Source organism: Chlamydotis macqueenii, chromosome 5 (genome assembly GCF_036417535.1).
Source record: "Chlamydotis macqueenii isolate bChlMac1 chromosome 5, bChlMac1.mat, whole genome shotgun sequence".
NCBI lineage: Eukaryota > Metazoa > Chordata > Aves > Otidiformes > Otididae > Chlamydotis > Chlamydotis macqueenii.
In genome coordinates, this window is record NC_141560.1 from 65,774,030 (window position 1) to 66,062,387 (window position 288,358).

Consider the following 288,358-nt stretch of genomic DNA (forward strand, 5'->3'; position numbering starts at 1 on the left):
AGGTGGGAAAAATTTTTTTTTAATTAGCTTCATTCAGTTACCAATATAGACAAGAAATTGTTAGAGTGATTTGCACAGGTTTTTGTTGCTTTTCTTCTTTACTGTTTCTGTAAGAGGCTCAAGGCACGGGAGGCAGATTCTGGTCTGATGCAAGGCAGCTCAGCTGCACAAAACCATGGAGCTATGTCAATTTAAACAGCTAAAAATCCAGCCTGTACTTTACAAATCACGTTCAGAGGGGTTTAGGTAGCTTTATGTTGTTAACTAACTGTATAGTTTTTGTCTCAATGGTTTCATCTTACCATCATTTTTGTTTGTGTTGCTCTACTCTCTGAGAACACACTTTAGGCCAATATCCAAAATACGTTTTTGTGAGAGAAGCTTAGTGGTACAGGAAGGTGTCATGTTAAGATACAGTGATTTATATGCTGCTGATTAAGTTTAAATAATTGAGAAGTACTGGTATTCTATGACTTTCCTCTTACCTACTTACTTGCAATTAATCATTTGTTTTTCAGCCTATGGTTTTCCTTCTAGATTTTACTCCCAGGTTCTTTCCTTCAGAGTACTGCCACGTACTTTAGATTCAGTAGGGATTACTCCCGAGCAAGGAATGTCGAAAGATTTGTGAGAAACCTGAGAATAAGATAAATGTGAGATTATGAGAGACAGCATCTTCACAGCAACTGCATCTTCAAGCCAAAAACCAAACCCACTGAAAGGCAGGCAAACCGTAGGCCAAGTTTCATTTCAGTCTCACGTAACTGCACAGACCTCAGAGACTGAAATTATTAATAACGATAGTCATCTTGAGTTTTCCTGACAAATTATTTGGAATTATCTTTATTGTAGTTATCTGAATCTTCACACCTCCCTTCTCTGGTAGTATCTGGGTTGCCTTCTCCTCCTCATGGAAAACAGGCTGCATAAAAAATGAGTCACCAATAAAAGATTGGAAAATATTGGCAGGCCCATGCTTTGTCCCAAGCGCTGATTGATTAATAGCCTGATTAAAGAGAGAAGGCTGGCGGCACGGCACAGCACGGGGCAGCTGCCACAGCATGGAGGGCCCCCGGCATCGTGGGGCGCACAGGTGAGGCTCACCGCCAGTGCCCGCCTGGGCACGCGTGCTTCCAGCCGCCCCAGCACGGCACACCCCAGCGCAGTGGGGGCTCTGGGAACAAGCTGCACACTTTTCTTGGTACCCAGTTCCTCTAGCTCTGAGGTGAGGTATGGCTCAGAGGGGTACCCAGCCACGAACAGAGAGCAGGCACCAGGCAACATCCCCTGCCTCCATGGCTAGGTGCTTCCAGAGCATTTAACTAATCTATCTCCTTCTATGACAAGGTGACTCACTTGGTGGATGAGGGAAAGGCTGTGGATGGTGTTTACCTGGACTTTAGTAAAGTCTTTGACACAGCTTCCCGCAGCATTCTCCTGGAGAAACTGGCTGCTCATGACTTGGACAGGTATACTTTTTGCTGGGTAAAAAACTGACTGGATGTCCGGGCCCAAAGAGTGGTGCTACCCAGGGCTCACTACTGGGGCCACTTCTGTTTAATATGTTTATCAATGATCTGGACAAGGGGATCAAGTGCACCCTCAGCAAGTTTGCAGATGACACCATGTTGGGCAGGAGTGTTGATCTGCTGGAGGGTAGAAAGGTTCTACAAAAGGATCTGTAGACTGATAGGCAGAAGACAATTGTATGAGATTCAACAAGGCTCAATGCTGGCTCCTGCATTTGGGTCACAACGACCCCATGCAATGCTACAGGCTTGGGGAAGAGTGGCTGGAAAGCTGTCTGGCAGAAAAGGACCCGGGGGTGTTGGTTGACATGAGTCGGCAGTGTGCCTGGGTGGCCAAGAAGGCCAAGAGGAACCTGGCTTATACCAGAAATACTGTGGCCAGCACGACTAGGGAAGTGATTGTCCCTCTTGTAGTTGGTACTGGTGAGGCCACACCTCGAATACTGTGTTCAGTTTTGGGCCTCTCACAACAAGAAAGCATGCTGAAGCGTGTCCAAAGAACAGAAACAAAGCTGGTGAAGGATCTAGAGAGCAAGTCTTATGAGGAGTGGCTGAGGAAACTGGGCTTGTTTATTCTGGAGAAAAGGAAGCTGAGGGGAGATCTTACTGTTCTCTACAACTGCCTGAAAGGAGGTTGTAAGCGAGGTGGGTGTTGGTCTCTTCTCCCAAGTAACAAGTGATAGGACAAGAGGAAACGGCCTTAAGTTCTGCCAGAGGAGGTTTAGACTGGACACCGGGAAAAATTTCTTCACTGAAAGGGTTATCAGGCACCTGAACAGGCTGCCAAGGGAAGTGGTTGAGTCATCATCCCTGGAGGTATTTCAAAGACGTGTCTGTGGCACTTAGAGACATGGTTTAGTGGTGGACTTGACAGTGTTAGATCTACATTTGGACTCGATGATCTTAAGGACCTTTTCCAACCTCAATGATTCTATGATTTCACAGCTTTCCCATAAAACCTCTTCCAAATTCACTACCCCAGGGTGCAGGCCATGGAGTAAATGCACAAGAAAAACATTGTGACCCACAGGTGAATATTAACCTGTAGGGTAGGTGGTGTGAGTCTGAGAAGACTTAAGAGCTGGAAAATCCGGTTGCTGTTCTCTCATTGTTTGCCCAAGTTATCTTCTTTTTCTTCTGATTTATGTACAAGTTGAACAGCTAAAGTCGTTTTACCCCCAAATTAATAATTGCTCCTCACCAGTGTTTTGCCATTAGGCAATATGAATGAGAGCATATCTTTGATATTATGATACAAATATTTTTACATGGATCTTTTCCCAGTGTCAAAGTAATATACCCAGAGGGCACAGGAGAAGAGTCATTATATACTTCTTAGAAAAAAAAAAGTGTTGGGACTGCCAAATCTTGACCGGCATTATTATTGTGGGCAAACAGCTTAGGGACCGAGCTGCAATATCAGAGTCATTTACTGGCAGTTTAAATGCTCTCTGCCTCAGTTTTTCTTTTTGTAAAATGGACACAAAAATATCCCTCAAAGCCGTAAAGATTAATTCAGGTTTCTGAAATTGTTGAGATCTTTGCCTTAAACAAAAGAATGGAATGTGATGTTTCTGCTGATGAGGGGTATACGCTGTACAGACCCAGTGATAAGTTATTTGCATAGTTTTGTGGAATTATGTTTAGTGGCATTATTACCCACCAGTAATCAGACTGGTAAACTAAAATAGGACATGATCTAATGCCGAGAGAGACAGGCTCATTAAATCAAGCAGATTTGTTTTGTGTTTTTCCCATATCTCCGTAGTTATACAATTTTCATTGAAAAAAAAAAATATCAGTTTGCAGTTGTGATTCAAAGTATTTATTCTTAACTATAGAAGTTGTACTGTTCTGCGTTTTATCTTTGTTTCTCCAAGAAAGCTGGTATATGGTAGTTTGTGACATTTCCATTGTGAAAGATCCTTAACATTAAACAGTTATTTAAAACCAAAAGCCCTTGCCCTAAGATACATATGGTTGCACTTAAGCTGAAATCACCACTTTATGTTAGAAAATATTGTTTTCATCATAAAAGGTAAGTGTTCCCAGAAGTGTATTAAAATGCTCAGAGATACAAAAGAGAAATATTGGAATTCAATCCTGGGTACCAATGTAAAAATATTTAAATATGCTATAAATTGCACAGATCCAGCACTGTTCACTGAAGAATCTTTCAGGTTATTAAAATACTTTCTGTTCAATAAGAGACACTAAAAGTAATCGTACAGTTTGTGTGCTGCTCAGTGTTAGAAACACTTCTAGATATACTTATCCAATAAAGTTCCCTGGGTCACAAACAAAAGTTGATTTGGCTCCTATGAGAAGCAATCAGAATAGGAGAGTGCATCAGAAAAGAAAGCGAAAGGGAAAATGCATGGATTGTATTTAGTTCAGCTCCAGTAGAGGTGACGAAAGGCAGAAAGGACTTAGGTGGCTGAAGTGGATTAATCCACAATGACATCTGCACACCTAAAGGCTTCGTATATATGTTGCACATGAGGAAGGTACTGACTCACAGAGCCCGTGCAGAACATCTTTAAGGTAAGCGGGCAGCAATACAGGGGGCACTAAATTAAAATAATGGTCCTTCCTTGCCATTCTAGCTCCAAGTTTTGGAAAAACAAAAGCCAGTTCCGTCATCTCTGCTGGAACAGAGGACTTGCTAATTGCCACTCAGTGGAGGTTTTGCTAACGGCCCACCTTTTTGACGGGTTAGCAGGTAGAGCAAAGGGAAGGATGCTGCAGAGGTATGTGGGCTGCAAATGGAACAAAACCAACTTCAAATCTATGATGCAAATAGAAAGTAGGAGTAGCAATAATATTTTTAACCAACAACCTCTAACACTGCTGAGTTTGATGCATTTACAATAAAATCTTAAATAAGCCTCCACAAAATCTTCCTGTAGACTTGCCCCTATCTTTGGACAGCTTGATTTTTGAAAGGGATCTCAGCTCTACAGCTCGAGATTGATTAAGAGCAACAGATCTAATTAACCTCAATAAACAGTGCATCTAAAGAGATCTGTTTTGTTAAGTGTGTAACTGCTCTCATTAACAGCAATTAATGACTCTATCAAAAAGTTAAGCAGGAGTAATAGCACCACCTGAGGCAGAAAACATCATGCAAATCATCGTAAGACAACGCAGGTAGTTAAAGCGGTATGTGCGGCAACGCCCTTAACTCAAACCCATGCATACAACTCCGCAAAATATGGGGGTTTTTTTAAATATATCAAAATTCATCTGTGCTCTAACTGAAAGGTCTACCAGTCAGGTCTGGGACCTTCTGATTTGGCTTCAGAAGTCTTGCCCTGAGTACCATTGTTTTCTTCAGCAGCGTATTTATAAAGCTCTCAGCCTCACTTCCCAAATGGGGATAGTGAGACCATAGTGTCTGGCAGGTTGGTTGTCCCCCAGGGTTTCATATGCATTTTGCAGTAAATGTTTTCAAAGTACCCTGTGTTAAAGGATCCTTGCAGGAATTCTTACGCAGGAGAAGCTTGCTTTATTTAGGTCAACATTAGCACTGTTTCCTGGCTGTTGTGAATACCGTCTCAGGGGAGAATTTGTTTGTCATTTTAGTCAGAAAATGACAGGACAAAAATATACTGGACAGTTGCAAACATAGCTGGCATGGTTGTGTTTTTTTTTCAGTTAATTCGCTGCAAGAGCCTGGATGGAGGTTATTATTTTACTAAATGCCCTTAGTTCAGTGGTAGCCTCATAAGAGTTTCTCTATATTTCTACCTGCCTTCAAGTGTTTTTCTCCTACATTACTATTTCCCTGTCCCCCTCTTCTTCTGTTGTCATCTCACCTTCTCCTTTTTTTCACACAGGGGACCTAAAGAGAGCACAGTTATATTTGAAAGAGTTCATCATATAAATGCCGAGGCAAAGTCAAGGGTCGCTCTTACTTGGAGCTCGCCAGCATCCCTGAATAATCCTTACACAACGTGCACCCAGCTCCTCTTGCTCTCTGCTAACTCAGTGTATAATTTCTCCAACAGATATTTTGTTCTTAACAATAACACATTTCCATCATGCTCAATGAGGTTCAAATATGCAGCTGTTACTGAGAACTCCCATGGAAGCTGATAGCGTGTTTGGCTGTCGAGGAGTAGATTAATATGGTTTGGGAGATGGTTTCCTTTTAAACATTAACTTAGAAAGGAACTGAAGTATGTGTTTACTTTTCACTCATAAGTACAATTAAGGCTAAGCCCCTTTAGTTTTATAAGGTTATTTCTGTACGGGAAGTGCTGGAGTTCTTTACTAACTCATGACCGTGCAGAGCAGCATTTAAAAACGTGATGAGATGGTGGTGTAGCATATTTTGTTAACGGTCAAGTTGTATATTTGTTCTTTTTAAAAGAAATTGAAGAATAATCCATTGTAAAGGTTTATGTGTCCGCAAATACTTTCTCTGTGGTGACACGAAGCAAGACACAGTCTTCACCGCCGAAAGAAAGGGTCCCCCGCCATGTCAATGAATCCCGTAATCAGGTTGCAATAGTAACAGATTACGGCTGTCATGTTTCTTTTTTCTCCAGGTTCTGATTTCTCTCCCTATCTCTGGTTTTATTCTAGTAAGAGATACCCGGTGGCTCATTTTGCTCAGGTCATCCAGGAGAACTTACATAGGCCAATAGTTTCCATTACATTTATCTCATCTCCCGTCTTTTGCAGCTGGCCTAAATGAGCACCACACAAGCAGATGAGATACAGTCTGAACTACATTCGCATCAGTGGTAGTCTGAGAAAAAGAAAACCTTAATTCTAGAGGTTTTCCTGAAAAACACCTTTTCCATAAATAACAAAAATTGCTTAAGCAAAACTTTTTACAATAGTTGATGGAAAATAAATACTTAGTGTAAAACTCTCAGGCTGGTTCTTAAACCCTCACTACAGCCCCTGTGTGCTGCGAGAGCAATGCAAGGGGACCTGGAGCCAGCCAAAAGCGCAGAGCAAAGGATTTCCCCAGCGTGAGCGAAGCGGTGGCTGACACAACACTGGCAGACCCGCTCTTACCTCTGCCACCTTTCCTCTCACTCTCGCCTGTGCTGTTGCCACTACAGGGAGGAACACTGCCAAGGCGCCCGTACCAAGGTGTTCGCTCCAAGCACCTCGGATGATGGAAACCCTGACGTTGTCCTGACTTATATCATGTCTGGGTTTCCTTGAGCATACCGAGCTTGGGTCTCTCTCCTGGTTTTACCAAGCGTGAACAGGAGCTTGGCACAACTTGTGATTTTAAAAAAAGTCGATGTACAAAATGCCTCCTGTTGATACTGAAGCCTCTTTCCTGGGGAGCTGAGCTGAGGTGGGCAGGAGCCAAAGCTCTGCACTGGCTATGGATCCATCGTTCCACCTCGAGGGTCTCACCCTCTCTTCCCTCCAAACGTGCATTTGGAGGCAGGTCCGTGCCAAGCTGTTCTCTGAGGTACAAACACAGCAAGCACGCTTGCTGCTGCCTGCCTACTCCAGAGGATTTCCTGGTGCTTTCAGGAGACGGAAAGCAAGCTGCAATGTTCTAGCACTTTAAAGGAGGACTAGGCATCGGTGGGAGGCTTGTTTAGTATCTGAGTGGGATCATGACTACGATGTTCATCTGCACGTTACCAGCATGGAATATACGCACTTGAGAGCAGTTTGAAGACAAGTAGGCTCAGAAAGAAAGGAAAACTCTTCCAGGGAGGGAGGAGGCAGAGTGAAAGACTGCTAACACTCGCAGCACGAAGAGCAGGAAAAAAATGGAGATATCAGAGCAGGATGATCTCCAGTAGGAGGAGATCAGGCAGGGAAAAATCAACACTTTATGGGAGGCTACCCTAAATATGTACAGGGAGGATGGTATTTACCCTCCGGGCGGCAGCAGGGCAGGTGCCAAATCTGCCTGTTGAAGAAGCAGGAGATCACCAGCCAAACTAGTGCACAATGACCCCGGGGGACCTTTCTTTCAAACGCACCATTAGATTGCTGGCGTGGAGAGAGACTGGCAGCCCCATTTCACACCAGTGATGATGTAATATAGCTCCTATTTCAGAAGCGTCTCCATAAAGTTGACAGCTACTGTTATCATCTGATTCTGCTGGGATCGCTAAGGCTGGTGTTTGAAGCAGGTTTGCAGTCATCTCTGAAGGAGCAGCCCATGCATAATGGACGTAAGGTGTCTTTTAGCGTGTGCTTAGCTGTCATCCACACATTTTGGTAGCCTTTCAAGTACGTAAAAAGCCGACCAGTAATAGCTCATGGTTTTTGAAGATGTTTTAAGGCAGGGAAGGAACATTTGGGGCTGGCTTAGGATTTTGGAAGGTTGGTTAAAAGCACTATGACTTTCTAGCAATGCTCCTGCAGTATCCCTCACATTCTTTTGTCTAAGAGAGGGAAAAATGTACGACCGATTCCCACTTAATTAGGCCTCATTTGCTAAACAGTTATGTCACTATTTACATACGCGTAGTCCCACTGAAGTCAAGTCCTACAGCTCTATACTTCATCTGGCAACAATGTAAATCCAAGATAAACAGACTTGGAACAAGAGATGTACATTGCCTTATATGTACGGACTACCTGAATACAGCAAATGCTGTGCCGCGTCCTTCTGGCAAAAGCCAACTGCTATCCTGTTTCAACACCCTGTAAACAGATCACCTGATTGTTGGTTTTAAACAGTGGACCAACCTCTACTCACCCGTCCTGACTTTTACAGAAGCATACAATGCGTCAAATGAGTAACTTTGAATCAATTGTGCCCCTCTACAGAAATAAGGAAAAATAATCCTCTGCACCTAAAAAAAATCACATCAAGTGATTTTTCATGGCTGAGTCTCGCATGACCTAGGGATCAGCCCCTCTGGAGATGAAAACCATAGTCGCAAATAAGACATGGGGAAAGGAAATGGCTGGAAACTCAACAGACCTCTGGGTTTAATTCTACTCCATCCTCTTTCTGATACGTTTCTTGCAGGAACTCTTCTCAGCTGTCTGTCAGTGACTCTCATCTATGATTTTTGTGCATTGACTGATGTCCCATCTTCAGGTCTGGTCCATCAGAAGGACTTGGGCTGTTCAGTGAATGGCCCTACAAGGAAAGGACTGTGATTGCTTTATACCACGTCCTCCTCTTCTGCCAGAGTATTCCCATGCTCTGCAGCATCTCATGTTACCCTACCACTGACCTTTTGTTCTTCCATACACTTTGGTACCATTCTTTTGATTACTCTGCCTGTTTTTTTAATAAATTATTTCAGACTGACATGCTTGAAGCAATGTAAAGTGAACTGTCCCCTCAGCAGACATGTGCTTAATTTGGTCTAACGAGCATGAGATGGATTATCAGCTGTTGCCTATCCCCAGTGAAGTGGGTGGAGTTGTGTTGTGTCATCTTAAGCAGTAGATTTGACCAGGAGCTCTTCCAGTTAGCTCTCTAAAGGAGTATCTTTCCTTGGGGTTCTGTCAGCATGACCTTGCCTGAGTATTACTGTCATATCCCATCGATTTGCTCTGGAGAATGCAGCTGGACAGGACTAAAGGGATAGCATGTCCAGTTCCTGCTGTGGATCTTCTGGGAAGATCTCGTGGAAGTTGTTTTTTTTTTTTGTAAGTTTATCATTACTACATCAATATAATACTGTGACCTGGCAAAGGTTTCTTCTGGGTGACTCTAACAACGGAGACTTTCATCAGAAAATAAAAATATCAAGAAGTTAATGAGATGAGAAGTAAGGGAGGAACAGTGCTGTAGACAAAATACTTTTTTACAAGTGATATAGCTGGAATTACTTTCTCAATTAAAGACTATGTTTCCTGAGCTATAAAATAAGTATGTAGAAAAATATTTTTTAAGTAATATTGCATCTTTGTGGAGTTCCCTCTATCCAAAACTACTGAGGACTCCATAGAGTCAAAAACTTTTAAGACTTAGATATGTATTTGTGTAGCCAAAATAGGAGTCGTGTGACTTATTATTACCTTAGTTATTTTACTCCCCAGAAGAAGAGGCAGGAGCTATTTGCTTAGAGGGCTGGGAGAAAGCAGAACTTACTGCAAGCCCACTTGTTGAAACACTTGTGCTTCCCCCCTCCCCTTTACTGTAATCTAAAAAGTGGTATTCCCAACTAGTATTAACACTAACTATGAATATTTCCAACTGTTGGAGGAAAACTTCAGCTTCCTGCCTGAAGATCAATACTTATGGATGGGGCTCGGGTGACAACTGATAGGGTGATCTATTGGGTGCAGCCTTACATCAGCAGCAGCCTTGCTGAAGGGCTCTGCCCTGTTACATGTCACACAGCAAGCACGTAACGCCGGCGAAGGGATTCAGCCGTCCTCTTCAGGGCAGCTTTGCCGGAGACCTCTTGACTTTCCTGACAACACCTTGCCCCCCAGGACAGGCGAGGCAGGGAAGTACCAGCTGTACCAGTCCTAGGGCAGCATCTGCTGGTTATTGCATGGATCAACATAAATGGTTGTCATGGAAGAGGCTGCCTGCCTTGGCTCCCAGGCAGAGGTACCTGGGATGCGGGGAGGGCGGGATAAACAGGGGCGCTCTGCAGAGAAAGGACCCGTAAATGCCATTATGACAGGCACACAGGAGCGAGTGGGAACGGGCAAGGAGCTGCTGGGTCTTGGTCTTGCTTTTTTTTTTTTTTTTTTTTCTTTTGCTGTTGGGAGAAGCAGCACCCACAAAGTTTGGAGAGTCCACGTTCAGTTGGGGGCAGTTCGTCTCGAAAGGCAAAGAAACCCGCCCCGCCGGCAGCCCCCTCCCCGCCCCGCACACCCCCTTCGCGCTGCTGAGAAACAAATCCGAGATGGGGAGACACGGGGGGCGAGGACCTGGGGAGACTTGCCAGGAGTAATGCCCCCTCTCTTGGGGGAAAGAGACCGCGGTGGTGCCCAGGCGGGTGGGTTTGCGGTTTTTTTTGTTTGGTTTGTTTTCTTTTTTTTCTTTCCCCCACACCGCAAGCGGGGCGAAACAGAGCAAGCGATAGAAATAACGCCCGAGGGAGGGGGCGCGGGTCCAGGGAAGGGAGGAAGAAGGGGAAAGCAGGTCCCGGGATGTGCCCCCCTTTCCCTCCTCCTACTCCCCGGAGGCGGGGTTTTGCGCGGAGGGTGAGGGGGGTCGGGGGAGAAGTGCGCTGGGAAGTTGGAGCCGGGGAGAGGCAGGGGTTTCCGACGGGGAGCTCGCCTTGGCAAACTGTGCCACCTTCCTCTCGGTGGCAGGAGCCAGTATGCAACAAGTCCCTGGAGCACTTCCCGCGTGAGCGAGAGCGAACGTGACATTTGGAGGGAGAGGAAAAAAAAAAAAAATTTGAAAAAAAAAAAAAAGCCAAATGTTTACTTACCTGTCACCAACGCAAATCTCCAGAGCCAGCTCGTCTTGCACGGCCCCAGGTGCGAGCCGGGAGGTGGAAGGAGAGCGGCCGGGAGCCAGGACTTTCCTCGGGAACTTTCTGTCCCGCTCCGGTTTCCTGGGAGGCGGCTGCGATCACGTTTTATACCCTGTTAGTGGGTAACCCCTCTCATTCCTTAAGCTCACGTAAGAACTCAAAGGGAAACGTGACTCTGAGCTAAGGCGTTTGCGTAGATCTATAGGTTTTAAAAACTCCCTGCCAGTCGCTTTCTGTCTTCTGTAGGCACCAAGGTGGCGGAGAGTTTAAGCTTGCGGATATTGCAAAGGGTTATTAGATTCATAAGTCACACCAAGTGGTGGGCGATCCACTGAGCAAAGCAGAAGTTCTCACATGATGACTTCAAACAAGACACATTACCTTCCAGCATCTGTTGGAGAGACTGGATTTTAAGACACTTCTGTCTCCAGGACAGCAAAGAAACAATGGTGAGTACCAATGAAAAAAAAAAAAAAAAAGCTTATTTTTATAACTGGAGAGAAAAAGAAAACAACAACAACAAAAAAAAAAAAAGCTTGAGATGCTGCTTAACGACTGTATCTAGTATCACGGGCTGGGCTTTCTAGGACTTAACACACCACGGCGTGTAACCCGCGGAGGCCGGACACGTTGTGCTTTGGACAGTGTAACTTTAATTGCGACGCTCCCCGATTTAAGGCTGCGGTGGCAACACCGCGCTTGAGAAACTTGGAGCCGCCGGCGGCTCGCCCGCAGCCGGGCGCTCGCTCCTCCCGGCTCCCCCCTGCCCCTCTCCCTCGGCGGAGCGGGGTGGAGGTGGGGGGAGGGTGCGGAGAGGCGCGGAGCGAGGGCCGGGCATTGCCCCGGTGGGGCGGGGGTGCGGAGCGGCACGTGACAGGGCGCGGAGCGGGGCGCGCAGCGGGGCGCGGCGGCAGCACCCTGGACAGCGGCAGCGAGGAGATGCCGAGCGTGGGGGGTCGGCCCCGCTCCGCGCCCCTGCGCGCTCCGGGAGCTGCTGGCAGCCGGTACCGACACCCCCCCTCCACCTCCACCCCGGTCCTTCCCCTCCCCTCCCCGCCCGCTCGCCCCGCTGGAGCTGGGCGAAGTTGAATTCCTAGCGCTGCGGGCTGGAATAGGAGAAGGAGAGAGAGAGAGGAAAAAAAAAAGGAAAGGAAAAAAAAAAAAAGAGTCTTGCAAGCTCCGGGGGTTGGTTTGACGGTGTCAACTTTGGGAAATGCCAGTGTTTATCTCTGCGATCTAGCCACTGCTGGTGGTGTTGGCTGTGACCAAGGTAAGCGGAGGGGTGACCCCCCCGACGGCCCCCGCCCCTCTCCCGGTGGCGAGGGGATGGGTCCCTGCCCTTTGCCCAGTTTTGTTACCTTGCTGGCTGCTCGGTGCGCGGAGGCTGGAAAAGGTAGGAGAAGCCTGATGAGATTGCACTAGGAGTTGAGTTAAGTTGTGCCTGATTTAATCTGGGGATCTCATCTGTGTTGCGTATGCATGCTTTGGGCAAAGATGCAACCTCGATAAGCGGATGCGACGGGGTTTGGTGGTTCGTTTTTTGTTTTTTGTTTTTTTTTTTGTTGTGGGTTTTTTTTTTTTCCTCCTAGCTAAGGATGCAAGTTGATTTTTTTTTTTTTTTGCATAGCTGAAGAGATGCAGCTGAGCTCTAGCTGGCACTGTGCACGGCTGATCTTGCACAGATAAAGAGGCGCAGCTGATCTTTGCCTACATGGAGCCGAGCTGGTCCCCAGCTCGAGGGATCGCTGATGGCCCCTCCGTGCACGCAACCCACGGCTGTGAGGGAGCGCCGTGCGTGTATTGCTGATGATCCAATATCCGCATCTACTTTGCTATAATTAAAAAGGTGTGGGGAGGGGGGCTGTTTGACAAGCCTGAAACCCAAACGCAGCCCCCCCACCTGGAGATCATTCGGATAAGCTTTCTGCTCATCTCCCTCTCTCTAGTGCCTCCCCCCGCCTTCCCCCCCCCCCCCGCCCCTTCCGATTCTTCCTACGTAGAAATGTAGCTAATAATATTTAGTCTCCGGGCTAAAAATAAGCTCTGGAAAGTCAGCAGTTTGGCGGAGCAGCGGCGGTAGCAGCAGTGCTCGCAGGTAGAGAAGCTCTGGGGGTCTCCGGCTCTGCACGGAAATTGTGCACTGATATCCACCCCCCCTCCTCCCCAAGGAGGGGTGCGCACCCGCGGAGGAGGGGTCCGCGCTGCGTCCGCCGCTCCGCTCCAGCCAGCCTGCCCCTCCCCGCCCGGGGGATGGGGGTGGGGGGATCCCGGCCGCCGGGAGACACCCCTGCTGCCCGTCCCAGGGGAGCCGAGGGACGGCCAGCCAAGCCGGGTTGGGGGGCTCCGGTACCCCGCACCCCGGCACGGCGCGGGGGTGGCGGGGCCCTCCCTGCGGCAGAGCGGGGAGGGGGGGAGGGAGGGAGGATCCGGCGGCCCCCCCGCCCCCGCCGGGCTCCCGCTCCGGCTCGCACGTAGCACAGCCGAGGAGGGAAACCCCCCGGCGGGCGGGGGGGTGCGGGAGGCTGGAGGGGGGCATCCCCGCCGCGCAGGGCACTGCGCGCCCCAGACGGGCCGGGGGCTGGGCTCCCCCCACCCCCGCCGCGGTTGCTAGGGCGACCGCCTCCCCCTCGGGGGAGATGGGGAGGCGGGGATGCCGCCCCTTCCGTCCGTCCGTGTCTCCCCCACGGGAGATTCACGTCGTCACCGGCCCCCGGACGGTGCAGCTGGCAGCGGAGCCAAAATGGAGGTGGCGCAGGACGGCACCGGGGGGGCTTCACCGCGGAGCTCCCGCGAAAGTCGGTCACCGGGCTTCCCTTCTGCGTTAGGACCGGATTGTGGGGAGGGGCTGGGCTGGGCATTTTTTTTATCATTAAAGAAAAAGAGCTGCCCTTCTCTCCTGGCGATGCGGTAACCGCGGCCTGCGCTCCGCGTGTGTGTCCGTGTTCCCCCCGCGGGAGCCTGGGGAAGGAGCCGGGCGGGATCCCTCCGTGTATTTTTCCATTTCCACTTGGGAGAACTAGGCGTTTGCCGGGGATGCCTGTCTGAGTGGGATGAGAGGTGTCTCTCGGGAGCTCTAAGGCGAGGGGAAAGTAGCCCGAGAAGAGGTGGGTCTGGGAAGCATCCGTCATCCACCAGCTGGATCAAACTCAAATGCCCCTAGTTTGCAGGCTCGGTTTCGTAAATTCATAACAAAACGTCCTCCGACCTTTTTTCACTTAGGAAAAAGTCAGGTGGTAGGTAGAGCTGATATCTAATACATCTACTGTGATCTAGTGGCGATGAGCCCTACTAAAACCCAGCCACTTCCCAAAATAAATGGTTCTGATATATAGGAGGTTGCCAAGGAGCTTCTATTTATACAAATTTTCCACTCTTTGGGTAATTTTGTATATCTGCCCATATTTTAATTTTACACCCATTACTTTCTTGCCACTTCTTGAAAACTCTTGGTTCCCATATTTCCCTTTCTGCCTCTGTTGCCATGTTTGCGTTGAATTCTAATCGTTCTCTGCAGAGACGCATGGGACGGCTGGCTGCTAACAAATGACACTGGGCCATATTTGGTCGCATTTGCTCACGGTGACTCATACCTTCATCTGCAAGTAGCTTTATTGATTTTTAGTACCTACTATTTCTCCAAGAGCTGTCACCGCTTTGGTGGTGGTTCGTCACCACCTTTCATCTCTTATGGTTATGATACTGTAAAATGTCTGATCTCCTTCGAGTTGCTCTTCATCCTGCAGAGTTTTGATGTTGCAGTCTTTCCTGCTCCCTTTTTATAGTTTTCCTTGTATTTTACCTGATGCCATAAGCATTGTCTTCGGTGGTTTGGTGGCTGCCAGGTGTCTGTGTCCAGCATGAGATGTTTTTTAATGTGGTGTTTGACGTAGGCATGGTCTCTCTCTAAGTTTGTCATTCTCAGCACCTCTCCATTCGGATAACCGCTTGATTTTCAGCATCGTTCAATAATTTCCTATTTCAAATGGTCTGATAGTCCTCACTATTTATTTTTAGTGGCCACCATTCACAGGTGTGTATGCTGGAGGATTATGTCTAGCATTTCATTAATCTGAGGTGGCTGCATGCACACATTTGCCTTTGTACAGCAAGTCCTTTATTTCTTCTCTTTATCACACTGACATTGTTGAGCTCTCAGAAACACCCAAAGAAAATGCAGACTGGCTGCCATTTAGTAACCATACGTTGCTTCCTAAATACAGCGGCATACGATTGCCCTGCCATGAGAAATTCTGGAAAGGTGGATGAATCCCAAGGGACAAATTTTCCTCAGAGCTGTAAGTCTTACCATGAATCACTGTAGTAAATCACCACTGAGCACTCAAAGATGTAGCTGCTAGAATTTTTTTAATCAGATACACAAGCGAAGAGAGCATCCGTAAAATTTCGGGAGACCTAGTTCATTCCTCTAGCAAAAAACAGTCACGTCAAGTGCTGTAAACAGCATCTGTAAGAAACAGAACCTCCCAAAGCTGCTGAAAATCAGTAGGTTCCTTAGATCTGGGAAAGAAACAGGTAGCACAAGGTAAAATACATATGGACAGACACTTTCACAGCTCCCTCCCCTTTGAGCTAAGATTAGACTGAGGAGAAGAAACTGGGGCTAGCAAAACCAGGCTTGTCGAAGTGGTCCTTAAAATGAAGATGATGGCTTCTGGGGCATGGAGAACTAGAAAGAAAAAACTGAGAAAGGCCGGACTGGTTTTGTAATCCTCATTTTCATTCGTGGTTGGCGAGTCCAGCTAGTAATAGGGACCACAGAATACGGGCAGATGATACGTGAGAAAAAAAAAAAAGATAAAAGGTAATACTTGTACGCCTGGAGGTAAGAGTTCAAAACAAGTGTGAGTATCCCATGTTTCCCTTGTGTTTGGGTTTCCAAACGTTTTTACACCGCCTTTCCACATCTCTCCCACCACATCGTTTGGAAGACTAAAATGTCCCGGCAGGGAAACCTCAGGGGACGTCCCGCAGCGCCTGGGGCGTGTGATGAGCAGTTTCACGTGCAAACGGCTCGCCAGCTCCAGTGAATCCCTACACCCACACGCCAGCAAGGTGGGTTGCAGGGCAGGGCACCGACTTCTCCCATTAACTGAAAATATCTCGGAGACGTACTCTTGCAAAATTATAGCCAGGAAAACATAGCGACTGACATGGAGTTCATATAACAACTGCCCACCCATTTCATTATTTCACAAATGTGTGATTCGTGCTTGTGAGCTGTCACCGTTAACATTTCCATCTGTCTCAATATTGCTTCTATTCTTAGTTGCTATGTGATAGCTGTAGGTGTATGAAAAGGATTTTTCCCCCCTCCCCTGTGTCATGAAACAAAATAAATGAAAGCCACATATGTGTATCCACGCATTTCATGCAAGAAAGACAGGCACCTTTGCGGCGCTCCCACTACTAGAAGTAGAGGTGGAGTAAGAAGTGTGTGTCTGTGGCCTCTCCGATGCTGCTAGAACAGGTACTTAATGGGGAAAAACATAAATCAGTCAAAATCTAACTGCAAAAGAACAATATTGCTTTGATCTCCTTTTGAATGTGCAGTTTGAGAGACCTATTTTCCACATCATGTAAGTATGGGAGTAATTTTACTTATCACGTAATCCTAATTGGTCTTTTCCTGAGGCAATCTCAAAGGGAAAGTAGCCGTGACACACTTCAGTGTTCAAAGTATCGGGTCCTCAGAGCTTTCAAGGTACTCATCACTTGGACAAACAGAAAACTCTTTGCACGACATAGGCAAGTACCTCTATGCCAAAACTGGATTCAATGGGATGTTGGTAGAAGTGAACAGACATTTCACAACAGCCTCCAGCAAAAACGAAATCTGATTTCGGTCACTCTTGTCATTTGGACTTCATGGCAGAGCACAAACTCATAGTCCCCTGATGAAAAATGGCTCTTGGAGTGGCTAACAGATGTGACTGATTTTCACCCCTGGCACAGCTCGATGCTTCCCAGGAACGAAGGGATGAGCTGGGTCTGGTCTACAATGTAAGCTGGGCTGCAAGGGGTTGGCCCTGGCTCCTCCTTGGCTAGTGGAGAGCCTCGGGGCCAGGGCATTTGCCACAGAGCCAACTCTGCTGTCGGTAAGTGGTTTCCCCACAGTCCCAGGCTGTTGTGTGGTCTCCCGTGGGGAATATTAGCGATGGGACTGTAATGGACCAAGGTCTTGCCGTAAGTGGCCAAGTGTGTGCTTTCTCTTCCCCCTACCTTTTTGTGGTATGGTCTATCTGTTTTGGGCTTTTTTGTTCCTTCCAAAAATAGCACACAAAACCCCAATTTAACAAGCGTAGACCATTCACGCTGGCCTCCAATTTATTTTGACATTTGGCAAGAATGATTACGCAACATGTTCATTAAGTCATAACATTTTCGCTACTTTCCATTTTGGATCCTTATTGACTGTAGCACATGCGAAAATAATGAGCTTATTTATCCTCCAAATGGACAGTAGACCCCAAACCTCCCAAGAAAACGCATTGTTTACTGATGCAATGTAGGCAGAGACTTTTAAAGCCTTAGGTCTCACCTGACTGTATAAAAAAAAAGAAAAAGATTCATTTCTGAAAGGAGTGAGGAGGGGTTTATCGTCCACTAAAATGTTTACAGGGCTGAGCAGCTAAGGAGGTCTCATCAGACAAATGGTTTCGTTTTTCTTAAACAGAGCCCCTTCTTTTGGCAAGCCTTTGTGGGACTCGGGAATAATGCAGGAAAACAGCCATGGTAATAGATAATTGGATGGACCAGCTAAAAGCAATGTGAAAGGGGGCTGGTAGCACAAGGATTACAGAAGGTGTGTGGGCATTTTGACATCCAGAAAACATTATAGATCTGGTCTCGGCTACCTCAGTCTCATGATGATAATTAAGAAATGTGGGTGTAGAAAAGCTCTTCGCCTGGTTTGGTTGGATTATTGCTGCAGTTCAAAACACAATTGGCACAGACACCCACATTGGACATGATTGCCCTTTGATGAGGCAGATACTGACTTTTTAAAGCTGACATAGTTAAAATTATGTCTAAAGTTTATGGGGCCACCAGCTTCTGACTAGACTCCATTATTATAACAAATGGTAAAAGAGAAGTTGAAGCACTTTTTTTTTTAAAAAAAAAAAGGTTGAGGCATGTTGAGGAGGAAGGGATGCTGGCAGTGGGAAAGCTTCAGGATTAATCCTTCTCTCATCTATTTGGCAACAGTGGAATGACACAGGCAGTGTCCAGGGGGTTTGCATTCTACACGTGGCCATACATTCTCTTTAAAGACAGACTGGAGGGAAGACCATCGAGGCTGGGTCCTCGGCTGCTCCCGTTAATAGCCCACAGTGTAAACTCTAATTCCTATACAGCTTGTGTGTCGTATGGCAGATCTTCCCAGTTCTTTTGCTTCCATTTGTTCATCAACAATACAGAGGTGTTATCAAACTCCTCCCCTCTGAGCACTGAATAAGGTGAAAAAGACCATAAATAAAAAAAAAAAAGTTCAAGCTTCTTTATAAGTAGATTTTTTTTTTTTCTGAGAAACACTTGTGAATGGTAAGAGAATGATGGAGGCTGTTTAGATGGGCACTCCTTATGCCGAAGATAAGACATAACAGTATAGATCAACATACTTACTCTTGCAGCATGTTGTTCTAATATTAGAGACGCTAAACCTGTACAGCTATGGAAATGTCAAAGTATTGATTTCAGGCCTGACCCTGCATTTGGATTTATTAATTCTTTCACACATTTGACTCCTTAAAACAACAGCAATGGAAGAAGGCTCTATGGTGGCCCAGTGGTCATTCTGTATTTATCACAGCTCCTCTTCAAGTTTTCCTTTAGGAACCAGAAAAGGCCACATGTTGACAAGGTAGACAGACTTGCAAAAGTATTTGACATTTCAAAATTATCCTTTTTTCCCCAATATTTTTAACACAAATTCAGTTCTATGTTGTTTTACAGAGGGTTCAAAGAGGCTTTCGGTATTTCCCTCTAAAGCTATCATCAAAAGTCTGACAATAACATTTGATAAAATATTCAGATTCAAAACAAAATATATCATGAGAAGACAATGGATTTCAGGGAAACAGGTGGTTACCAAAAGAAAAAGGAAAAAAAAAAAAAGGAGCTGATTTCTGACAGCAAATACCTTTTGAAACCTGACCAGCTCTACTGAGAATGGGATGCAGTGAGAGCCATGAGCAGGGGTCAAGAGGCTGGAGCTGCTTAGGTGCTTAATTGGCTCCATCAAATACATGTTCATTTACATCTGCTGAAAGTTTACAAAACCATCTGAGAGGGTATTTTGCTGAATTTTGTAAACAGGTATCTGATAAAATAGTATTGACCAGGAAAACAAAAAGCCCTAGCAGTTTTTAAGCGAGGCTAAATTCTAGTTTTGGAATTTTCCAATGGATGGTGATACAACTCAAACGTCTTTTGCTTCTGTATGTGTCACTTGATGTAGCCTGAAGTGTGATACCCCTTATTCTACTGCTGAAAATTTATTGCATCAGAGGGAAAAAAAAAATAATGTATATACTGGTTATAGAAAGAGTCATCCACACAAGGAGTGAATCTCACACTATTTCCCGTATCAGTCTCTTTTTGTGTCCCAAATTTGGTTTATTGACTAAGTTATTCTAAGTCCTTATACCACACTCAGCAGTCATTGTGGTATTTGAACACCTTTCTAAGTGACGTGACTAATATCTGTCCTGTTTTGCTCTTATCATCTTCCGAGGGAACAACTGCTTGAAGTCTAGGATTTCTCCTTAGTTCTTTTTTTTTTTTTAATTGTGAATAAGTCTCTCACAAAGGCCTTGGTGATGCAAGAGGTAAGAGTTTAATCATAGATTCACCTGATTCTTCTCTTTCTCTGTGGTATTCGCTCCTACATCAGCAGTCGGTCACTCTATCCACCGCCTATTCCCCAGGCAGATCTGGTTCTTGTGCTTTTTCCGCCCACCACCTGTTGTTTTCCTCTTCCCAAATCCTTCACCTAGACTCAGACATCAGCTGCCCAACCATGGTCATAGCCCAGGATACCCACTGCTTTTCTTGCCTCTTTTTTTTTTTTTTGAACTCTTTCAAAGACCTGACTTCAGAGGCGTTTTTAATCCCCAGTCTACTGCCTTTGGCACCAAATAGTTATTTTTATCATCTGCTTCCCCATCAAAGATTTCCCGCAGCATTCCCTAAAGAAAATTCTGCTGGCTCCCAAATTTTAAGGAAACCAAAATAGCTGACAAGAAGGCTAAGCCCTTTTTAAGGCAAAGCTAGAAAGTTACTTTGCAATGGCCAGAATTTCATATTCATTTATCCGTAGGGATTTCCCAGACAAAGCGGAGAGGAAATTCAGACTAACGCGAGGCAGACACTCCAGGGCAGGAAAGCCAGAGATTATAGACCTTTCAAAATTGTTTTCTTTTGGGTCTGTACCATCCTTTGGTAAGCCAGCCCATCCAAGAGCAATAGGGCAGGACCAAGGCAATGTCCTGACTCGTCTCCTTGGTCACCAGAGGCCATTTCACCAGCTGCTGCCTGTGTGTGGCAGCTGCCCGGGGCTCTGATTAGCAGTGACGATGCTGTGCGTTATGCCAGTTCCTTCTCAGAAATGGAGAGCTGGGCAGACTTCAGCACGTCCTCCCCCAGGATGTACTGGGGATGATGCAGCCACAGAGCCAAGTCTCGTTTGGATCCATTCGTCTTTTTATCTCTCGCGGTTTGGGTTTCTAATGTGACTTGCAGACTGGGGTAACCCTCAAAACTGTCTCCACAAAGCCAAGAATTGCTAATTGTGGGTGGACGTTAATGCCTCCCTGCATAGCAATAGCCTTCTGCTCACCCTGGCTTGCCCTCGCTGCAGACCTGTACCTGGTTATGAACAACATGCCGTTCCCACAGCTGCAGAAATGGAGATAAGAGGGATGGGGGGCTGTGCAAGCAGGTGGTTTGGAGGGTGCAGAGCCCCTGATCCGAGCAACCATGGGGAAGGGGTGGGGAGGACACGGAGAGCACCTGGAAGAGGAGATGGGTTGTGTGGCAGGAGTGAAGGAGCCCCACGGAGGGGTCTCTTTGGGAAGGGAAGTCTTCCTTGGGAGGAAGGAATCAGGCAGGTTCTTGGTGTGCCCCGGGTGCTCAGCCTGAACACTCAGCATCACTGCAAGTTTTGTCAACCTGTTCTCAAGTCTTGTCCAACCCCACCTCTGACTCCTGCTAGAAAGAGGCAGCATAGTTTCTCAGACACAGGCTCTCAGAGACTTCAGGCCAGGACACAGCACCGCTGCTGTGGTGGGATCGAGCCATGGCCACAAGCCCTCCCCGTGCCACCCACATACCACTCCCACAGCTACAGCCCAGTTGTATCCTCAGGGAGGAGGCACCTGGGCTGTGGCTGAGTTAATTTTCCTTTGTCCGTTCCAATGGGCACTGTCGCTGCTTGGCAAGGCAGAGACTACATGGAAGTGTGGTAACACAGATAGGCAAGTGATAGGGAAGGAAAATTATAGGGTTGTATGGTTCAAGCATGTATGGAAGGGATATGCTGTAGGTACCTGCGAATACTCCCAAAATTCTATTTATTACACTACTACAAAAAAAAAAAAAACATGATGGAAGGCTGTTAGCATTATCTGAAGACTGTACCAGTTTATTTATGAAGATTAATTTTAACATACCTCTCTCTTTGGGAAATGAGGAGAGAGAGAAAGCACTGGACCAGAAAGCAGTCCGGATCAGAAGCCTTCAACGCACTTACACAGGCACTTGAAACCAGCATAAACGCCCCTCCCTGTCCCTGCTGGGTCAGCCCTAGCCTGAAGCAAGTCCCTGGGCTAACCGGTTGTGTGGCCAGAGGGTGGTCCCAGGGACCCCCATGACCCCTCTGCCAGCAAGGAAGTGCGGGAGCACTGGGAGATGGTGGGCAAGCAGAAATGATGGGGAGCGCTGGAGCCTCAGTGGCCCCACGCTGGTCTGTGCCAGGGGAGCAAAGAAATAGTGGGGGAACCTGGGATGAAACCTTCTCAGCAAGCCAGCTAAGCAATCCTCGGCTGTCTGCAAGTGTGTCCTACCTGGCTGTATCCAAAACCTCGATGGGGGAAGCTATCCGCCTTCTTCTGAGTCCGTGCTCTTTGTGGGATGTTACTAAAGATCAACGGTTCGCTAAAAATCGATTGGCTAAATTCAGGTGGAGGTCTAGGACCAGTTTGTCAAACAGACAGCGAGAATGTGTTTTTCCTACACTTGTCTTTCGCTCGTGTTTATACTCGGGCCCAGACTTTCTTCCTGAGTCGCTCTAAGCCCATCAGTTCATGGCATTAACACAATGTTAATTTACTGCAAGGGTGCGGGCCTGACAAAAGCACAGCAAACCCCAAACTGCAAAATAAGCTATGTTATCAGTTACACTTCCCCAGCTCTGGTGACTGGTGCAATTTTCTGGCAGTTAACAGGGTCTAAATTAAGAAACTAATCAGAAATAAGCCTCTAAATTATACCGGTTCTTATTTACTTTCTTTTATCTTGATGCAACTACTTAAAGGAATATTTTTAACAGATCTTTTAAACATTTCTAGTAAGAGGCAATAGACAAAATGTCATAATTTCCATATGAAGGAGTTTCTCAGTGCAATTCCGATCTAAAAAGCCATTTTACCCTAATACGGTCCCAGAGTCTAAGTAACATATTCTGTCGCAATGACTTTTGCATCAAAACAATTTTTCTGTTTCATATCCGAGAAAAAATGTTGAATATTTAAATTCCATATCCTTTTTGATCTTAATTCCCATCACAGAAGAGCTCTTTAGGCCTCATCAGTGTGCTCTAGGTGCAATACCAGAGTATATTTTTCATATTACGGGATCTAACCCAAATTAAGAAACCAAAGGGGAAGAAGCTATTCATGCCTGGAAGGGAAAGGGATTCTGCTCGGAGCAGGTAGCAGGGTAAGGCATCAAACAGAAACGTAATGAACATCTAAAATAATGGTTTAAATGCCTTGCTGCAGAGTCCTTGCTGAAAATCTAGCACTGGGCTCTCTTCTGATTTAAATACTTTGCATTCCTGTTGACTTCAGTGGTGTTTATATTCAAACAAATAAAGGCACTGTAAGGCCATATAGCACAACTGTGGGTTGCAATAAATTACAGCAGATTAAATAGGATAACTAATGAAATACTAAGAGGTGTTTAAAGCCACCACTCCCTTGTAAGCATTTATGTTTCAGCTGTATAAACTACATGAAAAATAAACAGTGTCCAGGAAATAAATGTAGATAATTGTTGTTTACGAATTTAAACTCCAATGGCACAAGTCCTGAACCGCCAAGAAAAGGCCCCACTGAATATCTCAGCAGACCCGGGGGTGGATTGTACTTGAGTAGTCTTTGAGTTACATCCAACCCTAAAAATAGAGGGGCTTTGGGCACGCTGGGTACAAGGAAAAGACAGGAGAGGAGCCAGGGCTGAGGCTCCGCAGATCAGCCCATGTGCGAGATGTTGGATGGTGGGAGCAGGCTGCCAGGTGCCAGGAACACGTACCAGACATGCGTGATTGCTTTCCTCCTGCTTGCTGTTCTGGTCGCGTGGGTTTTGTGGTCCCAGCCATGCCCCACCAGCACCCCTCAAGAGCCACCTTTGTCCTTGTGCAGGCCAGGACAGAGAAATCGATATGTTTTCCCATTTGAAAAATAGTGTAGAACTTGAGGAAAGTTATTTTAAAATATCTTAAAATTTGTATTGATTTTCTGAATCAATATTTCAGGATTTTTGAATTCCAGAGTAGCCATACATCCGCCCCATGTTTCATTCGCATCTTTCTGCATCTATAAATGAGAGTCCACGTGCTGCAGAGAGAGAACTGGCTACACATCCAATTACTCCCGTACGGTACTTGTGAAGAGAAAATAATATTTTAATAGGAGTACCACAAGTATATATACTATTTAAAGCAACTCTGCAGTGCAGGTCAATTAAATCATTTCATCGGGCCAATGAGGAGAAATAAAGGCCCCTATGGAAATCCTGGTCCCTGGGGCAGGGTGCCATGGTGGAGTGAAAGAGGGAGAGGGGATGGCACCTTCATTGTTGGCATCTTTTGCTGTACATTAACGCACCCCGGGGACCGGGAGAGCACGACCTGCTGGTGGCCCAAATCTTGACTCTTTTGCCGCCGTCGCTGCTCACCCGTGGCCCGGGCGCTCCTCTGCCACAGATAAACAGACCATCCCTTTTATCCTGACAAGTGAAAACCGCCGGAGTGACACGCCACTGCCTATTAATCTCCAAAATGGAACGTAGTAACGTTTATACACAGCATGGTTCCAGTTGTTGAATTAGTGGAAGATTAACAATCCCAAGTGTTCAATAAACAGAAAAGACAGCAAACAAATTAAACGTGTTAGTCAAGGGAAATTTTGGCTTTAATGCAACTAATCCAGTACTTGTTTCTTGAGCCACAAGTCACAGTAACTGGAGGAGGAGAACGAATTGTGGTCTGGGTTTCATTTCGAGGGCTTTATTTAGTTTTTATTGCTGCACTGATAATTTTACTTTGCAATTAACTAAAATATCTACTGTTCCTTGGATACTTCTCTCTTTAACACTTTAGGTGGTTAACATGGCAAATGTTTTGAACTCTATAGTTGCTTCTTAGGTAAAGTAGCTCAATACCCTATTTAAGAAAAAAAAAACAAAAACATGAATTCATCTTTAAACACATCAGCTCATTAAAAGTATTGACGTGGCTGCGCTTGAAAGAGCAACACAGCTAAAGCACCTGAACGTCTCTGGGAAGATGAAGACAGCTATCTAAGTGCAGCATAAGATGCCTTAATATGAAAGCACAGGGCAGGAGAAGAAGAAGAAGAACTATTTAATGTTTACACATGCTTTTCATTCCCAAGGATCTCCACGTACCCGGGGAGGATCCCTCCTGCCAGCTCCCGGCCGGAGCGAGGCCCCGCGGGCGGTGGGCACCCTGGCACAGCTGCCGGCCCCCAGCACCGAGCAGCCAGTCCTCCATCTCCCCTCCCTGACTGTTTGCTTTAGATCTCTTATCGCCCGTCACCCTCCGGGCAATATCGCTGAGCAGCCGCACCTGGCGAGCGGAGTGCTTGAGCTTGATGTCAGGGGAGATTTTAGTGACTTAAATAGAAATAAACTACAAAGGAGCATTCACAGGGCTGCAAACCTGGGGGTTTGGGGCTTGCTTATTTTTAGACTGTACCCAAAATAAGTTCTCAACAGCTATGCACTGAGGAGGCTTTGGTAAGGCTTGTACCTACTCTGACAAGATGCCTGGCTAAGTTTATTAAACCCCTGGAATCCGATCCCTTTAAATATTAAAAATAATCCACTGTATTGCATCTAATTGAAACCCACTGAATACTTAGAGGAAAGGAGAGATGAGTCAATCCCAACACCTTTCACCCACAAGTGCACCAACAGTTTTCTGATCTTCTTTAATCATAGAGCTCCAATGGCCGGATTCGTCACAGGAGTGCATCTCCAGCCATCTAATCTCTCCGCGCTCGGCTCGGGTTTCCCCCGTCCCGAGGAATCACACACAACCTCTTTGGGGGAGAGGGGATTTTCTTTTCCCTTCCCATGTCTGCGAACTCACTCGGAGCCTGCTTTTTTGTTGTTTTTTCATGCCCTCTCTTCTGTCCGCTGCGATGGAGCCGTGGCTGGGCTGTGCCTTTGTTAGCAGGGAGGTTGGGGGCGAGCGGGGAAGGGCTTGGGCACCGTCCGCCAGACATTCGGTACACTGGATACTCTCGGGCACAACCCAGATACTTTGCTCTTTGCTCAGACGCCGGGTGTTTAACGCCTTCAAAACAACAGCAGTAATGCAGAGACACTTGTGAGATGAATCCCCAGGTTTCGCAAGTGCTGGAGCATCAGGGAACAATAAACCCAACTTTTAATTTCTCTGCTGGGTAGGACTTATTCTCTCCTTTCTTTTTTTCTGGTCCTCCTTTCAGCTGTGCCGCCATCCTCGAAAGCCACCCTCCAGCCCGGAGCGCAGGGCCAGCTTCGCACGGCTCCGCGCTGGCCGCGGGGCCGAGCGATCAGGACAAAGGGTGAATTATCCTGCCGGCCCTTCTGCGCGGGGAAGAGGGATTTCGTGCCAGGTTTAGGAGTCCCGCTGTCCAAGCAGCGTACGGGGTTCCTGCAAAACCCCAAAGGGAAGCCTAGAAATTTGGGGAGGCAGCCCAGGGAGGTTGTCAAATGCGTCATTGTCCGCGTCCTCTGCTGGCACATGTGCACTGCTGGTTGGCTGTCACGTAAGGTGACATCGGCTGGGTAAGTGTGCACGTGCGTTTGGATGGGGAGGAGTTGCGCATGTGCGTGTGTTCATGGTTCGGTGTATGTGGCAATTGTCACGTATGACTCATGTTCCATTTCCATGACAGTTGATGCCAGTAGAGACAGCTACACGAGTGGTGGCAAGGAACAAACACAGAAGGGGTGCGCTCGCCAAACAAGTGCATTCATGAGCAGCTTAATGAATTTAGATATAATAGACACACGCATTTCCTCGTTTGCAAAAGACTAATCTGCACCTACCACAGAGCTCTGTTATGGAACCAGTTTCACACACGTAAACGGCTCTGGAATCCCTGACGAGCAGGCATGGGACAAGATCCAGGGTACAGATCCCCGCGTGTGACGGAAAGCTGGCACACCTCTAGCACACAGGAGAAGAGATCAATTATTTTAATTGTTTGTTGGAGCTTTACATTCACTTTTGCTGTAGCTGCAGGGTGATGATTCTGAGCTATTAGGTGATATTTTCTCCAGCAAAAATGTTGTGGTTTCGGGGCCTGTGATTGAAAGGGTAGGTTTCACCGCTTCACCCTGTACACATGCAGCCTACAAACTATGTCTAATGAAAGATCTTTGGCTTTGTATTCTCATCTTTGCTGTTTCACATAATACTTTCCCTGCTAAAATGAGGCCGAAAGGCCTCTCGGCAGACGTTGTTCACCGAAGGCGAAATTATGCTCGACATTAAGAGCAAGTACCCTGTGCTATTTAAGGCACAGGGTGTAGTCTGGCCACCCAGCAAGCTCCTTGTAGACCAGAACTATAGCAGCTCTTTGCAGGCTGGACACAAGATAAACCTCGAGGCTGTGACATCCAAGTGCCACCAACCCCAGGGCTTTAACATGCAGACCCCCAGGAGAGGCGGTGGCTGCAGTTTGGTGGACCCCCGGGTACAAGGGTTGGGCTGGGAAGCTGCTCGCCACCCTCCTCCTCTCTTCATCTCGCACCATCACAGCCTGGCCGATCACAAAGACTTCACGAATCTGGGTTCGATCCCCGAAGATGCTAGGGTTTTCTAGTCCCGCTGATGTTAGTGTGGAGCATCAATGGCTCTGCTGTGTGTGCTGCGATGGCTGAATCATCGGAGAGTGGCGTCACAGCCCAGTCATCTCATTACGAACGCGGCATGCCTGCAACCTCCAATTGTGTTTATAACCCATCGCAATTTTTAGCATTACTTGAGTAGGAAAAGTTTATTTCCATGAACTTTCCAGCCCTTTAATGTGAAAAAAAATAGCAAAGATAGGTAACTAGGAAACATGAATAAACACAATTAAACATAAAGTGCTTGTAGTGATATAAGAACTGACCTCAGCCAATTAAAATTATTAATAGAAAAAATACTCTGGTGTCAAAACCCAAGTACATCAACAGCATTCTCATTTGTGTAATCAGGATTAGTTTATATTTCCTGACAACCAAGTGAGAAGCAGTCCAAATTGTAGCTTCTTGACCTTTTTCTCGTTCAAAAGCAGGTTGACATCCTACGTGAATCAAATGGGGAGTGTAAAGATACATTTGTGGGGCTAGACTGAACAGCTGATTCTGTATTGACCAACTATGGACCTTTTAAGAATGTTACTCTTTTCAAATATTGCTTTATTTTATTTTTTATTGCTTCTCCTGCAATTGCAATGGGGGAATTTAAGAGCCCCACAAATTACTTTATCATATAATTAGTTTATCAGTAAATTTGGACCTCATACATCAATCACTATAATGCACAACCTCCACCGAGACAGAAACCAGATGTGCGTGCTTCTGCTTTCTTCTTTATAGTATCCACAGCATTATTAGTGCCTATGCTACAGCTTAAATTGAATTCAGCAAAAAGCAATGGTCTTACCCCCCTGCAAGCAATCTGATATCGCTGCGGGGATAAATCAACGTTATGTTGATTGACAACTCGTACTCTTTCTTACTCCTTCCCTGCTGCTGCATGGAAAAGGGTGAGGTGTAATTTGTGTGTGCAAAAAAAGAATTTTAAGTAGTTAGGTATAGCAAAAAGAGACTCGGTTCTAAGGTGAATGTTGTGAAGTGGACATCCATCTGGGAATCCATGGGAAACATCCTACCTATCCCACAAATTTGGAAGGCGAGGGTGTGTTTGTACCTCCAAGCTTACAGCACATCTTGCAGACAAAGGAGCGGAGCTCTGACCAGGGCAGCGTCTCCACATGATGACTATCGGTTGCTTCACAAACCAATACCTTGTGGGCCCAGTCTTTTGGGGTTCATTCATACAAAATTCTCCTTGAAGACAGAGTCCGATTGAAAAATAAGGAGCCCAGCTCCTTGGGTGCATTAAAAACCCAAACAGATCATTATTTACACTAGTTTTTAATTTTCCCGGTAATCAAGCAGTGGCTGGTAATAATCCCCAAAAGGCTGACTATACCAGCAAGACACAGCAGCTCTGTGACCACACCTCTTTCCTAGGAAAATCTCTATTCTGGGGCAAAAGGCAGCGCGTTTCTAGGAGAGCAAAACGGGAATTTCAGTGCACAGTTGCCTGGAATTGATAGTTCTCACGTTCTTAGCAGAGCCGAGCTGAAAGCGCGTACCACAGTGTGAGGACTTGTCAGGCGGCCCGTAACATGCTTCCTTTCCAAAATTAAAAAACTTCTTCTAATTGCAAGCAGACTTTTTCAGACTATGTGCCTTCTCCGGCGCTCTTTGAAACAAGCCAGCAGATGCTTCAGTGTCTCTAAAGCCTGATACTCGCTGCTGCTCATCTGCATGTCTAGTGTACCGGGAGAAGAGTTCTTCCTCCAGGAATAACATGTGTGTGATGGATTATATTACAGCTAATTAAAGTAGCCGCTACTGCTGCTGTTAAACTTGACTGGTAGATCATCCAAATACTTGCAGGCATCGTCTTATGAACACAGAATATTAAAACTGTGCTGCCTCATCGCTATGCAAAAGGGCTGCTGGAAACACGCTGCCCCGGTGAAATCAGGCACCCACACCAATACGGTCGTACCTGGAAAGCTGAATGGTATCGTGGGGAGAAGTACAAACCCGAAAAATAAAACGCACACGTTAACTTGGCAAGCAGCAGTTACGAACCCCATGTTTGAAATCGCACTCAGACGCCCACGTGGCTGAGAGATAGAAGGTTATATCGGTGTATTAGAGTGGGAAAAGAAATGGCTGGCAAAATGGCAGAATTTGAATATTACAGAAATAGGCGAGCAGGACTTGGCCTGAAGAGCGACTCTCTGTCAGACAGCAAGAGCGGGGTGTGATTCCCCAGGCCCAGGCTGTTAGCGAGGACTTTGAAAAACTATCTCCTTTCTTGTAAATGGAGTAGATTTGGACTGGAAGTCACTGGGACAAAAGAGGTGGAGCTGTCTTCACAGCTCAGTGACACTTTTCGTTCAAACACGTGAAAGCAAACCCTCAAGTGCAAGAAGGATGGTAATGTGGTACCAGAACATGATTTTTAAAGAAGTTCTTAAAGCTGCAAAGGATATTAACCACCAGGGTTGTTTCCCTTAATATATATTAAAAGCTGGTTTATATGGAAGGCCTGAGGTGCACTCGGATTTCAAACGCCTGGGATATTTTACTACTTTACTGATCTAATAAATGCAGGTGTTTCATAGCAAAAGCACACAGGCAATCAGACTGTCTGAAGGCAGCAATGAGTTGCACGCATTTCTCCCAGTATAAATAAACGGCCACGAGCACACCGAAGCGGATGGGCCATTGGCGTTAATTGCAATTAGGCCTCAAGGTGTCGAAAGACACTTGTTTTAACCAATTCATAAAAGAAATGGGATATCTTCTTCTGAAAATCAACCGCCTCCAATTTTGCCAGCGAGGGGAGAGGGAAGGCGAGGCCACGACGGTCCGTGCCGGGCTGGGGGTGCAATGGGTGCCTCTCCCACGCAGGCTCTCGCCATGGGACGTGGGATGAGCCATTGCGCGCCGTTGTCACACGCATGCGCTCCCGCTCACCACAGCCAGCCCAGCCGGGGAGCATGCCACCTCTCTGTCTTTACCAAGATCGAATGGAGCTACTCAATCAGGGGATGCCATTATTGCCTCCGCCATGCAATTTCCACTATCAATAATTCACCGTATTTGCTCGCACAGGCAGAAGGGGGAAACGGCGAGACAGATTTTTGACGGGAGGGAAGGGAAAACCAGTCGGGCAGCGGGGCAGAGCCCAGCCGGGCGATCGGCCCGGGATCCCGGCCGCGCTGGCGGGACGGGCGGCTCCGGCTGTCGGTCCCGGTCCCCGGTCGCCGGTCCCTGTCCCCGGGCGGGCAGAGCCGCCTCCGGGCCGCCTGGATTGAGCACCCGCGCCCGCTGCGCGCCTCTAGAAAGTCACCGGTGTAACGTTACCTGGGGCGCTCATTAATAAGCAATGCCTGTTATTATCTTGATTGCATTCTTAATAGGCAAACTACGGCGAGGTCAGCGCGGGAGCGATATTTAAATAGATCGGGCTTGCTTAATACCCGCCGGAGTAAACCAATATCCCGCGGCGGGCGGGCGGACCGACACCCCCCCCCCCCCGCCGCCACTCAGCTCCCCGCCCGGCCCGGCCCCTCCGCGCCCTGCCCGCCGCTCGGGGGGCGCCGGGGGAACGGGGGCCGGGCCGGGCGGGCGGGGCGGGGGCGGTGGCGGCGGCGGGGCCGGGGAGGCGGCGCGGAGGCTTTAAGCGGGGCAGCGCGGTGCCTGCGGCCGCCGCAGCCGCTGGCCCGAGGCGCCCGGGCGGGGGGCGAAGCTGCTCCGCGGGAAGGCGGCGGGGCCGGGCCGGGAGGCTCCCGTTGAGGCGGCGGGGGTGGGGGGATCCGGCTCCGCTGCCCTGCCGCCCCTCATAAAGCTTTGATGAGACACTTGAGCCGCCGCCTGTGTTGCCGGGGCGGCGGGAGGCGGCCGGTGGGACTGGGCGCCCGGGAGAGGATGTGACTTCCCGGAGGGAACCCGGACAGGCTTTGTGTGGACGACGAGGTACGCGGCGCCCCGCCGGGAAACTTGAGGGGCCGGGGTTGGGGGTAGGGCGGCTGCGGGCCGGTGCGAGGCGTCCGGGGAACGGGGAAGGGCGGCGGCGGGGCGGGGAGGGCCGGGGCAGCCCCGCGCCCCTTTGTTCCCGCACCTGTCGGTGCGGCCGGTGCCCGGCAGGGCTTTTGTTGGGGCCGGCGGAGGCGGGAGCGGGAGGAGGGGGGCTGCGCGGGGCCGGGCGGCCGTTGGGCGCCGGCGGAGCTTCCCCGACGGCGGCGCGGGGCGAGGCGGGGCCGGGCGCGGGGCGCGCTGCCCGCGTGGCGGCGCCCTGCCCGGCGGGCGGCGGGCGTTGGTGCGGCGGGCGGCGCCCCCTGGCGGCGGGCGGGCGGTGGCCCCGGCCCTCGGGGCGGGCTGCGGGACCGGGGACCGGGGACCGGGGCTGGGGCGGGCGCGGGAAGAGCCGGGCGGCGGCGGAGGACGGGGAGGGACGGGGCCGGGCGGGCGAGCTGCCGTCAGCGAGGGGAGCGATGCACTTGTTGAAGCGCAGCCGTCGCTGGAATGCGAAGCACGCCGGGCACCCTCACCGGGATTTCGGTGCCGTGGGGGGGCTTTGTTCTCCGCCTCTCCCACAGGCGTGGGAGCCGGCCGTGTGTCTGCAGTGCCGGGGAGGGATTGGGTCCCCTGGTCCTCTGACCCTGCTGGGTCTGGTGTGGAAAGCACTCCAGCCAGCCGGGAACGGACATTGGACGGTAAATGTGGTTGGCAAAGGTCTAATCAACACTTCGGAAGCCTTGCGCTATCCCACGGATTTTCCTTTTAGAGGATTAAAAAGCGTGAGGTGTCACAACTGTGACTTGCTTTGCTTCTTCGTTTTTAAGAGGCTGTTGGTATCTTGTGTTGTACGTCACGGTTAGAACACGTACTTTCCTTTCAGTTTATTGTAGTTTGCTGTTCTGAGGTTATGACTATTGCGAGATCAATACTCATTACTTATTTATATTTCTAGTAACACAGTTCTAATGAATGCAAAGAATCTGTCCCGGCGATACATTTTTCTTCAGCGAGTATTTCTGTAATCTTTAATTCATGGTGTGATAAGTACATAAAATGAATTTCCTTGGCCCTCTTTAGGTAGGAGCAGCCTTCCCGTCGCGAAGCGCGGCTGAGTGGCCGTTGGGTAGCAGAAGCGAAGGGGTCGCCCTGTTTGCCTGCAATTGGCCATCTCAAGCAAGAAGGTCGTCGTGTTGTCCTGCTTGTTTGCATCAGGTAGTGCCTTGCTGCAAATCCATGTCTCCGCTGGCAAGAGCAGGAGTGCTGCCTGCGAGCGCTTGGGTGAAAACTCCACCCCAGTGCTGGCCCAGAGTTAGTCTAGGTATGCAAGGACGTAAGCAGAGGGAACACTCCTGGCTCTCTCCGGGCTGCGAATCCCACGGTTTGGCATGTGAGAGGAGGTAGCAGCTGTCAGGGGGATGCTACGCCTCCCCACATGCAGAGCGGCGGGGTGCTGGCTGCGTAAACAAACCCGGGGCGAGGGAAAAGGGAGAAGGCAAACAGCGACGTTCTCCTGCCCGCTCCGGGAGCAGCAGGTCCGAGTGCTGTCCCTCACCCGGGTCTCAGGGCAAAGCGATGGCACCGTTTCAACTCCAAAATACCTGGAAGGAGCTGGTAGACGTTTCAGCTATTTGCTAGACACAGGAGCCTTTCTACAGGGCTGTGTAACTCACAGCAATTTTCTGCTGTAGTACTATCACTTAATGTTCAGCTTCACTGAACCTCGGCTGGGAAAACCCATTTGTAAGTAGCATGCCTTCTGTTCGCATCGCCGGTGCTCTCTGCTTTCCGGAGCTGCAGGGTAGATCCTGTCGTTACATGGCTGTGAAATCAGGGTAAACCGGGTCAGAAGGATCAAGAAGACTTTATCTGAATAATCCAGCTATAACAGTGGAGGAAAATGGGAAAGGACTTTTATCTTGGAGGGAGTAAGGCTAAACCGAAAAAAAGTTTAATTTCCAGCAGCACGCTTTTGAAGACGAAGGCATTATGTTGTAGTGTAGTGCTACGGGAGTACTACAGTATGCTGGGATACTATGAAACGTAGTGTGCAGATGCGAAGGATTTTAAAGACTCATGAGAACGTGAAAGAATATAGTGGAAAATAAGGATCCATGCTTTTGCTTAAAGGCTTTGCATACAGTGACAGCGCCGAGCTGAAAGGGGCTGCGGTTAAAAGTCCTTGCAGTACCTGTGGCTGTTACTCTGCTGATAGAGTGAGGAAAACCCAAGAAGCTGTGTGTCTAGCTGAGGTAATCGTTCTCTGCCGGGGTGCAGGTATAAAAGCAGGTCACAAGAAGCTTGCGGGTGGGAGACCCCCTCATCCCTTCTATGGGTAAGCCTGCACGAAGACAGAAACAATTGTCTTGAAGTGAATTGTGTAGTAAGTGTGGTCCTGTTCCAAAAAAAAAAAAATTCTCATATCTGCCTTCCTGGTTTGTATAGAGGCAGAAAAGTTTTTCTAAGAATATGCCCCATGCCTGCACTGGAAATTTCACGTCAGGCATTGTGTGAATTGGTGGAGGCTCCGCTGGAAGAGGATATATGCTTTTAATAGGTTAATCACCAACTTGTCCTGACCTGTTTTCAAGCATATGTTGCGAGCACTTGGTTCCTCCTAAAGAGCTAAAATGCTGCTTAATTAGGAAACTCTCAGTCATGGGATGGGGCTGGTAGGCTGTGCCCACCGGCTGTCGGCTCACAGATCTGACTGCTTCTCTTCCTTATCCATACCTGTTATTCGGTCTTACCTTTGGCTGGTGGAGTTCAACTGCGACACCCAACGGTACCAAACAACGCGGAGCCGTCTGAAATACTGGGGATGCTACGGATCGGACTGAACTGGCAGCAGTCCTACCAAAACCAGCCAACCTCATCTCAGGCACAATTCCTACCCTTTATAAATTGTGAACAGAGGGTTGACTGGGATGATGCTGATTTGATGTGATTGTAATCCTTTAGTAACACTGATAGTAGTGGTAGCAGAACGTCCCATTACAGCGTAATTTAGGCATCACAAATGGCTACAGCTGTCTGAAGATGAGTACCACAGACAACCAGAGGAAGCAAAAGGAAACTTCATTTAGTGAATTTTCATTCCCCAGTGATAGCTGCCATAAGGCTGTAGCAGTTGTATACTTTCCTTGGTAAGAATATTGTATCTTTCAGAAAAGTCATTTTTTTTTTTGAAACCAGTTAATTAGGACAGTTATTTCTGGCCGTGGCATTTGTACAGAACAGAAGGCATGATTGTTCTTATGTTTGTTTCTCCGAGTCCTTTGATCGACTAGAAGCTCTCAATGCTTTACGCTATAAATTACCTCAATACTTTGGCAGTTCATTTCTTTTTCTTGTGTACTTGGTTAGGAAAACGCAGAAATCCTTGTGACTCAGCTTCAGACTACTATAAATTATGAAGAAATGGGGGAGGGGTTCACATTTCAAATTAGGAAAGGCAATTCTAGGAGGATGGGAGGAATACTGGTTGCTAAATTTGAGATAAGCATCTCTTGGTGTCTCAAAATCTGAGCAGCTACCGCCATCTAGAGATGCACGAACCAAACGCGCTGCTATGGCTGGCCCTTGCAAGTGAGACTGGACAATTAAAATTGTCCAGTGAGTGAGCCTGCTAATCCCAGCCATTTTTGCTGGCAGCAGTAGGTTTAGTGTATACATGTGGGGTTTTTTTTTCACCCTGTAACTGAGGTGGTACCTGCGAATCCTGCTCTGGCGATGCAGGTAACTAATCTTTATACAGTTTTCCTTGCGTGGCTCAAACAGGTAAACAAGAAGGATCACTTTCCGTAAATCGTTTGCTGGCTGAACTTCAGGCTACACCTAAAGAAGTATTTGCAAGTCAAATTTATACTGGCTCGTTACAGCTGTTGGTGGGACTTGATAGCGTGTCCAAGGCTTGCACCGGAGAAGTGCGATGTAGAATGTTAAGTATTTGAGTTGCTTGAGGGGAGAGGAGGTTTGCTACCCCCACCCCATCATTGACATCTACCTGGTAGGGGATGTCCTTTAGTAAATAGTTGGTGGAATAGAAAAGAATTCTGATTTTCTTAATGTGTCGATTCAGCAGCCTTGTCCTGGTTTGAGCTGGTCCGAAACCAGGACAAGCCTTTAGCTTGGTTTCACTAGATCCAGGGTTTTCCCAATTTCAAAATTAAGTATCAAAGTTAAACTGGGTATGTGGGTATTTGTTGCTACCCCAAATGTAACAACACGGAATACGCTTTTTGTATCTGCACTTTGATTCTTAGGGTATCATTTACTGTTTTGTTTTGAGCTCACAACTTCTGATTTGTATGTTTTGTACATCGGTCTTTGGCTGTAGCAGGTTATTCCTCTGCTTTTGGGAAAGAAGAATAAGCATTGTTCCTTATTTAACTTGTGAGGAACTGCTTATAAAGAGAAACAATGCTTCTTTTTTTGTGCGCTGAACTCATAATCTCATGAGCAATTATTTCTGTTTTACAGACACAGTACATTTTGGGGGCTTTCATAATAACTGCTAGCTTATGGCTATCAAATGCCCAGTGGAATAAGAAACACAACACAATCTCAGTGGGAGCTGAGCACTTCCATCTCGCTGAGCCTTGAAAATGCAAGCCACTAGCTGATGGCATGTACTGCATCTGTTTCCAGGTGATGGCTTCGATAATTTCTTAAGATACTTGAAATTTGTCAGTGTAAAGTGTATGGGAGTAAGTGCTTAATGTATAGGTTCTGAGGAAACAGAGCTTTCCTCTGGGAAACTGAGGTGTTTGCCGTTCAAGTCAGGAGGGAACTGCAGACTGTTTATACCATAAGAGGGTGTATGAGGAGAGAGCCGTTGTACCAAAGTAGTGTTGGAAAAACTACCTTTGGCTCAGCTGGAGTTCCACATCCAACCTCTGCCTCCCCAGTATGGGCACTGGGTTACAGGTAGCCTTGTAGCCCTTTGCAAGCACGTAGCATAGCAGGAGGAGTCTGGAAAAAGATCCAGCTGGGCAAAGTCTTGAGCAAAATGCTGTTCGATGCTCTGTATTAATTCAGCATGCAAAAGACTTGGAGCATGTTGCTGTAGTTAAGGGTGTAACAATAAGAACAGGACTAGAGTTTCCCCCCTCCCGCATCCTGTAGTACATGTCTTATAAAAGAGTTAAGCATAATCTCGTGCCAGTTCTAACACATATTGTGCTTTATCCAGTCTGATCAAAACACTGCTTTCTTTAAACACAACAGCTCCTGGAAACATGCAGCTTTGTCTAGATCAAGGAATTAAAGGTTATGATCTCTGGATTCCTTAGTCCGTTATGCCACTTACTTTCTAAGCTTGGTGCAACGTTTCGTATCCATATGGTTTAGTTTATCCTTCTTTACACTGGCCATGGCGCTCTCGGTGAATGTTCAGTACTTGATATACTGAGATGAAAAGAAATTAAATCTAAACTCTTCAAGGGCTGGATTAGTAAGTAAACACACCTCCCCTTCGTCATAGCTGTCACCATTCTACAGAAATGTATGGCCGTTATTGGTATGACTGACGGGACTTGTTTTGCGGTATTTCTAGATAATTGTGCCTGCTGGCTGCCTGCATTAAGACTTGGATCTTCACTTGCTATTTACATTCCTTTTGAGTTGATAATCCAGTTTGACTGAGCCGTAAATGCCAAAAGAGAAATGCTACTTGATAGAATTTGTACTGAAAGCCAGTGTGTGTCCAAGGGGGAAGCAAAGCCACCGACAAATTCAAGCTGGCAAGGGCAACTTAACCAGAACTCGAGCCAGGAAATTGTGGGGAAGTATGAATTTGCTGCCGAACATCACAACCGCCCTTTATCTTTATAATGAGTTGAACCAAAACTAGAAATAAACACATCTGAAGTTCTCCATTTTGCTTTTCAAGATATAAACATCACAGTTTATGTCGATGTCATGATTATTTTTTTTGTTGGCAGCTGATGTCATAGAATCATAGAATGGTTAGGGTTGGAAGGGACCTTCAAAGGTCATCTAGTCCAACCCCCCTGCCTGTCCTGCAGGCTGGTGAAGAAGGACTGTTTTTATTTTATGGGAGGCAAACAGGGATGTTTCATATCTTGTTACAATAGCAGGGTACTTACTGGTATGGCACTGGCAAGTTGCTGCCAGTGAAATGGTAGAAAGAGGGTAAGCAGGTGCTTCTTTATATCTTCTTGGCAGAAATACAAATTTTGTGTAATGACTAAAGAATGGCTGCAAATGAGTTTTCCCCTTAAAAACTAATGATTGGCACCTGAACTTAAAACAAATAACAAAGCTGCCTTCCTTGGAAGTCTGTTGCTCTCTCTGTTTTGCACGAAAGATGCCTAACCGCTGCCCCCAGTGCAAAACTTTTCTGCCATTGCAACTGGAAAGTAGCAGGAATGTTAATGATGAGCAAGGATGTTGCAAAAGGGTAAGTGAGTCAATGCCACATGCTTCCATAAAAAAAAAAAAAGTCAGAAATAAGATTTAAGAAGAAAATACTTAGAGGTCTAAGCCTTCAAAGAAGTCTGCCTCCAAGTTTGACAACCCTAGATGGGACATCTTGAATTCCATAATCCTCAAGCATGAAGTCATATCAACTGGTTCTCAATCAGTTTTGTTCAACATAGATATTGTTGTATATTTTTTTTCCTTCCTCAGATTCCCGTAACTCTTAGGAAAATTATAGAATCTTGGAAATACCAAATTTCCCCTGCCTCTAGCTGATGGAAGGGCAGCTACGCAAGGAGACCTAGAATACACAATAAATAACTCCATGTCTACTCTAAATTAAGCACTTTGGAGCAAGTCTTCAGTTGCAAAGCCCATCAGACCTGTTAGTATTCAAGTTGTACTCACTAGAAAATGACTGCGGGGGAACTGCTGATACTCTGCACATCTTGTAATTAGCAGTGTTCAGGCATTCTTCAAAATGTGACCCGTAGTTTTGTTGAGGACAGTCCTGAGACATTTGTATTTTTAACAAAAAGAAGATGCATTTGGAAAAAAAAATTAAAAAGATGACTGGAGTCATCTTTTTCCGCTCATTGTTTTGATGGGGATGGTGCTGCTATACTGGCTTCATCCCCTGTAAGGGCTCAGCTTCCCTATTGTGAGTAGGCATAGCCTTGCTCTTCTCCATTTTAGACAAATTAAAGCTGACCTTTGGTCCCTGGCAGGCTGCCTGGTTTATGTTTATAGGGCTGGTAAATACCTGCTTGTGCAGTCGCAGTTCTCCATGGGAATAGGTCTTTCCTGAATTTCCTAGCAAATTTGCTGTGGGTAAAAGCCAGCCTCGGGATGAGACGGGAAGTTGTGTTGCATTTCAAGTCAAACCTCTTAGAGGTTTTGATGGCGAAGAATGTTTCTATTTTAACACTAGTTTTGCTTTTCTTGTTGTTCTTATATAATGGTCGAGCCCACAAATTAGAAGCATGAGGCGGAAAACTGAAGAATGAAGGAAGAAACAAAAAGCCATATGGCAATAGCAGGAGGTCCTGCCACCCCACCTTAGGCTCGTGACAACATGCCCTACATTTAACCTACAGTCAGGAACTAATTAATGACACAGATGGAAATGAGCTAGCATATGTATTCACAATAATACCCCTAAGGTTTTCATCAGCTGCCCGGCCTCTTTCAGGGTTAGATATTGAAGTTACCATAGAGAGATTTGCGAAATACATGAATGATACATATGGTTAAGGCAGCTCTGCGTAGTGCTGGAGGGAGGGATTGGGAGCAGGGTCTCCCCTCTTCTCTGGTTCACCAGTGACTTGCTGCAGAGTTTGGGGTGAGTCCCTTAAATGGCTTTATGGGCTTCAGCCTACCCAGGAGGAAAACAGGATTTCGCATACGGTTCCTCCTCACCGAAGTAGCTTGAGATTCAGTGTTTGCAAAGCACTTTGGAAGCTTTGACAGCGTGTCCTCCAAGAAATGTTGTACAAGTGGAAGAGTCACAGCAGCATAAGTACCATGTCTCTCTGCTCTTGCAACTCCTAAGTGGTTTTTTCCTCTCTACAACTACTAATTATCTCCGATAAGACAGCTCTGCTTTTGATTTTGAATAGGATGGTGACTTCTAGATAACCTATCGTGTTGGGAGAGGGAGAACATTTAACCCAATTAGTGTGATGAAAACAGCTATTTGATGTTTCTGGCTTTACTTTCCCTTTCCTCCCTGCACCCCGCGCTCTCCTCAGAGAGGCTCTCCTTCCCTGCAGGGCAGTAGGATGTGCTTATGTGAACAGACAGGTATTGAAGTTTTTCTAGAGAAGTGTTTATTTAATGACTAAAATCCCATCCACAAACCTACCCTTTGGAGATTAAGGGCTCTTAGAGTGAGAACGGGACGCTGGCAGCGGAGCCGCTTTCTTCGGCGGGGGCGTGTGTGCCTGAAACGAGACACCCGAGCGCGGAGGGGAGGAAGGTTGGGTGGCGTTGGGCTGGATTTTGCATACTTCTGTTTATAGGCATGTCTGGGCTATTTATGTGCTTACACCAGTGGGGGAAGGGAGGAGATCGTCTGCACACCTAGAAAGCTTTTTTTCTTCCTCTTTAAACTGTAATTATTACCAAATATGAATATATCCCTCAGGAGTCCTGAGTGTGAGGAAGCTGTTTTGCTGCAACCTGTCACATTTTGCTCCAGTACAGCTATTAGCTATAACTTAGGTGTCGGCCCCATCTGATTTTTATGACCATGTCAGTACTGGGCTGCCTTCACAGCTGGTATAGATCTGTGAACAGAGAACTGTGGATTTCCCCCAGAACTGGGTCCACTGGAACGTGCTGCTTCAATGAACCTCAGCAGTGTTTGTGGAAATAATTTCCCATGACGCCACAATCTACCGTTACGCTGGGTGACAAGTATGAAAAGTCATGAGCCAGGTAAACTTACTTTTTAATTCAGGAGGGGAAGGATTCAATGTTCATGTAATTCACAGGAATCACAGTGTAATACTCCTCTGTGAAACATGATACAACTGGGAGAAGGCAGGAGCTTGATAAATTCATTTTTTCCTGCAAGGCTGCAAGTTTTTCTTTGCTTTATGTTCCATAAAACGTTTGTACCTTGAGCAGTACAACTCAGGAAGCTTGTTTTCAGACACTTGCATCTTTGCCAGCTGTACCTCCTCACCCCTTCTAGTAATTCCAAACCCTTTTCCTCTGTGGAGCTTGTGGAATGAAAGCAGCAGCACACAGCGTTGTAAGTCTGTATGTGGGTAAGCCCCTACACTGGTGTTTGCCTGACTAAGGATGGGGCTGGGGGGAGCAGCTTATTTGGGTGGATCTCAGCTTCTTGCATGCCAGTTACAACACATGACGGTGGAAATAGCGTTGTCTGTGAGACTTTTATCCCTCTGTTGAATCCGGTTGAAGTTGGCCCCCGAATTTTTAAGATAGATTAGGGATAGAGACCAAGGCATAGCAATTGCAAAAGTCTTGCTTCGACATGAAACCACTTAGAAGGTGGGGGGAAAAAAAAAACCTGAAAACTATTATGCTTTGAAATCTGCGGTGTGCTGCTTTGTCGTAGCAAAGTATCAGTGGTGAAAGAGCACTTTTTGCTGGAGTGTTTTCTGTACAGTTGTGTTAACACTGTTGGAAAATTATGTTAATATGTTATCTCCAAAAAATAAAGCTGTTGTCACAGCAGGACACATGCAGGGCTGCCTGCCCAGTGAGGTGGGTTAGATTCCTATTGAGTACATCCTTGTTAAATGCAAATTCCTCGTTATTCCATTAGTGTAGGTGGCTTTGCAAACTTACAAGCTTTTTGCTCCTGATCTGGTTGTTCCGATGTAACTTTGGACTCGAATACTCCCAGAAGCTGCTCTGGTACCTCACTGTAAGCTTTTATCCCTTGCCCGGTCTATGGAAATTATTTCCATGGAAATGCCGTGCTAACAACTGGACTGAGCATGTGTTGAGAGAAATCTGCACACGAGGGCGGGCAGCCAAAAGATGACTGATAACACCACTGGCAAATGCAGGCATATTGTTAATACCTGTCAGGGCTCTGACAACAGGCATTTCCAGTTTCTGGTTCCTGCACATCACAACGTGCTGATCTGCTTCATTTCAAGGACTGGCTATGGCTAAAAGCAAGGTATTCTCTTACAGCAATGCCACACACAGTCAGGGTCTCAGCAAAGGTAAGAGTCTGGCAACAAATGGGTGCAGACCTTGCTCTCCTCCCTTACTCTAGAGAAAGCACTGCCTGCCCAAACCACGGGTAACTACTCCATCTGATGCTTCTGCTTTTTAACCATTGGTTTTCCTTGGCTAAGCTTCTCTTACGTTCCTGTTGAGTGCATAATGTTCTATAGGTCCTAGGAAGCTTGCCACTTGCATCAGAACCGATGGGCGCGTGGGATGTTTTACATGCTGTTCAATAGTTTATAGGGACTCGTGAGATCCAAGCTCAACTGGTACAGCAGCTTCTGGGTTGTTCCAGGGCTGCTGGACGCGTGTCACGGTACGAAGGATCCAACTCGCGCAACGTGCTCCGTTCTGTTCCTGCTCTCGGGTGCCAGTTCTCCTTGACTTCAGCAGGAGCTTCATGTGTGTACTTGGCAGAACAGCTTAGTCCTGTGATGATTCAGCACAGTCTTTCAGACCAAAGAGCCATAGTGAAATGGAAGACAAACCACAGATGCTGCTCAAAGGTCTGAGGTTCTGCCCTGACGTTCTTCCACACGCAAGTTGAATTAGCATTATATAAAGCTCTAGTGGTGATCGAAGCAAATTATTTCGGAGAATTGTAATTATCTGCTCCCATAGAGGAACCAGATAGTATCTTGGCACAGAGTAATTATTTCATGGAGTGGTGGTGGTGGTATTTCTCTTGTTTATTTGGGGGTTTGGGGTAGCCTATTCTATAGGTGAACTTTCCTTCCACAGAGGTTGGATAATGCTACTTCTGAAGGAACACAGTGATGGCATGAATGTATACTGACAAATACCCTAAAACAGATTATTGCAGTTTTCTAAGCCTGAAGTCAGTTTTGAATGGAAATTTGTTAATATTTAGGTTTTAGGCTTGGAAGTCATGTCCCTGCTGTACAGTATTCCTGGCATGGCTGTAGGAGTCGGCATTTTACCCTACCTGTGATGCTCCTGATGAGCAAAAATAAATCTCCTGGTGGCGCTTTTGTTTGAGGGAGACTTTCACTGCACACCTTGGTATTTCAACTTGACATTTTGGCCAGAAATGTTGTAAAGCATACTTGCACACAAGCACCCCTTTGGAGCTGAGTTTCTCTGTTTACAGTAGGGATCGCAAACCCGTGCAGTTTGAGTGCCCTGTGCAAACAGCTGGAAAAGCAGTATGTGTGGCACTGGCTCAACAATCAGTTCCCATTGTAAAAGTATAAAAATAGTGCACATCTGTTCTGTTCCATGGGTGTTGTCTCCCTGAAAGCTCTAATACCATCTGTGAGTCTGGCCTGCTGTTCCTTCGCTTGCACGTACTGCCAAAACTCATCCTGCCTGTTTCCTGGTATGGGCAGAATGGGTCTGAGATCCATCCGACAGAAATCCTACTGGGAACTCCTTGTAGTCCTGTGCTTGGCCAATTTAAGTATAAGCATGCTTGTAATGAGGAGAGTGTTTGGTCTGTGCCCATTAGAGCAGCTGACTTCTCTCTCTCTCGGAGCTTTGAAGCAAGTGTGCCCTTTGCATGGTTGTTTGAGTGTCTGGAAAGGTATGATGAAAGTTTGTAGGAAACTCTGATACATAACTCTGAAAGATCGGGGGTGTAATGTCACGGCATTATTATTTTGCCATTATTTTCTTTGGGTTCTTTCCTATCCTCTGGTTGACAGGAGAAGCTGGTCAGTACCTTGTTCAGTAGTAGCATACTGGGAAAAGAGGAAAATACAGCTTTCTCCCATGTTCCCAGTCCATTCCACTTGTATCCATTGGGGAAGACAGTCTGGTAAAACCTAGGAACCCCACAAAAACCCCTTGTAGTGCTTTAAAAAGATGCGTATTTCTCCCTCCGGCGCCAGCGGAGGCATTGCTGGAGTTTCTTTGCTCTCGGAGGCTGTACCAAAGGCAATACTTAGCAACATAAGATGAAAGAAAATTTCTCATGGTAAAAGTTGTAGTTTACAAACTACTTGTAAACTTGCTTGCTATTTGTCTTAGTCTTCAAAATGGTTCTTTGTCTCTGCCATCTCTGGAATTATGGCTAAGTAGATTTTATTACCTTAGGGAAAACCAACATTAGAGAATAAAAATAAAATTAATTTCTTCTTCCTGACATGAAGAACCAACTTGCAAGACTACAAATTGGGTGTGGATGTGCATGTGTATGTACTGGGGGGGGGGAAGGCGCTTTATTTTCAGTAATAAAAAGTAATTATATAGTTTGCTGCATAAGTAGCCGCAAGGATAACCGGAGTGCGTCAGACATCCAGTTATGCATGTGTTAAAGGTTAATACTATTTGTTCTCGGTACATTTAGTCTTTGCAAATCATGTGCTGACATGCATCCCATTTTGGTATCTGTTCACACACTCCGGTAATGATGCGTAGAGCAGGAACTCATGCCTGTGCCATTCAGTAGTATTTAGTAAATTGAACTTTTGTATAAAGGTCTTAGAAAATGGCAAGGCAGAAAATGAATGTCGTCGTGCTGCTAATTTTATCTTCCACTGCACACTCCTTTCTGGAGATGAAAGCGTTATGAATCTATTCACTACTGAAAGTTATTTCAACTTCCATAGCGCGTATCAGGATGCAGGAGAGCAAGTACATGTTCACAGCTGTTCCTCGGGTCTCTCTGCTGGAAATGCAGCCTGTTAAGCTGCTAGATTTCTGCTTAAATTAATGAAATAAAACAATTAACTGGTGAATTCTCATTAAATACAAATACAGAAATAAATAGTACAGCTAGGTAATTGACTGCATATGTAAACTAGCTGTAGATAATTGACATGACCTTCATTTAACGAGCCTCCTTTCCATCAGTGGAGACGACTGCCACAATTATGTGCCCTTATTCTAGCTGTAATTGTGTGGACTTTATTGAAGTACAAACTAGGTCACGTCTTCCTGAGATCTGGTCCGTGGTGGGTGACCTCCTTTCATTGCTTCAGCTTTGCCGTGCTGCATGAGAGAAGGAATGATGTTCTTGCAGCCATGAGAATGGACATCGTTCAGGAAACCAGTCTCAAATGTTATTTTGACGGAGACATCTTGTGTGACCTGAGGGAGTAGTGTAAGGCTAGGTCTCAAGGAGGCTAGCATACATCTGTTCTAGCATATATCTGTTCTACACAAGTTAGTAGGTGTATACTGTATTGTCTATGGGACAGCAATTGAACCAAGATTCCCTCTCCCAGAGAAGTATTTGATCTTGTATGCCCAGTGACATAGCTCCAGGAGGAGCGCAAAAGAGTTGCAGCTTTAGTTTTTCCTAGACAGTGAAGAGTAGAGACCTGAACCTCCTGCAGCTGAGAAGGAATGGGATGGATGCATGGTAGGACTACAGACTGAGGCTGTATCATCAGTGATTTTATTTTGTATTTTTCTAGGTGCATGTCTATCTAAAAGTGGCCATGACTACTTTGTTTTGTCTGTCATTCAGTTGTATTGATGCCCTCAGAACACATGGAGCCAGGTTGCTCCGTTTAAGAAATACTCAGCCCTGATGAGGTTCAGTGGGAAATAGTTGCTCAGTCTACCATGGTAGATCAGGCACGAGTGTACACAGAAGTACTGCGGCATCTCCATGCAAGGCCTCAGAGCGGCGGATGAGTCCAGCATGGAAAGGGGCAGTACCTTGCTCAGTAGCAGCATGCTGGGAAAAGAGGAAAATACAGCTTTCTCCATGTTCCCTGCCTGGTTCCCCTTCTGCGCAGGGTGGCATGGTGACTGCCTCTTAATCGGAAGGGTGTACATAATCTGTTAGCGTTTGGGCTTTATCAGATAGGCAGTATCTCTGATCTTTGCAATATAATGAAGGTTTGATGGCTGGCGAGCAGAGGAAAAGGACTGGAAGCTGCCACCCAAAGTGTTTCCAGTGACCTTTTTGGTGCTGTGATGGGATGTTAGTCCTGCCTCACTGAGAAAGAAATGAACTGTGCATTTGTGGGTCAGTTCGTCAGGAGCTGAAAGGTGGTGTGTTTCTACCCGTGGAGTGAGATTTCAATATTACTCTGCTATAGCATATTAGACTAGCAGATTTTGAGGAGCTGCTACTAGAAATTGCTATGGCCTCTAAAATGAAGAGATTTCCTAGGTGTTAAAATATTACTTCCTCTTATTAAATCACTTGATGTCATTTTTCTGCCAAAGGCAAGGACTGTGTGTGTTGCTCAAGTCACTGTTAAGATGGAGAGGAGAATCTTTTCACATCCTACCTGCACGGTTCCGCTTAGTCTGGACTCATTTACGAAGAAGTAAATGTTTGATCTGTGTTTGCTTGCTAGCAATATTCCATGTGTCTGTGCTGCTAAAGCTTACTTTGAGATGCTCTTATACATAGATGGGAGGAACAGGGGTGGCTTTTAGAGTGACATATTTTCTTGGGTATTATCAGTATGTTATGTGGATAATGGCTGTCTTAAAGTTGTTGGTTTTCAGAGCCTCCTTGTACACTGTTTCTTGCTACCCCAGATAATAGCAGTGGTTGTATGTCATCAGATGAGATGTAAATTGACCAAGCTTGACAGCAGTTTCCTTCCTAAGTGGAAGGCAAAATTGATTAAGGAAGGATTAATTTAACATGAGGTATAAAGTACTGTTAGATCTAGTGACCAACCAGCATGGGCGGAGGATGCTGAGGGTTTATTGAAGCCACTTGGTGAACTTTCTCTGCACCTCTGTCCTCTGTCTTCTTCCTTGTAAGAAAATTGTCCATGTGAATAAAGTTGCACAGCCACTGTTCTATTCATTTCGCATCCCTCCAAATTCACTGGTACCATGTGGGGTAAACGGCCGCTGACAATAGTTAAGGGTGTGGCCTGGTCCAGGAATCCTTCAATACTTTGCTCACCTACCTAACTTGAACAGCAAATGTTCAGCCTCCAACTGATGCAGTTAGCTGACGGGCACAAGTTTCTCTGTTTTGTGCTTGTCTTGGTGCCTCTTGTGTCATGTGCTCAGAGCCTGTCCTCCAGACTCGAGACACTGGCTGGGACCTCTGGGCACTACTCTAATAAAAATAACAGGAACTTGATTAGGAGCCAGAAGATCTGTGTTCTGTTCACTGCTCTGGTGGTCATAAAGTATGATGTGGGTGTTTGGGTTTTTTTTTTTCCTTTTAAGTTGTATATAAAACATTTCTCAGAAGAGGGAGTGTTTGAATGTTATTATTTTTGTTGCCTGTCCCACTGGCTCTGCATTTGTATGCTAGCTGAACCACCCCTTCTCCCTCTTGTCTTGTCTCTCCTTGTTTGGTAATGGAAGACTGATAACCTTCTTCCTTGTGTTGTAAATCTTCTCTGTAGTGTCTCTCTCCCTCCCCTTTGAGGAAGAAATCTGATATTACTCCCTGTAGAATGTTTTAAAAATCCTAGGATGAAAAAATCTGCAAAATATTAATGTTCTGCATGGTTAGAGCAAACAGTATGTTCCTGTGAGTCACAGATGTCAGGTTTGTTTAATCTTAATAAATCTATGCCACAATAACACTTTTAAACAGGAAGAGAGATGGAGGGATGAAGGAAGAGTTGTGCTGGGGTAGAGCGGAGTCTTAGCCAAAATCTTGTTATTGGGGGTGAGAGGAGCACAGACACAAACCCAGACTCTTCCCCCCACCCCCCCCCAATTTCATTAAGTAGATTTTGAGACCTACATTTTGGGCACTGCCTTTCTAGTACATATTTCATTTTCTTTGTATGTTTCATGATAGATTGTCTTTCCATGTTCAAGCCTTAAGAGTACTAGTTTCCCACAGCATATTTGCAGGAGATGAAGTAAGGCTTTTTACATAGCACCCTGTTGGCAAACAGAAGTAGCATTTACTCCAATGAGCGCTGCCAAGTATGAGGTACTTCCGAATGAACTTCAAAAGCTCTGAAACAGGCATGAGCTGCTTCTTCAAAAATGTGAACAATGCCATTGCTTTCTAGCAAGCAGAACTCGTGAGAGCAGGGATCAGAAGGACGAGAAATAACAACTGAATGTGATGGATGTTGTAGTAGCACTTGGGATCAGACAGAAAGTATAGCTCTCTGTCACTGCAGGACTTGGGGAGTTCTTGTTGTAATAGTTACCTAAAGTGTGTACTCTGTGCTTGAGGAGGAAGCAATTTCTACCCTGAGAAACATATGGTCTATGGAGACTTAGCAAAGCACTTGGGAAGGAGCAGTCCTACAAGCCCAGGCTATTGGAAGTCTTGATAGGAGTGAGTGGTTCCAAGCCTGGTGAAGAGTTTTCTTAGAATCATAGAATGGTTTGGGTTGGAAGAGACCTTAAAGATCATCCAGTTCCAACCCCCCTGCCCTGGGCAGGGACACCTTCCACCAGACCACTCAAAGCCCCACCCAACCTGGCCTGGAACATTTCCAGGGATGGAGTATCCACAGCTTCTCTGGGCAGCCTGTTGCAGTGCCTCACCACCCTCACAGTGAAGAATTTCTTCCTCATATCTAATCAAAATCTACCTGCTTCCGGTTAAAGCCATTACCCCTTGTCCTGTCACAGCAGGCCATTGTAGAAAGTCCCTGTCCAGCGTTCTTGTAGGCCCCGTTAGGTACTGGAAGGTCACTATAAGGTCTGCCCCTTACTGACACTCTTCCCTGGTGCTACCCCTCCACACTCAATGACGACAGAGCTGAGCGTACACGTAAGCCTCAAAGCATGGCCTACAACGTGTGCCACAGCTTGAGGCAGAATGTGTGAGAAACAGGCAAACTGCTGTATTTCAGTATGGCAGAAGAGCTGGTTGCGCTTCTGGTTTTCATGCTGGGCTCGGGCCTTTAACTATGTTTAAACAGATGCTTTGTCTCCTTGAGAACAGGCAATACGGGGCTGTGGGAAAATACAGCACAGTGGTTCTGGTCCTATCGTTTCAGTATGGCTCTTTATCAGCTCTGTAGTCCAGCAGGTCCCTTCCGTGGCATTCACATGATGCAAGCAATCTGTCCAACTCAACTTAGTACGACAGCAAGCATACTGTCCTGGACAGTTTTCTTGTTCTATATTTATGCATACATACCTTCTACTTTTAGATGAGGAGTTGACCTGCTGAGACCTCAGGATTTGTATGCCCTCTTCCTGTGTTTTGACGGTTGCTTTCAGAATACAAATGCATCTTATCCTGGTGCTGTTCAGTTTCTTGTGGATAGAACGATGAAATATTTTTGGCACAGAAAGTTCTTCAAAAAATCAAATATTTGCATTTGCACTTGAAATGGAAGTCTTGCCTTTCACGCTTGCGAAGCAGCCTTTTACTGCTGAAATGTTGCATTGCAAAACAGCAGTTCTGCTTTTGCTGTTGCTTGAAATGCATTTAGTTAGTCAACGAATAAGGAGTCTGTATAGTATCTAATCTGATATTTACTACAGAAAGACTTCGGCAGGTAAGAACTCTGACTTACTGGTACCAATGTTGCCCAAGCTTTGGCATATGCTTTATCTGAAACTCTAAATCAAAGAACACCCTTGCGCAGGAGTATGCTCTATCGCCTGTAATGAGTTGCCGTTGCATGCAGCAGATCTGTGCAGAAAATGCATAATGTCTCATGAGAACTCAGGTGAATTTTTATTACTCCATCCCTTTTAAGTTAATTTTTTTTTTTGTTCTTGTCCTTAACAGTTCCACCAAGTGAGAAGAGTGATGACCATCCTTTTCCTTACTATGGTTATCTCATACTTCAGTTGCATGAAAGCTGCCCCGATGAAAGAAGCTAGTGTCAGAGGACAAGGCAGCTTGGCTTACCCAGGTCTTCGGACCCACGGGACTCTTGAGAGCCTAAATGGGCCCAATGCTGGTTCAAGAGGACTGACATCGCTGGCGGACACTTTTGAACATGTCATAGAGGAGCTTCTGGATGAGGACCAGGACATCCAGCCCAGCGAGGAAAACAAGGATGCAGACTTGTACACATCCCGAGTCATGCTAAGCAGTCAAGTGCCTTTGGAACCCCCGCTGCTCTTTCTGCTCGAGGAGTACAAAAACTACTTGGATGCTGCAAACATGTCCATGAGGGTCCGGCGCCACTCCGACCCAGCTCGCCGTGGGGAACTGAGCGTGTGCGACAGCACGAGCGAGTGGGTGACGGCGGCAGAGAAAAAGACTGCAGTGGACATGTCCGGGGCGACCGTCACAGTCCTGGAAAAAGTCCCAGTACCCAAAGGCCAACTGAAGCAATACTTCTATGAGACCAAATGCAACCCCAAGGGGTACACAAAGGAGGGCTGCAGGGGCATAGACAAGAGGCACTGGAACTCCCAGTGCCGAACTACCCAGTCTTACGTGAGAGCTCTCACCATGGATAATAAAAAGAGAGTTGGCTGGCGCTTTATAAGGATAGACACTTCCTGTGTATGTACATTAACCATTAAAAGGGGAAGATAGTGGATTCGTGTTGTATAGATTATATTGAGACAAAATTATCTATTTGTATATATACATAACAGGGTAAATTATTCAGTAAAAAATAATTTTATGGACTGCATGTATAACTGAAGTTTATACAGTACAGTGGTTCCACAATCTATTTATTGAACATATCCATGACCTGAAGGGAACAAAAGTCATTTGCGCACAAGTTTAAAAACAAACAAACAAACAAAAAAAAAACCAAAAAAAAAAGCAAAACAAGCAAACAAAAAAGTCTGCATTACATTCCTCGATAACATTGTGGTTTGTCGCCGTTGCCAAGAATTGAAAATATAAAAAGTTTAAAAAAAAAAAAGAATTAAATTGCATGCTGCTTCAATTGTGAATTGATGATAAACTGTCCTCTTTCAGAAAAATAAATTGAACCAAAACATTCCGTTTACATTTTAGACAGTAAGTATCTTTATTCCTGTTAGTATTATATCTGTTTACTGCTTTTAACTTCTGATAGCGTTGGAATTAAAACAATGTCAAGGTGCTGTTGTCATAGTTTTACTGTTTCTCTTTTACTTTTGAACTCCCATGAGATTGAAAAAGAAAAAAAAAGTCATTACCTTATTCTGGATTAAAAACAAATTTGTTTTTTGTATGTTGTGAAGGTGTTTGCAATAGCAATCCAACTACTGACAAAAAAAATAATAAATAAAAAAAAAAAAGAGGCAACTGAAAAGGAATGGTGATGTTCCACTTCACATTGTTGAACTTCAGGCTTAAAGACAGCACTTATTTAACTGTATGGCAACATGCTTTCTTGGGTTATTGTCTTTTTTTTTTTTTTAATTATTATTTGCTGTCTTTTAAGACCTGCATTTGCTTATACCATGTTTGTTTGTGTTTGGAGTTTTTTTTTTTATTCCCCTTTCCTCTCTCTGGAAGGATGTTGGTTGTGATCTTTAAAGTATTTCACTTACCATACAACTGGAGCTTGTCCTATAGAAAATATTCTATAGAGTGTTGAGAGCTATGATTGTCACGTAATAAAAAAACTCTGTGCTTGGATCAAAGGTCTTGGTGAAGCACAAGAACGTCACTAGAAAAGGGTGTAGAAAGATGATAGTGGATCTGAAATCAGGCTGGTCGTGGGACTGGGTAGTGTGGAGCCAGTTCAGGGAGAAATAAGGGTTGCTGGAGGCTATCCAAGTCATGGTCCTGTCCATCCTGTGAGAGCTGCCACTGATGCGGGTAGCACAGCCTTACCCTCCAGAGCATCTCTAGCAGCCCCAGGCCTGCAAACTGTGGTGTGCAAACGGCAGCGGCATCCCTGCCCAAAGAAACCACTGGGGAAAGAGGCAGAAAAAGCCCTGCCTCTCATTGAAAGCAATCAGCATTTATGTTCATGTGCCTCTACCTCTGCTGTCAGCCTTAGTTTATGAGACAAATATTGGCGTAAAAAAAATACTCTTGAAGTAAGCAAAGAGCAAGTGCTGGAGGAGCTGGCTCAACGTTGCGTAGGTTGCGATGGATGTGTTTAGCCCTGCATTGTCCTGCCAGCAGCGGCTCTGAACAGGCAGGTTGTAAGCCCGAGAGCTGTGCATGGCGCCCGCGCTGACTCCAGAGAAGCAGAAATAGCTCATTAGTGAGCTCACCGAAGGCAGATGCTATATTTGTAATTCCCGTAGACGAAGAAAAGCAGCTGAATGAAGGGGAAAATACGGCAAAATAGAACTACTTCTGAAGGCTGCAGAATCTGCGTAGGTCTGCCTCGATGTTGAAGTTAATTAAAAACCTGGACTAGGCAAAGCTTGTTTAAAATATGATCCCCCATGGTAATTCTCTTTGAAGAATATATTTAATGCTGGGTTTATGTCATTTCTAGTAGAAAGCTGTGCTGAAAGCTAACGGAGCCACCGTCAAAATCGGTGATGACTTAAGGTGGAAGGGCATCCCCTTCCCTAAGATGACCAACTGTCGAAGGAGAACCAACCCAACTGTTTAATGAAAACCTTTTGTGTTGGCCATGTGCGTGCTGGCCCGTGAATGAGAAGAGAGGGTTGCGTGACCCACTTGAACATCAAACTTCAGCCTTTCCAATCAGTTGCAGATATTCAGGCTCCCGCACAGAAATCAGAAATTAAAAAAAAAAAAAAAAAAAAACTTACTGAAATGTCTCAAATTTCAACTGAAGTAATCTTCATGCAAATCGAACATCAGTGTAATGGAGAATTTCGTTTCACTCTGGCCAGTACCTGTATTATAATTATCTGCATTTAATAACCACCCGTGGCTCAGGAGCTATTCTCAGCAGTATTCTACAGCTGAGAGGTGGTGTGACGGTGGCTCCCCTCAAAACCAGGGCTGGTGGCTTAGGAAGGGGAAAGGGTGATGCAAATGAGTGAATAACAAACAGGTCACTCATTTAGACTGCAAAAAGAGATGATAGCGAGGACATGACTGTGATCTAATTCAGATACAGGAATGAAATAATTCCCAGTTCAAATAAATTTCCATAAGAGAAGTGTCAATGCATAAATCATGCTAGAAATAAAGTTCCTCGTTTCCCAAAGTTAATTACGACAATATCCTTAAGTCAGACCTCCCCACCTGGCGTAGGTAAGGGTGGCACTGGTGTGGCAGGATTAAAACAGCGGGATGGGAGGTTCAGAGGGGTAAAGGGCAGCCCTCGCGGGTGGGGGACTGAAGGATGGAGCCGAGAACCTACGGAAGAACCAGATCCTGTAGCTACACGTAGGGCGATGCTCCCTGTAACACGCCGATTCGATGCCAATTGATAGAACCAGAAACTGGCAATTAAACTGCAGTCCCGTGGCTCTCGCTTGCCCGACCTAATACACCCATGATCACAGGCTTGGCAGTTTTAATTAAAACAGAGATCGGGGAGGGGGAGGTGGTTTTCTTTCATGTCGCTTAATTAAACTCTTGCTGTGGTCTGTTTGTGACAAAGGTATATCATGCATGTCAGCAGGCCTAGTGCTGTGTTAAAGTAAAGACTCTTGCAACTGTAAGTTAATGTCTGTGGCCTTGTTCTCTATTATTCACCTTGTGTAACATAAATATTTATTGTATATTTATATAATTTTATGTTTTTTGGGAAAAACTGAAATTGGCATTAAAATTTAAAAGCAACTGCGTCATATTGTAAATATAATTAAGCTATATTTAAGTGTACTGATTAACATAATATATGTTTAACTATAGAGTTTTTTATGTTTTTAAATATATTTTCAAAATATATATATAAAACTTGGGGTTTTTTGGGGGACCATGTGACTCTTTTCTCTAATTGTAAAACAAACTTGAGTTTTACTATAAAGATGTGTGTTCTTTGTTTTAAAACAATTTTTACTTTATTTTAGCAATAAAATCTCACTCGGAGGGCAGGTAGCCCCCTGTTTCATAGTGGGACAGTTAGCGTGGGGAGGGGTGGTTAGAGTGTACTTTCCATAAAAATTGGGGATACTTGCAGAATGATGTATTTCTATTTAATTCTGGCCCGTAAGTCCTCGTGAGACTAAAAACCCATGCATGACATAGACATACGATTTTATTCAGCCGTAAAATAATGAGCGTAATGGCAGCGAAGGGGAGGGGGTTACTAACCAGAATAACTGAGGGATAAATGAGACATAAACTGAATAGTTATAGTCCAGTCATGTACCTGATTTTTAATGGTGTCATGTATATTTATATTCCCTGCGCTGGACGTATTTATGACCCCCAAGGAGTACTGGGAGTGGAATTCCTTAGATTTAACATATTGTTAGCCTTTCTAAAAGAATATGCTCTACTATAACTGCCAAGCCTTTGTATGTTTAATTATCCCATAGCCCTAAAACAATCAATAAATCTTCATGATGAATAGAAAACTTTCATACAACTTAAGGGGGGGAGGAAAAGCACAAACCCAAACTCCTAAAAAATTGCATTGATGTGAATTTCCCAAGAGCCCAGCGCCAGCGACGTCTCCACAAGAACCGAGGAAATGGTGCTTCTGCAGATTATCATTTCTATTAAACACATGTGCATGCACATTGCTTGCTTTATTGTTTTAAAATAAGCTCATGGAAGCCATAACAGATACTCAAACCTTTGATGTATGGAAGGATGGGACCATGTCCCCCAAGCTCCGCTCGGACCCTACCGCCTCCTCTAGATAGAACAGAGATGGGTGAGGTTGCTTTAGCTTATTTTAGCATTAAATATATGGCATAGGCACCTAGGGGATAAAAAGGGCACCTTCAAAATACATATTTGAGCTACAGAGGAAGATTCCAGAGCTAACCGTCCATCCGCTCTACTGAATCCTAGCTCTGTAGGGGAAAAAAAAAAGATATTTCCATAGCTTTTATCACTTAGAGCAGAAATAAAGGTATATAGCTAGCCTTTTCAATTACTCAGCCAGAAAACAATAGCAAGCAGTAAAAGATTTTTGAAAATAATATCAAGGCTATATTGAAGCGCAATGAGAGGGGGACGACTTTTATTTCAGTTTGTCCCAGGTGGATCCAATACACTGCTTCCACAGGCTACTTCTCCTAATTAGGATCTCATTGAGAAGACACCTTCTGGCAGGGCAATTAAAATGAAAAATGAGTGGATGCACTTGTTTGGAGTAAATATAAGGAGCACCAAGGCCTCGCTGCATGAAGCAATTTTAAAGTTAGAAAATTCTGTAGCAAGGGTATTTTGGAAGAGGAGAAGAGTTTTCTGGGGTAGAATTTTTGTTTGGTTTTTGGGTTTGGTTTTTTTTTGGTTTTGTTTTTTGACCACTGCTACCATTTTGGGTAGTCAAAGACTGTGGTGTTGACATAAATCACTGGAGTTGAAGTCCTACCTCTTGAGTGGGTCCAGGCAAGGTTTGGATTCACCTCTGGAATTTGAGATGCTTCTGGAAATCAAGCCTTTTAAATTTCATCCTGTTAGTTGGTGGCAGAAAGCACTCAGAGGTAAGCTGTTCGTTCCTGCACCAATCTTTTGTTCAGAGAAATGGCACGTAGCTGCTGGGTTTTGCTTTGCTGTGTGAGAATGCATCTCTAAAACCTGCCTGCAGCCTGCTCAGTTCTCTTGGGGATCCAGACTGAAGTCACAAATATGTATATGAATTTATCTAGATGTGAAATAGCTACTGGTGCTGCTGGTTTGTCTCTTGATCTGGCTGATGCTGCGTTGCTGATTCCATACAGGACTGCAGCTGCCCACTGCAGGTCCCTGCTCTGAGGGAACCGAGGGGTGGCCATTCCCAGTAATTTCCCACTGCCACACAGGCAGTGAGGGCTTCCCTGCTGCTGGGACGCCTCAACCATATCGGATTGCAGCAGACGCCGCTGATTTCATCGGCGCAACCGCTGCCAGTTTGCTCATGCAGGGATTTTAGGAGATGAGGAGCAGGAGGATTTGGCATGGAGCTGCAAGGCTTCTCATCTAAATCCCACCTTTCTGCCTCTGCCAGCTGGGAAAAGCACTGGTGTGGCAGTGGGAAGAGGCATGGAGCTGCCTTTGACCTCAGTCATGGGAAGGGGATGCTGCGGTGGGCTGGCCCACTGGCCACCCCAGGACCAGCACTGCTGAGTGACTGCAGAAGGCTGAGACTGGGCCTGGAGGCCCCCAGGTAGGGGCTGGCAGATGGCTAGAACAAAATGGGCTGGGGAAAACGGGGTTAAAAATGTTCGGAGAAGTTGTTTGTATGTACTGATAGCAGCAAGCAGAAAGGTGATTTCCCAATACAGGTGTTGCTCTTCACCCATCAGCACAAGGTGAAATAATGTTCTTCCTTATCTTCCTCTGAACCTGAATAAACTCCCTTCATATCACAGTAAAGAATGCCAGAGCAGCAACTCCAAAAGCATTCGATGTATTTAAAAGGTGTAATCTCTCAGGTGATATGGAGAGGGACCATATCCTGCTAGGACCGTGGGGTTTTGCACTTTCAGAACGGCATTTCGTGCGTCTGCGCTCTCAAAAGGCTTCTCCTTGCTGAAATAATCCTTTCCTTATACCATCCCCTCCTCCCCTTTATTAAAAAAAGACCTCGAGCAAACAATCTGGTCTAGCTTAAGTCTATAAAGCACTGGAATTTCCAACTTAAAGCTGCGGCTCATGTACGTAAACCAAGCTCCCTTCTCCTACTGTGTTATGGTGGTTAGAACAGCCTTTTAAACTACTCAGACTCTAAATAAGAGCCTAGGTACTTACTGCACTAAATATTCCTTCAACTGGCATCTGCACTGAAGATTTTAAATTATTCTAATAAGGTTTCCAATTATAATTTTTTCTGACCTTTAACTAAAGACCACTCTGCTGGGAGACTCATTTTTGCTCCAGCCCCAGCGTGGTCCTACATAGAGGTTTCACCATATTTGGACTCCAGTCTTGGGAATCTGTTATTTACAGACAATATAAAGTATGTGCGGCCATGTTTATGTTAAAAAAGAAATAGTTAGCGCTGCCAACTTTGTCATTTACATCCATGAAAGAGCCCAATGAGGCCACTTCACTCCTGCTTCTATGCTTTGCTCTCACTCAAACACCCGTAATACGTGCACATAATACGTGTGCAGCTGAAAATTTAATGGAAGGACAACTGCAAAAGAGCTTTGAGGAACATAAAAAGAAATCTAGTGAGCTTTGAAAGCAAAGTGCAGTTGATGTGACACAGGACAGCGGCATCTTACATGCTGCTGCCCCTTTTTGCAGCAGGTTGGACATTCTTGCCTTTGGCAGTCGACTTGTCTTGTGGAGCAGGAATAAGAAACAACAAATGCATACCTAAAGTTGGGGGTTTTTTTTCCTTGTTCAAAGTGTGCAGCATCTTTTTTTTTTTTCTTTTTCTTTTTTTTCCTTTTTTTTTTCTTAGATCCTTCTGTCCTGCTTTATTCTTGGGACAAACAAAATCTCCATCCTTGACAGCCCTGTGTGGTGCAGCCCACCTGGAGAGCAACAACACTTGTCTCGGCAGCAACAGGAGTACATTTATTTATTCAAAAAAAAACCCCACACTAAATCACCTTGTAAATTAACATCCTTTCTGCCCTGTCAGAGTCAATGCTCCAGAGGGCAGGTTCAAAGGGATGTGATGCTGGGGTAGGTGCAGGTCTCTCTGCCAACAGAAGGTGCCAGCTAGTGCTGGGATGCAGCAACAAGGTGACTTATGCTCACTTCATCTAATGTCAAATCACCTTCCAGCTAGTTACATTTTTTTTGGCCATTGTTCCCTTGGATTTGATGGGCATATTAGTCTTAGAGATGCTGTAGTCTGGCTATTTAAATCTGAAGGGTGCACAAGAAAATCTCACTCAGCTTCAGCTGAGCTATTCACAACAGGCATGTTACTTTGCACTTTTCTTCCTTCAAAATTTCTCCTCCTTGCTACCAGCTGTGCTGGTGTGGAGTACTCACCTCCCAGTTGCAGGGGATATGAGTTCAGACATGCTCATCCACTCTGGCTAATAGCTGCTGGTGCGTACCTCCGAGCAGCACAGGTCTCCGCTGATCAGCTGTCATGGCAGGAGAGGGGCGGCAGGGGTGCGGATTTGGAAACCGAAAGGGACCCTCTGCTTGGGAAGGCAGCCAGCTCTCCTTGCCTTGCTATGCAATGTTTGAATCTAGATGTAGCGAGTATGAAACAGGAGTTCTTGTTCGCACATGGTCTAGGTGACTCCATGCTTAAATTCCTACAACTGGTAGTCTCCGCTTAGCACTTCAGGAGAAATAAGGCACATTCGTGTTTTCAGAAGTTTTGTTGCAAATGAGCTGTCTAGTGAAATGGAAACTCATCACCTGAAGTACTAAACAGCAGCTTTGTTTTCCAAGGGGAAAGTAGGGCAAACACTCGGAAGAGGCTATTGGAGGGAAAGCATCAATTTGCATCTTCCCTTAGAGTATGCATCACCTTTAACATCCCCAAAAGCTCAAAATCTTCACCTGACTGCACAAAAATTGGGGCCTCAATAGTCGGGTATTTTATTCCAGGAAGCCTCATGAGCACAGGGACCACAGGACCCTATTTGCCAGCTATTAAATTTGGCTTGCGCAGCCTGGGACAGAGAGGAAAGGCAGATAAGCACATGAAATCTCTTCATAAATCTGTCAAGTAGGCATCCGTGGTTAGCAGCAGCAGTGCTCTTCTTGTCTCAGCCTCCTCTAAATTAAACCAGAGATTCCAGGCATAACTCTGCATGTCCTTACGGCTTTATAATTGTTGCCCGCATGGCAAGACGAAGAAATAATGAGGATAAAGTAGTGCAAACAATAGATATACAAGCTAATTAGCCCTGCCTGTCACTGAAAATAATACAGTGGATGGGCTGACGATCTAAAGCCTTGCTTGAACTTTCAAGGCAGGAAGTTAGTATGAGGAGATCCTGAAATAAAGCGTTCCTGTAGCCTGAGATGGTTTTAGGGGTCTGCAATCCATTACCTACTCAATGGCCACATCATAAATTCTCCTTTAGGACCACAATACTCTCTTGCGTGCCTCATAACACAGTAGATATCTACAGTTTCTAAGAATTGGTGCAACATCTCTAATAAAGTATGTGTCAGGTATTATGCAGGGCTATGACTACGGTATAATTTACAGTTTGGTGCCAGACTGGCGAAATGACCACCTACGCAGTGATGTGTTGGAGCATTTCAGAACAAAGCTGCAAGCCCAGAAACCTCTGCAAATCTTCTTTCTTGGAGCTTTCCTTTTTCTCTCCTTTAAATAGGACAATTTCTCCTTAATCACAGAGCCTAGTTCTGCATTTGAAAAGGACAGCATCTACTGAATTTAGTGGGAGAACTGAAGAGAAACTCAATAAATCAATAGAGAATAAACCTAGCAAAAGTCATTCTGCACAGTATCAGTTTTGGCTCAGGAGATCCCTGGGATGGAAGTTGGTAGAGGAGTATTCTGGGAGGCAGTTGCTATGAAATTGCCCCATTTCTACCCCATTTCCACCCATTCCGGGCATTGGCTGTTGGCTGCTGTTGGAAGTCAAGCACGAGGGTGGCCAGACTGGTTGGTGTCACTTGGTGCAGGCTTTCTCAGAAAGGCGTTTCTGTGCTTGCAGAGTAGAGTGGAAAAAAAAAGCCGTTGTGGCAGGCAGGGCTGGCAGGAGGACCTGGGCCCCACCACAACGTGTGCCTGCGTGGCATCCAGCCCTGGTGACCACTGACCCCGGAGGAGGAGGGAGTGGGACCTCGCCGGGTCTGGGAGGCTGCTCCGAGGGCGCGGCGGGCAGGGCCTTCTCCTGCAGGCCCAAAAACAACCACATCTGCAGCTTTTTCCTGCTACTTTGGTCTTCATGCTCCTGAACTGTGTGAGTTTGGAATTCTGGTAAATTAAAGTCAGGCCAGCGGTCTGTTTCCGATTTACGTACATTTATTTGAGATACAGCTCGCCTAGGGAATCGAGCAGGGATGAGAAACCTGCCGCGTCTCGGCGGTGCCACAGGCTTGACACACAGCCTCAGGCACACTCCAGCTTCCAGGCTCTGCTTTCCCATTAGGTTTTTTTGTCTTTTTTTTCCTTGTTGTTGCTCTGAATGTTGCTGATTATATTTTTTTAGCAGGTTGCTAGCCACGGAGCCCTGCGCCCGTGCGCGGGCAGATGTCCCGCAGCTGTGCGGCCTGCCAGGAATTCCCACTTTGCTTTGAAGCAAATGAGCTTTTTCCACCCAGCACTTTTAATCGCCCACCAGACAGAGCGCAGACCCTCTGCTCTGGCTCAGGGCTGTGGCCACCATCTATTTCTGCCTCTTTGCGTGCTATAGATTGTACCCAGAGCACTTTTCTGCCTAGAGTCTGTGCCGCTCATAGGCTAATGCAGATCTGCCTTCAAGTGGAGAGATCTTAATCCTGACGTTTTTAAAAGTCCTGTAACATCAAACCTGGACTTCCCAGGAAGCATGAATGGGAAGCTTCTGTGAGCAGTAGGGATGCAGAGCGCTGCCGGCATCCCACAGCCGGGTGATGGGGAGGCACCCATGTGTGTCAGGCTGGCATGGGTGTCCTGTGGACCTCATCCCAGCCTACCCCAAATGCCATGACATCCGTAGATGCCCATCCCAGCACAAACTTTGACATTTCTGACTCCAATACGACCTTTGCGTTCCGAGGCAACTCCCCCGAAGCGCGGCATGCTCAGCAGCGCAGCAAACCCCACACTTCAGGATGGGGTGGCTGCTGCACATCTGGTTTTGTAGACTGGCTTCTTTGGGTGCACTCATCCCATTGCTCAGCTGTTGGGACCGCGAGCGCCTGGTGAGCAGCCCGAGATGGTGCCAGGGCTCACGCGGAAGCAGCCAGGCACGCACTGGGCAGGAGGGTCGCGAGGGAGAGGGTGCTTCGGCGCCTGCAAGCCAAATGGCTGTGGGAAAGATTTGGCATCCAATCCAAAATGCTAGGCACTAATTGCAGTTCAAAGGATCAGGACTGGAAAAATAGCATCTCTCAGAGGCACTGAGGGCAGCCAGCAGGAAGTGAGACTTCCCATGAGGTACTGCATAAGCTGGCAAATCGCTGTCGTCAGGGAAGTTTTAATTGTCCATCCTTCTGAAGTCTCGAGGTGGGAGGAAGTGGAAATCAGAAGGATATTTTGGAGAACCTTCCCGTTCCTAGTGGCTACCAAATGTTTTGAAGCCATTTGTGGCTTGGCTTCCCTACAGGAAGAGACTCCAACAAGTTCAGATCACTGGTGGTGTGGTGTCTGCCCGTGTCGATGGAACTGGATTCTGTCGAATGTGTGTATTTAAAAATTAAACAACAACAAAAAAAATACCCCAGAAAATACTTTCTGTCAAAGCTGTGATCGCTGGGAGTAGTAACTAGAGAGCTGCAAGAACTTGAATTCAAAATACAGTATTTGAGAAAGAAAACTCTGCCCTCCTCTCCTCACTCGGCAGGCACGCGGATCCCTCTTCATGGGCCAGCTTGGTCTACAGGGCAGCAAACCTGGTGTTATCCCTTAATAGATGTATTCTAGACATAACAAGTGTACCTGGGAGAAGAATTTGGGCCAGTGACACCATTTGGGTTGGGAAGTATAACAGGATTTGACTAAACTTTAATGTCTTTAGGAAAAGTGTTTCTTTCAACTACTACCACCCTACTTCTGACCTACAGTTTTATTTCTTTTGAGATGAGCAATACATGATGCCAAAAACTTTTTCTTAGCTTCAAAAAACATATTTGTGAAGACTTCAGCATGTCACTGGATGCAAAAGTCTATCCTTTCTATAAATACATATTGTGAAATATCTGCTCATTGATGCTAAAATATCTGCAATATAAATATTTTATAATATAAATATGACTGTGTTAAATAACTAAACAAAACCCATGACAGGCTGCGTGAGTCACTAGTGCAGATATATGCTGTATTGATTGCCAATGCAAAGGTCCACTTTGTAGGCTGATTTTATTTATCAGAATACACGCACCGCTCCAAAACTGGAAATACTCCTACCCACAGAGTATTTAAAGGATGTTCAAAATAAAATCCCCCTCTGCAAGTATAAAACTCTGTCAAAGACTGCAGACTCCTCAAGTACACTTCAGGCTTGAAATGATGGAAAATATGGGCTCCAGATTTTTTTTTTTTTTTTTTTTTGCCTGGCAAACAAATGCTGCAACATCTCCCAGTGAGGTCCCTAGATCCAGCTTTCCCCTGCACAGAGCTGGACATGCACCACAACACAGCTCGTGCACTCGTTGTTTGGATGGGTCCAGCTCAGCCAGGATCCAGCACTGTCTGTGCTTCCTTCCCGCAGATACTCGGCTCTAATCGGGTGCTGGGCGTATCGACACCAGCCCCTTGAGATGCGTGCACATGAGCGTCTGAGCATCCGACTCTCGTGAGCCTGGGTAATCGGGGACCAGAAAAAATACCAGGACCTGGTCTGAAAATCCCTGTGGATGGTTAACTAGCGCTACTTTGTGATTGCACCATCCTTCGTCTCAGCCCCTTGGCCCCATTTCCCTCCTCTTGTTGATTTGTCCCAGGAAGGAGCAGCCTGAGGGATCTCCACAGCCTGGGAAGCGGAGAGGAAGTTGCCTTCCTGGCTTCTCACAGGCTCTGGGGAGAAAAGGCTGAGATGTGGCGTGTGGAGGTGACTAGATGGAGAAACTGGAAAGGAAAGTCTGAGAAACTAAATGCAGGGGAAAACGCTGGTAGCTGGGTGAGTGTGTTTGCAGGAAGGAGAAAAAAAAAGAGGGTGATACAGCCAGCCGGGGGGAAAATTCCCCTTGAAGTACCACACTGAGCTGCAGGCCAGGGGATGCTGCTGAGCACGCTGGGTTAGTGAGAGGCTGGAGGGGCCGGGGCAGCCGAACGCAGAGGCCAGGAGCCGAACGCAGAGGCCAGGAGCTCGGCGTGGGAATTCAGACGTGAGCAGCCTCCTCTCGGGGCTTGTTCGTGCTTGCGCACGCTCAATGTCTGAAACGGAACAGCTTCGCTAATGAGCAGATGTTTTCTCCGTGTGGCTGTTATGACATCCTTTAGGGTTTCTGCTAGAGATGTGTAACCAGTCCCTCCCCACCCACGCTCCGGCTTTGAACGCAAGCCGTGATACACAGTTGTGCAACAGCATTCGCTTCGTGTCGCTCCTGACGGTCCAAGGTACGTACAGAACCAGAAGCTTTAAAAATAAAAATATTCCTGCTACCGCTATAAATGACTGGACATTTCTGATCTTCAGACACTGGGCAATCTGCCTGACCCAGAAACCCAAATTTGGAGTTTCCAAAGCTGCAGTCCCATCCATTTCCTCCAAAGAGACCAGCCGTTCAGCATCACACAGCAGCCAGCCCAGCTGTGGGGATGCTAAGGGTGTAAAAAAAACGTCGGGGTACCATCAAGTAACAACTGAAATGTGACCTGCGTAAGCCACGAGCGCTCGCCGCTTTCGTGAGCGCTACATCAGTATATCAAAAATTTCTCAGAGAAAACCCCCAGCTGCCTGCATGCACCTAATCAATGCAGCAATCAATTAAAACCGCTGGCAGAGATGTTGTACAAAGGAGGTTGTTTATACCGCGTCCAGCTGTATAGCAAAAAACCAGCCCTGTGGGTTTTAGACAGTGCATACTGTAATTGATGGCTTAATTATAGCCTACCTGAGGCATAAGGCTGATCTCTCCCATTTTTCTGGAAAAAATCTCATTTGGTTTCTCATTTATCACCTGAGAATTAACGTCTTGCACAGACACCACAGGTGGAAGAGTAAGTATCGCTTCTACGCTAAAAAAAAAATATTTTCATGAAAATTGAAATAATAATACTGTGGTTTTTTTCCTAATGGATTAGCTGGCCTTTTAAAAGAGATGATTACTTTCCTTTACTAATCTTCATCTTATTTAAATATGCAGTTGTGTGCTTCTCCTCTTTCGCTCTGTGTTTGAATAGTATTTCTGAACCTCCCTAATTGCTGCCGTTATTTGTGCCTGAGCAGGGTGAGGAGTAAAACTCTGCTTTGATTTAAGCGGATGCGTTTGCATATCGCCTAGGTTACCATTTGCATGGAAGGGAAAAAGACCGCAACCACCATGTCCTCTGTCTTTCCTGGCTGAGCTGTGGCCTGTGGAAAATGCTAAATACCAAAGAAATCATCAATAAATAATAATGCTCTTCCCTGTTTGAGCAGTTTATCCTGGAGAATCTGAAAATGCAGCTATTTTCAGAATACCGCTGCGAGGCCTGCAGGTGTTTTATGGTCGGGTAAGCTCGGCATAGAGCGTTTAAGGGATTCACTCAAGAACTTGCGGAAAAGTAATGGCAGAATCACACCTCCTTTCTTTTCCAAATTGGCCCATCGCCTTTCATTTGAAAAAAAAAAAAAGAGAAAACCCTTACGTCTCCCATCTCCACCTTGCAAGGAGGGAATAGTGTTTTCAAGGGAAGGGCCTGGTTTCAGGTGCGGGGACACTCGGCGTTGTGCTTGGGAGGAGGCGAAGGCAGAGCAGGCAGCCTGGCCAGCGTAGGCTGAGGCTGAGCCCTCTTCGGCCACTGCCACAGGGGTAGGGCAAGGGTGGCACTGCTCGGGGACCTGCCGGTACCCCAGGGGCTGCCGGCAGCCATCCACCTTCCTTTCTTCCTCTCCCCTTGTGTTTGCCCCCTTGGAAGTTCCCGTGGCCATCAGCGGGGGACTGGGCAGCCTTGGGGGTGCACAGGGCACTGGGAAGGAGGAGCGGGTAACAGCAGACTGAATGCTGGGGAGGCTCTACTCCGCGGCATAACTTCTGCGCCGCGCAGGACCGTGTGTTTGTAACTCGTACGACGAGCATGACACGTGGTGCCCGATGTGCATACGCTTGGCTGCCTGGGATGCTTTTGCAGTCGTCTTTCTCCTGATGCCGAATTCAGGTTCCCATGCAAAATGTTCAACAAAGATTATCTTTTATGCAAAGCAGCAGCATCCTATTTGCAAAGCTTGCCTCTGCCGTGATTGCCGTCGACATGATGTTTCAGGCAGCTAAAGTTCAAACGAGAAAAAAACTGTCTTGGGAACGGGGTGATGGAGGACCAGGGCTCAGCAAGACAGTGACAAAACAGTGGTGATGAGAGCGAGGAGGGAAGCCAGCATCTTCTAGGAAGCCTTGCCTGAAATGTTGGGATTCAAAGGCTATCAGATGCACAAATAAGACTGTTGTAGTTAAATTAATCCTAGCTCAATAGTGCTGAATCTCTTCCGCACAATGGTGTTAAAGGCTGGCTGTGTACCTGGAGATGGGCATCCCAAAGGGTGGCTGCTCAGGAAAAGGAGGGGTGACTGAACTGTTTTTCCCCACTCCGTGTATAGCAGCATGTTTTCCCACACAGCTACGACATTTGTAACGCTCGTGATTATAGATGCCCAAAGTGTAGAGCTGAAGCTCTATTAATATTTTTTTTAAAACAGTAGATAATCAAGTACCTCTCATTTGCTTTAGGAGCCTTTGGAATTGACATTTTCTCTCTAGCCATCAGGGTTGGAAACCTTTATTCCCCTAATAAAAGCTGAGATTTTCACATAATAACGTGATTCTGGTAACTAGAGCTTTAAGAAAAAGGTCAGATAATGTGACACTTGCAATAAAAGCTCAAGATTTGACAAAGCCGTATTTAATGCAGTGCCCAGCTGAATGGGGAATTGCCATTATGCATGCAGTTTAAAGTACACTTACATTTATTCCAGGAAAGCTCTAATGCAACCTTTTCCTATTAGCTAAATAAAAGATTAAGTTAATGCTGCCACTTATTTTAAAATTTACTGAAAGTATCAGGGGGGGGAAAAAAAAAGAGGCGAAGACCTTTGTAGATGAGTCGCTACAGAAATACGCAATGTTGGTAAAACTGCTCAGCATCGTTAATTAATAGTCACAGTAGATTTCACTAATTAAAGTCTGAAGCAACGCTTCCTGGTTTTCTATTTTACTTTTTTTGTCATTTCACGGAATTTCTGGTGTCGTTTGATTAGTCAGCATGCATGGGTCTCTCTTCTTGAAAGCTGGGGCAGGAGAAAGAGTTTTAGGGCTCAGAGGCAGCGAGGAGGGCGAGGGGTTTGAATGGTCTGCAAGCAGGTGCCGTTGGTCTTTATCCTACCAGGAGTTTGATATTGGGACAAGGCTCTTGTGGAAATTAAGCATCTCCCCCTCCTTTCATGTGGAACAATTGCTTTGTGTGGGACACCTGGCATCAGGTTTTACCCTCCCACTACTTCCAGCACAAGCATGTAAAAAGTGTGACTACAAATAACATGAATACGAATTTGGGCAAAGAACTTACCTTTCTTTCCAGCATGGTCCAGCTCAGATTAGAAGATTTGTTTTTCCATACATTCTAATGGATGGCAGATTTTTGTGTCCACAGCACAGAGCGTTCACAGGACATATGGGTTAAAATACCCGAGAAATAATATTCAGGTTGGTTTTTTTTAGTTAAACCGTGTCCTTTGCCCCAAAAGTCTTTGCAAGGGTACCTATGACTCTTTCTTTAAAGAAAAAGATTCCACCACATGCTTTTTTTTTGAGAAAAGCAGAGAAATATGTCAAAATTGGTCAAAAATAAGCTGTGCAGATAACTTTCAATATTGTAAATGGGAACACAAAATGATTTGTCGTCAAATTTGTATGTTTATATTCACAAAGATTCTTTCAGAAAGGATGCTTTATTCCATTTTCCCTTATTTCACAACTGAACAAGATTTTATTGCTTCTCATACACCCGTGCTTGCTTTTTACCAGCACTGCTGGTGTATAATGTGATTTCACACAATCTTGCCACTGTTTACCAAAATGTCTTTAAATTATTGAATCCCATCCTGTATTAGCCTTTTACCGTGGGCTTCATTGGGTAGGCACAGCGCAGGCTCTGGTTCGTAGCCCTGCTCCTTCTTCTTCGCTTGTTAATTAATCAGTTTCATACCACTGATCAAATTTTGATGGCTAAAGACTGTTTTCCTGTATTCTGAAAATACACACAGAAACGTTGCTGTAAAGGTCTGGCATTCAGGGAAGGAGCGATTACGGCTCCAGCAAGCATCTAGAGTAGAGTAGCATCTACTGGAAATTAAATGAAATGACAGCTCGGAATTACAAAGTACAATCAAACCTTGGCAGTACAGGGGAGGTGGCTGCTTCCACTCTTCAGGCACAAACTTTCTGCCGCTGTGGGACAATGTGATTAGGAGAAGGCCAACTTGGATAAATCCACACAGCCAGGCTGTTTGGCATATTCCTCAGTTGGGCTTTGTTGAGGCTCTTAAATGGAGGAGAAGCCCTCATGGGGGACACATCAGTGCTTGGTCTCAGTTGCATACCTGTCCCATCCTCTCTCCACAGGTTTGGAGGGACCAGTGTCCCAAGAGAATCCATGGGAAGGGAAGGGATGCTCAGACACAGCCTCCCAGCTCCCCTGCTTCTGCTGGCTGGTCCCTACCTTGTACTACACCTGGGGACTGGCACTCTCCTGTCCCAGAGCAAGGCTTTGACCAAAGATCCTCTGCGGGAAAGGAGGAGAGGCTTTTCCAGAGTTGAAAGTTAAATACTTCAGGATTTTGGCCTGGGATTTCTGTATAGGGCTTACCAGAGGTAACACACAACCGGCTTCTCTGCTAGCATCGCTTCACGTGGGTAGCTCGAACCATGCGTCTGGAGCGAAGGAGGGAAGGTACTTTCACTAAGTGGGCTGCCATTGATTTTCATATGTTCATAGGTATTAGAGAGGAAAAAGAGCTATTAAATCATCTAGTCAGTATAATCAGTGCAGAACTATTCCCTGCTGGACATTTACTGGTGGTTTGTCAACTCTACTTCAGGAAATTGAGTTGTAGTGTTCAATATAATGGATTCTAAATTTCCATTTAATATCAGTTTTCTTTGGTTTCTGCTTTTACATTAATGCATTGATGTGCTTTATATTGATTGACTTTTCTTAGTGTAATGAGAACAAAATGCCACTTATCATTTAAGTCATTTAACTCAAACTAGCAAGCTATCAAGCTAGCTCCTCCCAGGGGAGAATCATAATGGCTATAGCAGAGCCGCGTCAATACAGAAGTGTTGGTAAGATAGATAATTCTACAAATGTTTTAATTTATTTCAAAACAATGGTAGAGAGTTATACAGCTGAATAGACCATCAAAAAACTACTCAAACAATGAAGTAAATCCTCAGCACTAATCTCACCCGTCCTACTTGTCTCTCAGCTTCCTAGCAGTTTCATATATCTTACGTGCTCAGCCGCCTTTGCAAAAATAGAGGAAATTCTCCAAAATCATGTGAAACAAAGCAAACGTAGCATTAACCTTTGAGCCAAATCCCAACTCTGTTGTGACACCCATGCCACGGAGACCTGCTTGAGAAGGACTGAAAGAATAAGAGTAGACCCATTGCTTTCCCTCCCCTCAGCTAACAAAACACGATGCCGCTGGTAGTGGATTATTCATAAATTTCAACACCGCAGTAGACCTAGCGTGAGAAGAGGTGACAGAAGGAGGTTTTGATCCGTATAAATAGGTTGCTGAAAAGACTGTGATTAGTGTCACAGATATCATTACTTGATATGAAAAAAATATCATACCCCTCTAGTACCAGGCTCCTATAAACACGTTCTAACACCCCAACTGTTTCACAAACGCTGCCAAACTGTTAGCTGCTGGAAGAGAGCTCTGGGCTTAAACATCTGTAGAGCACAGATGCGGTGCAGCGTGAAGTGTAGTCTAAAACTGCCGGAAAGCAATTAAAATCTTACCATTCTTAGTAACACATCACTGGAACTATTTATAGCATTAATCTTGAGTATCCGGTAACAGCCTGCCCTATGTGTTGGGTCAGAAGTGATCAAACTGAAGATGTGGTACTCCTGTGATACGTTCCTCACGACAGATTTTTATGAACTTTTAATAAGTTTGAGGGTAAAGAAATAAGGCAGATGATACAAAACTTTCTCTTTGCAGAATGATGCAGTCGTTTTTAATTATGAATTCATGGGAAGGTTAGGAGGAAGAAAAAACATCCAGATCCTTTCTTCTGTTGTCTACCATCATATTAACTGTATTGTGGTGGTCTACATCTTGCCTAGAGCATGCAATTACTGTCAGGAGTTCAGTTTTTACCCAGTATTTCTCTGAGGTGTTCCAACCCAGCCTGAAAATATAAAAGCCTTGCAGCCACTTCTGACTGTCAACAGATCTGTTCTCATTCCCTGCCAAAAAAATAAAAGTTAATTACAAATCAACTATTTCAAGAGAATCTGAAGTGCACTTAGCCCAAGCAGACTGCTGTCAGCAATTCTCTGCAGAAGGTGAAGAATCGGAAAATTTCCCATGGCTTCAGGCTGTTTCCCTGGAAAGATGTCAAAGACTAAACTGAGGAGAAGGTGGTGGGGAGCACAGCTAAGTCACACTCCTCATTTCCAGAACTAATGATACAATTTACATATGGCTGCCCTCCAAGGAAAACAGATCTATCCATCTTACTTCATTCCAGAAGCTGCTTTTGATTCATCCTCCACAATCTTATAAACAAAGTCAGAAGGGAACATAAGGGCAGCCAGGCTGAAGGTCCCTGCAGCCCAGGATCCCATCTCCAGCAATGGCATGAGCAGGATACAGAGAAATAAGAACAAAGCATGTAAATATCATCCTTCCCGTAACGGTCTCCCTTTTTGGAGATGAAGGAACTTCTTGAGCTGATACTCGCTGAGCCTCCCGTTGGCCCCACAGATGTTGCCTTCTTGGGCAGGGAGTGCCAGGGGCATTCTGTGAAGGACCACATCTGTGTGCCTTTTTCAGCTCTGGCTCCTCCTCTATCCCTCCAATGCTTCCCTGTGCTTGTAGTGGAAAAAGTGTTGTGAACACTTGACCCTCTGCTCTGCTCCCTGCTCCCACAACTTGGGGCCTCTGTCTTATCTCCTCAGTCACCCTCTCTCCAGATGGAAGAGTCTTAGCCTACCTCATAGAGTAGTCTTCCTCATAGAGAAGTCTTGATATGTCATCATGCTTGTTGCCTCTCTTTGACTTTTTTACTCCCCCAGTACTAACAGAATAAGCTTACAGTAGCAACACTGACCTCAGAACTGAGATAAAACTCAATTTTTCACTTCTTGTTCTTTTTAAAGTGGAGACACTAGATATAAAATTAGAAGTAGCAGCCCCCCATGCCGGAGAAGCAATCACAACATGTAGTCCTGCCCATTCATCCACTGGGCTCCTTCTTAAAATAAAAAGGATTTTCTGCTCCCATTCTCCTGCTCTTCATCCCCATTCCTGTCAAGAAACTTTCTCACAGCTTTGTTCTTCTTTTTGGGTTAGAAACTTCCTCCCCCACTCCCCCCCACACACACACACACTTCTCTTTTGGTCCAACTTCATTCATACTCAGATTATATATTTTTGTTATGGGTTTTTCTTTGGCTCACAGATATTTTTCACATCCCCTCTCAGCTACAGTTTGGCTAAGGCAAATGAAACAAACTCTTCTAATTGCTGCTTAGGCTGAGCAAATCCTTCTGGGACAGTTCAAGATAAATCACTAGAGCCAAGGGTCGCTCCACTAATCAAGTGCCTTTGGCTCAAGCAACCATCCTACACGTACCATTTACTCTCCTTTTAATCAAATAGAAACAGTAATAGCATTTAGTATTCTGCATTTAAATAATACAAAATTTCAAACACATGTAAGAAGAGCTTGAACTAAACTAATCACATCCCTTAGCTCCTTAGCGTCATGTGGGCCTAGATATCTTTGCCAAAGCATCTAGTTTCACTTTGTGCGATGGTCATGAATCCTTCAGTTGTGGTTGTGGTACGGTCCAGTGGACCCTACTGTGTGATGATGAGGGTGGTGAGGCACTGGAACAGGTTGCCCAGAGAAGTTGTGGCTGCCCCATCATTGGAAGTGTTCAAGGCCAGGTCAGATGGGGCTTTGAGTTGATGTTGTCCCTGCCCATGGCAGGGGATGACCTTTAAAGGTCCCTTCCAACCCTAACCACTCTATGATTCTATGACATTATTAGCTGAGCAAAGCAGTAGCTCTGATATACACAATCACTTGTTTATCTATTATGTCCACTGGTGAGGCTACCTTAGGGGAATGAGGATGTCTCTTGGAAAATACCATTGTGAAGAAACATGTTCCTGTTTTGTTCAAGAGATGAATTTTTTTCCTCTTTGGATAGGGGTTCTCCTGTTTGACTTGTCCTATATCATAAGCACATATGTAATGTCTCAGTAATGTTTCTTACTCTGCCAAAACTTCTTAATCTCTTGCCTTTAGTCAGGCTGGTATGTTGAACACAGCTCTGGATTTTGTTCTGCCGGCTGGTGAAATCCTTAGAAAGTGTCTGCAGTCATGAAAGTGTTTATAATTCGTGTATAATTTGCATATGGCTATATCTTTGTTTCTAGGGATCTTTCCTTGTAGCTATGTCAAGCATTACTTTTCCAGTGGTAGTAACATCAGTTTCAGCTATGGTGATCTTCTCAAAGAGTGATATTAAACTTTTTACATCCACAAGCAAATCCCAAAGTTGCCTCCTCTGAACATACTTCCATTTAATATTTTTAGTACCCAAAATTTGCTATCCTGTGGTTTAGGCGCTACTGCTGTTGCTCCAGCAGTCCCCTTGAACCTGTTCGTGAGGTTCTACCTCTGATCAGAGATGGTCAGGGTGCGTCAGGAGCAAGGCCTTGTCAGTTAGCTTAATAGAAAATAATTAACTTATTAAGATTTGCATCACATGAGAAATAGCCATCGTTTTCCTAGTGTCTGTGGCTTGCTACTTTACACCCCCATTTACCATAGCAGGGAAGGCTCGTACTGTGTTCTTGTCCCCATGGGGTAAGCCCTTACACCACCACCTTCTTCTCTGCTAGCTCAGTGCTTCGTCCAGGCCAGTCGACTTCCCACCGATTTTAGGGTTTAAGTGTTTACTGCTACTTCTTGCTCAGAGGTGACGGTGCCCACGCATGTGGTCTGCTCCTGGTGTTGGGATCTGCCAGGGCTGGGGCAGGCGTGCTGTGACCCATGGTCATGCAGGAGGCACCTCACTGCCAACGGACTCATTTTCATAGTCCCTTTTCCAGCCACTTGCACGGCATGTTTGATACTTGAAGTAGTTTGTTGATCCTGACAGCTGGTTAAATGGCATTTATTATACTGCATCGATGTCCTCTGAGGTGCAAATCCTACAGCTGTGCCTTGCATAAAATACAGGTGAAACCCTTGACTGGTGGAACATAACAGGAAAAATAAATGGAGATGACTTCCAAGCTAAAAACCTTAACCACCTCAGAAAAATCCAATAAGTGTTTATACTCATTCCTTTTAAGCAATTCAATCTGCTTATTTTAAACCCAGAGTTAGTACGGACATGTCCCGTACAGCCATAAATCAGAGCGGTCTGTCTCTTTGCCAGGACAAGATGGATGCCTGCTTCGTGTTAATGACTATTCAAACTGTACTCAGGCTCCAGAAAGCAGCGTTGAAGCACAGGGCTGTCAAGGCACGGTGCTGAGGGTGCATCATCTGGTTCTCTTCATCCCGCAGAGCAGGAATATACCAGCAGCTGCCGTGGCTGTTTAGCCCCGGAGAGGCTCCTGGCCCACTCCAGCATGGCTCCATAGCTTGTTTGGTGCCTCTCGTTGAGCATCTGCTCGTTATTCACCCAGTAACTACTCCTCAGTGCTTTTCCCTCCAATTATCTCGATTTCCTGGATCCTGTATGATTGCTCGCATAAATATTACTTTCATAGCTGGGGCAATTTCTGCAGCTCCCCTGTGTAACTGGTGTGCCCCCCCTCTGCCGGCGAGCGATTCTCGTGGGTTTTTATTGCTGCGAAGCTGGTGTGCAGCTGCTGGAGGACAGCGAGAGGCCAGGCAAACTGAGTGCGGGAGCACAACTGTCTTTTCCCAAAACTGAGCCTTTACTGAAATGCCAGGTATGAGAGCTAAACTTTTCCTGGGGCTGTGAGAGTTCCCTGACAGGATCCTACACAACATCCTGGATAGTGATGTGGGGCAGGCTCGTTCGTCACCTCACGAAAAGAAATAAAGGAATTGGTGGAGGTTTCACAATGTATAAAATAACAGAAAATACGCCAGTGGGTGGCAGGGGATGGGGCTTAGTCACTGGATATTAAGCAACGCAAGGCAAGACAAACAAGGATTACACTCTCTGGGGACGCCACGGAGGCAAGCGGGAGCCCTCGCCCAGGACAGGCAGGCACAGGCATCTCTCACCAGAGTCACGGTCTGGTCAGGGCAGGGAGGCAAGAGAGGAGAACTCCTCAAAGCCAAAATGGCTACATGCACCTCAGCAGGGTCTTGTTACTCACCTGGGGAAGGTAACAGGAACAGACTAGAAAGGTTTCTCTTAAAATAGAGCTAGAAGTGCAGCTGGCTATTCCAACAAATCCTGATTTCACTTTATTTTTTACTGTACTTTCTTAAATAAAGACGTCTTTTATTCAGTAAAAATTAATATCACCTCAATTTCCATCAATCTGAAAATTATTTGTTTTATTAAACCCAATAATAGATACTTTATTGCTAAATTTCAGCTCAAATATTCCAACACAATCGTTAGTATACTTTCAGCTACATATTTTAATTTTTAATATTCCCTTCTGAAATACTAATATATTCAGGCATGAACAGAGAGTGTCCTCAGATGTCCTCATCAGAAAACATGAAATGCTAAAGGTATGTGCTAATTAACTTCTGCTTAGAGAACTTCCTATAAAGCTGCTGCATAAATCCAAAATTATAAGCACCCAGAATTACTTCAGAGTTTATTTCATTACATAAATATGCATCACCAGATCTTGACTTTTTACTCCTGTGGACAGAAAGGGTCAGAGTTTTAGCAAGTATTTCTTACCTGTGGTTTTGGAACTGCATAATGTTACAGATGCTAGAAGCAAGAGTCCTTAGTTACCACAGAAGCCAGACAGCAAAGAGGCTTGGGGGAAAAAAAAAAAATATTCTGAGACGTTGCCAGCATCAGACCTGCTAACTGTCGGGCTTATGTGGAGAAAAGCACCGAGAAGGCATCTGAAAATAAGTCAGAGACAAGTTTAGTACAGATTTCTTCAACCTCAGGCAGCCAGGCTCTGGGCTGTGGAAGAAATTGCACCTGGCTGTGCGAAATGGCAAATGCAGAGGAAACAGCCATGAAATGTCCATTTGAGTACACAAAGGTTTGCTGAGGCAAACGAGGGACTGTAACTGCTCTAAATTTAAGTGCAATTGGATTACGAAAACAAAATATAGCCTATTGACATTGGGGCACAGCAGCATTTCCAAGCCCTTAAAACATAATCAATGAAGTTTAAAAGTGCCCTCGCTTTGCAGCTCTGGATTTTTGGGTGCCCTGCTCCTGAGGAACACCCATGTGTGCCACGGCATCATGCCTCACCTGAACCCATGAACCCATTCGTAACTCAACTTCTTTCTCAGCTTCTGCCTGTCTGTTTTAGTTTTGTACCTTCACATGCAGCTGGTCTATTTTAACTTACTGGCTTACGGAATTTATTTTTCCTTTAAAAGAGAAATAGTTCAGGAAACACTTTGGTAGGTGTTCCTCTTGGGTCTAGCCAGAAACAGTAGGTCAACATTTTCATGTAAATAAGAAAAGAATAAGTGTGTTACTGACCAAATTTGGAGTAAGGTCCTTAGAAATAGGTTTACCACTGAATAAGCTGCTGGGCTCCAGCAAGAATTTCTAGTCAAAACAAGAGGTAGGAGAAAGAGGGGAAATGATGGAGCAGTTCCAGAACAGGCAATATCCTTGTGATTACTTTATTCACCTGGAAAGAGATAGCTTAGGATCCTAATTTGGAACTAGAACTAGGTAACTGATTGTATACTTACCTCTTTCTTTGAATGGAGCTATTTCATTTTGCATACCTACGTCAGTATACATTGAGCCAAAGACTGCAAATTACTCTGTTATTTTCATAAAAAAAAAAAGAGAAATCGTGATTCTTGTACTTGGTTTTGATCTTTGTAACAAAAACAAGCATTTAAAGCTGTAGGGGCAAAAGTGCACTGACTTCAGCCATAGCGATATTCTGGCGTCTGTTTCTGTCATTCTGGCTTATCGTTAAAAAATTTAAGCAACTTGGTTTCATCTTGATGCAAATGAAATTAAATCCCAAGCTGGTTTTTGTTTGTTTGTTTTTATTTAAATTAAATACCAATTTTTCCGACCAAGCCTGCTCCTTTGCATTCACTTTTGAATGCATCAGGCTCTTGCTGGAGTGCCAGAGACGGAGTCTGGTTTTTCTGGTTTTCCCTCTTCTAGAAAATCCTTTACACTTTAAGCACCACAAACCTTTTAATCCTTCTCTTGACATTTGAAACGTCTTATGTAACCTTTAATAAAAGCATGGCTATAGAAATCCGTGTAATACTGCCCGAACTTGTGGGTGGTAGCTTGGACTGCGATTGCTTGTGGTTCTCAGCTACCAGCACATTTTAAAAGCGAGGAGGCGTAGCTCGGACCATGGGCTTTGGTTGGGTGTTCTTCACAGTTCTCTGAGCAGAAGGGATTTGCCCCGGTTGTTTTGGGAACAAAAGGACACAAAACAAGATAAAGTCCCCTGAGTATTTTGGAGCTGAGCCAGGCTCCGTGCTGCCTTACCACATGCCAGAGGGTTGGTAAATCCAGTCACTGATGGACACTTATTCCTCTCCCATTTATCCATCGTCCACCCCATAATAAACGTGTGTGGTTAATGCACATGAAGGCACTCTGAGGGCATCACAGGATAACATATTTAGGACGGTGATTCTAAGGGTCATTACACTTGCAGAGGTGGGACATTTCACTGTTAGAGCTTTCTGTAAGTTTTAACTTCTAGAGTGAGTTTTAATGCTAAAAGTATGTGCTCACTTTAAAAAGTGTGGATTTTCACTATGAAAACAAAGATAAATTGATAAATCTCACCATTACGATTATGCTTAGTAATTCTTTCCTCTTCCAGTTGACTCATCTTTTTTATTTTTTTAAGCCAGAATCTCTGTAGCATCCAGACATCTAAGCCATAATCCAAAGCAGAATGCTACTGAACATCATTGAAATGTTCTTAATTAAACTTCTGCTTCTGAAGAGTTCTCCTCAGGAGGAGAAATACTTTTGAGAGAGGTCTCTCTGGGCACTGCAAGCAACCTGCAGAAAAGCAGGACTTCTCACATTCACTCCACTGGAGCCCCTGGGAGCTTCCTAAGGACTTTCTGACAAGCATAACATAAATAGGAAGGCAGCTTTTCTTTATCAGATCCCCACCTGGAAAATAGAGGAAAACTCAATGGAGAAATAAAATGTGTCTGAATTAAAAGATTCTTGCCAATTTGGTAAGACGGTTCATTGGCTAGGTTGTGACTAGGCTGTATTATAAAATAAGATAAACTGAATGAGGCTAGATATGTCTCCAGCTGAATGTTGCCATTTAAAAAAAAACAAACAAACTTGTGCTTTAAAATCTACACTGTCCTTTAACAGCCTGCATTATCTTTATCGATGCAGTTCTTCCAGCTGTGGAGGAATACTAGTGGCAATAGGACAAGCTTAGCTGGCCTCAAATTTTAGTGTTCTCTGTTTTTCTTGTGCGTGTTTTTCAGTGCAAAATCCTTTTTTATTTCTTGCTAAACAGAAGTGGCAGGGTGTGGAGAAGAGGTGGTGTGTTTGTACTCCAGAGGGCGGGAGCTGGCTGTACTCCTTTTGAACCACCATAAATTACCAGGAGCACAGGAAAGAGAGGAAAGCTACTTATAGTCCTGCCTGCATAGTTGAAAGATGTTTTTGGTTTTTATTTTATTTTATTTTTATATTAGGGGCCCCAGATTTGTCATCATAAAACTCACAGCACCTCAGTAGAGGGGATAAAGCTTGAATCTCATCAGAGTTTCTATATGTACATTCAGGGTTTCTATATGTGTATCTGCTAATACAATCTTAGGGATGTCTTCAGGTCTGACTTCCGTTCAGGGTTCCAGATCAGTTCCTCTGCTGTTTTTTTTTTTTTTTTAATTTTCATTTTCCTTAGTGTTTTAAAATGCAAGTAGTTTACTATTACCTGCCTCCTGACTTTTCATAAAGTTTACTTTCTGAGTAAGCCAAAACCAGACAACACGACAAGTTTGAAAGAGAAATCCACATAGATCTTTCTGAAGAATAAAAAAAATATTAATTTCAATGTACTCTTACATTTCGAGATGGCCTTAAAAAGAAGAGAGATGGAAGACTACTTTTAAAAGGGTGTTTATATCATAATGGCTTATATTGATGAGACCACATGGAGAAATAAGAATTGTAAGACCATTTAAATAGTTGTATAATTTGCCATAGACGGTTGCATTGTACTGTGTAGAGTGTTACAGCTAGGATTAGGTAAATGTACAACAAGCAGAGTGTAAATTCTTTCCTGTTTGATGAAAGGGGTAAGATTGAATGACCTTGTGTCCATTCCCATGCAGATGTTTCTGCCTCGATGGGTGTTTCCATTCCTGTTCTGCCATATTTTTTAACATAGTAAAGCTGAACTATTTGCGGATGAAGGTAATTGTTGGTTGTTGGAAAGTTGCTAGAACGCTTCTCACAGGATGTGATGGAAACTTGCTTGAGGACACCGGGACTGAAGGTTGTCATGGCAGCATAAGAGGCTCTAAAGTCATAAAAAGTAGGGTTAAAATGCAGACACCAGTCCTGTTGGAGGTTATATAGGTTAAAAAGCAGATGTGTTCAACTGAAAATAAACAGTACAAGGCAGAACACGGACATAGGTCTTCTGAGGAGATCAACTATTTTATCTACTGTCCTGCAAGGAGAGAGGGAAACTATGAGTAAAAGTAAGGCTGGTGTTTATGAGCCTTGGAAGTATTAGCTCTGGGGCTTTTTGTCAGGAGGGTAAGAAGCCAAGGGGTTAGCTCGCAACAAGCTTGATGGGGCTACAGGAAGGGCTTACACTGTGCTGCAAGCACACCCCTGCTTTACCGTGGGAAAGGTTTGTTTCCCGAGCCACATCTAGCACCTGGGGGAGATGGGCACAAAATAATTCATCCTACAGAAAAATGGATAGCGTGGTAAGTCAAACTTGATTTGTCAGAATTGAGCTGAAGATGAAGGAAGGCAAGCGTGTGATTTGCCATTATCAACGCTTTCTGCTCTGCAGACAGGCAAGGGAAGGACTGATGCTTGCTAGTGGCAGTGACACTGGGATTGCTGCTTGTGAGAGCCCAGCTGTCATAGAATTATGGAATGGTTTGGGTTGGAAGGGACCTTTAAAGGCCATGTAGTCCAACCCCCCTGCAAGAAGCAGGGACATCTCCAACCAGATCAGGTTGCCCAGAGCCTCATCCAACCTAGCCTTGAACGTTTCCAGGGATGGGGCATCCACCACCTCTCTGGGCAACCTGTGCCAGTGCTTCACCACCCTCCCTGTCCTACTATGTTACATGCTAAAGAGAGGCAAAAATGATGCAGAGCACAACTGCCTCAAAAAGTACAGCAGTCTTGCAAGAAATCCAGTCTCTTGGTATTTCAGGAACCATGTCATAACCCATTTCAGAAATTAACTGACCTTCCTTCCAAAGGCATGTTTTGGGGGGTTTGCCTGTTTCAGCTGCAAAGCTTCTTCAGAATCAGATTTCATTAATGGCAGGCAGCCTGTTGATAATTCCTAACTTTACTGCTGGCTAATCTGTACTTATTTGTTGTCATCTATCTCTGTAGCCCTCTCTCAATCCCCAGCATATATTCCCCAATATACTCAAATATATATATATTATATATATATAATCCTCTCCTCACCCCTCCTTGTAAGTTAGACTCTCCCTTCACCTAATCATCAGTCTTTCTTCCCATCTGTTACAAATCACTGCTTTTAACATATTTGACAAGAGCAAGAAATGGTATAGGTCTTTTTTTTTAAAAGGTTGGAGACATCTATTTTCCTTGCTGTTACAGGAACTTACATCTCAACTTCTGGCATTAGAATCTGACTCTGAAGCTTTTTCATGCTGGGATTCTTCAAGTGGGTGTTCCTCAGCAGGTCAGGGATGTCATGCAGAAATATTTGCACTGGATTGCAAGGCTAAAACCTACCGGGTGTGCATCACTGAAACCACAGAACAAATAGGACCTAGGGAATGCAATCCCAGTTTGTAAGCACCAATGCACCACTCAGATTAAAGTATTTGCGTTCAGAGATGCATGAACCCATATTAAAATGGTTTAGAGGTGCATAAGTTGCCAAATCTTGCTGTCTTGCAGCTGGACTTAGGTCCTTCCATCATTTATTAGCTTTTGGTATTACCTGAAGTTCTAAATTTCATGAAGTTAAAAGCTGGCATGGAAATTCACTTTGTCATAGACTGAAAATAAGTAGCAGTTGCATGTACTTGTAAACCCCTTTTATTGCCTTCCTACACAAATTTAATTTCAGTCCTTTGGCTGAAATGTAAAACACGAGGAAGCAAACTTTAAGAAAATTAAAACCCTATGTTTCTAAAATGTGCAAACGCAAACAAATAAATGTGTTTCAAAATTCTTTCTGTACTGATCACTAAAATATAGCTTGACAAATCATATTATGAATTGAATTGCTTCTTCCATTTTTTTTTTGGCAAAAAAAAAATCTTAAATGTCAAATCAGTTGTAATCCTTTATTCTTTGAGCACAGAGAACACTTTTATCACCAAACTACCAAATATTTTCCCATGTGCATCATGCTCCCTGTATGTGTAACTGCAAAATAGATCAGAAGGAAACAGGAAAAGATAAAATCAGACAAATAAGACATATATCTCCACCTTCAAAATATAATCCTAAATACAGAATCTGGAATAATTAGCAGCCTTTTACACTCAGAAACAATTTTAATATACATGATATTGTAACCTGGGGCCCAAGCCTGCAAACATTAAAGAATATGAGGTTATTTTATGCATGTGAGTAATTCCTCATGAGAATGTCTGCAAGATTAGAAACCAGAGTAATGTGATAAAATAGTATGGAAGGAGATTGTATTACATCTGTGCAGGCTGTGCCAGTTAGATACCACTAAGGTAGTCTATTTAATATTAGTCAAACACACAGGCTTCATAAAGATGACAAGATCAGATAGTTTAACAAAACAAAATTAATCTATATCTAGCACTATCAGGCCGGCTCCTTTGACGAGGAGAGGAAAGTCTAGCTAAAGACTCCACTTTGGGAAACAATCACCATACATTCTTCAATATATAGAAAGTAAGCTCTGAAAATCCTTATCGATACAGAGATAATGTGTTAATGGTATATAGTGCACCGTACACACAAGGAGGTCCCATACCTACTTGTTACCTGTTCAGAGTGGTCCAGCCCTACTGCTACTGCAATTAACAGCCAAACTCCGGGGATGGTAGGAACCAAACCCCGCCTGTACTGTCACGGCAGCTGTAAGACACCAGTCAGCCAGAGACCTGGAGACAGCAGCGTTGCGTGCATCTGCATCAGCAAGTGATCTGGCCCTACGCAAGTCTGGGGGAAGATAATGTTAATTTTTTTATTATTTAAATATTTTATAAGGAAATTTTACATATACACTTTAAATGGCTTTCTCTGAGTTTTAAAAGTGCAGTAATGTACAGTGGGACACTTCCAGAGCTCCTTAAACTCCGGTGATATTACTAAAAACACAGTCAATGTCTTTGAAACATTCCTTTCTGTACAAGAGGACCTCAATATGTGGAGATGGAGAATCTGCTGATAACCCTAAATGGTGGATGAATTTTAGTAAGCACAAACGGTTTGACAGTAATTTCACTTCAATGTTACGTTAGCAGTTTGTATCCATTTTGTTACAATCAGACCTTTGAGAAATGGTATTTACAAATCATTTTTGGCCAAAAACACTGGAAAAAAAAAAAAGCCTCTTTACAAAGCCAGAAATGTGTTACCCATCATACAGCCAAGTCCATCTGCTCTTCAGTCCCAAATGTTAAATATATAACTTAATTGTATTCAAATTTTCTCACTGGCACCAGAGGAGAGCAAGAGCCACCTCACTGAACTTGAATGGTCTTCTGGGGTTTCGTGCAACTCCCACTTAGGTCAATGGGACACATTTAATGACTTAAGCAGAGCTTAAACAGAACTATTTCAGATCTTAGGAGTCAAACCAGTGTTTTCTAGAGACTTTTCTCATCCCAGTGAGCTTTCTTCTGAAACAGCTCATCTAAAGGTACACAGAGAAACGGTTCACTGCAGAAGGACTAGCCAAGGAACACTGGAGTCAGTGAAAGACTCAAATACAGCCTGAGACAGCAGAGAAATGACCACAATGCAGGGAAAAAAGCCAAAAGGTGAAATTAAATTCCAGTCGAAACACTCACAAGGTCCTGAACAGCACAGATGCTTATTCTGTACTGTGACTCTTGCTGATCATAACAGTTCATCTGCTCAGAATAGCTATTCTCAAAAGATGTGACATAGCGAACTTTGTATTGCCCAATGAAGACATACAATGTAAGGTTTCATATAACTCTGATGAGTTCTGGTTTCTGCTCAGTTGTTTTCTTCTGTGAGGAAAATCTCTCATACATACTGTAGAAAGAATATATTAAGTCTGACTAATATGAAGTCTACGCTGTGTTATAAAACACTTAAATCACTACATACAGCCAGTGGTTGTCTAATATGTAGCAAAAATATTTTCCTACGATTATTTTTGTAAGTGTGATTTTGTGTGCATGTGGTAATTGGGATCTGGAAAGGTTTCCTTAAGTCTCTTTATGAAAGACTTTGCTGATATTTGTATTATATTTTAGGGGAAAACATTCTCTCCTTATGAACTACTGCCTTACAGTGCAGTCTCAATTCAATGAAAGCTGATCTTTGGAATCCACTGCTAACTCATGCCTGTATTTGACACACACTGAATTTGTGACTTCACCCCTTTCCTACTCAAAAAGCCCTGCCAAGTTAAAGTGGGAAGAAGGGCAAACTGCAGAGGCAGAGCTCCTTCTTTTGACCTCCCTTCCCAGAGGCTGAGGCCACACATTGCTTCCAGTGATGAAAGCAGAGGGAGACTCAGCATATTTATATTCTTCTATCAAAAGGCTGTTCTGCCAAATCTATTTTGGGTAGCTTTAGTTCAACGCTAGTGCTTTTTTTGAAGTAAACTCAAATCTTTAAGGTTCAAATAACTTTTCACAAAATAAAATGATATTTTTTAATGTTGCCATCTGTTTACCCACCACTTTGTCTTGTAAGCTACTTTAAGAGGACATTAAGCAAAGCACTTGAAAGGCAGGCGATGTTGCTAATGCAAACTTATCTCTGTGGCTGTACAGAAAGACACAATTTAGTGGCAGTCCTTTCAAAAACATCCCTGTCTCACTCAAGGTGAAACTAAACATCCTGTGGCAGCTGAACTACCGAGTGTACGCTTACTGTACGATACATTAAAGTGAGTCCGTCTCATCTCTATGAGGCCTTTCATAGATATTTTACATTCTATGAAAAAGGGGCATTTGCAAGACCAAATATTTTCCTCTGGAAAAAAAAAAAAAAAAGCAAAGGCATTTAATTTTTTCTGAGTATTAATTGTAATTAGCATTTAGATGCATCATTGACTTTCCAGTTTGACTTTGCTTCCTCTGTCAGCCTTGTCATCAGTAAACAGCGTTTCCATCTATAGAAAAGGCCGGGGAGGGTGGGGGTGGGTGATAATGACAAGATTTCCAGAAAAGTGAGTAACAGGCAGGGCTTTCTATATGTCTGCTATGTGCTCCCACATTCGCCAGGAGTGACTAGAAAATTTCAGAGGCAACTCACATTAAAGTCAAACTTTATGTGGAAAAAATAACTGGCATGGAGATTGGGTGGCACATACCAAAACGCTGGACTCTTTCTACCTGTTAATCAACCAGTGTGTGAGAGATTAATCAAAAGGCATATTCTGCTACATGTAACAAAGCAAAAATATCTTCTGTCCTATGAAGACAGAAAAAAAATTGCTAGTATGTGCACGTCCAAAAAGGTACCAAGTTCTTCAATAGGTATAAAAGTCTGGATTTTGACAGGGACAATAGCAATCAATCACAGTGTGTGGCAGACCATGAAACTCACTCTGCACTAGGCCAATGAATCAAAGTATTGCTGAAATTGCAAATACTAATGCAACGGTTGAAGATTTAAAGTTATTAAATTCACCAGTATTAAAGCAATAAAATTCTACCAAAATGGTAGTCCTGAGGCAAAGAGATGTCTTAATAACCTAAAAATTGAATTTGCACTTTTTTCCCTGCTCGGTATCATAAATAAAAGTCCTATCATGGTTAATTTGGCCTTTCAGGCTTCCAAGGCAGACATTGTTCTTTGTGGACAGCAGAGATTCCTCTGCAATTTTTATAAGCTTATATTGTGTCCTGATACCCATTTTCTCGTATTTTAACCCCTGCCAGCAACTAAGCACCACACAGCCGCTTGCTCACCCCCTTCTCCCCCCGTGGGACAGGGGAGAGAAGCAGAAGAGTAAAAGTGAGAATATTTGTGGGTTGAGATAAAGACAGTTTCATGGGTAAAGCAAAAGCTACACATGCAAGCAAAGCAAAACAAGGAATTAATTCACTACTTCCTATCAGCAGGCAGCTGTTCAGCCATCTCCAGGAAAGCAGGGCTCCATCATGCATTATGGTTACTTGGGAAGACAAAATGCCATCACTCCGAATGTCCCCTCCCCCCTTCCTCCTTTTCCCCCCAGCTTTTATTGCTGAGCATGATGTCATATGATATGGAATATCCCTTTGGTCAGCTGGGGTCAGCTGTCCCAGCTGTGTCCTCTCCCAGCTTCTTGTGCACACGCAGCCTGCTTGCTGGTGGGATGCTGTGAGAACCAGAAGAGGCCCTGACACCCTGAAAGCGCTGCTCGGCAAAAACAAAAACATCCCTAAATTATCAACATTGTTTCAGCACAAATGCAAAACACAGCCCCATACCAGCTACCGTGAAGAAAATTAACTCTATCCCACCCAAACCAGCACATGTTTCTAGACAATTTTTTTTTTTCTCTCTACATTGGCGTAGTGTGTTACATGATTGCCATTTCCCCTTCAAAGGTGACTGGATGCATACACACCTTGTACAGCAATTACCTAGGTAATGATGTAAGTAAAATTCCTTCCAGTTTACACTTGACTTTTGTGAAAACACATACATAAATAAACGCTGAGAGTGTGATTAGTATTGTCTGTGCATTAAAATAATGTACTAATTACCACTGTTACTCTTCTAAAGATGTGACTGAGAGAATGAAATTTTAGAAAACTGTGTTCCAATGTTTTCTATAGCATCTACAGAATCTTTTATTCCCTCCTGACTAAATTCAGGTCAGCTGGATGTGAAGGAAAACCCTACCTAGCTACAAGACCACTATAAACTGGTTCTGTTAACACAAGAACCTATACCATGTATAGGTCCATACCCAGGGAAAACAATTTTCCAATAGAACTAAGACAGAAGTGTACACACTGATAGAATTGCACAGAGACAAAGCTAGCCACAATCCACATCCATTTTGTTATTCTTCTGATGGCTTTTTGGGTTTAGCACACCCAGTAACAAAGTATTTAAGCTAAACCAAATCAAGCTGTTCTTGTTTTAAAAAAAAAAGTCCATGTGAGAGAGGGTCATGGGAATTGCACAGTTGTAAAGTGTCTCTTTCTCACGTGAAGCTTGAGCCCAAACCTTGCACCTGAGCAGAAGCCTGAAGAAAACTGAACAGAGTTTCTTGAACCACTCCTCTTCCTGCATTTTGCCTAGCTATAATAAAAGAGCCCCAGGCTTGGCTGCCTGTTAAGACACTATCATAAAAATATTAAGACCTTACTAATGAATGTATAAAGAAAGCTCATCCTCTTACTCAGTTACGGATTAACTTCTTACACACTACAAACTCTCACCTAAAACAAACTGTCCTTTCATTTTAAGTTAGCTTACACTAGAGACTGATTTCCATTTTCTCTTGGATTGGTAATGTAACTGTTTTCCAATAAAGACACAGGCTCTATCTCTTGACTATTGATAATCCTTCAACAATAAGTCCAGACTGTCATCACACACACAAAAACCTGCAGGATGAGCTTGCTCCCAGAAGTCCTACTGACATATTCTACAGCACAGAGCACCAACATTTCATGTGGCATTAAAGTGCAGCTGGTAACACCCAGGCTAATTCATCAATGAAGATATAAGTAAAATAACTCTGGTATAAATGTCACAGGCTTGAGTGGCACAGACAAGTGGGTCTAAACTAATAATTTCATTATAGTTAGCAAAATAAATCGATTGAAGTTTAATGCTTAGATCTTTCATGCTTCTCAGCCACTACCGTGCAAATACATTTACCTAGTCATTCAGCAGGGGCATCTCTCAATCTCTGGGAGTCACTTCTGGGACCTGTTTTCCTCCAAACGCTTACCAGGATAGTGATTGCCTGACGAGGATGGCACAAACCATTTGTCATGTTAATACTGATTCTGTCAGTATCCACCTATGCTTTGAATTTTTCTTGAGAAAAATGCAGCATACTATAGATTCAGCAGTTCATTCCCTTCTTTTGGGACAGGATTAGACTTCTGACTTACACAGTGGCTATTTCTTTAATTCAAATACATTTTATTACTTTTGAAGACAAAAACAAATGCTCTAAAATCATAGAATAGAATCATAGAATCATAGAATGGTTAGGGTTGGAAGGGACCTTCAAAGGTCATCTAGTCCAACCCCCCTGCAAGGAGCAGGGACATCCCCAACTAGATCAGGTTGCTCAGAGCCTCATCCCGCCTGGCCTTGAACGTTTCCAGAGATGGGGCTTCTACCACCTTTCTGGGCAACCTGTTCCAGTGTTCTATAACTCACATCGTAAAAATTTTTTTCGTAATTTCTAATCTAAATCTACCCCCCTCTATTTTAAAACCATTACCTCTCGTCCTATCGCAACAGGCCCCTACTAAACAGCCTTTCCCCATCTTTCTTGTAGGCCCCCTTGAGGTACTGGAAGACCGCTATCAGGTCTCCCCGGAGCCTCCTCTTCTGCAGGCTGAACAGCCCCAACTCTCTCAGCCTGTCCTCATAAGAGAGGTGCTCCAGCCCTTTTATCATCTTCATGGCCCTCCTCTGGACCTTCTCCAACTGGTCCATGTCCTTCTTGTGCTGGGGGCTCCAGAACTGGACACAGTACTCCAGGTGGGGTCTCACCAGGGCAGAGTAGAGGGGGAGAATCACCTCCCTCGACCTGCTGGCCACGCTTCTCTTGATGCAGCCCAGGATGCGGTTGGCCTTCTGGGCTTCTCATCCACCAGCACTCCCAAGTCCTTCTCCTCAGGGCTGCTCTCAATCCATTCCCCGCCCAGCCTGTATTTGTGCCTGGGATTGCCGTGACCCAGGTGCAGGACCTTGCACTTGGCCTGGTTGAACTTCATGAGGTTGGCACCTCTCCAGCCTGTCAAGGTCCCTCTGGATGGCATCCCTCCCTTCCAGCGTGTCGACGGCATCACACAACTTGGTGTCATCGGCAAACTTGCTGAGGGTGCACTCTATCCCACTGTCCATATCGCCGACAAAGATGTTGAACAGGGCCGGGCCCAGCACGGACCCCTGAGGGACGCCACTCGTGACCAGTCTCCACATGGACATTGAGCCGCTGACCACCACTCTCTGAGTGCGGCCATCCAGCCAACTCCTTATCCACCGAGTGGTCCGTCTATCAAACCCATGTCTCTCCAGTTTAGAGAGAAGGATGTCGTGTGGGACAGTGTCAAAAGCTTTGCACAAGTCCAGGTAGATGATGTCTGTTGCTCGTCCCTTGTCCACCGATGCCGTCACCCCGTCATAGAAGGCCACCAAATTGGTCAGGCACGATCTGCCCTTGGTGAAGCCATACCTCTGCCATAGCAATGCCTAGCTTTGTAACTTAACGTATCACTGCAAAAATCTGGCAGCCCTGCAAAAATACAGCAATGCACTCAAATGCAGTACATCAGGAAGGAAAAAGCAAATAGGCGTTCATACTTTTTCTGTATAATCTGTAGCCTTATTTTCCTTCCCTCCATTGTGGTCCTGCACTGGCATTCCACTACTTCTTTCACTGGAATATCAAGCCTGTCATTCTTTGGTTCTCCTGAAGGACACAGAAAAGGTGTATGTGCCTTTCTGTCAGGTATTTTTCAGTTGGTTGAGTTCCATAGGTGTCACAACTGCTACTTTTCCATTCTTTTGTAAGATTATAACCCCACTAGTTTTTCTGCTATCCGCAGAACTTCTGGGGTAAAAAGACCTAGCTTTTTCAAGTAAAAGATAATCAGAGGAAGTAAGTTCCCTTTCGGAAACAAAGAACAAACAAAACCAAGTAACTATGACATTATAAATATTCTTCACAGATCAACAAATTAGAAACCCAAACTTTGTTGTGGTTTTTCTTTTGCTGGTATAAATCAGTGCAAATTCCTGGAGTGATACGGTTTAAGCTGGACAGTGCTATGAAGTAGACTGTGGAAGCACTACATAAAATATGCTTTACAGATTTTCTTTTTCTCACAAAGTCATTGTCCAGTTTACTGGGTCTACAGGAAAGTTAAAGCAGCTGCTTTAACTTCTGAATCGTTAGTTTTTACTGAAGTCAGAATAATGCTACTTTAAAGGTACATTTAAACATGTATTCTTATCACACGTCTGTTGGAAAAATCTTAAGATTTATAAAACATTGCTGAACACTCATTTTTCTCCATAGGCTCATCTGTCCAAAGTCAGAGCAGGCTATTTAAAATTTCAATCACTTGCAGCAGAATGGCAGTTCCTGCACCAGTGTGACAGAAACATCTGGATTTTATTCCAGAAACATTCTACAGTTCCAGCTGCTAAAACACTTTTTCTCACTGGAAACTAGTCTGTGAGGATTTAATTTTGTTCACCTGCAAAATTCCATTCATATGACCTTTTCATTGAAACACACAGGCAGCATCCTTCAAACTGAGAGGAACTGGCATTAAAATGAATCACAGAAAGGAGGGAGTATATCACTGTCACATTAGCTGACACTTTGAGACCTGTTGAGAACTATTCTCTTTCAAAGCAAAAAATACAAAACACAAAGTCAAAGCCGAACATGAAGAGTTATACCCATTGAATAAATTACGAATATATAAATACATGTCCTGAAGTAGTCTCTTACTTTTTTCCAGAAAACATCTCAGAGTAAGTATGTCATATTTATACTTCGATCAATTTAATATAGAAGGTAAATTCAATACATTAGCCCCACACACAGACTAACTCACCCGTTGGAGTGAGTCCAGAGGAAGCCACGATAGACGATCAGAGGGCTGGAGCACCTCTCCTATGAGGACAGGCTGAGAGAGTTGGGGCTGTTCAGCCTGCAGAAGAGGAGGCTCCAGGGAGACCTTAGAGCAGCCTTCCAGTGCCTAAAGGGGGCCTGCAGGAAAGACGGGGAGAAACTTTTTAGCAGGGCCTGTTGTGATAGGATGAGGGGTAATGGCTTTAAACTGGAAGAGGATAGATTCACACTAGATACAAGAAATTTTTTATGATGAGTGTGGTGCGGCACTGGAGCGGGCTGCCCAGAGAAGCTGTGGATGCCCCATCCCTGGAAGTGTTCCAGGCCAGGCTAGACGGGGCTGTGAGAGACCTGGTCTGGTGCACGGTGTCCCGGCCCATGGCAGGGGGCTTCTACCTAGACGATCTTTAAGATCCTTTCCAACCCAAACCGTTTTGTGATTCTAAGATTAACTTGATGCCCAACATGAAGCATAAGCCACATCACTTCACATTTCTCATGGATGAAGTGATAGTTATGTGTCTTCCATCTCCAGGGGCACTCAGTGTGCACAGAAAGACTCCTTGTGTGGTGCTCTTCACCTGTGAAGAGTCCTCTGACATCTTAAGGTGTGAAAAAAACAAAAAGGAGAGGGTATTTTCTAGTGAACGTGCCATACTTTTGGCTGGCATCTCGGAAACACAGAGCCAAGGGGAACCATGTCCCATGAAACCGAGGGCAGGCAGCTGCCAGCCTCTGCAGGAACCCACTGCTGGTCTGCGCTGTCGGTGCTCCTTTGCACAGCCGAGGTGAACACTGCCACGGCGCCCACGCCTCTCACAAGGAAACCGCTGGTCGGCACCGTAACTAAACCCCCCACCACTGCCAGGGCCGCCATGTTACCCCTTCCTGGGCGGCGGCCCCCCCGCGCTCCCCCGCCGGGGCCTTTCCGGCAGCGCTGCGTCACTTCCCGTGCGGGCCGCAGCGAGGAGAAGATGGCGGCGCTAGGCGAGCCGGTGCGGCTGGAGCGAGGTGAGCGCGGCTCTGGCCGAGGGACGGGCACTCTTGTCGGCTTTCTGCTCTCGGGTGAGATGGGGCGGTGCAGCTGCTGCCCAGGCCCGGCCCTGGGGTGCGTTGTCGGGGTTCTGGCCCCAGCCCCTGGGGCGGCCTTCCCCGTCCGTTCCCCCATCCCCGGCCTGAGGCCTCGGGGAGCGGCGCCTCTCCCCCGCAGGCAGTGCGGTAGCTGCTTTGAAAATGCTTTCCTTCATGCCTGGTTCTTTCAGTGTGTTGGTGGGACTTGCTTCTTCGGCTTCTCTTTATGCAGTCCCCGAAGATTTTTTTTTCTCGCGTTTCAGTTCGTGGCTGGGTTTCCATGGTTGCATTCGTCACAGACCTCCTGTAGATGTGTCTGCTGTGCCTTCGCTGGTGTCAACACTTCTGCCAGCTCTTAACTCAGCCTGCTAACGCCTTGTTTCTGTCCCTCTCTTGGGGAAACTTACTCTTGGACACAGCTGAATTCTTAGCTTTAGATTCTATCTCTTAGGCGGTATCTTAGCAATAATAGCTTGCTTGTTTTTATAGAAGACAGCTTACACGTGCAGGAGTCCCTCTGCTCTTATTCGTGGTTCCACTCAGCTCTACTACCGTCTCATATTTGTGTTTTCATCCCGATTTTCCAATTTATAGCCTTAACTTATATTGTTAGTGCTGTGCAGTGTAATTAGAGTTAGTAGGAAAACAGATAAAATGCAAAACTGAGCTTCTAATTTTTTTCTGTAGTACATTTGTATCTTTTATCCAGGGCATTTAAGAAACGATGAACTTCCATCAGAGTGGTTCTTCAGAACTGTGGAAGGTCTGCAATAGCTCAGTGGACACATCCTTGTGCAATAATATATATGATTGCTTTATTAGTGTGTAATTAGGAAAATGGGGATCAGAAAATGGAATTTAAATGGGAAAATGATACTGAGAATGAGAAATCCTATTTTTGAAAGGGAATGCAATTAAGTGGAGTGTAGGTGATTGGAGGAACCAACTGTTTTTCCATTGCCATTCCCATTGGGATGACCACCTTTGCTCACAGTGCTAGATGCTTTTTTTTTTTTTTTTGTAGATGTATAGCACACTATATATACCGACTTTATTGTGTTTGGTACTATCATGTCTTACCTACCACAGAATTCCTTTTTTCTATTTGCAGAACCCTCCTTCCCATTCCAGAAGTGAACCACTTGTAATATGTGAGAGCAGGCCTGTAAATAGTGACTTATGTAAGGACTTTGCTTCCTACTCTGCAGCTCATCTACCCTCCCTACTCCAAAGCTTGTTAATTAGGGCAGCTGCTTTGGCAGTGGATTAGTTGCTCTTGGTAGGTCTGCAGAGTTAAACCTCAGGCAGCATCCTCCTCCACCTCATTACCCTGCTGCTATGCTCTGTCCATGAAAACAAACAAATCTGCAGAGTTACTTAGGGATCAGTGGAACAAAGGAGCTATTTAGTCTTCTGGCATATTGGTCTTTTTAGGAAAAGAAGAAGAAGGGAGCACAGTGTAATGGACCTAGAAAAGCAAGAGCTTTATTTACAGAAATAAATAACCTCAGTTAGTTACATGGGCTTGGCTGCAGATAACCTGATGGTGAATTATCATCAGCTTGAAAATGAACATCACTGATGTTGTTGGCGTATAGCATAAGAAAAGAGAGTACAGTGCAGAAAAGTAGCTGATTTAAAACGATTACCATATGCTTACCATCAGGGCAACTGAAAGTTCTCCCTGTCTGTCCTCTCCTCTAAGCTGTATTGCAAACACCGCCACCCAAAATCACTGGAGTGCAGGGATGAAAAATCATTTAATATTTCGAAGTTATTCTTGTGTTTTGGTGGTGATGTGTGATAACTCTACGTAGACGTTAGGAATCCGGACTATTTGAACGTAAGCAGTGGAGGTGGTTAATCAGGAGTATCTGAGGACGCCGCATTTTTTTCTCTTTGTGTTTTGTTCGCACATACTCTTGGAGTGGTGGCATCTTGCTAGCTTTTTTTTTCCCTACATTCTTTCAGTTTAAATGTATCTTTTTTTCAGAACTTCAGTCTAGTAGTCTGTGATCACAAAAAAAATTATTTGTGAAGAACAGGCAACTGATTAAAAAAGGATGAAAAGGTTTAAAGAGAATATTTTTTTAATTATGTCTGACTTCCATTTTACAATGAGTTTTATGAGCTTTTTTTAATAACCTACCTCTAGAGCTATTTCTACATCGTTCCTTGTTGAAATCCATCATAGAAACAATTATGTAGTGTTCAGTTCAGTCTTTTGTTCTGAACAGTTGGCTGAACTATGGTGTTAATATTGCAAGGAAGACAGCTTTCAGCTGATCATACCCCAAGCAGCAGTTCAGGAGGAAGCATACTACATTAGCAGAGCATTCAACAATCTTTTCTTCTCCGGGCACAGTAAGACGGTGTGTTTTGTTGCCTGTTCCCAGCCAAACTAGTTCCTTTCCAGAGCAGTGCTGCTGGGAGAGATTGAATCTTCAGCTTTTAGCTAATAGTACCTAATGCAGTTGCAGCAGGAGAAAGTTATGCTCATTTGCTTTCAGATGTATAATGGCATCCTGTCAACAGGGTAAAACAAAATAACCTTTGGGGAAAAAGTGTCCTGGAAATGGGATCCATTGCCTGTATCTACCTGAGCAAGAGGTGCAAAAAGAGATCTGTAGAGTGCTGAACACCCAACTTTTTTGTGTCTGTGTTTATCTGCTCTGGTTTAAAGCAGCAGCTTGGTCCTTTGATCTGAAAGCCCTTTTTTATTAAAATGTATCTTCTGCCTTACTTTTGCCTAAAAGGAATCCAGTTCGGTGTATCCCAATTGCTTTTTGACAAGCTGCTTCTGTGCTCTTAGTCTGTGCTTTATGAAAGACACAGCTGGTTCCCAATTTTACCTTGGGGTATAAAATGCTATGTACTTAAACATTTTGGCTCTTAGGACATCCAGGTAGGAAATGTATCAAGTTTATTGATGAAACATGGAGGTCAAAAAAGAGAAGAAATTAGCAAATGGAGTTCTGGATTCTTAATTTCTGCAGCTGCTCTTTGGATCAGCAGATTGCTGTCACCCTTTCAGATTTCTTGCAGTGTGCTAATGAAGCTGTTAGGTGACAATTTAATGCACCTTGCAGCTTAACGTGGTTCATGGACTGCAGACTCAAGAACGGCTGCGTAGAGCTGCACTCTTTATGTGCATGAAATAGTCATTTGTCTGCAAACATCTGCAAGTCTTTAAATGATAGCTGTGCTGTAATTTACATACTTACTAGACTTTTCATGAATATATGGAGTGTTACAGGATTGGAAGTGCTGCTGTTGCCATTTGTTGATCATTCTACTTCAAGCTGTTCAGTGCGAGACTTCATGAAATTAAGATAATTTGTACTGCTGTTGCTGAACACAAGAATTACTAAGAAAGTTGGTGATTGTGCCTCATAAAAAGATTGAAAGACTAGTAAGGAATCACATCTGGAATATCTGCAATTTTATGAAATATTTTGTATGATAATAAAACAAAATGTGTGTTAGGAAATGAAAAGCTTTAGAAGCTTTTCTAAATTTTGTAATTGTTGTACAAATAGTAAATAAGCATGCCTGTGTGAAATGAGTTCTCTGTAGACTTGAGATTAGTAGTGGCTGAAGTTTATGTTTTAGTATTTCTTTGCTTTAGATACCCGATCTTTGCCAAAAATGCCAAGTTTTCATGGCACATAGAAACTTTAACTCTGATCTGAAATCATTTGTGTCTTGTAGCTGTAGTGAAAATACTTGGATGTTCTTCCATGAAGCGTTTGTTTCTGGTCCGTGATACAGACACAACTTTAACTGTGCTAGTGGATGACCAGTCTGTGAGGTTAAGTCATACCTTGTTTAATTGGCTGCACACCTGATCTCAGTGTCATAGTCAGTAAGATGTGTCTGACTGCTAATTTACGGAAGTGGACAGAAAATCTCCTGCCGCTGCACTTCACCTTAATTTCAGAACGTACACTCCCCTGTCTTTTCATCCTATTACGTAAATTCTCGCTTCTTACGCTTGGCCTTTAGGAGAAGTTCTTGGCTATTGCACGTCTGCTGTGCTGACGTGATGCCACTGAGTAGACATGCATTCACATGAAAAATGATTGCCTAAAGGTTAATTACAGAAAAAAAGGAAGTAATGCAGGGGATATAGCAGTGTCCCAGACTTCATCCTTTTCTAAAATAATCTGTGCCTTATTTATATAGTATATTAATCACTGCTTCTTTGCCATTGTGATAATGAAGGTAATCCTTTCTATGTGCTTTTCTGGAGTACTGTTCTACTTCTGTTCAAGGACTTAGGTGATTCAGAATCATCACTAATGTAACACTTCGGAAGTACAAGTTAGGGATGTGAATGTGTTCTTCTCTTGTAGAGCTGCCAGGAATACGTCATATAGCATTTGATGCCTGTCTTGAGTCGTACTGGTCTGGAATCAAATCCTTCACAGGGAATTCAGTTTCACAAAACAGCATCTGCATTTGTGAGACTATGGACAACATGAATTTGTAGGAACAAATTTCTAGGAACTGGAAAAAAGAGGTTTGGGGCTGAGGATTCTAGACGACGGAGATATTTTCTCAACTGAGAATATCAAAAGGAATTTGGTTGTTTTTCTGAGCACTTTGGAAAAAAAAAAACAGGCCAGGTAGTTCTCATTGCTGTTGTAGGGAAAGCATCGAGTGTACTCTTGTTGAACTAATTTTTTTTAATATAAAAGGAAAGTTACATATTTGACAATATTCTAACTGGTTTTAACAAAATGTATCCATGCAGTAGATAAATTACAAAGTTATGCGTATGAAGCATTGATAGTGTATATATCAGTGAAATATTTCAGCCTGATATGAACTTCAAGGAAAAATAGATTGTCTTTAAAATATACATACGTCAGTGACGCCTTCGGATATGTTATGGGATTGAATTCTTATGGTTGATTTAAAGTCAGAAAATATGGTGGTTTCTTGTAACATTTTGTAGATACATAGTTTTATGAGAGAAATGAAACTAACACGTAGTTTTAAGGTGTGCTCAGACTGTGCCATTAATTTAAAACAAAAAAAACAACAACAAAATGCAACAGCAAAAGAAAACTTGCACTTCCTTAGGCATTCCTCATTACCAATGCTTTATTTTTCTGTAGACATCTGCAGAGCGATTGAGTTGTTGGAAAAATTACAGAGAAGTGGAGAAGTGCCACCACAAAAGCTACAGGCTTTGCAAAGGGTCCTTCAAAGTGAATTCTGTAATGCTGTAAGAGAGGTAAGTTACTTTGACATAAGCAGTTACCTTGAGTTAAAAAACAGTATGTTTTTCTTTTTGCGTTCAGTGCAATAACCTGATTTTTTTTCTTTCCAAAAGCTGAATTTGACTTAAAGAGCTCAGTAAAACAAGACATTTTTAAAAGTTCACAAGCAGATAATTTGGGATAGCATAAGTGTCTTAAATAGTGGCTCAGGAGCAAATAGCTATTTAGAGGTTATTTTGAGAATCTATCCTTAGTGGCAGCCAGCAAGCTGTTATCCTCTTGGAATGTAAGAATGGACAAAGTACAGATTGCCTGTTTCTTTTAAGCCAAAGCCGCATCACCTTGTGCACCACCTTGAGGTGAAGCCGTCCACCACCTTATATTCATTCCAGATACTCTCTCAGAGATTTTTAGGTGCTTGAGTATGCTTTGCTATTGTTGTTGGTGCTACCACTGATAATAACACCTGGAATGATTTTAAAAGATCTGGTTTTAGACACAGGTGTCATCTTATTGTTTTCATTGTATCAAGGGCAGTGTTTATTGCTTAGCAAGTCCAAATGACTGGCAGGGAGATGTGAGGGTGTGGATTAGCTCTCTGTAAGCACGCCCTTAGCATTGGTATTCTTACTGCCTCTGTGGTTTTTTTCCTTAAGATTTTCAATTAGTCGCATCAGATGAAGGAAAATTTGAGGTTTTGGGATGAAGGATGGGTTGCCAGGAGAGCTTTGAAGAGCTGTCCTTAAGTGATTTTGCATGCATCCTTACTAAAGAGTTCCAGCTTGACTCAAACAAGAGAAGGTGATCATCCGTGTCTCCAGTCAGGCGTGTTAGACTAGCCATAAGCATTTCTAAATTCATGGTAAGGTTTGAATGCTGTGGAAGAAGGGAAGATTTAGGCTGAGATCTAGATATGCATGGATTAACTGAGCAATAAAGGTGCTGAGAGAGTTGTTTCTTCATAGTATGGTAGATTGACACCTGACATCTGGTAGTGAATCAGGGAGTAACTTATTAGAGATGTGTACGTTTTAATTAAAGCTGTACCTGATACTTTGTTATATTAATTAAAGCTGTACCTGATATTTTGTTGTATTATCTAAGCAGAAAAATATCTATTTCCTCCATACTTAAACTGTTTTGTTTCTAAAGGTGTACGAACACGTATATGAGACTGTGGATATCAGCAGTAGCCCAGAAGTTAGAGCTAATGCAACAGCAAAGGTAAAAGCCAAACTATGACTTGTGTAAAATACAGTAGTTTGCTACTTTAGAAGCAGAAGAAGATTATTTAAAATTCACAAGGATATTATCTAGATGTCTGATAAAATTGATAAGCTTAATGGGTTATTAAAAGGTGTAACAGACTTGTTATTTTTAAGTTTCTTCTGCTTTATTCATGGAGTTCTGAATTTTTCATGCTAGCGTTGGTATCTAGAGAATTAATCTAACTTCTTTTAATATTTAAGTACTTGGAGACAAAAATACTTTTTCAGCCTGCTCACTGTGTCTAGCTAAGGGGTCTATATTTAATTTCTTTTAAACAGAAGAATCTTGTTTCTTACAGGCCACTGTAGCTGCGTTTGCTGCTAGTGAAGGTCATTCCCATCCCAGAGTGGTTGAGCTACCGAAAACGGAAGAAGGTCTTGGATTCAACATTATGGGAGGCAAAGAACAAAATTCTCCAATCTATATCTCTCGAATTATCCCTGGCGGTATAGCTGATAGACATGGAGGCCTGAAACGTGGAGACCAGCTGCTTTCTGTAAACGGAGTGGTAGGAATTGGTTTTCACTTTATGTAGCAGTAACTACTTGTTTCCACTTGGGGGCATACAGAGAATACACATGGCACAAGCGGGATGTCACCTTTTAATCTTGGTGAAATAGGTTTTTTTGGCCTTTCAAGAGCAGCTTGCTTAGGTTTCTATAGAGCTGTGTGCATTGAGTGTTCTAGGCTTATACTTCAGTTCTCTGTCTCAACTGGGAACTGTGCTATTTTTGTCAGTATTTCAGATTCTGAGAGGCTGTATAAATCTAGCTGAAGTGTTGTTTTGTGAAATAGTATTAAACTGCCATTACGGCTTCCTCTTTCATCCAAGTTTTGTGATGCAGATATTAATTAATATAGTTTTCTGCACTTTCTAAGGTAAGTAGTGCTATGTTGCGTCAGATTGACCAGATTCTCATTATCCCAATAAAAATGCTACTGCATAATGAAAGCTGTAATAAGATGGAACTGCAAGGTGGTGTTATCTTCAATTTTGTGATTTTTATTTTTTTTCTTCCACTTGTGCACTGATCCTCAAAAACAGAGGCTTTCTGGCATATTTTAAGGAGTATATGTATAAAATGGTGTTATGGATATTTCTTTTTGATAAGTATCCTCTTCTGAAGAGAGACAGTACAAAAACCAAAGTCATAGGGTGACTGGAAAGAGGAGGCTATGGACAGGCTTTGAGTTAAGGCAGCTGCTAGTCAAATGCATGTAAATATCCCTCAGACTCTTGCTTTTCTTTACAGAGAAGCTGTATGCTAGCTTAAAATTAATGTTTTCATCATTACATCTGCAAACGCGATTTAATTTTAAGACTGATGGTTGAATTAAATCCTGTGCTCTTTAACCTGAGTGTGGGTTTTTTGACACGTGAAAAGAATAAAGGGTCTCTGTACTCTGGGAAGTGCCTGCTAGCACAGATCTCCGAGATAACTCAGGTTCTGACTGTTACCTGGGAGTCCAGCTGTTCTTTTTAGGAGATGTAAGAGAAACCATGATGCAACTGTGCTTTGCCTAGCCTTCCTGTTATTTTGAAGCATTGAGGGGCAGGTGTAGAGCTGTTTGCAGATGAGGCCTTCCTCACTCACTGACCCTCTTAAAGAAAACAAAACAACCACTCCACCCCAGACCAAACCTGATCCTCAAACAGTTGGTACAGCTAGCAACGACTGCATGTGTGTGCATACGCATGTATAAATATACATATTTAGCCATTGTAAGAGTACAGGGATTCAGTACATAAAATACTGTTGAGAATGCTAAGAATCTTCTGATGTTTGCAGATAGAATCCTGTCATCTTAATACATATGACAGGCATTTCTTTGTAACTCTGATTTAATATTTTAAAAAAAAAAAAGCCACTGCTAATACTGCAGTGAATGTGCCTTAAATCCAGTTTGGGTTTTTTTTTCTCCACCTGGAGATTTTGACTGTACTCCAGAATTTTTGGTGTTTTGATATAATTAAACATAGAACTTTACAAACCTTTTATTCCCAGTTTTAAACGGAACAGCCTACACATCCACTTGAATAACAAAAATGAAAACATTCAGTTGTATGTGTTGTCTAAGTCTGATAGAAGAGAAATAACTTGGGTTTTTTTAACTGTTGTCTTTCTTTCTGTAAGTAACTTTATAGTAACGGGGAAACCCTCCAATCAACAGGTACATCACCTGCCTTCTAGCCTCTAATAGCACCAGTGGGAGGTAGGCTTGGGGTAGTCCCATCGTTGTGTTTAATAAGTTTGGGAGAAATAAGTTTTGTTGATAAAACATATGCTGTCCAGGAATGTATGTTTGGATGCAGTTGTTGAGAATTGTTCCTTAAAATTTTTAATTAGATGAATCTAATATAGCCCTAATAATTCAGAAACCTGTTTTAGGAAAGTATTTTAATTCTGTTCTTACTGAGTTGGGTTAGGCTGTTCTTAATCAGTGCAGAGGAAATTAACTTGAATACCTTTCACTTACTGACAGAGATGTGGAGCACTAAGATAAGTAACACACTGCATGTTAGCTCTTCTATGGCAGGTGCCCAGTATGCACTGTTTTGCCTTGTTATAACACAGGATAACATCAATAAGGCAACTTATTAGGCAAATTGAGGGTGACTACTGGATTTAAAATGCATGCTAAAAGAAGAAAATCTTGAATTTTAAATGTGTCCTCCTGAAGTTGTTGATTTTTAAGTGTAATTTCATAATTGACTTATGTTACCCTTATTTTACTTACTGTATGTAAATACAGAATATAATTGTTCAGCATAAAGCTAACAAAGTTTTGCACTACTCTTTTGTTAATACTAATTAATATATTTACTATCACCTTTTATTGATTTGCTGAAGAATAAATCCTGAACTTGAATGACATTGTCCTTTTGCAGTCTTCAAACTAGAATACTTCAATACTTGATTATATAGAAGTTGTACAGAAAATTAAAAAATCGATTTTCAGTGTATGTCTTTACTAATATTATACTTATTGGTTTATGCTTTGCAGAGTGTCGAAGGTGAACACCATGAAAAAGCAGTAGAACTGCTGAAGGCAGCTCAAGGAAAGGTTAAACTAGTTGTGCGATACACACCGAAGGTCCTGGAAGAAATGGAGTCAAGATTTGAAAAAATGAGATCGGCAAAACGCAGGCAGCAAAATTAACATTGTATGCAGTAACTGAAAATATATTCCATTTACGTCTTATAGTTTGCTTTGTGACTCAGTTGATCCAATGCCTGGGCGACAGAAGACACTGTCCTTTACGTAGAATCACAGAATGACTGGGGTTAGCGGGACTCCTGGAGGTCATCTGGTCCCAATCCCCTTGATCAGAGGAGGGTTAGCTAGAGCAGGTTGCTCAGGGCTGTGACAGCCTGGGTTCTTGAGCAGTTCCAAGGATGGAGAGTCCAGAAAATCTCTGGGCAACCTGTTCTAGTGTTCTGATCTCCCTCACACTACAAAGGTCCATTCTTATGGAATGGAGTTTCCTGTATTTCCATTTTTGCCCATTGCTTCTTGTTCGGTCACTGGATGCTACTGAGAAGAGTCTGGCTTTTTTTTTACTCCTCCCCTACACACATTGGATCACCCCTGAGCCTTCTCTTCTCCAGGCTAGACAATCTCAGTTCTCTCAGCCTCCCTTTGTCTGTCTGTCTGCTCCAATCACTTAATCACCTTCATTGCCCTTCTCTGGGCTCAGTTTTTTTTATGCATTGAACTGAGCAGCCCAAAACTGGACCCAGCACTTGAGTTGTGTCTCACCAGGGCTGAGCAGAGGGGAAGAATCACCTCCCTCAGCACGCTGGCAACATTCTTCCTGATGCAGACCAGGAGGCTGCTGGGCCTCTTTGCTGCAAGGGCACATCAGTGGCTCACGGTCAGCTTGGTATTGTTCTCTGCAAGACTGCTTTGCAGCTGGTCGGCCCCGCAGCCTGTACTGGCACGTGAGGTTATTCCTCTGCAGGTGTAGGACTTTGCACTTTGCTTTGCTGAACTTTGAGATTCTTGTTTGGCCATTTCTCCCGCCTGTTGAGGTCCCTCTGAACGGCTCGCTGCGAGTGCGCTGTCCCGTTACCTGTGTCGTTAATAAAAACGTTAAACGGTAGAGATCCCCATACGGACCCCTGGGGTGCATCAGCAGTGACTGGCATCCAGCAGGACTTTGTGCCACTGATCACAACAACCCTCTGCAGTTCAGCCTTTTTTAGAATGCTTTCAGTCTCCATGCCTTTCACAGTCTAAGAGGAATGTGTACTTTTAAAATGGTCTAAGATACCCTGAAAAAAAGTCTGTTGATATTTCTATTGATTTTTTTTTTTTTGTGAGTCACTTTCATGTCAGACCTTTAAGCATGAAAGGGAATTTACAGATTTTTCTAAGGCATTTAATAAGACATATTTCTACAATTAGCATCTCTTTTTTTTTTTTTCCTCTGTTTTCTTTTGGCATTACTTAACGTAGAATCTGCAGGGGTTTTTTTTCTGAATGATTTTGGAAACGAAAGTTTCTTATGTAGCAGTATTTTGGCACTTTTCTTAAGAATATGTTGTGTATCAACTACAAAACCTAATCATGATCTACTGTGTAGCTGATAATGATATCAGATTTTGTAACGTTTTGGTGAGTACGTTATTTTTACACTTCTGCTAAATCTTAATTCATTACTCTGGAAATTGTATTACCTCGCCTGTAAATAATTTACAGTTCTCATATAATGATTTTGTAATAGCTGACTTTTACAAATTTGCAACAACCATTCCTGTAACTTATATTATTTTGTACTAATTTTAAAGCAGTAAGGGGAAAAATGTAATTGTGTATGCAGTTCTGGATTGACTCTCTAGATGTATTTTTATATTCAGAAACAGAAGATATATTAATGCAGTGCAAAATAATTCCAGATATTTCCCTGACTTTCTGCTGTTTAAAAGAAATATTCATCTTAATTGTCATACCTCTCATGTGGTTTTTAGTATGTGCTGTTGTAGTCTTATCTACAGACTGACTCTATTGGTCTTGGGATATTTAGCACCTAAATTATTGATTATTACATTTATAAGAGTAAAATGTTCTGAGGCTTATGTGCCAGGTTACTCTGATGTGAACTTGTCTGGGGTTTTACTGCCAACTGCTTCTGACTTGGAGGATTCTTGTTTGTGCTGCAGAAGTACTATATCACCATTGCTCTAAAACTTTGTCGAATTGTGCTGCGGTGGTAATAAGGAAAACTCTAGGTGTAAGAGATTCATGTCTTATCTGAAGCGTGGTTGATGGTGGCACGGTTTTTGTGTGCCATTTTGAAGAAACTTTTTCTGGACAGAGGTCCACTTCTTGGAAACCACCAGGTTTGAGGCTGTACTTGTGTAGTGTAGGTTTGGGGTTCATGGTTTTTTTGTTTGATTTGGTTTTGGGTTTTTTGGGGTTTTTTTTTTGTTTGGTTGGTTTGGGGGGGGGGGGTGTTTTGTTTTTTTAAAAAAAAAAAAGCTTCACCTTTTGGTATGTATCTAGAATTAACTTGATTGGCTACTGGGTGTCTGTTCACTTGTATGGCAGCTATGAGTGCATCCTAATTGACTGTTAGTAATTTGATTCTTAGAGGCTTAAACTGAAAAGTCCAGTTCTTACTATGTGGCTAATCCCTAGTCTTTTCACATGGAGCAGTATGATCCGTTGTGAAATAATTCAGTATGTGAAAGAAAAGAAAAGATTAGCAATCTAAAAATGACAGCATGAAGTTTGTGCTTTGTCAGTTGATCTCTCGGAAAAGAAAAAAAATGTGATTGCTACAGGCAAGTGAGAAATGTGGTTGCTTTCTGCATGTTTGTAAAGCATGGTAAGCCTGCAAAGAGAAATTCGGGTTTCAAAGATACTGGTAGTTTGAAAATGCAGTATAAATATTTATCAGTTAGACGACATTGAGCACTGAATTGCGTGGTTGGTATCTGTCATAGGCCTCTTTCAGAAGGTCTCATGGTACTGGTACAACCATGTTGTTGAATTGTATATTTTTATGGGACAACTAATGTTTAAAGTATTGAGACCAAAATCACTAGTTAGACCAATTGTGGATGTGTTTTAATTTAATTGTAAAAAAGTAGAGATTTGTTTTAGAGCTATATATAAATATATATATATATATATATATATATTAAAGAAGGGTATGGATACAAGATAGAAATATGTGTTTTAAAACCGGTATCCCTTGTCTTACTGAACAAAGAGGTGTGTTTTGTTACTCTATGGAAAGATGTACTCTAGTGCAGCTAGAGCTGCTAAAGGCAGTAGCATTTTCATTCTGAATTGTAGCATTTGGATACAGTTTGTCAACTACAACAGTGTGGGGAGGTGCATCTGGGCATATAAATTGTACATGTGGAATTTAATGAAAAGTTTTTAAAATTGCAACAACAATTAAAAAATCAAATAAACAGACAACTCATTAATAGTCATCTTTAATACTATGAAATCTGTAATATTAAGGAAAGGATGGATTAAAATATGTCGAGAAACTTAATCTCTGTTACTACTGAGCAGTGCCTGTACTGTGTTAATATGCAGTCCCTACACACTCGGCACACTTGGGTATGCGAACAGATTAAGAAGAGGTATCATTTCTGCAGATAACTTCTGCATCTGCTGCTGCTGTGAGGAATCTTTGGGTTTTATCAACAGGAAAATAAAAGTTAAATTTCACGTGCGCTGTGTTTGTGTGTTTTTCGTCTAACTTTCCATTTTGAGTACTGTTTTCAGACAGCTCTAATTGGGTGTTTATAATCTCTAGGGCATAACGTAAACACCCTGCAGGTCCGTGGGCGTCTGAAGAGAAAACTTGAAATCTGTTTTTACTTTGTTGTCCTGATTGCTTATGGATCTTCCCTTTTCTACCCCAGTGTTTTGTGATGTGTTGGAGAAGAAAATCTGAATACTATGAAGTATCTATAATACTTTGGACCTTGTGCATTTTTGAGACCTCCTTCATCTCAGCGGCATAAATTTACATGATGCATATTATTCTGAGTCAGATATTATCTTTTAATTGTTTGAAGCAAGTATCTCAAATGATGAGATGTTGAATTTCTGTAATTTCTCATTTAAAGACCTTATAAGGTTGTCAGCTTCTCAGAAAAATGTGCCTGGAGTTATGAACTGAGATACATGTAGGAGAAAATGCTTCAGTTCTGAATGTAAAAAGATGACTTTTTTTTTTTTTAATGTAGGTAGGCTGGACTGTGAATTGAAAATATATACAAAAATATTTATATTAATTTTTTTATTGTATGCAGAGGAATGATAACACATGAACTGGAAATAAAAACACATTTTGAAGTTAATTTTAAAATCAGTTGCCATGATCTGGCTTATGCAGTGACCATCTCCGTTCTCTAAATATGGTTCAGACTTAGAGAGACAAACTATGAATTTGGACATAAAGCTTCTAACACTGAACCAAAGACTGACTGAAGTTAATGTAATTTCTGAACTTAAAAAAAACCAGTAGTTTATCTACCTCATGTTTTTTGTTCCAATTACAGGCTTAACTGAAAAAAGTTGATGGAGCATTATTTTTGACTCCTGATTTCACCTGTGATCTAGCAGTCGATGTCCAAACAAGCTGGAAAAGTATTTTGCCCGAGCTGGTGTCCTACCTTAAACACATATGGACTGAGGGAACCAAACTTACTCATTAAATAAAAGAAGCAACTTAAACAATTTTGCAGTGAAACAGTTTCCTCTCTTCTGATAATTTCTTCTGGAGCCTGATGCTGGATGCAGAAAAAAAAGTATATTCATCTTAATTCAAAACCAAAAATGCTAATTTGAAAGAGCAAAACTGTGTATCTGAGGCTGCCTACATACTGGCATAAACTGGTGAAACTTGGTGCTCCTGTCACCCTCTTGTCCTCAGTTATGAGTACTTGCTTGTGCTGGCATTCCCTGGTTTTTGACCATGTATGGAGCCATTTGATTTCAGTAAGCTAGCAGAAATTAATAACATATCAGGTTTTCTATTTCCATTCCTGTAAGGGAACTCAAAAAGTAAAGTGCAGGGTTGAAGGAATTGTATTGGTTCAAGAAAAGGGTGAGACTATGGTAGGTAGACAAATCGATTGGAATTACGTGGAAGCCCAAGATAGGGAGCAGTCTGGGTTTCAGTGATCCTTTGTCTTGTAAAATCCTAATTAAAAGCTGTGTTTTAAGGAGCCGGGGTTGCAGTGCTCACTTTTATAAGGGAGTTGTCCTTTGCCTGGAGGGTCTGAGGCTAAGACAGCACGTTCAATAAAAGATATCTGCAATTCAGAGATGTGCCTCAGGATAAAATTGCTAGCTAGTTCTAATAGTAAAAAAAAAAAAAAATAAACCACAAAAAAAAAACCAAACCACCCAAAAAACCAAACCAAGAAAACAGCAACAAAAGTTCCAGGGAAGAGTTTTAAAATTAAGTTAGCATTGAATTTGAAGTTTTGACATGCTACTATTTCTTTTTGAGAAACCCATCTTAGGTCTAGAGACAAAATCATGGAGATTAAACTCTTTGTATACCTCACCTTTGTTTGTTGGGTTTTGGTGGGGGTTGGTTTGTTTAAGTAAATTGAGTATTTAATTGGTAATAAGGCTTAAAAAAAAAAAAAAGTCTTCTGCTCAGACATGTTAATCACTCCTTTCCCAGTTCTCAAAGAAAATTGAAGGAGCCGTGTCACACATTGCAAGACTTAGGAAATTGGATCTATTAATTCCAGACTGAACAATCCTCAGATACCTAGATGACCTTTGTATCTGTTTAATTGTATACTTGCATATATTGCTTATATAGAAAGGCTTCTGTTAATATATAAGCTGGAGTAAGATGGATACATTCCAATACTGCTGGGTGTTCATGTTCAGTCTTACAAAGTCTTGCATTGAAATGATAGTGTCTTGTTGAGAAATGGTGATATTCAAACAGTCATTTTCTCTCTCTAAAGTAAATTTCTCCCCTGTTCACCATTTTTTTTTTTTAATATATTTTCCTGGCTGGTTAATCTGATTTGGCATAATGGCAAACATGGCTAGCTAAGAGTTACCCAAGTTTTTTTTGTATAAAGTTTTCTCCTTGGCTATCTAGAAAACATCTGTAGAGAAGAAAAAAAAAAAGCAACCCAAAACACGCCACCACCAAAAAGTCATCTTCCCAAACAGCACAAGACTTCTGAGTTGTGTGCTTCCACAGGTAAGTAAAACCACCTGTACCTGGTTCTTATCTAATCGCAGCTCAGCTTCTCTGCCCAAGCAGTACAGTAGCATTGTCTGAATAAAATCTAATCTGCGCCGGAGCCTGGATGGCTAACAGCAGGGAAATAAGTCATCCAGCCTTTCACCTACTTCAAGCGGCTGTAAGTAAAAGGCAAAAGTTGGTGATTTATTGTACTACTGGCATTGCAGTAGCGCCTACAAGTCCAGGGTTTGAATCGGGATCCTATTGTATTTTGCAGCGTACAAACACGGAACAAATAGTTTGGCTCCAGAGAACCTCAATCTATTGCTAAGAAACTGTAGGTTTTGTGGCTGGTATTGTAAGACAAATGTTTCTGAGAACTGAAGAAAAAAATAAAGGTAGAAAACAAAATAAGACTTTTTGCATTTTCCTCTACAATTTCATTTGGGGCAAATATTTTATTTTTTTTCCTTCAGGGAGTACAAAAGTGAGCCTGCCGTGGCTATGCTTTTTGTTTTTAGTAGTCTCCAAGATAAATGTGGAGTCTCTTAGAAAATGTTTGTGGTGCTGTTCCATTAAAGTATTAAATGTGTACAATGTGTCTGAGCCACTGCTGGCATTAGACGTGGGTCACGCTGCAATTTAACCATGTACAGCAACAGCTTTAGATAAATGTAAGGACATATTCAAATGAAATAGCAAGAGTAATTCTAATTAGACAAGCAGAACGCAATTAGGTAAGTGAAAAAAAAAAAAATGGACCATGATGGTAAGGCACTGCAGTTACTTATGAAAAGTGATGATTTTGTCTTTGAAGTTTCTGTCATATATGAAGCGTTGCCAAATAGGTTTGTTGCTTCATCCTAGGTGTCCCCCAAAAAGTTTTCACAGTAATTTCCATGTCCTGTCTGGCATGCTAGGTATTAATATCATGTTGTGAGGTCATTCTTGGTAGGGTGGCCAGTGGAAGTAGTGATTCAGCAGTGGCTGGTACGTTTGTTCCCCTCCACCAAAAGTGTCTTTGAAAGGTGCCTGGCCCCCTCAGAGAGCATCAGTGTCCTTGGCTGTGATGTAAAAACTCGAAGAATTTGTTTCAGCTTTTATACAGCCTTATCAATATCTAATGACAGAGAAGACATCAGAAAAACATTTCCAAAAATTAGTTGGCTGCCTCCAAACAAGCCAATGAATAAAAAATATTTTTTTTCTTCCACTGCAGTGTCTGGGTGAGAGACAGAGCAATACAAAGCGTTAGATAGTGATGAGGAGTCGCATGCTACAACAAAACAAAACCGACACTTCTGTCCATCTTCAAGGCTCCATGTAGAGGAAGCAATCAGGCTCATGCAGTGACCTGGTCATTTCAGAGAATGAGCCGAAAAAAAGGTATCTGGCACGTGCACAACATGATTTAAATCAGTACATTGCATCCAGCAATGTTATTGGGTTTATTTATACTCACAGAAATTTCAGCTTCAGTGTATCCCCTCGGTCTTCACCGGGGATATTCTCATATCTGTGACTTGAAAAGAAATTATTTGCTAGCACTGTACTGAAAATTGTCTGTTACTAAATGATTACATTGTGATTAATCATTCCTCTATATTATCCCGTGTATTTCTCCTTTTTTTTTTTTTTTTTCCCCCAGATCATTTGGGTTATTTTGTGGTGATGATCGGTAATATATCAAATCGAGTTTTCTTTGTTAAACAGCTTAAACAAAAGGATTTTATTCACTCTAGCACAGGAGTTTTAATAATATTTTGCTAAACAGCTTAGGATCATGGACATGTTCTGGGAATAATTTATCCCTGAAGTTAAGTTTACTCATTTACATTACTTGGACTCCACTATAATTCTTCAAAACAGGGTTTAAGTAGGATTTAAAGCTACATAATCCTTAAGCTGCTCCTCTGCAAAGGCAGATTTCACCCTTAAAGCACTTCTTTTCTTAGGTTTTTAAATTCCTAGTATAATGTCTTGCCTTAAATTTTATACTGGTCAGTGCTTCTGTGGCTTATTGAAAAAAAAAAAGTTTAAAATAGGCTGTGTGACTTAAATACAATTTTAGTTGTTTCCTGTGGAGGATCTTGGGGCGAAAAGGGGTATCGGCAGGGCAGGAGTTGTGCCCTGTGTGGCAAGGCGGGCTGGGCGAGCGCTCACCCTCATAAAATTGTGCTTACAAAGATCCCTGCCTGCCCTCTCACTCAATGTGCTCTTCTCAGTTGGCCACATATGAAATATGCCAAAAAGCTTAAAATACTCATTGCTGGACATGGACGTTGCCTCCTTGGCAATTGAATTAGCAGGTACACTTGGCTTTGAGCTATTAGGCGCTGTTCTTGCAGGTTGTTCCCTCTTAATAACAGTGGCTCTGTCTTCACCGAATTACGTGTACTTCTTTATAACCACTGTCCTGTGAAATATTGGCTCATCATACATAAACCATCTGGTCATGGGTTGATTTCACTTTGGATGTCATTTGATTTGTCTTAATGTTAAAAGCATTTCGTGCTGCGTCTTGATGGTGCCATGCTTGTAATTAATATTTAATAGAAGAAAACTAACCTTTAAAACTAGGACCACCTGCAGTTTAGCACAGATCATTCCCGTTTCTTTAAAATGAGCAATGGTCTGGTAGCTCAGTGTAAGTCAGAAATTTGTTGAATTACCACAAAATGCATACCGACAGGTATTTGATGCTTCCTGCTTTCACACAGTAAGGCAAAGATGTGCTGTGCTTTACTTACAGTAGAATATCACGCTGCCTTTAGAACGAGATGAACAATGGGAATTAAAGTTTGCTTTATCATCTTTTATTACAATAACTTTCTATATGGAATACAGGTTGATGTGAATATTGGGCTAAAACCTAACCTTACATCCTAGTTATTTTGCCATAAATTGCTTTTTCATTCCTATATAGTTATCTGTTTTCAGCTGATCATTGTTATTCTCTTGTCTTTATGGTGCAACATCCCTTTTCTGTTCACAGCTCATCTTAGGGGATTCCACAGGCAGCTTGTGGGATAACTGAGCAAGGACAGGTTCACCAGGCCAGGCTGCAAATTCATTCCATGCTGGACCACCTCAGCCATCCACGTAGAGAAACAGCGCTGGGGACCCTGTACCGTTGGAAGTTAACTATCATTTACATACAGAGGTAATATTTAATTATCAGTATTTTAAAAAATATTTTTCTCTCCTGCTTTTCTTCAATACTTAAGCAGTGTATTTCTTTCCTTTACTCTCCATGTGCTGTTTTCAAACTATGGATCTTAGTAGTCTTGCTTGTCTTCATTAGTTTTTCTTGTGATACAGAGGTATAAAGTAAGTATTGAGAAAGTCATTTTCTGGACAAGCTTTTGACTCTGCCAAAATAATTCTTAATTTTTTTTTTCCCCAATTAAATAATTTTTTTCTGAAGTCTTAATTTTTTTCTGTGTTTCTGCTATATCAAGGTTTGGATTTTCGCAGTCATTTTCTTGACAAAATTCTAAACTCAGTTCAGTCTGTCTCTTTCATTTGACACTTGTTTCCCGAAGTGCTTTTCAGTTCTGCTTCAACTGAGTAATGTTTCGGCCTATTTTCTGGGACGGAATATATTCTAATTTTCAAGATAACTTAATTTTGTCAGTGCAGATGTTCCAGATTTTGTTATTTTTCTACTCACAGCAGCTCTATGTGACATTCTCTGGCATACCATTAACTTCCTTGGAACTGGAATCAAAGTGTTAATTTCTCCGTAGTTTGGGACTCGAATAGCATCGTCAGCGGCTTTTGCTGATGGTGCTTTGGTACAGGAGGCTTTGGACAAATCCTTCATATCCATCTCTAGCCTACTGGAGCGTAAACCTTACTTTTATCACTGGACAGAGATAAATTAAAATTTAAGGTTGGTCTAAACTGTGTGCATTTGTGTGTTTACATGTGCGTGCTACAGCCTGGGCAATGCTCAGGGAGGGGAACAGCCCTGCGAGCCCATTTCTCTAAAAGAGCCTTTCTGAGTGAGGATCTCTTGGCCTGCGTGAAACCAGTGGTGACAGCGGTGACGGAGCAGCTCATAATGCAGGACCAACACCCCGACAGCGTTTTACCCCAGTGTATTTTACCCTCATTTATTTATTTATTTTTTTTCCAATTGACTTGGTTGTTAGGTCCTCGTGTCTGTCACCTGGTTTAAAGCACACTTCAGGATTTTTTGTTTTTCTCTCCTGCACTGTTTTTTTTTCCTATTAAAGGAGCCAATTGTTGCCCTATGCTTTATTTTGGAGGATGCTTCTTGGAATTTGTGGCATTGAGGATTGTTGCAGACTAGATTTTTAGTCTACGATAATTTCAAAATCCATGGGTACAATTTTTAAGTAAATAGGTCGTTTAATAAAATGTACCTATTTTTTCAGTTTAAAAATACCTTAGCATGCAGATCTTCACTATATAAATAAACCAGCTTATTACAGTTTTCCTTATAAAGGAAAATAACACCAATAAATGCCTGCGAACTGGTGGCTGCATAAGAAGAAAGAGAGAAAATTGAGTTGTTGATGGAGAGGAGAAAGCAGTGCTCCAACAGTGCTATCAAGGGAGAGGCAGAGGTTGAAAAAATAAAGCAAGGATTGAAGTTAATTTGCCAGAACAAGTTATAGATTAATTGGAAGAAGCAAAGCAGCAGAATCTGAAGAGAAAGGATGAGTGGATTGCCATAGGACAAGAGTTTGGAAGGTGGAGACTTGAGATAGCTCTGCTAAGGGAAAAACACCTGAAGTGATGCTGGGAAAAGAACTCAAAAGATGTCTTAAAATGAAGAAAGGGAAATTAGGAGACTGAAACCAGAAGAGGATTGAGAGGAAAAGTGAAACTATTCCAGTGTTTCAAAGGATGACAAAAAATTGCTTTGTTATTCTAGTTTTACTAGAAATCTTCTGTCCTTTTTTCCACCGGAGAAGTTCTGCAGGCATTGCAAGGCACCAGTAGTGCAGTACGAAGCATGATCCATGCTACTATTTGTCTTCCGAACGCCGCACAGGCTCTGAGGGCTGCTTTTGCTCCCATTATTTTTGGTTAGTGAAGTGAGACTACTTGCAGAGTGAGCACAAGCACTTTGCTATTTTCCTTTGCCAGTTGCTTTCTTATCTGGGTTGGGTCTATTTGGGTCTATTTTGTAGAAATATGTCTAGAAAATAATTCCTTTTAATTTTTTCCCCCTGCTATTCTTGTTGCTACTTCTCCATCGCTGTCCCTGAGCACAGGCACAGGGTGTGACATGCATGTGCAGTGCCTTTGGCCCTGACAGTTGTGACAACATGATTTCGACTTGATGTGTTTTCCCTGCCAAGATGAACCAGGGAGAAGGATCATACGTCAGGACATTCAGATTTAGTGAGGCCTTTGTACTGCTCACAAGGTATAGGACAAGCACACAGCAAGTTATTGAAATGACCTTATTTTTTCAGCGATGAATGATGATGTTCATACAATATCCGTGCATCAGGAACAGGATTCCCACTATGGAAGAGAATAATATTTTCAGTAATTAGGTAAAACAGGGTTAACATTTTTAGAAGAGAATTAACAGTTGAAAAAACGATGCTGAGAAATGTAGGAGGTGGAGGTGGTGGCTGGAAGATATCTATTTCCAGGATCCTCAGTGTGTACTCTACCTCCTTGAGCACGAACGATGCCAAATGTTCAGGTCTCCACTATTTACATGCATGATTTTTAACTGTCACCAAATGACCACTTTTAGGCTGACAGTTTTATTCTTTTCCCCCACCTCAGCCAGCACAAGGAAGAAGTGCTGAGCCCAGATCTCACCCTGGTGCGGAGAGCGTCCATGCGATGTCCATGTTGGTAAGGGCACCCTTAAGGGAAGGTATGAACCCCTCAACTCCTCGAGCCCCTGAAGATGCATCAAGCACCAGTGCTGGGCCAGGGTTGCTGTGAACGCTGCCTCTTCGCTGCATGTCTGCAAGCGTGCCTCATCCCTGACACAGTTGATTCTTCAGACGTGATTGCAGGAACTTGAAGTAAGTGCCAGTGCATCGAGTGAAACCCTTGCACGGTTGCTCTCGCTTTGGATTGAGGGTTCAATCACCATTGCAAATCTGCTCCTGGGTTCGGGGAAGCTGGCGGAGCTCGGTGTGGTCCATCCCTGCCCCAGCGGAGGCAGGTTGTTGGTCACTTACCTGTTTCTGTGTTCCTCCATCACCCATCCACGAAATGAACAGAAGGATACCGACCTACCTACATAGCGGCAGAAGGGCTTAGGAAAGCTCTGGTCTTGCAGGCGGCTCTCTGGGTGTCGGTGCTGTTTGGGCTGGGCTGCGCGGGCACCCGCTTGGCTGCGATGCAGGCTGCGGCTGTGGGCTGTGCCGGCGGCAGAGCTGGGCAGGCAACTCCCCAGGTGGCTTCAGAGCATCCAAGCGAGACATGTAAAGCAGACAGGGTGAGTGTTTGCTGTCAGGGCAGGCTCCGGCGCCATCGCAGTGCTCGTTTCAGCCAGGTCTGTCTGCTCAGAGGCTGTTATGGGGCCTGGGCCAGAGAGGCCAGCAGTGACAGATGCCAACTGGTGTTACCCCAGTGCTGCCGTGACATCCCCAGGAGGATACGGTGATTGTACGGAGCGTGGTGTGGAGGTGAGCTGAGCTGAGCTGAACGTGCTGCAGGCTTGTTCCTGGTGGTAGCTGCAGGTCAGAAACATCCAAAAGAAAGTATGCAAAAAGAAAAAAGTGCGAAGAGAAAAGCAGCACAGACATGGTGATGGAAGGTCTTAGCCACAAGGATAGAATCATAGAATGGTTTGGGTCGGAAGGAACCTTTAAAGGTCATCCAGTCCAACCCCCCTGCAAGGAGCAGGGACATCTCCAACCAGATCAGGTTGCTCAGAGCCCCGGCCGACTGGGCCTTGAACGTTTCCAGGGATGGGGCATCCACCACCTCTCTGGGCAGCCTGTGCCAGTGCTCTACAAACCTCAGTGTAAAAAATTTCTTTCTTATATCTAGTCTGAATCTGCCATCTTTTAGTTTAAAACAATTACCCCTCATCCTATCACTACAGGCCCTGCTAAAATAGATGAATGTTCAGTTGTGTTTATTGTTTTCTCAGTTCTTTAAAAGCAAATAATTTTTGAGAAGAGTCTGTGATGCGGTCGTGCCTGTTTTGGTAACGGGAGAGGGTCTGAGGGCCGGCGCGGCAGGGGCTGCCTGCTCCCAAAAAACGGACATGCGATGCCGGCCGGGATCCTCTGGTACCGGACCCCGCACGGGGCCCAGGAGCCGGCTGCTGCCTTTGTCCCCTCTCGCTGCGAGCCCGAGGGCTGCTCCATGCCGGTGCGGGGCGGCCGCGGTGCGGGGTGCGGGAGCGGGCGCGGCTCCCGCCCCGGTGAAGGTCGGGCTGCAGCAAGGGGAAACGGGGTCCTGAGGTGGCTCCCCTGGTCCGTCGGTCACGTTTCCGTGACCCAGAGCACCCCAACGGGCACCAGAACCGGGGGCCGGGGGGTCCTGGGGGTCCCCGTGGGCGCGGCTGGAGCGCGGGGCGGTGCCGACCCCCGCCGCCGGGCAGCCCCGCCCATCTCCCCGCCCCCTGCGCCAATTGGCCGCGGCCGCGCCGCGCTTTGCATACTCCCCACCCCCCGCGCCGGCTTTGCGCCAATAGGGGCGCGGGGACGGCCGCCTCATTAGCATACGCACCTCAGCGCTGGGGCGCAGAGCGGCCGCCGCGGCTCGCAGCGATCGAGGGGCGGGCGGGCGCCGAGGGCAGACCAGCCGCAGGCAGCCGCCGGGGCCGGGGCGCACGGCCGCCGCCACCCGCTCGCTGGGGACCGCCACCCGCCGGCTGCGGCGCAGGGCCAGCCGGCCATGACCGCCGCCGCGCGGTACCTGCGGGGCTGAGATGAGCGGCGGCGGCGGGCGCTGCGGGCGTTGGATGGGGCGGGCGGGCGGCGGAGGGCTGGCTTCCCGGGAGCGCCGCTGAGGCAGCCCCAGGGCCGCGCCGCGCCGGCCGGAGGCGCCTTTTTTTTTTTTTTTTTTTTTTTGCTGTTATTGGTGTTTTATTATTATTTTTTTAAAATATATTTTTCCGCCAGCCGGCGGAGGAGGGCTCGGTGCGCGGAGGGCGCCGGCGGAGAGCGGCAGGCCGAGCCCAGCCCAGCCTGGCCGGCGGCGGTCGGCGATGCGGTGCCTCGCTCTGCTCGGCCTCGTCGCCTGGGGCCTGGGGAGCTGGGCCGGGCCCAGCGGCGGAGCGTCCCCCCCGCCCTGCCCGGCCTCCTGCAGCTGCGACGGCGACCGCGGCGTGGACTGCTCCGGGCGGGGGCTGGCGGCCGTGCCCCCGGGACTCAGCGCCTTCACGCACGCCCTGTGAGTCGGGGCGGGGGGCGGGCAGGTAGCCGCGGTGGGGCCGTGTGTTCTGTGTTCCCCCTCCCCCTGTTTTATTTCAGAAAAAAAAAAAAATGCGTGGGTTTGTCTTCTCTGTTGCGGGTGTAACGCGGCCCGGGCCGCGGTGGTGGGGGCGGCCTGCGGGCAGCGGCGGGGCCCGGGCTTTGGCCTCACCGCCGGGGCAGGTGAGGGCGGCCCGGGGCGGCACCTGGCCCCGGGCCCTGGCCGCTGCCACCGCCAACCCCGCTCCTCGGAGTCCGGGCAGACCCGCCCGAAACCCCCAAGGGCTCGGCCTCGGGAGATTTAAAAGGCCGGGAGTGAGGTGGGGGGAAGCGCCAGGGTCGTGCGGGAGGGAGGGGGGAGTTCCCCGAGAGGTTTGGTGGGGTGCGGGGCGGGGGGGATCCGCTGCGTGCCCGTCCGTGTGCCTCTGCGCCATGGCCTGCGCCTTTCTCTTTGGTTTTCTCCAGAAACCAGCTCCCAGGCTAGCCCGTCTTCTCCCGAAAGTCGAGGTGTTTTCAGTCCACGCTAGGAGCGAATCTAGTTAAGGAAGGATACCTTTGCTTTTACAAAATCTCTCAGTGTGGGGTGCAGAGCTGAGGCTTGAAAAAAACAGCATAAACAAGGCTTGGGAGCTTTGTCGAGTTCTGCTTGTGGATGGAGAAAAACACAAACGCTTAAAACGCTTTCTCCAGCGTCCTGTGATATCATAAACTGGGCGCAAACTGGTGGATCTTGCGTTGGGTTTTGGTAACTTTAGTCATAAAATTTTAATTGAGGAATGAGCCCTTGCTTCCCTAGAGACTTGACCGAAGAGGGATTTTCAGCTTTCAATACGGTAGTTTTGCTAATCCACAAACCTGTGAAGTTTCACAATAAAGCTTGTCAGGCTTGCCCCACGTCCTGGCAAAGATTTCGCAGGCTGGAGCGAGGTCTTGTATGGGCCAGTGGTCAGGTCTGCTATTACTAAAGCTTCACTGCGTTTACAGCGCACTACAGCAAATTACGCGTGTGGTTTCAGATCGGTACTGAACTGCTGCGTTGTCAAAATACGGTAGTAGTGTATGCCTTTGAAAATGTCACTTTTTTTCTTCTTTGTTTGCCTACACTTAGTTAATATGCAAAGGAAGTGTGATTCTTAGTTACTGGAGGTTTTGTTTACTGAGCAGGTTTCCAGTTTCTCCTACCTGTTTGGACTTTTTTTTTCTTTTAATTGTTCAAGCTGGGTGGAGAAAGATTGCTGGGCCTTTTGCTTGTGTAGTACTTGATGAATGGCAAAAGTTACAGGTCTCTGTTGTTACCTGCGCTTAAATACTTTGTTCCTTTTTGTGCTGGTGTGGTGTTAGTGGCAGCTGAGTTCTGGGTGGTTTTTCTGTGGCAGAAACGGTGTTTTGTGAGTATTTGGGGTAGGGAGTCAGGAGCTGCCATTGGGAAGCCCTGGGCTCGCTGGTAAACGGTTTTCTCTTTCCCCTACAGATAAAACAAGGATATTACCTGATTTCGTAAAGTAATTGAAGCCTGTCTGGTAAAAGCCGCATTTAGGGTCAAGGTTTTATGGCCAGTGTGTTGTCTGTCTGTCTTGTAAAATGGGCTCGGTACATCCCTGCGTGTCTGCAACATGGCATTCGTTGTCTAATGGGTACAAGTTGTCATAGCCAACACCCATTAGAGATAAGGTTGCCAAAGAGTTGCAGTTTGTAAGTTCCTCCTTCCTGGGCAGGTAAATTTCCAGAAGCCGACCAAGCACTTACTGCAGAAGTGAGAGGAGACCTGCACGCACTTCAGCACGTTTTGGGATGAGTTTGTGTTGCTCTTGGTTTTGCGTTCTTTAAACTTCAAGCAGAAACTTTTTTAGCTCTCCTGTTCTGTGGCAGTGAAGGATACTCCTGGTCCCCATTAATGTTTAGTTCCTGTTTCCTTATTTACAGAAGGAAAAAAATGGGTGACTTCTTGGCACTTCTGCACTTGAATAGTCTCTGTTGTCATGAGGCCACTGGAAGTTTAGAGTACATAGAAAACAGTTTTATAAGCAACAGAAAACTCATTTCTGACCTGCTTGGGCTGAGCAATGTTTAGTTTTGCCAGAGAGGCTGAGTTGGCTTGTGTGGAGGGGACAAAAAAAAAAAAAAATAGACAATCACACCCCCTAGCTGATATGTTTGTGTCATGGCAAAGCGTCTTAGCTGTGTGAAGAGAGGAAAGCTTTGCTATGCTTCGTATCGGGCAGCATCATGATGCTAGGAAATGCCCTTAGCATTGCTACGGGGCTTTCTTTTATTATAGCCATAGCAGCAGAGAGTCTATAGCATAGAGATGACTGTAAGTTTTACAAGCAGTGTTCTGCAATACTAAAGCTAAGTTTTTGTGTTGGTCAGGAGAGAGCAACTGAAGAAAAGTTGCTCTCAATTAACCCAAGTTGGCAGTGAACGAATTTCAAGGCAGTTGAGAACCATGGAAGGGTGTTGGTATTTAATTTTTACTACTTTTGTTTTCCTACAGTCTTAATTTCTTTGCATTAATTTCAATAATTCAAAATAACTTCCGAGATGTATTTTTTAAATTGAACCATTTTTGGTGGGCTGCCTCGAATGGTCAGGCAGTGATTTCTGCAGATCCTCAAAAGCGTATCCTTTTGGATTCCCCTTCTCTTTCCTTATTTCTCTTTCTTAAGCTCTTAACAGACCCACTGTTTGTTCCTTACTTACTGTGGTGGTTGGAAAGCTCCTCCAAACACAGTGAGTTTTTGTTTGTTTGTTTGTTTTGACAAACATGCATTGGATAGACACTCCACTGCATTCATATCTGGCTAAATGCGTTGTAACCGTAGTGCTGAGGTGGAGGCAGAGAAGGACTGGGGTTGAAGAAGGGGGTTGTATGGTTTCCAAAGTACGGTGTGATCACGTGAGGGTGGTTGCATCAGACCAAACAGCTTGGAAAGACAGAGTATCTGCTCATTACTTTTGAGTCATGGTTGTGCTTTGAGAGATGGAATTTGAATAAAGAAAGGTGAGTATGTCATTCCAACCGCAGTCATCGTGGTGAAGAGATTTTTTGGGAGACAAAGAGAAAAGAGAAAGGTGGCAGCACTAGATCCAGACTCTCTGAGGGACTGGAGGAGAGGGGATGGATGGGAAGGAACGCAGAGGGAGTCAGGAGGACATGACCAGGGATAATTACTTGATACTTTTACTGTAGGCAGCCATTTGTTCTGTGTAATTTAGGTAGGTGTTTATGTAACTCTTAATTACCAGCTGCCTGTTTTTCTGTTTATGAAGGTTGTGATTTTGCTTTGTTGCAAAATAACCATCGTCTAGCAAGTTGGGATGCCTATGCAAGAATGTGAAAATGTTGTTTGTTTGGGTTTTTTTAATCGATGCAGTATGCGCCTGATCCTTGCTTCACGTGCCATGTACTAGAACACATCCACGTTAGTGGAAGAAAGTTATGGTAGGGTATACTTGTGTTTCTCATGGGTGTCAGTTTTAGAACTGAAGTTCCAGTTTTGAGGGTTTAATATTTGTGAGAGCCTTGTGCAGGAGGTGAAAAGCAGATAATTCTAGATAATGACTTTGATTTTGGAGATGTTTTACATGGGCCTGGCTGTTTAAGGGACTTGCCTGACAACCATGAGGAATGCAGTTTCTTCTCAGTGCCTGCCGTTGTATTTTGGGCACTTAAATATGAAAACAGTACAGGTAATTCTTCTAGTGCTTCTTGCTTGTATTTGCAGGGAATGGAAGGGTCTCTTCCTTTAATTTTCCTTTCTCTGAGTTGTGAAAGGAAGGCTTGTGAGCCCCGGCTGCCTTAGAGGATAGACCTTCAGAATGAAACAGTCATCTTGGTCTTTTGCTTTTTATTACTTATTAAGCCTCATACTGACTGGTTTTGTGTGCTATGTTATGCACTAGCTTTGTAAGATCAAGATCTGATGGTTGAGAGAGAATTTTTTTTTTTTTTTTCCTTCACCTGGCACTTCTATTTTTTTTGTAGAACGGTGATAGAACGCAGCAGGTAGATGTGAGACGTCGTCTTCTAATACATCCGGTACGAACACGCAGCCATTTAGCATCCCACTATGGTCAGATAAGCACAGTAAGGACCTGGCGGAGGTTTTGTGAATGCTGTCTAGCAGAATTATTATGGTGAAAAGTAAAGATGTCCAGACATGACCTTGAGTCTGGAAAATGTAGCATAATTGCAGTCCTCCTGAGATAGAAAAGCCTTATCTAATTAGAGGTTTGAAGGTTTTATAGTTACACTGTTTAGTTTTTTGCTTGCCTATGCCATATGTTGGTGGTGTGATGGCAAGTAATAAAAAGCTTATTCTGTCTTTTTAAAAACATGCTTTCCATAATTTTTTTTGGAAAAACATGATCATGTCGTATTAATGTTCCTATTAGTTGGCAGCAACGCTGTTAAATTTGTGCAGGCCTGTGAAATCCCGCGGGTGGGAGGAGGACTGGAGTTTGCTGGTGCAGCATCTAGCACCTGGTGACTGGACCGGAGCCCAGTGGCTCCAGTGGCAGCCTCTCCAGCGGACTTCACTCGAGGATTGAAGTCTTTATGATTCATGTCAAACTGGCTGATTTGTCTGTTGGTCGTGTGAAAAAAAGTAGGCGCTCTTAGGCAGTGCACAGAAAAGTGAAGTTGTTTCAAAGTTTGTTAAATATTTTTTTACCCTTGTAATGTTCTCTATTGGCAGCAAACTTGGTGTTTTCATATTTTCCTTTTATTCCTCCCCCCTAAAAACCTGGTGCTCTGCCACAGCACGTGATTTGTCAGATATTTGGCATTTATTTTGTATGTTGAGCTCATTTATATCAGCAATATGTCATTTCTTGTTTGATGCTTACTGGCAGAGGCTCCTAAGTGTGACATTGGGGAATAAATGTTAAGATAAGTCTGCAGCATGGAAAAAAGCTGGACTTTAGTGTAAGCAAGTTTATGCTAGTAAATAATTACCTTTTCAGTTCTTGAGAGGAATTTACAAGTAACTATCTACTTGAGATGGAAAATATGGAAGCTGTAATATAGGGACTGGAAAACAAAACAAAACCCAAAGAAACCTCCTCCGCAAGGATCTTTATTTGTTTTGTATTCTACATCTAAGCCAGCAATTTTTGCAGAACACAAGCTCTTATTTACCCAGAGAAAATTACTGGCCTAGATTTCAGAAGGGCTGAGCACCCATCTCATTTTAGAGAGCACGGGAGCTGTGGGGGTTCTGGGAGCGTCTCCGAATGTCAGAGACCCTCTTCTCCCTTCCCTCCTCTCGGCCACCCTTGCGCTTTTCCCACAAGCGTGTTCCTAAAGATGATCCTCATGTTGGGAATGGGCAGGAGCTGATGTTGTGTTTATGTTCTGGAGGATTTGCCAGCAACTCAGGTTTGCCTGCTCCTTGTTTTGCAAACAAGCAAGGGAGTGAAGTGGATGGGGCTGGTTAGCTTCAGCACGGCCACATGGGACTCCGTGGCCAGCAGTTATTCTGTTGAGGGATGAATGTATTTCAGGCTGCAGCTCTGTGCTGCCAAGTTGCGGTTTTGGGGTTCTTGACGGAAGAAGCAGAAAGTCTTATTCTTCCTCCAGCTATTTTTGAGAGATCTGCGTGATCCTAGAAATAGGAGTCAAAGGTGGGAGAGGGTACATAAGAGGAGAAGAAGCCATCTCTATTTGAAGAAAGTTGTAAGTTGAGGTCACAGAGATGTAAGTGTTACGAGACCTTTGCTAACGGAGGTATCAACAGCATTGCACGGGCTGGAGCTCCCTGGCCATCCTCCCCACCTGGCACACCCACCACCTGCTGCTGCAGTGACCTGGGATTTTGCTACAGGGAAATACTCTTCTGTAGTTTTTCGTGCCTGCCTTTCAGGTACCGCTGCAGTTTTCTGATAAGATGTTCTCAAACTTTGGTTTGAAAAGAGATTTCTGGTCATGTGATGTTGGTTCTTAATGCTCTCCCACCGCCAGATCACCCCACACAACCCTTCTGGAAATGTGGAAGTAGCTGTTGATGTTTCCTTCGCTGATAGATGGGCAACTGGTTCAGTTGATATAGAATTGCATGTGGCGATGGGTGTCATGGTAGCTCACACAGAGGAGAGGAAGATTTTTGGCGTTACTGTATGAGTATTGTCCTCGCTATAAACATATTTGAAAGCCTTTTTTTTTTTTTTTTTCTTTTTCAGAATCAGGCCCAGATTTATTCAATTTTGTGTTCTAAAAAAAGCTGGTATTTCCAGGTCGGAAACGTCTATTATTCAATGTATGGCTGCCTGGAAAGTGTAATTAAATCATGCAGAAACGGCATGTGATCTACCTGGCAAAACAGTTGACCTTTTTTTTTTTTTTTCTTTTTTAAAGTACTGAGTTACTGCAGCTGTCAGTGAGTTTCACCGAAGTTGAAAGTTTCCAATATTTTCAAATCATATGTCATTTATTTTAAAATACATAGCTGAAATAGCAGAATGCATTTTATTTTACTGTTGAGTGATTTAACTGTCACAGGATTGCGACGAGGTCAGAACTTCCCGCTTCCCAGAAACATATTGCTGTTGCTGAAAGATTGGGGGAAAAGAAATTTGTATTTCAGCTTTGTCCTGAACCTGACAGCACATTCTGCATACAGCAAGTCAACTTAGATTGTAAAAGACATCTATCATTAATAAAACAACAGAGAGGACTGTAGTGATCTCAAAGATAACACTTTAAAGTAGGTGTCTGAAAACTGTTATTGAATTTGAATATAACAGCTAACTGATGGCGTTATACATAATGTTAGTCAGTATGATAACGTGTTTTAAAAAATGCAGATATCAACTGTTCCAAAATAGCTATCAATACGTATTCCTTAGTGGACTGGGATCTGACATCTGTGAGGGATGTGTTTTAGAATATCACTTAATTTTTGTCAGCCGTGTTTTCCTGTTGTATTTTCTACATTTGCTGTTTATACTCAATGAGTTATAGGGAAGTCATCATTTTCTTGGGTGGCCTCTTTCAGTCATACAGTGTGTTTTGGAGTCAGTAAAACGTTGTTGGCTAAGCTTTGGACATTAATTTTTTAAAAACCTATTTAAAAGCATATTATTCAATGTATCTTGTTTAATTCAAGATACATTCTTGTTTAATGTCTTCTCAAAGGAATAACGGCCTTCCTAGCATGGCAGAAGTAGAAATGAATTCCTTAGGCTTCCCTTGGATGCTTTTTCATTTCTATATGATAAATACAACTCAGTAAGGAAACCTGTAAAGTAATTAGGACATGGAAGATAAGAGCAATACATTTTTCACTATTGAAAAAATTGTCTTGTGTTCCTCTTCCCCAACCAGTCCTGGGGGAAACCTAAAGTCTTGCAAGGACTTCTTGTTGCCCTACCATTTTTGAGCAAATGTGTTTGGACTTTTAAATGGTACACAATTAGCAATGAATCATAAATGGATGTGCAATTTCAGAGGCATGCAGGGGAGGCCTAAACCTGTTTAATTTAGCTTAATAATGCTGCAAATGCAGTTGTGTGTTTTATAACCCTGTGCTGTGAAAAATGTGTTTTTGTTTGGGAGTTTTCCCATTACCTTCCTGACATCTGCGTGGTTACAGATGAATAGGCTGACCCAGTGCCCCGGCGGGGAGAGCGGCGTGGCTGTGCTTTCAATAGGCATGTCGCTGACAAAGGAAGCATATGGAATATTTCATCCCCATCTTTGCAAGCGGTGCACGGGGCTGGAAGGGCAGAGAGGGCTGGGGGCTTCACACTTTGTGGTAGATTGGTGAGCTAGCCCCGCGGTTTGCTGTGAGCCGTCGGAATGCTCATGCTGCGGGCGTCGTACTTTGCGTGATGCTGTGTTTTGGTGTGGGATCAGAACCCCCAAATGCAGAGCAAAGCCGCTTTGACAATGAAATATTAATAATGTGACCACATGGTAGAGTTCACTGTGGTCACATTTCATTCTTCCCAGTACGTGATGCTACATGATGTTTTTTCTCAACTGTTTGGATTCTGTGCTGGTTGATGTTTGGTGTTCAGTAGGTGTGGAAGATGGAAGGGCAGATGTGAGGGTCCCGCTGGAATGTGCCTTGGGGTCTGTCTGCCCGTGCACCTGTTATTTCCCCTTTCAGAGCACGAAATGGGACCAACTAACTGTTCCTTGTCATCCGAAGAGGACACCACAGTGTGTTAGGCTGTAATGTGGGTGTTTGTTTTTTCTGTGCTCAGGGCTTCGGGGTTGTGGCAGGAAAGCAGGGACAGTTTGCTCCTGTTGCGGCACCGCTCTGGAGGAGAAGATCCTGCGAGTTAGGAGAGGACATCCGGGGAAGCTTGCTGCTCTGTATCTTTTAAAAGGACTTGGTTCAATCCTTTCTACATTACTAAAATTTAATATAAAGTGTGTCCTGACTGTCCTTTTTGAAATTCAGTTTCATATGTTTTTAAAAATAACTCTTACTTCAGAAGTTTCCTTACTGTTTTCCTAAATGCTGATCCGGAACAGTAGTGGGTATATAGTTGGTTCGTCTGGAAAAGTGAAGGGACTCTGAACCCGGTGACTTTGATGTGGAGGCCTCTCTTTCTTTGGGGCAGCAGGTCTTTCTGCGTGGGAACCTGCCTGGTGTTCTTGGCTTGGCAGAAGTGGTGCATCTGGCCTTCACTCAGTTCTAGCACATAAAAGCTGTGAAGGAGCCATCTTCTTTTTCAGGTGCTATGGTTGAAAGCCTTGTGTGAGGGGCTCTGCTCTGAGAACGTAGTTGCTGGTGATTTGGACCTGGACAGGCCTTTATGCCTTTTGGTAACTTTTTTTACTGCTGTTGGTTTTAACACTTGGGTTAAGAAAAAAAAAAAAAAGGGAAAAAAAATGTGCTAATATTGACCAAACTGTTAATATTTTACTGAACTAGTGTGAGGCTTGTTAGGTATAGAAAATCCATGTCTTTTCCAAGGGCAAATCTGCTGGCTCTGTGCTAAGTGTTTATTGGAGGCATTAAATCTCTCCAATATCCAAGTCAACTAATCATTCATTTAGAATTGACCTGCTCTTTCTTGACACCTTGTTGTGAAAAATTTCAAGTAGTTTGTTTACATGTTGTTGTTTTTTAACCTGCTTCCTGTAAAGACAGATCTCTAGTTTCCAGAAGAAAGACATACAGTATCTTGATGTTTAGGAGTTTTGAGCAGTGTTTTGATTTGTTTTGAGGATAATAAATGGTGATCATTTACTGCTTCAGCAGAAGCCTCTGCAGTTGTGCAGGAGGGCCAGTTTTTCTTCCTGCAAAAAAAAAAAAAAAATCTTTTTCAACTCTCCTAAGTAGTTGTGCCAGTAAAATAAATCTACAACGTGTTCAAAAAAGAAGGCTGTTGTTTAAACAGTAATATATCAGAAATCCAACTTAAGAGTAGGCCTGCTTGCACTGTCATTGTCTCTTCACTCACGTGAGATAAATTTTGTTGCCCTAATAACTAACTGCGTCGATGGGAGAAATTCTGTAACATACATCAAATTGATGCGTATTTCCAAGTACCCTGGATATTTATGTTGCCAAATGTATTCCCCGTTTCCTTCAGGCAAAATGCATCACCTGGTCTCAGTTGATTCAGTGCCATCAGGAATAGAAAGTAGTGGAATAATTACAAAAACATTAAAAATATTTGTTCTTAATGCCATTTTGCAGTGAATTTGGCTCAGTGAATTTGGTATCCAGTCTGATTTATTTTACTGTAAAAGAGTCAGATTGATATTGTAGGCCACTTTGCTGTGCAAATTGCTCTGCCCACCAGTTTGTCCTTTGGCATCTTCAGTGGGAATAGACGTCTTCTGGTTCATCTCTGTCCTGCATCTCGAGCCTGGCAGGAGGCATGGCTCGAGGCTTGCTCCTCACTGAGTTTGTATGGAGCCACTAAGCCGTTCAGGATTTTCTGTACGAGGCATTTGGGAGGGCTGGGGGAGCTGTGTACAGTTTGATCCTCAGCTGCTTGCTATCTTAGTGTCCATGCCAGACAAATAATTTTTTGCCTATGTAAGCTTTGTTACCATAATAAATATCATAGAAACAAATGCTTCAAACCTTAAGGAATGTGATGTGCAAGTAATCACCAAGTTGAGAAATTCTGCCATACCATGGCAATATTAAATCTTCCTCCGTGAGCCTCAGTTGTGTCAGCGGAGAATACGTAGCTGTGAATGTCCCACAATGTGGAAGGGCAATGTTTATTTAGTTCACGTGCTTTGTTTCCTGGTGACTGCAAGATGCGTACTTGAATGCTTGAGACTTGGACATGGTCCCTGTACTGTCCCGCAGCCTGCTTGGGCAGAATACATGTACTGCCACAGGCTCCTGTTGCTCTTCTTATTAGTTTTATAAAAAATTATGCAGATTGACAGACATTTGTGGATGTCTCTTTTGCTATGTCTGTTAAAACCATGTTATGCTTATTGGAGCCTTCCTATTTGTTGATAATACAGCTGGCCTTTGATATTTTTTCTACCATCTTGCTGTAGTAAATATTAATTATGGCAAAAATGGGTACAGAGTCACCCACATTGAGATGGACCCATTGAACAGCTAAACATTCAACAGGTACTCTTCTGAACTTTAGCTGGCTTTTTAAAAATAAAGAGTTTGTGCCTTTTTTTTCTTGCCCTGTTTGTGTATTGCAGCATTCAGGACTGACAGCATCACTCAGGAGTTATCCCTGTTCCAGAGTACTTCCCTTCAACAGGCGCTGATTGAATGTGGGAGTTTCACTGACAGCTCCTGTGCGACCAGTCCCTGCCTGGTTTTTCACACTTTAGAGGTTACTGGGGAAACTGAGGATTCTACATGGTGTTCGTGATAGATGCCCATTTTTCAAAAAACCCACTTCTTTCAAAAGGTGGTGCATTAGTTGCATTGTGCTGTTACGGAGGAAAAGAACAAGTAGTGTGTAGTGCCTACAGTCACTCATCCCGTGTGCTAAGTAAGTCTTAATTGTTGGTGCCATTCTTAAACTACCATGTCGAATTGACAAGTAGCTTCTGATTTTAAGAGAACAAGTGAATCACAGTGTGAATAAACAATGAAAATGCAGAGGGCTTTTTTTTAACATATGACCGTTTTCAGTATTATGAAATTCCTTTGCATCTCTGATTTAAAGAAAGAAAAGCCATTGAGTAGTAGCACCCTGCTTTGGGATTTGAGCTGTGCCTGTACGTTTGCGTTGCAGTGTAAGCCTTGTCTATGGCAGTGGTGAGGATCCCTGCCTAGACACTGTTCTGGTTAGCTCTGTTGTACATCAGTGGAAATATCTTGGTATGTAGAGATGTCCGGCTTTGGAAGTTAATCTAAGGGCTTTGCTTAAAGGATTAAGAGACAAGTTATAAAGTTTTAAAGTTTTTGGTAAAGGAGGGAGGACGGTTCTCGCAGCAGAACATCCTAGCAGACGCTGCTTTTGAGGCTGGTAGTAGAGCTTTTAACAATGCATATCTGCAAAATTATTGGGAAAGCCTTAAGGTCTGTCTGCGTTACTCATTTTCCTTCTCTCCTTTTGGAGCTCAAACACACAAACATGACCTGAAATGAGATTGCTTCTTAACCTGTCATTATGAAGTAGTCTTGGTCTGGGTCTCCCTGAAGTGCACAGGGTGTTAGAAGCTGCTGTATACTTTGCTTTGTATTTTGAAAGCAGTTGGCACATAGTTTATTTTCGGAGAATATATGCAGATCATCCAAGAAGCTTTAGCAAATAACAACCAGGAGTGTGTGCAATTAAAATGCAAAAAACCCTGTTCTGCTGCCGTTTTGTCACCAGCCACAGCGCATTGCTGATGGCTCTTTGCGCCAGATACGCAACTCGGAAGGAGGAGATTCTGTTACAGCTTTTCTTCACCAGCTTTTCAGGGTTCTGCAAATGACTTTCATTAAGTTTTCACACAATAGCCCAAGGCTTTTGAGGAAGGACTAGGCTAGAAACTCATCACACTTATTCCTGTATGTTGCATTCATTTAGAAAAGGCAGTTGCCAAAACATCATGGCGGCCGAAGCACAAGAGGTGTCTTAAATATTGGGTATCTTGACCATGTTTTAAGCATTTTAACTGTTAAAAAGATGTTATTTGCAGAGAGATTAATGAGCAACAAGTAAACTATGTTGGATCCAGGCTTGCAGAAAGCGGTTTAACTGCTTTAGGTTTCAGCACACTCATTTAATTACTGGGTTACTGATGGCTTTCTTGCAGTGGGAAGCTGTATGTGTGTGTAGGGGAAACGTGTACATTTGTAAAAAGAACCATGAATAAAATTTGGGGATACTGCCTTTGTGTTGCCTAAACAATCCCACTGTAGATTACCCCCTGCCTTAATTTCCTTTGGAGAAGATTGTAGATAAGTCTTGCTGTCACTTACACTCCACTAATTCAGCGTTCCCTTCCCCTGTGTGATTTAACATGCACAAGCTTAATTACTCTTTTCTGGCCAGGGAGAGGTTTCCTTCCAATAGTTACCTTCACTGCCCTTTACCCTTCTGCACATTAGTTTATTTGGAGAAACGTAGTTGCTCAGTAAGCAACTCCAAACGAGGCAGTGCCTGGAGCTGTCTTGGAAACGTAATTTATACGTTTTACATAGCATATTAAGTTTCAGTTTGCTGAAACCCAACGACTGGATGTACTGAATTAGCAGGCTCTGAACATTCTCCCTTAAGTAAAAGCAGTATGAGTTCAGCAGAAAAGCACCAGTTTACACCGCACTTCGATACTGTAGTGGGGCAATACAGGTAAAAAGAAAGGACATTTAAGTTAGCAAATAACAGCCATTAATGCAACCAGTTATTTTTACTAGCAGCTGGTTTTTAGTCATACACTATTTAAATGTCAAGAGAGAATGACTCCTGATGAGACGAATGTAATGCAATGCTTCCAGACGGATTGCTCCTGTGATAGTGAAGAAATACATATTTATTCTTGAAATTTCTCAGGATTATGTCCTTCTGATTGCTGCTCTTGCTGTCCTTCCTAATATGTAGTATGGAGGAAAAAAAGAGAAAATACGAATGGTAAAGACCAACAAGAATAAACTGCATAAATTCTTCATTAAAATATTTTTTTTAATTTTAAGTTGGTGCTAGTTAGAGGAGGTACAGAATTAGTTCTAAAAGCTTTGTCTTGTGCATCTCACATTAATCTGTATGCCATACAAAATACAATCTGATATGCCAAAGGGATGGTGATGCTTCCTTCTCTACCATGTTTACTGTAAATAGTCCTTACATTATTATAACTATTCTGTGGTAAATACAATGGAAAGTAGCAAAAGGTTCCATTTGTCTTGGACCTCTGAATATCTAGTGCTCTTATTAACATGGAATAATTATTTAACTCTACTATTAATTACACAGTAAGTAAATGTATTTGTAAAACTGACTGTCTTTGTGTATGTGGTAAAAATAAACTGTTTTGAGCATGGCAGAGCTATATACGTTTTCACATTACACTGCCTTCATTTTATCATGATGTTTGTTTAAAAACGGACAAAAAGAGATCACGTTCTGAATGTTTTCTCGCCTTTTATTTTAAGGTAATCTCTTAAAACTCCGGTTGCTGATCCATTGCAGAATTACTTGTCCCTCAACTAACAGTTAAAATAAATTACTACATCTGCTTTATAGTTTTCAGATTTGGTAGCAACTGTAGACATGTTGGTATTTATTGTGGGAACTAACACAGTAATTGCAGAGCACTACTTAATTTCTGGTAGCTTAAATATTGATGTTAATAGGTGTATTGTTATTAAAAATGAAAAGAGGAAATGGTTTGCCGGTTTCACTAGAAAACTTTTCACCCTTTCAACTTTCAGGAGGTTAATTTTTTTTTTTAATAGTATCTTCACAATTTTGCTGGTGATAGATTGGAAAAATTGATGTGTTGATGGTAGTAAATGATGAAATTACTAATAGGGAAAACAGGGTGTCAGTAGCATCAAAGTGTTCATATTAGGGGCAGGTTTCAAGCTGCATGGCAAGTTTTACTGGCCCCAATTTACTGATTCAGAGAAACCCATATTCTTTCAAGGCAGAAGAAAGTGGACTTATTTGAAATAATTGAGAACAAGAAAAACCAGATGTTTTTATTGATGGAGCTTGGGAGGGGTATTCTTTGTCCACCTTGCATCCATTAAAATTGTCTTCAGTGCAACATAGGTTTATACATCAAAAAGGAATTTAGATTGACTGGTGGCTTTTAGGTGTATTTCATTGCCTATAGGATTGCTGTGGTGAAGTAAAAATATTTCCATGTTTGTTGTGTGGAGATGGCTTGTGGACCCTTGTCTCCTTGGCTCAGTTTTTTTTCTTGGAATTAATCTGTAAAATGCACGTTGCCAGAGATACCGGTGCTGTTTCTGTCTACAAGCAGGCTAGAAATACAGGCAGATTACTTGATTCCCTTTTGTGGGTCTCCTGCTTTTTCCATCACACATGTGCATTAGATGTGTTTATATATATAAAAAAATTGATCCTGTGTACATGATTAAACTTGACAAGCCTTAATCTCAGTTGCTGAGAGTGTGGGCTGGATAGTTCATGTGGTAGGTCTTTGTTTTTCATGTAAATACTTGTAATGTTCTGTTTGTATTAAGTATGCCATTTTTTTCTTGACGGTTTAGTGATTAAAATCTACTCAATTTTAAATAGCTGTAGTCATGTGAGTACTGAGAACAGAGTTAAATTGAAGAGAGACTTAACCTTTTCAAGAAAATTGCTAGTAATAATTGCTTCTTTGACCATTTGCAATGGCAAGTGATGGCTATAAAGTTTTTTTGGCTGAGGGTTTCTGTGAAAGATTTCATTTGCTTGTATACATTTTCCTTAAAAATTAGAAAATGTGCCAATTCTTATTGGTTTATATTCTTGGGTCAGAATGTCAGAATCCAGAAGTCCAGAGCTGCACTTCTAAATTTGATTAGCAAAACTATCCATTTTGGGATGTGATTTGTAACCAATAAAGTCATGCTGATGGGTGCTTCTGATGTCTGCACAGATATTTTGGGGGACATTGTTGGATTTGTGGTTTGGGTTTTTTTTGTTTGGTTGGTTTTTGGTTTTTTTTGGAGACCATAACAGCTGCGGTACTGAGATTCTCAGACTGGATGCTGAGCCATGGTACTACTGAGGGGCAAGCCTTACCCTTTGCGTGTGCTGCTCGGAGCTGGGTCTGGGGCTTTGGGGCATGGGAGGGGCTGGCTCTTGTTTGGCTTTTTTACATTATATTGCAGTAGGGTATTTTCACATTATTCTGGTGTTTTATCAGATACTCTTGTGAGGTTTGTATCAGCACGGTATGAATTTGGATTGTAGCTGATGCGTTGGATGCACTTAGGATGACATTTCATGCTCGTTTTCAGAATTTAAGTTACTCTTCAGCTTTGCTGCTGGAGAGGAGTCCATCTTGAACTGCTGTGGTAGATAATCACAGAAATTATCGATAATATAACAGAACTTGAGAGCAAACTCCTACTTGATCGATGTTGAAGCTCTGTCAAGGTCAGTGATACAACACATTCTGATAAAGGCTCGTGAACAGGCTTTCCAAAAATGTGTGCTTGGAGTTAGGCCTTCAAAACAAAGTCATGCAGATACTGTCTCTTATTTTTTTTTTTTCCTTATCTTTTAGTACAGCGACATCATATTTTCTTGTAGTAGGAGGAAACAAGAACACCACATAGGACAGTTGATAGTTGTGTATTATTTTTTGGGGCCTTAATTCAGCAGTCTGGGGTAAGACTAGAAGATATTTTGGTGTATAATACCTAAATAGGCAGTCTGATTTTTTGAAAAGTGGAATCACTAAGTGCTGCTGCTAGATCACCATTTCTAAAAGGCAAGTTACTTCCTTGACTATGTCAATACAGACACAAGCAACTAACTCTGGTATATTAAAAAAATATTAAAAAAAAATGTCCAAGCTGATTTTTACCCAGCTGCATTTTGCCTAGATGCCTGAAGCCTTTATAGCAAGTGGTGCTTGTTAAAGAATGCCTGCTAGATATGTAGGTAGTGTAGAGAGGAGGATTTTAAACCATTGCTTTTTATATTCACTTGGATTGGTGTTAGTAATAAAAACTTTGGTTTTGTTCTGTTCCCTGTTTGTGTTGTGTGGGCTGTCAGTCATAAGAAGGCTATTCCCACTTTCTTGCAGGGCGTAGAGCATTTTGGAGATTACCAGAACCTCAGCGTGTGGTTCTTTGATGTGAAAAATACCCTCTGCTAATGAACGGTTTCAAAATAGAGGGAGGTAGATTTAGATTAGATATTAGGAAAAAAAATTTTACAATGAGGGTTATAGAACACTGGAACAGGTTGCCCAGAGAGGTGGTTGATTCCCCATCCCTGGAAACATTCAAGGCCAGGTTGGATGAGGCTCTGAGCAACCTGATCTAGTCGGGGATGTCCCTGCTCCGTGCAAGGGGGTTGGACTAGATGACTTTTGAAGGTCCCTTCCAACCCTAACCATTCTATGATTCCATAATTTTGCTAGTTTTTGGTTGCACTCTCTACAGCTGAGCTGGTCTTCTGGGAGAATGGTGCCCATATGCCACCTTTCATGGGATAAGAGCGTTTACAAGACCATGGAGAGAGATGGTGGCACACTGGCGAGGTTGGACCCTCGCAGGCCGGGTGGTGGCTGTACCTGGTGCTCCCCACCCACCTCTGCGCCCTTCACCCCAGACACTGGGTTGCCCCACAGAAACCAGCGGCCCCGTTAGCCTGCCGCTTGGGCCAGTTTGGGGTGGGAAAGGGATAGATGCTTTGGTTTCCTCAAACTAGCCTGCGCCTACGAGGATGAGATTTCCTTGGTGTTTTAATCTTAAAATGGTTTTGTTTGCTATTTGTGGCTGGAGGAGAAGCCCTCCAAGAAAAGAGCTGCTGTTGTTTGCTCAAATATTGCACGTTTCTGTAGCATTTCTGTTAAGCAGAGAATGCCTATGCTGCTGGAAAGCAGAGGCAGCCTTCAGATGTCCCGTTTCGTATACAAACAGCGGTATTACATCCTTTGGGCCGTAAATAATGGAGTCTGGATTACCTTCATGTATATTAAATGGAAGCAGATATTTAATTGTACACGAGGCCACTAAACCCAGCAGGGCATATACCTTGGCCTTCACGAGCTCTGATTTTCAGACAATGCCGCTGCGTCATGTGCAGTCTCAACAAATTAGTTCCCTGCCTTACCCGCTCCTTTCTCAGCTGTCTGCTCCAGGATGCCCAGGGATGTTTCATCAACTCGCCTTCGTTTTGGGAGCTGCTGGCTTGCCATGGATGCGGGCGAGTGGTTGCGGTTACGCCGGATTTATCACCGCCTGTATTTATTTTTTTTAATTGACATAGCAAGGGACGTACAGCAAAGAGCGGGCACAGAAAGCTTGAGCTTCTTTTTATTGACGATAATATTTAAAAGCTAAAATGTAACAGTATTTCAGTTGTGAATACATGGAAGTTGTGTGTACTGCTTAATGTGTTTCAGAAATCCCTGTTACTTTTCTTCCTTAAATACAAGAAAACAGGCGTGTAATGCCTCATTGAAAGAAGCCTGTAGGGGTGCTTTGTGAGGGTCTTAATTAAGGGCTTTGAAAGACTAAACAAAAGGAAAAAGAAAATGCTACAGGGTTATTGTTATTCCAGCCCATTGGCTCAGCGAGCTGACCATCCATTGGTGCCTTCTGTCCATTTGGGAGCTGAATGACACTTTTGTTCGTGGTTAACAGAGGTGAAAGAAGCCAATTATTGGCTGTCTTTTCCACAGAGCAGCTGCAGACGGATTTCACTGCAGGCAAATATGGACTTTTCTGCAACAAGGATGGTTGTGATGACAGTTATTTTTGTGGAATTGTAAGAAAGAAAACAGATTTTTTTTTTTTTTTTTCTCTCCCCTCCAGTGACTTGTGTAGATGTTTATTGAAAACTACTGTGAATATGCTGGCATGGAATGGGAATGTGTAAAGGGCTGAATTCCCCACGCTAACAGTACACTGGGCTTTTTCTCTGGGTGTGTGAGAGTGAGGTTTTTTGGGTTTCTTTTTCTCCTCTTATTTTTTTTTTTTCCTTTGCAATTGCAGTTAATTTTAACTATAGGATTTTTCTAATTGGTGTGCAGTGTGCATTAACCCTCCTATGGCTGCCGGCTCAGACTGTGCTGGCTGCTTTGTGTGACGGAGGGACAACCTCTGCAGGTTAGCAGGACGTCAGCTAAATGCAACAGCAAAATAAATGTCTGCCTGCCGTTTGGGACCTCAGAAAGTGTCTCTGTGCCTGAAACTTGCCACCCCTTCTCCCACATCTCTATTGGTTGGTCTAGTACATTATAAAATCTTTTCCCACAGCTCTGGTTTTTATAATTCAAAATCTATTCCTTTCCCCTCAGATTTTCTTTGTTTGAGCCTCTAGTTGTAGTTTAAATGTGTGAAGTCTCAGTTGATGAAGAACCAGGTTCACTGACTGTTTTGATTCTTGAGACGTCTCCTCCAGTTTGGGTCAAATTTTTAATAAGGACCCACATCTCAGAGTTGGTCCATCTTTGTTATGCTGGAAGACTTCTTGGCATGCTCAGGAGGCCTGTCAGTGGTTGTGATAGGTTTTGTGTGGTGGCCTCTTTGCGTTGCCATCTAAAGTCTACGTTTAGGCATAGTTCATAATAATAGTATTAAAAAAAATAAAGAAAAAGGTGACGTTTCTCATCTTATGTGGATTTCTGCTGCAGGTGAAAGGAGAGTCTGCCTTTTTTCCTCTGACCCTCGGAGGTGGAAGTGCTGTGAGGACACCCCTCCTTCATCTCTTGGTGCATACAGAGGAGTTTTTGTGCTTTCAGTTGGTTTCTCTTCATCCAGACTGATTATTTTCCCTTATAGACTTTTTTTTTTTATACTGGATGACTTGTTACCTGCAGATGTGACTGCTCCTGCCAGTTTCTGCTCTATTGCCAGCCCACATTGGTGGAAGTTAGTTGTACCTTCTTTGGACTTAGCATGGCGCAGGCAGCTTCCCAAGCCATCCCAGGATGTGGCACTGCGAGCACTTGTCATCAATTGGCAGTGGTGGCTGCGCACACAGAGGTATCGGCAATGACAAGGATGACCATCTCCTGGGTGTGGGGATGTGGCTACACAACTTTGAACACTGAGGAAAGAGTTCTGTTTTTTTCACAGGGCAAAGCATACATAAAGTTTTGCTTCTTAAAATGAAGTAATTAGCTCTGTGATAAGTTGGATAAGAAAGAGAGAATTCCTGACACTTTTGTTATACAAGAAGATATAAAATTGGTTTTGAGGACTTCCTTGATGTCCCTTATTCAGTCCTGTACTGTTGAAGTAGAAGCTGAACCCATAGCTCTTCTCTAAGAATGTCCTGGAAGACATTTTATACAGCTTTCACTTTGATTCATGTCCAAGGTTCACTGGAAGGTAAGGTGGATGCTCAGCCTGTGTCTTCATGCATGTAAGGGGCTTGGCCATAGATCTTGAATAAATCAAAAAGAGAAATGTGGCTGAAACCAGTATAACTTAAAAGGATGAGAAGCTTATATGAAGCTAGCGAGGCTGTCTGGATTCTTGTATTTAGCTACGTGTCTTCTCCACAGGCAGCAACCCTCACTTTACCATTTGTTGAACGTACTATTTCATGAGTGAAACACAAGGCTTGTATGTTAGCACGTGTGAACGCTTCCACACAGGAAACTTCAGAAGACCTCAGGCAGACTTTAATCCTTCGAATGTCGTAAAATGGAAATTACTCTTCTGTTAAAGTTAATTGATGATCAAGAATTTCTAAAACCTAAGTTTTATGTCTTACCAAAACTGCTCGTGCTTCATCAACTACTTTAAGATGCCTTGAAAGTCACTATGTAGAAGCATGTTTGGTTCTATAAAGACCGTTCCTGGTGCTGCCAGGAAATCTATTTTGACACTAGAAAGGCGTACTGTGTGCTTCTAGTTTTCCCACAGTATATGGGTAATTATAGTGCTGTATTGCAGAAAAAGTTGTTTGTTTTTTTTTTTTTTTGCCAGAAGTAATTTTTAGTTACATCCAAGTTACATGTTATATGTAAGTGAAAAAAATCTTAAATGCTAAAGCTTTTGTATATAGGTTTGGACTGATTGACATGTTTACATTTTGTCTTCTGGCTTCTATGGTATCAGTGACGGTGTTCATCCACCAACTTTGTTTTGCTTTTTTGCTGGTAGCCTTGTAAAAATGTAGGGCTTACCCAGACTTTGGAAGCTCAGGTTGCTTTCTAAACATTGGGTGGAACAGACTAGGAGAACCAAAATAAACCAGAAGAAAAATGAATAAAATTCAAAGTACTTAGAGTTACTGAAGTTGACGTTTTTATGAAATTGTATTTGTAGCCGTTCTTGTTCTTTTTTTGCAACTGAGTGAAAAGTCAGAGTGAAAAATGCAACAGAAGATTTTTATATGAAAATATATGTGTAATGATAGCACTGTTTTTCTGTCCATTTAAGCAGTTTTAAGTGCCAGACTCTGCCTGGACAGCTCAGACATTGGTAGCTTGATCCTCTCCCTTCCTCTCAGAGATCCAGAAAGCATTATTCTGCTTTGAACCTGGGCTTTGGGAAGGGGAAGCAACCTGTCCAAACCCACCAAATGAGTCTGTGCTGGGGCAAGGAACCGAACCTCGGTGGATCTGCGTCTGGAGTTGAAATGAGAAACTTTTGGTGTGAAATGTTTATTGAAGTAAATACTGTGTTGCTAGGTGGAGCGAGATGTGGTGTCCTTGGAGTCCAAAGGGTGAGCATGGCTCCCTATGGTCCTGTTGAGGCGGTTTAAGTTTTATGGAATTGCCCTTGAAGCTGTTAAGTGGGACGAAACGTGCCTTGTAGGTGCTTGTGGTTGTGCAGCAGGGACGTGAGACTGGAGAGGGGAGGACCCAGATCTCATTGAACTGGTTAGATCGCATAGTTTGGTGATGTTCCTAGTGTTTCAGCAATGGTTGTTCACAGAAGTTTTCGATAAGGAAAAAACGCTTGAGAACTTCCTCAACAGTAATGAACATTGGTCATGCGTGAAGTGCCGGTGTTGAGTTAAGCAATACATGCTTTAAATTAAAACTCGGATGTCTCTCTAACCTGGGGCTGACTTAACTCATTAAAGAAAAATCAAAGCTATAGAGTCGTTTAAAAATGACATCGTTAGCTTTGTGGTTGCTGGTTCAATGTGACTCTGTGATGGTAAGGACAATTGCTGCACCTGGCAGTACTGCCCTATTTTAACTTGCTCGCAAACGCAGTGTTAAACTTTATTTACTTAAAACATGGCAAATACCTTTCTGTAAAACTCCTTTAGGCAATCTGGTGTTGATTTCATTGAAGGCGCAGCTAGATGTTACATGTTCTTGTGGTGTGAAGTTCCCATTATCCCCTTCAGTACCTTTCCTCTTTCCTCCGGCCGCTGCAGTTTGTTGCCCCGTAGTTGTGCTGATGCAGCTCCCTGTGAGGCCATGCTACATAGAGGACAGCCAGTCCCGTCAGATTTTTTTAGAAAAAAGCCAAAAAACAGAAATGTTTTTGTTTAAATCCAGATTATTATAGTGATCTGATTACAGCAGGCTGCCCGTAATCAGTTACACCGTGGGGGTGGAAAGCAGTGGGAAGATAAGCCAATTTTCTTCGTCAGAAAGAAAATGCATCATGCAGCTACACCCTGGAGGGTGCAGCAGATTGAAGCCTCAAGCATGTAACCTGCTGCTGTGTTCTCTTTCTCCCTTTATGTGTGGAGACCTATGGATTAAAAAAAAAAAAAAATCCCTGTGCTTACTATTACTGGCTTTTAATCACAAGTCTTGCCAAAAATTATGGTTGTAATGAATGGTTTAGACACATGTATTTGGGCTGGGATGATCCCAGGTTCAAGCCCTGTACCTGGAGAGTTGTTATTCCAGCCAATTTACTGGGACTACTGTTAAATGAGATGAAGGCGTTAAAGTGTTCCTCATGGTTTCCTGTATCTGGAAGACATGTCAGTGAAATGCAAACGCATTGCTAATAGGAGGAGAGGATTTTGAACACTTGCACACAAAGGCTTCCCTGCCAGGTTTAGAACTTGCCTTATCCTTGTGTGTAGCCTGAGCTGTGCTGTCTGGAGACAGGAGAGAAGCTGGACAAAGTGCAGAAGACACGCAATCAGCATAAAATAATTACCTTGCCTAGACTGATCCCCCCTCAACAACTGCCATGCTAGTTGCAAGACATTATGCGTCTGCCTGGCAAAGACGCTTTGCAGTGGTCCTCTGAAAAAAGTTGGTCCTTACAGATTTTAACTGCTCTGCTGCTCTCCTGAAGTTCCCCTGTAGTCTATGCTACCTTAAGTGTCTGTGAATCTGAGAGGGTAGTCACTAAATACTTACAATGACTTTTCTGACACTTTAATCTGTAGTTACTCTTGGAGTCTTGGATCACTGTATTCCTTTTTATAAATGATTTTTAAAAACTTTCAAGTCAGAGGGTAGCTGTGATGGAACTCCCTACCAGGAGTATGGGTGGTAGGAGGACCTGCGAGGTTGGTTGCAGATCAGGGATGTGGATGTTCTGAGTTCCTGCTTGGATTTGTCCGTGGACAACTTCATGGTGTTGCACAGGTTGGTTATTCACATTTTGTGATGGATACTGTTAGGTACAGGAGGAGGATCTCGGCATAGTCTTGCCCTGGGACGGCTTGACTAACGTGCCTGTCACATTCATTGCCTGATTTTTTTTTTTGTACAGAGTTCCCTGACGTTACTGTATTCCACAGAGTAAATAATTATAAAGCCATGAATAATGCATAGTTCTACTCTCTGCTCTAAATAATCTTGTAACTATGTAAGAGAAATGCTCTTGCACTGAAAGACATTTTGTTTCTTCCTCCAGTTTACAATAAGCCCTTCCTTCACCCCGTAATCCGCACCAAACGTGTGGCTCTTAAAAATTAACCAAAGAGCACGTTAACTTGCGCTATATTCCTATTCCAGGATACAATCTCTTTCATAATAATGCAGTGGAATTTTTTTTTCTGGGTTAATTCCCCACCATGTGTCAACATAGGCCATTAACCGTATGTGTGATTGCTTAATGGCTGGCCTGCAGTGACTCAGATACCGGTTCAAAATGGGCCTTTGCCTACAAGTATTGTTGCCTCCAAGATCTTGATGATGGCATGATTGACACATGAATAGGGTACATTAGAGCTGGTTACTGTGTCTGAAAGAAAGCTAAGACATCATGTTGGAGGAGAAAAAAAAAAAAAACAAACAGGTTGATGTGATATGGGAAGGAGGAGGCAGGAGAAATAACTTAGAAACATGGTGGGGGAAAGAGGGGGATGTTACTTCTCTTGCAGGAACAGACCTGTCGGAAATTTTTCAGCCTTTCTGTGGCTGTCAGTGAGAATGTTGTAGGTCATGCTTCAGCAAAATGCTAAAAGCTTACTGGAATCAACAGGACTGATACGCTTTTTTTTCATATTTGTACTGAAAAGGGGCTCCACGTACCCTTATTTTCCTATAACTTCTGAATATCTCAATCCCCTCTAATAGCCGGAGTTGGTGGGTAGTCTGAGGTTTGATTATTTCCATGGAAAAGCAGATTAAGTGCTTTGTCCCCGAGGGAGTGGTCACACAAGTGTGCCAGTTAGTTTGAGCCACAGAAAAGTGGATGGAAACATTGCAAAGAAGCTGCTTCCATATCTGTTAGAATGTAATTTCTTTCTGCTGCTGTGAAGTGGGGGAACCTACAAATCTAGCAAAGCAGAAACTGTCAGAACAGTCTCCTGTCCTGTTTCCTTGCTAAAAAGAAAGGAGAAATAAAGGTAATTACTTTGTTTTGAAAAGGAGATGGTGGGTAGTAGCTGGAGATAGCACATGAGAGCAGCATGGGGCAGCTGGAGGGGGTTCCAGTGGCGGCTTCGGGCTGATTGCTTCACCTCTGTGTGCCTGTTTTCCCTCCCATGCTGTTTGTCTTCTCCATTTAAGCAGCAAACCCTTCTAGGTGAGGAGTGTCCCCAACTGTGTATTTGTACAGCGCCAATCACGTTGACATGTTGAACTAGGGCCCTTAGCTTCTTGTTGCAATACAAACAGCGGATGATAAGATGTTGTGCTGGTTAGAGAGATAGCAAAGGGTACTTAGGAAATGGCAAGTGTATTTGCTGGGTGGGAATGCAACCTGTGTCATAGTTAGCCAGTCACAGCAGATGTTGACTAAGGCTTTAAGTATTTGGATATTTCCTTTCTTACAAGAGTGTTTCCTAGAAAAAGTGGAAAAGGAAACATGCTCATAAACGAAAAAATGGCATGGCTAACAGGCTTTTTGTGACTGCAAAATGGGCTGTGAATATAGAACAGGAGATCTCTGCGAACGTGTTGGAGGCAGTAGGACTGTACTTAATTTGTTGGGGAGAGATGGAGTTACAAGGAGAAAAGTCTACATTAATGCAAAAATTGGTTTCAAATCTTCCATTTTGTTTTATCGTTAACGACTTTGTCTATGTTAAAAGGAACAGCAGACGAAGATCAGGAGAAAAATGTGTTGGGACATGGCAGCAAAGATGGGAGGACATGGAGTCATTAATCCTGCAGAGTCCTGGCTGCTGTCATACCCAGAGCTGGGCCCTTCCCACTGGGAGGTGGGCACTGGTAGTTGTGCAGGCTTTGTCAGAAACTGGGAGAAGGTAAATTTTAAATACAAACCCAGTACAACATACTGGGGCATCCATGTGCTGTTGCCATAGAAATGTTAGCTAATGGCATAGGCTGAGGTAGCCAAACCTTGTGGTAATAGGTGTAGGTAGTATGTAAAATGTAAGAAATCAATTGCTCAGCATATTTAACTTTTTTTTAAACTCAAACACCATTGCAAGCTAAAACACTTTCCAAGTGTAGGCTCCTCTGTAAACATAATCTTTCCTTTGCCTGATATGTGTTTGCCTCCTGTTCATGATTTCTAGCTGTTGGGGTTGGCGTGTCTGCATGGAATGTATGTGCTTAAATGTTAGTGCACTCCTTGGATTCACAGTGCAGGCTATCACTGTTCAAAGCGGTTGTGAGGTGGTGCTTCTGGAAGAGAATTGTTTGCTTCTTGTTATCAAGAAGATACAGTAAAACAAAAAAGAACCCCTCTCACTTTTTATTTTCAATTCAATGAATTTAATTAGAATTTACTTGCTGATTCCCTAAATTTTCTGTGCTTTCATTGCGTACCGAGTATGATGAAGGCATGGCACAGTGTTAATGCAAACTCATTGACTCTGTCCCTTCAGTGGTTTTATGCTCATCCTGAAGGAACTGGCTAAATGGGAAAGTAGGTCTAAACCAGGGGTGTAGTTCAGCTCCTGGTCTCCCTGGGACTGGCTGCTGAGGTGTGTGATTTGGTTGAAAATTACGTTGGTTTTCATCATGTGAGCGTGTTCCTACAAGGAGTTTGACACTGAATGTGTTTCTTCAAGACCGCAGTACAACTTAGATTGGTCTAACCTTGAGTTTCCCTGATTTCTCCTCTCCCCCACGCCCACCCTCTGCTGCAGCTCCTGCCTCTCCCAGCTGTCACAACACCAAGCAGTTCTTGTGGTTAATGCGGATATGACTTGGACCAAATTCGAAGTCCTGACCATGGCCATATAGCTACATATACCTCTGTCTCTCTTTTCTTTTTTTTTTTTTGGGGGGGGTAATTGGCAAAGAATTATTGGTCTGATATACCAAGAAAAATATCTGTTGCTTTGTCTTGTTGATCTTCACCAATGTTAACATGATTGGGACATTATCCACGTATCAGTGGTCCCAGTGACAATGAGTGGCTAATTGTTACTGAGTATTTTCCAGTGTTATGTTGATTTGCATTTGCAGCAGCCTGTCTTATTTAGCATAATTTCTAAAAAAAATTAACAGATCCAGTTTTTCCTAGTTCTTCTGAAGCTGGATTGGGTTTACTACCTGGGGAATTTTACATAAGATTAAGACCTTTTACCTAATGGTTTTGTACAAGTAGGTAGGAGGGCTTTATTCAAATATAGATAGCTCTGCCTAAATCATTTCGTAAGTGTCATAATTAAATAACTCAGTGGCAGAGGGCCCAGACCTTGGAAAAGACTGAATGGAGCCTACAGTATTACATGCTATTATCTATCAGCAAACAGGTTAAGCTTGCTCAGAGGGAGTATTTTATAGGATTTTAGAGGTGCCTTGTTGAAACATGATCTTCTTTCCTTCAACAAACACTCCTCTCTCCTTCCCTCTCCCCCTTCTCTTCTAAACTTCACAAAAGATAGAGGTTAGGTGGAGACCCAAAAAGAAGTTAGCTATTAATGAAGTGCAGGGGAGCACAGGGGAGTATTTTGTTTTTATTTTTCAAGCAGCCAATCTAGATTGGGTTCAACTGAGATCTGATTTTCCTTTTTTTTTTGTAGCTACCTATTTCATGTCTTTCTGGCTTAAGATCTTTTTCATAAAGTAGAGTATTTGAGGTCGCTAGTGTGCCTTCAGATGCAGAACCCCAATGTGATGGGAAGCTGTGTGTGCCCCTGGTTCTGTGCAGATCAAGTGTTGGAACACAGGATAGAAAGCCTAGCACCAGCATCTCCTGTGAGTTTTAGGAGACGTGCCAGCACACCAGAGATGGGTAGTGAGGAAGATTTCTTTGCCTAAAGTTTGTGTGCCTTTGGCTGGGGAGATGCAGTGAAGAGCAATAGGTCTTGTCAAAAAAAAGGCTGTTGCAGCTAGATGTCTGTCAGTCCAGATGGACCGGCGTCGTTTTTCTTTTCAATGCCCATCAGTTACTGTGGATTGTTAGCTTTTACTCTCTGCCTATATCTTGGGCTAATTTGTTTATCATTTTTGCCTGTCCTTTCTGTACCCCTCTACAGGAAGCCTGTGTTTCCCATTTTGTGGTCCCTCTTTGTTGTTGCAGCTTTTCTTCTTGTGCAAGAATTATTATCCCCCTCCTCTGTTTCCGTTGTCTCTGATCAGCTGTCCTTTCTAGCCAGAATCCCGCTCTGGCAATCAGTGGGAAATACATTTAGGATGAATCTAAGAAGGGTCAGGCTATTTTATGGCAGAGGCAGTACTTTGAAATGAGAGAGAAAGCGATCTGTGTCCTGCAGGAGATGCTGTACATTTTATCTAATTCTCTCTTGTGTGATACCACTGATGAAAGCTGTGGCTTAGGCCACTTTCTAAAGATAAATGAGAGTTTTTATTTATTTATTTATTTTTAATGTGAGAGAATTAGTAAGTTGCCATTCAAGATATGAAGTATTTCTGCTCATCCTGGAGCCTGGGGAAGTTTGCCTTTGGGTAGTGGTAGAATAAAGAATCCTTAAACAAAACAAACAAACACACAAAAACAAACAAAAAGAAACAGAACCAAAAAAAAGAACCAAAGCTTTCCATCAGGATCTAGAATTCTGGCAGTGAAGATTAAAGTAGTTGTCAGAGTAACCTGGAAGAATCTACTGAAGCAGGCTGAAGATAGCAAATAACTGCTGGAGTACCGTGGCTTGATTTTTTTTTTTTTTTTTTTTTTTTTTTTTTCTTTCCACATTTGGCCTGTAAAAAAATTAGTCTCTGCAGCACCTGGGATGGTGAAATAACACTTTCAGTAGGCTTCCTCAAGCTACTTGGTTTAGGTTTGGTGTGTGTTTTTTTTTTGTTTTGTTTTTTTTTGTTTTGTTTTTTTTTTTTCCTTTTCTGTAGTAGCTTCCTGGAAGAAGGTACTTCTGAATGAGTGCGTGAGCCTTATTTGTCGTTCAGACCTGCAGGAAGGGCCACAGCGGGGTTTGTATTCTGGCGTTAACATCTCTCTTACCTGAAATGGCGAAACTCATTGTAACTATAAGGCTGTGATTCATGCTATCCCCGAGATGCAGCCTCCTCTTGCTAAAGAGGTTACCACCTTCGGCTGCTCAGCATTTTAGTTTCGATGCCAGCTCCCTGCCCGATCACGCCCTGACCTGCCTGGGTTAAAGTTGGTTAGTGAGCGAAGATTGAGCCTGGCTGCTCCGTACAGATAAGCCCAGTTAATGCCTAACTGCTGAAAGGTGCAGGTCTGCCCCTGGCTCCTGGTTCGTTTTCCTGATGAATCTACAGTGTAAAACCATGGCATTCCTGTCCTCCTCTTTTCCCTCTTAAGGCAGTTGTGTCTATTTTATGCTTCCCGGTGAAGACATCCCAAATGCACGCATGGGGCTGAGTTTAATTTCAAGACAGAGTTGTAGGTTGCTGGGGCTGATAGATCACACTGCAAAGTGACGACAGAACAAGAAATTTAAGATAAGTTTTTCAGATACTGAGTTGGAACTTCAGTGTACCAGTGAAATTTAGGGCAACTGTGGGATTTTTTTTTTTAGTGTTTTATTTGTTTGTTTTTGTTTTTTTTTTTTTAATGGTTATCGAAAAGTTTGTGAGTGTTGTGCTGTTCTTAGGAGGCTTATGTCTGGACACAATAACCTGATCCAGAATGGGACCTTCAGCATAGCCCTGCTGAAATGGAACATCAGGCAACTGCTGACGTGATCCTTCTGTTGTCTGATAGCAACATGCCCATGGACACTGCTAGAGGTCGGGAAAGGACTCTTAAATATTAGTTTTGTTAGTTCTTAGAACTTTATCTTATATGTTAGGACCTTAAATGAGCTCTGGGCTCATAGACCTGAGGTCTTTCTGGTAGAGGTGGAAGACCGTGCGGAGCAGGGCAGCTTCTCAGTGGAGATTTGTTTGACCTATCCAAGGCCTGTAGGAATAGTTCATCTTTATTATGTGGACAGCCTCCTTGATTCTGCATAGAGTGATTTGTTTTTTTGAAATTGTAGAAATACTAAAATGAATATTTTAAAAAATAAAAGCAATAGAAGTTTGGGAAGTGCTACTTTTGTTTTGGACAGTGGTTTTTTTGGGAGTATTTGTCATTATTTTGTCATAATGTTTGGTGCTAGTCTATTTTTGTTATAGGTCTCCTGTAAAACTTGTGTTACTAAAAGTGTCTTCCAAATGGACTATGCAAACATTTTTAGAGAGTAGTTATTAATTCATCTAATTTCAGTGATATGGGTATCTGCTTGCTAATATTGTTGGTAACTACTTGCATTGAAGCTCATAAACTACTTCATATTTTATTACCAGCAAATACTGTCCATGAACTCATTCTTTGACTGAGGATATTATATGGACTGAAATGAAAATAAAATAATAATTTTCATTTATGTGTACATATACACAACAAAAACAGTGTCTGATTTTGGCTTGTACAATTCCTTCTGTTTTCTTCCTTTTACCTTGGTTGCTTTTTTGCTGGTAGTGCACTTCACATAAGATTAGTGTGTTTTCACCTTCTTTATCCCTTACAATGAAAGTTTTTTTAAATTTTTTTTCCCAGCAGTTTTTCAAAGTGTGATCTCCCCAACTCTGTAGGCATTGGCAATCAGTTTGTGATTTCTACAGCAAAACTGTTCTTATATAATGTTTTTAAACAAAAAAGTTAAACAAAAATTGAGTTAAAACTTCTATGAAGGTCATTAAGAAACTTTGAAAGTTGGTGGCTTGATGTTCCCCAAAGTCTGCAAATCAACGTTGTAGCAAGGCATCACGATGAGCAGACCCTGAAGATTCACATCGTAATGCTAAAGACAGAATTGCAATGTGTCTTTGCACCTGTTTCTTGGTATAAATGCAGTTTTCCTGAAAATAAATTTCAGCAGAGTTTGTGTATATTGATCATGCTTCTCAAATCTTCGTTATTAAGGTGTTCTGTTTCATGCTTAAATCCAGTGAGTCTACTCCCCATATTAAAATTTTGGATGCTAACACTTGGAGCTGCTGGCAAAAACTATCTTTTGCTAATTTCATATCCCAGAGAGAGCGGAAATGTGGTACGTCTACATGGTTTCCATTGACTTCATTTAGGATTGCATATGACACTTCTGGGCATTTATAGCTCTCGAAACTTCAAGACCGTTGCTTTCAGATGGAAGGGATTTCTTACTCCTGTCCTAAAGAGCTATCACACTGTGCAACAAATGTGGTTGCAGTCAAAATCCTTTATGAAGTGATGTACAGCCGTTCATAAAGTGCTTTCTAATTACATGTGCTGTTGACTTATTTTTGCTACCACCATTTAATACAGTTTATATGATACCAGGGTTTTATATCACCTGGGCAGTCTTCTGAGAAAGTTGTGATTTTCTTGCACAGGTTACAGTTTCTTAGGACTCATATAAGGTCTCTTCTTACCCTTTTTAAATGCTTCCCAGTTGATATTGGAAGGGGATGTGTAGTCCTCTGGAAAGGAGAGGACTGGCCTGGATGTGTGAATCGTGTGTATTCATGACAATTTGAAAAATGTATATGGGGGGCAGGGAGAATAAAAGTTGCAGTCTCCCGTGGAGCAGACAGCTGACAATTCATGTATCTGATACTTGTATTTACTTTCCTGAGCAAGAAGAAAAATGTCCCCCAGCAGCAACTGCAGCATCGCACGGTACCCAAGCTGCTGCTGAGACACAAAGCACCCCTTAAAACACACAGGCTGTAGAGTTTAGAAATAAATCATCTCCAGTTCAGCTCCTTCTGGAGCTTAGTGAAGGAGTCAGTTGTGCTGCAGTGGATTTTCTCAGTCATCTCTCACAATTGGGTTTGTTTTGTACATGCTGAACCTTATTTTGATCTCCGTTGCTCTTGAGTTACGTTAGAATGCTCGTAACAGCTGCTGAGGAATAACTCTCTTGATTTACACAGAGGTATGAGAAATGGAGTTTTGGCCTGCTATTTAATAAACATTCAGTTTGAAGAAACCATTGCATCCTAGATTTAACGTAAGAGTGCAGTGTTCACATCGGGGGTGGCTGGGGGCCTGTGCTGCTCAGTCGGGGGCAGCAGAGCCAGTGCCAGTTACTTGTTAATCTCAGTGTAAATTCACTGACATCAGTTGACATTGTCAGTTGCTGTGAGGAAAAAAAAACACTTTTTCCCCAGTAACTGTGGAAGGCTGTTGTGGTTGTTTGGGGTTTTTTTTTTTGGGTTTTTTTTGGTGGTTGGGTTTGTTTTTTTTTTTTTTTTTTATATAGTGCATTCTGTTGTCAGTATAAATAAAGAAACTTTTTAGAATGAGCTGTTAGCCATTATGGTCTGGCAATTCGAGGAATAATGTGGGCAGTCTTTGCAAAAAGTGGTTTAATTAGCTGCTGCAAGATTTTTGGTAGGTTATATGGTACTGACGTGGCATTTGGTTCATCACAGCATGAAAGAAGGCACCAATGTCATGAGACATCATTTCCTCAGAAGTGGCCCTGACTCTGAACCTTCCAACGTCAAGACCGAGTCCTGTCCTGGCAGGGAAGCTGTGGAAGATACCCTGGATGTGAAACTTCATAGTTTTTCAAGGGGGCTCTTTTTGTGCTGCTTCAAAATGGCCCTTCAGGGATTTGTACCCTTCCAGTATAGCAGGAAGAGTCTAAATTGACTTTTCTCTGCCTCATCAGAAGTGATAATTCCAGTTGAGGCAGATGTTTGGAAAACAGTGGTGGCTGTGGATGGGCTAAGAACATCTGCCCCAGCAGTAGGCGAGGGCTGGTACTTTATTCTGAGGTTGAACTTTTCAGGTGGCAAACAAAATCTGCTGTCCAGCACGCAGTCACCAGTCCTTCAGATCTTTGTGGGACCTTCAGTGGTACTTGTTGACTGTTAGTGAGATGGAAGGGGTGGTTTGGTTTTGCTTGGCTGCTTTTTACCCAAGATACACCATGGGGAGGTGGCACATAAATGCTAGAGAACAACGTGTGGAAGACAAGAGGCAGAAGGAACCTGGGAGGGCTGTACTAATGAGTCTCACGGAATTGCTTGTCAAACTACATATTTAAAAAAAAAAAAAAAAAGCCGTAACCAAGTAGAAAGTAAGAACTTGGGTTATGTCGTCAATTGTTAGGCAGTTATTAGTTTAATTATCAAACTGAATTGTTTTTGTGCTACTTTTACTCACATTGAGTAATAACTTGCTTTAGGACTGGATTATCTGTGATGGTTATGTAGGTGTGAACCGAGGTGATGGCACCACGTTTGCCACTTACTGCTCCTTCGGAAAGAAAAAAGCCAAACAGGTCTGCATACCTATCATGTAAGCACTTGCTGCCAGTCTGTCTCTGCTCACGGACTGAGAATGAAATCTGCTTAAAACTATTACCTCAAGGACTTCTATAGGTTTTGTAGGGGGGAAAAAAAAATGTGGTAGAGCTAGGACATGTTTTTGCTATTCTTGTCAGTTGTTCCAGAAGCCGTGTTTGCCAGAAGCTCTTTATTAAATCCCAATGAATGTATTCCCTTTTTTAAAGACATTGTGGGATGAAAATTTGCGTGGTGGGTGGTCACAGTCTTTTTAGTTTTTTTCATATGCTGTGGTTTTAGAGCCGTCTTAATCATCATTGAAATTGCATGTATGTATAAGTTGGTAAAAATTAGTACTGGGGATAACAGTACGGTAGAGACTCATCCATACGTGCATACTCTGTAGTTTCACAGTAATTTTTTTTTTTACTGAGAGGTATCAGAAAATATTTTTATCAACTTTTGATTATCAAAATCTTTGCCAGAACTGGATTCTCAAATTACTGTGCTTTGAAAGTTTAATATGCAAATTTCTAGGAAGTGATATTACTGTGTGATGGTAGAATATTTTTTTTCTGTTATCATATTGTCTGATTAGGCTTTCTTTTTCTCCTTCTCTTCCTAGAGTGTAAAAAAAACCTTTGTTTGTTGATAGATCTGTATTTCTTCTTCTACAGAGATATCAGCATGAATAACATTACAAGGCTACCAGAGGATGCGTTCAAGAACTTCCCCTACTTGGAAGAGCTGTAAGTATTTCACATACATTAAAATTTCGCTACAACATCAGATGGCAGCGTAAAGTGGCAGGTGGGTGGAGAAATAGTGTTGAGTAGACCTGCAAACGGAGAAGGCAATTGTACTTTAAAAAAAAAAAAAAAAATCCTGTACATGTTTGGAAACCGGAACAATAAATGCTACTTACAAGGGACTTTTTACGGTAATTATTTTAATCATGGCTAGAGTGATGACACATACTAATTACAGTGTTATCCAAAGATAACATGAGAGGTGTGTAATTACCATTGTTTCCAGTGAAGCTACAGTATAGCTGTTGCGTAACGTCCATAAAATATATGTTGTTTCACGTACTGAGCAGCTTGCTCCCATTACTCCTGTAAGCTGCAGATGCAGCGCTCCCAAGCCCATCCTGACCTGTATCAGCAATTCAAGTCCTATGGTACAGGGTTTCTTTTTCTTAGTTTCTCTGGCAGTTTTCTCTCCAGTTCCCATCTCCCTCTTGTCTCAGTCTTTTTTTAGGTTTTAATTAGGTAATACTTGGACTTCTGAATCCTTGAGCTGTGCTAAGGCTCATGTGCCCAGTGTTTTGCTGAACCGAAGTCTTGACTGAGATGCCTTTGCAAAGTTGAAGCACCCTTTCACACATAACCCTGGATTAGATTGGGTTTCAGTGTCAATAAACAGGGAGAAGGCTTTGATTTTCAATTACTACTCTTGTAAGAACTATTATGTGACAAGTGACTTCTGTGTGCCTTAGTTTCCTTATCTATGAAGAGAGGGTAATGGTTCAACCTTTGCCAGAGAGTGTTGAGAACTTCCAGTAGTAAGCAGTAGATAAGACAAAACTACTGCAGTTTGCTTTGTTTCTCTGTTTTCACAGTGTCATAGTAGCATTTCTCATATCAAACAGCATTTCAAATAAAGTAGGGCTGTCCTTATTTGTGACTTCAGCTGGACTGGACCTGTGAATGCTGTGTTGAGAGATTTTTTCAATAAATGCACCTTAGGGAAAGAACAGCTTGTTTCCCCAGGGATACAAACCGTTACGAAGTAGTGAAGCATTGTTTTGACTTTACAGGTTCTGGTTTATTCCCTCCGATTGCAGGTACTGCTTAGATTTTCAATATAGTTGAGAATCCCTCATGAAGGAAAACAAATTTACCAGGATTTCAGATGGTGCGTGTGTGTAATTGACACAATTTAAGAAAGGCTCTGTGGCATGAGTAGTCAATTAAAAAAAGTAATTAGAGGCCTGGGGAGGCTTCCTTAGCTCAGAATATATACTAGCCAACATTCTTTTGTGTTTTATAATATACGCTGCTATATGTCTGTATATTGTTTTGTTAGATTATATTTGTAGTCCAGTTTTTTCCAAATTCTTTGTAGTCATATTTCACACCAAAAGTTGAAAAAACAAACAATTTTGTTTTCCCAACTTCAGATGACTGTGGGAGACTTCATTTTTTCCCTATAAGTAATTAAGCAATAAAACCTAACTGGTGGGTGTGCGTATTGTGTAACTTCCATAAACCCTGGGGTGTGTCAGGAGGTAAAGAGAAAAGGCAGAGCCTTCAGCCATCATCTGTTGTGCTTATTGCCTAAGAGCCATTTACTATGTGTACCTCGTTGTCCCCCTTAAATTCCAGCAAAACCCACCAAAAAAAACCAAAGTCCAACAGCTTTACAGTAAAAATGATACTTGCCAAATGCTTGGACATATTTGAGTCAATCATAATTCCTTACTACAATAGAAAATAATACAATTTTCATTTTGTGTGTGAGTTACTTCCTAAAGCTGCAGAGGTAGGAGAGTCTCCAGAAAGGTTAAAAAGAAAAACTCTCCAATTCAACAGCTGTCACAGATGCAGAAGGACAGGAAAACACCCATGAGAGCAGAGCCATGAGTAGGCAGTATCTATGTACAGTATTTCTCAGTTGAAAACCATTAACTGAGACCTGTGAGTTGTTAATGTTTCGCAGCAGCAGCCTGCTTTGAATTTGAAGCCTATTTGCAGAGGCTCTGACCGTGCCCACCAGTAGTGAAATGAGGACTTTTCTTCCTTTTCTCTAAAGACCTGGTTATGGTCATCCATGCACAAGTGAACTTCAGATTCCCTTGCTTCAGTTCACATTCTTCTTAGAGGGAATATAATAAAGTAGATTCAAACAAAAGCAGCTTCCTTCTTTGATAGAAATGACCAGCACCAGTCATGACAAGTTTTGGCTTCGTTCTGCTTGTTCCTTTTTCTCTATGGGACAAGGTACAGATGTTTCTCAGTCCTTCTTTTTGCTGGTTGTGGACAGAAAAAAACAAACTGTCGTACTTCCCACTGTACAACCACAATTTTCCCTCTCCACTCTAAGATGATTTTCAGACTTTCTTCCTGATTTTTATTTATAGTTGAAGAGATCCAAATTCTGACTGCCAGGTGCTAGCAAAGTCGCTTTTTCAACGCGGAAACCTGGGTGTTCCACGCCAAAGAAAAAGAGACAGTTAAAGCAAAGTGGTGTTGAAATCCGTGCTAAAAGTGACTTTTCCATCTAGAACTTCTCCCAAGAATTACATGCCTAAAGCAAATGAAAATCCCGCAAACTTAATGGGAATGCAATAAATAGCCACGCCACCATGGACTCTAGTAGGTCTTCATCCAGAGGACAGTCCCGGACACCTTTCTCTTTATACCCTGCTTTACCTCTGCCATTTATCAAATGCTCTGGGCAATTAGCCCCTGGCAGACTTAATATTGCAAAATAGTATCACAGAAATTAATTGGATGTAAATTGCAGGCAATTAGATGTATTATGTAGGCAGCTGAGTCTTACACAGTGCCCGTATGGAGAGTATGGGATTAAAAAATGCAATAGGAGTAATTTAAAATGGGGGTGGTCATTTCCTTAATGCGGTGAGTTCTTTGGTAGCCTGAAGAGACTTCAGGGGATCATTTTCTGACTCCTAAAATGAACACTAGTGAATAAAAGTGAAAGAAGCAGTGTACTAGACTTGTAAAAGCTAACTGCTCAATTAAAAGGTGCTTTCTGTGTCCCTGAAGGGGGAGTGGCCTGGGTGCTTCAATGTATGCATCCTGTGCTGGTTTTAGAGACACCCACACGAGACTGGCAGGTCTGACGCAGATGGGAGACCAGTGGCTGCCTGGAGTGGCACTTGGGGCCAGGTGGAAGAAGGCATCTGAAATGGCACTAAATTGCTGTGTTTAGGGAACTGACTCGCCTACAAAGTACCAAATTTGCAGGTTGTCCTCATTTCAGCAGGGATGGAGCTCATTTTCCTCTCAGTAGCTGATGTGTTTTGGATTTCAGATGTGAAGAATGTTGATAAACACACTGATGTTATGAGTTGTTGCTAATGAGACCAAGGACGCTGTCTGGCTTTCCAGGTCTTGCTAAAGTGCAGGTGCAGGAAGCTGGGAGGGATACAGCCAGAATAATTGACCCAGACTGGCAAAAGAGAGTATTCCATGCCATAAACCTCACACTCAGTATGTAAGTGGAGTTGGCTGGGGAAGGGGTATCTCTCTCTCTCTCTCTCTCCATCTTGGTCCTTTGCTTGCTGCTCAGTTTTGTTTCCGTGATCACTGCTCAGGATGAGCTGTATTGATCATTGGGACGTCGGGTGGTTAGAAATCGTGCGTTGTTTGTTTTGTATATTTTAATATCCTTATGTTCTGTTATTATTGTAATTTTGCTTTGCTATTCTAGTAAACTGTCTTCACCTCAACCCAAGAGTTTTCCTTTCTTCCCAGTTCTTTTCCTTATCCCACTGGGGAGGGGGAGGGAGAGTAAGAAACTATGTGGTGACCGGGGCTAAACCACACCACAGGTACAATCTGAGTTTTGTACCTTTGAGATAGTGTCCTACCCGGGTGTTACTCGCAGGTACAAGCAAGGGGATTCCAACTTGTCCATGGCCAGAAGCTGCCCATTGGGTTATGTGCTCCACGTGCCCCTCGTCGTGCATGTCCCTGCACAGCACACTTATCATATGTCCGTAGGATTCTTGCACTATTTATAAATGTTATAAAAATTCTCCGTCTCTGTGTAACTGATACCCATCTGGAAGTAATTTGCAAATGATTGAAACAGCAATGGTCAGAGTCAGCGAGGAGCAGACCACCAAGGGTTTTGCCACAGCAGTTAATGAAGTGTATTCTCCAGAAAATGTTAATGTAAATATGCTGCAACCCTGAACTGATATGGAAACTAAAAATCCTTGAAGAACTTGGCCACAGTTTTCTAACCGCACCTTAAGTATTTATAGAAAGCTAGAAGAGGGAAATATAGTTAGATAATGCAGTGGTTTTAGAAAGCAAAAACCATTTTCCAGTGTGAATTTTTAACTAGAAGAGCCAGGCTGTGTTATGTTTTGATGTTCTTTTAAATGGTTGCAGTTCCTTCTAATATTTAAAGTTATCTAAAGTGATCTGAAAGATTTAAACTATATGATTTCCATTCACTGTATTAGTGAATGATCTGCTGGGTTCATTAAAAAGGCACTCTCTCATCAAGAAAGGCAAATCAAAATGACTTTTATTCGTGGCCACTTGAGTAAAGCCAAAGTTTCCTTGACTTAATGACCTTTTAACTTTGTTTTGATTTCCAGTCTCAACCCTTTAAAATGTTGCTGTCTTCTGTGCCCTGTTCTGGTGGGTAAGGTTTAGATGATAAGGTTTTGGCTGTCTGGCTGCGTGTCCATGTGAGAGCCAGCAGGGATGCAGAGGACAGCGAGTGGTCCTGCTCTCTGCCTGTAGTTTGCATGTGACACCAGCACTGGTTTTCCAAAGGGGAGCACTGGTCACCTCCCAGCCAGTCACCCTCGGGGTAGGGCTCTGAGCTTCTCCAGCAAGGGTTGGGGAGGATGCCGTCTGACTGTCGGGGTTTTGAAGACCGTGTTGTGCGCAGTCATACTGCAGGGAAAGTAATCACTCCTGAAGGCATCAGGAGACAGCGGTGCTCAATTAACTCCCAGATGTGTGCTGAGGTCTGTTGTGTTTCTGCCTTTGTTCATATATGATACAAAACAGTCTCTCTTCTGTGATGCTACCCTAAGATTATTTTTTTTTAATTCACAGGTACAAACTTTATTAAGGTTTTTATTTAATAGCTAGTGAAAATAGTTAGGGAAATAAAGTGATAAAAGGAAGATTTAGGTCAATAAAAGTTTTTTCTTTTCTGAAGGACAATGGTAATCTCCTTTTTGAGAGATGAATAAACAGTGAGTGAGAGACAGCACGTGTGCAGCTAACTTTTCAGGAAAAGAAATAGTACAACTGAGAATTTGCTTGAATTTTATCCATGCTGATTACAGCACTAAGAGATCTTGCTTAAACATCTCAAACCCATCTCCCCTTCTCAGCCAGAGTCTCTGAACATGGCTTTTAATTGTCAAAATGTATTTTAAGAACATAAGGATTAATTAAAATGCATACTGGCAATGGAAATGAGGTGTTTTTGCCATAAGGTTGTAATCAGGAACTATCTGCAAGGGAAATGTCTAGAGTTATTTTTCCTCTTGACTGCGGCTGAAGATGGCCACCTGGCTGAAATGTCACAGCTGCTTGCTTTTGTAGTATCTATTTCAGTGTGTAATTGAGATGGTCCCCTTCCTTTTAATTTCTGCATCAGCACTGAGTTGTATTATCCTTGAGGAGGGAGAGGGAGTGTCTATCTTTTTTATTACTGCAGTTTTATGAATAAGACATGTCTTGGAGTTCTGCCAAGGCCACCAAGGCTGAGCTGTTAGTTTGGGATGCAGTGTCTTTCCTCACCTTGCTGTGGAGCATTTGGTGGAAGGAGGTTTTTGTCCTTCAGTGCTAGGTCTTTTAAAATTCTCTTTTCAAGGTAGCATGCGAACACTGATGAGTTGGTACAGTTCCTCTCCCTTTCATAAACATGAGTAGTCCCGGGACTTGTAGTGGGAGGCTGGAGGCACAGGGCTTGTTTTGAGCGGAAAAGGTAGGGATAAATCCTAGTGAGAAAAGCTGTCGTGATACCTTGTGTTAGCTGATGTGTGGTAACTGAGACTGGTTAAACGTCCTCTTGTGAAAACTAGCTGATATGATTGGAGATGTTACCACCCCATGTCTGTCCATTCAGCCCCACCAGCAGAGACTGAGGAACAAGCCAAGAGCTTTCTTCAGCTGCTCTGTGATAAAGGCAGCCAGTGTAGACGTCCTGTGTTGGTATTTCAAAAATAGCTGGCTGACGTTGGGTTGGAAGCCGATGAGCGCTCTTCATCCATCTGCCAGCTCTGAATATTTGAACAGCTGGAGTAGGTAATTTCCTCAGTTGCTCCAGCTTGAATTCCAAGAGGTAAAGTTCTAATGAAGAAATGCAAGGTGTAGGTTTCACATGTGGTAGCAAGTTAAGAGCCTAAGCTTTGACTTGACCAGCTAGCATACGTTAGAAGCATTTGCTGCCTTATGTGCGCCGGAGCTTTAGAAAGTGTGTCAACGTGTTGCAACTTGCACCTTCAAATTCTAGTCAAGACAAACCTTCAGGCAAAGACTCCCAAGTAGAATTAACCACAGTCAGCTAAGATATTTTTAAACATCACCTACTTGGTCTGCACTAGATGCTAAACAATGTTTAAAAACATGTTAGCCAACCTGTGTTTAATTAATGTTTTCTTATCTATGCAAGTCCTAAGTCAGTTTGATTCTGGAAGAGTTTCAATCCTGCTGATAAAGGAGTAATATTTCTGTAGCTCAGAAGGTTCTTGCTGTGCTTTACAGTTGTATATTTTTCCTGTTTGTGGGGACACATGCTAGTAGGCTGAGTAAATTCCACTGTTTTTAGAAGATGAGGAAGTTTCTTTCCAGTTTCTGTTTCTACATGTTAATTTCAAAAGCTGGCATGGTTGTGTATAAGGATCCTGAGACTGTTTATTCTGCTGCAAGTACATTTAGAAGGAAACAAAACTTTTTCCTTATCTGTTATCTTTGAGTTTCAGCGTTCAGCACTATTTTCACATGCGCATGTACAGAGAAGCTGGCTTAGGTAAATGGCCTGAAGGCTGAACTTTGCGGTGTTATGCTTCAAGACCCGTCTTACGAGCCTGAATTTATTATGCTGCCTGAGCTGCCAAGTTGGGGTTGTCTGAATGTATAAACCAGATAAGAAACTTCTGGAGGCCAAGTGATAGCCGCCTCAGGAGCTCTCAGGCTGGGTCTCTCCAGGTAGAGTCCCCCGAATAATGCCTGTACTATGCAGTCCACCTCCTCTTCTCGGTTTCAGGAGTTGGAGCATGAGACAAAAAACACACATGTGCAAGTGAGCAGGCAGCTGTTTCCAGACTACAGCATCAAGAAGAGTTACAAAAACCTTAGATAAGCAGACAGAAAAGCAAAAAACCCAGATCCTGTATGTTGCCGGTAAATGCTTTATTCCTGTACTCTACAAAAATAATTGGCTGGTCTGAGTGCATTCTGTCATCATAGTGTCTTGATGTGATGCTGTATGTTATCATAAGAAAACATGGTGAGAAATTAAATCACTCTTTTACCTCCTTTCTTTGGCTCCTCTTGGGTGATTTTTTTTTTTTTTTTTTTTTTTTTTTTTGTGAGGACTGAGGTACTCTTGCTGAATTAGCATTGGCAGATTTTTCTTGGCATAGAAGAAACTGTACCCATGTAAAGTTCTTTTCCTGCCCTCCCTGTATAAAAGGAAAATTCTAGATGTTTCTGATAAAATATTTGGGTTTTTTTTTTTTTTTTCAGCTAGGGGAAAGTTAACAGTTAACTGGAATCGGAAACAAAGAATCACTTTGAAAATTACTCCCATTTCTCTAAGGTCATTCATTGTGGTGGTGTCTACAAAACCTGAGCCTTGTATTTACCTAGGATGTATCTGAAGTGATTAGAAAACTGGTAACAGAGGTTTAATTGCCAAATATATGTAGATTTAAGCAGTTCCCACTTGCTAGATGCATGGTCATTCAAAAGAAATGAAATGGAAATGGAAAGCTAATAAATTCCAGGGCAAGAGACAGGCTGTATGGACAGATACTGTGAGTTTACTATCTCAATAGTCATTTTCTCATGTCTAACCATCAATATCTTTCATGAGCTTGGAAACCTTCTGAGAATCCAAATAGCACTATCTGCTAAAAGCACAAATCTGTAGTTGATTCATCCCATCTGAATTGATTCATCAATTGCTGCATCACAGTTGGTCAAAAGCAAGTTTAGTTGCTTTCGTCTCTGCTTTACGGACTAGGTAAGTGAAACGTATTTATAGCCAGGAAGGAGTGTGTTGATGCTGGAAGAGCTCCTGTCAGTTCAGCATAGCAGCCCATCTGCTGATCCGCATAGGGCAGCAGAGAGCCAGTCTCCCCCGTGTGCCGTTCTCTGCTGGCCTGTGATGGAGCTGGTGTCAAATCCACAAATCCTTCTCGAGAATGTTGGGGTCCTCTGAACTGGAGCTGTCAACCACAAATCCCCCCCTGCTTTCTCAGCAACTGGCCCACTGCTATGGAAGTCATTCCCATAGCACAGCTAAGTGCCTCTGGTATCTCAGCATCCACAGCGAAAAGGATAAGCTGATGTTAGACATGGCTTTTTGAGGGGACAGAAAGAAGAAAAAATCCTGAAAACCACCCTGCTCCCCTATACTCCACCACTGGAGTGTTTAAACTTGGGCATTGTGGTGAGGAATGTGGAATATTTCTCTTGGGGAGCTCCTTCTTGAGTAAACACGGTGGCATCTATCATGATTGCTACTTGTGCAGTGAGAAATTAGAGGAAAATAGAAATCCAGAGTGGCAGAACCTACATCAGCATATGCAGGCTTACCTGAGTGCCTCTCAATAGCCATCAAGGGAAAGATCTACCTGGCCTGAATGGTAAAGCAAAGGACAGTTATCACAACAGTACAAGACATGCAAAGGCAATTAGGGGAAGAAGATGCATTTTATAAAATATCTTCTGCTTTCTGCTTTGAAGGTAGGAGAAATCAAAGTTGCATGCTTGTCATTAGTGCTGTAGACTAGATGCTACCAATTGTCAAGATAGCACAATTGTTGCTTGTTTTTAAGAAACTTGTGCAAAGTTCTGGTTTTTGCTGGAGAATACTATTTGGGACTACAAAGACAGCTTGCTTCAACAGCTCATATTGTATAGTAATTGTTTCAGGTTATAAGTATTTCCTTCGGTGCGTATGTGTTGAAGCCTGTGGGCTCTGCTTCAAGGAGGTCTTGCCCAAATACAGGTACTGCTTGCAAATTGCATGATAGAGCATACTTTGCACGGATGGGAATGCTTGTTTTCTTCAAAATTAGTCATAACTTATTTTCCTGTTTAAAAAAATACTCTTTGATAGTCCAGGAAAAGGAATATCATAGAGTCATATTTGTCTTACAGTGGGTGCTGGTGACTCTTGCTGACAATTTAACAGTAGAACTTATGGACAGGCTTTAGACTTCTTTTAATCAATCAGTTTAGTTTATACTAGACATTTTGCATTTTTAGACCAGGAATGCAATCTGAAAACAAGCTATTAGCTTGAAATTCAGTGTAACTTTGAGAAAGCTGTAAATGCTGGAAAGGGAAGGCTCCGTGTGAAAAGTGCCTACTTAGCTGGATGGAGTTGGTGCCATTTCAGTGCTGGCTTCCTTTTTCAGTCCTGAGTGTCTTGGCTTATGTACTCCTGATTTTATAAATAGCGGTTCAGGGTTGTATAATGCTGAACCTGCTGCAGGAAAAGAAGGGGATAAATGCGTTTTCCATTAGCAGCAGGAGAATAAAGTATCCATTTAGTTATGCTAAATTGGCATGGAGGAGTTGGGGGTAATCTGTAGGTTACTGATTGGCTTCACAGCCGTGCAGCAGGCTGCAGCTGACAAAAGTCCCAAAGGGGCCATTCGCTAATCACAGATAAGCAAAGAGAAGTTTAGTCGGGCGATATGGCTTCCATTTACCAGCCTGTCCCCTTCTGCAGCTGCCCTCCTTGGGTGGGAGCGCTCTGCGCAGGCACGTGCCCTTGCCAGGCAGGGCATCTCTGGGGGGAAGCAGCGAGCCCCTGATATCTTCCTGCAAATGGCGGTGCCTCTTGCTAAAACTTCAAACCTTGATGAATAAATTGGAGCACGTAATTATGCATCATCTGTTAAGAAAACTGAATTCTGTTCCAAAGTGACTGCTTTTGTGGAATAGGTAGAACCTGAAGCTCTTTTCTTAGATTGGAGAAAATTTAATGCATGATACCCAGCACCTGTGTCTGTGAGGCGTTTTCAAAGGTTACTTCTGTTGGGAAAGAATGTGAAGTTCAACTTTGTGTGGGAAGCACAAAGTACCCTGAATAAGTTGATGTTAGGGACAGGCAGGTAAGGATAGCAGAGTAGTTTGATGCAAGACAGCAAAAAAAAGTAAAGAAATTGCCAAAGTGCAAGTGGGGAAGCAACGAAACATTTTCCAATGACCTGAAAATAGGTAGATACAGTTGGAGAGCTAAAAGGAGATGTTGAGTGGGCAGAGGGGCAGTGATGAATGGTCTGTAAGGGACGTGGAAGGTTCAGCCTTGACTAGATCTTGAATTAGGAGCCTTGGGTCTTACCGGAAAAGAGCTAATGTAGAAATAAAAATAATAAATCAGATTATTATGACGTATCAGGATTGCAGTCTGTGTCAGTATTTAAATTTTCAGTGAGGAAGTAAGATTACAGTTGATCTATGGAAAAAGTAGCCAATGTATTTTTAATAGAGACCAGATGGACAGATAAGGTTAGGGGGATCCCAGAATACCACCAAGAATAAAAAAAAAAAACAGAACAAAACCACTTTGTGTATGTGCACAAGATCTTCAGAAGGACAAAAGGAGACCTAATTCTTTGCTCAAGTAACCTGAGGTTCACCACCATCTGGGATGCAAGGCAAGCAGCGAGGTTTCCAAGAAGTTTGTATTGGATCTTGTCAAAATGAGAGTGATGGTTTTAATTGTTACAGACAAAAATGTATCCTTGGGACATCCTGCCTGATTTTGGAGTGACACCAGTGATTAACTTGGTTTGGTTAACATGCAGCTGGGTTGCCAGACTCATAATTGCAGAAGTTTTAATTTCCCAAAAGAGAGAAAACAGCCTTTGCTGCTTTCAGAAGAGTTTCAATGCAAGAAGCTATGCTTGCTGTGTACTCCTGGAATGAGCTATTGTGGAAGATTATTCCCCAGCCAGATGGTATCCTGATTTCTGTAATAACAACAAGGTGTCCTCTACATCTGGAGATCATCTGCTGTGTCACTTAGAGGGTATTGCTCACCTATATATGACAGGATAGCAGAAGTATTTTGTCGTCCGTGTGTCCTACTCTATTATCTTGCTATGCTGAAATTTATTTTCTCCATTTGATTTTGTCCAAATTTGCAGAAATTTTGTCCTATTGAGGGTTACAGTGTTCAATACTAAGCAGTTAGAAGGAGATTGCAAGCCTAGAAGAAAGGTACCTAATGTGGTCACACGTTACAACTCTGATTCCACTGCAGAAGCCTCCAAGGTGTAACTCGACTAGGCTAGTTCAGGATGTCCGTAGTCCTGGGCAGAGTTTCCAAACGAGGGGAGTCACGATCGAGTTAGCAGGAAAACTCTTGGTCAGTGTGATACACACTTATACCCCACTTTGGATGGTGCCTGCTGCTGTGTCAGTGTGCCTTGAGAAGCAAAAGACAGCAAACTAAGTTTTTTGTGGCCTTCAGCATAGCAGGGCACTTCATAGTCTTCTGTTAAATTAAGTCTTTACTGTCTTTGTGGATTAATCTGTTTTATTGTCCTGCCTTTCGGAAAGAGAGCTCTAATGTTGAAGTGCCTTGACTTGGTGACTATAGATAGACTTTCAGACCAAGTCTCTGAGACTCTTTCCCTACCCCAAATGAAGGGAGGGGAAACCCAGCTCTCAGTAGCGGTGACGTAGGGCTGCCTTAGGTGCCGCTTTGTAGCGGCATAAGAGTTGTCCCACCATGGGCTGGTCCCAAGCAGGTTATGGAGTCTTGTTGCGAGGAGATGAAGCTTCCTTCCCTTCTATTGTGCTGGAGTTTGGGGCTTGGTAAAGCTGTGATTTTCCTTAGCTGATTTACTGTGTGTGTGTGAGAGAGATGGAAAGAGAGAAACGGAGGTGCTTTTCAAGTATTCAATAGTTTTAAACATTATATTTGAAAATCTGAATGACTGTTTTTGAGATATGCTGAAAGGAGGTAACCTGGAAAACCTGACCGAACTATTTCAGCAACGTCTTACTTTATATGCTGTACATGCACTATATTATGTGCTATTAATTTTTAATTTCTCTCTTTAAAATGAACCTGATTACGTAAAGAGAAATCTTTCCATCCTCCCAGCTTCTGCATGTAACAGCAAAGAGAAGCATGTTTAGAGCGGCGTGCGATGTGTTGGTCTTTGCCTGCCGGAGAGCTGCCGTTGAACCTCCTAACGAGCAGGCACGCTCCCCAAGGCTAGGACGTGAATGATAAATGTATATTTGGCAAACTGATTAGTAAAGCCTTTGCACACTTGGCTAGTTGTATCCTGTTTCCTGGAAGGTTGCCAGATGGAGGAGAAACGGAAATGTAATGGATTGCAGGTTGTTTTTTTTTTTTTTTTTTTTTTTTTCTTGGTTGGTAGCAAAAAAGGCTGAGATGCCTTGAGGTAAGCGAAATCTTCCTATTTGAAGTCACGCAAGCCTTGCTCTGCCTTAGCCATATTTTGTTTCCAGTGCTCTGTAGGTTGTGTTAGTGACATTCAGTGAGACTGGGGGAGGCTATCCAACTGGATTTAGTTTAGCTTTTTTAAAACAAATCAGAATCCCCAGCCTCTTCAGGGGGAGGGAGAAGTTACAGCAGATGCCTGATGAGCCACACAGCGGCCTGTTAAATGGGGAACCTCGGCAGAGCTGTGGCCAGAGCTGCCTCACAACATACTTACCAGGGCTGCCACTTTTTGAAGCTTGTGGTAGGTAATCAACATCAACTGGTAGTGTTTGAGTGCCAAAATAATTGGGTGCTATAGCCTCAGTTAAGTTTTGCTTGATTTAAGGATTTCTATTTTGATGTTCTGAACAGTTTTAAAAATAAACATATGTTTTGCGGATCACTGGCTCTCTGTTATAGAGACTCGACATGTTTCATCAATGTTTCTTTCTGTTTACAGTGAACTTCTTATGGCTTTCTTTTTAACAATTTCCTATAGTATTGCAAACCTCCCTCCACGTCCCCCCAGTTAAAGTCGGTAGAGTTGATTTGAGCAGCTGCTGACAACGAAATTAATTTTAGAGAATTGTTTACTTGCTATCTGGAATTTTTCATTCATGTTAAAAATTCAAAGTATTTGAAAAATCATGTCACAGCTCTGAAATTCTAAGGTTGTTTGCACACAGGAGATTTCAAGAATAAGTATGCATTAATTATTTTTATTTTCCTTCTGGTTTCAGAGCTGATTGAGACAAGTTTGTCTCAATAGTCAGGAGAAGTCTCTCTTTTTTTTTTTTAAAGACAGAAGGAGCTGAGATTTGAGCATGCTTGTAATGATGTCAGAGCCATAGCTGTGGTGACTGGGGTTGCATGAGAACACAAGGACTAAATACCAAGGTCTACTTTAACAAACAATAGTAACACAGTTTTCTAAAACTGATGAGTATCTGCTGCTGTTGTCACCTTTCTGTTAATGAGAAGCCATCCTCTTGTCCCTTGATTTGTAAATAAAATCATGTACAAGTGGATTTGATAAACATAACTAGCATCCTCTCTATGAGGCAGCATTTTATTAAGTCATTAATTCTGTTGCAAGCAAATTTATGTAGGCATCAAATACTTCGTGTTATCTCTTTTATGTTGTTAGAAATAGAGACTGAGATAAAAACATGATAATGTTGCTATGTTCTGGCAAGCTGATACTTTAGATGTTGCCTCTTTGAAAGAACATTTTCCCCTTAGTGTGGCTGGCTTGCTCACAGTGCCTGGTAACAGCAGAAGAGGGTTTTGATATTCTGTCACCTTTGTTAAAGCACACTGACTGTTTTTTAGTAATTGACACTTATTGCATTGTACATAGTATTTCTACTGGATGATTTCATGGTACAGCCTTCTCCAGCATTGCTTTTCCTTAGCTTGGGTATGAAACCAAGTCTGAAAGCAAGTACTTTGGCTGAAATTATGGCATCTTTCGGCAGCGTGGATTACCAGGTGTTCTGCATTATTGTCTTTTACCCTCAATAAAATACCTTGTGTCACAACCATTAGCAGCTCCACAAAGGCTGGACCACACAGGTCTGCTGGTCAGGACAGAGGTAAAAAGGCTGAAGGAAAAAAAGGAGCGGGGGAAGGGGGAATGAGCTATTCGAAAGCAGCTGGTTTGGCTGCTGTTTCTGCTTTTCTGCTTTGTGTTCTGCAGTGTCTCCAGTATTTATTACTTTTAATATCATGGTGGTTTTCACAATTTACTTTGTGTTAGTGTCCTGCAGTCCAAGTTTGAAACCGGCCACATCTTGGGAGAGACTGACTATGGCTAGGATCCTAAGCCTGTTCTCCCTCCCCCAAGCCAGTTTTCTTTCCTGAAAAGTTTGTCCAAATAGTTGATCAAAAAGTGAAATAATGTCAGCAGGCATCCTGTCAGTTGTCAGCACTGTGAACGTACCGCCTGCTTGCAAATATTGTCTTCACATCTGGGATTCTCACAGAGAACTCTTCGCTGCCTTGCGCTAGCATCTAGTTATTTTTACTGAACTGCATATTTTGTTTAGAAACTGCTGTGTAGATTAAAAACACATGGGTACCAGAGCAATGCGGAAAGCCAGAGGATTGTGTTAATGGTAAATGCACTTTTCAAACCTGGTACCATAAGATGATTCTTTGTCATTCTAGGGTGTTGGTTTTTTTCTGCTATGTTTGCAAAAGTATATCCATGAAGCTGAGTAATGCATTCTCATTGTTAAAAATGTGCAGTGACTAAAATAATTGTTGCTTGGTAGATCATGAATATGGCATAATCAAATGCAAAATGCATGATTGCTTCCAAGATTTGATGTACTGGCGATTTTCCTTGTTAGATGTTTGTAGAAGTACTGTATTTTGTGACTGAAATTATTATTGCAATTTTTTTCCAGGCGACTGGCTGGCAATGACCTTTCTTTTATCCATCCAAAGGCCTTGTCTGGGTTGAAAGAACTCAAAGTTCTGTAAGTAATCGGGTTTTAGAGTTTCATAGCTAGCTGTATGTGTTCTTAGTGCACAACCAGCCTGTTTGCTGGTAGGCTGGAGGAAATTTTTTTGCTCCCCCTACCAAGCTACAGCTCTCCTAACATTTTTTTTTTTTCTTTAACAAAGCCTGTTCTAAATGGTGATGAGCAGTGGTGAACTTGACTAAACTGTAATTACTGCATTTAATTATAACGCTCACTTGCTTCTGAAGTATATCTTGTAGCAGAAGAATCCTAAGAAGGAAAAAAATCCTAAAAAGGACATGTAAAGCTTTTTGTTCTCCACCCCCTCAGCTTACTCCATCAGGTGCCCTGACATTTTCAGGTAGTGCTAGTACTTACAGAGATTTAAAACACTGTTTGACCTTTGAATCGTCCTCTATGGATAAAAGAAATATTTTTGATAGTCTGATGCTTTTTTAGGTGAAAATGACTTACTATTAGAAAAACAGCTTTACTAAAAAAAAAAAACAAAACCAAACTAGGATATGTTTCTCATATCCTGTTTTCCTTTCTGAGATAAGAGTATTCATTTCAACTGTTTTTCCATAGCTAAGGATAAAAAAGCTTTCTGCTGTTCGGAGTTTTAAAAACCTGTATCCAGAAATTGTAGCATTTATGCTGATATAAATATTTCCAATTGCTGATAGGGTAATAGTTAGTAAATTAAACAGATCTTTTAAAAAAAGAATAGTGGGAAAGGACCCTGAGGTTTATAAAGAAACAAACATAAACAGACAGCATAAGCAGGGTACAGATTTGGAAACTGCCCATCTGCAGTACTACTTAATATGGTGTTTTGTAAATGGAATGCAGAGCATCAAGGTATCTTGAAGGTATTTCCATCAGGGTGCTCAGCACTGGAGGTGCCTGAAATTCTACCAGTTCATGAAAAATTTAGGACTTGGATATTAATTAACAGTTAACTCGTCCACTTGCATTTTACCTCACATCTTCTAAGATGTTACAATGTGCAAGATCTCAGTTATTTAAGTTCTCTTTATAAAAGACCTCATCATGCAATAATATGTTGTCCCATAAGAGAAGATTTTAAAAAGAACCCCAGTATAACTTAATTCAGCTTGGCTCTAGTTTCATTCTGTGTCTTTTTAATATTGTGCCCAGAGGTGCTTTGTTGTGAACACACTTGGTAAATTAGATTGTTAACGCATTGTGTATTGATGAGGCTGTAAGAAAAATTAGAGGTTTGTATATTTTGTAGCATGTATAGGATGATTTCACAAGAAAATAATAAAATATCATTCGCTGTTACAAATTTGTACTAGTGCTAAGTTGTTCAGTGAGCTCCCAGGGAATTTCAGTGTATTATGTCAGAGGCTTGTTCTCTGCAAATTAATGCAGTTAGTTAATGAGTTGTAAATAAAACAGAAATAGACCATTTTCTTGTTGGGTACCTGGTCTTGATAATTCTGCATGCTGTCATGAACACTAGAAATCCATGAAACTGCAACAGGGCTCTTCTGTCACCTCTACTGTTGATAAAGATTATTGTCAAATTCTCCTTTACTAACACAGTGGATTTTTACAGAACCCTACAGAACAATCAGCTGAAGACTGTACCTAATGAGGCCATCAGAGGATTAAGCGGTTTACAGTCCTTGTAAGTTTTCTTACTTTGCTTTTGTTCTTGTATTGCTCTCCAAGTTCAGTTTCCAGTCACTTTGTACATGTTTGCTTCATTCTGTAGAGTTTTGAAGTAGAATCGTGTATGTGTAATAATGTACCTGGACTTTCTGATGCTGCAGTTCCAACTGGAACAATGTTTCCCAAGTAAAGTTTATAAGGAATTTTGTTGTCTATGGTGGGGTGACCCAAATCCAAACTCTTTCAAAACCCAGACGCAGGTACAAGATTGCTGTTTAAATGCAGTGGTGGTGAAGTTAAAAATTTATCATCCTTCTTGCATGTCCTAAGGTGTTTAAGCAATTTTAAAACATTGTGCAAAAATGAATCATGCCCAAGTCTTTTGTATCTGGAAGAGGAAAAGGGGTTTCTGGGAAGGAGTATTGCTTGAGACGTGCATAGTATTGGTTTTACTGGAAGGTGTTGAAATCACGCAGACAGTTACAAACACCTCAGCCATTATTGCTAGTTGCTCATAAAATATTTCATATGTGCTTATACTATCTCATGGCTTATTATGTTTTATAAAGCATCTTAATCAGACCTTAATAGTTAGTTACAGCTCTCTAGGTGGTAGATGCTTATCGCTGTGATGAGAAGGCGGAGTGGGGAAGGGCTTCAAAATTTTTCCTTCTTTCTGCTTACCTACAGAGAGAGAGGGCAGATTATCTATTCCTTCTGTGCCAAAATTCTGGTTTCTGGCCTAAGATCCTGGTTCTTTCAGTGTTGCATCAGATTATGGAATAGTTTAAAAAAAAAAAAAAAAGTTTTGCAAAATGGCTTTGCAAACTATTGCACAACTTTTGCAAAGGTGCTTTCTGCATTCCCTAAACTTGGATCTTGGCCACTACCTTCTCATAGCTGCTCGAGTATTCCCACCTTTTCCATCTGAAGAAAGCACAGTAAGCAGCACGGGGCAGAATAAGATTGGCTGCAGATTATCCGGCTGTGGAGCAGGAGCCCATGCAGCGCAGGGACGTGCCACCTCCCAATGCAGCCATGGACCTGCTTCTGCTGGGCTGCTCACCAGCGAGGATCTCCTGCACGTGATGGGAAGCGTGGGAAGCACACAGCTCGTAGCAAGAGAGAGCAGCGAGTTTGGATGCCATGAGCTGGCACAGACTTTTCGAGGTTTTCAGATCCAGGAGCAGGACAGATGTAGGTTTCCATTTGCGGCCATTTTGCGAATTGAATGTCCATATTTCTGTCTTGGTTTAGTGGGTGTGTAGAAGAGAGCACCTTGGTCTGAGGGCTGCAGTCTGCTTTGTGCAAATACTATGCCGTGTAATAAAAATCCTTCAAATTACGTGATGTGAATAATTCTGTAGTAATTATTTTTTTAAAAAACAAAACAAAACACCTTCCTGGCTTCCAGCATTTTTGTGATGCCAAAAAAAGAAACTACTTGAGTAAAAACTTTTGTTGTCTACAGATCATCCATTTCATTTTCAGTGAACATGCTTTTTATCTCTACTTATTTACAGTAATGTTTGTTCTCTAATTAAAGTTTAAAATATTAAATCTCCGGTTGCTGATTTGATTATAATTTTATGTGCAAAAGGAAAGGGACAAAATTAAGGAAAAAATAATGAATATATAAATGAAGCCAGCATCTCTGTCTTTTAAAAGTCATATATTTTCAACATGGTTGGAAAGAAGATGGTTAGAACCATATAAAAAGAGCAGATATTTTAGTTGTTGAAAAAAATCATTGAATGATTATGTAATGATGTATAATATAACCAGTTTAATCACTTGACATAACATCAGTGTAATTAAAATATGATAGTTATAATTTTAAGTGTGGTGACATTTCCATTTTTGGTTGCTTCATTGTTCATAATCAAATGATAAACTGTATTAATAAGGAAGGCGAAAAAGGAGGAAATTGCATTAGCTTGCTACTTATTACTACTTTTTCTGTGGGAAACCGAATTTTGATTTCAGAATAGCTGTGAGAAATATGGTGGGAAAATTCAGTCTGGAAGTCATCAGTGTCAGAAGCTCAGAAAATTTTTTGTTTGGTTAGTTTTGGTTTTGTGTGTGTTTGGGGTTTTTTTTTTTTTTTTTTTTTTTTTTTTTTTTTTTTTTTTTTTTCTCTCCTTCAACTGATGTGGATCAGGCTTTGGGTTGTGCCATTCTCTGTTCTTGAGAAGGATTTCTGTCTGCATTGCAAGATCACCATAACTTGTTAGAATTGGCAGCAATTTGAGAATAAATTGGTCTTGAGACAAGTGTTGTGAGATGTGTAAAGCATTTTTCCTATGCAACTTGTTTACTTCACCAGAATGCATTTCTGTCATTTTAACCAATTTCAGGAAAACTTTCAGTTTATTGCATCACTCATAAAATTACAATGTAATTGTCCATATCCCCTACTAATGTAGGGAGCACCTTCTGGCAAAGGAATGTGGGACTGGTCCTCTGAATTTTGTGTGTGAGCATGGAAACGTAAGTGTCAGGACGCTGCTTTATTATTTCCAAAGGAATTTGTGTCAAAAATGGATTTAAACCTCTTGAGCTGCTTTGACCTTCTTCTAAACAAATATCTCTTTGCAGAATATATGTTAGGAAACCTGCTTCTACCTTTTTAATAGATAATCTCCACCCAGACCTGCAAGTTCAAACATCACTTAACTGACTCTCTTTTGGCAGTTTCCCAGTTTGCTATCAAGTAAGCTTTAGGGGGATTTTTTTCTTGGTGAAGACACAAATTACTTGCTCATAAAACTTTATAGTATATCGATAATCATTTGGTTTGCAACTCCTGTAGAACTACCTGATTTCTCTCTGAATGTACTCCAGTTTCTAGCTGCGTAGGAAGATGGTTGCCACGCTGTAGGTGGAAATAAAGAAGATGGTTACAGGAGCTTCATGATCTCTAATGTTTATATTCCAGCTGGCGAGGAGCCAGCCTGGTTCAGAATGCTAAACGACAGCTCTTTATTTTCTGTTTACATTGGATATTCTCCCAGCTCTGGCCTCCAAAAGAGAGTTAGAGTAGAGTCCTTATTTATGAAGGTGAAATTTAGCAAAATGAATGAGTTTTACTGACTGGAAACTTGCTGTCTAGCACCCCAGAAGAGTTTATCTGGCAGGATGTATTCTCGCATTGCAAGACGCCGTGGTATCTGGAACCGTGGGACTGTGTTACCGAGGCAGAAGGCACTGGCTCCCCAGCTTCTGCCCGTGGCTTTGGGTAGCAGAAAAACCTGACAAATAAGGAGCTTCCCTAACGTAAACAATAGTCTTGATGCATTTCAATTGCTGCAAAGCATCAACAGTGTATTTGTGTTTGTTGCAAGGGAATGAAGCGGTGTACTTTGTACTTGAGATCTGGAAATGGTGTCGGTGAGGTTTATTGGTGATCCAAGGGTCACATGGAGAGCCAGAGGTAGGAAAGCGGTGTGCTGCTCCAGCAGCGTGTGCAGAGCCCGAAAGGGCCGGGACGCCATTTCAGAGAGTCACTTTTTTAGGTGCCTTAGCATAAGAAGCGTATTTGACTATGATGATTTTTTTTTTTTCCTTTTTTTTGTACCACTGCGTATTCTAAGCTTTGACCCAGAATGTGGGGATTTATGAAATGGTTCTATAATCCACAGCAACTTCTAGGACTTCTCTAATTTACCCCAGAGACCCAGCTATGTACGAATTTAAGTCATAGCACAGTATATTCTAGTACAGTCCTCACAGTGTGACAAATACTGGAGCTACATTATTTAAACAAAGACTTTCAAACGCTTTGAAAAAGAGAACTGTTCCACTTGAACTAAAAAAGCTAGTTTTGGTGGGCATTTGCCATCAAATCCATGAGTCGTTTTTAAAAGCTTGTCATTAGCTGCTAAGGTATCAGAGACTATTTATTATAATTGTAGTTTGTTCAGAAATCACGGAGGTATTGTCCCTGCAGATGTGCATACATGCAGGGAATATTAGAGCGTTCTGCAGCTACACTGTTACGCCAGATTCCCAAATTGCGGGTGTTGGGGCTGTGCCCGTGCGGTGCTCGACTCCGGTAGCTCCTGCCTTGCTCTTTGTGTGACTGTTTGCCTGAGCTGCAGGATCTTGCTTTGCAGGGTGAAAATGTACAGAAAAGGGATGAGAACAGAGGATGGAGACCTATTTCAGTCAGTCAGGACACATTATCTACTATAGCCTTGGATTTCTAGCATTTTCTTATTTTAGGAAGGATTCCTTATACAGATCAAGTTACATCTGTATTAAAAAAAAAAAAACAAAACAAAACAACAAAACCAACCAACCAACGAAAAAAAAAAACCCGAAAAAAACCAACCCCAGACAAACCTAAATCAAATCTAGAAACATTCTGCTGGTACTGTAATGGAACCGCATGACTTTAAGCGGTAATTCAGGTTGATGACATAAATTTTAATAATGTAAACCATAAGTATGCTGAAAGGTGTCAGAAGGGAAGATCCCTGAATTTGGAGAAGACAATGCAAACACTGTTTTGTATCTAAAAATACACAGCTCTGTTGTAATTATGCTGTTTTTTTTTCCCTTAAAGTGTGTTTTAGGGCTTCTGTTGATAGCTTTGTGATTCTGGATTATAGAGTTTTGAAGGACAGGTCTATGTCTAAGGCGACTGGGAGACTACAAGATGTTCATTAACAGCAACAGCCAGAGGAAGCTAAGAAGCATTTTATGGTCTTATGTGTAGTATGCACCTCTAACAGTGACTGGTGGTTTTTCAGCTAACCAACTTTCAATGGGTTGGCTTCTCCAGAGTTGTTTTAGTTCCCCACTTCACTGTTACTAAAGAGTTAAGGGGGACCAGCCCTCAAGTGAGTCTGTGTTTAAACTATAGAATTAAACTATTGACACCAGAATGGGAAAAGAAGTTCACACACATTTGGCTTTTAACCTACAAAAACAATACAAACCTAAATATGCTGAATATGCTTTTCTCCCTTGCTTTTTTTTTTTTGAGTAAAGAATGTGTAAGAGCTCTCCGAGCATGTTTGATTGTGCTGAAAAGTCCTTAAAATAAGCAGCAGTTTAAATATGCTGCTTCATGAACTTTACTTACCTGCTGAATGACAAGAATCTCATTTTTTTTCTATGCAATGTTCACCTTCAGAAGCTGTTTTGTTTTTTCTTGAAAGTGAGGTATGGGTATTTCTTATGAGCTTCAGGAATCTCTGGGATTTTTGTGGCCTTTTTTTTTTTTTTTTTTTTTTAATTGTCTGGGCTTGCTTAAGGAATTGCTGATGTTTAAACAAAAATCAGGAACTTGTTTGGAAAGAGAATGATCAGAAACTGAACTGGGATGGTGTAAGTACACAGCATATAGCTAAAGATCAACTGAACCCTCTATGGGTAATTTGTAGCAAAGTCTGTGTGATCTCTGACCAGTACCATCTTAAACGTTTAAATGGAAGAAATAGATATGCTGGCATGTTCGTACTAGTCATTGAAATAGCTTTGGCATGTATCATTAGTTTCTGAGAGCTGATGTAAATTTGTCTTTGAACAAAGCAAATCCTTGTATTGATGTTCTCAACACATGAGGTACAGAGAGCCGCTGCTTGATACAGTGTGCAAATGCGCTGAGTATTTTAAAGTACCTGTGTTAACATGGTGGGTTTATTGCCTTGCATTGTAGCAGAATTTCCTAGGTAGGCTTATCAGTACTCAACTTCAAAACCTAGAAATCTACTCCAGTGTTATTTGAGTGATTTCTTTGTGGTTTTTGAAGGAGCACTTTAAAGAGTAAAGCTCTTTAATGATTGTCATTGAGCAGAAGTGGCTTAACACAAGAGTCAGGAGTGATTTTTTTATTTTATTAACAACAGTGTTAAACTCTTACTATTAGTACAAGGCTGTTAAAATTTCCCAGTTGCTGAAGCCCGGAGGCCAAGTGCAGTCACAGATGAGAGCTAGTGAGGGTGGGATAGTAGCTGCAGACAAATCTGTGATGGTCTCCTCTTTCCAGGCAAATACTGTTAACAAAATGTGTAACAGTATGTTCATATTTAATATTATTACTAAGATGATGTTTGTGAGATGCATCTCACATCCATAACACCCAGGCTGGCTTTGCAGGGAGGAGCGTGGCCGGCTCCTTGGGGAGCATCTGCAGCGATGGCCACTGGCATGCTGTTGGTGGTTTGTCCCAGGAGAGCAAGGGTTGACCATGACCTGCCTGGAGAGAGGATGAGAGCAAAACACAGGATTTTTTTGTTGTTGTTGTTTTCTCACCCTAATGAGCTTTGTGCCCAGCTCTCCGCATTTCATTCCCACTCTCTCTGGACTGGTGGGTCACACAAGGCTGCAGGTTTCACAGCCTGGCTGTGGCACGACCCTGCCTGCACGGCCGGGGGATGCTCTGCCTTGCCTCTCCGTGGTCTCGGTGGGGAGGGACGCTCACTGCCTAGCACCTGGCAACTTCCAGAGGATGGGAAAAGAATAAACCAGAAAGCAGCACAGGAGGGATGGGGCAGCCGGAGGAGGTGGGCAAGCGTGGTCCTGGAGGCCTCTCTGATGCTACCCACGAGGAACGTGGGCCTGCTCTAAGCAGTGCTGCGGGCCTGGACTGAAACTTGTAGTGAAAAGCTTTATGAAAATTTGAAACATACTGGAGTCAGAATGCTATTTTTCTGTGTGTTTATAATTCTGTATAAATAGAAAAAAAAAATTGTGTATGTGTGTGTGCTAGACTTTGGAACTCTTACTCATTTTCATTGAAGTAGAGGTTCATGTTAGTTTTAGTTTCCTTGAAGCTCAGTTAATTTTTTGAAGACCTTTAAGTTGCTATGTTCTTTACTTGTTTTAAAAATACTTTACTTCTGTCAGTCAAATACTGATAGAAGAGCTGCTGAATATACAGGTTTCTATCATCCTGCTCTACCTTCTGGTAGGGTAGGAGTTTGTGTGAGGAGGGAACCTGACAGGTAATAAGTGAAGATGACAGCTCCGCAAGTGAACTCTGAATTTATAGGCTAAACGTAAAGGTGTCTCACAAGCCAGTGCCTATAGGGAAGCTGGAATTGGAGCAACTTCTGAAAGATTAAGGAATTTAGTACATGCTGCAAGCTCTGGTTTAAAGAGTATAGTCTTATCTTTAACACTTTCATGGACAAGGACAGTCTTGAAAAAGTTCAGTCCAAGGAAAGAGTATTACTTTGCTGGTTATTGGAGCTACTGAATACTCCCTTATCCCGTCTTAAAGAAAAGGTGTGATCCTTAGTTGTAGTATTTTGTGGAAGTTGTCAAATATTTTAGGTCTGATTTTCATTTTTTGCACAAAGTACTCCATTATGTGCACTTCACATCAAATAGAACTATTTCAACTGTTTCGTACATTGAACATAATGTGGATAAGCTTTGACTGTTTGGAAGGGGAAAAAAAAAGGCACATCAGGCTTACACGAAGATGCATGAAGGAACACAAAAATGTGGATGAGACAGAAATGGCCAAATCAGTTAAAAATAAGTCTTGAGGTATGGCAACTGATAACAGAAGTCCAGCACTAATAAATATTTTTTTGATAATCGTAATAATACCCACTTTGGTTCTTTTGATGCTGTGCTTGTTCCTATAACATTTGCAAATCACATATTTTCCCCTTAAAACTGTAAATGGAGCTCAATGAAAACTCTGGGCAAACGCTTTTCAACTATTTTATTGATACATCTGTTGGCCTCTGGGAAAACCTTCAGCTAGCATGGTGATCTTCAGACTTGGAGATCAGGAAGTTGCTATGTAAATGGGGAATGTGTGAGAGAGACAGATAATCACAGCGAAATGCCCTGTCTTTCTCCTTGACTTTGGCTTTATGATGTGGCATTGCTAATTACTTCCAGCTCTATTCAGACATTGCATTTGTTAAGATGGTGCCAAGTGTTTGCCAAGAAGTCACAGAGCCAGAAAAGCACCCTCCTTCACCTTCCAAACCTCCCTGCTTAATGACAACAGTGGGTGGTGTTCTTCTTTCCCCTTTCAGTTTTACTGCTGTGGGCGGGAGAAGATTTGACATGACTCACATGGATGGCTGTGGAGAGCCATCAGGTCAAGAAGCAGAGTTACTTGGATACTTGATCCGTCTGTGCTGGGGGATGGAGGTCTTGGCAAAGCAAGCTAGGGATGAAGTGTCCATCATCTTCTCCATGGCCACCTTTGTTCTCCCAGAGTTCAACTCCCTTGTTGTGCCTGTCCATCCTTCCTCTGGTCATCTTCTACTCTAACTGCGCGAGAGGAGGAGCAGGGCTTGGGGCTTCAGTGTGTGTTTTTGTTTTCTGAAGTCTGCTTGAGTAAGTGGAATTTAGCAAGGAGCATAGTGAAAGTACAAACAATAGGTGTAGACAAGTAGTCACAAGGACTGAGGCCTGCCTCTCGAGGTATGCTGCTTCCCGTTTAAAAAAAAAAAAAAAAGGGGAGGAGGGAGCAGGCAGGGAGAAATTAGTTGAAGAGAAGACTCGGATATGTTTATTCCCCTGGAAAATAATTCTTTTGATCTTCAGGGAGGTGTGTGAATTTAGGAGAGAGAAGAAAGACAGGTAATTTCTAGTTTAGGGTTTGGTTTTTTGGTTTTTTTTTTTTTTTTTTTTTTCTGAAGCAGAGCCGCAGGCTTTTTCCCTCCCCCTTGCTTATTTTTTTTCTTTATTATCATCAGACATTTAATTTCTCTGAAACGTTCCAGTCTCAGTGCAGCCTAAAAGCATTCAAACAAAATAGCGTACACACCTGTCAGACCATGAGGCAAATGATAAGGGGATGCCAGTATATGAACCGTAGGAATTAGCTCTTTGATGTATAGCTTGAGAGCTAATGGCATCTCACTCATCTTAGGAAAGAGCATTTGACTGCAGACAGTTTTATAAGTTCCCACTTGTATTGGTGTATTTGTTGCTTAATTTGATGTATTTCTTGACTTTTTATTACACAGACATTCATCTGCTGATTTTTTTTTTTCCTAATAATTTGAAATATTTAAACCATATACATCACAACAACAAAACTGTTTCACCTAAATAGATTAAGTGTATTAGTTCTTGATCAGGTTTGTCTTCTCCCTTTGAATTTGACATTTCTCTAAGTATTGGGGTCCAGAAGCTCTTTCACTGCCCTTTAAGTTGTGGTGACTAGTGCAGTCACTTGGTCCACTCTGCCAGCCCAGAGAGGGCTGGGATGAATGGCTGGAGGCAACGACTTCTTAAACTAACCAAGCTAGACTTTCAAGAACATGTCTGATCATGGCTTCAGCAACACTGTGAATGCTTAATAGAACTCAAAACCTGTGCTGATTCATATCGTAATGAACATGGATGCTAATGGAGGAGCGTATACGTGTTTTGTCTCTCCAGAGAGCAGCATATGTACCATGGCTGGTACACCAGTCGTTTCAAAGCAATTATGCAAGGTGTTTTCTTCCATGTCTGCAGTGAAGTCACCACAGTTCGGCTGTGTGTTGACCCAGAGAAGGTCAGTCTCTAGCAACATTGCCTGTTGCTCTCAGCCCAACGCTGGCTCAGATCTGTTACAGTCCATTTTTGTGATCTCGTGGGGTGTCACTCCTGACCTTTCCTGTTACTGCCTTAGGAAGAATAGCACTTTACTAAATTTTTGCTGCTTCCTGGGTCCTCCCTTGCTGCTGCCCATTCCTCGGGCTTCTGTCTGTGTAAATCCAAGCTTGAGCTTTTGCTATGGGTGGTTTTCTACTTTGGCCCCCAGTGCCTGTGGTTACATGGTATAGTGTAAACAGACCTGAACCAGTCCCTGTTTGTGTCTCTTGCCTGCCCTCGTTGCCAGTGATGCTGTCCCTGTAACTATGCTGCTAGTGTAGGAAGATGAAAAATTGATTCAGAGTGTACTGCATGAGGAAGAAGCACATGTCATTTTGCACAAGAGTTTCTACTCTCACTGCCAAAGCTATCAGAGAAGGAGCTGCAGTATCAGGTTTGTCAGTTGTCATGGGTAAGGATTCTGGGTGAGACTCTGACAGTAACACCTGCGCCTCTCATTGGGAGGGCTTCACATCTGGAGCCAGAGCTGAGGGACGTGCATTTTAGCCTCCTAAGTTTCCAGGTGTGAAGGGGTTTGTGGTTTTTTGGTGTGGTTTTGGTTTTTTTTTTTTTTTGTTTTTTTTTTTTTTTGTTTGTTTGTTTTTTTTTTTGTGTGTGTGTGCTTTGAAACTTGAAGAAGCGGTGAAACCCCATAGCATAGGAGAGCTGGTAACTGTGGGAGAACTAATGGTCACAAGTGGTTTGCCAGTCTTTGTGAAAGGTATCGAAGTGGGTTTCCATGTGTGTTACTGCTGCTGCTGTTTGTGATCAGAGTTCATTTGGAGAGAAAACGTGATCACAAATCCAATAATACACAAGTCAACAGTGCTAATATGCTAGTGCTCCTTTATTTTGTAGAGCATGTTAGAAGGGATCAGGTGCAAGACTGGAGTTTATTTCTCAGTTTTTGTTGATGACACAATGTTTTATTTGCCAGGATAATTCATACCTCTGACTTTGAGAACTGCTTTTAATAATCCTGTTCTCTAAAGTAGTTACTTAAGATGTATAGCAGTATCACAAAACTAAGCACATAACAGTATATGATGCTATTGACAACATAGTCATTAGGGATAATTAGTTCAAACAAGTAAATACCTCTGCGATCTTTGGTACAATATCAAGCTACATTTTTAGAGATTTATTCCAGTCTTAGCAGCTGAAGGGTTTGTGCAGGAGATGGGTCTATATAGTTACCAATTCACTTTAAGCATATGAATTTGTTAAAATGGTTTATTCAGAAATCTGAGAAGAAGTTTTTTATGAAGCTTTCTTTTATGGGGTCTTCATTTGCCTTGAAAAGGTGTTCATGCGTCATTCAGTAACCCACCAAACTTCCTGGTACTAAATTATATTAGTAAAGCATGTTTAAGCTTAAAAAATATTCAGGAGTAATAAGGCTTTAACTGATACTTTTATTTATCTCTAGTTTGTGAATTTACATGTGAATACTTTCTGTTTTAATGCAGGCGTTTAGATGCTAACCATATTACTGCCATACCAGAAGACAGTTTTGAGGGTCTGGTGCAGTTGCGTCACCTTTGGTTGGATGACAACAGTTTGACAGAAGTTCCCATCTATCCGCTCAGCAATCTCCCTTCTCTGCAGGCGTTGACGCTGGCTCTCAACAAAATAACTCACATTCCTGACTATGCATTTACAAACCTTTCAAGTCTTGTTGTTCTGTGAGTATTTTTAACTGTATTTCAGACGTCACTGGTTCTTTCCTCAGTTACCTTCTTGATTTATCTAGGATTGTACTGAAAGTGGTATTTTGCTATGTTTTAGCTCAGTTGACTAGTATCAGCCTGTACTGCCAATAGGAGATGATATGTATACTTAGACAACCCACTGAAGATTTGCTGAAGACTTTCTCCTAAAGAAAAAGTCAAATAGGCTATGGGTAATGAGATGGCCGTACATTTTTCCGACGTCTCATTTTAGTAATGAATATTTTGAACCAATGGCTGTCAGAAAAATCTTTCAGAAATATTAAAATAAGAAAACATTATCTTATTATCTTATTGTCTGGTTCTGTGTAGTCTTAAATATTTCCAAAGATCAATGTGAAAAATTACTTTGATTTATATGTTTAAATTATATTTTTATCACACTTCTCAATAGCAAGTAAAGGCTTAAAATAGGTGGTCTTGACTCTGGGCAATCTATTCTGTTACCATACAAGGATTAAATTTCTGTTTAGAAGTGAAAGACATTCTTCTGCATAATCCAGCCCACGCAGTGTTTTTTTTTCTAGGCCATTTAACTGTCTTAATTTTATAGAAATACCTGCTAATTTGTTAACCTGTATGAAATTATTTACTTGTTTTGGTTTTGCTTTTTAGACATCTTCATAATAATAAAATAAAAACAATAGGAAAACACTGTTTTGATGGATTAGACAACCTTGAAACCTTGTAAGTATACTTGTTTAATTTGTTGTTCAGTGTTTGTCTCATTGCTAGCTTAATCAAGGTTACCTTACTGGTATGGTGAAGATTTTGCCAGTAAGGCACACAGCACATATACCATTGACACTTAGGTCCAGCTCAGATTTCGGACTGACGGCTAATATCAGTGCAAAGCTCCACCAAAACTAATTAACTATGTTGAGAAGCAGGTAAATATTAGCCTGGGTGAAATGTCACGCTGGATGATGTGGCTCTAATGTTCCTAGCCCTGATCTAGCTGTTGTATCTTTGCATAGCACTCCACTGAGTCAGGTGGATGTATCAGAAGTGTTTGAGTGGCCCTGTGGGTGATAAGGGACAAATATTTGTTTCTCAGATTTACTGTAGGATTAAGCATATTTAAAATACACTGCCAAAACTGTTGTGTGACAATAGGAGGTTTCTCAGAGGGCCCCAGCGAGCTGTTTCGCCACTCCTCCTCCCTTACTGGGTGGGCACTGCTGGCTCCCAAGGAGACTGTCACTCATGCATGTCTGCAGCTCCCGAACTGATCCTGTGCAGGCTGGCAGAGAACAGCCCAGCTCCTGGTTCCCACCCTCTTGTACAAGAGGTTTGCCTGAGATAACTTCAGATACTGGCAAATATTAAGATGATGGACTAGTTTATCTGAAACAGTGAGCCTTCGGACAGAAACAGGGGACGGAGGCGGGAAGCATCACCTTTGCCTCATGCCATGTCTGTTGTCCCCACTGGCCGTTCATACTCCTCTCAGCACTGGGTCATAGTTGTCACATCCTAGCTCCATTGTACTCCTCAACCTCCAGAGTGCCTCCTTGGGAAGGAATGGCTTTCAGCCACTTGGGTTACATTCCCCATTTCCTTCAGCTCAGTCACTGAATATCTCATAAATGGTACCTCCTTCAGCAATGCATTTTGTTATGCTTAGGAGAATGCTAAACAAAGGAAAGGGAGGCGAGGACAAGCTAGTGACAACCTCTGTTAACATGAGGAGTTTGGATGAGTCCAGGAATGCTGCTTACTCCAACTGTCTTGTCATTCTCTTAAAACCTCAATTAAGTAAGAATTAGATGTTATGTAAATATGCGCAGCTGATGTAAGACTCTCAAAATGTTTTTTCCCTCCCATAAGGAATCTCATTTGCAGAAAAAAAAAGACTGTAGCAGGTTTTGAAATTACTGCTAGAATGGTGACAGGTTAGCTGAGATTTCAACAGATCCCTCTCACCAACGTGTGATGAGATTTCCCTCTGCTTCTGTTCAGTGTTTAGAATTGGTTTTGCTGCAAGGTATGCTATTACCTAAGGGCTTATTTAGTGTTTACGTTATAAAATCTGAAGGAAAAGTTTTCTGAGTAACCTAATAAAGAGTGGTCATTTGTATCTCCTATTTTTTTTTTTAATTTGTAATGTTAGTTCATTTCCATGTAAATTCTGTTGAAGAAAAATCTGTGAGGTGTCGAAAAATACTGAGCTTCGCTATAAGGAAATGTCATTTGACTTAATATGAATAATCCTCTGGATGTTATTAAATATCTTACTGAAGTTATTAGCTGGTTATAAAGCATGTAAAACATCAGAAGACTAAATCTAAGTTAAAAATCAAGTTATTCTGTGGTCTAGTTAAAGATGTTCTGAGAACATTTTACTTTCATTGAATTGTGTTAAAGTTATTTTAACAATCCATGATCACTATTAAGAATGTTATAATTTTCCTGCTTTGTTTATTCTAGGGATTTAAATTATAATAACATGGTAGAGTTCCCCGAAGCCATAAAAGCACTCCCAAATCTAAAGGAGTTGTGAGTATTGCTTATTCTTCCTTTTTACCAGTTTTCTTTCTCTTTTCCATAAATAAATAGAGAAAAAATAATTCCCAGATTTAAGAATGCTTGTCTCATTATGCAGGAACCTAGATCAGATTAAGTTATGCTAAGTGATGCTCTAATTAAAGGAAAATATAATCGTCAGCTAGAGAGGGAACCTACTGAAAATTATTTTGTAGTTATATAAGCAAGCAATTTATTCAGGAGAAGGATTAACATAGATCTTAATCATGAGCCAGTTTTGGCCTCCAGTAGCAGAATTAAGTATTCACTGATCACACATATTTTCCTTATCCCCTCCTTGAGAGAGGAAGAAGAGAGAAAACACAGGATCGTGTTTTGGGCAGAATAGTTTCTTTCTAATTAAATATTTTCAGTTTAGCTAATGTGCAGTAGACAGGAATCATACCTTCCAAGTTATTCCTACTGTTTGGTTTACTTCTATTTAAGTACAGTCCTGGTTTTGGCAGGATAGGGAATTGAGTAGGTGTGAAAAAGTGGCTATTGGTTGAACCTACTGGCAGTATGTTTTTAAATGTTGATTTTCTTCTTTGCTAATATCTCTAGGGGATTTCACAGTAACTACATTTCCATAATTCCTGATGGTGCATTTGCAGGAAACCCCCTTCTAAGAACAATGTAAGTAATTTTCATGCATCTATTTTTAGTCTTTAGCAGACAGTGACTGTAAGAACAGCGATTGAAACATCTTTTTCATTTCCCAGACATTTGTATGATAATCCTTTGTCTTTTGTGGGGAACTCAGCATTTCAGAATCTGTCAGATCTGCATTCCCTGTAAGTATCATCTCAACTATACAGTACAGTAAATGGATATGAAATGTTGTGGCTAAGAACTCAAAATAACTAAATTTTCTGACTGCCTCTTACCTAATAATTTTTTTGCAGTAAGCTTTAATAAACATTGTTACTGTTGAGAATATGCAGTTTCTTAAGAAGCTCTACTAAATATGCTCTACAACGTTTTTTTTTAAATATTCATTACCTTGCATAAGATGCATAACCTCAGGCCAAATGCTCAGGTTCTTACTTAAACAAACTGCGATATGTCCTAGGTGGTTTTTGAACAGAGATGTATGTACATTGTGAGAATGTTTTGCGGGTTAATGCATGCATGCTTTCAAAAGATATCAGTTCTAGGGGTGATGAGAAAGCAAAATGGAGTGAGACTTCAAACTTGGAACTACAAACTACCTGCAAGTTTATGCCCTTTTCATATGTGTATTGATAGAACTCCTTCCAGCTTGATGAATTCCAGTTGTTTGCTAATGATTGAATTATTTGAACTTACTAAGCAAATTACCGGTATAAGAAGCAGTAAAAAGGCTGTCTTCATGTGTAAAATTTAAACAAAAGCAATAAGGGTGTTAGAATGTCTCCTTAGTGAAAATACCTACCTGACAGCAGGATTGAATGTCACAGCTCTTTGCATAGTACCAGCTAATTTTCGATGTTTGGTTTTTTTTCTTTTTTTAGGGTCATTCGAGGTGCCAGCATGGTGCAGTGGTTTCCTAATTTGACAGGAACAGTTAATCTGGAGAGTTTGTGAGTATCTTCTACAGAAATATTTTCCAGTAATTTCTTGGTTTTGCCTCTTGTGAAGTGATTGAAATAAGATTAATGGATTTGGAGAGGAACTGGATATATGTTCTCTTCCTGTCAATAAATGTAATTATCTAGCTTTTGTTACAGTGATACCTAGGTGCCACTTAATTATTTTTTTTAATATAGTAAGCCGACAGCAGCCTGTGAAAAGGCTGTTGACACTAACCCCCCTCTCACACACCTGAAAAACAGAAAAGTTGGCCTCTTTCAAAGAAAAACCCAAACCAACAACAAAAATTGATGAGTGAATCTAGCACCCTGATAGCTGAGACACCATCCTTGTGCTCTTACATATGCTTGTTATGCCATCTACCATCAACAATGCAAACGTTTATATATGTTTTTTTTTTTTCACAGAACTCTAACAGGGACCAAGATAAACAGTATCCCTGTTAATTTATGCCAAGAGCAAAAGGTCCTACGAACTCTGTAAGTATACACATTGTGCTCCTATTTTCATCTGCATCAAAATGTTTTAAAATAAATTTAAAGCTAATTTATAGCAAAAGTATTGCTTAGAATTACTCATCGTAGTAGTCCTGTCGAAGTTGGAAATCTGATTCTGGTTTCTTGATTTTTCAAATCAAGAATTGTGGCAGAGTTGATGTAATAATGCCTTATATTCCTGAAATAGGGTTCCCTTTATGCACTGTATTTCTTTCATGTGTTATAAAAGATATGTAAGGTGGTGCTGCTGACCAGTCATTGCATCTTCAAATTCGCTCTGCCACTGTTCATTCTTAACACAACAACATATATCTACATTTGGAGGTTAAGGAAGAGTTTAGTTACAATGCTTTGACTTTTTGTGTTTGGGAACACTGGAGAGAGCATTAGGAACAGAGAGAAATGGAGATGAGCATTAGGAAGAGGATAATAATACAGAAAAGCAAGACAAAAAAAAACCCAGTAAGGATGTGTTAAAATAAATGCAAAAAACCAAACTGGAAACTGAAACCATTGGAGGGGAGACAAAAAGCCATGTTTATAAAGGATACATGTAGGAAAATTCAGAACAAAAGCGATTAATTTTTTTTTCACACTTGCATGCTTTACATCACTAGTTGAATATTTCAGGAAAGTTAAAAAAGAAAAATAAAAATTGTTTATCGGATTTGGAGATAAAAAGGGAGAGAGATACAGAAGTGTAGTCTTTAAAAGGGTTGCATGAATAGAGTGAATAAAAGGCAATGAATCAACATTTTATAGAGTTAGCCAGCCAGCCTTATTTCTGCTATTTGCTGACTCTTGCAAGCTTCACATATCAGTTATGTCTTTCTGCAGTTTTGGGTGTATATATGTATAATTAAAGTGCATAGTGGGGCCAGTTAGGATGACTATGGAGAGATAACAATTGTGATTCCCTTCATGTTTTTCTCTAAACTGCTCTTAGTAACATTCTGTGGAAAAACTAACAGGAAGGTTTTTCTGTCAATCCATTTAATGTTTACAAGTGATGAGGTGTTGCAAGTAGAAGAGAGTTGAACTAAGCATCTTTCTCCCATTTTCTGTTTTGAAGGGACTTGTCTTACAACAATATAAAGGACCTCCCGAGTTTTAAGGGCTGCCAAGCCTTGGAAGAAATGTAAGTAGAAATACATGTTGTTTATTACCTCCTTAGTATGCAGAGTCAAAGTCTCTAGAAACGTTTTGCTTTGTGTTTGATCATAAGTACAGTTCTAAGATTAAGGCCAGAGAGAGATCATATGACCGTCTGGACAGCACACAACCACTTGTGTTTTCCTCAATTAGCTAAAGTTTAATTGTTCTGTGGCACAAAAAAAATGAAGGACAACTTAATCCTGCATTTCACAGTGGTATTGCTATACGCATAGATGGAATGAGTGTTTGTGTTCTCCTTCCTGCCTCTTCTGTCTTCCGCTCTTCAGTTCCCTCCAACCATCAGCCTATGCTTGTGTAAAATGTGTTTTCCTCCATTACCTGTAAGTCACATTCAGAACTCATCTTTGCTCTCTTCATGGCTTTAAAAATTCTTAAGCTTAGTTTCCAGACCCTACACAGTTTTTCTGCCTGCTTAAGTTTCTGCTTCAACTTCTACCTCTACTGCACTCAGGCTTCTTTCCCCTTGACCAGAGTGGTCTCACAGGCCTTTCCTGTTATACATTTGGCATCTTTGGGCTTGTTGTACACGTGGTTCATTGTAAAGGGAGCCAGTGAAATTGAAGTGTAATTTGCCCATTAGCTTTCGAAGCGTTTCTCAGCTCTTCCCTTTCATAAAGCCATATGTCGAGAAATGAAAGTGCACCCAGGGTCAGATTATGCCTGAAGATTCCCTGCAGAATTAAGTAGATTTGTTTTAAATCTCAGTGTGACTCTTCAAAGTTCACAAAGTGTTGCTTTTGGCTTGGAAGGAATTCAGTCTGCCGTTAAGTATCTTCTAAATAAAATGAGTTGTGAATTGGGATTGGGCCGAGGTGCCACGAAAGAGCTTCACAGTTGTATTAGCATGGTTAACACGAAGTGCAGAGCAGATACCTAAACAGCTTGATTACAAGGGGAAATAAGGAAAATCTTACCATTGGTAAGGCTAAACCTGTGTATTAGCAGGCATCAAACTATCCCTTGGTTTCAAGTCAGCCCAGTTTGTCAACAAAGTTCTGTTTCTGTTTCTTCACTTTGCAGTTCCTTACAGCATAATCAAATCCATGAAATCACAGAAGATACCTTTCAAGGATTGTCCTCCCTTCGTATCCTGTAAGTGTTCATAGTTGCATACTGAGTAAAACAAAATAATGTTTCCATGTAAACTGATGTCAGAGTTCAGTGTTACAAATCTGATTGATGGCAGAAGGCCATGTATGCTGGATCCTAAGGTGAAGCAAAACATACAAGAGATATTAGCAGCAGCCAGTTTCACTCCCATTCTTTCTGATCTCCATTTTGCTTTTATAGACTATAAAGATTTATCTTTATAGATATGTGTAATTAAAAAGGGAGATTTTTTTCAGTAGTCCACTATTTTGCATTATACTATTACTATATTATTCCATTGTAGTATTTATTGGAGAGATCCTATCTGTTTTCCTCAAGAGGAGCAGACCAGTGCACAAAATTATCCCCTCTCCTTACATCTCTAGCTGTATGAAGATTATATAGGAATCTTGAAAGTATCAGAAAAATAAACCCACAAACTGACAGCTGTTTTAAAAGGAATGTCATAATAAAAGTCATAGAGATCCAGCAGTACCTGGATCTGGATTTTGAAATCCAACAAAGCAGATCCCCTTCTGTTTGTTCTTTTGTTGTCTTTCCCCACCCCTGCTGATGTGCGCTGCCGCAGGAGCAATTGTCACCGAAGTGATTCCCTGGCACCTTCAGCCTGGGAATGGGTGGTGCCAGAGCCTCCCTCTGCATTGAGAGCACAGGCTGAACTGCTAGCAGGAGGAAGAGAAAGCAGGCAGGAATGGGAGATAGAATCTATGAAGTGAAGCGGGATACAGCTGCCTTACTAAGGGATTTGGCTGCTGCTGCACCTGGCTGACTGGGAGAGAGGGGAAATGGGAGTGGTGTTTGGCTTTTCGGTCAAAGGCGTCATGTGTTTGTCACTGGAGCTTTTTTCTCAGTACAGTGGCTGTTACAAAGTTTTGATGAAACTGCTAAAATAATCTCATTTGGCATTCATTGCAGCGACCTCAGTAGAAATCGGATCCATCAGATCCACAAGGAAGCTTTCACCACTGTTGGAGCCATTGGTAACCTGTAAGTAGGCTATTCTGTGCAGTGACCTCCTGTCTCTGTCATTAAACTGCTGAGGTAGTAAATGTTTTTAGCTTAAAACTGGTATGTGCCCATTTAATCTCTCTGGATTACGAAACGTCTCACTAGCTGAACGTAGGCAGAGCAGACTTCTTGAAAATGCGTGCTGCGCTGACAGGCATTTGCCGGACCACAGCCTCAGTGTGGGACTTTAAAAAACCTTCCTACTCCAATGAAGCGTGTGCTTGTAGCATCTTCCACCTTACTTTGTTGTAACACTGTCTTGATGTTCACGTTTCAGAGACCTAAGTTTCAACGAACTCACGTCAGTTCCAACTGAAGGGTTGAGTGGACTGAACCAGCTTAAACTTGCAGGCAATTCTGAGTTGAAAGAAGCTTTGGCAGCAAAGAACTTCGCAAAGCTCCGGTACGTTGGTGAATAACCCTACAAAGTGCCTTGTTTAATTTAACAGTAACAAACAATGTGACAGTAAATGAAGCCAGCTTAGATAACACTCATGACAAATAGTCAGGCCCTCTGAGTCCTATAGGGCCTTAAAGTTGGCATATATGAAAGGCCATCTGACTCTTCTGGTATAGAAGCCATTTGCGGACAATTTTCTTGGAACCTTTCATATTTTTCCTCCATCACTTTTCAGGCAGGTATCATCTGTCTTTAGAGTAGTGGTTTGAGTGGATTCCATTTTCCATTTGTTATTGAACCGAGCACATCTGTCCTTCAGAGCGTGGAAGATGGGAGCAGGCACACAGGTGTCTGATTCAATAATCACCACACTTTATACATAAGCTGTTTATTCTTGGAGGCAAATGATAAGAGTAACAGTAATCATTCAAATGGAAACTGGTGCTGATTTCAGTGGGAGGTGGACCAGACAGTGATTAACTGCTTTGCATTTTCAGAGATCTTTCTGCACATTAATATTTCAATCCTCAAGAAGCAGTTAGAAATTGTTTCGCGTACTGTCTGATGGAAGAAACGGAGATGAAGATACTGTTAAGTTGTGTAAGGGCAGCAAAGGAATCCGTGACAGGCCTCAGCAGTCATGTGGAAAGAGCAGATTGATTTTTACGTTTTGATCTGTGTTTGAGAACTAATGCATTGTGGGCTTCTTTAGACTGATGTTTCTCCTAAATATTTACAAAAACAGAATTCAGGAACAACACTGCAGGTAGTTGATATTGTAGCCTTGAGTCAGAAAAATTAGCTTCTGGTCTTGCTATTATCTCATTGTTTATGTGGAATTTTTAAAACTCTGGGTGTAGCTGTACTTCTCTATCAGGATTAATATGTACCATTTCTGTTGTACACACACAAAAACAACAGCAAAAATTGTCTTATTTTGGGGCCGCAGAATGAAGAGGAGGAAAGGTGTAATTTTTAACATTTTGGTCATCTAGGAATTAACTTTCTTACAAAACAGTTACTCTTTAACTTGCTTGATTAGTTTTCAGTTTCATTTCTACAGCAACACTGCAAACGCTGATCAGAATTTGTTTTGCATGTGGAGTAGAATGAGTAGTAGAGCTAAAATCACAGAATTTTCTTTGTACTCCTTGCAGCAGACAAAACTCAGATGCATCAGCTGTGCTTTATCTCAGTGCAAAAGTTCATCAGAAATGGTTACAACTGATCCAATGTGAAATAGTTCTTAGCGACCAGGAAAAAAAGAATTTTCAGTTTTAGTACTGAAGTGTGCCACTTAATTTTTTTTTTTTTTTTTTTTAATAGATGGTAATCTTACCTCAGGTTACAATGGGTGACACTCCTTGTTGTTCTGCCTGTGTTTCAGGTCACTCTCTGTACCGTATGCTTACCAGTGCTGTGCATTTTGGGGTTGTGATTCTTATTTGAACTCTAACGCTGAAGATTCCAGTCATCAAGATCAAGGTGCCTTGATTGATCGTGAGAAGGGTAAGTGTTTCATTGTACTAAACTGGCAGTATTATTGTGGGACACACTAGACTGAATAACAGTGTATGTTGTCTTTGAATAAGGAAATTTGGAAAATGCAGAACTTTATAAGGATACAAAAGTTGTTTCTGAAAGTTCTTAGCGGCTACTTATGGATGTGCCATGTTCTTTCTAAATGTGTAAGATCTGTCTGTTCAAGGAAAAAAATAATAAATTTAAAAAAAAAATTCTAAACTGCCAGTTTTGTTTCTGTCATTTTCTGCTAGAATGAAAATGGTTTATGGTTCTCAGTATTTCAGCCTTTCTGTTCAGAAAGGGCCTGTCCTTCCACTGTCTTCTTCAAGGCCCATAGATCTTTCCCAGGTGATGAAAGATGTTGTCGCTTTGTTATAAAGCATTGTGAGTAGCTGGGATAGGCAGTAGTAACTCAAACTGCTGTAGCGATTTCCGCACAGAGCGTTTGACCTTAGGTGACAAACCAGAACAGCTTCACTTGTTAAAGGCTTGAATGTTGGTGAAGAGTTAGGCCTTTTATCTTTCAAAGGACTACTTCCATCCTAGGCAGCTTCACTGCATTTCACTTTTTTTTTTCTTTCTACAACTAACCTGTTTTTCATTTTTACTTGATTACAGCTGATGCAGATGTTCTAAGAAATGAGGAAAATGAGGAACTGGGACAGACTATTATTCACTGTACACCAGCAACAGGTAAATCTTATAATGTGCTTTAGCCACATTGTGAACTGCAGGGATGGTGTTATGCAAATAGCTGTCTGCAGAATTATATATTTCATTCCTCGTAGTCATTCTGTACACAGAAGATTAAATTCTACATTGCTTGGGTGAAACTTCATTTGATGTCAGTGTTGTTTTGCATGAGCAATCACAAAGATTTGACTCAGCTTTAGACACACAGCACTATATTGGAGAACCATGCTAGGAAGATACCTGAAGTTTGTTTCCGTAAGGAGAACATACAAGCCTGTCGTACTTCTGGAGCTTGCTGTGTTTAATGCACTGTCCCCTAATTCTGTTACTCTTGCCAAAAAAATGTCTGTGGAACAGACTGAATGCTTATCTGTTTCGGTGAGAAGTCAGCCTATACTTTAAAAGCTTAATTTGAGCTGCTGTCGGTGGTGGTTTTAACTAAGCCTGATGTCTTTGCAGGAGAGAGGATGAGGAATGCTCATGTGATCTCTTCCCCAGCCCTGCTGTAGCAGCATTGACAACAGGGCTGTTACAAGTAGCTGGAGTAGGCAGTAGCATCTTAGGCTGCTACAGATACTTGTGCAATGAGTAGTCTTATTGGCATACCAGAACTACTCCAATTCAGGCTTGAACAGTCCAGGAGCGTTGAAAGTCTTTGATCTTGCAAACGAATATTTCCTTTCTGGGCTGCTTTGTTGCTGCCCTTCTGCTTATCTTCCTCGAACTGCAAATTTTCCACACACGGTTCCACTCAGCTCCTAAAGTGTTCTGTGGTGCCTCCTACTTCCTCACCTTTGCCGTGGACTTTCCAGAGGATTCCTTCCATACATCTTGTACCCTCCTGTTTGCGTAAACAGAAACACAATGGGGGAACAGTATGCTTCCAGTGAAGTTTCTTCTGGACGAGCAGGGATTTTCCAAGTCTTGCTTCATTCTCTCCTCCTAAACTGGTATTTTACATATATTATGAAAGTCTGTTTGCTCTTCACCTTCTGGGCTAGCTCCAGCTTTAGTATACAGAATATCACAAGGATTTCTTGATCATAGTTAAAAAAAATTGTGGTCAGAAAGTCAAATATATTATTAATGGAACTGTACGTGATCTGAGAATTAATTTGACCAGTGCTGCTTATTTGCTTTTGATCTCCTGTTCACAGGAAGAGAATTCAGATGGTGTGTCACATGGGTTAAATCTTTAAAGCCTTTAGCTCTCTCTTTTGGCCATGCCAGAGATGCTGTAGCTTTAAAAGGAATGAAAAGCTTGTTTTACAAGTTCGCAGTTTGCCTTGTTTTTCACCAGTCCCTCCCATACTAACGACTTGTTTTTATGTCATGCTGTCGTCTGGTCATAAGTAGGACACTCCACCCACCGTGCAAGTTCTGAATCATTGCTCATCTCGTAGATCCACTTTCCGCTTTGCCTAATGGCAGGAATGGATTGCTGGACAATGTCACTCAAGTAGCACAGCACTGAAAGCTGCAAAACTCATCCTTCCGAGCGTGAATTTTCCCCTGTGAGCTAGGAATATTAGGGAGAGAGGAGGGTAACTTCAACTCTGAGGATAGTTAGACCTTCGGAGACAGACAGGAAAGTGTGGTGGATTTTTTTTTTTTGTCTAAAGATAACTCACTGTACAGCTACTAGAAAACAGACTTCAAATTTACTTTGGAAGCACAGCATTGACACTTCTACATTAAAAAGCTTCTTTTTTGACTTGTCAGTCTGGCAACGTCTGGAAGTTGTTTTAGGCCTTGGGAGATTTTTGCACCGATGTTTCGCTGTTCTCTGCAGTTGCTCCAGCCCGCATTCGGGATGGGTTGTTCTTACCTTTCGCTTGCCTAAAGGGAGGGCATGAGCTGCGCAGAGCTGGGAATCATGGGCTGAATCCTGCTCGGATGCTCCAGCCCGAGGTGGCAGCAGAGTTTGGCACTTTTCTGTTCTGCCTTCAGCCCCCAGAGAGCCCGACTGCAGGGAGAGATCCCCAGCTATTGTGCTTTGGACAATTAGCAGTGCCTAATGGGGATGAAGGAGAGGTTAAACTCTTCTAATTGTTACTTAAAATCCGTAGGATTTCCCCATGGAATAAATAGCAATTAGAAGGATTAGAAGGGTAAGCAGTAGTAGTGACCTTTTTTCCTTGTCTTGCCTCATATTATTTTGCTTGTTGGACGTTTTTTATTATTTAAGCTTTTTAAAGTGGCAGAAGAAGAAGAAAAATTTCTTCTTCCCTATATAACTTTCCAAGCTCACAGTGCCTTTCAGTGAGCAGGGTGGGGGAGAGGGCTCGTGGTGAGTTCCTGTCCCTGTTAAAGCCGATAAACTGAATTTGTCGGCTGTTCTACAGATGTTTCCTTGTGAACAAAAGTTACTTCAGAAGGCGTGTTTGTGAACCATTTTTTGAGAGAACATGTTGCTTCTAAAAAATTCTTTCCCTTTACTAGTCAGTTGTGAACATTTGCTCTTACTTTGTTACCAACTTTTTTTATGAAGTATGAAATCTAAAGAAAATAAGGAGTATTTAGGTGGCACTAATAAAAGCTATTTTGAGTAGCTAAAAGGTAATTAAGTTTGTTTAGCTAGCTTGTTTATACAAAGTATTCTCAAGTGACCATTCATCGCACTAATTATTATTTCAGACATAATTGATTAGTAAATAGCTTCAGCAGAATAGTTTACTTTCAGCTGACCTATTTAGCAGTTCAGCTGTGTACTCTATTCATGAATTAATGAGGAGTGCTCTTGTAATACCTTTTGAAAATCTTGCTTGTTAAGGCCTGATTTTTTTTTCCTAAATTGGTTGTCCTTCTGTTTTGTTTTCTTCTAGGTGCTTTTAAGCCTTGTGAATATTTATTGGGCAGCTGGATGATTCGACTTACTGTCTGGTTTATTTTTTTGGTTGCTTTGTTCTTCAACCTGCTTGTGATTTTAACAATATTTGCATCCTGTACTCCATTGCCATCTTCCAAACTGTTTATAGGCCTGATTTCTGTTTCTAACTTATTTATGGGAGTCTATACTGGTATTTTAACTTTCTTGGATGCTGTCTCTTGGGGAAGATTTGCTGAGTTCGGCATATGGTGGGAGACTGGCAGTGGTTGCAGAGTTGCTGGGTTTCTTGCAGTCTTTTCGTCCGAAAGTGCCATTTTTTTCCTGATGTTGGCAGCTGTTGAACGGAGCTTCTCTGCGAAGGAGATCATTAAAAAGGGGAAAAGCAATCGCCAGAAACAATTTCAGATTGCGGCAGTGTTTGCTTTCCTGTGCGCTGTGGTAGCGGGATGCTTACCACTTTTTTATAAAGCGGAGTACTCGGCATCACCGCTTTGCTTGCCCTTCCCCACTGGAGAAACACCTTCGTTAGGCTTCACCGTAACTTTAGTGCTCCTGAATTCATTAGCATTTTTGTTAATGGCTGTTATCTACACTAAACTGTACTGCAACTTGGAAAAAGAGGACCTTTCCGAAAACTCGCAGTCCAGCATGATTAAGCATGTCGCTTGGCTGATCTTCACGAACTGCATCTTTTTCTGCCCTGTTGCGTTTTTCTCATTTGCACCGTTGATCACTGCGATTTCTATCAGCCCTGAAATCATGAAGTCTGTTACGTTGATATTTTTCCCGTTACCCGCTTGCCTGAATCCAGTTCTGTACGTGTTCTTCAATCCAAAGTTCAAGGAAGACTGGAAGCTGCTCAGGCGCCATATGACCAGGAAGAATGGAGCGGTAGCAATTGCCGTGAACACTCAAGGGGGCTGCGTGACGCAGGATTTTTACTACGACTGTGGCGTGTACACCCATTTGCAGGGTAACATCGCCGTGTGTGAATGTTGCGAATCGCTCCTTTTATCCAAGCCCGTGCCCTGTAAACATTTAATAAAATCCCACAGCTGCCCCGCGCTGGCAGTGGTGCCTTGCCAAAGGCCGGATGGCTACTGGTCGGACTGCGGCACCCAGTCAGCCCACTCCGACTACGCGGACGAGGACGACTCTTTCGTGTCGGACAGCTCAGACCAAGTGCAGGCCTGCGGCCGTGCGTGTTTCTACCAAAGCCGAGGATTCCCTTTGGTTCGTTATGCCTACAACATACCGAGAATTAAAGACTGAATGGCTTTTTGCCATCTGCTGTTCTAATAAAGAGGTATAAAGCTTCGTAAACCGTTGCCTGTTTTGACCTTTCAAGCAGGAAGCACTTTTGTAATCATCGTTGAGTGTCATTTGTAAAAGAAGGGAAGTGGGCAGTAACTTCTTGAGCCATACATTTAAAAATAATTAAACAAATAAATCAGTTGCCCTGGCTGTAAATAATTGGTAAACCAAATTTGTTACCCAATATTTTTACTCTTTCCACATGATAGTGGTTTCTTTTAATACAGTTTTTTACATGCTAATGGTGTGTTTCCACGTTGTACTCCAGTTGTACTTTGCTTCTGCTGTTGGCGAGGTAAGTTCTGTTGATTTTTTTTTTTTTTTCTGCCAAAGCACAATATAAAGGACAGCTGTTTAATATTAAAGAAATTATTTTTAAATGTGACTTTTCTATAATTAAGCAAAAAACTCTCTTGCTAGCTTTGTATAGTGTATTCAGCATTGAAACTCAGGATGAATTTTACTGCAGGGCCAAAAAAGGGACTAATTCTCCCATACGTAACTGTGACAGCAATATAGGAATACCATGTTTATTTTGTATTTCAAGCCAATGTTCAATTTTTAAAAAAGGTTTTGTTACAATAAAGCACTTGTAATCCACACTATCTGTAGACTATGAAATAAGAATATTAACAGCTGTCAGGAATAACAGGGTTGAACACACTTTTCCCAGTGATGATGCATTAGTTCAGGTGAACCACAGCGACTTTCTTCAGTATTACGCAGTCGGGTCACGCTGTTGGAAGGAATATCGATGCATCGAGGGGGTGTTAGCAGTGCTGTCGATGTGTACGGCTCATGTCTTTGCAGAGAGACTGGCTAATACTCTGCAGCCTGTTGAATGTTACAGCACCCCAGTGATATCTACGAATAGATTGCGACTTTAGCAAATGGAGGGAGAGAAAGCAATTTTGCAATAAAGGAAAGCATTTTTCCAATTATTTTACTGAGAGTGAAGTACACTGTGCAAAATCAATGATTTTCATCTAAATAGGTGCATTATTTTTAATCCATTCAAGTCCTGAGACCCAAATGATTAAAGTAACAATCAGTGATCCATTTATCTACATTTAGTTTGAAATCTGATCGATACAAAGTTATGAATGCATGATTAAGTAATTATGTATGTTTCTTGAACAATACGCTAAATCAAGAGCAAATCCACTGCCATCCCAGTTACTCTGGAGACATTCTCGTTAAGATTTAAAGCTAGATTGCTGGTTTGAGAATTAAACTGTATATACTGTTCATACAATGAATTTTTATCTTTGTATTGTAAATTATTTGATAGAACACGTGATGGGAAATGTGGCTTCAGTTCATTTTGTTAATTAAAGCTACCTCCTAAACAATAGTGGCTGCCAGTAGCAGAATGTTTAAAATGTGGTTTATATACTTTTTGCATTGTAAATAGACATGGTTGTATATTGTCACTGTAATAAAAACAGAAGCCTTGTATATCAAAATCATGTAGTTTGTACAAAGTATGGGAGGATTATTTACTGTATGCTGTTAATTTTGTAAGCCAAAATATTCACATGTAAAAACAAAAGAGGAGAAGAGCAACCCAGAGTCGTTGATTCTTATATTTACACTCATGAATATGATGTCTGCAGTTAGCATGGAATTTTACACCGAAAGCAAATAAAGGGTACATGAATATTGACTGTTATTTATCTCTGTTTTTCAAAAATTAAGGCTGAAAATGGTGCACATGTAAAATTACTGAGCATAAATAATGTGTCATCTGCCCTCTGCTACATGTGGTGAGAGTTTTGGGAAAGAATTGCCAGCAAAGTAAGAAAATTGCCAGTTTAAAAGTAGATTTATGGTCTTGGACTAATGCTGAGTCTTGGCGTGCAAAAGGTTAAAACCGTCAGAGAAGTGTTTACCCTCTGACAAATCAATCAATCTTTATTAAAGACGTGTATTGTGTTTGAGTTGAAATGTTTTTAGTATGGCTTGGAAGATAGTACAGATTATTATTTTGGTTTTGATACTACTTCTATACTGGGAGTTGTGGGTTGGTTTTTTTTTATTTATTTTTTTTTTTTTTAAATTTTTTTTAAGCCATAGTTTTGTAGGAGTCCCAGTCTGTTCCACACTCCCTCTGTTGGCCAGCCAGTCACAGGTAACGAGAATACTTCTAACGCTCAAAAAGGACAATAAATGTCACCTGCCATTTCATAATCAGGAAGGAAGGAAATCCAACCGTCAAGCTTCCAGGAAGCCTGTTGTATTTTCAGACAATGTTCTTGAGTATGGACTTATTTCTTCTTCTGTTTTACAAATGAGTCTTTGTTGAAATGCTGTAAAAATAGTCAGATGTGATCCATTTGGAGTTCCAGTATTTCATTGTACACCAGTATGGTTTTGGAGTTATGTTAATGGTTTGCTTTTAATACAGTCAGCCCAGTCTCGCACATTCAACACAACACAGGTTTTATCTGCTGGTAGAGGTGACAGAATACAGGCAGTAGCTACTAAAATCAACCCGTCAAGAAGCAGTACTGCTAAACTTGCCAGTCTCAGCATCACCATGTGCCCGACACCTATGGACAATCATGTAAGGAGAACCTGGAGAAACCCAGCCACCAGGTACTTAATGACAACTTTGTGTCTTTGCTGGACAAGCTGATCTCAGTGGCCGCTCATAATGTCATGTTCAGAAGTTCACAGCTGCAATAGGAAAACCATCCACAGAGAACTCGCTCCCTCTCCTCCGCACTCCAAAAGTGGTATCAAACAGACAGCTGTTAGCCAGCTCTGTGGCAGCGTGCTGGCAAGATCTCTTAATTTGAAATGGAACCTTTTTATTCTCTTACAAAAATAATGCATCTACTTCACAACTTCTTGGTCTAGATCCCTTTTACCCTTTTTAATTTCTTTCCAGTAGAATTTCCTGTGTTTAATCATAAATTTGCTTCAGAAATTTCAAAGTTACACAAATACACTTTTCTCCAGTGATTCTTTTCACCTTGATTACTATTTTTAAGCCTTCAGTTTTAATTTACAGGGTAATATTTTTTAATTAAAAGCGCAATGTAGGGTTTGTTTCATATATATACTCTCAATGTAATAATTTTTAATTACATAGATGCTTTTGATCTTCTACTGCTAGCATAATAAGTTTATTTTTAGCAAGAGATTTTTTTAATATTACTTTTCACATATCCTACAGTAGGATTGGACTGATTTAGCACTAGAGTTCAGTTGAAGATGATTAAGTAAGGACATGAAACCCGAAATGGGATAATACATGACATTACTGTTTTCTTTACTGTTGTATACTGTAAGGACTTGGATGGCAAATTGACACATTTCATATGTTGCCTTTGTGGCACTACACTGCTATAAAATATCATAATTTAGATTTTACCTAAGAAATACTGGTTAATGGTCACTGTGGCATTTACTATAGGGAAATTATTTACATTTGAGGGTAACAAAATGTGAAGTGTCTCACTGGTTTCCAGTAACAAAAGCATAACCTGTGTCTTGAAAACTTTAGCCCAAAAATAAGCAAGTAAATCTGTTCCGAACTGATGGTTTAAAGGAGAGAAAGACTTTGTGCAGAAGTGAGGGAGAAATGAGGCAATCCAAGACACCTCAGATTCCACAGCCTCTCAGCAAGCAGAACTACACATGCAGGCACAAAAATAGCCACTAGACAAGTACAGGCAGCGCTCGTTCAGCTCTGACACCGAGCGTGGAGCCAAGTAGGTTTCTTCCTTGCTCCCGTGCCTGCTGCGCTGTATTTCCCCACTCCGGAAAATCTGAAGACTCAGGAAGACCTCTTAAATTTGCCTACATTTGGTTCTAATTTCCTAATTTTTTTCAAGTTGCAAGTAAAATTAAGATACACCTTCTTTTCTTGAAGTGTAAGATGTTGTCTAGGCCTTAGTTTGTGCACAAATTTAGTAAGTTTTTTTTTCCAGTAGGATTATTTTTACGCTTTTTCTGTGTTCCTGAATGCAAGTGTGGAACTAGACGTTACAACTGAAAGCCGTCTTACCTGATTCTTTTCATTAAATCGGGCTAGTATTAAGCAAGTTGAACTGAGAGGTTTCATTCTCATGGTGTTTATGTTTTCAGAGACTGAGCTGATCAGATTACAACTGAATTTATAAAACTCAACTATTTCACAAAGAAGAGTTGGCAAATTCAAGTATTTCATAGAGTTGTCAAATCAAGGTAGGTAGTGATTCACGGTAGTTGACTTATGCCTAGAATTGAATTAATTTCTATGTTAGTTACCTATAAAATTGCTTTCTAGACATAATTTTCCATATGAAATGGTTTGTCAAATACTGTGGATTGTAATTAGGGATTACTTGTGAGCAATTTGTCAGGAACATTTGGATGTTCAGACACGCTGATCAGCATGACTGAACAGAAAAAGTATAGGTCTGTGAACGTATCAATCTGTGCTTACTCTGAATTTAACTCCCTAGATAGCTCAAAGCGCTTATTCTGCAGCCTGTGATGGTATTGGTTCAGTTAGCGCTGAAAGACTGAATGTAGTTTTTGTCATTTATTTGGTGAGAAATCAGGCTGATTTTTCACAACGGTAACAACTGTAGGGGTGTGTGTGTATATGTATTGATTCACTAAATTCAGTTGTTTGCAGCAACTTTTGTGCCCGTAGGCTTTTGCAGTGTTGGCACCTGCCAGGGCAGATGCTTTTGAGATGCAGTCATTCCTATTATGGCACTATAAATTCACAGAATTAAGGTTTTGCCATGAAGCATGTCCTTGTAACATGCCATTTGTCTGCTTGTCACTCCTTCTATGGCCATAGGAGTTGGGTACCTGGATCTGCAGGGTTGTTTCTGTCATTAGTATTTTACAAAATGACATTCATGGGGTTCTTACCTTACCTGTATTAACTAGGGTGCAGTGAACGTGAAGCTGGCTTGACAAATTGGCAGAATGGTAAGAAGAGGGATAGCGGTGATATTTTAGACTTCTCTTCAAAGTTGGATGCTTTTACCATTCCAGTAACAATGCTTTAATTCCCTGAAAGGTGAACTGGCTTTTGCCACCTTTTGCATAGGCAGTCTCCATGCATAAGCTCTGGTGCCTTGTCGCAATACTGAAGTTTCTTATTAGAAGCAATTTGCCCAATTCCTGTTCTTGAATCCCCAAGGAATTATCTTATTCTGTATAATGATACAGGGAGGGAAGAGAAGGACTCAAATGTTTGTGTCTTTGGTGAGAGTGCAGCTGGCTGCTGCCTTGCCTTGAGACATCCATTTTGTAGTTTCTGGACATCCCGGATTAGAGCTGTGGGGCTTCATCAGAAAGCAGGAGATGCTCAGTGCAGTGAGCTCCAGAATCCCTCAATTCAGTGAGACAGGATGGTTTGTTTTTTTCTTTTATTTTTTTCTTTTTTTTTTCCTATTCATTGGGGGTGGTCTTCAAGCCTTCCTAAGATGTTTGGAAATTACCTTGGTCTGCAGCCTGTTGAAATCCTCGAAGTTTTCGTGCCCGCCATGATGTGGAGCTTTGCTCACAGTTCTTGTTTAGCCGTGCAGTAAACAACTTTATTACATCTTCTTAGCTGCATGCAACACATAGAGAGATGTTCACGTAAAACCATAGGTGGTTTGTGTTTCACAAAGCTGAGGCATTGCATTGTGCACCTTGTATCCCAAGAATTCAGTCCAATTTGAAATTTTCTTGTTGTTGTAACTTTACTTGGCTTGAAATTTCAGTTTAGTAATATTCTGCTGTTTCCCATACCTGAATCGTCAGCTTAAATTATTTTAACAGGTGTAATTTGTTGTCTGTTAAACACTATAGCTAGTAATATTTGAATCTTTCTTTGAAGATCAGCTCAACAATTCACTGCAAGTGGCTAGAGTTATTTTAGCATAATGATTATCAAACTGCTGCATAGCGACGTAGTCAATGTTATAGGAGTGCTTAGATCAGAGAAGCATTCAGGCCTTTTTTTTTTTTTTGTATTTTTCAGCTTGCTGGAAAACCGTTCCAGATGATCAGCTGGTTATCAGCACATATTATCAGCTATAGGATAACATTTGCCTTTTTTTTTTTTTTTTTTTTTCTTCTTTTCCCTTACAGGAACCATAATGATATTTCTCCAAGCAGCCAAAACTGTAGTTCCCGTGAGATGGTAAGCCAAACTAAGAACCTCCACCACTGAAAGGGGGAAATCCCTCAGGGCTCACCTCTTCTTCTGCCTTCCTTCTGATTTGTGGCGGTGCACTCCTGGTCCTTGCTTTGGTCTGGCCTCAGCACTTGCCAGACGTCTCCCTGAGCTTTAACTTGCTCAGACCACAAGTTGCTTGGCCAAAGAGTTGGTTTTCTACTACGTTAGTAAGGTAATGTGGCTGGGTGAAGGGTCTGGTGAGCAAGGAGGAGGAAGTATACGCCCCTGAGAGACAGGAGAGATGCAGCCCTTTCGACAGAGAAATGATGGACTCAGGTGCCTGTGAATCTGCAGCCCATGCACCAAAGAGCCCATCTCAGAATTCCCAAGTATGATCATTCTTTAGGACTGAGGTAATGGTGGCGTTGAAACGTCTCCCGCCGTGTGGCACTCATTTTAGGTGGTGTCTAGGCACGCATAATGGTTGATGGCCTTTTTATATCATTGAGCCAATGAAATTCAGGTTTTCTGCAAGTCAAATGCCACAGATGTCACAAATTACTTTCTTGTTTTAGACAATGCATTTTTAATACTGTTGCTTATTTTTCAACTTGCCTATCCAAATAAAAATAGATTTCTTGTTAAACTAACCTAACTACCTGGAGACTTTTAGTAAGAACAATTGTATCAATATAGCAAACAAATTTCCAATAATTTTCAAACTTTTGTATCTCATGTTAATGTCAGTAACACTTCTGCTCAGTCAGCCACAGCAAAATGACTCAATGAAGTTATAAAAAGCTGCCCTCTGCAGTCAGCGGTTATCTCCTTGGTAGATGAGATTTGAAGGCAATTAGAGGCTTTGGTGATACAAACGATCATTGTGATCCTGCTTAAGGATGTGGCTACAAAGCAATTGAGGTGGCCCAACACTGGCAGTGAAGAGGGACTGCGTTCCCAGGATTTGGAACCGCGATGGAATATTGACAGAGTACCTAGTGGCAAACAGGAAAGGACAAGAGTGTGTAAGAAAAAAAAAAACAAAACGTTTTATTTAGAACGAATAGTTATAGACTCAGTGGAGCATTAACTGACAGGAGCGAAGGGAAAAGACACCATTAGCCTAGCAAAGGTGTGTGAAAGCCGAAAGTCTTTAGAACTTTAAATCAGAAACAAGATTCTAAATGTAGGGACTGAACTGGCATGTTGCAGTTCAATGTAAGGACAGGTTACAGACCTTGACTTGGCTGTTAGAAAATGCCTAAGCTACCTTCTTCTGACATATTGGAATAATCTGCGGATGAGGTTGCTGTTTTCTGTTTATTGAACTGGTATAAATGTGCAGAAGTCTGACTAGGTACGAAGAAACAACTGTAGAGTTATACAAATCGGCAACCGAGAGCGTCGGCACGGTGGAGACCAGCAGGGCCAGGCAGGCAGGCGGCTGCAGGCCCAGGGTTCCTCCCCCGTCCCGGAGAAGAGCGTGCGCTGGGCGGGAGGACTTTACCGGTCACCACCAAACCAGCGGCCGAGGCTGCTGAGCCGGTATTTCCCCGCTGCCTCTCCCCAGCCGCTGCCCCAGCCCTCCCGCACCGGACCGCGGCGGACGCCGAGCCAGGCCGCGGGGGGGAGGCGGGCAGCGGCGTAGGGGGGGGAGGTGGGGCGCGTGCCGCGGGCGGACGAGGCCATTGGCGGCGCGGCGTCCCGGTTGCCATGGCGGCGGGGGGGCGGGGAGAAGGAAGGCGCGGGGGCCGCCGGGAGCGCGTGCGCCGGCCGTTAACCGCCGCGCAACGGTCGCTCTCTCCCTCCGGTGCCGGCATGAGCAGCGGCGCCCGGATCCGCGGCAGGAGGAGGAGGGCCCCCTGCCCCTGCCCGCCGTCCTCCGCCAGCTCCGAGGGCGAGGAGCCACTCACTCCCTCCAGCTGCTCCCCGCTCTCCCCCGCGTCCCGCCTCAGCTCCCCGAGCAGGGGGGAGGAGGAGGAGGAGGAGGAGGAGGAGGAGGAGGAGGAGGAGGAGGAGCGGGCGGCGGCCCGCCGGAGCCGGGGAGGCGATAGGTAACCCCTGCGTCTGCGCCCGGGTTCGGGGCTGCCCGGCCTTCCGCACTCACCGCCATCCGCTTCAGGCCTTTGCTGGGGATGGAAGAGTATTTCACATAAATATGGATTTGTTGCATAGAGAAGCGTTTTAGGCACCTCGTTCACTTTTTACGATATCTCGGGAAGTTACAGGTTATGGCAATCTTTCCTATATGCCCATAGTTGAGTATTTTCATGAGTTTATGAACTGTTGACCTGAGCCTCAGGGTCTTTGCGATTTAAAAAGGTACAGCCATACCTGTCGTCTTTTTAAACATTCTTAGAGGCTAGAATGGCTGTTCTGCCTAGCGTATATAGCTATATCCAGAGTCTGTTTCATGTGTATGCATTGCACAGTTGTTGTTTCTGTGGCTCAACTTCATTCCCTTTTAATTATATGCAAACTTAATATGTCTTCTTTCCCTCGGGATCTCTGCTTAACAGGAGAATAAATAATCTTTATTCCTCCCTTTTAAAATATAAGGGGAAAGAGCAGGGAGCGCCTGGAATGTTGCCTTTGCAATGGAAACTTCGGAGATCTGTGCCCTAACTGATGGTAGATGTAACTAGCAAGACTGAACTGAGCTAAAGGGCCAGCGGGGTAAGGGAAGGACAGCTGAGCTTTGTGGGAGTACAGAGTTCCAGTCTGGTTCTCAAACTCCAGTGGAGAGCAGTGCGCATTTCCCAGATGGACTGAAGGAACTTTTCTTACAAGCATTTGTTGAAAAAGGTGCTAAAAGACCAGGGAAAATGTTTAAATGGAGTCAAAGTGAAAAGGATATTAGCCTGTTTATAGGCTAAGGATATTAGCTCCTGTTTCAGGTCTTCTGTTACCTCTCTTTTTACTCCTTCCCAATAAGCCATTTTGTTCATGTACCTTGAAGTTCTGTAGCACTCGGTTCAAACAACTACATGTCTTTGCAGCTTGAGATGCTACTTGAAACAGCTCTCAATTTTTGGGCCTGCTGCTGCAGTATTCCCTGGCAGTGGTAAGATGCAACTGAAGGCGACCTCTGTTAGGGCCTGAGTTGGAACAACCTCATTAAACTCTGTGGGCACAATACATACTTCACTCATGCAGACACTGCATCTGAATAATACTGTGGCTGTGTTGTAATAAATGTCTCCCAAATGTTCATATAGCAGCTTCTGTATATAACTGCCAAGATCTCAAAGGTATAATAATAAAAAACACTTCTTACACAGCCACTACCCCCCCACCACGTAGGCACATGCTCTCTCAAAGAGTCTTTTTGTTGTTGTCCTCTTAAAGCTACACAAAAATTAGCCAGAGGCAGACATTTAATGTGGGAAATACAATACTTGCAAAAGAGAAGAGCTGAAAACAAGGCCCTGTGAAATGGTGTTAGACATTTTCATACTTTCATTTTGAATCAGTGTTATGTTTGATGATTTAAGTGGCATGAATATATGGTAACTTATAATCACAGTATTTTCTATTAATCAGACTTCAGCTCTGATGCCAAACGTATCTAATTTGATTTACAATACTTATTTATATACAAATTTGCACTTGAGAATATGGTACTTTGAGAAGTTTGTTATTTTCATTATTCTGAGGCAGGTCATAGCTGTGAACATGCTAGAATTTCAGAAAATGGTCCCATGAAATGCAAAGTCTATGTGGCTCAAAATACATAATCAGAGTGCCAGGCAGACTGTGACTGGTGTCTGGGGTGCACGCTGGGAAGGATTAGGTTCCAGTCCGTGCTCTGGTGTGATTTGAGAGCTTTAGATACAGCACTGCAGAAGAGAAGCGTTTCTCCCAACACGTTCTTTGTATTCAGCTTGTGTTTTCCTCTGTTTAAAATTCATTTTCTGTTATTTCTTATTTGTATACAGTAAGTTTTTAACTTATTACTGTGATTTATTTTTTGGTAAGTACAGCTTGGACTTTACCAATACAAAAAACCACGTAGTAAATATTATTTTTCTTAATTCATTCCTTCTACAGTACTTTTTCTCAGGTTGGTCTAATATGTCAGCATTATTGTAGTACAAAGTGCCATAATGCAAATCGTGCATAGCAAAAGAATGTATTGAGGAAGTATCCCTGCCCAAGATGTCAAGTCTGGGCAAAGTTGTGTTGGTTTCCTGAATTTGAATGCATAATACTTTTATCCTTATCTTTAATAAACTTTCTGAGAGTTATTTTGTAACAAAACATTTTATGCGTTCTTAAGTTGCATCCTTTATTACACGTACCTGTTTTAAAACTGTCTCTGTTAAATGTTTGGTCTGTGTAATGCTGTAGCATAAAAGCCCTAGGGTGCAGCAGAAGGCGTTGGACAGCACTGGGGTTGGGACTGCTTGGCCTGTGCTGCATTTGTCCATACGTTGTCTGTGTATCAGGGGGTTCTCTCAGTTCTGTTGTGCTGACAAAGTATTGTGTCAGGGAGTTGGAGACTGATGATGTGTGGGGAAAACAAGCCTTTTCCAGGTTAGTTTCAGCGTGAAGCAGTTCCCCTGGGCATGTCACGACTTGACCAGCGAACAGTCGTGTTAGGGCACACACATGTGGGTACGACATTGGAGAACACTAGGACAAAACTTCTTAGCGCTGATGTTGTCCTAAAATGCTTTGTATCACAGGGTATTGCTGTTCCCTGTGAACATGTAATGCTTTTATATTGATAAAAAAAAGATATCTCATGCTTAAAAGATTTATTTCAGGAGCATAATGTGCTTGCTTGGATTCCTCTTCTGTAGCTTGAATTCGACAAACAGAATTACTTATTGTAGTGAAGTATGTAGGTAGGTATTTTCAGAGCCTGTACATCCATATAAAATACTGAAGTGAAGTCTAGTTTCACTGTTTAGTTATTAAGAAAAATTCTGTATATGATAGAAGAAATCTTATAAAGAAATCTATTGGCATGTTTTCCATTTTCGTTGACATAGAGCCTAATATACTGTCTTACTTATGAGATAGTACATGTGTAGAATATTATAAAAGATATTTCTGACCTGGGGCTAGAATTGCTGCATTATTCATGAGCAAAGAAGTTATGAGTGATTATGCAAGGTATCCTATTAAGTCTAATAGAACATTGTGTAATAATATCATCAAGTATTGTATGCAAGCCATGTTTCTTCAGTATGTTTCCTGTGAAAGCTTTTTAGGGTGGAAAACTTCACCTATTAGAGTGAATAGATTCCTAATGCTGAGGTTGCTTCATGTCATGAATCCAATTCTATAGGACTTGAAAGGAGAAAAAATATTATTGATTATCCTTTTTTCATGCTAAAGGCCTCTTGATACATGGAACCTCTCTGTGACCAATGACAGGATGTTGGTGTTAAATCTCTCATTTCCTTTGGTTTCCGTGTGTGAGAAGGAAGGTGACGCTTCGATGTTTTTGGTGTTAGTTTTGGTTTAGTTCATAAAAGGTAATGCTTGAATCTGTTCCACAGTTTGGAACAGGGGGAAAAAAAAAAATCACTAACAAGCTAGAATTTCATAAGTAGAATGTAAGGGGGGTGGTCAGAGGTACACTATAAATGCCAGTTATCCATTCTGGAGGTTACTAAGCAAGTAGAAAAATAATGTCATTGTTGTCACAATATACCATAAAAGAAATACCATTTTTCAAGGCAGTAGCACTGCTTAACTTTTCAATCAAATATATTACAGATAATATTCTTTTACATTTCTCATTTTTAATTCAGGAAGGCTGAAGATTCTGAAGTAGCAGGGGGAAAAAAAGAGTCACCTTTGAAAGATAATCTTTCACCATGGGAAGAATGGTTCATAGGCAAAGAGAAGGAACTACGTGCCCGTTTACGAGCTCGAGCTGCAGAGGTGAATACAACCAATTAGCTTGATGTTAAGTCTAACAGAAGATAGCAAGTACCAAAATACAAGATTTTTTTTCTTCTTTTTGTTGCGGAAACACAAGTAGTTTTGTCCATTATTTTTTAGTGTCTTGGCCCTCCGTAGTGTTTGTATTTGACAGTGCTGATGTGATTCATGCTATGTGCATTCTCATATCTAAATGTTGTACTTCATTGAAGTGGTGCTCTATACTACTTTACTTATCCAACTGTCAGGTAATGGTTCGAGTTTAAAGGATTAAAACTTATTTATATAATTGGTACCTTGATTTTCATTATGGGTACGTATGCCTGCACGTAGGTAGTAAAACACGACAGGGCGTGTGCTGGGTGTAAGTATGCCAAGCTACTTGGTTAGATATGAGGCACAGTGTTGTTACTCAAATAGTGTGTAATTATACAACTGTTTGGTGTTTCTCCCAGGATAGGTTTCCCTGTCCCAGCATTTCTTTCCCTCCTTCCATCTTTTGCCCCCTTGCAAATGAGCAGTTTTTGAATACTGGGGCTAGGGCAGAATTAAGTGAGAGCGCTGTATCTTTTCTTGATTAATATGTTTGTAGTTGCAGTTGATTCAGTGATACTGTTGTTTAAAATCAAATTGGAAGTATTGGATAGTGGTTAGAACAATCACATCAGAGTTAGATCATTTCTCACTTTAGTTACTGATTTACTATTTGACCTTGAGCAGTGTCCTAACCTTTCTCTGATTCACTTTATCTGTAAAGTGAATATAACATACAGCTGTTTTATGTGGGCTACCTCATGGTGTTTGTAAAACACCCACTGCTGGAAGGTTCTGGAACAGTCTTTTAGAGGTCAGCATAACACCAAAATATTTGTTAAATTTGAGGAATGTGTTCTGATCCAATATTCACCACACATTTCATGACTTTCCCTTCAGATTCCAGTTTGGCAAATGTCTCCCTGTTTTGAATGTCAAGTACAAAAAATGAACCAAAGTGATTTCTGTTGTCATGTAGAAAATGTGATTTGTGTATGGACTTCTCACGTGGTCTTGATGAGGAACTAAGGGAATCTATGCTTGTGTGTCACACAATAGCATTTACACAATACTAAATAGAATCCAGAAGGTGTCTCCCTTAAAGATGTATTAAGAGCAGCCATAGGACAAGCATTACTTAAAGCTGTGTAGAAATTGGTGGAACAGGTAAATGTTTATTTTTAATTTGTAAGATTTTGAAAACGTTAGATGTTAAACTGCATCTAAACAGCTTACATTAAGGGAAAAAATACAATCAACCTTTTTGTAATATGCCAGAAGAGAACAAAGTATGTGATTGTGATTAAAAAAAAATAAATTATTACTACATTTACATATAAAAAGTATTCTAAACTGATATCCTAAGAAACAACTGTGAAGTTCCAGATCTTTTGCTGACAGCAGCACTGAGTCTGCCCTGAATGTCGGAAATGTGGGTGAATGTTTGGAATGGATAGTAGGTGTAGGTAGGATCTTCTAAGGTGCTTACAGTGCCATCACCTTTTACAGAAGCCAGGATCGCTGCAATACAAGTGTCTCAGAGCTCAAAGGAGGCGTTAGTTGCTGTGCCTTTGCCTCAGTACAACAACAACAACTGTATTTTCAAACTATATCTGTATTGTGAGGGTTTTCGTTGAGCTCTCTGTAAGGCTCCTATTTTTTCTTGATGTCTTACTAAATTCAAACTCAGTGTCAGAAGAGGGGGTTCTCTGAAACTGACTGCAGCATAGGGACCATAAAATCAGTTTCATGGGAATAATTCCATCTGCCTATATTTGAAGGTACGACTTTTAACTGAAAAATAGCACTTGGTGCTAAAGCTACTGTAAGAGAAGCTAGACATCTCAAATTGTCATCTTAGTAATGTTTTTTCTTTATCAATTAATTTCCTTGGAGAGATGTGATTGCATGTATACTGCATGTCCTATAAAGACACTTTGGAATTTCTTCTGTCATCTTCAAAATAAAGCTCCTGTTTCTAAGTTTGCTAAAATGTGCAATAAATTTTTCTTTAATAAGCTTTGGGTTAAGCCCTAAAGTTCCTGTAGTTCTGATACTAAAAATCACAAGTGAGTAATACTTCACTTAGCTTTTGATGCCTTCCTGAATGCAGAGCAGTATATAGCGTAAGTTTTAAGTATTGTAGAAAAGTACTGCTGCAAATTAAGATTCCACTGACTGAAAGGACATTTAAATAAGCTGAGGAGTGATTTATTATGTTGAATTGTTTCTAAAGCATAATTAAAATAAGTATTTCCGGTTCATATTCTAAAAATTACAGATTTCTGTTGATTGTATTTCATAATATTTCTGTGTTGACTGTCATCCATCTTTTCCAAAAGCTTAATGAAGGAAGAATTTCAAAATCTAATGCGTACATTGTTTCAACTGCAGCACCATTTCCAGTACTGAGTGTATTGGTGTAGATGGTCACCACAGATTTAAGATGTATACTTTGTCTTTAATTAGGAAATGAATATACGGCTTGAGAAGATGAAACAAATGCAAGAGTGTGAAAGGAGGAAAAGGATAGCCGAAGAAAAGCACAAGGAATGGGTACAAAAAAAAAGAGAAGAGGTAAATATTGCTTTGGCTGCAAATATTCTAGCGCATACCATGCTTAAGTAAACCTATGTAAAATTTACTTAGACTGTTTGGACAACCATGTTTTTAGTTTGCTGAATGAATGGCTATTTTAATTGAAAATTATAAAACCACACCAACACAGTTAAACATTTTTCCAAGACTAATTTTTTTTTTTTCCAAGACTAATTTTTTTTTCTTCCATAACATATAAAGAGGTTCATTTTCTGAGTAGTCAGGTCACTGACAATTGGTCTACATCTGGTGTGGTAGCCTTCTGCTAGTTATAGCTGGGGTTCTGATCTTCACTATACTCTACTCTTTCAGACTTCCTAGTTCAACGCCCAAGTATTTTGGTTAAAGTGTAAAACTGTCTACGACGTCTTGCACACCAAGTAGCTGGATTTAGTTAAGTACCATTGTGGACAGGCAAATGGTATGGTAGATTTTAGAGGGATAGTTGAGGTGTGAGGCCAGATTCAGGAAATTCTCAGTAGACCACAGTTAGCAACTGGGAATTCTTTCATCCAAAAATTTATTTCTGAGTGGGATCAAAAATTTTTTTTAAGCTCTTTTGAGAGGGATGCCTAAGTCCAGGGTCAGAAGTAGACAGAATCCTGTCCTCAATGGGGCATTGTGCAGCTCTGTGTCACACAAAGCAAGTACGTGTACTGGGTGGCAACAATGGGAGTGTTTGGGAGGCTTGAGCTTGTTCAGCCCCTGGTACTTTGTGGGTATATGTATTCATTGTCTTACGATCTGTAGCAATACCAGTTGCTTACCATTCTGTACTTCTTGTTCTGAGTAAAATCTGATTGAAATTGATTAAAAATATCACAGTGACACTAGCTGGGCTAGATATCCAGACCTCATACATTTGTCTTCACCATTTCAGAACTCCTCCTTCAGATTCAGTCTAGAACCATGAGAACAACCTGTGTTTGGATTTAACCTAATTACTCTTAGTCTCAATGCTGACTGGATGACTGGCGTAAACCTGCCTCAAAACCAATCCTGCTCTAAGCATCTATTATGATGTAGAGATGGTCCTCCCTATTAAAGTACACAGCAAAAAGTGGAATATTTATTATTCAGGACAAACAAGGCCATTTTCCTCTTCTAAAATGCAAATTAAATTATAGGTGTCTGTAACTATTAATTGGGTTGAAAGAGTTTGGGCTGCCTGTTAAAATTGTTCACAGCTCAAAACAGGGACAGTTCTCATTTTCCCTTCTCCTCCCTCCCCACCTCCCCCGCCCCCTTTAACTTCTGTAAACTTCTACCTGTTTGGGTCCTCCAAAGACTTTTGTCTTTGTAGATTTACTGATTAACTTCATCTTTTCTATTGTCAGTGAGAATAAGAGGTCTTTTTTTTAATGGTAATCACATCAGCTCAGAGGACAGGGGAAAAAACATATTTGTGTCTGGACTTTACCCTATTATATTTTGGAAGGATAAGGTCATCTTTAGGCCATGTCCCAAACTTTTACCAAAAGTAATCTGATTTTCATTTAAATGAGATGATTCATTGGCTAGTCTTTTCTGTAAACCACACTCAAATCAAGAACAAGCTGAACTTAAAAGCTTAGCTGTCTTTAGGATATTAACATTTGTGCTGCATGGACTTTACCACTTCAAGTTCCCACAAGATTATCTGTGGATCTGTACACAGACTGAAGGATAAATATGTCAATTCAGTGACTAAGAAAGTATTTTAAATTGTGTGAAGATTTCACATGAAGTTTAAGGTTAGATTCACAAGCACTGACAGTTGCTATTTTCTTGGGGAGCGTGTATACATCTCATATTTGGGAAAGCTCACTTCATTTCCTCCTAGAAGCATCAAAAGGTGCTCCTTGAGGCAAAACTTGCAGTTTTCTTCACTGAAATATGCATTAAGCACTCCCCTTTTTCATATCCAGTTACTGATTCTGAGCTCCTGTGTGTAGACTGCAGAAAATGCTTTACTTGACAGGAGGCAGTACTTTCCGGGGTGTTACCTCTATGGTCTGCATGTCTCTATCCTTTCCCGTTGCTGAATACTGTGCTGACGAAGAAAGTAAGGCATGGTTGAGCATACATGAAACTTTGCTTCATCTTGAGCATCCAGTATCAGGAGACACTGCTGGAAGAATCTTCATGCCATGAATGTGAGACATTTATATCAGGAGTGGAGTGTTTGTATGTGCATGAAATAATTTTGCTGTTTTTCTGTATGCCAGGCCAGTTTTCTTGCATTTTGTTGCATGGCAATGTCAGTTCTGATGCTCTTACTGTTAAATATAGTCCTTTAGGGTCAGGTTAGGAAGCAAAGCTTGAGTACTGTTTTTGTTCACTGGCAGTTTTGGTTTTTATTATTTAATATGTATTTAAAACTATATACTGTGAAGTTTTTTTATGCTTCCAATCATTTTACATAAACTGTTTTTGAAAATAACCATTTAATATTCTTCTACATAAGTAGCTTTTGTGATTTTAAAAGTCGTAAATGAACTAGAAGTAATATTTTGAAATATGAGGTATCAAAGAACATTCTAAGCTGTGAAATATATTTACGCAAATATGGCAAAATTTTGCAGCTCACTAGGAATTAAAAGCGTAATAAAATCAACTGTCAGGCGCTGTCGTGGTTCTACTAATGCCATTACAATTTTCAGTAAGATACCAGCTCTCTGCTGGACAAAAATAGTCTTACTTTCTCCCTCTCCTAAGGTTGAGTCATTTGTGGGCAAGCAGTAAATTGTCTCTTTAACTTGCTTTTGTTTTAGATGTAATAGAGCTCTATTTTTTTAACAAGTCACGGGAATATCAATCAAAATATTTTCACTTTAAAATATTTCCAAATATACTTTTGATTCCAGAAGAGCATTTGCTTGAACCCAACATGATTTTTAGGATCTGCCTTAATCTTTCTGGAATATTCAAATATTTTCTTGATTGCTAATTGCTCTATTTAGACTCCAGTTTGGTAAGGAGCTCTGTGTAGGCAACTCAGAGCTGAACTGTGAAGTTTAAAAAGAAGGGAACTGACATCCCCAGTCCCCATCTCGTCATAGAACTAAATCTTCAATAGATATTGAAAACTAACTGCTGTCTTGGGTCTTCAGGTTAGAATTAATACTTGTAAAAGCTTATTTTCTCCATATCTATTCATTCTGGCACTTTGTGGTTTTATCTTTTTCTGAGGGGAGGAGGGCAAGAAACGAGCCATTCTTAGTGGAATGAATTTTTTTTATTGAAAATAAAACCAAGAGGTAAAGAATCAATTTATGATTTTTTTTTTTTTTTTAAAAAAGAGACCCCTTCGGAGTCTGTCATTTCATGTTTATATGCTGACTCCCTGTAGGTACTGAACAGATGAGTTAACGTCAGTCATTGTTCTCTAGTACTGAGTAAGTTTAAAAAAACCAAACAACCACCACCAACACCCTCACCTCACCCCTTCAAACTGTATCCTGTAATTATTTGGATTAGGGGACCTATACATGTGATACATTTTGAAAATCTCCTCTCCATAGTGGCATCTTTGTGACTTGTGTTTCGTCAAATATGTTCTTGCTTAACAAGTACAAGGTTTGTGACTGTTTGGCTTAGTAGACTGTAGGTGATAGTAGACTGTTTACAGACTTTGGTAAATTACAGTTTAAAGAGGAAGATAAGAAGTATTGCTTAACCGCTTCAAAATAGTTGGGAATCACATTTCTAGTTCCTTCCAAGGATTTTTCTTATCTAAATTCTGTTGGATTAATATGTCGTGGCAAAACTCTGGCTGAGTATAAAATATGCCAAAAAAAAAGTGATAGATGAGGTCATAGATATTCAGAGTTGATCACTTGTTCGTACTTTCTTTTGTAGTGTTTCCTTTGAAGACCATCAATATTGCGAATGTGTCCAATATGAGTCAATTCCAAATTCCTTCACACTGTGACCAGGCACTGGTTCTACTGCCAGATAGCTTACTGTGTTCTACTCATTGGAAGTTTCTAGAGATGCTAGTGAAAAGCTTCTCTTCTCTTTAGGAAAATATGTAAGCTGCTGTCTGAAGCCAGTTTTTTTTTTTTTTTTCTCCTTTGCCCTTGAGTTAATTCAAGACATATGTAGACTTCTTCCAGGAAGAAAACTTTACCCTTACAACCTCATCTCCCAGGAATGAGGTGCAGCATGAAGAACTCCTTGCTAGAGTTTGGTTTATAAAACCTTTGTCTTTCCCGACTCCCGTTCTTCCTTTATTCAGTGTCCTCTTAGTGCTATTTCTCTAAAGAACCGAGTATGGTTTTGACTATGGACCTTTATGTAGTCTCATGTGAAATATGGTCTTCATGTAAACTGCGACCCAGCCCCTGCCTTTATAGTTTATAAGCATAATTTGGGTTTAAGACTTGTCCACCTGTCAAGAATGCTGTGTTTACAAGACTGTATCTAAACAACCCCAGGTATATATGACTGACTTCCTAATGTTTTGCCGTAGATCGGAAAGCTTGTTGTTGACAGTAGCAGGTTTTTTTTTCATTTTCTATTTTATGTGAACTTTTGATCCTGAGATGTGGAGTGTCTTTCATTCCTATCAGCAACTGTGGGATTGAATACTTAAGTAAGGTACATGTAATTGCTGAATTACTGATAAATTGCCTTCAAATCAAAGTACCAAAGGCTTTGAGAAATACATTGTGGATGTATAAACTATGAAGTGTCTGTAAGCTGCTGTGACCGTTTACTTCTTTAGAACGTTTTTGTCATAGTCAGAACCTCTTATGAAAAAATACTAGGTTTAAAGGTCAGGTGTGATGACAACAGCTTTTTAATTATATATTTAAAAATTGATGAGTGCACTCAACCCTCTATGCTTGATTTAATACTGTATCTTCCAATCATATTTCATCCACCTTTACTGAGTCTGCAAAGCTACTTCATTCTTCAAATGCCAATAGAATATGAAGTTAGAAATATCTAGAGTATTCATTCCACGTATGTGCATATGTGTACATGTAAATATTTATGTTATATATTGTGGGTTAGCCCTGGTATGCAGCTAAGCCCCACACAGCTGCTCACTCACTCCCTCATAGTGAGAGGAGGGAGAGAATGGGAAGGGTGAAAGTCAGAAAACTTGTGAGCTGAGATAAAGACAGTTTAATAGGTAAAGCAAGAGCTGTGCACACAAGTAAAGCAAAACAAGGAATTCATTCACTGCTTCCCATCATCAGGCAGGCCATCTCTAGGAAAGCAGGCCTTAATCTCCCAGAACAGTTCCTTGGAAAGACAAATGCCCTAACTCCTAACATCCCTCCCCATCCTTCTTTCACCCAACTTTTATTGCTGAGTGTGATGTCACGTGATGTGGAATATCCCTTTGGTCAGTTGGGGTCAACTGTCCCAGCTGTGTCCCCTCCTAACTTCTTGAGCATCCCTGACCTGCTCACTGATGAGGCAGTGTGAGAAACGGAAAAGGCCTTGAAGTTGTGTAAGCGTCGCTCAGCAATAGCGAAAACACTGTTGTGTTATCAACACTGTTTTGTTCATGGATCCAGAACATAGCACCACAGGAGCTGCTATGAAGAAAATTATCTCCATCTCAGCCAAGACACAGTACACATGTAACATGTACCTGGAACAATAACTAAAATCTCGAAACTGTAATGCTTGCATCCCAAAATAACTGTAATTCTGGAACTTTTGTTGTTAACATCCTTATCTTTAGTCTTTAACTTGCATATAATACTTCATGCTATATTAATGTGATATCTGGCAAGTTGTAAGAGCACAAATAGTGAAGTTACACATTTTACATTAGAAAAACAAATTATTCTAATACCAATCTTAATTTGACTGTAGCATTTCCAATACTTTCTGCATTCTTGAATAAAGATTAAGATATTATTTTTTATTCTTAGAAGTAAATATCAGCAAAGCAGGTGCTAATCATATGACTTCGATGTTCAGCTTTTTTTTGTTCATTTTTTCGTTCAGTAAGTCCCCATTACTTACTGAAAAATAGAATTTTAATGGAAAACAGGTACAAGATGGGAAAATTCTGCTTTGGTGCTTTTTCATTGAATATTTTGTTCTTACAATTTACTTTGCTATTGGCTGATAGTCTTTATAAGAAGGAAAAAAGCAGTAAGAAATATGAAAGCCTAGAACCAACACATTATAAAATCATGAATGACAATGTTCTTGGAGCAGACTTCCCTGTCTTGATCTGCTGCGTGATTCCTCCCAGAAGAGAGACTTAGATTTCAACTCTTACTCCAAAGACTTTTTGTTTAGTGCATACTTTATCTCACCATTGTTAATATAGAACACAGATTGTTCAGCAGCTCTGAGTTTAAAAGTCATGCTCATTCATGCTGTCTTTCTTTCATCCAATGAATTGTTAATTATTTTGTTGAGGAGTGGTACTGCTTCAACAGAAGGGGTGGAGAATCCTGTCGTCCCAGCTTGCAGCCTGGTAGATGGAGTCTTCTCTTCACAGTGGGACATGTTAGTTTGAATCCCCTCCGGCAGAGAGGTAATGAAATCTGGATCTTCCCTCGCCTAGGTTAATGTTCTAACAGCTGAGCTATTGTTCTGAGTCAAAGCAGTGGTTGCTGCTAAATTTTATGTAGAGCCTGATGTGCTATGGTTTTTGCTGACAATTTAGACTTGAAAGAGATGCTGAGATGTTCACCTTTTTCAAGACTGAACCCTTTCAAGAAATGTATTTGTGAGGGAAGCTTAAATATCTAGCATAAATACTTGCCAGTCTTGAGAACCAACTGAATTTAAGAATTTAAATTTTCTGTTTCCATGCCTAAGTCTGTCTTTGCATATTTAAACTTTTTTTGCAACTCTGAACTTAACTTCTTAAGGGTTTTTTTCTCTGCTTTTTGTGGGTTTTTCAGCATCTAGACCAGAAGTACTTTACAAAATAAGCTTTTTTTTTTTTATACAATGTTGATATGTCTTTACACAAAACTTTTTTTTTTATGTGAGGTTGTGGATTCCAATGCCATGGTTATAATTTTAGGCTGTACCTGAATCTTAATTTTATCCAGGCTTACCTTTAGATTTCTGTAAGTAGAATGAAGTCATTTTTTGTGGTTAGTGTTAGAATGAGTTTTAGATAGACTTGTGGAGGAGGAATTCAGGGTGACAGATGATTAAAATACAAGTGCTTGTGTATTTCATCAGCATTTGTGGAGTCTGCTTTCTTCTGAAGACCTTGGGAGTGTTCAGGGACCAAGTACTCTAAGACTTCCTGCTTGTCACATGTATTGAGCACCCACGTGAAAGGAACGTGGTTTGGTAGAAAGTTCCATGTACGTAACCATCTTGCAATTCTCCAGTTACTAGACTGTGGTGGCATCTGCATTGACTCTGAGTGAACTTGAGCAGTAAATAATTGTAAACCTGCCTGTCAATAGACAACTGCAGCTCAGTGTTGTTTCACTGACTTCCTTTCTAGCCTCTTGTTCTGTTCGCATATGAGTTCTGAAGAGATTAAAGAAGTTTTTCTGTGGGCTAGGCTTGGTGACTGACCTATGTAATAGGGCTAAATTGAAAAGATAATAACAATTGGCAGAACAACCCAGATTTCTGAGGCTACTAAATGTGATTGATGTTCAGGATTATTATGAGGTTAAATGAGGAGATTTGGATGTATGTTCTGATATTGGCAGTGTGGACTTTTCCTATATTTTGCCGTCAGTTAGCTTAAAATGATGCTAGAATATAATAGCCAAGATGACAGCAAACAACTGTGAAATAGAACCATCAGTTATCTATCTATAAAAAGAAAAATGTTGTCACATTCTGCAAACCAGAAGATGAGAGAGAATTTCTGTGAGAAGTATCTTAAAAATATAACCCACAACATTAATTTCTGGAAATATTTCTATTCAGTGACACTCTGCATAGAAAATGCAGAACGGAAAGCAGCTCTACAATTTACCCTTTCCAGCTTCTCATTTAATTGTTGACATGATAACAAAAATATATGTTTTATTAATTTTCTTCCAGTTGGATACAGTGTCCCTGTTTCAATGGCAACTGGGCTTTTTTCTGCTTGGAATGTTGTTTAGTATTTCCACCTTCTGTCAGGAAGAAAGTGCGATGCTTCTCCAAATTTTAAATTGCTTTGACAATTCTCCACATATACATAGGTCAAGATTAATCTTGAAAAGTTATTAGTTCTGCTGATAAGACATTGGTTTGGTACTGACATGTGAGACACATGCTGTCTACTGAGTCACCATCACAGCTTTGTGGGATGGCTGGATTTGTTTTGGGTGGGGGATTTCCAAATACTGACTTAGACCAGGCTTCGTTAGGTTTGGAGGCTTGATAGGATCACAGCCCAGAGCAGTGACCCCGCAGGGCAGATTTGTATCCTTTCTCCTTAATAATGTGCTTGGGTGGGGTGACGGGAGAACAAGCCTTTCTTGCAATGAGTAATTGGATGTTTTACAATCAATACTTTAATTTATGTAATACCTGTAATCATATTTTAAAGTGTATGTTAATTTACTAGTGGTTTAGTGAATAGATCATGTCTGTTTTGAACACAAGATCAAAGAGAATTTTTAAAACACATTCTGACAACACCAAGCATAAACAAATTATGTAATTTCCCTCCCCCCATTTATACGTGGAAGGAAGAGTTAAAGGAGAGTTGAAGAACATGTACATTAATATGCACATTCCTAGCATTTTTGATAGACTTGTATAAGGGAAAGTAATGAGGAGGGGGGAAGCTGGGAAAGTCAGGGTGACAGGAGCGTGACATGAAGCAGGTTATTAAAGCAGCTGGGAATGTGGTGTACACTAACTTTATGAACAAAAAGCTGTTCTTTGTGTGAGAGAAAGAGGAAGCATTTCTGATTTGTCTGCAGAATAATTTCTAGGCAGCTGCAGAGTCTGCAGTTCTGCAGGGAGTCTCCCCATCTTAAGGATATCTTGCTGGAAGTAAAACTTAGCAGTAGTTGTGGCTTTCATGATAGTGTGCCTGGCATCTCATTGTTTACATAGGCCCTAATTTAACTTTGGGTCAGCCTAGATAGTAGCTAAACTCATCTGAAGTATTGTGATTAAAGATACATGGTTTAAGATGCTTCCCTGCCTTTTAATTACAGTCTTTAGAAATGTTTTTAGTCTACTCTCTGCTTGTGATTGTTGTCCATTATTGAACAATTGTCCTAGTATGGAAGGGGCCCATTTTTTTTCAGTTTTCTCCTATATTTATTTTCGTGCTTTTTATATGATAAGAACCTTAGCTAAAGACTGTAGCTTTGAAAGATCCTTAGTTTTGTAACTTACTTTCATGTACAATAGAGATAAGCCAGCAAACAGCAAAAGATTTGAAATCTTTGTAAGCCTTCTTCAGTGGTGGTTTTAGCTCACTGTTTTAGCGTATATCTCTCGTGTATAGTAATGCTCTTTATGTGTTCCACGCTACCATTGTCTCAAAACAGGAGTTGCTGAGAGATGCATGTGGGGAATATTTGGTAATGAAGGGGCAGAGGAACAGCTCTGAATAAAAGATACTAAGATTAATTTTAGACAAAGAAGGAGGAAAAGCTTAGACAATTGGTTATTTGTTTTTCAGGCAGGTGATACTTAGGATCTGCATAATTTGCCAACAATAAATTATTTTTCCTTTTTAACATACTTAAGCATGGAAGGGTTTATTTTGTCTTAAGAAAGATCTTGTTTCCATTCTTAAGTAGTACACAAACATTTCAGAATCTCAACTTTTTTTTTTTTCAGAACAAAATTCTTTTCTTCATTGGTCTTAGTTGCAAATAATAATTTTACCACATGTACAGGCCTTCCAAACAATGTTGTCAAATCATATTAATAAGATTTGCATTATTTTGTGGTTCTGTGGAATTTAACATTCCAGAATATGCATTGAAATTGGAGTGTATTCATATCTGACCATTTTCCCTACACTGCAGAACAGATTCAGCTGATGTTCACTAGAATGTATTACAAGTGGAAAAAAAAGCCCAAAAAGATAAAATATAATTAGTAATTTGTGAAATTGTGTGCAGTGTGTACACAAATAACTCTTTGTTGTCAGATAAGAATATTTGACAAGAGTATATGAAAACAGTGGTACTGAAAGTATCATCATGGTTTAGGTGAAGAACCATTCACCTCAGAGATTTTGGTAAATACAGTTAATAAGGCATAGCTTGTAAAAGGGGGGAAAAACCCCACAGTAAATGCATAATTTATCTGCCGATGTTAAAATCGTAGTAATTCTAAGTGTTGGCAAACACAAAAAGGGATGCTAACTCAAGCAGTTCTGTAAACTGGTTTATTCTGATAAGAAGTCTGCAGTTTATCATTATGCCATGCTCAGAAAAAAATTGAATGCCAAGAGTAAACTGAGGTGATAATTAGAATGATTTCTTTATTGAGACAATTTCAAGTAGTGCGGATAAGGTTTCAAACATGAAAGCATTTATTATTCAGTACTATGTTGTACAAAAAAAAAAAGGCAAATGTTTTAACGTGAAAGCAAGGAATGCATTTTCTCTTTTGTCGTGGTTTTGTTTAGTGAGGGGGGGCCTAAGGTGGTAGCTTCTGCAGGAAACTGCTAGAAGTCGCTCCCCTTTGTTCAGTGGACTCGGCCGGGCCTAGGGCGGACCTGCTGCTGGCCAAGGCCGAGCCGATTGGTAGCAGAATGTTCCGTGATAACGCCTCTGCGATAATGTATTTAAGAAGGGGAAAATAGAAAAAAAGGAGAGGAGAGAAGATGTGAAGAAGCTGAGCGGGGGCAGAGGCGCAGAGGGGGAGGCGCAGGCCTCATGGGCCTTGCAGGCCTCACCCTCTGACCTCTCGCCAGGCGGCCGACTGGGCCCGACTCGGTCTGGCCCGGCTGCAAGAAGTGGAGAGGAGATGAGAAGTGAATAAGATGTAAAAAAAGATCCTGAGAGACATCTGTCAGCCTGTTGTGAGGAACGGCTGCAGACGCCAAGGTCAGTGAAGAAGGAGGGGGAGGAGTAATGCGGCTCCTGGCCAAGATTCCCCTGCAGCCTGTGGTGCAGCCCATGGTGGAGCAGGTTGTCCGCCTGCAGCCCATGGAGGTCCACGGAGGAGCAGAGATCCACTTGGAGCCGGTGAAGGACCCCGTACCAGGGGAGGTGGATGCCTGAAGGTGGCTGTGGCCTGTGGAGGGCCCGCTGGAAGAGATGACCCACACCAGAGCAGTTTCAGGAAGGACCTTGTTTTGTACCTTATCATCTCATCCAATAAACAGCGGAAATGAGTTAGTGTTTTGCAGGGCAACACAAGCCAAAGTTTTTATTCTGTATGGTGCTACTTTGTTGGATTACTGGTAACTTTTGGTATGGAGGGCAAGGACTGAACCAGCAGATACCCTGTTGAGACCAGACTGAGAGAATTGTGCTTGTCCCCAGCTCCAGTATTGTGATTTCTGCTTCATTATGCATAACTGGATTTTGTAGAAGTGCAATATATCTGTTAAAAAGGCAGGAGAGGGGTCCATGGGGGAGCAGGGCAGAGCTATAGTTTTCTGCTTTTTTGTGCTTCTAAGAGATGAAATGGGAGGTATATTTCTGCTCTTCTTGTAAATCTATTTTTCCTCTTTTCCATTTGTTTATTATGCTTTGCAGTTGTAGTTCTAGGCATTTGACAACCATTCTGCCAACTGTAGAAATTCTGAGTCAGCATAAGTTCCTGCTAAACTACACATCTCCTTTGTTCAAGAGGAGCATGCAGGGAGCATACAAGAAAAAAAATTCTTAAAAGGAAACATTTTTATTCAACAGTTCTTTTCTATAAAGTGGAAACTGTTTGATCTCATTATTCTATTATTTTGCCTCTCCTCCAAGTCATGTGCGCAGCTTGTCTGGTAAAGAATTTTGACTATGTGTGTACGCACGTTCTTCAGAGCTAAGCAAGCTGAGCAGAGTGATACTGAATCAGTAGAATCCAGATGTTTCATAAAGGTTTCAAGGTAAAGAAGTGAGAGCTATTGTTAGTCTTCAAATGAAAATAGATCCCTCTCTAGATCAAGAAAAGGCCATCCATATGTGCTTGTTCTCTTGTAGAATGATCCCCAAAATGTTGTGTGCTGCTAGATACACACATGCTGAAAAGACATAGAAATGAATGACACCTCTGTGTGTTGTATATTCCAAATTATAAAGGTAGCAGTTTCACTTCACATTCAGTTACTACTTTTTGCCTACCCTAGAACATGTTTTCTCCTTTTCCCTTTCATCTTTTGAAGAGGAGAAATGTGTAAATTGGTTCACAAGAAGTCTGTATGTGAATGAACTAAAGAATGTAAAAAATGTAGAGAATACCACAGAATATGAACTGGTTTATCATATGAACTTCTTATTTTCACATCAACTTATGCTTAAGTGTGCTGAACTATCTGCGTATCTCAATGACTCTTAGAAGGGGGCCGTTTACCTGACTTTTTGTTGGAAATGTAGTTTGCTCTGGATTCACTCAAAAGTAAAACTAACACACCATTGCCAAGAATTGCAACATGTAGTTATTTCTCAAAAATATGGAGGAGTGTCTGAAGGTTTTTAAAAATCTTGGAAGAAATAAAACAGAGTGGTAAGCATAATAGCATAGGGAGTCCTGAAAGTAAATTTTTAATTATGTTGTGACAAGTTTATACGTTTAAAACTATTTTATCTGGAACCTAATGATGAATAGGTTCTGTCTTCCGAGAGCTTACAATATGATTTCTTTTTCAGGCTTATGATATTTTTTTTTGTAATTATGTAATAAAATTAACTGTATTCCTCAAAAGAATTGCCCATTGAAATATACAGAAAAGTTTCTATTCTGTTTCTTTGATCTGTTTCATGTAGGAAAGAAGGGAAAGAGAACAAAAGCTGAGCAAAGAAATGGCAGAAAAAGCCACAAGGGAACTAGAAAAAATGCAGTTACAAGAAAAGGCCGAAGTAAAGTATAAAGAATGGTTAAAGAAGAAGAGAGCTGAAGAGGCAGAAAAGAAGAAGAAAGAGAAGGTATTGATGAACTAATGATTTATTTGGATGAGGTTACCTAATCTGTAACTTACATTAAATATATTGGTTGATTAAAGTGATTAGAGTTTGTCAAATGGGAATGTTGTACATGAAAAAAAACTTTTAAAAGTTGTCATGTTAGTGCACTGAAGACACTGAGGTATGGTCAGCAAAGCAAGATGCGTATTAATGCATTTTTCTTAATAGTCTTTGCAAGCGCACTCCAGTTGTAATACGATAAGGGAAAGAGAAACACAAACCACACAGTGTACCTTTATTAGTCAGTCAGTTGCAGTGACCCAGACAGAAATTAGGTGGCATTATGTGCATTTTTCTCCTAGCACCACTCTTATATTGTTATTATACTTGCACATATCTCTAATTAAAAGCATTTTTCTTCTTATCTGTCTGTACCAATCTGATGCTAGAGTTCTAATTTTAATAGTATTTCATATTACTTAATCACCTATGTATTTTTTATAGTGAGCTTCAGAAAACCTCTTAATTATTGTTAGCTTCCTAAAGTACGGACTTCGAGGTCCTGTAGTTCACTAGAACAAATGCTCTAACAAAGCTACACTTGCAGGAATCATCTAGAATTCCTCAGAAATATCAGATATTGGGAATAATTATGCTTGAAAACTAGGAAATGTGTGACCAGATGACTTATCTGTGAAGTTAAGTGGTTACATTTTAATTTAATTAACGTTACAGTATAATTTTTCAGTAGAATGTGCAGTATAAGAATACTACGCTACTGTTGTAGCTAAGTGTAGGGGAAGATTCTAGTGAGAAGAATTTATCTATATTCCTTCTGTAATTACACCAGTTGTTCTTAAAGTGCAGAACACATTTGTAAGTATTTCACAAGATATATAATAATTTATTTGGATTAACTTTAGAATACAGTAAGTTGTATCAGTTCAATTTTCAGGCCTTAATGACCTTAATTTTGCAGTCTTTCAAAATTTCCCATATAATTAAATCATACTTAAATAGTCTGTATTGGTGGTGTTTATTAAGGACTTAAACTGATTCTGTGTCTCTGCTCAGCTGCTAAAATGCACAGAACAAGAACTTTGAAACCCAAGGAAATAAAAGTCATCAGATGTATTTAAACCACATGTATTCTTTCAGTCATGTCTTCATTACATAGGTTCTTATTAGTTAAACTCAGTTTAAATCCAAATGCCGTACTTATACATAGTGTTTTCACTCTTACTTCTGATTAATGGTTCCCCAAGCCTGCTCCAGGCTTGCAGGCAACGCAGGCATGGCTGATACAGGGCTGTATGAGTGTGGGAAATGAGAAGAGTGGATGACTGTCCCACATCCGATGGCCTCTTTAGACTGTCTGCAGCACAGTAGGCCCTGGTCATCTGCCTATTATGTTCAGAATGTCTTCTATATATAGTCTTCCAAAAGGTTTCTGAGAGCTTTTTCTCAGAGAAATACTGGATTAATTCAGAGCTTGCCTTTTTTTTTTTTCCCCCAGATTTAAAGGAAATAATTTGACTTTTCCATTGTTGCAAAAATGTACTTGTATTTAAAAACGTATTTGAAATATATTAAACAGTCTGTGAATCTGTCAAATTTATTTGCCATTTTGTATATATTGTACAGGGCTTTGTCTATAAGATTTTTTTATTTTTAGGAAAAAGAAAAAGAACGGGAAGCTGAGCTACAGAAGAAGAAAGAGAGATCAGAGAAGATCTTTAAGGAATGGCTATATAATGCTAGAAGTAAACCACGCCCTGTTTTAAACGGTTATGGCTTCCCCCACAGAACATCGACAGGTTTGTACTCCTACTATACACTACACTACTATATGTACACTACTAGTTTTGTGGTTCCTTCCCTCTAATCTTTTAATGTAAAATGAAGCCTGTTTAAGATTTTCATCCAGTATGTAATTTTGGCACATGGGAATTAATATCTCATACAGTTTAAGTTAGAGAAGCTTTTACTCTGAGACCCTTTGTGCATTTTTCATAGTCCTTCATGTTATTTGGAAGGAAAATTATATTATTTGAGAGAATAATGTGGCATACCAAATTATAACTGATTTTGATCTCATTTTTCTTATCAGGCATAGGAATCACTAGAGCCAGTTACTGGTTCCTGTGAAGCAAATCAGTTATGTTAGCATGCATGTAAAGTTTAGTGTTTTTGTTACAGAAGGTATGTGCCACCTTATCGCACCTGAATCCTTCTTAGAAAAGAGGTGTTTTTTTGAGTTGCAAAGACCAATTAATAAGATGCTGACAGAAGTCCTATCTGAAAAAGGAGACATGGGAATCAGCCTGTGTTCTGAGCTAAGGTTTCATTTCCATTTAGCTTTGCACCTGCATCGCATGTTCATGGCTTCTGTAATCCTATTCCTTTTTCGCTTTAAAGAGGAGTATTAGAGAGAACACTGTTGATAGTGTCATGCTTTGTGAGTCTCACTTTATTTTTGTATTTTTTTTGTCATCCCACATGGTACAAAAACAGAAGAGCAGTAAGAAATAGTATTGCATTTTACATTTGAGTGCTTAATTAAATTTTCTTCATATATATTTTTATATATATACACAGACACTCTTGTCTTTATTTGTTCATTTAAATAAAATAATTGTTATTATTTGAATTTGCAACAGAAAGTATTTTAAGACCTAAATTTCAGGCTCTGAATGTTTAAGAAAATGTATAAATGTATAAAACAGGCTCTTTTGCTTACATCCGCTGATAGATGGTGACACACTTTGCCTTCATGTTTTGTTTTGGACCTTCATTACTTCCCAACAACTGCCATAATTTAAGTGATTTTTGAAAAATATTTTATGCTCGGTTGTGTTAATGCGATAGGATATATTACAGACCTTGTTTTACCCAACCACATGGTGTATGCACTGAAATTTCACTACAGACAAGTGACTGATAGGGCAGCATGTTCCTTCTGTTGCATTTGAGGTTTTCTGATATTGCTTTACAGGCCCTAGGTTATTAATTGCAGATTATTAATGTATATGTGGATGATTAGTGTATTTTTCTCCTCCATAAAATGAAGAATAACAGTTAGGCAAAGACAGAAAAATACATGAGCTTTGCGTATGTGGTGACAGGAAATTATATTTATAAATGCTTTGAAATAATACTAAGTAGCCAATTCATAGTCATTTACAGCTTTTAAGTATACAAAGGACTGAGCATTCTGAATGTTACACAGCATTTGACCTGCTTCTTTTGTTAAATAGAGATGACAAATATGCCAGTTATTGGTAAAAAAAAAAAAAGGTGGAAGATTTATTATTTTGAATAATTTATGTGATATGTCTGTGCTGTCTTCCTCTGAAGATGCTGTTGTGTCTTTGTTAGTCCAGATGATTATTGTAACTACTTGCATTGTAAAGCTGGTACTTCAAATACTCCTTTTCAGTTATGTGTGTTTTCTAAACGTTTTAGGGTGTGCTGATGGAAATTCCTATCCAGTTCCAGCATATTGTAACCCCATTCCTTGGAAATCTGTACATGTGCCTCCTCCCAAGGAAGACAATGTTCTTACCATGAAGAAGAGTAAGAGACATGTGTCTTGTCAGTCACATGCATCTTTGCCTCTGGTAATTTATAAGCCCAAGAACAACTCTTGTATTGGATCCAGAAAGCAGTTATAGTACAGAAAACAAAACTATTCTTATGAGCTTGGGTGAACTGGGCCATAAATATGAAGTTATATGTAGTTATATGTCCAAAACAGGCTGCTTTTTTTTTTTTTTTGTGAACTGGTTTTGTATTTACAGCTAACTGACCAATCAACTTTTTAATATGTTTTTATATGTTATATTTCAGTTAAAAAAAAATTAAAAATTTAAAAGTCATATTTATCCAATTGTAATGGAGCTGTACATCAATACCAATAAAATGCACAGGATTGTTTCTTCCTTTCCTCCTATTTTGTTGTTGAAAGAGTTTTTGTGTATGTTGTTATTCTTTGGGGAGCAGTTTTACTGGGTTATTTTAAAGACACTTATTATAACAGACTTTAAAACAATTCTTTGCTTAATGCGGAAGGAATTCAAGGCCTGTGTGCAGTTTCAGGACTATGATGTAATTGGGATTGCAGAGAAGTGGTGGGATAGCTTACATCGCTGGTGTGCTGCAATGCATGGATGCAGGCTCTTTAGGAAGCACTGACTGGGACAGCGAGGAGAGGTGAGAGCAGGAGGAACGTGTGAAGGTTTGCCTGAGGACAGATGATTAGCCAGCTGAGACCTAATGAGTTAAGATTAAAGGGAGACCAAGGTGGGCAATGTTGTGGTGAGCATCTGCTACAGACCACCTCATCAGGAAGAAGTGTATGACATCCTCAGGCAGTTGGAAGAAGCCTTATGCTTGCAGACCTTGGTCTCATAGGGAGTCCTGAACCATTCTGAAGGTCCTGAACCATTCTGGAAGGGCAACACAGCGGGGCGTAAGCAGTTAAGCGAGTTTCTGGAAGACATTGATAACTTCCTGACAGAGCTGGTAGAGGAGCTGAGAAGTAGAAGCTCTTTACTGGACCTGATATATACAAACAATGGAGAATTAGTTGGGGATGTGAAGGTTGAGGACAGCTTTGCCTGCAATGACCATGGGATGCTGGAATTCAGGGTCCTGAGAGGAGGAAACAAATAGCAGGATCACAGCCCTGAACTTCAGGAGAGCAGATTTTGTCCTGTTCAGGAACTTGCTTGGCAAAATCCCATGGAATATGGTCCTGGAGAGAAGAGGGGTCCAGGAGAGCTGGTGATTTTCAAGGATTGCTTCCTCCAAGCTCAAGGATGGTCCATCCCAAAGAGCAAAAAGTCAACCAGGAGTGGCAGAAAGCCTGCATAGATCAACAAGGAGCACTGACTAAAATTTGATGTAAAAAGGGAGCATACAGGAGGGGGAAGCAGGAACAGGTGACCGTGCTGGAATATAGAAACGCTGTCCAAGTGTGCAGGGGTGGGATTAGGAAAGCCAAAGCCTCTCTGGAATTGAAACTAGCAAGGGATGTGAAGTGCAGCAAGAAGCCCTTCTGTAGGTGTATCATCAGCAAAAGGGAAATTAGGATAAATGTGGGTCACTGTCACATGGAGCAGGGGCTTGGTGACACTGGACACAGAAAAGGCCAAGGTACTCGATACCTTCTTCACTGCGTTTGTTTTTTGGGTTGTTGGTTTTTTTTTGTTTGTTTTTTTTTTTGTTTTGTTTTGTTTTCATGGCAATCTACTGATTGACCTCAGCAATCACAGGTCCCAGAGTCCGGTGGGAAAATCTGGAGCAAGGAAGACAATCTTGGTGGAGGAGGATTAGTTTAAGGAATATCTAAACAAACTGGACATACTATGGGATCTGATCGGATGCACCGGTGAATGCTGAGGGAGGTGACAAATATCATTGTAAGGGCACTCTCAATTATCTTTGAGAGGTCATGGCGATCAGGGGAGGTTCCTGAGGACTAGAAGAAAGCATATGTCAATCCTGTCTCCAAGAAGGGCAAGAAGGTGGGTCTGGAAAACTACAGCCAGTCAGCCTCACCTGAGACACCTAGAAAGGTGATGGAGGCAGCAAAGGCGACCAGCAGCCTCCAGGGCTGCATGAGAAAGAGCATTAGCCAGCAAGTTGAGGGAAGTAATCCTTCCCCTGTAGTCTGCACTGGTGAAAAATACTGAACTATTTCACGTCGAGTTTATGCTTAAAAGATTACTTGTACCGTTACTTTGAGTGAATCTGTTTATACAATATGCCTATGACTATTCTTTCTAGATAATGCCAAATGCTAGCAAGACTGACATCTTACAGTAGTTCCTGTTAATAGATTATTTGATTTGTGTTTGTCAGTAATTTGATACGAATTAGTGTGAAGTCTCACGCATTTAGACTTCCACAAAGTACCTCACATTCACCTGTTGTTAAAGCAGTGCAAAGGTCATTATGCAATCAAGTTTAATTTTTCATTTTACACTGTAAAGTCATGAACATAAAACTATTCTTCGTCAGAACAAAAAGAAAAAAAATGCTTTCAAGAGCAATGTATGAATCCTCTTCAAGTTGATTCTATCATATTATTATAGTAGTGGCTAAAAATAACTGAAATTGGGACTGCTGTCTACTACAGATGTAAATGCAAGTGGAAACCCATTTCAATACTTGAAGGTGTGTCATTTAAGCTGACAAAATAGACAAAAGCTAGTACAAATATACGATTCAGTCATCAGTTTATCACGTATGATGGGTGCACAAGCTGATCTAATGCATTTCATGTCTGCTATCACTAAGATACATCTAGGCTCCACAGTGTCCATGATGGGTCTGTTCTTGTTACTTCTGTAAGTATGCAAATCAAATGCCAAACATTTATGAATATGTAATATACAACATGGGTTATCATTATATTAGTTAATGAATGCCTTAAAAACTTAATTTTTAATGCTGTATTTATTTAACAGTTTATTTTCCTATTTATTTTAATATGTAAGTGAAACAAAGACACCTAATGCAGCTCTCATGAAAGACAATGAAAATTCCTAGCAAGGCCACTGCCATGACTTTCTAGAATGTTTTCTTAATGCTGTTTATAGGTTATTTCCATATCCTAAAGTATGTAAAGCTTTTAGCTCACTGCAGGTTGGTTTTATTTAAAGACAGAAAATAGTCTGGTTAATGGTTCATGCACTATTCTCTTCTGTCTGTTTATTTGATATTAATTTTATTATACATACTTAAGAGAAGTCTGGACTCCATAAAATATGTGGACAGTGTCAAACTGTCTTTCTCTTAAGTAGGAGAACACAGGCTTCACAGAAGTCGTCTGCAGATTATCTTCAGGATGTAGAACTCTGCTTGGCTTTTTCTATAAGGACCTCCGTGGTGGATTTGTATGGAACTAGTGGATTGATGGATTAGTTGGTAATCTCTCCAGCTGACCTTGCCATGTGGGGATGTCTTAAGAGAGTCAGAAGTTTGACAGTTGTGTAAGCTACCAGAAGCTCATTGGTGTTTAGACAAAGAGAGAGCATTTTACTGTAATGTAAATGATTGATTGATTTTGAATTAACTTCCAGAGATTTCTTGGGGCTCTGATTTAGTTGAAGAGCCATATACTATCACGTGAGTATTTTCTTTAATAGTTTTCCTGAAATAGCATGTGGCCACCAGTAAGGTGTGTTGACCTAATTACCTGAGAGTATGTTTATGACTTTGTGTTTGTTTTAGCATTTATTTGCTTGTAGTGAAATAAAATGGCATGAAGATAGGCATTGACAGCATTTCTGTTAACAGAGTAGGAAATAATCTGCTGTAACACATCATTGACAAGATTTCTGTTGGCTTGACCAGTGACAAATGGCAATTTAACAGGAGTTCCTATGCTAACCCAAATAGAGTTGTCCTTCAGGATTGCGTGTCTGCACCCAGGCTGAAGGACTAAGTAAATCTTAAATGTGTATCTGGTTCAGGAATGGCAATACAGCAGTAAATGCTGAAGTCTAGTAGTTTTCTTTCAGATACCTCAGCCAGAATAATTGAGCTGAATACTTACTGGAATTCTGGTTTAGAGAAAATACTAATAAATATCTAAAGCCAGCTTTAAGTGGACTTAGAACCCCTAAAATAGCGACTTTAAGATGAGGCCCTTGCTGTTATCTATAGTATTGTAAATACAGTTCTCTCCTAACTAAATTACAAATAAGGTTAAGGCAAGATAACCCATGAGTGCACATATTGGCTCCAATTCAATCAACATAATGGTTTTGCTGAGCAAAGAAGAGAAATGTTGTTTGGACTTTTTCCAACAGGATGTCAACCACACAAAAATGGTCTGGCCTTGTAGCATGATTTAAGATTGTATGCTACAGAAAGCTATAATTTTGTGCTGTTGCGGCAAATAATTAATTTACACCATTCTTTTTCAGATGTTAGAAAGATAAAATCTTAACACTTTGTTGTAGCTTAAACAGCATTCTGTAGTCTCTTATTAAGTTCTCTCCTGGATTTCTCTGCTCATGAAATTTCACAGTAGATCAAGTTGCAGAATCTCAAATTACGCACTAGAAACAATCCTTGATCTTCCATCTTGATGTCTATGCTGCTAAAATAATTGGAGACTCAACTTCAGTTTATTTTCATCCCCTTGTTTTTGCAGAACTTCTGATTGTAAGAATTCATAGACCACTTCAAAATCCTAGCTGCTGCATCCATCTAGGATTCACAACCTTTCCTCCTCTCCATCCATCAGTCATAAATAGAGTGCCACGTTCAATCTCGCTGTGAAGGATTGCATCTCCTGTGAGCTTTTACTGGTTTTGAAAAATATTGCGTAGGTGCTCCGTAAAGTAGCATGACTTTCCAGTAATTGACAGTGGATCTTCACACAGATGTTTCAGGGTTGAAAGTCTACAGGCAGTAAAGTGGATCACTATTATTGTGGGCAACCTTTCATTCTTAGGAAATAGTCCGGTTAATGAACCATAATGCAGCTTCACTGTTGGAAGTTTTGTTACCAGTGCTGGTGTGGAGCCAAGGCTTTGCCTGAACCCAACAATTGTGTCAGATTCTAATAATATCCTTGCCAGTGTAATATTTAATTGTAAAATTAATTTATTAATTTATAATTTTGAAAACCAGATTGAAGACCAGCCAGTAGTCCTGATGTAATTCTCACTGGGAGATTCTTGTGAGTAGATAATGGAAGATTTCACACTTTATTGCTGTGGTCAAAAGGTGAGTGTTCCAGACTGCTGTCCCCTGGGCAACATCACGACCTGTGTTTAAACTCAGTAATGAAAAGGAAATCTGAGGACCCTGATCTGGTAAAGTGTATAAACACTTGATTAGCTTGAAATGCGTTAGGGAGATCATTGATAAAGCAGGCCTAAAGGGGTCACACTCTCCTGGATTTTTGAGGCCTAGGACCTAAAGCCTGTTCAGTTAGTATAGCCTCCATTTCAGATATAATATTATGTCCATGTTTTTACAAGTGTAACTCATTTTATAATGACCTATTAAACAATTCTCTGAAACTGTAGTTAAGTGAAAGTAAATTTTTGTGAAATGTGACTACTTTTTTCTTAATTTATGGACTTAAATGTTTGCTTGGTCTAACAGTGACTCAAGCAGGGATTGCAAATATTTAATTTACAGGCAGATTTGAATATACAGGAAATTGGCAGGGTGGGTGGTTTGAAAAGAAGGTGCTTGAAGCTCTTAATATCAAAATCTTCTGAACTATGCTGTGGCCAGATGCAATGACGGATTTAATTATGAATTATCATCAATTATGATGATAATGATACTGTTACACAGGACTCAGATTTTGGTTTCTTTTACTGAAGTCACAACTGAAATGATTTCAGTATTATTAGCACTAAACAATGATAACTGGTTAACCCAGCTAGAAAAATACCATAATAGGTGTTTTTGTGTATAGCTTCTGTGAAGGATGGGTCTTTGACTTTCATAGGTAATTAGTTTAAACAATGCAAAGGTTGTGTGTTTTGGGATTAAGGCAACAAGTTGTTAATAAGTAACCCAGCAATACCAAAATGTTAATAGATGCTAGAATGTTTTCTCTGTAACTTGAGTCGGAATAAAACCAAAAAACCTCTACAAGTTTTATTATACCATGCCACCATATACGGTTGTACAGGTATGAAATCCGTAATGTATAGATCCTTTTTGTTAAGGTGTTGATCAGGGTAAGAAGAAAGATCTTCAATTTTCCCTTTGCATTGACAGGTGTGCATCCATCTTTAAATAACAGTTACTGAAAGCTATGCAGAATATTTATCAGTACCCAGGAGGAAAGCAAGATGACTGCAGTATGCCTGAGTTCAAAGAGCCCTTCAAAGCTAACAATACAAATCCACACTTCAGCCTTTGCTAACAAAATTGTGATCAAGTTATAGAGGATGTGTCCCAGGAATTCCGGTGTTGTTCTTGCTAAGATAGTGCACTGGTTTAAAGGATTAACACCAAGGTCTTTTATTTCCGCTGTTCAGAAGCATTTTCTCTCTCTGTTAAGACGTCTCTTCCAGTTGAGGAAGGCTCACAACATGTTGAGCTAGGCAATGACAAATATATGAAAGGACGTGAAGTTTTCAAAAACAATTTCCATTCCTGCATCCCTGGCAGTTCCATCTGATAACAAAGGTGAAAGAAGGGCAGATGGCAACTGAGGCTGGGGCTGTGAACAGGCAGAATGTGGTACCTATGTTACATTATTTACTTCACGTGACATATAAATGCACACAGTGTTGAGCTGGAAAAAGTGAATTATTGTGCTTATCCAGCTCTTTTTCTATGCCACCCTATGCACAGTTTGTCAAAGGTGTGTCGAAATTATCCTAAGCCAAGTGTGAATGAATACCAGCTTGAGTACCCGCTTGAGTATCAGTAGAATCTAGACAGTGTGATATTTATTAAGCTAAGTGCTAAAGCTGCTGCATTGATACAGGATTGAACATGAAAGCTTTTGGCTAGCAATTGTTTATAATGTTCCAGGCTGTTGCAGCTGACATAAACTGTAAAAAACTTCCTTGTTTCCTTGTGTGTACTTCAACCTCAAATGGCTTTCCAGAACTCAGTACTGTTTCATATCCAAATTCTTATACTCCTCAGGAAGGAAAATGGGAGGGTGAGTCTGTTTAACTGTACCAAGATTCTTGGTGGAGGGAAAGTGGGTAATATGACCCCAATGAATTTAGCAAGGAAAGTATTCTCATACTGGTTTAATCTGCTAGTAATAAAAAAAAGTTACAGGAACTATGATTTGAAGAAATTCTAGGATCTAGGTGCTGCTGATGTTTTTTTTCTCTTTTTCTTATTTTTTAGGCCAAAGTTGTTATTGAACTATTTGTAAAGCTCATGCTTACATGCTGCCCATGGAACTATTATAACTTCCATATTGGTTAAACTGAAGAGCTTTGAGAATTGGTAAGATTTTATGTAATCTCCTGAATGTAGTGGTTGTGCTGGTCATGTTTCATGAGATTCCAGCACAAACAAATCTTTGAAAAAAAAACTCCTTACTTTTTTTTGTTATTTCAGGTGGCCTGGGTGTGTTGCTCATACATAAAATTGTTAGGGTTCTTCTAAGACTACTTCAGAGGTATAATATTTCAGGATTAAAATGCTTGAACAGGAGTAAGGCAACTAAGCTTCAACATTATGCCTTTTAAAACTATTGATAAACAGCATTGCACTTTCCAACTTACCCTTAAGCCCTTTATACTTTTCAAGAAAAATCTTCTTGTAAAGCAGTTCAAATGTTTGGTATAGTCACTCAAAATCTTAATCTATTCATGCCTAGTTCAGTGTTTTGAATGGTGATTTATCATTAATTTACTATCCTTGCCAATAAAGTTACAGAATTTTACCTCCCTGATACATTGCTGTTGAAACTGTTTTATGTTTTATAGAATAACTTAAAAGTAATAATGATTCAAGAGCCACTGGCCTGGAAAATAAGATATGTGAGGCTGAGTCTCTGATCCATGAACTGACATATGCAAAATAAAATACTTCCAGCAGAAGGGATTAAACATCTCCAGGTAATATCTTCTCATTTGGGCAGTAGGTCACTCATCTGAATACCCACAGGAGAAATGGATGGAAATCACTTGTAAGTGTTGATTATTGGGAAATGAAGTGTTTTGATTTTTTTCAGAGGTTTTGTGAAAAAAATGTTTTAATCATATTTTATTTATAGTAAGAAATAAAAAATGTTTTATGTCAAAAGTTTAATGTTGAGTGAACAATATTTCAGGCTTTTGGTCTTGGTAAGGACAGTTTTAAATTGGTTTTGGAAGCAGTTTGAATGATATTTTGGGGAAAGGGTTGAGGTGGGAAAATGTAGTTCCTCTACTGATGCTAAAACCCTAGTTATTTTTACAACTGTGTCCCTTAGCATCTAAGTTACAGTTAAGGTTTTGCTGCACAGAGCTGGCTGGCAAGATACGAATGCATGGATGCATATTTGTGCACTACAACTTGGGTTTCCCTGTGTGGTCAACAGAGAGACTAGCTAGGAGGAGAAAGAGGATTAATTAGCTTTTTGACTTTGTAGTACAAGTATTGCAGTAGAGGACTACTGTTTCCTTTTAATTTTCCACATACTCAATTGTAAATTATGTTTAAGTTCTATTTTATACCAAGTTTGCAATCTAGACTTTCTAGACCAAGTAACTGGTAAATAAAAGACACACCTCACAAGTTAATGATATGATCTACAAAGTATATCCAGGGGTTTGTTTGTTTTCTTCTTCCTTCTAGTACTATGAAGCATTTTTGTTCTGTTTTATCTTGGGACTTTTTTTGAGAGTAGAAACATGTATGAAATTATATTTTTATTTGCATAAAGATTTCAAATGTACTTCTGGAGTCTTAATATATATAATATGTGTATTTATATATATATATGAAAAACATTTGGCTAAGTTTTAGTGTTGCTTCAGTTTCTTAACACAAAAGGCAAGTAAAATGAATAATCATAAGCATTTGAATCACAATCTAAAAAAATAATTCTTGTCTAGCTGTGTATAGTTTGTAGAATTACAAAGTATACCCTTTAATTAACATTGAGACAATATATAGTGGGTGAAGAATGTTTTCTTGTGATGAAATCAAAGAACTTGATTTAAAACTCCTGAGTTATATATCTGCCTCTGCCTCTTTTGTTAGATCTAGGACAAGCTAAGTAACTTCTCTCTGCCAAAGTCAGAGCATGTCTGAAAGCTACTAGCTTTCATAAATTAGCACTTTTGATCGCCAGGTAAAAACACACCTATGAAACAGGGTGTAGGAGGCTTGGTTACACGGGATAGCTGAGTGATAAGGGAGACTTTCAATTGCCTGGCTTTTTTGTAATGGCTACCGTGTACAGTATTACTTTAACTGCGCTGATGATCCATTGCTATAAGAGGCACTGTCTCAAACAAATGCAATTAAATATTATCTAGAAACCACATCGCTACATGTTTTCTGTGACTTTGTTTTAATTTTGCTTCTATCTGTGCTGCCACGTTGTTGTTCTTGATTATGAGTTAAAAACATGCTCTGCTAGGCAACTAAATGCATTTTGACAATATGAACATTTAAAAAGCTAAAAAATATAATAAAAGCTTACTGGTACAGCATAAACCAAGCTCAAAGAATGTCTGGAACTAACATTGTAAGCCAGAAGTGCTTGCCCTTTAAAAAAAAAAAAAAAGAAAAGAAAAAACCCTTTGTCAGTAAAGGAAATTATAGCCAAATGTAATGTCCAATACTGCACAAATAAGTACTATGTACAGAGCAGTTATTGCTTAGTAAAAATTTTCCTCTTTCTTACCAGTTATAAAACATGGTAACTTTTCTACACTTTAAGTCCACCCCAAATCGCTTTGGTAGTTTTTTAGGGGAAGAAAAAACAAAAACCACAAGGCAAAAAAAAGAAAGAACTGCTCAACCAATCCCATATGAAACCTTGACTCACTGCAGCCTGAGGCATAGTTTGGAATCCAGCTTTTTGGAAAGACGAGTTCTGCCTGTTGCTGGAGAAGGGAGGGGAGGGATGAAAGTCTGTGTCATGGATTTCAAATGCAACTTGATTTGCAACATCAAGAATTGGTCACAGTGCTGTGTATGTTCAAGAGTGGTTTTAAGTGCTATTTTTTCCTTGGGTGATCAACTTTTGATATGCCTCAAAGTGGGTGAATATTGAGAAACTGCTCATCAGTTTAAATCAGATATACCTTTCCTAAAATTTATCTCAACTGGAGACAAAGGAAAAGTGAAAGTCACTTGCGTTCAGTTTTATCTCACCTAACTTTAGACACCTATCTTGTAAACTACTCCCACTATGTTCTTTCATATCTGTGAATAGATACCGGCATGCTCAGAGTGCAGCAATGGTCTTTGAGAAAGGTGTATTAAACTCTTTGAGAAAGGTGTATTAAACCCTAGGAGTCTGTATTTCTTTCCGTTGTATGGAACTGCTGTCTTGGAGGGTATGTACCGCACAGGTGTCTGCCCCTTGGTCAGATTTATCCTGTCTGTGCCATTTCTATTGACAGCTGTTGTAGCATTAGCTGTGTTTTGAGATAAACTCTATTATTATTGCCACTGTCACAACTTTATTCAGAGTCTTTTATTTGGTATTTTTTCATTAAAATTCTGCATTGAATTGTAATCTCACTTTCATTAAAAAAAAAACAAACAAACAAACAAAACACCCAAACCTCAAAATACTACGAAAAGAGAGAAAGCTTAGTGTTGTGATTTGTAAGCTAATGCCCCAGTAATTTACTAAGAATCAATTCATGCTCTTTGCGCACTTTGGTGAGCAACACTACTGGTCAATCCAAACTTAATTTCTGTTTGTTTGGGTTCCAGTTTCCTCCCAGACATAAATTGCAGTTGTCTATCAGATTTTAGCTGTTACTGTGTCTTGTAGCTAACTTCATTTGCATTGTCAAGTGGAGAAAACCAAGAAGGAGGTCTTAGAAGTCTGAAGACATAATTTGGCTATATGGTTGTGTAGGTTTCTGGTAGGACAGGAGAGTTGCTAGCAGCCTGTGTATCCTGAGTCCTTGTGGAGTTTCCAGCATCACTTTGAGCAGAACCCAAATGTATCACAAATAAATGAAGAATGTGGGTTGTGCATTTGGTACCTGGCAGGTTATATGTTCCAAGAAGAGCAACATAACAAAGAAAAGCAAAAAATAATATTCCTATTTACTCTGTAAAATTGTCTGGAAGATCATTTTCGTGAAGAAACCTATATGAGACTTCTGAAGCTTGTGTGGTGGTGACAATGACGAGGGAGTTAGCTGATGATATGCATAAATTCTCGGCATGCAGTTTAGTAATGATATTGCAGCATTGAAAATTGTGATATGTGAAAAAACATAAGGTTTTTTATGAAACCTAATTAACCTACTTAAAAAAAAAAATTCTTTCACAGCAGCAGTAAAATATCCATTATATAACCCTTAATTCTGTGTTTGCTGTCACTAGGGCTGTTACTCACCAGTCCTTCTAGATGACCTAACTATCCATTTCCTAGTGCTTTCCAGCAGCTGTGTGAACACCTTTAAAAATCCAAACATGCTGCAACTAGTGAAATGATTGGAAATTTCTGAGAAACTCTGGTTTAGGAGCCTCTGACTGGATTGTGATACAAGAGATTTGCCAAAAGTAATTTGAGATGTAACCATAACTAATGATGGAATCCTAATCAATGTGAAGAAGAAACTTTCACAGATAACTGAAGTCAGTCTGAACTCAAGGTTTATGGGATTCTCTTTTCTTTCAGTCAAAAATTTTCTCACAACATCACAAAAAGCAAAGTTCACATACCAAAAAATCTGAAAATACCAGGTCAAACGTAAGCAATTAAACCTAAGCAATTAAAACCTAAGCAGTTTAGTAGGTCAAGGATGTCTGACCCAGCAAAAAGGCCAGCCAATGGGTAATGCGAGGTCTGTCTCCATCTCAGTGGACTGCTGCATAAAATGTAGGAGTAAATACTGAAGGGTCTGTTTTCAAGGGGCTCTGACAAACAGAACCTGCCCTACTAACATAGTCAGTCTCAAACCTAACAGGGGTTGTAATAGTCTGGTTGGAAAATACTTTTTTTTTTTCCCTCAAGTTCTTGAAGGGAAAAAAAAAAAAAAATCCTATCCTACTGCTCCTTTTGTAAAGAATATTTTTTTTCCTAATGGAAAATACATAGGGAAAAAATATAGATGTGGTGTATATCCAATGTATGCTATTTATTGTGTATAAAGGTGAACATGAATTTGCCTAGATTAGAAAAAAAAAGGGGAACTGATAGAGACACTGACGTAAATAAGAAAATCTGACCTCATTTCCTATTTCAAGAAATCTGAATGTTTCCCATTATTTCCAACCTTTGCAATTTATAGTGAACCTGTTACAATACATTAATTAATTTATTTTTTAAGCCTCCATTTTTTTGTTATGATTATTTGATCATTTCAACTTCACTTTGAAAGATTCCGTTTCTGTGTCTCAAATGTGATTCATGTGTTGGCGTTACATCTTTCCTACATATCCTTCCCCACATGGTTTCCTGGCAGAATGTCACACGTTCTGCTCTCTGAACTAATTTGCTTGCTCTTTATTTTATGAGTCCCAAGAAGCAGTTCTGATGTATTTGAAGCTGATGACAGTAGATTGCTTGAACTCTGTTTACCAGGCCCATAGGGAAAATAATTAGCTTGGTCTTTTTATTGATTCAGGAATTAAGTAATTCCAGGTTTTTGTCATACTTCTTTATGTCAATGCACTTGTGGAAACCTTGTGTTTCCTTTAAAAAGAAAGGAGGGTACTGTGCTTCACCACAGTTTCTGAATGTTAATTTAAATAAATGTGGTCTATAGTGATAAATATGCCAGATGTCTGTTTAACGGGTAGGACTTAATGCCAGACCTGCGCTATTGGCAAAACCATAGTAACCACTATTTCTCTGAGTTCTTACAGTACCAGTTCTTTACTAAAACAAGAATCTGATAACAGGCCGCATCATTGCAATGCTGAAAGCCCCCAAGATAAGAAAAATTACTGAATAAAACTTGAAACAACACCCAGAGACACAGATTAAAGGATTTGCTTCAGCCACTTCAGGGGAAGGGGGACATGGCAGTTGCAAAAGCACCAGCCGAGGTATGCCTTTCCTGGTGGAACCTGAGTTTTTCCTTTCATTACTGAGAGTGGAATGCGGTACATGAATACAGTTGGGAGTCAAGAGATCCCACACAGGTGGATTTTGATGGAGCATCTTTCTACTCATTTCTTTTCCTGGGAACTCTAAGAATTGTAAATGTACAGTGAAAAAAATCATACTCCTCTAGCAGTGATGCCATAGACTTCTTATATCTAGTAACTAAACCCAACATTGTTCATTTTACACAATGTAAAGTGACTTTACTTGCAATATGTTTTTCACTCACTAGATGTCTTGGTGCTCGGTAATATTCTGGACATGGTATGATTGTTGGTAAACTGAGTCTTGAAAAAGAACCTGAGACATAACTGGATTCTGGAATTTTTTTGAACCGTACTTGTTACCGCAAGTCCCACCCGTTTGAGAACTTTTTCTGGATTTTAGTATCTACAATATATGTTCCTCGTTGCCTCCTATGTGATGAGGCTATGGTTACACAATTATACCGCATAATACTAATTTTGCTTTTTAAGAAGGATTGGGTACTTTTTGAATCTGAAAACAGTTCTGTCGTTTGCAATGTTTGTCCAGTTCTTAACCCAGTGGAGCAGTGTTACTGCTCCCATTAGCTTTAGTTTTTTATAATATGTAATCGTTCAACTTGATTTAAATAATAAAAAGATTGCAAAGCAAATAATTCAAAGAAAATATCAGTTAATCAGTGCATTAGGCAAATGGCAAAGGGTTTGACATTTTCAATCTGTTCTGTTTAGATGGAAATGCTGATAGAAATGAGTGGGATTTTTCTTTCATCTAGTTGAACTCTAGGTCCTAATGGATCTCTAGGTTCTCTTGTCATTGTTGGAAGTTCATTCTCCTCAGCTGCTTTGAAAAGCAAATGCTTTATCTTTAGGACCAGCACACTGCATGCCTTCCAGGCCTTCTCTCATGGAGTTGACTTCTTAACCTCCTAATCATACTTTATCTCTTATTTCTCCTCCTCCTAGTAAGTCTTGATAGCACAAGCAGGTTACCGGAAGGTAAGGAAATACGAAGACTTACCTTTTCTCCTTGTATCACCAGACCAGTGTTAGGGAGGGGTGCAAAATTAATGTACAGTCAGTCATGAGATAGGAACTAGTTTGACACAGTCTTAACTACATATATAACTAATACAGTTATGGGTTTCCTTTTGATTTATTCAGGAAGGCAGTATGCTTCTCTGAGACATTACATATAAAGTTTTGTGTTGGTCAATGTGCTTTTGACAAAACTTCCAGAGTTCTTCAGACTAAGGAGGCAACTCTTCAACATTGCATGAGATTCCTTTCTTCGCTGCATAAATTTCAATCTGTGTGCTTTAATCTAACAAAAGCAGTGAAAGAGTTGATATTTAATTAGATGGTCAGATGCTTGATTTTCACAAAGTGTTTGCTAAAATGTTGTGGAAAGAGTAAACTTATGGAAAGCAAGAATTTGACCTTGCTGTTCTTTATAATGCTGAATATTTATGCCTGGCTAAAGTATTTACAAAAGAGCTAATCTGCACATTTTAAAGAGGTTCCAAAAATTAAATGCAGCTGAGGAGAGCAGTTCAATATCTGGCAAAGGATCTAGCTACAGTTTCCAAAGTATATCTCACATCTATGATATATATGTGAAATAAAAGAACTTACATTCTATGCATTAGATCTATGTGATAAAGATAAAATGTCAAATTCCATCTCTAATTTTTTACATTTGTCATTAGATTACAAATATTCAGGCTCTAGCTTGTAAAATCTTGAACACTTTAACATAGGCATTAATTGTTCATCCTCATCTTGCATTGGCATCACTTGGAAGGATGCTTACTGTCTCTAAGAATGAAAACCAAGCTGTGGAGTTAGGTATCCAACCTCTGGCACACACGTTCAGGTAACAAAGGGCAGGAGACTCCTGTGCCACTCAGCATTTTAGGGTTAGCGGATGTTCTGCAGCATCCTCTCCTAGTGTAGCCGTACGTTGTAGTTTCCTGGAAGAGCTCAATGGTTGCAAAGCTCAGAAAACCCAGCTTAATGGAAACTTTGGAAAATGTTATTTAGGTGCTTGTTTATTTGATAGAAGAAGCAAGAGGAAGTTACAAACATGCAACCCTTTATTGTCCTCCTAAAATTCTTGGGACATTGTCAGCCCTCAGCATTTCTTATGGCTTGCTTTGTGCTTTTCTCACTCTGTTTTCCAGCTGTTGTCATGAACTAGGTACAAAAATCCATAAAAGAACATGCTATTACTAAGAAGATTAATTGTCTGAGTAAAAGGAAGGGTTTTTGTCTTTAATGTCTATGCTGTCAGCACATCTTTGTATTTGATATCTGTAGGAAGAATTAACATGCATGACTTCCGAGATCCAAGTACCCCACCAAAAGAGAGATTCATGTAAGAGACTGCAGGACATTTTGTGTTTTAGGGGAACCAGATGCTCTCTGCAGGTTCCTACTTGAGCCTGTTCTTGACAAGCTAAATAAGATGTTACAGGGAAAAAAAAGCCTCATTCCGGGTGATTTGGGTCTGAACAACCAGACAATTCTGCCCATCAACATAAAACCAGGCATGCTAGCAGGGCAAGAGAAAGCCAACTGTGAAAGAAGAGAACTCAGATACTGTTATACGTATGAGCCAATGTTATTTCAGGGTAGTTTCTGGAATCACAAAGCCATCTTCGAATGCAGTTGACCAAGCCAAATGTTGACACAATATCATGCATTTCCACTCTGAGTAGTGCTGTATCTATTAGGAAAAAGCATAACTGTGCCCAAGTTCAATAAGTGTTTCTTGACCATGCTAAACCTGAGTTGTGTTTCTTTCCCTGACCCATCTTGCTTAGCGATGTCCCATCCTGGACATGTATAAAGTTAATTTTTAGTTCACAGGATACTGATATAATCAAAATTATTATGAAGAGTGGCCCTATTATTCGTTGCCCTCTAGCACTTACGAAATAGGAGATGAATAGAGGAAAACTTTTCCAAATCACCCTTCTTTTGTGACTGAAGACAGACAGATTTTTAAGACAGGAAACTAAGCTTGTTTTTAGAAAGAGGGCACAGTATACAGAACAACTGAAATATTTTGCTGAAATCAGAAATTACAGCTTTTAAAATCTTGTATAGATAACAATTGGAAATCTGGAGGAAGACCCCTTTGCTCAAGCTATGAATGAAACCTGAATGTTACGAGTTCGTGTTAGGCAAAGCTTTTGTGTGTTGTTTTGTACTTCATCAGGTCTCAAAAGACAGCAAATGATACAGCACAAGGGAGCTATCTTATTTTTTTAAAATGAGGATGTTAGTTCAGTTTCCTGTTCCTGTTTATACAACTGTTTGAGAACAGCTCAGTGGTTCGATGAGATGGGACAGGAGGCAGATGAAGAGATGGAAGATCAGGATCATCCTTCATGTCATAGGACTGGGTAGATGTCAGAGCTGAAGGATTTCTGTTCTGATCACCTTAAATAATTGGACTTTCCATTATAATCACTGACTTTAGAAGAAAGACATTACAGCAACTGTTCTTTATTTTTCTCTGCAGTCACATTTTGGCAAAATAACATTTTGCACTGTTAAACTGAAAGTATTATGAATGCTGCCAGCAGAAGATACAGTACAAGATGGTGGAACAGTATATTGGTACTAACTGTCATCATCTAGAGTCAGCCTGCTGTCTCTCACGCCTTCTTGTGTGAGCCACTGTTAGCTCTGTGTATTTGTCTTCTCTCTTGCAGTTGTAACCAACAGAGAAGAAAGAAATCAATGTTCTGGATGGATGATGCCAAAACCCAAAAACAAAACACAGAAGTACCTCTGTTAACAGTTAGAAACATTGAGTTTACTGACTTCCACGGGTTTTAAATAAGGTCCCATAAAGAAGGTATGTCTTTATGGTGATCCTGTTTTCTGAGGCATGTAGGAAGTGGTGGTTTGTGTTTTTAACTCCTTCTCTGCAGTTCAGTTTGAACGGTCTCTGCTTGTGCTCAGTGATTCTGGTCAGATGAAAGTCTGGATTCTGCCCAGCAATATTTCTGGCAGGAGTTCACCTGAAGGAAGTAGTACAGCAAAGCATGATCCTGTGCCAAAATCAGCTGCTCTAACAGTTCATCCTCTGGCCATGCTACTCTATCTGTGTACAACAAGTGCTTCCATTTTTATGCTTGAATTCTTCATACTTTCGGAGACATTTTACCGTTCTCCTTTCCTCTGTGGTCTAGCTGCCACATCTCACCTTTACTGTCAAAACAGTTTATTTCCGATAACTACGTATTGAGCAGAACATGGCAAATTGCACAGTTTTGATATCCTTTACCTATTGATTTGCCCACCTCTGCCAGGATCTTTGGTAGGTTCTGCTGCAAGAGTCCTGTAGACATGGGCATGCAGGTATGTATGTACTCAAGACCCAGAAGGAAAGATTAAAGTAGTTCTTGTAAAGCTTTTCTCTTTATTCATACAAAACTTTTAAATGAAGTAAAGGTATGCTTAAAAAGAAAATCTTGTCTGTGTTGCTGCCAGCAGCAGGACTTCCAGCTAAAACGGGATCAGGCTTTCATTGTATATCTGTAGCAGAAAGGCTGTAGGTAGTACGAGTGGGGTTAATCGACAACAAAGTTTTCTCTTCTGACTGTGTGCCTGTCTAGAAGGCCAAGGACATTGTAAGTTTTTCCTACAGGGAAGAAAGCGTAGCTGTGGACTGGGGAGTCTCTAAAACGATCCTGTTCATTTACAAAGAAAGTAGGACAATGGGTTTCCCTGAAAACAGGATAGGAATAATAAGAAAAAGTTTCCTTGCTTTCAGCTGTTACCCTCATTCAGCCAGCATCAGACCCAGCAACTTTCTCAAAGTTTTTCCCTTTTGTTCACACTACCAAGACTTCAACCACTGCCTAGATGCTGTCGTTTTGGATGCGTCTGTCCTTTTCCCCCCATGCTTTTTCCTTTCCTGGTATCACAGTTGCTCATCCTGTTAAAAATATTTCTGAGGAAATATCTCTTTTAATTCTTGAGCAAACCTGAATACGCTTTCTTTGGGGTGTAGGTGACGTGTCTGTAGTTTGGTTTTGTGTCTGGCCATCTCGAACATTTAGGTTGGATAGAGGGTAGGTTTGCACTCGTAGTTTGTACAGATTTAACTCAGGTTGTAATATTAATAGCTACTGAACATCCTGACTGACTGTGTATGTAACTTGGGTAGCCGTGGCTGTTATTCCCACACTGCCATAGCTTTTTTTTTCCTGAAGTTACTATATATTGACATAGCATGGCTGCTTTGTTTCTCTCCACAAAGATTACTATTTCTTGTATCCTGGTGGCATTATGGTCTGCATATGGGTATATATGAAGGGCTCCGGTCATCTTTGCCAGCAGCAACATAATCTGCATTTTAAATTACTGGGATTACACACGCTCAGTTTCTACAGGGATGATCTGAGTGTAGTTGATAGACATTACCACTTCAGTTAAGGGCTGGGTGCAGATCTGAAGATGCTGATAACATCTCTATAAGAAACTTCTTGCTGAAGTTATTGTGTTGCCTGTATACTTTAAATAAAAGTTTTTGAACTGCTAGTTTCAGGCCAGTCGGACTAACTCCATATTTCAAAGATGTTTAGAATGGAAAATCTGCTCGAGCATCTTCCCTTTTGAGGTGGAAACACAATAGGAGAAAGAGGGAATGTCTGCAGCCGTTGAAACTGCCTGTTGAACTGATTTTGACCATATAAGCTAATAAAGTTCAACTGTGATCTTGTTTAAGCTTATTCCAAAAATGAAGTCATTTCTGGCATCTAAAGCAAGTCCTTGAAGCTTTAAAATCATGGCTCTGTAAACTGGGTTCTTCTGCATTACAAATAAACTATTAGTATGCACCATTTAAGACGTGAATATGGGCTGTTTTGCTTCAACCCATATGCACAGTTCAGAAGGTCAGGCATTACCGCAGTATCTCTCCTGTTATTTTAGGGCTCTCATGTGTTATGGTTGGCCCTGATCACGTGGCATTTGGTTTCAGTTATTTTTCCATGGGTTTGGCTTTTAAGAATAGACACATTTCTAGAAAAATCCAACAAGTTTTAAAGTTCACAAAGGCCGAGGACTGTGATCGCTTTTAAACTGGAGCAGTTGAAAGGAGATAAGCATCTTGTGCTAAGGACTGTGACTGTTTAATCTAAATATAGTGTGTCTAAGTTATGGGTAATGGAGAGAGCGAAACCTGGTGTGGGTTGTGGGGTAGGAGAGAGGCAAAAGAAAATAGGGGCAATTAGTGGTGTAGTAGCCCTTAGCAGCTTTCTTTCTTAGACCAGTTGTTGCTAAATTGCTTGAAATTTAGAGGCAAACAGATCCAAAAGTGGAGAAACAGTGCTCTTTGTTGATATAAAGTCCAGTAATTAGATTGATAAATAAGACAAGGAGTGGAAGAGGGATTCCCTTCTGGTCAAAATGCTGACCCTTTGATCCCCAGCTGTGGCTCATAATCTAAACTGGTGTTTTTCTTGTTTCTGTGGTTTTTAATGTAAGAAGTCTTTCCTAACCTCTGTGTAAAGACCAGTACAGCAAATGTAGGCACCCTTTGTTTAAAAAGTGCCTGGGGGGTAGAGTAAAAATTCCAAGAACTGCATTTCAAAATGTATGTGGCTGTTTAAATGATCAAATACTAGTTGTATTAAAAGGAGTGTGTGTCTCCTCTGTTGTGTCAGTACTGAAATTTTGCCTCAGGGCTTATAGAGTGGCCGTCTAAACGATGTGGTAAGATTTTCAAAACCAGGATCTGCTTAATACTTTAGGAAATTTGTTTGCTTCAAACTCATTTCTAAAAATGCTTTCAAAAATAGAATGAAATGCCAGCATGAAAGAAGTGCATTTTGTGTAGCTGTGGATTGGTAGAGACTCAGGCTGCTGATGTGGAAATACGAGAAAGGAGACCCGAAGGAATGTGTGCTTAGGTCTTTCAGTCATAAAGAATAGTGTTATATACACATAGATCCAGAGAATATGCAATTTTATAAGGAACGGTGGGTGTGGAGTCCTGAAAGAGTAGTGAACATGGTGGGGTTGGTGTAATCTTTTCAGACTCTGCAAACAAACCAGTCAACAAAAGTTTGGTGCTGCAGCCCTAACACTCCTGGTTGGTTTGTATCTCACAGGAATGTGCCTGAAGGTCTATGAAAGACTGGAACACTTCAAGAGAAGCCACAGAATAAGATGATAGGAAGGATCTCCCCTCTCTCCCACACCTCCTAGAGTACTTACTGCTCATGCTACAGAAAAGGTGCGTTCTTAACTTACTTCGGCTGTTTTGGTGTAACTAATTTTGTTTAAAAACACGTGACAATATCAATAGCTGAGAGTTGGGTTTGTTGCAAGCTTGTCTCTTTTGCTAATTCAGATTGAGTCTTGATTCAAGAGTTTTGGTAATATAGGTTTATCATACTTGCAGGAGTTTGGATGTGTGAAGACTGAGGTTTACAATACTAATAATGTCAGTTTTAGAAGGCATGTCACAACTTCTGTATTTTTTTCTACGCCCTTGTCTTAAGACTGCTAGAGTAGCCATACAGTGAAATATAATATGTCTTCTGCTCCAGAGAGGAGCACAAAGTGAGAGATAAAGTAATGCATCTACTGTAATACCTCTGGCTTCACTCATTGCAGCATCACACTGAAATGAGAGATTAAAAAGTTGATGTTCTGGTGGAATACAGAGATGTATTCTTACTTTCTTTTTACATTAAAAACAATGTTGATGTGTTCCTTAGCAATTCTCAGTTCTAATTGTTGCTCACTGGACTTATGTCACCATGAGAGGGGATTATTGAGCGAAAATCAGAAACATGTGTTGAATAGTTTAGCGAAGTAACAGGACTTGGTCTGCTATGGCACTGGAGGAGTATTGCCATAAAAACAAATGCACCACTATTTAATGAACAGTAGCTGCACTATTTGAATAATACTGGCAAACTCTACAGTGAAGTGAGGATTAAAACTGGGAAAATAATATTTCCTTACCTTCTAAGGAAAGGAAAGTAAGAACCAAGACTCCAAAAAGAAGCAAGAATGTATTTTTCTATTTTTTTTTTTAATTTCTACATAGTGTTGCCTAGTTCAACAAGGGCTCCGTTGACTGTTTTAACCGAGGCCCCATTAAAATGGATTTTACTCTGGGTCACCTAGAGTTTAAGAAGTTCAGGAAGAGAGCAGAAGAAATATTTTTCTGTGTGCTTTCAGCATGCCTCCACAGGGGCTCTGCGGCAAGGCGGGCTATTGTGTGCAAAGGGCCAGATCTCTTGGACAGACCCAGTTAACCTGGGAGGGGAGAGGGGAACCTTGTCGTTAGCGGCAGGAAACCGCTATTTGTTATCAGTCAAAACTAAAAACTATGCACAAGTCTCCAGAGAGAACAGGGATGTAAAAGTAGCATCATGTTCATTAAAAAAGTATCTGTCCTCTGCTGTCTTCCTGCTTAACAGTATGAACGTGCTAAGAGCCTTTGTCTTCTTGTCTCCAGTGTATTTTGCTAACCCACACAGCTTCCAAATGATTTTTTTTTCCATTCTCCTCATGATTCTTCTTCACCTTAGGAAAATTCTACCAGAAATAGAACACAAAAAGTCAAAGGCAGAAAAGAAATACCATTCTATCTTCTCACAGCCTTCTTCAGTTTCTGGAAGAATATGTACCTATGTACCTAGTCTCCTTAAAATTAAGGGGACTTTTATTTGTTTAGTGTATATTTGCAGTGGATGTGTACTCTGTGATTATGGGTCTCCAGAATGAAATATGAGGAATAAAAGCAACTTGAATTCATAGAAGTCATTCAGTTTTAGACTTTGTTCTTGATCAGAAACCACGTAGACTGAGAATTTGTCCTTTTTGTAATATGGTTGAGGTGCAAAGGGTTTTTTTTGCTGGAGGTTTTACCTACGCCTCAGTAAAGCAGTGAGCTTATCCAGACTGAAAAAAAGCAGCAGCAGCTCTCACAGTGTCGTTCAGCTGATCTTGGAAAACCTGCGATTTGGATAACTAATAGATATTCTCAGCTCTGGTCTCCTTCAAGACGATGATTATAGATATTGCTATAGAAACAGAATGTTTGAAGTACTTGAATACTGGGGATTTTAAAGTTCAATTTTGCTGTTCAATTATATCTCTATCTAAAGATTCAGGTTTTTAAGTATTTAAGATTGGAGCTATTAAGATTTAGTGTGAGGTGTTCTATAGACACAATCATCTTTTTATTGGTGTTCAGAAAAGGAGAAGAGAGTTTTCCCTTTTCTCCATACAGGAGAGAAGACATCAGGGCTAAATATAATTGGCCATATTATGAATTAGGTCTAAGCTTCTGTTGTCTTGGGAGTCTTGGGTTAACAAGGGACTAGCAGGCACCAGCACATTTGAGAGCCGTCTTCAGATATCTCTGAAATATGCTGAAAAAGTACTAATTCTATTTTAAAATTTGAAGTGACTCATTTAATTTCTGTAAGTTCTGTTGTGTGGCTGCTCAGGCTGAGTGACTTTAAGAGTTTTTCTGTCATGGGAACGGGTGCTCCGAGCGAGTGCCTTCCGCCACTTAGGCTTTGTTTAGGTCTGGTATGGCAAAGGACATAGAAATGCTACCACAGCATGGTGCCTGCCGTGCCAGGCCTGAACAGAGTCCCCTGTGCTAGAAATAGAGTCATGGGAATGGCACTGTTGTTTTATTCTTTTGTCTGGTATGAACCATGGACTATTGCTGGTCAGAAATTTTCTGACAAAATGAGTCAATTCACTGAACTGGAATTGTTGCCAAGAAAGATTCAGCTAGCTGAGTCTTCTGCTTAGAGTTTTCTTGGGTTAAAAAAAAAAAAAATTGACATTCCCATTCTGATATTTTCTCTTTTATTTTCTATTCCAGTGTTGAAATGCTGCTTTTGCTCAGATAAAGGAGGTCAAAATCTGAAGGAAGCATTTCAAAAGCGTGGAAAGCAAAACTCTGAAGCCAATCTGTTCTTCTGCAAATGCTTAGTCTATGGACATTTTTCCCTCCAAATTTTCAACTCCTTTCGTGGTAAGGAAAAATGTTTGAGTTCTTAAACGCTGACAGGTTAGGAAAACTGTTTCCCTTGCTGCTCCCCCTGTAACTGTGCAGCCCTTGTTGGAGGGCTGATAGCGCTGGGACGGCAGCCAGGGCTGGGGCGGTTCGGTGGGGCTCCAGCTGGCAGCGGCGCTGATGGAGGAGCTGCTCTGAGATGCCTTTGTTTTGCTGTCATCAATGTCCCATTGTTTGCCAGGATAATTGCCCAGTTAATCCTAACTGGTAGGATAATTATATAAAGCTCATGTCCAGTGTAAACAGGAAACAATATACTTTCCTTATCTTTGCCAGGCATTAAGTTCCCTGGACTCCTGTCAGCCTTCCAGGATTGACCCTTAATTGTTTACTGCTAGGCAATATAGGGTGACAAATTAACATCAGGGACATGGGATCAAATCCTAATCTCCCTTATTATTCAGGTGAAGTCTCTGGTTTTAGGGCTTAATTTTACTGGATCTAAAGATTACTCCTAGTTAGATTGTGTCCTGTATCTATAGCCGTCCAGCTGGTTTTTCTAACTTAGAAACAAATAGTTCCAAAAGTTCATGCTTTAACAAGCCTTTTCCCAGTTCTAATAGTAGTTCTACTACTGTGAAAAAGTAAAGTGTAATTTTTTTTATACCCACAATAAAGAGGACAATTACTGAGCAGTAATATTGCTTGCTGTATAAAAATCTGACTATTAGTATAGCAAATTCTTGAACATGTCACTTGGTTTAATAATGATTTTAAGCCAATCACTTAACTGATTACAATTATGAGGTACAGTTCTAAAAGAAAAGTCTCATGGTTACTGAAAAATCATGTTTAGTTTTTCTCCTTTTTTTAACCCTTGAGATTTAGGAGCAGGTTTTGCTTTGTATTCTCACATTGAACATCAGTGCCTCACAGCACGAGTGAGGCTGTGTGCTTTAGCGGGACTGTTCGTACTGGTGAGCATTTCAACATGAGGCTCGTAACAATAACTGTTTCAACAATTACTGAGTGCAAAATTGTTGAAAAATTGGACTGCAAAGACAAAAAAGTCTCAGTCTTGATTTCAAAGTCATGAGTAGCACAGTGTGTAAGTGCATGTTGTACGGTCAGGTATTGGCCTAAATCTTAAGAGCTGAGGGGATGCAGAGAATGCTGCCTGTGCACCTTTCCTGCTGCCAGTTGCTTTGCTCCGTAAAATTTCTTGCATTCCTAGGCTTGCTGACCTCCAGGTAACCATGCTGGAAGTACTAGTGGCAAATCAGGCTCTGAATAATAACATTTCATCTCGGGGCTCTCTAGCCTTGAGCAGCAGACCCTTGCACCCTCTGGTTTAGGCGCCTGTAGGGTGCACAAGGTCACTGGTACTTTCTTTACTCCAGTTCTCCCACTGCAGGTTTTGTGGTGGGTGGAACCAATCGTGGAAGCAGCAGGAACATTCGCTACGATAGCCCGAGGGGACTATTTTAATTTGCTTGCATTTCCCACTTATGTTAATAGAAAAGGCATGTCAAAAATAGCTGAAGAAAAGACATTTTAAAGGGTTATGTAGAACTTCCTAAATGACCTGGTATGTTAGGAAAGACTCTTGGGAGTAGTATAGAAATGTATCCCTTTGTCCTCAAACACCCTTTCCTTTCCCTTCCAGACAACATCTTGTGGGTCTACAGGGAGAATTAACATTTATTAATTTTGATTTTTGCTAACTATGTTATGCCCTGTTCCATCTGAATTTCTAGCTGGAAGGTCTGTATGGTGCTTCATACAGTGCAGCTTGATGGTTCCTGTAAACCTTTCTGCCACCTTTTAACCAGCAAAATTTTAATTTCTCAAGTCACATTACAAATTTCCAAAAATGTGTGCAGGAGAATCAGTGCCTTACACGATAAACAGCTTTTGAAATCTGTAGTACTGGGCAGGCCAACAAATCAGATCAACACCCTTTGTCATTTGGCTCATTCCCAGTCACTGTTGAGAAAACAAGAATGTGGACTGCTACCTGTTTGGTAACTTTCTGGAGTAAGGTGGATTTTGGAAGAAATGAAGGGGTTTTTTTTTAACCATCAGCACAACTTCAGTGAAACACGGCCTGTCAGGCAGGTTTCTAAAGGCCTCTGGTCTTGTTCTCTTTATCTGGCTGGCTTCTCCATCTCCAGGTCTCTCTGAAAGGTGACCTGGAGCTGTAGAAGCTACGTCTCCAGGGGTGTTCAGGAGACAAGAGCTTAGAAACCCGTGGCCTGGGCTGGGTCCTTAAACCTCTAATGGCCACTGAGAAGCTCTGAGGTGCCATTTTGTTAAAGCATCTGAGTTCTTAGGCCAGCAGGCAACAAAGCTGCATGTGCAGTAACAGTTTTGTTTCAGAAAACAAATGGTATTTCAGCGTATGTATGTACTTTATCAGATTTCTGGAAAATTTAAAAAAAAATGGTGTAAATTGAAAGTCTCTAATTTCAGAGCTATGCAGCAATAACTGGGGAAAAACAGTGCAAGATGCGCTTTAACTTAAGTCTCTGAAGTAGAATTTGCTATGCTAGTTTACGGTTAATACCAGGATTTGTGCTATTAATCAACCAATGTACTTTTTCTCATTCAAATCTGTGAATAAATGAAATGAAACATTCCATTACCACAGCTTCCGAGAAGGATATACAGTAAATTAGAACTATCAATTTCACAATATCTGCTGCTATCAGTTTCCCTTTCTGCTCTTTGTCTTTTCTGTTACTGCGCTTGTTCAGTGAACTGGCAACCTGCTCTGTACAAGCTCAACATCAGTCCAAAGACATCAGCTCTGACAATGCTGTATCTGCAAACCTTCCCCAAAATGAATGTTCTGGGAAAGGACAAATAATTTCTGAAGACCTTATTTAGGGCTCCTTGATGGAAACAAAGATATTAGCAGCGAACCATGAACCAGTAGAGGTGTTGAACAATATCCTGAAGTACGTCCAGCTCTTCTTGCCAGTGGGGGTAGGTCTGAGTTTTCCTCCCCTGGCACTGTGTTCACAGCTCCACAGTGCAGATGCAAGAGGAAAACAAGCTTTGCCATTTTGCCTCATGGATGGCGTTCAAACTTGGCTCGGAAAAATGCCTCGTAGAACATGTGTTGTGGAGCCTTATAAATAGAGCTAGGCTGTGTCTGACTGCAGTCACCAGTGGAACGGCTGCTCTGTCCTGATCTGCAGGTGCTGTTGGAATTTTCGACTGTCAGTTGCTGGTGGAGTTCCTTTCTCGATGCAACTGTTTCAGGCTTGTTTTCCATGCTGGTGTTCTTGGGTTCAAGCCCTCAGCTAGAAGTCAGACAACAAATGTTTGAGCGGAAGGAAGGACCTGTTACACTAATGCTGTAACTGCAGGCAGAAGATGGAGGTTCAAATTCTGACTTTGCTACAGATTTCCTGTGTGACCCTCCACAAACATCCCAGTACATCAGTTGCTGTAGCAAAACAGAGATATCATTTCCTTCCTTCCACTGCCTGTCTCACATACAAGCTTTTGAGGACAATAATTTTTACTCATGATTTTACAGAACAGCACTTAACGTAGTATGGTCCTGACTTTTGGCTGGGGCTATCGGCTGCCTCCATGTTACCAAAAATAAATAAAAACCAAAGCAAACTTGTTCTGCAACTGTGATAGCCCTGGACAGCAGTGCAGGCCAGCCTGATCAGAAGAACGTGCACTGTCTAAAATGTATTTTATCTCTTATTACCAATTGCCTGGCTGGTTTAGCCTTACAGTTATTCTCCTGTAAAGAAACAGCCAGTGCCAAAAGCCAACGAGTGAAGCCGTAGCTTCCTCCCTTCAGTTCTTGAATGGGACATGTGGAGAAGTAGCAGCTGCTCCTCGTGCTCTGGCATTGTGTGAATGCCTAAGCCCCCCTAATGAGAGTGGTCCCCAAGGTGTGGAAGTGGGACCAGCAGCCAGACCGGTGTCTTTTCCTTCAGTGCAAGCAGGGCGTCCATCCTGACCTGCATCTCTGGTGGAGGGTGTGCAGAATCAGCCACGTGCTGGGGGTCATCTCTGAGGCGGGGGCTGGAATGGGATCATCTCTTGTGTTGCTGCCATGGATGCTGCTTTGGGCGTCAGCCGCAACTGCGTTTCCCATGAGGTAGGTGTCAGAGTCTGTAATGTTTTAAGCTGCTACAGAAAAACAGCCTTAAAAATATGATCACATGTTTATCCGGAAAAGAACTTTAAAAACAGGGTGCTATGGGCAAGACTTTCCAGCCACCAATCTCTGACAGTAGAAGATGGCAACTGACCCAGTAGTCCACATGAGCAGCTTTGGCCTGGAAATGGATGAAAATGCCCTGCCCTGCAAGGAAACCGTGGAGGGAGAACTTATCCTAAGAAAATTTTAGGAGCGTCTATACTGGGCAAGGGTACTCTTGTTGAAGTGCTCACTTCTATGGAAGATTGCAGGGGTCTCTGGGACTTTTGTGGTGCATAATGCAAAGCTTTGAGAGATTTATAGTAGTTGGGGAGTAGAAAGGGAGTAGTTATGTTGGTGTGGTGCTGTCTTAGTAAATACGCTTCGTTGTAAACAAGCCCTAGGACAGCTACCACTAGTATCAGAGTGGAGTCTCCTAATGGCATGGTGGGATGCTAACAGAGCAGTAATTCACAGGGAGGAGTGCCCTCTACAAAATTACATTGTCTCCCTTTTAAGATCCTGGTATGTTTCTGGAGGTTTTCATCAGCCAAACATTGGCACACTATTGTTTATCCTAACTGAGGAGACCACAGCTTGAAGTTATTGCAGGCCATTAGAATTATAGCAAAGGGGAGTATTTTAGGCACATTTGGGGACTTTAAGAAATACATTGACTAAGGAGGTGACACTTTGATCAGGTTCCAAGAACAGCATATAAAAATATCTTTCTGATTAAAATTAATTTAAATTCTGCAAGAAGGTGACAGAGGGAAGGCAAAATGCTTGCTGAAGGTATTCCTGTCAGATACCTCTGCTTCCTTTCCGACCTGCCCATTTCCTTGTGTTTTCCAATGGTTAGATCTCTTGCCCCTGCTACTTGCCTGTGAACTCCTCACAGCAGTGACATTCCCTCTCAGTTTTCATCTGTTTTCCTCCATTTTCAGTCCTTGTGCTCCTTTTTCTTTCTGTTTTCTCTGTTTCTTGTTCCTTCTTGCCTCACCCTCTGTATTCATCATCAGATTGGTTATTTTTGATTCTCCTCCCCAAGATGTAGGGGAAGTCTTTCTACTTCGCTCATTTTGAATCTACCTATGAATGAGTACACTCTCATAAAGGAGTAGTATTCGGAAGTGTTTGGTGTGCTGCCACTGTTCCTGTTAATTAGGGTTTCTGTAGAGGTTGTTGAAGGTCAGTTCAGTGCTTGAACATTTGTGACTTACGTACAAAAGGTTCTTAATTGGTCAAGCTCATAGGACTCTCAAAATCGTATTTGTTAAAGGTCTTTGTAGGATCCGTGTGGACTCCATGCCAAACGTGTACTTGCCACAGTCAGATCCTTTAGCTTTTAGAGCTGGGATTATCAAAAGTGCTCAAGGCCAGATTTCTGAAGGTCTGTTTAGCTGTCTGACCATCTCTGAAGTGGAAATTTTCCCTCGGTGCTTGTTGCAGTGCTTTTGAGTTTGGTTACCTAGTTTTTCCAAGCTCTGTGGAGAACCTCTGGTTCTGTGATTGTTGCAGTGCATTTGAGTTTGGTTACCTAGTTTTTCCAAGCTCTGTGGAGAACTTCTGGTTCTGTGTTTGTTGCAAAATCCAAGCTTCGCTATGCCTTAGCATGGAGGCCAGAAACTGTAGGAAAAGCAGATAAGGAAGTAGTCACATGATAGCAAAGCAGGAAGGCAGTATATGCAATCTGGTTCTTAGCTGACAATCAACCAACCATACAGGTTGTCTGGGGCTATTCCAGAAAAAAAAGGTTGTGTTTAAATGCTGGAGAAATACTTGCCAGGAGAGTATGTGCATTTGTCTGTCTTGACAAATACTAACCCACTTCCTGAGGAAGAGCTCTGACTCACAAACAAGCACCAAGGATGACTTTCCGTATTCCCAAAGAGAGACATTTAACAATAAATTAATGTTTACAAGATGGGAATCATTCTGAAGTGAGAGAAATTAAATTAGTTGCCCATCCATGGGAGGATACTTTTCAGCTTTGAACATATTTTGCTATAAGATGAAATATTTGACTTTTTTTCTTATAAGGAAAGCTGTCAGTTAACGCTGGAGCAGTGGTAATTTTATTAGCCTCAGAACGAGTGTTATTTGGAAGAATCAGATTCATTTTCTATCTGCACATCTGCATAGCAGCTGCAGGCACATACTTCCCAGGGGCTCAGTCTAATTTGTAGAATTACAGGAGTTGTGCCTGGCTATAGAAAAGGTCTATTAGTGTTGCTCATGTTGAAAATTTAGGCTTGATGCCTTCCACATGTCTTTTTTGTTTTGTGTTGTTAGTCTTTTTTTCTGGGTCCACAATTAACCCTTTGGAGAAATTTCTTTCAAAGCAAGGTAACTATTGTGTTGTCTAATTCCTGATTAACCGTTTTCAGGAGGCCACAGTTTCATACCGCGCCCTCTCTGAGTTTCTAATAACAGCGTCAGATGAACCGTGAACTCAGTTGAATTTTGTTTCTCTCTCCCTGTTTCTCTCTCTTTTAATTGCATACAGAAATCAATTTATTTGTTCCTGGAAAGCAGCCACTCTCACAGAAATAGCCGTCGACAGAATTGTTTATGAAGCACACAGAGAGGAAGATGTCAGCCAAATTAAACCCTGACGATACCTTTAGGTGGGAGGGTGATGTTGACCAGATTCAAATCTGGTCAAAACACCAAACGCAAGGCTTCGCTGCGGTATTCACCAGCCTGTGGCAGCAGCCTGCACCTCCAGCGAGGTACGGGGCTGTGCTCTTCAGCCACGGAAAATCTGTAGTGGCCAAGTTGGTCCTGCTTGCAACTCCGTGCAGATGGGCTCCTTGCCTCTCTATTTTAGTCCAGCCGAAATCTACCATATGTTTGTGTTCTGCAAGTGAAAGGCATCACAGGAAAAAAAAAACAACCCAGCATTTTTCCATTTCTGAACCTTTGGACAATGTATCTGTTGTCTGGGGTCTGGCTGGAGTCTTGCCAGACTGGAACCTCATGGAGAAAAGTACCACCTACTGAATAACCACGACCACATCCTGCCGTCTTCCTTTTCTGTCCGCTGTCTAAACACTGTGATAGCTCGCCTCATCCACTCCAACAAAAGCTGACAGCTTCGTGTCAGACCCATTCTGCGCTTGGAGGAGCCCTCAAGCAGAATTTTCAAGTGAGAAAAACATTGCCCTTTTGTGTGAGCTGGGGGATATTGCTCTGTCGTCTTGTGAAAAGTGAAACGAGGTGTTTTTAAAACTATTTTGCTGAAGTTTTGGATTTGCTACCGGAAAAGAACTTGCAGTTGAGAAGAAAGCACTTGTTTTTGTCAGGCTAGCTCTGAAAACATCAGTTTGTAGAACTAAGCCAATTCTTTTCCTTTTAGATCTGCTTCTTATTAATCTGTTGATCTTGGTTGTTACGATACCTTCACAGTGCCTTGTTTCACTCCTGCTGCAGGGCCTGGGTTCACTGGAAGAGCCACATCTTTCATGCTAGATTATGGCCACACAGCTTGCATCACAGAAATCCTGTGACAATGGAAAGCGTAGTCCATGGAGAAGTTTCGCACAAAGTACAAAAATGGGATGCAGGCGGTCTTCGTGAGATGCTGAGAAAGCTCAGTGGAAAATATTCCAAAATAAAGATTTTAACATTTCCCAGTATTTTGGGTGGTAAATATTTTTGTTTCTCCTTTATTTGAAAAGTTAAAACAATCTATCTTCTTAATCCGTGAGATCAGATTTATAGCTTCTGAAGGCTCTCTTTGTGGATAGGTTTTTGAATGGAGCTTTGTAAGGAGGCCACTTAAAGAGAAAGTATATTGTCTGCAGGCATTATGCAGTTGAAGGGAAAGGTGTTAAGACACTATGTACATGGCCAGCAGCTAGGCTGCATTGAACTTGTTATTACATCCAGACTTTCTGTGACCATTCCCCATATAGAATTACTTCCTGTAAGGAATACAGAGAATTTGTGTATTTTGTAGTTAAAAGGGGCTTTGTTATCTTTATATCTCTCTAACCTGACTCCTGCTCCATATTTTCATATCCTCTGTATTACTTTCTCTTCCATTCTTGAACCACATGGGCATATAAAAGAATTAACCATTTTATTTTAATTTAATTTGCAGAGATAACTAGTCAATCACAACAACTTCTTTCCAGAATGGTCATCTAAACTTTTAATGAAGGAAGGAGCAAATTATTTTGTCACAAAGTTCATTATTTCCAGTCAGCTTTCTACTCAGTATGCTGTAGTTAGTGAGTTGTTCAAGACATTATTAAGAAGATGATTTACCTACTTTTTATGGGAACAGGGTTTATAATTTGATAATCTAAGCAATTTGATAATGAATTTCAAGTACAAAGACAATTTCAAGAAAATACTGTTCTTTAATTGGATGTGGACTAATGATACCTGACATTTGTCTGAAATTTGTTGCACAAGATCCAAGTGCACTTTAGCCACCATCGCCACACTGATCCTGCTGAAATAATTGATTAACTCCCATAATCTTCAGTGGAGCCAAGAATCCGTCCTCATTTGAGGTCTTTAAGCCCTCTTGCTTTTTCTCTCCTTAACATCTGCCCATTCCCTTTCTGTCTCTCGCCCTAAATTCCCCAATCTATGTTTATGGGCTTACTACATCCATCATTGAAATGCAGCTATTCCTGTTCAGCAGCTTGCAGCAGTGTAACACAAACAAATGAAGAGAAACATAGGAATGGAGTATTGAATATCATAGGTGGCCTTAAAACTTCAGGTTTAACATTTAAAATCTTATTAAGCTGTATTTTGACATCTAAAATTACCCCACCTTGTCTTTGCATGCCTCTTTCTTCAAACCCATAGTTTTATTTCTGACGAACGGAGCTAATTCTGTAAGAATTAAGCACATGTTGGCAGGTGCAGCTGGAAGCTGCCCACAACATAAGAAGGCACACACCGTAGACTCAAGGCTCTTTTTGCCTACAGTTAAGGGTAGTTTTGTCATAATTTAGGTAACAAAAATATCAGACCCAGTGAAATAAATGAAAGATGATGAATCACATTTTCCTGTTCATTGTTTACCCTTTCTCTCATCTTCTGTTCTTTAACTATGAGCTCATTATTTTATATCTCTTCAGCTGAATTTGTGCAAAAGAAATATATTCTCACATGCTGTGTAACCATCTGTTTGCTCTGGCAAGTCATATAGTTTTGTCTTTCAGGAGGCTGCCATGATATTATGCAAACATTTTGCTACACCATCCTGGTTACTACTTCAGCCATGTTCTCCGTTCCAGCTTCCACATCTGTATTTCTAACTGTGTAATGTCCAGACTTAAGCCAACTCCATCACTATTTGGAGAACTTCAAAACGAAAGGAAAAGATTAATGGTCATTTAATAACCTGCGTGCAAAAGTCTCTGCTTTGGTTGTCTTCATTGTTTAATGTTAGTTGATGTATGTGCAAAAGAAAAAATGAAGTAATGGGAACAAACTCGACCAAGTCAGGAGATGTTTGGAAGTCAGATGCATTTTTGGTTTAGCGAGAGCCTGAAAAAGTAACAAATCTGTGGGAAACATGAAAATATGTGCATTAAAGCAGAGGGAGTCTCCATTGGTCAGCTTTACTAAAATACATTGGTAGATTGTGCAGTACTACTTTGTGGTCTGAAAAACAAATAAACATTGGGTCACATTCTTAGGACATGCCTGTAAGCGCAGGTCCTTGAAGTCAACAAGGGCACGCCAGTATATTTGTATGTTTTAGCTAAAATCTGTCCCTACGTACAAATAAAAATGGTGTTGATAGGCCACTTTTTATGACTGCATAGGTCAAATTCAGGTTTCGGAAAAGCTGTGCTGCCACAGGTGAGTACCTACTGCCATTCAACAGAATGAATAAAGGAATACAGGCTGCGTATATTATTATGCTATGGATATTTTTTCCTGTTATCATATTCCTAGTAATATTGCTTGGCTTTTGCTTTCATTTTTTTTGTCCTTTTTTTTTTTTTTTTTTCCTGCTAACAGCAGAATACATAAATGGACACAAGATAAAGACCCTGTGCTGGCTGAGCATGAATACTGCTTCTAGAGAGCTCTCCAGCGATGGGCGCCTGTAAAATTGTTGATTAGGAGAAGTAACATAACTCAGAAATAGAAGTACAACAGAAATAGAAGACAGGGTTGCTGTCTGGCTTTCAGCCAAACCACCGCTAAGTATGTAGTGCTTCAAGACATTTTTAAGGAAGTATCTGTTTCTAGCTGATTTTGAAAACAGAAAGTTCAAAGGAGCTTAAGGCTTGTTGGGGCAAATTTTGATATTGGCTGCCCGGTATGGTGTAAATCAGAAATAACTTGACTGAAGAAAATAGGTAGGACGTACCTTGTGTTTTGGTTTTGCTTTATTGTATTTGCTAGTATAAAACATATACTTAAAAATACATTTTACAGTAGCTTTATTTCCATTAACAAGTATGGGAACATGAGCTTTCTGGGGTTTATTTTTTATTTTTGAGTACTTCACTGTGGTACAATCCGTAAAATTTCTGAAAGTGGAAAAGTGCTCAGGGAATTCTACCAAGCCCCACTGGACAGCTATGTCAGTGTGCCAGGGAAGGGGTAAGGAGCATTTGCATTCAAGGTAAAAATGTATGACATCAGGAAACATTAGTTGAAAATTTAGTCAAATTATTTAAGTTACATGGCTCATGAACTAAAAGTAGTTGAAAAAATGAGAATTTTGGAACTAAATAGAAGAATTTAGTTCCAAAGAATTTCACTGGGGAAAATACTGATATGCATTTGATTTGTTTTAATATTGGATCAAGAGATTCTATTTTGTTTTGTCACTGCTGAGCCCAGAGATGGAATGCTGTTGTCACATCAGTGGGCTTCAGAAAAAATGCTAGTAATTTGAAGGAAATACAGGCAGAAGCAATACATTTTATTTAGAGGCCAAAACACAGTTAATACTTTCCAGGTATCTGTGGAAATGAATATATATTGGGGAGAGTAACAGTTTATTTTTGTCGTGTTTGTAATTATTTCCCTTTGCGCTCTCACAGCCAGAGGACAATTTTTGCAAAATATCAAGAAACTGATATTAAAGTGTTTTTCTTACAAAGGTCTTTCTCTTCAAGAAGTTATCTCTGGGCAGTCTTGTGCTCCTCACAGTTGTACAGAGACCGTCGTTAGGCAAGGCCAGTTCTCTGCTCTGCGTGTCCTAAAGCAGTTCCTCTCTTATGAGGAATTTTGGGAAGCAGAAGACTCTTGACACCCCTCTGAGGCCATCTCCAAGTTGTTCCTGGGAGGTTTTGTCCTCATCGGGTATAAAAGAGGCCGTGGGTCTGTTCGTAAAAACAAAGCAGGCTCTCAACCGCTGCGTGCAACATGTTGGCAAACTGCTATGCCACCAGGAGAAAATCGCTGGAATCAGTTTGCAAATGTCCATGGCAAATCTCCAGACTTACTGAAACTTTCCTTCTCATGTAATTCACAGCAATTCTTGAAAGCTTCCCAACTTTTTCCTGTGTTGCTATTTTTATTTGGAATGGGAAAGGGGGAAAGAGCATATGAACAGTACCAGATGTAGACACCTTTTATGTAAAATTATACCCTGCTCTTCTAATAGCACACAGAGATGAATTCATGATATGTGCTGGCATCAATGTATGGTCTGCATTCACAAGCACGTTGTGAAATTGATTCCAAACCAAACATTGCTGTTTCATCTGGGAGAAAATGCCTTGGTTAGCTGTCTATGTACAGACTGCGTTTTCAGAATAATGATGGCAGTGCCTCGCCTGCCATGTTCACTTCCAAAAACCAAGGTCGGTTCTAATTTTCCCTAAGCCTATTTTGGGAAATAGCAGTTCTTGGCTCTTCAAGAATTCGCATTAGCAAGGAACGTAATTGGCTCATTAAAAAGACTAATTTGGCAAATCAAATCATAATGTTTTATCCAAGCGTTACAGTTTAGTTTAATTTTGAGTAATTTTCAAGACACTTGGGAAGCCAGCTGCAATCAAGGATGTTGTGAACGGCAGTGCCAGACGAGCTGGGGAGCTGCCTGCACCACAAGCAGAGGCTGGGGATGGTTCCTCCGCAGCCTTCGTGGAACTGCAAAAGGGTCCAGAATATCATCCCCAGCCTCTCTGGTGGCTGGTGGGTAAGTCCTTCTCTAGAGAAAGACCTCTCAGCGGCAAAAAGTGTATGGCAACTCCTTTGAGGTGTCTGGATACAAGGGCTCTACTCTGCAAGTAGTACAGTAACACCTGGAACAAAGGAAGGGGATGGAGTGTTGTCTGTTGACACAAATGCTCTCCTTTCCCTTTAACAATTCACCCCGAGTTGAGACTGAGTGTTTTGTGATGTAAATTGCAGGTATTTACTGACCATAACCACACCATATTTTGAGAACTGTACAGTGAACCCAGTTGTTTCAGGCATTTACAACCATCAGTTTCTAAACCACTTAAAATCACTCGATGGAGACTTTAGTATTTCTAATGGACAGTGGAGTTGCGTTTAATGAATGTGCCTGGTTTCAGTGGTTTCCAAATATGCCACTTTTAGCTTATATATCACTGTGTTCAACCCTTCTGATGACTTCCTGAAATTGTAACTACCTTTGTGTACCTGCTTACACCCACGCACACACCGTGTCAGCAATTCTCTGGAGGGGATGTTGTTGTGTAAGCCAAGAGCTTGCGTGTTTCTATCTGTTCGAGACTAATGAGTCTAAAGCACTTTTTAGTTAGAAGGTACGTAGAAGCTCTTGGCTCTCAGTAACTATGTCTCTTTCTCTCTCCCTCCGTTTTCTAGGAGGGATATTATTTTCTACGCTACCTGTCATGTTGGCCCATGAGTGCTCCATGATCTGGAAAATCTGTTTCAAGGTAAATCTATTATAGTTTAGTTAATACGGGAGTTTTAGTAACAGGCAAGCTAATGAAAGAATGGTAGTCACACAGAGCAAAAGTAGCAATAATGATTTTTTTTTTTTGTAAATATTTTTTTTCCTTGAGGAAGAAGTTCCAAAACCAGAGCTGGCAGCTTAAGAGCGGGAGTTGCAAAGCTGGAGCTTGCAAAGCTGGTGGTGTTCTTTATGGACACACATACCAGCTCCAGAACACTATGCTGCGAGTGCTTATTTCCCTCTTGTTATGGAGATGGGAGGAGGAAGACACACTCCACCTCAGCTTAGGAGGACGTAGGAGCAAATGATGTAGGTGTGTGTCATTTTTCCACCCCTAGTTTCTCACTTGATGGTGACAGCGGCCTACAAGACTTTTGCTGTATTTGCAAAGCATGAGAAGTGATTCCAAAGAATAAGCTAGCTCCTAATTAGAAGACATATATCCACCAGCACATGGCTTTTCAGCAAATTCCTGCTCAGTCATGCTGTTCTTAAGAGCTTTTCTTCACTTAGTATGCGATATCTCCCACGTGAGCAAGTTCAGTCAGCCGTGGTACAATACGGTATCACAATGACCCTGTTATGTTGTCAAAACCAAACGTAGGCGTTGGCAATTATAGTGCCACTGCTTCAACAAAGGAGCTGGACATACAAAACCACATCATTCAGCTTTATGAGGGGCAGAGTCAGACAAGGGGAACATAGCAGACCCCGTTTAGTACCTGGCCATTGTAATGCATCTAGCTTCTGACTGCACAGCCTCTACAACATAATGTATTTGCTCTAATCAGAGTAGAATTTTGTAGGAGTATAGGTCTACGTGCACTCACAGCATTTGGCATTCTTCTATAAGCCAGATAACATCTCTGACAGGCAGGGCATTGGGCTGCAGGGAAAAAAAAAAAAAAAGAGGCAATTTGAGATGCAGGGTGTCTCAGGCGGGGGGAGATGGAGTGCAGGCACTGCAGAGCTCTGGGTGGGTTTCATCAATCAGAGGAGTTTACAGCAAGACATAGTAGGAGACATTCACTCCTGAAGTTCTTCAGTCCTTGTATTAGAAAGAACAACACAGTAAGATCTGACTGAGGAAATGCTGAGTGTTTTCCCTGAACATGGCAAGTTCGTGGCTTGATACCGGTTCCTGCCTAAGGTCAATATTTAGTCAGATGAATTGAGCATTTGTATAAATGCAGCTTCTTGAGCATCCCAAATGCTACATCTGTTTATAAAGTACTAGCAAAGAATACCTGAAGTGCTTGGAATTGTTCAGTGATACAAGTCCTTGCAATAACAAGTTGTTTGCATCTACAATTACTCTGTGGAGTGGAACTAAAGCCTAAGCAAGGCTTTCTGTGCCTGTAAAGTTTTATGATTGTACTTCTTTCTTATTTTAACAGAATGTTATACAGTAGATGATGTGTGCACTGTGGTTTTGGGGATATTAAAGCAATTACTGCTTTAACAAACATTCAGCAGAATGTGAGTACTTCAGCCCACCTGCAGGTGATTTGTTAATCCATAAGGGTGGTTACAAAGATACTCTAATCACCTGCAGGAAAAGCAAAACAAACAAAAACACAGCAGGAAAAGCCTATTTCTGATTAAGCCGGTGGAACGGAGACTAGCCAAAGCAAGCTGTGTGACATAACAGGAGCGGAAAGGCCCAACGCTGGGTTAGCTGCAGGAAAGTTACTGGAGTTTGCAAGTTAATCTGGTCCCAGTGTGCTCTTTGTTAACAACCCGTTCCGGGATTCTCAGAGGTAAGAAAAGTAACTTCCTAATTACAGACGTGATTAGATGCCATGCTATCTGTTTTGTTAATCCTGACTTGAGTGGAGTCAGGATTTCATCCTTTTAACACTCTTCAGCTCCCAGAAGTTTAGCCATTTCAATGTCAACAAATATTTTTTTTTATCTTCCTCTTTTCTTTCCATAATATTGCAACTTTGAAACTTCTTATGTAAATCTCTAAAATAACGGCTTGCACAGCACCCTCTGAAATAGGTAACAAATAGAGAAACTTGGTGATTTACCTGTTCTGTAACATTTCTTGGGCTAAAGAAGGAACACCACAAATATTCTGTCTGGGAAGGCAGTCTGCATTGTTTTTGCCGATCTACGCGTTTCTTCAGAATTTACATTTGCATCTTACTACATAGATCTACAATGGCACCCACCGTACTGCTAACGATGGCGTTCACATTTGGGACTAGGTGATTAACTTGTGCCGTAAAACAGTATTCCTAGGGCAGTCTGAGCCACACTCAGAGCTAACAAAAGCCTTATTTTACTCTTTCTCTGTGATTTTGTTTCCTTAAATCATATGTTGCAATTTCCATATCTTTTCACTACAATGTTGTCAAAGTTTAGAATAGGAATTTATGCACTAATGTAGTCTGTTCTCACAAAAGGTCTGCAATTATTTTTGATTCACCATTTGTTAAATTTTTATGCAGGCTATTGTCTGAACATCTCTAAAAGCTACCCTAAAATTTAAATAATTTTAAATAAACAAAGAATAATTTTACAGAACATGCCCAGTTTGTACAAAATAGGAGCTAGATATCTAGATATGATCCACCTTTTCTTATTTTAAAATATGTAATTGGAATATGATTGTAAGTGATAAAGTTTATTAATCATGTTCTGAATGGTAGTTGCCCACTTGAACAACGTCTGTACTTGCTTGTAGTCCGTAGTCCTTTTCCTGGAAACACAGGTTGCTGTCTTGCTTATGAAGATTACAGAGAGCAGCTCCTCAAGCTTCGTGACCTAACTAGCAGTGTTGCCATATTTTCCTTAGTTTGTCTGTTGTTTTGTTGTTCTGTTAAACATTGGGGAAGTTGTAACGTTTCTTTCTTTTCAGACTGCCCATGCTGCGATGCAACCTCACTCGCTGTAGCAGCAGCTCAGAAGACCTATGTGTTTACATATTTCTACGCTATTATTGCCATGTGGTCGCATATTAGGAACTATACTGTTCCTACATGGTGTTCAATTATTTTATAAGAGAAGAAGGAAGTTCTTTTTTCTGTTGTTAATTCATGCTGCCTTTAGTATCTCTTGGAGGCTATAGCTCAACTGGAAGCCTTCTTTGTATGTATACACAAGGGAGAGAGACACTTCCCTTCCTGTGAGCAGGTAGAGCAGCCAACGTTGAAGAACAGTGCTGCTCAGGCGTTAAGCCAGGAACAGACCCAAACTGTCCTGAGTCACAGGAGAACCAATGACAGGCTCGAACTGCCACCCCAAAACTTTTTGTTTATTCTGTTTTCTCTCACATGACTCACAAAAGCCACTGTGCCAGCATGTCCCATTCAAAATCCCGAGTGCCAAGCCGCTGCTCTCTACGTTGGCAACATTGCTTAGCACGTCCGTTCTAGCTGCAGGCATAAAATTGAGACCCCTGGTAGATCCCGCTACTTGGTCACCTGAATCTGTGAACCACCAAACACATCATGTGATCCATCAAACTTTTTTCCATGTCTCCCAGTGACCCACACACCACAGAAAATTCATTGATCGCTTTATCGCTAAAGCAAGGGTTGTAGCAAAAGATAGGAAGCCGCAGCTGTGAAGTGTCACAAGAAGAGTGCAGGAGAGACTGAAAAACATGTTTGTTTTTTTTTTTCCTGAGATTGAGAGCATCTTGTGTCCACAGATGTCTGACAGTGGGAGTTGGAGCTTGCCTCGTGCCCTCTCTGATGGGCCCTCACTGAGTTTGCGTGAGCCCAGATTTGATGCTCGGTAAAGCTTTGTACCATTTGGTAAAACACACCAACTATGTAAATGCTTCAGGTTTTAAGCAAAGAAAAAAAAATACTGAGCTTAGTTAACAAGCAAGAAGGGGTTAAAACTTGGTAGCTCACATTCTTTGGGAAAAAAATGTAGGGAAGAGGGTTGTGGTACCTGATTTGTTTATTTTTGCAGCTGAGGTTTTTTCCTCTTAGGACGCCAGCGTGCCGGAGCAGTGCTCTGTATACAGAAGGTTCATTTACAGTGGCAGGCAGGCAGCTGCGCTCTGAGCTCTATTTAGTTTATGTTGTGATGGATGACTTGAGTGGGAGATGTGAGGAGTGAATTAACAGCTTTAGTAAAAACACATTGTTTGTCTTTCCACTGACTTTCCACTTGGCGTTACCTTGCTGTGTTACCTCCCTCGGGTCGCCATTCTTGTCTGTCTTGCTCTCTCCTTGTGTCTCCTGTCTTTCAAGACTGTTTTCCTGCCTTCTTTTTGTTGTTGAGTTTCTTTTTTTTTTTTTTGCTTCTGCTGCTTGTGGTCTGGGTGGAGGCCCGCTTCCCAGCCAGGACACTGTTCTCAGAGTGAAGACTTCAAGAATCCAGTCATGCCGCTGTTGTTGAATAATTCATATCTGGAGGGAAAGACGCCATTAAACCCCTTTTCCAGCTGTGTTTGTCCTAAAAGGTGACTGAAGGAGATTGCCAATACCTTCTGCTTGTTTCCCAGGGATAACTGGTTTAGCTCACCAGTCACAGAAATGGTTTAGGTTGGCCCTTAGCAAGCCCCACTCTGGCTTACAGCCAGCCACTGAAACATGCAGATGGAGTCAAGGCAAGCTGGACCTGTCTATGTAGGAGGTAGTTCTGGAGGAGAATTGAGGTAGGGCATATTCAAAAGGTCGTTGAGCTGTTGGATGGTCACCAGGAATCTAGGAGGCTGATGTGCAGGTTTTATTCTTCTGTGTTTTTTTTTTTTTGTGGTGCCTTACCACTGTAACAAAAAAAATGTCACTGTCCCACAGAGAAATGTCCTATTGCTTTACGTTTCTTCCTTTTTCTTGCCTTGTAATACCTAGACATGCACTGTGCGAGATGACTAAATCTGAGTGTAAAAAAGTTAATTGTATCACTGTGTCACCTCTAACTTGAGATTTAAAGAACTAAAAGTTTTGAGTTCTTGTTTTGTCTTTGTTTTTTGGGTTTTTTTTTTGGGGGGGGGGTGTGGTGTTTTTTTTTTTGTTTAAATGTTAAATGACACAGAAACATAGGGCTAAAAGAGACCTCAAACAGATCCTGTAATTTCTTCTCCAACGCAAGGACAGACAGCCTGTATTTATGAGGGTCCTCACAGATGTTTTCCCACTTGCTCTTAGACATCTGCAATGATGAACACACTGTAGTCTGATGTATTCCTGACTTCTATTAACCCAAACATGAGAATTTTTTTTCACACTTTTCTTAATTCTTGAGTCTTCTGTGATGAATTACTTTCATTCATCACACATCTTGAGAATAGATTTCCTTTCCTTTCTGCAGCATCCTTTTATTTAGTATTTCAGCTATCTCCTGTACTTTCATCTACAGGCTAAGCAATCTAATTTACTTCCAGGTTTTTATCCAGCTTTCATCCAGTTCCAAGAGCTCCTCTTCTTTCCTGAAATGCAGCGCCCTGAAAATTAGGCATTTGAGCTCAGTCTGATAGGCTGGATGTAATGCTTTCCAACTGAACCCACCAGGTTATGTGCTGGATGTACATCCCAGTGTCATTCACCTTTTCCAGGGGATGATCTATTGATTCAGGCCAACGACATTACTGCATCCCTTTATCCAAAATTGCCATCCAACCCATAGTTCCCTGGCTGATATTTGTAAGGCTGTTTATTCCTGTGTACTTGTAGCACCTTGCACTTCTCCTTATGGAACAGCATCCTCCTCTTTACAGACCATTTCTCGTATTGGTTTGGAATAAATCTGCCTTCCAACTTCTTGGTTGCCCCCCTTATCTTCATATTGTTCATCAATTAATAACCTCAGTCTTCCACTCTCCTGACCACTGGCTGTCTGCTCCTGATCATGTTGTTGTAGTAAAAATCCCATGGCAATCCCTGGCAGAATCCTAGCTTCCATTTGCATTAAGCGTTGATAAGTAATCTCTTTTCCTACCAGTTTTGTACCTGACTTATTACATCTTAATGTAGGCCATGGTTGGTGTGATTAGCAGAAAATATGAAAACCTTTCTAAAGTAAAACCATGTGATGTATTATCTTCTGCATACCAACAGGACCTGATACCATATCATAGAAGGAAACTGCAATAGTTTGGCATTATTTGCCCTTAGCATAGGTTAACTGACTGCCACTCGTGGAGCTCTTTTCTTTTCTTTTCAGTGCTTGCAAATAGATTGTTTAATTATATGTACCAGTACTTTTTGATAAATGAAGTATGCTGTCAGGCCTGCAAATTCCCAGCTGCTGTGCTTTTTGCTCCTTTGGTAAGAATAGTCACCATTTTCACTCTTCTGCAGTTTTCTGGTGTGTTATTAATGCTCAAGAGATTTACATGGACAGCAATTGCCAGGGGGCTCTGAGACTTCACCAGCCTTCCCCAGGTTTTTGTATATCTTAGCCTGAGCTGAAAGTATTTAACTTACTTCAGTGCTCTCTAGCCTGCTCTTTCCATTTCTTTGCCTCTCAGTATTATCTAAAATTGCTATTTAGTTATGATTTACCTTCTGAATTTTAGGGTATGAAAAAGCTTTAAGTACTTTGACCTTCTCAATACCATCTGTCAATGGATCCTTATTGGCTTAGTGGACAAGCCTTTTCCTTATAATTTCTCAGGCTACTACTGTACTTAATATGACGTGAGATGATGCTTTTTAGGGACTACTTTGCATCCTTTAGGATGGGAAAAAATAGTAATTTTTTCCTAATAAAGGCAAACTAATAATGTATTTAGGATGCAAGCCTTAAAATATTAAGTATATCAATATTGATGAAAAAAAAAGAGAGAATTTGTAAAATTTTCTATGTGATATGGGAACGTAGCTAAATACATGTAGACCAGCTTAATATCTGGGAAACAATTGTGTAGCCAACACACTACTTGCTTATTATTCTTCATCCAGTGTCAAATTGGATGGATCACAGTGTCAAATTGTGTTACGTAAAAAATCTGTGTGGTGCCGCAGTTTTGCACTCTGATGGGATTCAATTCCCCTAAGTCAGATTTGCACGGAAGCAGAGGTGGGCTGTGACATTTTTAATTCATTGGCTGGATCACATCCTTTGCTGCCGGGCATCAGGGTGTATCTGAGACTACAGCAAATGAAACATTGGTTAAATTTTATTATTGTGTAGTGGGCCTTTTGTGTCGATTTAATAATGAAGCACTCTATGAGACAGAAACCACCAGTAGTATCTGGGAGGGGAAAGTAGTAGGGCTGTTCAATTTTCCTGTTAGCGACATGACCACTCTTCTGTTTTATTGAATCATTTTTGCTTCAGTTAGAGGGTGTTCCTCTATATGCACAAAAGTTTGGCTGGAAAGAGAGCAAATACATCATTAACAGACCTGAACAGAGAAGATAACTTTTGGAAGTAATTTATGAAGTGACCAGTTCTGATGGCAGTGTCACCTGCATATATAAGATAAGTCTAAATAGTAGCTGAAATTAGGGATGAACTGTTTTTCTTTTCATTTTTTTTTTTTTTTTTTGTGGTAAACCTCACATGAAATAACAGTCAAATTAATTCAGAGTTACAGTCCTACCATTTTCAAATTAATTGAGATTAAAGCAAGAAGGTATTCAAAGATGAAGTTTTGGGGCTTGGATTTTTTTAGTTTTTATGAGGCAGAATAGAGAGAAGGTTTACTTTTTTTTTTTGTTATTCCTTTTTACCACTCAGTAGAGCATGTGAAAATGAAGAAGTCTTTATCTGCAAAGCAATAGTAATCTCTCTTCCCACTATCAGTGAAAGCTGTGTGAATTGATTTTATAAATGTGGCATTGAAAAATAAACATGCTCCTATCAGATAGTCTGGTTCAGCGGAGAAATTGGTGAACGTGTCTTTTTATTTTAAATTGAAGTTATAGTTTGGATAATATGTATGTGGCATAAAACTGTGTGCTTTGAAATACAATGTTTATAGAACTAGTTATAGTTACTAATTACTGTTTGTAGTTCAGGAAGAAAGAAGAGGGCTCTGACAGGCAAGGTGCCTTACAAACACACGAGTATTATCACAGAACCACAGGCCAAATTGATTTTGAAAGATCAGAGTTTATCGTGCTGCCCCAAGGCAAGATTAACTATCCTTGTGTTATTCCTGAAAGATGTTTGTCTAACTTGTTTTTGAAGGCCTCCAAGGATGGACACTCCACAGCTTCCCAGGACAATTTATTCTACTGCTTTACCACCCTTCTTGTTAGAGAAATTCTTTCCATCATGGTTAATATAAATTTCTCTTATTGCAGTTTAAGCTCTTTGTTTCTTTTCCTAGCCACTGCAAATATTGGAAAAGAGATTATTCGCTCCACCTTGAAGACTGTTATTTTAGTCCTCCCTTCCTCAGTCTGCTTTTTCTTTTTGGCAAGATGACAACAATTAATTCAGGCTCTTCTCATGTCTCCACCACTCTGGGCGTCTGTTCTCCCTCTCTTGTCTTTCTCGGAAGTCTTCCTAGAACTTTGTCTTCCCTAACGTGCACCTGAAGTGGGATGCCGTTCTTCAGCAGGGGCACTGCCAGCGGATGAAGGACTCCTGCGTGACCCGTAGGCTCTGCTCCTGTTGGCATCCCAGTGAGACTTTTGCTTTTTTCGTAACAGATTGCACCGTTGATTCGTGCTCAGCTGGTGATCCATTACAACCTCCAAGACCTGTTATGAAAAATAACAGGTCTAACCCTGGCTAATCACTCCCTATTTTGAATTTGTGTAGCTGATTAATCCTACCTAAGTGCAGGACTTCTGTTTTGCCAAGAGAAACTTAGGGTGCATTTTCCAGCTAGACAGAGGGTTGAGGAGGGGAAGAATAAACTCGCTTAGACAAGATCGCACAGGGAGTTTGGGGAAGAGCCAGGAATCATTCCTGACTGACCTCCGGAGGCCTCGTCTGCAGAGTCTCCTCCCTGGCTTTAGTGGAAATTCATCGAATTGAACACTGAAAACATGGCAGGCTCTAATACATTTTAAATCTGACTCGTTTTCACTTTTTGCTGGTTTTATGGCCCTCACTAATAAGACCTGACAAGACAAGTCTTTGCCAGCCATCTATCAGAATTTCCTGCATGTTCACTCTACATATGGCATTATTTATAACTACATACTAAAAGCAAAAATTGCTAATATTGCAACATGTAAATGTCATATGAATTAGTAGCTTTTGCAGGCAGACAGACTGCCAGCCTGTCAGACAGCAGCAACTTTGTATTTTATCTTCTCCTCAGATTAACAACCACTCTACTCTATTTTTCTTAATGAGAAAAACAGACAGGCATCTAGAGCCAGCCATTGGTATTTATCATGCTCCTCTCCAGCTATGTATTGAAGAAAAGAAAAGAAAGGTGGGAATACCATGAAACTGCTAAACTGCCTCTTCTTTCACGAAGCTGGGTTTGGTACAGAGTTCTCAAATTGAATTTCCCCAAATGATATTTCAGAGGGTGGTGTTTGGTGTTAAGCGCTCCGGAATAACTGACTGTTTCACCAAGTTCTGTAACGGGAACAAAATCGTTTAGGAAATCTGAGCAGTTATCTGAATGTGAGTTGCTGAGTGGTTTTGAAAATACAGTGCAAAGAAGCAAAAGGAGCTGGTAACAAGAAAGAAGGTTCGTGTGACAACGGACAAGGTGGGCATAAAGCAATAATACAGCCTGCTGGGTAGGACACATCAGCATATACAGTTTTATTGTCTTTGCTGATTTGGTTTGAAATGTTTAGCTTGACTCTGATGCTGGTGATTAGAAACATGCTGTTTGTTATGAGAAGAGCCAAATGCACTCTATTGTATTCTATTCCGGTTTTTAACTGCACCCATCCTTGTGGTCACGAACTCCTTTAAACATTTAGGTCTTTTTTTTCCAGCACAATATTTTTCTCAGTATCTTTCTAGCTCTATCTGCACAGTTACAAGTGGTTCAAGTTAGACCTACCAAGTTGCTGCTGTCTCCTCCCAGAATACATGGATGCTGAGTTTACAAGGTTTTATTTGGTTTCTGGTCTGGAAAAGAGCTTCTCTTGCAAGTAAACCATGATTTTAAATGCTGCCAGTGTTGCATATGGCCTTTGGGGTAGGTGTGCTTACTCAGCTCAGCTACAGACAAAGGTCTGTCTCAGGGTTAGGGTGCAAGTGAGAATGGCCAGGTAGGCACTTCCAGTTTCATTTCTTCTACTGTGAGGTGAGGCTTTGCTTTGGCTCTTGTTAGGAGTTCAGGTTTCCTTTGAGACGCTAAAAAAAGGCCCTGGGGTATTACATGCAATTGGATAAATCGATCCCAGAATTAGAAGGGTGAATCTTGATATTGTTTCATTCTTCCAATAAAACATGATGTACCTTTGTGCTGCATTTATCCTAACTGACCATCAAAATTCTTGCTAGACATTATTCTCTTCATACTTTCTGAGAAAGAAGTCTACCAGGTAGACTTTATCAGTGATGTTTTAGCTGTAGCACTTCCATTACTCTGGCTGCCCCAGCTACAGGTCAGCTACAGTGGTGTGTGTCCTGGTCGCCTTCCTGTGTTGCTTCTGTGCCCTTTGACTAGGAAGCTTCCACAATGCCCTTTAAATAAGCAAAAGGAAAGAGAAAAGGGACATCCATTTAAATTATTTGAGTGCCACTTAATGATGCTCGCAGTGTTCCTGTGTTCTGCAACTTGTGTATATTCATTAAATGCCTCAGTGTGCTAATGTGATTTACCCTTGGAGTCAGTGAGAAAAAGCCTTTTGACTTTAAAAGTCTCAAAATATAGCTCACTGGGTAACAAAAGCAGTTCTTGATGTTCCTGATTCATATTATGGCTGTAAAACTTGGATAAAAATGAACCAGAACTGCTAACCGCAACATGCCCTTCTAATTAACTGTTTTTCAGATCCTATTTAATTCCTTCCCAGCTGAGGACTAGACAATAATCTCAGCACTAGAAAATAATTTTAGCACTACAAAATAATCTTTTATTTAATTAGAGGTCACATTTAGAAAAAAAAAAAACCTGCAATTTTGTACTTGCAATCTGCTGGAGGGTGCAAATAAGTGAATTTAGACTTCTTTATGCTTGACGATGCAGTCATACTCTCCTTTTGATAACTCAAGATTTACTGCTAAAATAACTGTGGAGATAATGAGAGGCATGCTTTGGTGCCAATGCTTTTGCCTGCTAATGAGGAGGGAATTAAGCTTATTGTTAGTTTGCAATTTTCTAGTTTGTCCTTGGCCTTGGAAATTGGCATACGTGAAGCAGATAAACCCTCAGCATTTCCTGCGTTGCCGTGCCTCTGGGCTGTGCACACCATACCACCTTGGAGTTCCTTGATCCTTCTCTTCTCCTTGCTTGGTCCCTCTGTGATTTTTACATCTGCCACACTCCAGAGGACCTGGGTGATGTTTGTTTTGTTTTCTTCTCCCCTGTTCCCTCTTTACTCATTCTCCCTTCTTCTTTCTCCTCCTTCTTTTGAGGAGAACCTTCATTTTCCATCTCACCTTGACTTCACTTCCATCTTCTCCGTCAGTAACTCCGGCTGTTCATCCTTTCCCTGCCTTAGGGCCTGTTGTAGCCTTCTCTAAAAGGCATCTCTGTGAACCTACTCCTCCCTTCGTTGGCCACCTCATTATTTCTTGCTCTCTGCACAACAAGTCACTCAGCGTGTCAGCAGTTTACTCTTGTGTTAGAAGGAGGGGACAAGCACACATGGTAGATGAGACCAAGGTGGAAGTCATCAGTGGCTGACAGTTTTTAGACCCATTTGACAGTTAATATAGAGCTAGTTGCAAGTATTGGAGGTATACTTGTTTAGATACACTGGCCTCATTTTCTCCTTAGTGTTTTCTGTATTTCCTCCATGCCTTCTTGCTGACTGTGAGCACACGCTGACATTTTGACATGGATTATGTGCCATGTTCAAAAACAAAGACCAGGTTGCAGACTATAAGGCTGCGTACGTTGCTCTCTGTAGAGACTGGGCTGGTAGGCACATAGCCGTTAGCACACTGCTGAAGTGCTGTTGAAGTCTAGCTTTAACACTCTAATTTTAACCCAAGGTCGTCAAGTCTTCTGCACACTTACACCTAGAACCTTCCCTGGATTTTTCAGTTTGGTATTTTTGAGACAGACAAAGAGAGAAATTTGACATGTTGCCTTGCTTAGCCAGTTTCTAAACCATAGAGAGAACATGCACCTGACTTGCAGAATAATAATTTTTAAAAAGTAAAAAAACCAAACCAAACATACCAAAACCCCACAGTCTTTTCAATGCAAGCTAATCCTGACTAGGTTCTCCATAGAAATACATATAAACTTCTGACCTCTCTAATCTATTTTTTTTTCTCCACCATGCACTCCCTGTTCGCTAAATTTCCAAATATGATTGAAGCTTCTAAAAGCTTCACAGTAGTTTTATTGCAAGAATACTCACAGTTGGCCCTAAAAGGGACCAAGCTTAAAATAAATGTTAAAGGTCGATCCGCTGGAAATCAGTAAAACCCCTACATGTGTTTGCAGTTATATATTGAAGGTGTTAGTGTGTGCCTTATTGATGGGTGTATCTTTCATCATGCTGGTAACAAAAGAAAGTATCACAACATAGCAAGATGCCATTGTGCGAATAAGCACTTGAAAACAGCTTAACGGGGTTGTGAGGCCTGTAACCGGGAGGGGAGTTGTCTAACAGAGAGCTCTGCAGCTGATCTGGTCCCATGAGGAGGCCAGGATCTGACCCTAGGGCCTGCAGCAAGGTTTGCAAGACCTTGAGCCCTTGGATCTCCTCCTGGTGCCCCTTCTTTCATAGGGAGTGTAAGGACAGCAGTTCCGCTTTGGAGAGCTCTCTCTGAGGCTGCTCAGATGGGACGGGGCACGGGTTGGTGCTGCGGATACCATATGTCCTGAGGGTGCTGGAGCTGGCTGTTTCGGTAGTGCTGAGTGTCTCACACACTTCTTATTACAGTCACACTGTAGCACCATCATGCTGCCATTGATAGCGTGTTTGTGTATGTGAAGGGCAGAGAGAAAATTGTTTGGAAGCATGTTAGCCCTAGGGAGCTTCCCAGATTCAGATCTGAGTGCTGCTATCAGATTCTGCAGTCAGAAGCGTGGAAACTAGCTAAGTCTGCTAACAATTCTGCTATCTTCACTAGAAGTCCAGTGAGACCACCTAATCTTGAGAGCCTGCCATCGCCCTCTGATTGTATCTTACATACTTGGCTGCTCCAGCATGGAAGAAATGCCTCCTCTCAGATCTGGGTTCAGTTCGGATGCCAGTTCTCACGAGGGCTAAATATACATTTGGGTTTGAGCGTGCAGCGGGACAGAAACCCCACCCATCCTTAATGCTTTCACTTCTGCACAGGGTGAGAAGGACAGGGCTCTCTTTCTCCTTCCTCCTGCTTTTATAATCGCAGGGCTGTGACCAACTCCTTTAAGAAGTGGATCGTAGGCATTCGGTCCTTGGCCTTCACTGTACGGCTCGCAGTCAGCTCTCGCCTGGACCGACTGTACAGCCCAGCCACGCTGTTTAAAGGCTGACAACAAAGCACCCACAGAAATCAGCTGTAGTTGTGCCACGGTGTCGTACGAGCAGTTTTCCAGTGTGTAAGCGCTACAAAATGTTTCTGCCAGGAGCAACACAGAGACAGCTGATTCGAAAGCAGGCTGCGAATGGCATCTGGTAAGGGCTTTGAGAGCCCTCATGGCCAGCAAGTAGGAAGGATGAAGGGATAACAATAAGGAAAAATTACTAATAAAAGAATAAAGAAAGCCATTTCTGTCTCAGGATATAGCTGGTGATTATAATGAAGACCAAAGTGGTGCTGGTGAGAAGATCATTTGCACCTCCTGGTGGCCAAAAAAAACCCAAACAAAAACCCAAAAACAAACTTTAAAAAGTCCAGATCAGACGTTTCATACGTTTACTATACTATATTGAGCCTGGTCAGAATAACCAGCAGCAAATAAGACAGCAGCAAATTCCTGAAATCTATGTCTTAAAGAAAAATAGATACAACAGAAGCAACATAAGCAACATATTGAAGACCTAGAGCTCTGCACATCAATTCTGAATCAAAAATAGAGCCACAAGAAGTGGGATATTCCTTTTAAAAGCCAAATTTCCAATTGAACCATATGAGTACTCATATTTTTAATACATATACCGCAAAGGAACCTGGTGATGCAGAGCAAAACCGGGAAAATTCTTGTATACCTGGGCAACGCAATGGGCAGTAAGTGTTGTCCACTGTTTCACCCATGCTGAGGCAATATTCCTGTGAATATAAGACAGCAGGAAAATGCTGGTTGCATTAGAAGAGGATATTGCCCAGCAGCCTTGACATCCAGACTCCAGGGATGGTGTTTACCTCTCTGATTAGCTGCAGGCTTCCTATGTGTCTCTGGCTCCTGTGGCTTAGTTTGTCATTTGTAAAACTTCACCAGGCCCTTTTTGAAGCTGCAAGATGCCATTGTAATAAGTATCAAATAAAGTAATAAGTACTTGTAGAGTATGAATATCTCTAGGGATTTATAGGACTGTATTCATATTCTTCTCTCTGGGGTGGCCTGAACCCTCACACAAAAAGACTTCTCTAATTTTGAAGTAGTCGACCAGATAAAAATGAAGTACAGGACTTTCAGTTTCTTCAGACATTGCAATCATTGTAGTAGCTGGGCTTCTGAAACTCCATCTGATGACAATCCTACTGAAATATGCTAAAAGAAAAAAATCCCCCCCCAAATTCCTTTAATCTTCTTAAATTTTTATGGGTCTCCAAGAAGTCAGAAGAGGCTGGTAACTGTAATTTGGAAGCGTGACTTGGAAAATGTTCAATGTTCAATCCTAACTGTGTAACGTTAGGGCAGAGCAGAAAGGAATAGAGATTAGTTTTTCAATTGGATCGTAACTCATCAGTCAACTCAGTAGTGACCTTGCAAGCTTGGTAAGAAACTCTTTTATGGGATGCAAGCCTTTGTTAATGTAAATGAGACAAATGATTGCATAAATGTCTCTCTGGGTTTCACAGCTTGGGCTCACAATTGACCGAATTGACACTGAAATGTTTGAATTATGCTGGTAATGGGGTACGATTCTTAAGCTGTTGTAGCTATGCTTATAAACATGGTTGAATTGGTAAGAAAAAAGATTTTCCTATTATAACTGTATTTTGGGCAGTGATCTAAGCTCCATCTCATGTACGGTATTGTTTTACAGGTATATCTTTCAAGTAGAGACAAGGTCTTAAGGTCACTAACAAAGAAACAGGGTGAGGTGATTGACTCATGCGGGCAAAATTTTGCGTCTTATCTAATCCTGCCTGGAGAGTGTTGCTAAGGGCTCCCGCAGTGCCGCACACGTAACGCTGGGCTGGGGCCTGGGAGTGTCCGTAAGGGCTCGGTAAAAGCCTGCTTAGCTTTTGAGCATTAAGCGAGCTGAAATTCCAGTTTAGTGTCAGGTCAGTTGGAATTTACTGAAAAGTAGTAGGTGAACAAATGCGCCTGATGGCTTGGAGCTAACTGGAGCATATGGTTTGTTTTAGGCTCCATAACGAGCCTGGAGCTGTGGAAGTTAAGTACAGCTTCTGCAGCTGGAAACTCGGATACTCAGAGGATATTCTCATAGGGAGGGAACATGCACACTTTAGGGGGGGAAAAAAAAAAGTTCACGAGCTTCCACTCTGTTGTTGAAGTCTGTCACAACAGCTAGGATGGCGAGATCACTTGCTAGAATGACTTCCAGCAAGGCAATGTTTGGCAGTATGGATTCCTGCTCCTTGATGTAGTTACTGAGTCTTTCCCAGGGTACCAAGTGGTACCGTCTTTGCAGGGGTGTACGATGGTTAGTGCAGGGCCTGGTGGGTGGAAAGAAGGGAGGTGTCTCTAGCAAGTTGTGTTCAAAGCCTTTGTGCCTGCTTCTCGCCCGCCCTGACCACTGATGGCAATGCCACCATCCCGGGGTTGTACGTGTACCGAGCGTCTGCCTGCGTGCAGGCAGAGCTCAGCTTTCTGCAGAGCGATGCTAGTCCAGCTCTACCCTGATTAGCACTACTCATGGCTTTTGTATTCACAAGCTCCAAATGCAAAATAGGAAGACCTGCAGTGAGGATTTGGAGTCTCCCTGCTCCTTTGCTTGGTGCTTTATGTACTCAGGGCAACCCCTGCTCAGTGGCAGCGGTAGTGGCAGCAGGCAGTTGGTACCCAAGGGATCTGGCGTCTTTGGGCTCTGTTGGTTTCTCATGGACAGTCGCACGGTGTGCCCTAGGTCTCATGGATGCTGAAGTCCAGCTTTTCTTGGTTTCTTGGTGACCTAGGTGTCAGAACGCCTTCAAAATGTCAGTCTGTGATGTTGTGGTGGATACAGAGCGGAAATATCCATGAGGAAATCAATGTTTTCCACGTATAATTTCTATTTTGTGCAGTGTAAAAATTGAAGGGAAAAAAAATTTTACATTCAACAGCTCCAGGGAAGCCCACCATGAAAGAGACAGAGGTTCTGTAGAAAAACAGTGATCGCTTTTATTATGTATGAGCACAAGGATACCTTCTTCAGTCTTCCTAGACAATCTTCTCACAGTTTATATTTTCTGAGTGCCTGACTTTATAACATTTATATTCTTTTAGAATAGGTTTCGGGGATGCACTTCATTTAGAAAGTATATACGCATCCATATAGATGTATACACTAGGAAATACACACAGAAATTCAGATGTTATGTTCTGGTAACTGAAACTGTTGAATATGCAACGGCACCTGTTGCAGTCGTAATAACTTGGCCAGTTTTGATCCCGCTGGGATGCTGATGCTAACATGCAGCCCGCGTGTCCCAGGTTCCCAGCCTGAAGAAGCACTGCTCTCTCTGCACCGTGCCGTTCACAGAGCACTATAAATACAGGATCTGCGTGCACTGCAAGCACAATTACTGGTAGGGTGAATGGCAGTCTTAAACATATCATCTGCTGAAAACATCCCTCTTTGCAGACTATTTAGCAGGAGAATTTCATTGTAATGCTTTTTCATCTAAAAAAACAGTTTCTGTGTTTACAGCTGATGACCAGGTTTGCAAATTAAGGATAATAAGTACATGTGTTTAGCATTGTGCTGGTTTCCCAAATGATCTCCTCTGAAACCTTACAAGCCAATCATGCTTATCATGAACAAGGGAGATTGGCTGATGTTTATATAGTCTATTTAAGGTTCTTGTTATGCTCTAGTGTTTTTTTGTTTGTTTTTAAAACAAATTGCACAGGCTGGAAGGAAACATAGGGGTTCATTTCTGTAACTGCTAACTGTTCTGTTCAACAGCATCACACTGGCAGATGAGCAAGCTCTATATGAGCTAAATCTGCTTTAAATCATCAGTAAACAACTGAAAATTGCTAATTAGGATCTGAATTAGAGATGCTATAAAAGAAAAATTGCTTCTTGAGGTGGACAGCTGGGATAAGTGGGAAATAAAAAGGAAGGAGGGAATTAGTAAATCAGGAAAGGTTTTCCTCTGGGAGTTGAACGAGTCAACAAAGTCATACTGTTGTAAAAAGATGGAGTGCAAAGCCGAATACAAAAATGCATGAGGAAGAATGTAGCCTGCTTGCTATGGACAGTAATCTTTCTGTTATTCTCAGCCTTGGAAAAACCTCAGCTGGACTTCTCTGGCGTTACAATTCAGGAGGACGTGGACCAGTTGGAAAGAGCCCAAAGAAGAGCGTTGAGCGTAATTATTGGTCTCAAATCTGACCAAAGAGGTAAGAGCTAATCAAGTTATATGGTTCGGCTTTTAGAAGAGAAGACTTTGGGCAATGCAGAGATAATCCTTAAGTATGCAGAAGGTCAAATCAAGCTGTAAAAAGGACAGAAAGTCTTTCCTAAAAGCCCATGTTTTGTTTGACAGGAAGTTTTGATCTTACATTATGGAAAGGAAGATGTAGGTTAAACAATAGGGAAAAGCTTTCTAACAGCAAGGATAACAAAATATTGGAGTTTCTGTCTTTAGAGGTCTTTAAAAACATGTTAGACAAACATCTGTCACGAATGATGTAGGTATAGATGATCCTGCCTGGGGTAGTGGGATAAACCAGATGACTTCATGAGGTATTTTCTTTCCCTTTTTTGCCGTGATTGCACTTTGAGGCTACGCTCATTTATGTGTGTTTGGATCTGATCCATTAGTCTAGCATGAGAGTCATGTTCCAGGATGAGATTTTTAAAAGAGCTTTGAAAAAAATTGGTGGGATTTGGGTGCCTACCTGCCTTTGACTGTTTTTGAGAATCCTAGCCTGTAAAAGTATTCGTCATCCAATCAAAGCCAGATAATTTTCTGTATGTTGATATTTAAATCCTCTGTCTAAATCTGTGTTTCCCTAAAATGTTTCTGCCTGCTCCAACATGCCCTTGTACTTTAAATTGCTATTTTTCTGGATGAGTCATGCCGAGAGCATTCAACATATCAAGCTGGGTATAAAAATGCGGAGTCAGAATGTGAACTAAGTAAGAGCAGCTTACTGCTCTTTCTTTAAATGCAAAAAGGACCATTTCCAGATCTCTCCACTGGCTCTGGGTAACCCAAATATCTGAGTGAACAATAAACTGACCCAACCAGCAGAGGTTTGGCAAAGACTGATTTAGCATGAAAATGGGACAGAATGTATTTTAAATGAATAAAGTAAACAATATTGTGAAATTCTGTTGATTCTCTCTTATGAGCTGTGTATAGCATCTGTCCTTTTTTTTTTTTTTTTTTTTTTTGCCATGAATGCTTTTTATCGTCTACACCTTTGGACCTCCCTGTTGGCTACTGCAACTGTCTTTCTGGTGCCCTTTTATGCCTCATGAGGACTTGCCTTCTGCCCTGCTGCTCCAGTGATTTCTCTGAAGAGTCTTTTCTATTGTTCTTGTTGTTTTACATTAAGAACAAGGAGCAAGTTATATTGGGGTTAGGAAGTCAAGCAACTACACTTGAGTGTGAGCCAAAAAAATCCACAACAGAAATGTGCCTGCCCTCTGCATAACAGCTGAGAGAGCAGGACATTAACCCAGCACGCTGGTGTGCTGCTTCTTAGTCTAAGGGGCTTAAATTCACATTACCCAGAAGTGTACTTTCTACACAAGAAATGAAAGAGGGAGCAGAGTTGTTCCTCAATCCTTCTTCTCAAACTGGGTCATGCTTTGGAGAGGGCATGCCTAGAAACAGGTACAAGCGTGAGTCTGCTGCCCTGTGAGGGAAGGATGTCAGGGAGCAGGGTGCCTGCCTGCAACTCAGCCATTGAAGTACTTTTCAGGGAGCAGAGCTGAACAACAGAGGGTCTATAACTTTGGTTTTCCACAACCTGAAGGAATATGAGAACCGTCAGCCCATCATATGAACCGTGTTTTAAAAATAAAAAGAAATTAATCGATCAACTACAGATCATAGGCACTTCAGTGCAGAAAGCCATTCAGAGCTGGGTCTCACACCTAGATGATTTATGTCTTTCAGTCCAGGAAAGATTATTTTAGACACATTTCTCTCTTCTGCTTGCTAGCTTAGTGCCCTCCACATATCCCACCCTTGCCCTCTTTCAAGGGAATTTAATTGCAGATATCTCTCTGGATTTACTGGATAAGGAAAATTTGGGGAAGGCCTTAAGACCATGTAGCCCTGACAGTAGGTGTACTCTGCTAAGATCCACCCTGCAGAAGTTCCTCTGTGAATTTGTGCCGCAATCATCGCTTTCAGGGCTCTCTGCAATTCTACAGGTTTGGTTTGCTTGCTTTTACCCTGTGCTTTGCAGACGTCCCTGTACTATAAATGCTTCCCTTTCTTCTTTTGTGATGCTATACTCCTTGCTTGCAACAGATTCCCACTTCCTTATAAGTTACTATTCCAGTTTGTTAAACTCCCTCTTTCCTGTTAGTGGTTGCCTATATATTCCCCTGTGGGGTGTTCTGGCAAAACACACTTTGAAACTTTGGTGTGTGAGCCTCCTCTGCCAGCAACACTCCCACCCGTGTGGCCTCCAGAGCCCAACTGAGGGACTGCCAGCCTCCACAAGGTCCTCAGAGCTCCCCAGGACAGTCTTTTTGTAGCTGGTAGCAAGAGGAGGACACCCTGGAAAAGCGACTGTGATGTCTCCACAAGACAATGTCTCCAGGCCTTGAAGCCAAGGTCTCTGTTTGGTCCCAGGGTGGTACTGGGCTGCTACATTTAAAGACAGGTCCTGGAGGCCCCAATCTCATCCTTTAGCCTCAGTTCTCATAAATGAAATGTCTGTTTGACCTGATACTAGATATTTCTGTATCTTGTCAGTATCATTTTACCTTTTTAAATAAGTCTCTTTCCATTTTTTAATTTAAAATTCATTCAAAACAGCATTTTCAAAATGAAATGTCATGACTTTTGAGGACAAGGTGTTCTGAATTCTGCAGTGAAATGCATTTGTGAAGGATTTTCCTCACGCAAAACTTGCTGTTAAATATCCTTCTTTCTGAACACTTCTCCCTCTATACTGCTGGGCACACAAACTAGACAAGGTCAGGCTTTAAGTGGGGGTGAATTCTGGTGTCTTGACTTTCATGGGTGTTTGCTTAAATGAAACTGCAAGCAATTAAAGAAAGGCATCTGTCTGTGAAGCACAGTGTGTCTTCATCAACTTCTTGACCCCAGTCTTTCAGAGTACAGCTCCTTTCTCATTTTCCTTTGGTTGTCTTCCAGCCCTACTGTATTTTCCATTTCATATCCTTCAGTGTGACTAAGCACCTCTGGAGGGTTAGTCTATGACATGGTCCGTTCATTCCAGTTGATAATTTCTGGGAGTTATACAACTGGACTCATATTTTTAAGTTTTCCTTTACCCCATAATTTTTTTTCCCCTTGGAATGGCTCAAGGAAATGCACACAAACTGAAATCTGCCTGTGGTTTTACTTGGAAGGCTTAACCAGAGATGTTGATCCATGTGTTTCTAGTCTGTTTCTACAACAAGAAAGCTATTTTGAATTCTGTACAGAACTTCCCTTATATATGCAAAAGTGAAGACATTGGGCAATTACTGTTTCAGCTAGAAAGCAGTATGTTCTGAGCAGTTCTGGAACATCACATTTATGAACTTTCCTCTTTCTGCCATCCAGACCCTCTTTTCATGAAGGAATGGCCTTAGTGGTCATCCTTCATGGTCCTAAGGTGCATTCACTCCCAGCAGCTACACCCATATTCTGTTCCAGGCTTTCAAGGCACATTAAAAAACGTCCATTGCTGCATAGACTGGTGCAGCCTTTATGATTTTTGCCATGATTAAACTTGGCAAGATTGACATATTGGATTTAAGGGAAAGTGTCTGGGTTAAAGTGCAGGCCAGGCTACTAGGAAAAAAGAAAAAAAAAAGGCAGAGTGAAGGCAGGTCGGCTGCTGGAGGTGTAGTCCTCTGCTGCTTCAGCTCAGGCTGGACTGTTTAGACAAGCCTAACTTTAATCTAAATTTCCTAAACTTTACTCACACACTGATGTCAATAGAATCATGTGTTGAGGTTAAATTGGATGAATAAGTGTTCGCTAAATTGTAGCTTTGGACGATGCACACAACTGGAGAGCAGATGAACAATGTTGTGGGAAGCTGGAGTCACAACTGAGTCACACCACTGGATGGAACAGAAGGAGCATCTGCTAACAGAAGGTGCTCTAGCTGGGAATAAAATAAAATTAAGCACAGAAGTCTGGTTTCTCATCTCTTCAATGTATCCAGGCACATGCGTTTCTAATTAAACCTATTTTTCTTCACACAGCTGCAATTTCTAATCGCAGTTCCCTGGGGCACATGGGTGCTGAGACCACTGACGTGTGCTGGCATCTTCCTGATGGAGCTTGGGGAGCAGCAGGGCTGTGTGCTCCCTCTCGGTTCCATGGCTGGGGAAACCGCAGCCATCCCATCATCATCATCAGGAAGTAAGTGCACTTTCTTTACCTGCATCTATAAATTTGAGAGTTTTAAGTAGTTGCTCCATGTGTTTCTTAATTATGCTGTACTGTGAATCTGAATAAAGATTTGCTGACTGGTTTTGGTCTGCAAACAGACACTCAGAGAGCTTGGCTATTCCTGTTATAGTTAATGGAGAAAGATCCTGTCCATTTAAAGTCAGTATTAATGCTTGTTAGCCTCAATTAATCAAGAAAGTTTGTGTATTAAAGATTTTCCAGGTTGCTCAGAGCCTCCAGGAGTGTTTTTAGTGAGTATGTGGCAGAGCTGGCTTTTGATATAGGCTGCTGTGAGATGGAGGAGGAGATGGAGCAGTGTGTGAAATGTGGTTTATTTGTTCTCCCAGAAGGAGCCCAAAATAGTGATTTGTGGTTTGGATGTGAAGTGTGAAGAGGTTATCTGGCTGACCCGGGATCACACAGGGTATCTGCAGTAGGACTGGAAAACAGTTCTCTGTCTTCCAGTGCAACGCTGCTTCTGGTGATGAACGAAACAGCAATGAACCCTTAAGTGACCTTTATTACAAATCCAAATTCTTACCTGCCTTTCTTCTTTTTATGAGTTTTTGTAAGCTATTGTCACCACATTCAGGGGGGTTTTTCTTCCTTTTTAAATTTTGTGATTTATTAAGGTGATATTAATTAATCTGAGAGCTAAACTTCTCAAACTATCAAATGCCTTTTTTTTTTTTTTTTTTTTTCCCCTTTTTGAATGCAACTTAATGGCAGTCATGAGAGACTATAGTAACAATCTGAGGGTCTATGGCTTAACCACACGTAAGTGTTATACCGGTACTATCTCCTCCTCGGTTTGGTCATTCCTTATTGCTTGAAGGACTGGTAGGAAGCTGAGTTTCCAAAATTGCAGGATTGGATTGTTGTTAAACACAGATCTGAATGTGACCTATAGGCAATGTCATTTTGTAATTGCTGAGAAGCAAGGCTGGTGGAAAGGAAACTGTAGGACAGGTGAGAGAAAGTGGATAATCTTCAGCTGAGCCAAAAAGTTGCATGTCTGTGATACAAAGTCAAATTTATTCCCTCTTTCAAGTGTACTTTTAGTGTAAAGTGGTCTGAGAAACTTGGCTAAAGGCTGCACCATACTGCTCGTCTTGCCTTTATACTGCTCTCTTTAATTTTTTTTTTTTCCAGCTTGGAGGTGTAACACCCTGAAACATGATTTCCACGTGGTAGGACAGAATTTATCACTTAAAATCTTGTTTTTAACCACTTTGCACCAAATATTTTTCGTAAAAGTTCATATGCTCAAAAAATTATGCATTTGATTTTGAACGCTTATTAATAAGATAGCAGACTTTTAAATCTCAGGTATAAAAGGTATCAAAGTGAGTATATTCAAGAACTTTACCACCTTTTTCCTCAGTATGGTTTCAGAATAGCCTAAAACCGAAAGAGATGCCCCTGTAACTTCCCTACAGCAGTCTCATGGGGATGCAACCGCAGCAGGTACTGATTGAGGTGCAAGCCCTGAGATCGTCTATAATGCAGTTATCAGATTCTGCTTTCCTTCGTTAACCTCTGACCTCCAGATACCTGGATTCCAGTCCTGCTGAGACATAGCAATGCTGTTTGATAACAGAAGAAAGCACAAGGGAAGCTAAAGCTGCACTCTCGGTTGTCACCACCTTGTTTGCCGAAGGTGTGTGCTGATGGTCAGGGGGCAGGCGTTGAAAACACTGTGAGGATTTTTTCCAAGGAAAAGCTAAGCATGAGAATAAGGGGGATGTGTATGAAAAACAATTTTGCTTTGCATACGTTAGCAGTGCGTTAGAGAGGATGGAAGTTGGAAATGAGACTCTGGCTGTCTAGGTATCTCAAGAAATACAAGATTTACTATTTTCTGACCTATGCTTTTGGTAAGATGTGTTTTTGTGGGCAGTTTCAGGCTGTTGTTAGTGAATGCAATGTTAAATACACACAAAAATGCTGTTACGGTAAGCCAGCAGAGCAGTGATGTCTCCATCACAAATCTCAGTTCTTCAATACTGGTACCTTTGTAGCTTTCTCTCTTCCCCCTCCACCTCCCTCCTCTTCCCCTTCATGTCTGGGGATGTGGTTACCCCCCACCTCTGCATTACCAGTTTTGACCTGCTGCACTGGTGCACTGGATGGGGCGATTCAGCTTAGTTTACTGCCTACCAGGACAACTGCCTCAGGTCAGGGCATCCCCAGGCAGAGTGGAGCAAACATGGCAGCTCCATGCCATCTGACTCTTGGTCCCTTATTTTGGATAGTGGAGAAGTGTCCAGTGCTCCACTTGTTTTGTATAACGGTAAAGTCCCCTTGGCCCTATAACACATGATGTAGACTAGATTGGTCTGCAGACTGCCCTTTTTAATACTGGCTGCTGGGTCAGTGCCTGAAAGCAACTGGGAATCACAGTTGAAATCCAAATTTTGGGTCTTTGGGAAATGCTGTCTTCTGATTTTTATAAGCTTTGTTTCATAATTTGCATCCCTCCAACTTGAGTGAGGTGAGAATATGAATCTGCATAAATACGATCCTGCGTAATCTATTTTTCAGGATTTTTCTTAAGTAGTCAGAACGGAAGTAATGCTCCCCAGAAAGCGTCAGTACTCTGTACTGGCTGTTTTGGAGACGACGTGTCAAGCCGAAATCTCGATAACTTCTTTTATGTTACTACACTTTCATCAAAGCTGCTCATTATCCTACCATTCGGATCAACACACCATTGACCTAATTTCTCTTCTGTCTTTTTAAAATGCTGTTGTGTTTCATCCTGGAATTAACGCACAGTGCCACTAGAACTATCTTAATTTATGTTGTGTATGACAGAGCAACTCTGATTTTTGGATGAAGGTGTTCTTGCAGTTATGTCAAGCTCTGTAAATAGTTTGTAGCAATCAATTTGGAAGACCAGATTAAACCCCCAAAGCTGCATTTAAAACTCATTGAAGCTAAGAGGAGGGTTTCTGGTGAGCTGTTAATCTCTGCGTCTGCCCCAGTGTACATGGGATTTTTGGAGTTTGCACTCTGGTCTGTGCCCTGAGTCAGGAATGAGTAGCATGCAGTATTTACAACATATTTAGCCTCCTCCACAGGCAGGAATGGGAGCCCAAGTACGTTGTCCTTTATCTTACGTGTTTGTCCCTTACTTGCCACTGTGTCAATTGTCAGCACTGCTAGTCTGGCCCATGTTTTAGATGGCCTCTTGACCTTTGACTGTTTGGTTGACATATGTGCAAATATGATGCTTTTGGTAGAGTGTTTCACATACTTGGGATCTGAAACAGAAGAAAAATTTAGGGACTGAAGGCAAGGTATTGAAATTACTTTTGATTTTTTTCTTAACCAAAGGTTCTTTTCATACTATATGAAAATGAATTAAAATATATTTTTAAGCTTTAACTCTTGGACAAACTTGCCCAAGAAACCTGGAATAAAGTTTTTGTGTGAATAAGTTGATGAACTCGTGTTCTCTTGAACTTTCCTTAGCACTGAACTTATTTCTTTATTTTTATTTGGGTGGGGATTGATAATTCTCTTGATTTAGAGGTGTGTGTGTGTAACATTGCCTTTCAAGCGTAACCAAATCTGCACCTCTGAGGTACCATGTTCTCCAAGTCAGAAGGAACTAATTGCTTAGCAACTGCTGGGTCTTTGTTTACTAACTGGTATGTCTTAGATTAAGATTTTCAATATTTTGCTCTGGATTGCTTAGCCAAATTCTTGTATTTGGTCAAGTTCCTGTATTTAAGTGAACTGTGTTCCATTCACCCTGCCAGTTTCTATGGCGTTGTTTGAAAAGAAGACATTCTTTTCAATTAAAGATATCTCTAACTGTTTTGAGGCGTACAACAATCAGGTCTGTTCAGGGTATTGGAGCATTGACAGTTGTCATTCTAGGGCTATAAAACATTTAAATGTTTTTATGTGGTAGTGTATTACAGTATCAAAGGTGCCTTTAGAAGGCAGGATCCCTTTTAATTAAGATCAGAAAGTGTTTACTATATTCACACCTTCCCAGGTCTCCCCATTGTCACATCTAACTCTTGAAATGAAGGAGCATTAGTGCTACTGCATAGTGAGATGGAAAATAGTTGTGTTTTGGAATGATATGGGTCAGATGGGAGAACAGCAAGATGTATTTGATTTTACAGGATGCTTTTAAAAAACAATTTCTCAGTGATACTTGTAGGTGATATCTTCCTCCTGGGCACTGCGTAATCAAATGTGCCAAAGTTTTTCTGCTGCTTTCCTTCTTTGAAAATGGACATTAAAAAGCATAGTATGGCTGAACTTCTCTTTGTACTGTGTTGTGTAACATGGCAAGGATATTAATAACTAAGTTCAATTGTCTGAAACTGCATTTCATTTTTTTTTTTTTTTAAAAAAACCAAACCCATAATTCTAACATCAAGTGAAAGAAAGTAGTACACCATATTTCAGACAGAAACCTGCATGCTACCTGCAGTTGAAAACTTCTGAGGACCTGCTTTAGCACTGTTTCTCATCTCTCCAAATACTAAGACACATCAGTTCACACTATCATTGTGTCAAACACGTGAAAAGTAGCATATCTGCCAGCAAAGAACCTCAATATATGTGTTCTCCTTTGGAAAGCAAGGCCCCACTTAAAGGTGGTTGTGTTGGTTGTTTGTTTTTTTTTTTTTTTTAATTATTCCATGGTTCTTATTTGTTAGAATTAGCTATTTAGATTAAAAATAAACTTAAAAGATACAACTTTAACTGAATCTTTAAATGAACTAGTTTCAGTGTTGAAAAAGACACTCTTGAAATACTTCATTTTCTTGAAAACCAAGAAGGAAATCCCCACATCCTTGAATCTACAAACTGAATCTTTCGTAATTTTTTTTTAAACTAAAGCACTTCTTTCCCCCAAATATTCACCCCAAAAATAATTCATGGGAGAGCCAGTTAATTAAGTCCCAAGAAAGTTTTGATGGTTGTGAAGAACAAGTTATTAAATTAACTTCACTGGAATTCTACTTTATTACAACAGTTGTTTGAAACTATGTTTATCCAACCAGGAACCATCATAAATTTTAATAAAATTTAATTAAACTCAATTATGTTTGTTGCTTCTTGGTGTATTTAATTTCCCAACAGATAAGATACATAGATAAATATAAAAATATGTATATGTGTGCTGTATCTATATATAGATATGCAGATATATCTGCACATATAATTTAAATTTATGGAGGAGTTCTAATAAGTAATTAACACATGAAAGTTACAATCTATACTTATTACCCGCTGGTAAAAACATAATAAGTGTTCCTGAAGGGTGACAAGTCGGTCCACGCTGTAGTAACCTCCCAGGTACAGTTTTGTATGGTGATAACAACTAGTTATCGTGACTGTAACGTGTATCTGTGCCCGTACTGCTGACTACTATCTCCTTTTCTGACGATAAAGTTACCTAGAGGTAGAAGTGGCTTGCAGCCACCCAAACGGTGCCCCAGGTTTAGGCTCTCGGTCATGTTTCTGGATAAACAATTCAGCTGCACGTCTGTGATGGGAATCAAGCAAATGGTATAACTGTATCTTCCTCCTCATACGTTCTGCCTGTAAACAAGATGATAAGAGCTGAAGAAAATCACGTTACTTATTTACTGGAAAGGTTAAGTCACATACAATTCATGGTCAGTTTGCAGAGTGATCAACGGTAGGGAATGGGACATGAAAGAAAGAGAAATCGTAAGCCACGCTCTCTTTCTGCTGCCTGTTGTGCTTCTTGCCTTCCAGGTTAGCCCAGTGTTTTGAAAGCTGCAGGCCTTGGTTCAGTTCTCATCTCCAAAAAATCTAACGTAACGTCAGGAGTTTTACATCCTTATGTCTCCTTGCCTACACCCAAAATCTGAAGGTAACACAAATCATTTGTTCTCTCTCAGCATGACTATGGATTCAAGGCTGGCTTCTAAACATTCGTGTGTTACCCTGCAATGAAGTTTGCGCTTGAGTCCAAATACAATTTTAAAAATTTATTCATCTGTCAGAAGAATGAATGATTACCATTTGTGAACCTATTTAAGCCTCAGCTATTTAAAACAAACACACACATTATGCAATATGTCAAGCAGAAAAGTCTATTGGAAGAAAACACAATACTAAAAAACCCTCCGGGGGGATGAAGGCAGTTACAGAGGGCTGTCATTTGATGCCAACATGATTTTCCAGTGATCCTGAATACAAAGGCTGAGGGAACATTGAGCTGTAGACGGTCTCAACAAGTGCTTGTGAAATATGTTTTTTTTTCTCTCTCAAAAGCTCGTATTATTCACACATCCATAGGGCAATTACTTGAGAAGATATTTAGCTCCCTGCGTAATCCTCACCAGCGCGTGTTTCTGTAGCTGAGGCGCTCGTGGGCAGGACAGACCAAGGCTGAGAGCAAGCGAGTGACTTTAAGTTCTCCAGCTGCTTAGGGTGGGCAGAGCGATGGTGGAACGACGTACAGCGATTGTACGTGGCAGTCAGTGTAACGAGAGGGATGGGCTGCTAATAAGCATGTGAGACCCAGCGTGGTGCTGTGAAGCTGTAGCGGTGGTTTCACACGTCCTCGCCCTCACGCCTAGCTGCAGAAACTCCAGGCCCGCCCGAGGTGCCAACACACCAGTTTTAAATCTTTAACTGATACACAAGTGTCTTCCTTCTATATATACACCGGGCGAAACCAGCTAGGTTTATTTATAGTTGGCTTCCTTCCTTCCCCTCCAATTTTTTTTATCCTTATCAAACTTTCACCTTGGAAACTATAAGCCTTTCATGAGTCTTATGTGAAAATATAAAATGGTTTAAGAAAGAAAAAGGTTGCCCTGAAATTCATGGTGCTACTAGTAAGCTCACTTCAGATTTGGTGAGACCCTTGGAGCAGGGACAGCCTGAATTTTTGGCAATGCTGGAGTCTTCTATCATGCTAGATGTAATCCTGGAATATTAAAGGACCAGATGCTCTGCTTTGAGCCTAAAGAAATTTTCTTATAATAAATAACTCCTCAGAGAGGTGACACTTGCCTGAGTGACTTGGAGACAAATCCTGTTCCTGCTGCTCCCTGAAATGTGGGAGTGCTGGCGCCTGGCCACCTCGGCGATGTGAGCTGTGCAGGGGCTTATCTAAACTTTCCCCAGTGGAAAAAACGCGCTGCTTCGCTCCTGCTGAATAAAATGTATGATGTGAGATGTTCAACGGCACTGTCGACTTGGGTCGTGTCCGAGGGAATAACAACACGTTCCAGTGGTGGGATCGCGCAGCTGCTGGGCCAGAAATGCAAGTGCCGCGGGACTGAGCCCATCTCCTCCCAGGACAGCGGCCAAACGCCGCTCCCCGGCCGTGCCTCTTAGGCTGACATCTAGTTATGAACTGTTGAACAAGCTTCCCGACTTCAGCAAGGTCGTTCTGAGCACGCAGATGAAGTGCGTGCTTCTATACTGGGATGCAGAAGAATCCTGATTTCCTTGGGAGCTGCCATGGGGAAAATGCCGGAAAGCGTGTGCATGTGCGCGTTTGCGTTGCGTGGAGTGAGACAGAACAACACAGACTCACCTTTCTGCAGCAGTTCTGCTGCCTGAAAACTGCAATAGGGAAGTTTTGTAAGGGCAATGGATGCCCTCCAGTGGCAGGAAATAGGGAAATGGATTGGTTCAGCTTGTTTTCCATAATTGTTATGGAATTGGTGTATATAGTTCAATTTCAATGTATAGACATGTCCACTTACAGTGTAGCAGCGCAGTGTTAGCGAGCATCCTTGTCTCTGGTCTTGCAGTTCACAGCAGCACACAGCAAAGAGCTAAACCTGGGCCGAAACCTTTGGCGATAGTTACTTTTATACAAGGCAATGGACCTCAGGATGCTCTTACTAACAAACTCGTGCTGGTGAAGGTCACATAATCAGACTGTCCAGCTCCATGAGCTGCCAGTTGATACAACTGTGCTTGCTGGAGCTCGTAGCAGAAGGGAGGACATGGGCATGCTGCAGCTGCCAGGTAGAGGTGGGGAGAATGGGAAATGGGGGGTCTGAATGCCTGAATTTCTTGCACAGTGAGGTTTTATTTAAGTGTAATGGAGTTTTGTCTGTCTTGTGTTAGTTTTTTCAAACAATGCTGTCATAATGTGCCCAGGCATATTTGTGGGTCAGAGAGGTTAAGGTATTTCTTGCTTGTTTATAACGTGCAAACATCCTTTAGAGGGCATCAAATATGCTGCAGCATATTTTCATGTTTGTCATGGAATAATCCTCTAATACTAAAGAGGCAATTGTGGGGTGGAAACATGCTTTATCACCCTCCTTTCCAAATTCATGGTTTATAAACAGACAAGAAGCTTTTATAACCATAAGCCAAAACCCCAAGAAGAGCTTGAATACCACCACAGTGCTGACCCCGATGTGCCTGTTTGCAGAAGTGGTTTCCCCAGCCTGCAGATACCTCCTGGTGTCACAGCACCAGGGCACGTGCAGCAGGGCCAAACAGTTGTGTTTATATCAAAAAGCCCATAATACTTCAGTGTTATCTTAGGACAAACAGTTATTTATGGGTTCACTACAGAAAGCGAACCCGTAAACAGTTAGCTCTGTTGTTCATGCGTGGGAATGCAATAATCTGATCATTCTGATTGTTGCTGGGGGCTTTTTCTTGTTCCGTGCTTTTGTTTCGATAGCCAGGCATCTAGTGTGTAGCCTACTCCCAGTATAGACCAATAGCCTGGACGTGGAAAATTGGCATCGAGAACAGAGTTCTGCCCAGCATATTTTTGCTCTGAGTTGCCCCAGAGTTGAAGCATCGGGAAATCACATTACCATGAGCAACTTTAAAAACCAAAATTAAGCAGTGCATATTTGTGTTTGCCGTGTAAGGCACAGCTGTCACAAATATTCTGAAAATACTCACCTCAGAAGGGGCTGCTGCGAATGTGTCTTCTCTCCGGTCGCCCTCTGCCATGCCCAGTCTGACCCACGCTTGATTGCTCTGTGGTGGGAGGACAGTGGTCTTGATCAAGGCCTTTTTGGTTGTCTTTGATAACGTTACCTTGTTTTTCACGACCTTTGAAGTAAGTCTTCCTTCCAAATACAAAGATGACACCCTGAGTTCTAAAGTAACATTTTGGGGTGGTGCAGGGGCTGCCCTTTTGGAAAAGAGATCACGCTGTGCTGCACGTGCTGTGAGAATACCAGCACAGGTAAAAGAAGTCATTTGTACTTTAAATCACCCTGGATGTTGTCTCTGGAAATATTGCTTTTCCAGAATGAATTCTTTGGGTTCATCATCATTTGGTGATGGCCCAGGAAAGAGTGAGATCAGAAACTGATGCAAGCGTTAGTGCAAGACACACAAGTCTGTGGTAAACTGTGGCTGGTTTGCTATGAAAGTTTGGGACAAGTTATTTAGCATTTCCCACATCTCCTTGGGTGCCTCTGTATAACCAACTACAACAGGGGTTTACTATTTATCCATGAGGATACGCTTAATCCATGAGGATTACACTTAAAATATCTACAGGAAAGAGGCTAATAGTGTTCATATTATTTACGTTAGTTCTCAAGTGCTCTAAGAGTTCTGCTTTCCTTCCTGATTTTGGCAGACCATTGATTTTAGAGTTCTTCAAGTATTTTTCTCAGTTCAGCAAGCAAATATAAAAAGGTATTTTTTATTTTATTCTAGGAAATGCAATAATCTATTGAATTAAATAGAAGAATGACCAGAGATGTTAATTAAATGCACTGGTTATCCCTCTTTTGATTTAAATTACTTACCAAAGTTGATAAACATATTAAGAATTGCATAGACCTCATCAGAGCAAAAAAGGTGGGGTTTTTTTGTTTGGGTTTTTTTTTTTTTTTTAATTAGAGGCTAGTATTCTGAACACTTAGAACACACACATAAATGTGTATGAAGACAAATAATATTATTAGCAATCCAAGAGCAGAAAAGATCCTCAGTTAAAAAAGCCACATTTTTCTTCTTTCTTCAGATTGGTTTCCAAAGGCAATTTTTGCCTTCATCCAAATGATAGTTGTCTGCCATTGAAGGCTGTCACATTAGAAGTCATAAGCAAAAATGTTCTTCACAGGATGCTCTGACGGAGCCAATTTCATGCTTATAGGTTGCAGCTGAACATTAAGTTTTCGGTTTTCAAACACGACTAACAGCATGTTCATTCTGCACAACTCAAATAATACAAGTGTCCAAAAAGTAACTCTTGTTGACTTTCCTGTTGAAAACTCATGTTCTCAAACTTCATCAGTCAATATTGCCTTGTGTGTGTTTGTGCATATTGACAGAGTGTCAGGCTGAGGGGAAAATGGGAGCTCGTGTTGACACAGCATTACTCAGAGGAAAAGGCACATATCTGCTGGGAGGGTCGTGTTTAACAAGAGAAGTGGCGTTAGACACCAGTACTCATTTGAAGTCAAGCACCGCAGTCAATTTGTTCAAACAGCAGATCTGTAGCCTCGTGTGAAGTCTTGCTGTGCCACCAGCCCTGATCCAGCTGGGCTGGGTGAAGTAGTAAAAGTAGTAAAAGCAGTAAAACCAGGAATCTTTGACTTGTTTGGTCCCAATGACCCTGACCAGGACATGGCTCCAGTGGAGACATGGTGCAAAGCTTTCAGGTGGTGGCACTCCTTTGTCTGAGGTCGCTTTGTTTTCCCTTGAGAGCGTTAGCAACACTGTCTCTGCTCCCTGCAGCCCGAGAGGGAGGATGCGGGCTCTGAGCATCGGCTGGACTAAGAGCTGACCCCCC

General features: G+C 41.7%; 4 protein-coding genes across 9 annotated transcripts; all 4 read left to right on the top strand.

Annotated features, from left to right (window-relative positions):
* Nucleotides 1-11,236: 11,236 nt before the first annotated feature.
* BDNF (brain derived neurotrophic factor) lies at nt 11,237-52,939 on the top strand. Of its 3 annotated transcripts, none has more exons than XM_086749405.1 (2): nt 11,237-11,373; nt 49,044-52,939. In XM_086749405.1, the coding sequence occupies exons 1-2, from the start codon at nt 11,371-11,373 to the stop codon at nt 49,803-49,805; spliced, it is 765 nt and encodes a 254-aa protein (XP_086605531.1). In that variant the 5' UTR covers nt 11,237-11,370; the 3' UTR covers nt 49,806-52,939. The 3 variants fall into 3 exon arrangements, with proteins under 3 accessions (XP_086605531.1, XP_086605532.1, XP_086605533.1); XM_086749406.1 differs by lacking the exon at nt 11,237-11,373 and adding an exon at nt 11,938-12,194; XM_086749407.1 differs by lacking the exon at nt 11,237-11,373 and adding an exon at nt 31,091-31,234.
* Nucleotides 52,940-88,551: 35,612 nt separating this feature from the next.
* Nucleotides 88,552-101,868, top strand: LIN7C (lin-7 cell polarity scaffold C). Its single transcript, XM_086749111.1, has 5 exons — nt 88,552-88,618; nt 93,802-93,920; nt 95,059-95,130; nt 95,474-95,683; nt 98,182-101,868. Exons 1-5 carry the CDS (start codon nt 88,582-88,584, stop codon nt 98,335-98,337), a joined length of 594 nt encoding a protein of 197 aa, XP_086605237.1. The 5' UTR covers nt 88,552-88,581; the 3' UTR covers nt 98,338-101,868.
* Nucleotides 101,869-112,480: 10,612 nt separating this feature from the next.
* On the top strand, nt 112,481-189,979 carry LGR4 (leucine rich repeat containing G protein-coupled receptor 4). 2 transcript variants are annotated; one of them, XM_086749270.1, is made up of 18 exons: nt 112,481-112,723; nt 145,510-145,581; nt 160,672-160,743; nt 162,314-162,385; nt 173,403-173,618; nt 174,279-174,350; nt 176,094-176,162; nt 176,754-176,825; nt 176,912-176,983; nt 177,683-177,751; nt 178,169-178,240; nt 179,331-179,396; nt 180,455-180,526; nt 181,460-181,531; nt 181,830-181,955; nt 183,340-183,461; nt 184,095-184,169; nt 186,995-189,979. In XM_086749270.1, exons 1-18 carry the CDS (start codon nt 112,539-112,541, stop codon nt 188,269-188,271), a joined length of 2,853 nt encoding a protein of 950 aa, XP_086605396.1. In that variant the 5' UTR covers nt 112,481-112,538; the 3' UTR covers nt 188,272-189,979. The 2 variants fall into 2 exon arrangements, with proteins under 2 accessions (XP_086605396.1, XP_086605398.1); XM_086749272.1 differs by lacking the exon at nt 176,912-176,983.
* Nucleotides 189,980-196,195: 6,216 nt separating this feature from the next.
* CCDC34 (coiled-coil domain containing 34) lies at nt 196,196-219,874 on the top strand. 3 transcript variants are annotated; one of them, XM_086749180.1, is made up of 7 exons: nt 196,196-196,395; nt 196,429-196,482; nt 200,194-200,326; nt 202,829-202,936; nt 215,785-215,943; nt 217,598-217,739; nt 219,388-219,874. In XM_086749180.1, exons 1-7 carry the CDS (start codon nt 196,247-196,249, stop codon nt 219,594-219,596), a joined length of 954 nt encoding a protein of 317 aa, XP_086605306.1. In that variant the 5' UTR covers nt 196,196-196,246; the 3' UTR covers nt 219,597-219,874. The 3 variants fall into 3 exon arrangements, with proteins under 3 accessions (XP_086605306.1, XP_086605307.1, XP_086605305.1); XM_086749181.1 differs by having other exon boundaries at nt 196,435-196,482; XM_086749179.1 differs by having other exon boundaries at nt 196,196-196,482.
* Nucleotides 219,875-288,358: the final 68,484 nt, after the last annotated feature.

Bases quoted from the DNA above. Each gene is read 5' to 3' on its own strand.
- LIN7C (XM_086749111.1), top strand. From the start codon at position 88,582: ATGGCGGCGCTAGGCGAGCCGGTGCGGCTGGAGCGAG. The intron at 93,921-95,058 runs GTAAGTTACTTT...TTGTTTCTAAAG, and splicing joins TCTGTAATGCTGTAAGAGAG to GTGTACGAACACGTATATGA. The intron at 95,131-95,473 runs GTAAAAGCCAAA...TGTTTCTTACAG, and splicing joins GAGCTAATGCAACAGCAAAG to GCCACTGTAGCTGCGTTTGC.
- LGR4 (XM_086749270.1), top strand. From the start codon at position 112,539: ATGCGGTGCCTCGCTCTGCTCGGCCTCGTCGCCTGGGGCCTGGGGAGC. The intron at 160,744-162,313 runs GTAAGTAATCGG...GGATTTTTACAG, and splicing joins TTGAAAGAACTCAAAGTTCT to AACCCTACAGAACAATCAGC. The intron at 174,351-176,093 runs GTAAGTATACTT...TGTTTATTCTAG, and splicing joins TTAGACAACCTTGAAACCTT to GGATTTAAATTATAATAACA.
- CCDC34 (XM_086749179.1), top strand. From the start codon at position 196,247: ATGAGCAGCGGCGCCCGGATCCGCGGCAGGAGGAGGAGGGCCCCCTGC. The intron at 196,483-200,193 runs GTAACCCCTGCG...TTTTTAATTCAG, and splicing joins CGGAGCCGGGGAGGCGATAG to GAAGGCTGAAGATTCTGAAG. The intron at 202,937-215,784 runs GTAAATATTGCT...TGTTTCATGTAG, and splicing joins TACAAAAAAAAAGAGAAGAG to GAAAGAAGGGAAAGAGAACA.